This window comes from Gavia stellata, chromosome 3 (assembly GCF_030936135.1).
Source record: "Gavia stellata isolate bGavSte3 chromosome 3, bGavSte3.hap2, whole genome shotgun sequence".
Lineage (NCBI taxonomy): Eukaryota > Metazoa > Chordata > Aves > Gaviiformes > Gaviidae > Gavia > Gavia stellata.
The window spans coordinates 6,003,323-6,291,680 of NC_082596.1; the positions used below are offsets into that span (position 1 = coordinate 6,003,323).

At 42.8% G+C, this 288,358-nt stretch overlaps 2 protein-coding genes across 2 annotated transcripts; both read left to right on the top strand.

Moving 5' to 3' along the window:
* Positions 1-8,329: 8,329 nt before the first annotated feature.
* On the top strand, positions 8,330-222,793 carry COL22A1 (collagen type XXII alpha 1 chain). The gene is made up of 63 exons (XM_059815813.1): positions 8,330-8,420; positions 12,916-13,482; positions 51,329-51,403; positions 70,659-70,770; positions 79,148-79,271; positions 81,757-82,032; positions 83,083-83,163; positions 83,772-83,885; positions 84,467-84,511; positions 89,843-89,896; positions 90,684-90,719; positions 113,605-113,658; positions 115,014-115,067; positions 119,904-119,957; positions 122,076-122,120; positions 127,365-127,418; positions 129,216-129,269; positions 131,016-131,051; positions 132,619-132,648; positions 133,536-133,589; positions 134,514-134,567; positions 146,844-146,897; positions 155,963-156,007; positions 156,381-156,434; positions 157,416-157,469; positions 158,937-158,990; positions 159,401-159,436; positions 163,131-163,193; positions 164,814-164,867; positions 166,438-166,479; positions 168,609-168,641; positions 171,995-172,048; positions 172,589-172,642; positions 173,793-173,846; positions 175,881-175,934; positions 177,513-177,566; positions 178,530-178,634; positions 179,146-179,190; positions 181,330-181,407; positions 185,337-185,372; positions 186,307-186,360; positions 193,992-194,036; positions 194,508-194,555; positions 196,480-196,593; positions 196,774-196,827; positions 200,395-200,448; positions 201,872-201,925; positions 203,454-203,507; positions 205,344-205,397; positions 206,220-206,273; positions 207,342-207,395; positions 207,995-208,039; positions 208,989-209,042; positions 210,080-210,133; positions 212,089-212,142; positions 214,632-214,703; positions 216,545-216,580; positions 216,838-216,882; positions 217,184-217,363; positions 219,570-219,636; positions 221,033-221,215; positions 221,582-221,659; positions 222,606-222,793. The coding sequence occupies exons 1-63, from the start codon at positions 8,330-8,332 to the stop codon at positions 222,791-222,793; spliced, it is 4,782 nt and encodes a 1,593-aa protein (XP_059671796.1).
* An 8,108-nt stretch (positions 222,794-230,901) lies between these two features.
* LOC104260546 (leucine-rich repeat-containing protein 40-like) lies at positions 230,902-231,702 on the top strand. Its single transcript, XM_009816299.2, has one exon. It carries the CDS (start codon positions 230,902-230,904, stop codon positions 231,700-231,702), a length of 801 nt encoding a protein of 266 aa, XP_009814601.1.
* Positions 231,703-288,358: the final 56,656 nt, after the last annotated feature.

Below are 288,358 nucleotides of genomic sequence, written 5' to 3' on the forward strand. Positions count from 1 at the left end.
CTGTTTGCTTCATCTGTGGACATCAGCTTGATCTTTGTCGTGCTTACATCACTCCTCATTAATCTCGATATCCTGCAGCCAGCCATGGCTGTTAATTTAAATGTATGAATTGGGCTCCTCTTCCCATGAAGGCCAGTGAATAATGTTATCTATCACCCTAAATAGCCAGTGTGCCTTGTATTACATGCAGGTGGTGGACTTTCCAGTTCTAGGACATGTGTATGCTGCGAACCCTGCTTCAGTGACAACATGAAAGACATTTCAGAGTTGTGTTAAGTTTAACAGAAATAGGCAAGGGAGTATGGACAAAGTTTTCTAACTTAGCCAGGGTACGATGGAGTCGTCGTTGGGACGGGTGAGTTGTGCAGCTGCTATTGAGTCTTGTAGCTTGGAGTGTGTGTTCCCCCTGAGTAAGTCCATCACCATTCATAAATTATTGAGTATCTAATCATTTCATTGTACTAATATCTTTAGGATTCAAATACATTTCTGCCCCAGTGGATGAGCCACTGCAGAGGCATAATATGTACTAACGTGCTGTGTAAATGACTTGCAATCTATGTGACTCGGATCATGTATTTGGGGATATTTTGGGGGTAGAAGAGGATAGCTCCCAAATAAGATTATGACAAGTTAACTGACCTCTGAGTCTCCTGTTCTGTTCCTAATTCCCTGGTCCATGCTAAAGAGGTTCAGGCTAGTAAGTAAAAATTAAGGGGCGAAAATTGATTCTAACAAAATTCAGCACTGAGAGGCTGCTTTACTATAAAGAAAAATGCATCTAGAAGTATCAAACCGATGCTTCAGTTTCAGGTTCAAGATCTTCTTCCTGGTTTTGCCAGCTAGTAATTAAACCTGGGGAAAGAAGCTGTCAGTACAAGCACTACAGGTGCTGGCACCTGGTTCTTGGGCAAACGCTGTTTTCCAGGCGTTGCTTTCCCAAATCAGATAGGCAAAGCTTCCCCTTCTCAGCTCTCCTAATCCCTTGGACCCCACATACACTCTGAGACAATTCCTGTGAGTCTTTTCCCTGATAACTATTTCACTCAGGTTAACTAAGATGCTTGTGGAATAGTGTTTTATGCAGAGCCAGCATTTGAGATGTAGAATTTTTTTTGAAATGGCAAACTCTTTATTAGTTGAGGTGATACAGGGTTACCACTTTGCTGGTCAATAAACATATGTGTTCATACGGTGCAGTATGGATTTTCCTTACAGACTGGTTAATGATGCCAAAGCCGAAGAACTGCTGGGGGCAACTTTCTCAAACATATTTCTTGAGAATGTACTTCTTCCGCACTAGCGAGGGATGTAGCTTGTTTCTAGCTCCTGGTAAGTTATGTTGGGAGACCGAGAGAGAGTTGCACTCTGTGGCATGTCCTTAAGACTTGCTTTACCCATTAGGCCAGATCTAAAAGGTTTGGAGCATCGCTTTGTGGCATCCCTGTACTTCCTGTGGCTTTGTGTCCCCTGTACTCGGCACTAGTGAGGCTGAACCTCGAATACTGTGTTCTGTTTTGGGCTCCGCACTACAAGAAGGACATTGAGGTGCTGGAGCGTGTCCAGAGAAGGGCGACGAAGCTGGTGAGGGGTCTGGAGCACAAGTCTGATGAGGAGCGGCTGAGGGAGCTGGGGTTGTTCAGTCTGGAGAAGAGGAGGCTGAGGGGAGACCTCATCACTCTCTACAATTACCTGAAAGGGGGTTGCAGAGAGGTGGATGTTGGTCTCTTCTCCCAAGTGACTAGTGATAGGACAAGAGGAAATGGCTGCAAGTTGCGCCAGGGGAGGTGTAGATTGGATATTAGGAAAAACGTCTTCCCTGAAAGGGTTGTCAGACACTGGAACAGGCTGCCCAGGGAGGTGGTGGAGTCACCATCCCTGGAGGTATTTAAAAGACGTGGAGATGAGGCGCTTAGGGACATGGTTTAGTGGTGGACTTGGCAGTGTTAGGTTTACAGTTGGACTTGATGATCTTAAGGGTCTTTTCCAACCTAAATGATTCTATGATTCTATCTGTTCTCCTGGATACAGCAGCTGGGGCACTGCATAATGGTGTGCACTTATATCTTGTTCCATCAGGCAGCTGGGATGTAGACGCAGCACACGACTGGTCCCACCATGTGAGTTCAGCCTACTTGTAGGAGAGTTAACAAATTTAATTTGTGAATAGTGGTGTGGATTTGGTAGTACCCTAACCAGAGACTGTAGGATTTGGAAGATTCTATTACAGAGACTTTTTATCGCAGGTTGGTTTTGGATTTTCTTAGCCAATCAGTAGAAAGATTTCTAAGCTTGACATGCAAGAGTACAATTTAAATCTGGAATTACTTGCTCTGAACAAATCACTGAGAAGTTATACTTGGGGGTATTGCATCATGGTTTTAGCCCGCAGACACTGTGTGGCTGCAGCAGGCTAAAATACACTGCAAAGTCCTAGTCTAGCACTTAGGGTATTTTAGAATCACAGCGATTTGGCAGGCAACCAGTAAGAGCTTGTTTTAAAGTGTCTGTGGTAGATGCATTTATAAAGGGATCAGTTTGAGGGATGCATAATCCAAGCATAGGTTAAGGAATCAGGAGCGGCTGAATTCTACTTCTGATCTTCTCTCAAGCTTCCTTACGTGTGCTCATGCAACACCACAGAGGTTAAAAGAGTGTTTCTAAGGCTGCAAAGTGGAGCACGTAGAAATTAGGAAATGCCCATGCTGAGTTAATCCAGTCCCCCTTGCAGCATGCTTTATGGCCCTCTAAGACTCTTGGTTACGCTCCTCTGTATGATATTTTTTTCCCATCCGATTCCTGTCTCATTCTGTCTCCTGGACAGATACTTGTGACTTAGGAAATAGCTATTTATTATTTTCCCCTCCTAATTGTTCAGTATGGACTTTATTTCTTGCAGAATCAAACTTATTTCCAAAAGCAGTGATATTAATCATTCATGGGCCCTGGTAGTTCCAGCACCAAGTACTTCAGGGCACTAATAGAGTTCAGCTAAGGCAAACAAATTGATGGGTTTGAACGGTCTGCTGATCTTTCCCACCACCCCATTTCATCTCCTACAAAGCTGACAGATCGCTTTGGCTAACATTCATGCTAACCATCTCTCTGCATTTGAGAATTTTTTTAGGGATTGGGGTAGAAGTTGCTCTTGAGACGCGATATTGCAAAAGAAGAGAAGATACATTTCAGCCTCCACAGCCTCCCCGGCACTTAGGGCAGGCATTGGAGAACTGCTCCCTATCAGGGTGCATGGATGTCCCCATCCAACATACTGTGGAGCTGCTGACAGTCTCCTCCTTGATTTCAGCAGAATTTGCATCAGTTGTGCTTGAACAAAGTACCTCAGGGACAACTCTGGTGTTAGCAGAGAATTTTCTGCTCTATTATTCATATGGGTTTTGAAATAATGCCTTCTGAAATCAATGGCCCTCTTTTCATTAACTGCAGTTGGCTTTGGATCAGGCCTGGGAAGATGCATATCTTCCAGAAATGCCGTCGGATGATTTCTTTAAAGAGCATCGAACAAAGATATACGACTGCATGGGCTGATCAGGGGGAAGAAAGTCCCATCTCTCTTTTATATGGTTGGCTTCCTGCTCATATCAGCAATAATTTAGATAATTAAATTGCTTAGTTCAGTAGTTGGAAGAGGCACGATCAACAAGCTGACTCTACTGAGATGTCAGATGTATTAGTGTTCTGGGTTTTTTTTTTTGTTTTTCTTTTTTTTGTGTGTGTGAAAAGCTGTATAATTGGACACTGTCTTTTTCACCCCAGGCTAACCTCTTCTTTGGAGGAGCATACCAAAGACATTTAAAATAACATTATGAATGCCAGCATAGTTAGAACATTTATGTGGCGTACGGTGATGTTTAGTGGCAGCAGATGAATGGATGAAATTAAGCACAATAATAGTATCAGCCCCCCTTGAATTTAACAGTAAGATGAACAGTTCAGTAGTATAATTTAGTAAAACATAAGTAAAAGCTCAGATATGTTAACAAGCTGACTGAAGTCCATAACTGGACATGCTTTTTACATTCAGCCTTGAATCACTGATCTTTGTACTGTCCCTGTAGGATCTTTGAACTTTTGCTCGCATGAGATAACGCAGTTTTATTAAATCACACTCCTGAGATGCGCATTTTATTATTGACTCCAGTTTTGTTTTGTTTTATTAATAGAATTTTGCAACTGAGTCACTCGTCTGAAGGATGAAAGAGATCACAGAAATGTTCTGTTTTTTTCCATCTCTAACTCTAATCTCTAATCTCTAACTCATGTGGGTTTTGGTGTTGGTGACATCTCTCAAACCGGGACAGAAGAGCAGGCTCTGGAGAGGCTGAGATAGGGAATATCCAGTCCTTGTGCTTAAATTGCTTGTCCTAGAAATGCCGTGTAGTTTTCTTCTCTGCCACATTCTTTGTATCTGCCCTTTCTTTTCCCTTCATTTTCCGAAGAAGCCATTTCTAAACAAACAGTTTTGCTTCTATTCTTTCATGCAAATTTTTCCTCCTGGTCCCCTGAATTACAATGATGCTACAGCACTATCTAAGAAGCAGGGTTAGAACAAAGTCCCTGTATGTCCCTTCAGGATCAGGCTCTGGCAGGGCAAAGACAGAGAGCGCAGGATAGAAAACACCATCGTCTTACTTGCAATGGACAAGGGTTTCATTTTCTAAATAAACTGATGCCAGGATGTTCTTTGACTTTGGTTCAGTCAGGAATAAACCCCATGACAAAAGGCAGCCCAGCTGTGCGATTTGGTTCTGGATGTGTACTTGATGTTTTGGATAGCAGAGCCCTAGCTCTGTTCCCAACCTCAAGGGATAAAGCTCAAGAAGACAAAGCAGCATCCCTGAAAATGCAAGGGAAGACCAACAGTGAGCAAAATATTAAAATACTTTTGAGATGAGAAGACCCAGTTCTCCTTCAGCTCTTTTCTGTAATGCTGCTTTTTATAAGCGTACATTTCCCAAAGAGTGTTTACTTATTGTTCAACAGTAGAGAGGCCTTACCATTGATGCCCACTGACCTAAAACTCTATACCAACCCCCCTGAAAAAATCATACCGAAGCTGAAGGTTATACAGAGCTTGTGTCTATCTTCTGCATATTGTTTGTTCAGCTGTGAGGCGGTATGAATAGCTTAGTACTATGCCTGTATTTTAAGTGTAGAGAGCTCACTTTAACATTTACCAGCATGCTTTTCAGCCTGGATGCTATTCTCACATCATGCTTGCCTGTAGCCAGAATTATTCACCTCTGTTTTTTTCCCATTAAACTATTAAAAACAGCGCCTCAGACAGAGACTCTGCAGCTTGGTAATAAACTCAGACTTGATAGGATTTGTCAGTTCTTTTTGCAATAACACTTGATACATCTAAATGTGTCACAAGGGAATCCCAAAGTGATGTTTGTGACATAAAAAGAAAAAAGGAGGTATTTTTCAAGGATGTACATTGATTTAGGCCACTTTGAGGAAAACTATTCCTACATGATAGGCTGAACTAAAAATAATAGTAATTAGGAAATAAGGTCAACTAAACAGAATTTCTTATTCTTGGATCACTCTGAAGCCTAAACTGTCCCACTTTTGGCTCCTTTCGACCCTTTCTCCTAAAAGGGGAAATAAATGGTGATCAGCTGCTGTAATCTCAAACTGGGCTCAGTCTCACAGTGACAGACTGAGGTGGGAAAGAAACCGGTGTGGAAACCCCATCACTAAAAATGCTTTATCTCCAACTTTTCTTCTAACACCCTTGAAGACCTCCTTGCCATGATATGAGTCCTCTCGATGTGAATGAGGCAATTTTCTCTCACTGATATATCCATACATAAAGTAGCTGCAAGTTAAGAGGCTTGGTTCAATTCTTCATGCTATAAAAATGGATAAAATGATGTATTTTGGCCTGAATGCAAGAATAATATTGAACCACAAATGTGTATTAAAGCCACCACTGGTTATGATTATAGATTTTAAGCAGATGTTCTGATTTGATTTGGTGGGGTTTTTTCCACTATTTTTAGCCTAAATGACTGTTCTGAGACACCTTTCAGCATTCATAATGCAGCAATGAGCTCTTGAAGTGTTTTGCCAAAGAGTGGAGAGGAATGATGCCTTAGAGATGCAGCTTTCAGACCTCGTCATGTAGGTAGTCCCTCCGCTGGGGCAGAAGTCACGAGTGTGCCAAGTGAGCCACGTCCACCAAGCTCCCCGTCACGCCGTGTCCGCTGCCTGTTGACCCAGCGTCGGTCCATCCCGCTGCCGTTCTGCTGACTGACACCAGCTGGTGCTCTGCTCCTTTTATCCTGGCCTCATGTGGGTTAGCAGCTGGCAAAGACTGTTTTTAATAATGTATTTATAAAACTTTGCAGCCGTGCAAGCCCAGACACAGAGAAAGGACGTTTCAAGCTCTCAGCACTGGAAGTCCAGAACGCAGCATGGCATATCTGGTTTCCCATTTCTTGCTGCTGTCTCTAACCTGCTCTCCCATCACCAGTGCCAGAAAACAGTGTTTCCTAAAAAATACATGGTAGGAAAAACCTTGGGTTGAATACTCCCATAGCTATTTTAAGTAATGCTTGTCCTGATCCCTCTGCAGGCGGCTGTCTGATTGGTATTTCAGTAATGTACTTATTTAAAAGGAAATTCTAACTACTGTAGGGCTCGGTGATATTTTCATGCCCTTTTTACCCCGCAACCTTTTCCATCTTGCTCAAACCTGAGCACCTCACTGTCTCGCAGGGACACCGTCTGGCTGAGGTGTAAACTACAGCACCTGCTTGTGCCCTTTGGATTCAGGGAAGGTACTTGAATAAACATGCTTTTTTTTTTTTTTTTTTTTTTAAATTCTTTTTGCATTTCTATTCCACTGCTGGCAGATACTTCCAAATTTTATTTGCAGAGTGCAGGGTTTATTAGGTGTATTGCTTTCTCCTTGTCTGCATATGATATGGACTTTTGAAAATATAGGAGCCTGTGTTTTGTCCGGGGAATAAGGATTTACAGCTATGTCTCCACAACTACATAAGATTTTCCTCTTTTTTATTTCCTAAACCAGCATGACATGCACTTTATTTCTGAGATAGATGGTAGATATAAGCCCAACATTTGACTGATCAAGACTGGTTTTGAACAAATGCTGACACCACCATTCTTTTTATCTGTGATTCCCATAGAACCCTATTGCTTTGAAAAGAGATACCCTAGAATGCATAATCGACCCTGCGGCAATGATCTACAACATCCAGTGTCCCCTACATGCCTCTTTTACCCAGCTATCAACAGCGAGAAGCTGATGTGCATGTTAAAAGATAGAGGAAGCAGAAATTCCCTAAGAAAATGAACAAAGAAATCTGTGCATTAAAGAGGAAAAGATGGGTTCAGGAGCTGGGAGAAAGTTTTCCAAAATGATTCCTTAAGCAGTAAAGAGCTACAGCATGGAAACTGTTTTCCTCTGTGTGTATACATAGTATATAAAACTGCAATGATTTTATGGTCTAACAAAAAATAATAAAACAACAGCAATAAGTGAATAACAAAATTTTTAAAAAATTAGTTGATCTAGTATTGGAAAACATAGCTAAACTTTTAACAGCCCAGCCACTTTGCCTGGCTTGTTACAATACTGGCTGACTTCAGTGCCTTCAGTCAAGGTGAACTCAAACCAATGACCTTAAACTGAAGATCATCCACCTGAGCTTTTGCGCTCCTTTAAACTAAACAGTTGAAAAAAGTGTTCTGAGGCTGCTGAGTTTACTTCTGTAGAGAAGGACCGATAGCAACAAATACATACATGGAAACAGCTGCGTATTTTTAACGTTCATAATTTCTGAGGCTCAGGAACTGAAGCGGCAGTGGGTGAAATGGCAACCGGTTGTGTGTGATTTGCAGTGGTTTGCATCTCAGCTCTGTGCTGTGTATCTACTAATGATGAATGTGTGGGAGGGCCAGGTCAAGAATGGTTTCCACTCCAGTGCATTGATTGTATAGTTGGCAGTGGGCTCAATTAAAGTATAATAATCTGGTAATCTCGCTCCTTTTTCCGTTCAGGCTGCTGCACACTGAATAGAGCGAGTGAAAAGCTATAGCTTTTGAAAGTAGGTGAACTCCTGCCTCTTTGTCTGAGCAGTTTCTGTCTAGTCGAGTAAAATGACAGGCAGAAGAGACAACTCCCCAAAACATTGCTCCCATGACTTGCATCATTACTTCTGTTGGTGTTTCTATGAGATGACACTTGCTTTTTATTTTCTTTCTAGGCTACGGGTCGGATTTCTAGCGAGCTTCTCACCACGGAGAAAAGACAAGCTGGTGTGAGAAAGGAGATATGTCCGTTACGGGAAGATGCCGTGTGCCCCATCTCCTGGTTCTTCTCACATTCGTGTTCAGTGGGGAGAGAATTGAGGCACAAAGAGCAGGTACGTGCCGTAGCTGCTGGGGCTTTTACGTGGCTGAGAAGCTATTGTTGCCAGGAGGAAAACAATATAAAAACCAAGCAAGATGTTTACTGCTGAAAAGATGCAAAATAGACGTTAGGGATGGAGATAGCTCAGGGATCAAGGTTATGATTTAACTAGGGTCTCTGGTTCTGCTTCAGGCTTAGAAAGGTTAGCTCTGCTACCCAGAGCAAGGGGAGCAGCATGGAGTTTACTCTGAATATGCTTCATCTACCCTGCACTGGCATAGCATTGCTTTCAGTGGGTTTCAGATTAGCCGTGGTGAATCTTCTATCTGGCTGGGACTTTCCTAGTGAGCTAAACAGAGCTGGGGCTCTGTTCATACCTTCTTTTGGTTCATACTGTCCATTCGCTAGCATGGTCCCTGCTGTGGCTTTTGGCCTGTGCTGATCAGCACTCTCCCCCAAATGCCACTGAATGCATTAGAGGATGGTGCAGCTGAGGGACTGTTCAGTCTTGACAAGGACACGTTGTTTTTTGGAGGGGAAGTGGGAAGAGTTGAGTTATCTGGATGTGAATGATGCAACACCTCAAGGACAGAAAATGGTTGTAGACCCACGCAGTTTATTGATATAAAAGCCCAAAGGTACTTTGAGATGGAGGCTTTCTCTCTCTTTTTCTAGGAAAGACACTATTCTGTAGGCTTGGGTAATTTATAAGAAAGAAAAGGCTTTTTTAGACCTTCTTTCAGTCTAAGGAATAGCTGTTTTACCGTTTTGTTATGTGATCTATATAAGGCTTTTTGGATGAAGTGTAACAGGAATAAGTACTTAGCAACAAAACAAAGTGAAATCTCATATTTTTTTTCTGCCTGTGGATCAGTCACAGGAAGAATATGGTGGTACCATTTATATTCTGTGATTACTTTAAATAATTTTGGGCTCTTGGCTTGTTTGTGAACTATTTTTAATGGCAATATTGCAAAACAGTTGACTCCATGTCTGAGTGGATGAACACAACTCCTGGAATTATGCTTCCAGAGAGTATTCCTGTAATTACAAAACTGAAAGTTCACTTTCTATGAATTATCTCCCATATTCCCTTAACATGAACTGCATCTGCCAGTAAACAATATTATTATAGCGTTCTTGGAAAACAATCAATTTCGTTCAGCAGTGGACATTACTGTACTAAAAATGCGGATTAATATTTACTAAAAGCTTTTCTGCAGCATTTCATCTCACTGCCATTAGGTCTGTAAGCAAAGAATCACTGACTCTAAGAAAATGATTCTGAAAGACCATAATTTTCTTCCCTGCAATACTGCCTGAATAGGCATCACTTTTTAAACCTTAAACCCCCCTTGGTTTAAGGCTCATCGCCCTTGAACACAGACAGACAGGATTCATTCTGTCGGTTCTGTTTGTTTTTAAATTGCAGTCATCTCACCTGCTGAGAGTTGTTAAAATAAGCAACAGGAAGGTCTGTACCTTGTGGGTTTTATACTCAAACCTTTATAGTCTCTAGTTAGTCTCACTTAATTAATATTCTTTCAGGCAGAATAAATTAATATAATAATGAATTTTTTGGGGAGGGAAAGTGGAGATTTCTTGCTTACCTTTTACTGTTATATATTCTATCCTTTATATTCTGCAAAAATCAAGCAGAACTACACTTGACAGTCTAGTCAATATACACAGATGTAATGTAACTTACATCCCATAATATAAAATGGTGTATACTGTCATCTCCACACTCTGATTACCTTTAAGAGAGATTTTCCAGCCAGACCTTTCTTGCTTTGTGGTTAGAGACGAGCATTGCCTCACTCACAAAATGCCGTCGCAGAACACGATCCCACATAGACACGTTGTTTCCAACGTGATCCCCTGTGGTTGGGTTGTTCCCAATGTGATCCCAATCCCATGTGCATAGGTTGTTCCCATAGACACTGAAGGAACAGCAGTGCCTGGGTCAGGTCTCTGGGATGTACCTTGGTATGGAAATTAACACAGCAACAGACGATGCTTATTTTTCATTGTCACTCACAACACACCGGGTGTATATTCAACCACTCTCATGGCCATCATGCAATACCATGAGCATTGCCCTACAGCGTTACAATGCCTACCTATAATGCTTTTACTCTTATCTGAAGGCAAGTAGTCTTCATGTGACTGAGCCACCTTTTCAGTGCAGTGGGCTTTTCTAGGATTCCTGTCCTCTTCAGGGCAGGTACACAGCCCCAGGATGACCAAAAGCACCAGAGCTAATTTATGAACTGTAAGGTCAAATTTAGGTGTGGGAAAAGACTTTGTGACCTTCCTGTAGGCACAAATGTTGGAACTCAGTGAGGAACTATGGCAACAGCATCATTCCCCCTACCTTTGGGTAGCATGATTCATATTTCTGTTCACTGAGCTGTCTGTCAAGCAAGTGCTTGACTGGATGAACTGTGTATGATACCTCCATACTTTTTGGTCTGTTCCAGGGGAAAACATCCTAGTCCCCAACTAACATCCACAATAGGTGTATTTACACCAGTGCTTTAGCTCTGGTCAGGAGTGCAGCAAGGACAGACTGCTTCCTAAGGGATGGGGAGTCAGGAGCTCAGGGTCTCCCTGGGCTGGTAGGACAGGGTCTCACCAAGCCACGGCCTGTCCTACCACTGCCAGCCAGGGAGCAGGGAAGGCTGGGGGATGGCAGCCAGGCTCAACAGACAATCCAAATTCCCAGACAAGCTCATAGTGATGAAGCAGGTCCAAGATCAAGCCAGGAACATGAGTCAGCAGGTCAAGGTCTGGATCGGGTCTAAAGACAGCAACCAGGGTCAGCCATTCTCCAGGCAAGTCCACAGAGGTGGGGCAGGTCTGAGGTCTTAGTCACTGATGGACATTTAGTTGCTGGGACCTGGCTGGAACTAGTGTGATGTGAAAACATACAAACCGTACAGTGGGAATGTCACTTTTTAATATATGGAGAGCTAAACTGTCCTCAGTGGGCATACCCTGGAGTTATATATTCTCACAAACGCTTTCAGATTTTCTGACCAAGGGTGGTAGGTTTGTCAGTCCAGGTCAGAGCCCAGAGGAGGTTATTAACATGATCGTGGTGGGAACGGTTGGGGGAATCAGGGTTCTGCAGTGAAACAGGAGTCAACAGAACAGCTTTCCTCTCGGTGGGTGTGGGTAGATGTGGGCTACCAGCTCAGATCCTGGTTTAAAGGTAACTGCAGGGTTTAAAGGTAATTCCCAGGAGTTTAGGGAACAGATATAACATCTCCAATTCAGTGGGACATAGAAGAGCCCTATTACTCTGAGAAAAATGAAGTGGCACAGGCACTAGTATGGACCAGTTCTCTGTCTTGTATCATGTTATATGTGCTTTGTTCTCCACGTGATTGGACAAGTTAGCTTTTTACCATTGGTTCAAACAAGCAGTTGTACTTTGTGAGACAACGTGAGACAAGAGCTACTGGAGAAACAATGGTTGGTGGTTGTGACCATAGATAAATCGACTTTGTAGAGCAACATTCAATCTTGAAACCTATAATTTTTTAGGGACTATGGTCTATAATAGCGAATTAAGTAAACATATGTGTATATATATACATTTTGTCCAGTTGGGGCATTATGTTCATAAATCTTTGTCATCTGTGGGACATTTATGAATATACTTCCTCTTGGCTTGCATATATTCAAAAAGAGCTAGAAAACATCTCCTGGGAGATCTGCTTTCTTGGCAGGCGGCTGACAAATATATGACCAGTCTGGCTTCATAGGGCAAGCAAGCCGCAATTAAAATGCATTTGCCTTTTGGATTACACAGGCCTCAGATTACAAATATCATGGCTGGAGCCAAAAGGGTGGTTGTGGGGATAAGAACTTTTCCCTTACAAAGCAACTGCTCTTTGTCGTCAAGGAAGCCATCCCAGTATTCAGTGAGTCATCCTTTAGTCAACAGTCAATGGCAGAGAGACTCAAAATCAAAATAATCTTGTTATAAACTTGCTTCACCAAGACATCATGCTGAGCAAAAGAACTGCTTCTAGCTAAGCCTATATAAATCATAATGTTAATGCAAGAAGGAACATGAAAGCTTCACTACTTACGGTCAGGATTGGCATAGGCAAGGTCAGGGCAGGTCCCTTGATCTGCCAAGGTCATTTTAGAGCATTGCCTGAGCAAAGGCACTGCAATGAAGTTTGAGAAAAATAGCTTCATATGCATGCAGGTGGTGTAGGTGAAAAATTGAGCAGAGGCAGTTAGTAGTGCAGGAAGAGAAAGAGTTTGCATTTCAAAGCGAAGTGTGTGCTGATCTACTGTAGATGTCCTGAAACATATGAGGTGAATCACAAGGAAGAAAGGCCGAGAATCTGCATTTTCTCTGCAGGATAGAGAGCGGGTTTGCTGCCTCCTCCAAATTGCTCACTAGAGAGCTATGCCTAGAGAATATTTAGTATGTCTGATACTTGTCTTTCAGCTTCCCTTAGCGATATTTTCTGCCACTCTTGCAGGTTGCAAGAATGTTCACTATGACCTCGTCTTCATCTTGGATGCCTCCTCCAGTGTCGGAAAAGAAGATTTTGAGAAAGTTCGGCAGTGGGTGTCTAATTTGGTGGAAACTTTTGAGATAGGCCCAGACAAAACCCGCGTAGGTGTAGTGCGATACAGTGATCATCCAGCCACGGAGTTTGACCTGGGAAAGTACAAAACCCGTGAGGAAATCAAAGAGGCTGCAAGAAAAATTAAGTATTATGGGGGTAATACGAACACTGGAGATGCTCTCAGGTACATCAACACCTACAGTTTTTCCAAAGAAGCCGGTGGGAGACTTAGTGATCGAACTGTTAAAAAAGTGGCTATCCTTCTGACTGATGGAAGGAGCCAGGATTATGTCTTGGATCCAGCCACTGCAGCCCATCAGGCTGGGATTAGGATCTTTGCTGTGGGTGTTGGCGAAGCCTTAAAAGAGGAACTCGATGAAATTGCTTCAGAACCCAAGTCTGCTCACGTGTTTCATGTCTCCGATTACAACGCCATCGATAAAATCCGGGGGAAACTGAGAAGACGTCTCTGTGAAAGTAAGTACAGCTCCCAGCTCTTACACACAATTAGAATTATAATAGGTTCAGTTAGCATATGGGTATGAAAAGCTGTGACTGTTTTCTTTCATGCTTATAATTCTATGCTGATAATTCATTAATTTAGTGTCTTCCACTCTGTTCCACTTTGTAAGAAGTCATTTTACTATCTGGAGCATGATCAAGTGATCACTTCTGGGTTCTTCTGCCCAAGTCAGCATTAACTATAGGTCAGCTTCTAGTGGTCAACTGGAAACCAAAAAGTGAACTCCCTTTTGGTTCTGATATAGCTCAGTTATTTTATAATATTTTGTACTACTGAATATGAAAGGTGACATCTTATTTATACCCAGAATTTGGTTATTTCCCATCATTTTCTGGCATTAGAGTGTGTAAAGAGTGCTATAGATGCTGCAAAAGGATTTTTGTGCTTTTCTGCCTTTCAGCCTCCCAGCTCTACTGACAGCTGGTGTTCACTAGTGCGCTGGCTATCCACCACATAAACCTTGGTGATGTTTTGAATGACTTTTAATGGAGAACAGTGTGTGAAATCCACACCGAGTAAATAAACTTTGAATTTCCAGCACCTTGGTGAAGAGCACTGTAACAACATTATGGCTGGTATCTCCCAGCTCTTTAACGGGAACAGCAATCATACATCCTTTTCTCCTTCCACCACTGATAAATCACTCTCTTGTGCTTGGTGACTACATAAAAGTTACTTGGTTTTGTTCCTTTGCAGTGTGTGTTGCGGTTACTGTGAGTTCTTTGGGTCAAAATCATGAGACGCTGTTCTCGTTCCTAGGTCTGAACTTGGAAGACAACAGATGACTGTTATGATGCTGTAACACATTGCAGTGTTACAATGACCAGGTCTGCAGGCCAGGAACTTGTGTTACTGTCAGGTAGAATAGAATAGAATAGAATAGAATAGAATAGAATAGAATAGAATAGAATAGAATAGAATTGAATTGAATTGAATTGAATGTTTCCGTTGGGAGGGACCTACAACGATCATCTAGTGCAACTGCCTGACCACTTCAGGGCTGACCAAAAGTTAAAACATGTTATTAAGGGCATTGTCCAAATGCCTCTTAAACAGTGACATTGGGCATCAGCAACCTCTCTAGGAAGGCTGTTTCAGAGTCTGACCACTCTCTCTGTAAAGAAATGCTTCCTAATGTCCAGTCTAAACTTCTCCTGACGCATTGAACCATTCCCATGTGTCTTGTCACTAGTTACCAGGGAGAAGAGATCAGGTGACAATAAGTTGCCTGAAAAAAACCAGGCCTTGTAGGTGGTGTTGTGAGGCTCTTTTATTGCTCTCTGTGACCTCCATTTGCAAGAAAAAAATGCTAACATGTTGTTTGGGACTTATATATCTTTCTTAAAGAGTAACTAACACAAGCAGGCATAAACCAATTGACATTGCCCAACAATATCTAGGTGTGACTGCTTTTTCTGCAGCCTGAATAAACGTGGATACAGACAATGTAATCCCGATACAAGTGAAAGTCATGGTGGATATTGACTGTAAACTATGCAGACTGAAGGAGCTGGGTATTTTTGCCCGAAAATCTTATGTAATCATATACATGACTGGGGTAGAATAAAGGGTAAACCCTTCTGGTGGGCATACTCAACCAACACAAACAACTTGCTACTGCAGCTGCTGAAGTCCCAAAATGTGATTTTCCTTTTAAATTCTATTATTTTTATTTTAATTTATATTTTAAATTATATTCCTTTTCTAAAGCAAGTGTTTTCAGTACTTTGTACCTGGGTCTGTCACCTTCTGAAAGAATAATTTACCCACCTATCAGAGTAAAATGCAATTTGTCTGTGGCTTTCTGAGCCCATACTATGTCCACACGTGTGTGCATATCACTCCTCATCACATCACAAAGGATTACTGGGAGCATCCTTCACACTCATCCTGAGTGTGATAGCAGTCCCTCTCCAAGGTGTTTGCTTCCACCTGCACTAGTGGGTTCAGTGGGAAGAAATAAAGCCTCTAAAAGAGTAAGTGAAAGGGAAAGGTTTAGTTTTATTAGATACAGAGAACTTTTTAAGGCAGAAAACAGGCTGCTAAATGGATTGTTTTCCATGTTAGAACAAAGGGTATCAGACTACCATCAATGAACGTTAATAAGGGAGCAGAGAGCAGGGAATTAGCTGAACAAACATTGAGTAGATAACGTGCACTTATTGAGGATCACTCAGGCAGAATAATGAGATGTAAGGAAGTTAACAGTGACACGGGGAATTGAGTATCCAGGTACACGGACACAGTAAGTGCGGGTGGATTTGAAGAAGTGGGTGCAGGGTAGAAGGAGCGGTTATCAACCAAGGCAGCAAACACAGGTGCAATGGACCAATTTCCCAGCAACAACAGTTATAAAAGATAGGTCTGCCACAGGTGTTCCTGGGCAGTGTTCCTTAGATCCAAGGACTCTGTTAAAATGCTGTAACATCCCTAGGTCCTTCACTTCAGCCTTGATGGAGGACACCTTCTTCTCAATGTCTGGCCTCAGTCCCTCTCGCTGCAGTAGGAGCCTGTTTTTGTCCTGTTTTCAGTGAATATCAAATGCGTTTATTCCCTTCCTCTGTACATCAGTCTTTTCTGCTTGGAAGGATGTTATGTACCTTCCCTAAGTCTTTTCTTCTCAGATTTAAAGCAGGGAATCTGCTCTTTGGCAGTCTTGTCATACTTATTTATTTAAGTTATTGGCTTGCATGCAAAATGTTTTTAATGGGCATGATGTTTAGATCGGATCTAAACAAACAAGAAATTCTTGCTGTCACTGAAGCTGACTGTTAAAATACAGGATGAGACAGTGAGAGCACCATCAGCAGAATATTAATGTAGAGATCAGGTAACTCTTTTGTTATCTGAATATGTGATGATGGGACTGTTTTGGGAGGTGGGAAGGGGCTGGCAGAGAAAGGACAAAGTGTTTTCTAGTGCATGTGCCACTTTTAAATCTCATGTTAACACAGTCAGAACAGGAAAGGAGTTCACTGTAAGGGCTATGCCTTACACATGTTTTGAAGGTAAAACTTTTAATAGCTGTTGTAGTTTACGTTCTGTAATTTTAATATGACAGCACTGCATAAAACAGGAACATACAAACCAGCGAGTTGGTGGAGGACGTGACGATGGCACGTGCCAAACTGCTGTTTAGGTTGTGCACATTCTAAGATAAAAGCATATATATTGCCACAGCCAAGGTAGTGTTTTAATAGACATAATCCTTTGTGAGCTCCTGGGAGACACATGAATCAGAGCGGAGACGGTAGAAAGTTTTTTTTCTTTTACTGACCAATGATGAGTCTTCCAGTCCTTGTACTGCTGTACTACCGAAATGTGAAGAGTCGCACAGTGTTGCAAATACTAAATTTCATGCCAGCAGCTGTTCAGAATCACTTGTCTCTGGTCTCACCAGTCTGTCCTAGACTCAGTCATTCCATCTTGCTATATTTGACTGAATTTATTGCTAAGAACATGTCATTAAGTGCATTAATAGCATTTTAGCGCTCATTTGATCTTGTGGAAGTAAGCATAGCAGAATCGAAAAATAACATGTCTGCTCGGTGGGACATTGTGGCAGTGGGAGATATTTTTTCCAAACATCTCCATTACATTCTGGACTATATTTAACAGGCCAAAATGGGTGATGCTTTCACAGGAAAGCAGGAGAGATGTAATCTGCTAAAAATTCCAGAGATGCTATATGCTTCCTAAATAGGTTTTCTGCTTATATGTTGTAGAGTTAACAACAGGCAGCTATGGAATATTTAAAAATATGCTAGCATCTGCTTCTGGTAGGTAAATAGTAGGTTTATGCTTGTCAAAGAGAGCCAATTTCTTCAGTTTCAACCCAGATTTAATTTAAAGCTGGATTTGATAAGTTAGTGCATGTGCAAAGTTGTCAGCCCGGATTAGATCTGGTAGCACTGGGGTTTAATACTATCATCTGACATTTAAACCTCAATGGGGGCAGACGTTGCAATGGTGACCTAAAACACCCATACATGTTCAGAGGTAGTCGTTTCTTAAAAACAGATTGCAGTGCTTTGGATGCTGTAATATTTGAGTTTATTCTGTTATCATTAAGCAAGGCAGGTGATAAGATACAGTTTGCAAAGCTGAGCAAAAACGTTCTCCAAAAACATTCTCACTCTTTACTCACTCCATAAAGCAGAAGCCTGTGACTTGGCACCCTTGGAGTACGCGGTGTGTATGTGTGATTACTAAGCCTCTGCTCTACTGCAAAAGTCACATTTCACAGCTTGAAAATAAATTTGGCTTCAGAGGTACAGTCTCTGCTAAGATTTGGGTGTGTTTTTTTTCTGCTGCTATTAATAGGAGAAACACAAGCAGATGCTCTCTAAGGAAGTACTACAGGAGTATTGTGCTCACCATTGGTCTACATCCAGTAGCGACTTTCATGTATAATGTAGCCCTTTCTACAACCAGTTTTTAGTTGTCTGTGAGCTTGATGAGCTCCTTGCCGGAATGAGTTCCTCTGCAAATGTGTGGAAGACAAAGGACTATGTCATATGAATTTCAAATGCTTTGCAAAAACAAGGAGATGAAGCTGAAATGTTTCAATGACTGGTTGGTACCAATGGTTTGTCATTGATTTCAGTTGATACAGTGAGGCCTGTGATAAACTATCAAAAGCAGTCACATGTTCAGATGTTTCCTAAAATTTGTTTTTCTATTTGTACATGTCTTTGTTGACTTTGGGTTGTGTATGCAGTGCATAAAATATAAGTCTTAATGCTACCACTGTTCTCTTTCTGATGCAAAAACACTTCCAGCCTTCAAGGTAACACCTTGAACACCATTCAAAATAATAGTCTAAAGGCTTCAGAAATGTCTTAGTTTAAAGTCAGCTTTGCTCAGGTTCATGGTATGTTCACAGAAGAACAGCAAGCTGTTTCTTCTTGGCATTCAGTGTTAAAAATATCTCATGCACAGAGACCATGACAAAGGGTAGGCATCTGAATTACCATACCTTGACTGAGAGTTCTTAAGAGACTTATCAATATAGTCAAATCTCACGAGTACTGAAGTATCTGAATACGTCAGCACCTAGCAGTATTTGCCTGACTGTTGACCCCCATTTTATACTCCCTGTTGAGCTCTGTGATTTCACTCTAAAAACATTAATTTCTAGATAGCTTTGCATTAGACATCATGGAACAGGAAGGAAGGTGGAACCCAACAATCTGGCAGGAGAGAGAACCCTAAAGTATTTTAATGAACTCAGTTGTGGTAGTAGTTATAATTATTTTAGTTTGTTGAGCAGTATTTGTGGACTTGGGAATTTGTAGACTGGTTTTACTTTCATAGTTGGAGCATAACTTTATCTGGGTTCTTCAAAAGTTCAGCTTAGCAGTAGTTCCAAGTCTTGTTTGGTCTTGTTGCAAGAGCTCTTTTTCATTGTTGTGATGGCTTGTAGAGGCCTCTTACAGATGTGAACATAGCTTCTCATCATCTGGCAGAACTTGGTACATGCCACAAGTGCACCTGTACATTTACTTGGAACAATTTGTGGTACCCACCTCCATGTTGAATGCAGAGAAGGTTGAGGTGTTTTGGAGTAACAGCTGATGTCTGACAGACTGGTTAAAGTCTGATTAGCACAGTATGTCCCACGAAGATAATATAACTCTTGTGCTTTTAGCTCATGTATACCTCACACCTGCCACAGGCAGCATTCTTAGTGGAATATTCCACATTTGGCTGCCTAAGAGTATGTCCAGGCTAAGTGCAGCTACTTAAATTTTGATTCTCACTTGAAAATCTAGTCACTTCCAGATAGTTTGGGAAGTCTGTTAAAAGCTCAGCAGACAACTACTGCTTTTTTAAAAGTTGCAGCTAGACAGTGACCCAGCTGATTATTACCTCTGATATCTCCTGTTGCCTCCTGATGCTCCTCTCCCCCAGCTGCAGTGGTGGCTTTATCAAACTCTGTAACATCTCCAGCTTCTAGCAATCTCATAGGTTACAGGTGACAGGCTCGCACATCCTTTCATCACCACAGTTGCTGGCTAACTGTGGTTTTCTGTGAAGGCATAAAAGGCCTGTGATGGGATTTCCAACTGATTTATCTTTTGCTTGAAAGAGAAGAAAAAAATTCACTTTTCATGGATGATATGCTGGGACGAGATAAAATATTTGATAGGCTTAGTGGTGATGACATTATGCAACTTTCTTCTGCCATTGAGTGGGTTGAAGGACAGCCTGGTATCTTGGATTATGACTCCAGAAAGAACAGCAAAGAAATTCTTTTTGTCTTACAGCATTTTTTGTTTCCATATCAAATGCCTGAAACCTTCAGATCTGATTTTCCACTTGGTCCATTCATTACCAGCTTAGAGCAAGATGGTTCCAGAGTTGGTGTCTGTCAGGCAGAAATCCCTGAGCTCTGGGAGCATGCAGTGGCTGCTGGTTGGTCCTCAGTTCCTCCACAGATCATGTAAAAGTGACTGTTTTCACAGATCATGACTAAAGTTCTGTTCTGCCACTGTGTAATCTCCATATCATTTAAATAACTTCCTATTTTGCTTGGGACTCTGAAATGAATAGGTTTATTTTGAGATTAGCAACAATGCTGTTTTATGACCAGTTAAAGCCAGCCCCACTGCTAAAAAAGAAAGTCCTGTTCTTCCTAACTCCCTTCTCCCATCTGCCAGCACAGGCATTTATGTGGCCCCACCATGAACTGGAGAAGGGAGAAAATAAATGTTCTTGTTTCCTTTCCTGGATTAGTTTTCACTCAGCTTTAGTTCACCGTGCAGCCACAGGAACATTTGCGGTCCCAGGGCAGGAACTGGCACAAGGTGAGAACAAAATTAGTAGGAGTGGTAGGAAGACCTGGATTGCGTCCTTTGGTACAGTGCCAGTTCATGTAAGCTTGATGAACATTAGCTAAGGACTGCAGAAAGCTGAGGGAAATCCTCCATGTGCTCCCAACTTAAATGTGAGCCTGTGCTCTGCTATCCTTTGGTTTAACTGTGCACAGAGTGGATTGCTAGGCAGGTTCTTCCCATTCAAACTCCACTTCTAGGCTTCAGCACAGCTTGTTTGCCTTGAATAAATGGCCTGTTGAACAAAAATACCCCACTGCAGACAGATCTCTTCATGGTTCTGTTCCATTTTCCTTAAATAGGCTTTTCAGTATGCATAATTATTGCTGCTCTACTACTGACTTAGCTTTGGGTTGTTCAGGGGTGTGGCTGTAATGACAGAGCTCTCCCTCCCTGGACATGTGCTGTGTCTGGCTGGGAGCTTCTTGCTAGGAGTTGTTGGTAGTTGGGATGAGCAAGCCAACCACCCCCTTCATTTACAGAATCACAGAATCACTAAGGTTGGAAAAGACCTGTAAGATCATCAAGTCCAACCATCAACTAACACCACCATGCCCACTAAACCATGTCCCGCAATGCCTCGTCCACACGTTCCTTGAACACCTCCAGTGATGGTGACTCCACCACTTCCCTGGGCAGCCTGTTCCAATGCTTGACCACTCTCTCAGTAAAGAAATTTTTCCTAATATCCAGCCTGAACCTCCCCTATTTAGATACAGATGGTCTGTCAGTGCCTCCAGGCAGGACTTTGATATTTCTGTGATCCTGCACCCGGGTAGCTTCTCTCCCCCAGCACCCATGTTAGCTCTGTTAAAGCTTTGGAAAGTGATTCATCGATATATTTTTCTTCCCTCGTATATTTGACGAAGCAATGTCTTAGACATTGCCTTCAGGTGAGGAGGAAATTCAGCCTTGCAGCAGCTGTGGCCCGATTTCTCCTTTTTGCTGAGGGAGCAAAGGTATGAATGCAACAGTTATCCAAACAACAGAGTTTTAGAAGTAAGTCTGTGCCAGAAAGTGGTGTTACTTTTACTCTTCTTTGATAGAGCTGAGAAAAGGAGTCTGTTCCAAACCGGCAGCTTCATACAGACCATCGGGAACCTTAATAAGGGACTCTGAAGGTAGAAGTATAATAAAATGAGATCGATTAAACCTTTTGCACTTGCCTTTCTTATCTCTAGTTTCTTTCTTTAACAGTTACGTACAAATAGTAGCATCATAAAACATGGGCAATCACTTTACATAAAGCAATGAATCTCTTGACTGCCAGAAACATCTTGTCTGAAATCACAGAATCTAGCTGAATGATAACATCTCCCCTAGCCTGTAATAGTTTTTCTTGAATTTCAGACAAGAAATCTCTGTGAACAATGTTTGATGTACAGTAAAACTAATTGTAAAGGCAGAGAGAAGATTAGACTCATGACAAATAAAAGTAAGTCCCAGACATTAGAAAGAAACATTGAGACAATCAGGAAAAGTATGGGTCTCCGTGGCAGGAGAAATTACATCTTATGAAAAAGTAATGTACCGTTTAGAGAACAAAAAGAGGAAAAATATGGCGACTATGGGAGCCATTTCTAAATAGTGTAGGAATGAAAAAGAAATACAGAAATAGGAACAGGCAAAAAGCTGGAACATATTGTCATGTGCTGAAAGTTATTAGTAGCTTGGTTTTCAACACCGCCTGCAGCCCTCATTGATTTTGAGGGAGATGTGGGTGCAATCAGAAGGAGACTTTCTGTCTGCTCCGGTGGAGTACAAATGATGGGGTAAAAGAGAGGACTCATCCTTGGGGCAGCACTGTCTATCTTGGTGTTTGCTTTCTGATGGACTGATAAGGAATGCTCAGTAGAAAGAATAAGCTCTGAAGCTGGGAAGATGCTCAGCAGGAGACCAGGGCAAGGCACACAAAAACCTCTGAGGTTTCAGGTTTAGTTACAGGCTTTTCTGTCCAAGAAAAACATAGAGTGGAGGAGAAAACCCTTGCCATGTGTCCTTCACAAAGCTAAAATGTTTTAAACCTCAGCAGCTTTTGTGCAGTCAGGGCTTTCTTCCTCCTTCATTAACAGCCCCTAAACTGACCTCAAACTGAAAGGACACCACTTACTTAATGTTCTAGGCCTGCCACCTTTTTTTTTTTTTACACTTTATGTGGCTATTCCCATAAAAATCTAATGGTATCTTTCAGCACAGGCTATAAATGGAGCTAGACCATCACCTGCCCTGGTTAGGTGCACCTGTAAATTAAAGATTTCCTCTGCTCTCCCTCGATTTGGGAATGTGCTTTTATTTAGGACAGGGAAAGCCATGTCTGGAAAGGTGCTACAGAGCTTTAGTCCCAGTTCTGCTGATGGAGCTGGTAGAATTTACTGCAAATGATAGAGAAGTGTGAATATTTGTCAGAGCATGCAAAATCCCATGAAATGCATCTAAGGTCCCATCACAGCGTATTATACTTTTCCTGAAACCCAAGGTTTTCTGAACCCCACAGCTTCTTATGAAATTAATGTTTCTGTAAACCCCCTGCAGCAACGGTGAGCTTGGTCTCTCAGGGATCGTGTTGGTTTTTTTTGCTCCTGGCTCCATATGGTCAAGCCTCAAAGTCTTGTGATGAATAACTGCAATGAGAGCTGCAGATCCTAATATTCCAGGTAATGAGGGAGCTTGGGGGTGCTGGGTCTCATGGGAGGGACACAGCCATTGCTGATCACAGGCTGCCTGTGACACTTGGGTAAAAGTTTAGCACAAAAACTCTGCCCTGGGTAAATGGCTACTTTCTCATCAGGTAGCTTCACTGGAAAATTTGTGACCTTTTGCAGTATTGAATCAAGGTCTTTGCATCACCTGAAAGTCAAACTGATTTCGGAATCAATTTCACAGGCAGAAGTGGACTGTAAGAACAAAACCGTGCTCAGACCTAGATAAGCTGTCACATTAGCACCTGAAACAAAATGGGCAGGACCATCTATTTTTAAGATCTGGGATGAAACCATTGCTTCCACTTCTGTGTCTCGCTGAGCTGTCTTTACAAGCCCGTGTTGTTTACCCCTGTGCTCAGGACCGAAACTTGTCATTTAAATTTCTAAAGGCTTATTTTGAAGCTGTAGGTAGATCTCTGATACATGTAAACCTTGTGTGGACTCTCTGCAAAAGAGATCTTCATGTTATTTCTGGAGTTCAAAGTCAAATGATATAACCGTTTCCTTTTTCCATATGAAGTGGCGCATCCTTTTTTCTGTGGAAGTTTGTAAAGGTTATTAGTCCTTTCTGCCACTGAATTTCAACTTCGCATTTTGTTTTCAAATGAACGGAGCCAACAGGCAAAATTGAATTGTAATGTACCAGTCTGCTGAGAATATTTCTTCCCCAGTGGTAGAGCTGCAGCATGGTTTAGCTGGTGGGCTATTTTTGTTAGTAAATTGTAGGGTTAGTGTTTCAATCCCATCAATTTCCCTACAAGTTACACCCAAATACCAAATTCCTTTTCAAATCAGTAATCTTGTTTATAATGTGAAACAAAAGCAGTGGGAGCATTTTGAACACCTAGGAGAACTGCTTTTTGATAAAGTACTAAGTACGTTCTTTAAAATGCAAATAAGAGATTGAACAAGCTCTGCTCTGTTAATGTAGTTACAAATGATGGAGAATAGTTCAGAGATCTGCAAAAAATGCCTTTCGGCATGCTCCCCAGTTTGGGAACTGTGAGTACTACTGCTAATGCTGACCAGAAGTAAGGAGGGTATCTTTCAGGGCCGGTAGCTCAGTTGGATACTGCGGTTTTTGTCGCTTCTCATCCTGGGTTGATGGTTGGACTTGATGATCTTAAAGGTCTTTTCCAACTTTAATGATTCTGTGATTCTGTGATTCTCTAAACCGTTAAATAGCAGCCTCGTGTGACATCAGGTTTTGAAACTCCATTCATTTCCTTACAGCTTAAGAGTCGACATTTAGTGCCAGTTTGCCTATAACCTGATCTGTACTCTAGGAAATTCAGAAATTTATATATAAAATACATATATATATGTGTGTGTGTGTGTGTATGTATAAGACATATATTTATTTCTATATATATTTATATCTATATAAACCCTGGAAAATAAAGCTGTGTCCTTTCAGCCTGAAGCATCAGTCTCTTTTTTACAGTGAGGTAGATAAAAAGCCATAATACGTTAAAGCCCTAGTGAAGATGAAATACAGGACATTTTTACTGCAGTGTAACTACACATGATCAACCCAATCTACCACATCTGGGCGAGACTTCGTTTAGCTACACTGCGGTAGAAATCACTGTGCTTTGTTCCCCCAGGGTTTTATAGCAAGATGGATAGCATATATTAGTTATCTACTATAAAAACCTCTCAGTTTTGGCAGTGAAGACACTGTGAGAGGCTGCAATGCTAATATGACACAAGTAGGATGGTGGAGCAGAATTTCAGTTGCTAGTGCTAACGCTTTCTGGCAAATGACTCTAATAGCTTGAGGGTGTTTCTGAGTTTAAAACAGGTGTTGGATCAGAACTGAGATCCATAAATTGAATTAAACAATATTGTACCTTTATATTCAAGTATCTTCAGTGGGATTCATATCATCTAACTGCAGTGGCCTGAAAGTTATTTGTCTAGACTCTTTTGATAGTCAGTGAAAAGGAATAGACACCTCCAGAGAATGATTCATCCTTTTCGAAGAAGACAGGTGGCATGATTCAATCTCCGAGTTCCTATCTCTTTTCATTAACTTTCGAGGGAGCTTAGCTAGCTCGCTTGCAATGCATTCCTCACTTTGACAGCCAAAAGCAAAAGAGTTGAATCTTTCCCTGCTGTGTTCTGGGAATACAATAATATTTCGTTCCTCATGCCAGTAAATCAATCTGTTGGGATTTACACTACTGATGCGTATATAGGCCAGTGTGGTTGCAAGCTCAGGTGTCTGTCTTCCATTTCTCATCTAGCTACCTGACGCTGCGGTATTTGTGCAGTCGCAGGAGACAATGCCAGTTTAGAGAACTATTGTCAAGTACTGCCATACGTTTTGGGTCAAACGTTGTACTGCTAAATTGTACTTCATCCTTAAGAGACTACTCCTGTGAGAAGAATGGGTTCCTCTCCCTTATCTTGGGCTTCTTCCTAAACGTTGTGATAAATTGGCCCTTGAAGTAAAGTGCATTGTGATATTACCTGCCGCGCTCTGTTGACTCATTACAGCAAGGAGATAATGCTTTAAAAAACACCTAATGGCTGAAATACAATTAAGAGTAACAGCGAAGGAGACAGCTTTTTTAATTAATGTTGTTGAAAGACACCTTTGCTGCAAATAGCCTTTTTTTTGTTGTTAATTGAAGCATGAAGGTTGCATCCTGAGACAGGCCCGCAAATCCACTCTTGCTTAATGATCTTTCCGGTTTTCACTGTAATGAAATCAGACCCCAAAACAAACTGTACTCTACTGGAATCAAAATGGGAAGGGTGCCAGCTCAGGCTAGCTCCCATGTTAACCAAGTCTGTGTTACTGGTCCATACCGATTGTCCTCCCTCTTACAGACAAGCTAAGAATTCGCTTGTAGGACCTGGTGAAAAAACACGGTGGAAGAACTGCTGGTGCATCCTGTGGGTGTGGGGCTGTGAATGAGTCTGGAAAGCTGGCAAATTACTTTGAACCAGTGGAATTCTTAAGTGTGGGTGTAGGTAATTAAAAAATCTTTATTCAGGTTTCTGATGAATTCACTGCAGGTGCCATTTGCAGAAGTGTCCATATGAATGGTGGCTCTGCAGTAGTCTCTGCTCTGCTGGACGACAGCACGGCTTGCTATAAATATTTTGACTCCTGTATATAAGCATGGCACACATAATAAGGATCATGATAGAGAGAGGATGTGCTCAGGGCAGAAAACCCCAGGGGACTGAAATGATCCAGATCAGCCTTTGAGTCTCAGATTCCTGAAATGCAATCTCAGTGCCCTCTGGTACAACACACTTTACAGCTTCAGCAGAGGTAAAAGGGTCTGCTTGGCACTTTGGGAAGGAAAGTCACTTCAGTGTCTGGATAAAGAACCTTGGATGTCCATATTTTTCAATTCCTGACACTGTATTTCCCAATTTCTTTACTGAGAGAGTGGTGAGACACTGGAATAAGCTGCCCAGGGAAGTGGTGGAGTCACCATCACTGGAGGTGTTCAAGGAACGTGTGGACGTGGCACTGCGGGACATGGTTTAGTGGGCATGGTGGTGTTGGGTTGATGGTTGGACTTGATGAACTTACAGGTCTTTTCCAACCTTAATGATTCTGTGATTCTGTGATTCTGTGATATGTTTTGGCAGTGCCCAGTCCCAGGAGTCCTGTTAGAGTGCAAACTCTGGGCATAACGCTCCTGCCCTAGTCCAGCTTATCGACAGCCTGCAATCATGACTCCCCTTGCAGAGAAACGATCCCCTTTCTACACTTGTGGGCCTATTGGTTCAGAGCTCACTGCTTCAATGAAAATGCTAACACAGTATAAAGCCAGAAGGAAGTCATCATTGTCTTAGCTGTATCATGTAGGCCATGAGACTTACTTACTCTATCTTTGAGTGTGTAACAACTCGTGAAAAAAAGTAAAATGTCCTATAGAAAATCTACTGTGTTAGTTACAAATCAATATATTTGGGGACGTATCTGCTAACTACTCCTCCAAGCTATCAGCTATCAGAGCTCTGTGCTGGAATAGTAAGTCACGCATGTTGATTTTTAACAGAGCTGTTTAAGGACTAGTGTAAAATTTGCAGAGCTACAAATCTTTCAAAAATTCAACATAATTTCCACCAGCTGTTCCTATTTCTATTAGCAAGCATCACAGCTTGATACCTATCAGATAAACTGTTCTTTGACCCTGTAGTGGCCTTGATAATATTCTGAAGAATTAATTTCCTTGAGCTAATATTATATTTATAATGTATTTATCACCAACTGAATATATACATGCTCACAGCTGTATATGCTGTGAGACACTGCGGATTCACACAATGTAAGATGGTACACAGGAATCACTTTAATATATGGCTGGTTGAGAATCAAGGATTTTTATCACCTATAATTAGCAGTTTGTCCCAGTAGGTGGGATTTTTTGTTTTTCATTATATAACCTTTTGCATATTATTATGTAGTTAAAAATACTGCCCTGGGTACCTGCTGACAGCACAAGAATACAGCATAGGACCGCTAAACAAATGGAATTAGTGGGTGGGTTGCCACACCCTGCCACCACATTCAGCTCTACAAACTATTTTTGAGATGATTACATCTCTCAAATAATTTGGCTTTGGAGGTGGGTATATTTATTTGTTTTAGTGCATGGGGTCTGTAATAAAGAAGAGCCTCTGCTTTTTTCTTCGATTTTCATGGGTGCATGCCTTGATCATAACATGCTACACCCTGCTGAAATTTCCAAACCCATCTCTTGGTCTCACAGGGACAAGAAAGTTTTTCCTTGTTCAAATCCTACTGCAGGTTGTTTCCTTTTTTTAGTTCTTTTGACATTAATGGTCTTAGTTTAGCTATAACTAAAGCAGTAAGTTTTATTTTGGGACTTTCATATGCAGTGTGAAGTGGTTTCACTCATCTGTGTTTATGCTCAGTAATATCTCACTGCTAATTATTTTCTGTGAACTAGTAGTGTAGCAAGATAATAATTGTTTAATTAACCAAACAGCTGCGAAAGTATTAAACTGATTTGCCACAACTTTGTACAGCTATTTGCATCAATTCTGAGTTATTTCTAGTGAATCCAATGGTTTTCATAAGCTCACACAGCAGGGCAGTAAAAGACCTCAGAAAAAACCCTTGGTTGACCTGATTTACACGTGGTGCGGTTCCCTTCCTTATGGGAAGCTGAAGATTTTCCATGAAAAGTTTGGTGCACCCAAGCATAAAGAGGATGCCTGTTGGCGCTTAGAGATCCTGGTGTCAAATCCAACCTCTTCAGTCCTAAAATAAGTCTTGTCCTACTAGCAGGGAAGATACGTGAAACAAATGTTGAAATTCTTCTTAGCAGATTGTTCCTCACTCCTGGATATATATGGAGGTATTAGGTATGGGGAATATGTCCCTACATCTTCCTCATGTGCTCAGCACAGTCCATCATTCAAGATGGACCTGGCCTGGCTCTGTAGGTTTCCAGATGGTGTTTCTGCTCATGTCTCTTCTACTGCTGATTGACAAGCGTCTCCAGTGTCGTGCCAGGACGATGCTATGTTGGTGCAGTTCAGGAGTGGTGCAAGAGCGCTTGAGGCTGTAATTGTGCAAGGCTGGCCCTTTCATCTTCTGTTCTTTTCTTTTTCTTCTCAATAATTGTCTTCCCTTCACCACAAAACATACAGGAGAAAAACAGCTTTTCAGGAAAAGTGTTTTCTACCCGTAACTCTGTGCTGCGGTGGAATGAGAGGGAGAAATGCCAAGAAGAGCAGATAAATTTATGTCAATAAGTTCACAGTCTCAGAGGTTGGTTTGTCTGTGGTTTTCCCCCCACCCCTCTGACTTCATTATAGCATAAGCTTCCATGTAACCTATTGACACCAGAAAGCAATGGGACTGAGTGCACTGAGGGCGCTCACCCCTTCATCTGCTTAGCCCAGGGAGTCACTGCCTGTGGCTGGATGGTTTCAAACTGAGCAGGAGATGAAGTATTGATCAAGTCACTAAGTGGAAGGTGCTGGCTGGTTATCTGATTGTGGATATGCGCCCTTCCTCGTGGTCACTGATGAGGGACTCCACATCTCCCACGGACTCGAGCATCCTCCACAATCCTACCTTGAAATTAGCCTCTTTTGGAGTTCAGGCTCTATCCAGCATCCTTTCTTTTCTCCTCTTCTGCACTCAGTTCTTTTTATAGCATCCACTATTTATTTAATGTACATATATGCTTATATACACATATTTAACTGTAAGTGAATCAAGTGATTTTGTTTCAGTAAATACAAATAAAATCTAGGGAATGGAAACCACAGGGGTGGAAACCACATGCTATTCATGCTGGGTGGATCTGTTCTCCCACGGAGGGAGCCGAGTGTCCTAATTTCAGAACAGTATGGACTGAGTTTTCATTAAATTGGTAGATGTTTAATTATCTAATTTTGGATGGGAAAGTGGAGAACATAGACATCTATCTGCAATGTATCTATAATTGCATAGTCATTTCTGTATTTTTTATTGTGGTTTTGGTGTTGGAGTTTTTTTGACACCTTGTGGATGGTTTTCCTAGGGTTGGTAGGACCTATAAAAAAGCAGCTGAAGTCAGTAAAGAGAAACTGGTGTCTGGGTGTTTTCCTGCTGTTAGACTGAGCTTTTCATGTCACTTTCTGTCTGAAACATCAGGCTGGATGCTAAGTTTGATTCTCCCTACACTTTTGGGTTTGTAGCTGAGGAGGAACTGTGCTAGGGTGATAGTGTGAAGAAGTGTTTAATGTTATCTTTCACCGAGGAAAATGTAACACAGTGCTTACTCCCCTATGATTCTGCCTAGCAGCATTTAACCTTCCCTGCTGGATTCACTCACTCTGCTATGCCAGCTCTTTTCAATGAAGGTGAAACATAAAGAAATTAAATCCAACTGTGGGAGGTGGATACTCTCTCAGTTAAAATGAGCCAGCTCAGGAAGTGATTCTAGTAAGGTACACCACAGCAACATTAATTCAAAAGCAATTACATTTAGCAGTTTATCTACATGTATAAAGTAGTTAATGCAAATAATAGATTGGATCTACACGTGCAGCTTTATGTTTGTCTGGACAGAGACTTTGTGTTGAAAACTAGGGCTTGCTCAGTATTTGTGCAAGATGTCAAGAGAGTCATGGCGCTGTGGACATGGTACCGGCACTGCCTCCAATATAGACCCATTGAGACATTGTCCTGTCCTTAGCTGTTGCTTGTCCAGCCCTTCTTTCAAATCAGGAGAGAGGGTGTGCCTGTAGTCTAGTCTTGTGTCTCTGTTTTCTATGTATAGGTCCAAATTCATTCTTGCTCAGTAGTTACAGCAGGCGTGAATCGGCCTCATGATTCAAGACTCGGTTCTGACCAGGGATGAATCTGGCCTTTCATCAGAACTTCGTTGCCCAGAGATAATACTGCCGTTCTCTCTTTATGCTCTCAATGTTTACTAAAAGGCCTGTATAGTCTTTCTGGAGCTTCTCACCTTTATTATATTTGGAGAAACATGATCTCAGTAACATATTCTGATTAAAAGAATGGACACTGGGTGGTTTTTAGTTATTCTAGTCTAAGGAAACCATTTAAAATATACTTCCTGTAGAACAAGACTGCCAGTCTGTTTAGTGTATCACTCTGCTTTGGGCTGAATCTGAATCTTACCTTTAAATTACTCTTTTATTTGGAATTGTAAATGACCTTGCACGGACTTAGAAAACTCATGCCACATTAAACGCCAGTATTGCTAATGATCAAAATTACTAAACCACCTGTAGAATAATATATTAGGAGATATGACCATCAGTGCTGATCATGCCTTTGGAGAAGTATGGAAAAACGAAAACAGTGGGCCCATCAGCTATGTTGAAACTTGTTGCACTTAAGGGAATTGTTGAGTAGGCCGTAACCTCTGCGCTACAAAGCAGACTACAAACACTTTAAAAAATACTACGGCACACTGATTGTCTGAATCCCTTCAGCAAGACAAAAGTGGAAACTTAAGGTTGCTTCTCAAGGGTCATGTAAGATACATTGTGTTTTAATGCCGAGGATAATTAATCACTGGAACAATATCACCAAAGGTGATGGTAGAGTGTGTTCCTCTGACTTCTTTAAAATGCAGGCTGATGCCTTTGTAAGAGTTGTGGTCTTGTTCAGCTCAGACTCAAACTGCTGGCTTTAACATTTTCTTCTGAGAGACTCATTTCCAAATGAGCAGACATTGCTGTGGGACATGAGATGTCTGATATCCTGGGCAAGAGGTCTTGATTCTGGTCATAGTTTTCTGTAGCTGTAAAATCTGTGAATCTGGCAAAGAGAGCTGAAAAAAGTGCTTTGTTGAGAGTTCACCAAGATATGTGCCTTATGCTTTCTCCCAGCAGAAGAGCCACCAGAGCATCTCTCTCCCAGACTGAGCTTTCAGACCTGCTGAAAGGGACATTCAAATCTAAAAGTGTCTATATGTATAGGGTTGTTCGCAGCATCTTGTCCCTCGCATGGGTAGAAGATGGGAAGAAGGAAAAAATGGAAAGCATGTCCTTTGATCAGAAGGCAAACTGTGCTCTAATGGAGGTGATTAGAGAAAAATTGAAGACTCTGTTTGTCCATGAGGCAATAGAGTGGTTTTCTTGTGTGTGGCCTGAAAGGGTGCCAAGATGTTTCTCAGTAACTAACCCTGAGTCAGTTATGGGCACAGAAAACACCACCACATATCTAACACTTAATGGGGAAATAGGGCATATGCTCATGCTGGTGATCACTGCAGAGAGCAAGCTCTCACTTTCCCTCCAGGAGTGATGGGTCCATATCTCTACCCTGACTTGTCTGCTTCCCAGAGAGGCAGTGGCAGAACAATTCAAGAGGAACTGACCTTGGGACTGATTGTTATAAAGATGATCAGTCTTTATAATAATCTTAAGTTCTTCTGCTGTGAAGCTAATGATGTGATGGCTAGTGGATGGCTAGGAAAGAAAAGATCCAAGATGGATCAAGTCTAACTTTGAAAGGACTAAAAGTCATGCATTGTCTTACTTCTTATATGAAGGTATTTATATTTGAGGTACTTAATGCCTTCTTTGCCTCAGTCTTTAATAGCCACACCAGGTATCCTCAAGGTGTTCAGCTCCCTGCGCTGGAAGACAGGGATGGAGAGTAAAATAAACTCCCCATAATCCAGGAGGAAGCAGTTAATGACCTGCTATGCCACCTGGACACTCACAAGTCTATGGGGCCTGATGGAGTCCACCCAAGGGTGCTGAGGGAGCTGGCAGAGGAGCTTGCCAAGCCACTCTCCATCATTTATCAACAGTACTGGTTAACGGGGGAGGTCCCGGATGACTGGAGACTTGCCAACATGACGCCCATTTACAAGAAGGGCCGGAAGGAGGATCCGGGGAACTACAGGCCTGTCAGCCTGAGCTCGGTGCCGGGGAAGATTATGGAGAGGCTCATCCTGAGGGCACTCACAGGGCACGTGCAGGACAACCAAGGGATCAGGCCCAGCCAGCACGGGTTCATGAAAGGCAGGTCCTGCTTGACCAACCTGATCTCCTTCTATGACCAGGTGACCCGCCCAGTGGATGAGGGAAAGGCTGTTGATGTTGTCTACCTGGACTTTAGTAAAGCCTTCGACACTGTCTCCCACAGCATTCTCCTGGAGAAGCAGGCGGCTCGTGGCTTAGACAGGTGTGCCCTTTGCTGGGTAAAAAACTGGCTGGATGGCCGAGCCCAGAGAGTCGTGGTGAATGGGGTGAAATCCAGTTGGCGACCGGTCACAAGTGGAGACCCCCAGGGCTCAGTTTTGGGGCCGGTCTTGTTTAATATCTTTATCGATGATCTGGATGAGGGGATTGAGTGCTCCCTCAGCAAGTTTGCAGATGACACCAAGTTGGGCGGGAGTGTTGATCTGCTCGAGGGTAGGAAGGCTCTGCAGAGGGATCTGGACAGGCTGCATCGATGGGCCAAGGCCACTTGTATGAGGTTCAACAAGGCCAAGTGCCGGGTCCTGCACTTTGGCCACAACAACCCCATGAAACGCTACAGGCTTGGGGACGAGTGGCTGGAAAGCTCACCCGCAGAAAAAGACCTGGGAGTGTTGATAGACAGCCGGCTGAAGATGAGCCAGCAGTGTGCCCAGGTGGCCAAGAAGGCCAACGGCATCCTGGCCTGTATCAGAAATGGTGTGGCCAGCAGGAGCAGGGAGGTGATCATGCCCCTGTACTCAGCTCTGGTGAGGCCGCACCTCGAATGCTGTGTTCATTTTTGGGCCCCTCACTACAAGAAGGACATTGATGTGCTGGAGTGTGTCCAGAGAAGGGCGATGAAGCTGGTGAGGGGTCTGGAGCACAAGTCTGATGAGGAGCGGCTGAGAGAACTGGGGTTGTTCAGTCTGGAGAAGAGGAGGCTGAGGGGAGACCTCATCACTCTCTACAATTACCTGAAAGGGGGTTGCAGAGAGGTGGATGTTGGTCTCTTCTCCCATGTAAATAGCAATAGAATGAGAGGAAATGGCCTCAAGTTGCACCAGGGGAGGTTTAGGTTGGATATTAGGAAAAATTTCTTTCCTGAGAGAGTGGTGAAACATTGGAACAGGCTGCCCAGGGAGGTGGTGGAGTTACCATCACTGGAGGTGTTCAAGGAACATGTGGACGTGGCACTGCGGGACATGGTTCAGTGGGCATGGTGGTGTTGTGTTGATGGTTGGACTTTATAATCTTACAGGTCTTTTCCAACCTTAATGTTTCTGTGATTCTGTGAAAATTCTCTCTTTCTGTAACACCATGTGTCATATAGAAACATGTCCTGCCCAAAGAAGTGCCCCTTTGTAGGCCTTTGTAGGATGGAGTCACTGTCATCTGGAAGGCATTCTGCCTGTGTCTCCTCTTGTCTACCAGGACAGCTACCAGTAGTAGCTTAAGGCAATGTCCTGGTGAAGCTTAAGCTACCAGTAGTAGCTACCACTAATGCATAAGAACGTAACATGTACTTGTCTCCTTGTGCTCTATTGTAACCAGTGCTAGAGTAACTCAACCACATGTCTGCTGGTTCTAGATAGCTCAGAGTGAGCTCTGGGATTGAGGCAGACACTTTAAATAAGGCATCTTTCTCTGTGGATGACTGTGCTGAGGAGTAGTGATGGAGAGCCTGACTCGACATGTGCACGCATGGTGGAGCAAGGAGAAATGCAAGCCAGAGGGATGTGCTGTGTTAACACCGGCCCTTGAAAGCTACACCACTGCCAGTACAACTCCTGGGCCCTGGCACTGGTCCCACCATAGCTCACGGGACACTTGGTGGGATGGGTTCACTCTGTGCTGATGACCTCTTTCTAAACAATGGCCAGACATGGTTCAGGGAATAGTACAGTCCCAGGACAGGAACCTTTCCCTAATTAGCAGTGGGAAGGTGGCATCTTGGTTTTGGGTGGATGAGAGTGGGGAGAATAGTTTGGCTCTGCCTTCTTGCCCTCCTGACCAAAGAACGAGTTGGGTTTGTATAGAAATATAGAAGCGTTGAGCACTGTAGAGCAGATGGGATGTTTGAGTGTGGAAGGATTGGGACATACTACACTATTTTGGGGTGTGGGTGGGGATTCCCTCAGCTAGTCCTGAATGCTGTCATCATCTTCTCTTCCCTTTAGCAGCACAGCTATCAGGTTTGTAAGTAGTCCTTATGCACATCACATCCTTCATGATGTCTTCTTCTATGTGGATTTGAGTTTTTGTACAGTTAACTGTGAAGTCTATTCTGAGATGTTGCTGGGATGGGAAGCCCAGTGAAATACAAAAGCTCTGGGTACCTCATGGCCAAAGGCAAGAATTTGATGTATTATGTTTAAGGGTTTCTCACTGTTTACCAAGCCAAGGCTGCCTTTGGCACATGGGGAACTTGAGGCATGCGACCTTTCCTGCCTCCTTCCTTTTCTCCCCAGTAATTCTGTGTGAGCCTTATCAAGATTAATCTCTGTTCACCTGAATGTGTCCGCATCCTCAAATTGAGTTTTGGGGGCTAGCAGCTGTAACAGGACACATTGCTGTTTCATAGCAGGCCTTGGTCATCAGGGATAGGGCTTAGTTTGTGGTGTCTTATGTCGCTTTTAGCTTTGTTTCTCTGTTATCAGCAACAGCAGCAGACGGGTGTTCACAAAACAAAACACCCAGCTACATTCTGCAGTCATTTACATTGATTTAAATCCAGATTAATTTCACTTTAATGAATGAGTAACTAAGCAAGAGTTGGCCTATCACCACACTTAGCACTAATTAGTATTTTTCTTACCAGTGCCTGCAGAAAAGTCGATCTGTTTTGTATTCTGAGCTGAAAAACACCCTCTGGTTTGCAGTAATTTTCATCACCAGCATGTATGTCATTCCTCTGGGCTTCCACAGCTGCTTAGAAAATCCTGTTGCAGGACAAAATAATTTAGCCAAGCTGCTGGCGCTCAGCAAGTATGGGGCACGGAAAGCTTGACATGCTCTCTGCCATGGGGACTTCCCTGGAATTCATGCTGGCCTCCGTTTGCTCATAGCTGTTTTTTGTGATAGCTGCTTTCCATGCAAATAGACCAGCTTTTGTGAAATACCAGCGCGGACCTGTGTGAGTGGCAGCTGTGCTCTGCGGTGAGGGTAGCTTTGCCTTTGTTGAAGGGGTTGGTACTTGCTCTCAGTTATTCAGAGCCTCAATTAAAGGAGGCGAGCTGTGGTTATTAGTTGTGCTCACTGGGGCAGAGCACAATGAGGTCGGCTCGGTGTGCGAGGGAACCCCCTGGATGGTTCAGACAGCTCAGGCCTCCGAAAGAAGCAGGGGGAAACAGGGAGGGGAAGAGGACAAAGCTCCGGGTGCTGGTGCCAGGCAGGGACACTGGGACTAAACATGTCATACGCAGTCCTGCTCTCTGGAGGGGATGTGGGGCGATGCGTGGGAATGGTGCCGGTGCCAACAAATCCTGGCAGTGGGGCCTTTGTTCACCGGCGGTATTTGCTGAGCTGATGGATCCCTTTTCCATTGCCCTGAAGTAGAAGGTGGCAAAGGGCCAACTGGTCCACACTGGGACTTGTGGGGTGTGTTTTGGAGTTATTAAAAGTTTTTTTAAGGAATGGATTAACTTCCTTAGCTCTATTTTCCATCCTCTGCCTTCCCGTCTCATGTGTATTCTGCATAATTTTTATAATGAACTTATATTTTTTGCCACTTCATGCTTTTGGCCACTCTAGCTAATGGTAATTATACAGAATATTTATAATCTTATCAGAAATCGCTAATGAAAAGCTTTAATGTGTCTAGCCATAATCCTGTAGCAGACTTCACCACTGTTCCTTCCTTCACATACAAAGTCCCAGCCCAGTATGTGCCCTGATACATTTCTGCAAGCACGAACTGATTCTGCAATCCTTGTCCAGAAAGAATTTCTTCTTCAGGTCAGCACATAAAAGACCCAAACCCAAGGGTGTACCTCTGCAAGGTAGGTCAGGTAAACATGCACAAACCTTCACCACATTCAGTTAAGGCTCAAGTCTCTCTTGAAGAGGGGAAGAATCCAGCCTGCAAAAGGTAGCTGGTAACTTAGGCATTGTAGTCCCTATGATAACATTAGCTCCTCTTCCAGTTCTTCCGCTACATCGGTAATGCATAGCTGCAAGCCAAACCTCACAGAATGGGCAACTTCCCTAGTAAGTAAAGCTGCGATACTATTTTACCGTAGCCCATGAGGGACAGATGCTATGATACAGCCCAAATATCAGCACTGCATTCATCTGTAGCTGACTGCACAGCTGTCTAACTCCTCTGTAGCATGCACCCACACACCTTCCCCATTGCTTCTGGATCTTACGAGCAACTGGGAATGACTCTCAGGGAGCTTTCTGCAGGGATGCTTTTCTGTAGTGCTCCCTGATAAAAACCAAAGCTGATTGTCCTGTCCTTTGCCAGGCATTTGTGAGCCCTTCTAGCAGTGCCCTTTTTGTGTGTAGAGACACATTAACATCCCAGCCAACCTCTGTCCCTGCTCCTCCCTGCTTTTATTTTGATTTGTGCCCAACACACTCTGTATAAAGCATGGGAAATAACCACTAAAGAACTCAAAGAATTACTTTTTTAGGTATCGACTACACTAGTAGTAATCCGCCTCTATGCTAATGCAGAAAGGGGAGCAATATCTGAGATAATAGATGTGATAGGGAAAAAAAATGATTAAATTAAAGCAGTAGAGTCTGCCCAGTTCTCGGTGCGTGTGTGCCTCTTTGGTGCAAGGAGACCATCTTTGTTTTAGCACTGTACAAAGGTATAGACTATTGGGGATTCAGAGGCTGCATGACTGTGTCCACCCAGTGCCGTCCATGCTGGAGCCAACTGAGGTGAGCTGGCCTGGGGAAAGACATGGTGGGTTGTGCTGGAGAGGATCACGGTGGATCCCCATGCCGGGTGATTCAGACCAAGGATGTGGAGCTGACTGCGAAATCCCACTTCACAGCTACATAGCCCCACCTGATGCAGCAGTTCCCAGTATACGCTTTGCAGAAGCATCACTTAAAAAAAAAGAAGTCCAAAGGAAGAAAAGGAATTTTTACTTAGCCTAAAATTGAAATGCAGGTTCCAGGGGTCCTTGAAAAAAAAAAAGGGGTGTGCAAATTAAAAAATAAAAACACCACCAAACTTGTGGGAATTAGTGCTTTAAAATGTACAGTGATTCTGCAAGGACACCTTCTGGAGATCGGTTTCACTACAGACCGCTTCTTCTTCTTCTGAGCTGCTACTGAGACATTTGATGACAGTAAATGTGTCCTTTCCTGAGTCCACAAGAGATTTTCTGAAACCGCCTTCCTTCTCAGATTGCAGAGGAGCATGCAGGATGAGCAATTGCTGAAAGTTGTCCTTCAGGACTCATCAGAGGCTCTTAAGCTGAAATACTGTACTTCTGCCTGCAATTTTTATTTTATTTCTGATTTAAACATCAGTTTCAAATCTCTCTTTCCTAACTGGCAGCAGACAAAATTATCCACCTCCTGCACCGTATAGCCCTATGTGTATGGGTTTGCAGACATTACATTGTGTGGGAAAAGAAACATCTCAGAATTGGTTTGGGACCTCTTAATTAAATGCCTGTCACAGGGAAAATGCTAATTTGTCAAGATTGAAACTTCCTGGGAAAAGCCAATTTAAATAAGTTTTCGGTGATGGAGAGGGATTGGAAAAAAGTTTTGATGTTATTGAATTGTCTTATTTTTATCTTTTTTGCAAAGTGAATAAGTTCTGTTTCCAGTTCAAAATATCAATTACTGAATGTATTAAAAAAAGTCAGTGCAAAGTATGTTCCCCTTCAGACTGTCAGCGTGCTCAGCTCCTGAGAGAGGAACCACAGGGATGGGTACAATCGCGCCGAGTTTGCAGGTCCTCTGGAGGCACCAATTCTCTCACGCCGTGGTGTACCTTTCGTGGCTATGTAGCTGCAACGTTTACAGAATTAACTCATCCTGGCACGTCTGTGTGGAGGCTTGGGTTGCATTGCTGGCAGGCTAGCAGATGAATAGCACAATTTGATTCCAAATACCTGAATAAGATGGCACAGGTGTATTACACAGTGTGGCAGTCCTGTATTATGGGACAGGGCTTGATAAATGGGAGCCTTTCTGGCACAGATAGGCTTTTAGTGGGGAATGAAGACCTCAGTATCCAGAGATGGCAGGGCTGTAGCTGCTGATTGATACTCGTGTGCTTTCTGTCTCTTTAATTGTTTCTTTTTGTACTCTGGGTTGATTCTCTCCTTCTCCCCTTCTTGCAGAATTGTCTTGTCTGAAGCATCATTGCAGACCTCTTTTTTCTCCTTACAAATGAGTGATTGACATTTTTGAGCAGGGAAAACTCTGTAGGGGGGGAAAGGAAGGGGAAGAATGCATTTGAATTATGTGCACCTGGCTCGAGGAACAGAGCTCAGATTGTGCCTGCTTTGATTTGTAGCCCCCAAACACTTGCTTTCCAGGCTCCAGTTCTAACATCCTTTGTGTAGCTGAGAGAGGAGGGGGCAGATGCCCTCAAAAGCGCTTCCCACTTAGTCAGAAGTGAACCCAATGCTTTCAGCCTGGCTTTTCTTTAAGTGTGTTTGAGAGTTGTAAAACCGAGATAGTCCATTAAAGGTCTTTAAATCTGTAAAGATGCCAAATGTTGATGTTAATGACCCTTTTAAACGCTTTGCATGTAAGGAGACAGGCATTGGGCTTGATTCTGTCATCCTTCAGTCATTTTGAATAATGCCTTTTGCCAGCTGGACTCTGTAGCATACTGGAAGGCAGAATCAGAGACTTTACTGAGCTCTGAAAGCTGACAGCTTGTGGTGGTACCCGGTCTGGGACAAGCCCTTCTTCTCACATGATCAATCCCTTCGTCCCTCTGCTGTTTCCATTGGTGTCCCCAAGGTTTATCCCCTTGAAGATTATCAGAGGGGTGGTTTGCCATTGAAGGATCTCTTCTGAAGCGCTTTACCACCAAAGAAGGGTCACATTGGTTTCTCTAGTTGGTGATGGGACCTTGCACACGCCCACAGCTACCTTCTGCCTGTGTGTGGCCAGTTCGGCATCTTGCCCGTGAAAGGTCAAGTTCAGGTAGTGTGAAGGATGTGGACTGCAACCAGGAAAACTGCTGAGTTGGCTGAGATGCATCCAGGCCCTTCTGCCAGGGTGTTAACTTATCCTGGCTTCTTCTAAGAGGAAACTAAAGTAACTTATTTAGCTTAAAACCCCCTCTAGTTTGCAAAGGTGATGTTGCAATTCTTTACAAAAAACCCTGAACTCTTAACCAGAGTCAAGCCTTGTATTTATATGGAAATTTCCTTCCTTTGCTCTTGGGATATAATTATACTGCTGCTGGTTTGAGTCCCAAAGCCACCGTTACAGTAGCCCCCAAAAATACCGACATGGAAGACGATACTGTTCAATTTGCAGTTGTATAATTACACCAGAAGAGTAATGCCAGTCAGAGTCCCTCTTAAACATGTCCTTGAGCTATATTTCTCTCTTGAAAGTTATTTGAGAACAACTAGTGTATATTTATTGATCAGCTGAAAATGCATCAGCTTTGAACCAAGTTACTTCTAATTAATTCACTTTTGGAACTACTGTGAAGTAACAGAATGCCATACCTGGATTTCTTGTTATTATTTTGGAGAAGTCATTGTTTTTATAGCAATTTAGCAAATAAAATAATGTTTTCAGTCTTCAGTCAGGATTTGCTTTTTGAAAATCAATTATAAACCCTAGCTTGGCATCTCACCATTTTGACAGTGCTCAGAGTAGGGACTCTATACTCTTGTCTCTGTGTTGTGGCACATGGGAGGATAATGGACAAACTGGCTTGTACCTCCAGCCGGCAATGGGAGCTGATGGCTTCGGCAGATCTGTAGTTGTACCGCTCCGTTGGGCTCATTTAGGGAATGTGCCTTTCATGAATGCTGAGTGCAAGTGAGATTGATGGGGTTTTATAGCAGAAATATTGTAATCTTCCTATTCAGTGAGAGCCAACCTACCGAAGCTTTGCACTGAGTTTATTTTTAATCTCCGTTGTTTCAATTACAGGACTAACACAGAATTGCTACTTTAAAAACCAAATGAAACAAAACCACCTTCTCTCTTGTGTCAATAGCATTTTAGAACATGTGAGTCCATCCTAAAATCAGCCATTGCTATGAGACTTTTAGCATTTTTTAGCTACTGTTGCTACCATCTCCCTGTTGTGAAATTTGCTGGTGGCAAAATTTTGCTTCCATATTAGTTGGTTAATAGCATAGGAAAAAAGATGAGAGAGATCCATTTCTGTTAGTGGAGATACTTTTCCTCTTATTTCTACAACCAACACTTGCGCATGTAGTATCAATCCTTCTAAGTTTTTAAAGGAATATAAAGCACAGATGTTTCAGCTCAGCTCTTCTTACGGACCACAGAAGTCTCATTTGTTGATTACATTGATGGATATTGGAATTGATCCCCACATTCAATGGAAGAGAAAATTCTTGTTTTATAAAACTTCATGAGTGAGAAGGGGAGAGAGAACAATGAAATTTTTAGACATTTGGCAGTTCTGCAGCCATGAGATGGTCAGCAGATTGGACAGTCTCCTTGGAGTGCTTTCTGTTGCCATCCACAGACTTTTCAACCTCATCTACATCTCTAGAGAGGCTCTATGTGCTGATCTCTTCTTTCTGTGCTTTTGGGATCCTCACTTTTGTAGGTGGTGTAGCTTTGTCTCCCCACAGCCAGGTGAGTAAGACATTTAATGCTTGTTCTTTGTCTGGGACACAGGGGAAAGCAGGAAACTTTCTCAGCCTTGCAGCACCCTGCTCTCTCCAGCCTATGAAGTACAGGCAGCGAATGCAGCTAAAATTGTCCCAAGGAGCCCAGTAGCTGGGTCAGGAGTGACATGGTCCATCTGTGCCCGGAGAGCAGCCACTGGGGAAGGGGTTGTTGCTGTGGCTGCTGGCTCCTGGAGGTTGTGCTCCAACTCAACTCCATACTGTCATTCTGTTGAATATTTTACATGTCATCAGCATGAAGCCATTGTCATGGCAATTTATCTGCTAAGGCAATGATCAGCCATTCAGGAGAAACTCTGCAGTTCACTGGGATCAAGCACACTCCGCAAGGTCAAGCTTCACCTTGCTCCCAAGATGGGAGAACCAGAGAGAAAGGGGTGGACTCATGCCTCAGAGTAGCAATCAGCTCACAGCCTGGGTGGAAAGCGTTGCAGCTGCTAATTGCTTTCCTCAAAACCTTGTGCTGTTTGCCGACAAGTTCCTTGGCACACAGTCTGTGTATTTGTTTAGGGGCAGACACAAGTAAATTAGCTAGGAAGTGGCGAGGCCTGATGCTATATTCATAGTTCCCATAGTGCCATTTATTCCCTGTGGGAGCATGTGCAAATTAATTCTGTATGCTGCTCACTTAAATGGTGCTAATTACATTAGTCCTCTTGACAATATATGTCTGCTGTCAGCTGTCCAACGAGTTTCTTGCACTTGTGTGGGTGCATTAGAGAGGGAGAGGCTATCAGTGAATCCTGCAGTATTGGTATCTCTTGGAAAGATGAGTCCTCACCACGATTCTGGAGCTTCTCTAGGAAATGTTAAAGGATATCTGAAGATGGGCTAAGGGTTAGAGTATGGAATCAACCTGGAGATAGGGCTGTTGGGCTGTTCAGTGTTCCCTGTGTTGGTGCGGTTGTGTAGTTGTCACTTCATGTGTGCTGTTGGGGTGTGAGTACCTGTAGTAGGATGGTCCCTTCTGGAGTCAAGATCCAGAGCACGGGACAGACAGAAAGGAGAAATAAAAAAGGCAGTGGAAGATGACAAAAGGAGAAGAGAGAGAAGCTTGGATCCAGGGTGAGAAGGTGGCATAAATGCATAGCACAGCCTGCCACATTGTGGGGAAAACAGTATTTTTCGCATTTATGTGAACAGTTCCGGTGTAAGTGAGGCAGGACAGGAAGCAAAGTGTAGAAAAAGTATTTAACAATTTTTTTCTCTTTTCACCTTCAATAGGACTTCAAGTGTTTTGCAAATGCCAGAACTCCCTGCATTTCCCTTGTCCCTACTTAAATAGGATACAACATTCCTTGGCTGTGCACTCAGGCCCTTTCCCACTTTCTTGTTTGAACCGAATGCATTTAAAAACTGTTGACCTGTGACCACAAAATGAATTTAGCATTTTTGCCCAAGAGGCTCCATTTGATCTTTATTATGGAGCTCTTTGCAAAGGATGGTATTTGCAGGCTGTATCTAAACTAGTGACAGTAAATGTGGCCAGAAGCATTCCTGGGCAATGTAATGCACTCATCTGCACTGGTGTCTGGCACGTTTTAGCCCAGGCGAGCTAATACTCTGTCAGAACATTTCTAGGCCCCAGATGGGTACTTATGCCAGGGAGTGTTTGTGGTCAGCAGCTGCCTTGTTTTGAAGGCTAAGACCATTTGCTAGCATAGACTTGGGCTTGAACATGCCTTGTCCTCAGTGCCCAGGAATGCACCCAACCGTGCTTGTTTTAATTAGATGGATGTAACTGTGGTGCCTTTGATAGATGTCTAACTTGGGAACCATGTGTCCTTAGGTTCCCCTGTAACCAGTAGGAGAGAGTAGCTTTTTCAGGGGTAAATCAGGGCACCTAAATTGGGTTTCTGCTCTGAATTGCCTGCTGGAGGAGTCTTTCTTCTCTGTTGCTGTAGAAGGAGCCAAAGAAGAGCATCCTATTGCCTGGGACCTTAAACGTACGTTGCATGAATGCTCTCTGGGGTATAATACCTAGTAGTAGTTCTGCTTGCCCTCTGTGTGGAATATAACAGTTCTGCTGAACAGTGCAGGGCACCGAATGTGTGGTTACGCAAAGAACCACATTTGCTGGCTGCTCTACTGATAGAGGAGGAGGGAGCCCTGCAAATGCAGATATCTACACTCCCACTGCAGTCACTTGGGACCTACTCAGCAGCCAAGGGAGTCTGGAGAGGGATTCAGCTGGGTGTTGGTGCATTTTTAGAATAATGTTTTAGCAGAAAAATGTGACAATGCCATAGCCTCAGGATATTATAAGGAGTAGGGTGAGCCGTAGCTGTATTTGCTCAGTCTATAAGCTGTGTTGTGGGGTGGGTTTGTTATTCCCTTTCCATTTTGTTGTGAGCATTTATGAGGCCCGTCACTGTGGTTACAGAGTGCCCTGGTGTGCAAATATGGAAACCTTATCCGGAATCAATGTAGGCACCAGCTGAAGGGAAAAAGGCAGAATACACCTTGGCTGCAGCGGCCGTGAATGAGTGATATTCCTTGCACTGATGGACTTTAAACTTCACAGTGTGAAGATACAGTGTGATTTCAGAAAGGAAGTGAGAATTACATTAGGCATTAAACTATGAGGTGGAACCATATAATTGCTGTGATTGTCTGTTTTACCTATACCTTGCTACAAATTATAATGTTAGTATAGAAGTAATTGCAGTATCATTACACTGCCAGTGCCACCACTGTAGTTGAAAGATATGCAAAGTTTTTTCTTTATGAATTTGTTTCTAAGGGTGGGTGGCACGTTAAGGATCAGTTCATTTGCTGGGAACTAATATCTGACAATGAACATTTGCAAAAAGTATTTAGTGAATATGGGCAGAGCATGAAGGTATTCTTTTAAAAGACGAAGTATTTTTAAAAGAGTCCAGGGAAAAAAACCCAAACCCTTGAATGTTGAGACTTCGTAATAGTCTATGCACAATGTTTTATAAAAGAGAAAAAAAAGAACAAATAAAGGTAGTGCTATATATAGGAGTCACTTTCGTCATCAACTGACTACAGGGAGTTAAAAGTGTGCTGGAGGAACTGCTGCACAGTGAATGGTCTAAGTAATTGAAGAGCAGCGCTAATGGGGTCTGGGAAAGCTCCTCTGAGAAACTGTTTTCATGAAATCTTCTTAACTTTAAGTAAAATTTTCCCACCAGGCCCTTCCTTTTTAAATGTAGGCTTCAAGGGGAAAATTTGTTTCAATGTTGAACAAATCTGCAATATTAAATACAGAAAAAATGAAGCTTGCTCTATGTAGGCACCCCCACACCCCGAGCCCAAATCCCCCACATCTCTCTTTCTTGAAATGTTATTACTGTTTAGCTCTGAAAAGCACACAAGATCCAGAATTCACCTTTGGTTTGTGGCTAAGGAACAGTTTTTCCTTGGAAGTGTGTTGAATTCTGGTCTAAAGTTTTGGGAGACAGCATTTAATGAGGCTTGCATTTGCCAAACATTTTCCTTATTCCTAGATAGAATTTGTGGTGGGCTAAAGATCGCTGTCAGTGGTGAGACAACTCAAATGTTTAGGTTGGAAATATCATGCTTTTTAACAGAAAGTGGAGACTTTCTGTTGTGGGAATGGAAAAATGATGGCGATGTAGAGAGTAGCTGAATCTCTGGCAATGCACTGGGTACTGCTGAGATTCTGCAATCCTAAAATTCTCAGTTTGGAAAAAAAAAAAAGAAACATGGTAATAAATAATGTTTGCTTTAACCTTCTTGTGTTTCTATTCTCACCTCTCTACTTTATTCTTGTGTAACTTGACAGCTACACGTGTTCAGCATTCACTATACACAAGTCCCTGGAGGAGCCCTTGGCAGCTGAGGGCTTACTTATTCTTGAAAGAATAAAAATGAAAATGAAAAAACTGTTTAAGCAGAGTCCTAAGGACAAAAGGATGGAGTGCTGGCAACTAGGGTTTGTGTTTAGCACTTTACAGGGAAGGTGTCTTAATAGAAAGCCCTAAGGGGCAGCAGGATCACACCGTTCCTGGCCAGGGATCACTATAACAGACACGATGCCGTGACTTTAACTAAACTTTCCAAGTGAAGGAGTTGCCTTTAAAAGAGTGTTTTAGCAAACAGCTACCCAGTCTGGACTCATGGAGAAGGCAGTTCTTCCAATAATTTTGCTCTTCCTACAGTACAAATAGAAATGGAGATTCATAAACTTGGGGTGAGGGGGGAACACCACGGTCCATCAGTGTGAGCTCCTGCCGCGCTGCAGGCTGTGCAGTCCCCCCGCGTGTTACCTGCCCCTCCGGTCTGGCTGAGTTACTGCTCAGCCCTGAGGCAGACGTACACACAGGCTGGATCTGGGGTTCTCAGAGGAGGGAGAGCCTCATGTCCTCCTCATAAAAGCTAGTCCAGAGGTGGAAAAATGAAACGTCAGAAAGGAAAAAGTGCCTTATGGTTTCAATCTGTCTTGCTTCAGTTTCAAGGGAGAGTTTGGTAGATTTAATAGCCCAATACAGTGCAAAATAATTTCTCCATTTGCATGTTTATAGACCCTAAATGAATCTTTCTGTGTCAAACTAGCCCTTTTCCCTTTACCTTTGCCCTTACCTTTGCCTTTTCCTCTTTTCCTTTTCCTCTCTCTCTTATCTTCTCTCCTCTCTCTCTCTTCCTTTTCTCTTTCTTTCTTTCTTCTTTCTTTCTTTCTTTCTTTCTCTTTCTTTCTTTCTTTCTTGCCTTCTTTCTTTCCTTCTTTCTTTCTTTCTCTCTCTCTCCCCCTCTCCCCCCCGCCTTTCTCTCTGCTCTTCATTTCTCTTTCTCTTTTGCTTTTCCCTTTTTTCTATCCCTTTTCCTTGACTGTCCTCTGAAAGGGCCTGGAGGCAAAGCAACTTAAACTATCAGATCATTCACATTGTTCTTTTCCAAACTCACAGCCCTATTATTACAGTTTCATGTCAATATGTTATTAATGCTAATTTAATGCTAGTGAAAGTTCCCGAGCTGACATGCTCTGCTGACATGTCTCTTACAGTGCACATACTCTGTAAGACGTACTATCATCTCCTTTAATTTTAAAATGTTTGGCAGCTTTGGGATTTTTTCATAGGGAATATTCAAAAGCATGATATGTAAAAGCGAGGCTTAAATCACTTAATATCACCAAACAGATCTTGGTATGATTTGCTTATAGAAAAGGGTGTTATCTGCAGTTAAATCACTTTCAGAAAACTACATTGTACTTCCTTGAACAAGAAGTTCATACAAACAAAGTCAGCTTGTTCAGTTCTGAGCAGGATTCAGAGGAGTGATTTCTCTACGAGTAATTCACCAGCCATCCTAACAAAACCTACAGTTGTCTTTGGCAAGTTTGGACTACTAGAGCATAACAATAGTAAAAGAGAAGAAAGATAACTGGGAAATACAGAATAGTTTGGGTTGGAATGGACCTTTAAAGGTCATCTAGTCCAACCCCACCCTGCAATGAGCAGGGACATCTTCAACTAGATCAGGTTGCTCAGAGCCCCGTCCAACCTGACCTTGAATGTTTCCAGGGATGAGGCATGTTTCCAGGGATAGCGCATTTTCCAACAGCTCCATGTCCTTCTTTTGTTGATGGCCCCAGAGCTGGGTGCAGTACTGCAGGTGGGGTCTCACAAGAGCAGAGTAGATGGGGAGAATCACCTCCTCCTACCTGCTGGCCACACTTTTGATGCAGCCCAGGACATGGTTGGCTTTCTGGGCTGCGAGCTCACATTGCTGGCTCAAGCCCAGCTTTTCATCCACCAGTACCCCCAAGTCCTTCTCCACAGGGCTCCTCTCAATCCCTTCATCCCCCAGCCTGTATTGATACCAGGCGTTGCCCTGACCCAGGTGCAGGACCTTGCACTTGGTCTTGTTGAACCTCATGAGTTTCACATGGGCCAACTTCTTGAGCTTGTCCAGGTCCCTCTGGATGGCATCCTGTCCCTCAGGCTTGTCAACCACACCACTCAGCTTGGTGTCGTCTGCAAACTTATATACATATAGCTTCCTAGTACAACCCTAATTATGGGGCTTTGAAATGATGATAATATATCGCTATTAAAAAATGAAAAATGATTCCTATGTATAGCTATAGACCAGTTTGCCTGATCTCACTCACAAAAAAATAATAATTGACGTTGAAGCCAATGAATAAAGTATTACAGAATGGGAATTTTTATGTATTCCTATTCAAGGATTATAATTTAACGAGAAAGAGGTCATCTCTAACAAAACTAATTTCTTTCTGTGGAGAGTTACAGTTTGGTTGATATGGTAACTACCTAGATAGAATACATTTATTCTTAGGCATTGTTACTGCGTATTGAATGACATTTGCATTAAAAAGTAACACTCTACAATGGATTAAGAGCTGACTGATTTCATGTAGCAGGTGTCAGTGGCAAGTCATCATTTCTAGTGCAACTGTAAAAGGGATATATAGCAGTTCTGGTGCTATTAAAAATTTCCATGAACGACATGGACATAAATGCAAAATCTTTGCTGATAAATTTGTGCATAAAGCAAAGGATTGACAGAATATTACATGAAGTTGAAGTCAAGGAAGTAGTTTTAAACAATATGTATTTAAAAGCAACTACAAGCTCATATAGATTTGAATGACGTGGCCAGAGAGAACGTAACAAGGATGAGTGGCTGAAAGTTCAGGTCAGCAGTTGTATCTTCTCTTTTGAAAATCTGTAAATGTTTATAAATTAGTAGAGATGTAGCTGCACTGCAGATTTTATTACTCTTTCTGCTGTTTGCAGTGGATGCTTACTGCTGCAAATCCTCCAAGCACCGTGAGTGTTTGCTCAAAGTTTGGCTTGGCAGTAGCAGAAAGAATAGGCATAAACACTCTTCTCTGATGTTAAAATGTTCACCTATATCAGGGATCTCATAGAAAGACTCCACAGGAGCAGAACAGCTTTTGTCTTGCCTTTCCTATCAATGCACCCCTGGGTGTAGCAATGAGACCTGATTGCTGGTTGGGACTGATTGATGTGCTGTCAGTCCGGCACACTGCTCCTTTGGACATAAGTAGCCATGCTGCTAACTTAGATGGTAAAGCAGTAACCTCTTTTGTGCCTCTGTGAATTATTCTGCAGCTGGAAAGTGAGCATTGCAATCATTTTCTTTCCCTTGTGGACTATTTATGCTCGTGCCTTAGGTGCAAAAAGGAAGGGAGAAGCCAAAAGGAGCACAGGACATTTGTAAAATGAAGGCCAAAGTGAGGCCACAGTTCTTTATGAGGTAATAAGAGACTTAAAGGACAGAGCTGGAAGAAGAGAATAATCTTATTAACATTGGCATGTCTATTTTTTGTGGCAAGACTGTTCTGCACCAAGGCCAAGTGCATGATTTTGCTCTATAGTCCTGGTTCCAAAATAGGAGCTAAAACCAGAAAGATTTCATACTTCCCTGCTAGGAAGCCATGGTTCTTTCTAATTGGACTTGGTGGAGGGTGTGTGTTGTCATTAAAGAGTGGAGTGATAATTTATATATCTATAATTCAGACATTACCTCCCTGTTGCATGAGGAGGTACACCGCTGTGTCTGAGATGTTTTATTCTTCCCTGTGTATCTTTCAGGAATCCTGGGCAACAGAGGTGAATGACGTTTTTGTGATTTTATTCATACCTTCCATTTGTTTACTCTTTATTTGGGGAAAATTTTCTCATTTTGATTTCTTATGTTCCTTATTTTACTGCATAGCCATACATCTTCCAGTTCCGAGACTGGGGCTCAGAAGTGCTGTTTACTGCACTGACTCAGTGCCTGTAATCAAAACAGCATTCGTTGTTAGCAAAGCTAAAATTTAAAGGATCGGTATAACATCTGCACAGGGCTTCTGACACTTCTAAGCAAATCTTTTGCCAGTACAGCTTAGTTTTCAATGGGAATAGAGGTGGCCTAACTTTGGCTCTTGCAAGTCTTAATGGTTTAAAAGTTTTCCAACTTTTAAAGTTCATCTAGCAGAGGAGAGCTTCACTATTGTATTGGGAAGTTGTGCAGACCTCTGATGGAGGGGAAACTACCACATCGTTTCACATGTCTAATATCAAGACATAAGTGGTTTTGAGTGAAGTGTCCTGGCTTTCAAACCAACAGGCATCAGGGAGCAAAAGAGACCTCTGGCTAAAATTTACACCAAGTGCCCCTGTGCATCAATCAGCATTGGCTCCTGGTGTGGTGAAAAAACAAAAGTGACTACTCTGAATTTTATCTATAGAAGCAGCAGCCCTAAAGATGGTCCAAAGAAAATCTGAAATGCCCTGGGTAACACACACTTGCATGACTGTCAGTCTCTGGCCTCCCTCACCGCTGCAGCAAAAGGGTACCTGAATGTATTTGACTGCTGTTGATTGCTGCGTTGGCTGTTGGGGCTTCTGGAAATGGCTTTTACAGTCCCTTCTTTCCACTGAGCTGAGTGCCTCTTCTGCAGCTGATAATCTGGGCCATATATTCATTAGCACAATAAAGCAGGAAAAATATCTGATTTCATTGCGAGGCTTAACCAAACATTGTGGAATATTGGATTTTTTACTGAGAGTCGGGAAGCAGGAGGAGAGATATAGGGCCTGCTGGCGATGTCCTCAGAAAAGTCATTTTTATCTCATGATTTTGGATGTAGCTTCACGAACAATTCAAGGTAGACCTGCTGTAGAAAGTCTTCAGAGAGCTCTGTGAGATAGTGCCCCATTGGTGAGGGTGTTGCCTGGGCTTGGGTCACCTTCAGCTCCGGGCTCCCCATCCCTTAGGAAGCAGCTAGCCCTTGCTGCTCCTTTATAAGCACAACAATTAATGATACTGAAGGAATAACATACTAAACACCAGATGGAGATGATGCTAAATACCGTATGCATCAAGATGAGTATTGCAACTGCAGAGGATATGTGTATTATCATGTGTGCAAGTGGGCAAATGAAAGAATGGGACTTGGCTGTCCTCACCTGGTTGTTCTTTAAATCAGAGAAAAGACTTAAATGTGGGGCAGTGCAAGCAGTGAAAAGTCAGGAGTTCATTTTTATATTCTCATTAAACTGATTCCTTGAGCTACCTATCCCCATTGCTTACAAGTGTGCAACTACCTATTGATCTGGGGGAAAAAAAGCATAAATAAATGTTACTTCAAAGACATGGCAGGAAAGAGGTGGATAGGTAGACAGTTCTCTGCAGAAAAGCATTTACCTGCGATTGTGTTGACACTAATTGGGAGCATGAGAAATGGCTGACAAAGGCTGGGTTTTTCCAGGACTTTTTTGAAAGCTGTGTGTAGGGGTGAATATTCTTCAAAGTTTTAGTCATATTTAACACTGCTTTCTGCTTGAACAAACTCAAGGAGCAGACACATAAATAGTCATGGTCCTGGAGGAGCGTTAACAGGGGAATCACAAGTAAGACAGTAAGATATAGGAGAGTGGGCTTCACTTTTTGTCTCAGATACTGGCCTGAGATGGGACCTTGGTGTGACTAAAGTCACTTCATTGTTCTGTGCTCTGGATTCCCTTTCCTGTCTTAGCACTTTAGGTTTGAGGTTTTTCTGAGTAGGAAGTCTCCTTTCTGAAAAGTCTGGACAGCACCCTAATGTCACCTGGGCCTTCAGAAATATCCTTCCAACAAATCTGGGAGTGGAATCATATTTTCAATTTTCTTAAGTTTTTGTGACTTTGGTTCAGATTTACAGACTGATGAAAGAGAAAAACCCAGAGTGATGTCCTAGCTGAGGGAAAGGCTCTGGTGATCTATGCTGTTTAGCTTCTTGGCTGGCCAGTCATCAAAAAGTGGCTTGAAACCAGATGTAGTGTATTGGGTCTCTTGCCCAGCATGTGATTAGGTGATAGGACAGAGGAAGGGTATTTGGGGTGTGCAGAGACAGGGAACAGAATTATTGCTGTGGGACCATGTGCAAGTGTTGGACAAACCCCAGGAGATCAGCCTTTGTTAGTTCTATAGCTTCCAAAATGATGTGTTTACCTGTGATAATTTTGTACCTGTTCTTTTGCTTTTCAGATGTCCTGTGTCCAAATGTCCATGTGGAGGGAGATCGATTCAAACACACCAATGGTGGGACTGATGAGATTCCAGGTAAGGAGACACGCTTTTCTGCTGTACGTCTGGGAATTGAAATAGAATGACTGTACATTTCTAGTGTGATGTTCTGATTCATTACACCTTTCCTAGTTGGCATTTTCTTAGTCTGACACATATTCAGTGGTGGAGAATTACACCAGAAACTGCAGGGCTGGAAAAGAGTTATCTGTTGACAGTTGACAGCAACTTAATCATGAGCTTTCTTTTGATATGACAGCAAATTAAAAAGCCAATGAGGCTTAGTGTAGTAGATAGAGGAATGCAATAAGTCTCAGAGATTACTTTTTTTTTACCACTCCACGTTTGGTGAGTTTTAATGTCCATTTATTTGATCTGTGATTGGTGTGGGATGTCCAAGCAGAATGGCAATTACCACTGAAGAAATGCATATATATGTGTATATAAGAAAAAAAAAAGATAAAAAGTCCCAAGAAGAACCATCTTTTCTGAAACACGTGAAAAATCAAGAGGAAAGCCAGTCTGGTGATATCTCTGTTTTTCTGTGAGTTCTGATATGTCTTTCCAGCCAACTGAAGGACTTTGTTAGATATATGCGTGGGTTGCACCTCTTATCTAGCCCCCCAAGACTATTTGAGCTGTTGGCAGAGAAAACCTGCCCATCAAAGATGTACTGGGAATATCTGTGACTGACCCAAGAACATAAGTCACTGCAGTGGGAGGCCGGAGGCTCTTCTGCAACTTGATTATGAGTAGAAATGGTCAAGGTTTGACAGCTCTGCTACTCGCTTAGATTTTTTTCATTGGGGGATTTTCACTGCTTGCACAAATTATCAGTTCCAACTGCGCTGTCTGTAGGCAGTTTATTTTTGCTGCAGTCTGATTACAACTAAGCCTGTAATAATGCTAGGAGGTAACATCTTTTCTGGTCATTAGACCCAAACTTATAAACCGCAAACACCCATTTTCAACTGCTGTCTATTGTTAGGTCTTGCTTCAACCTGTTCTGACAGTCCTCCTGTCACTGGGCTATATTCAGCAAATAGCCCTACTGACTCTGAATGCACCTATTCGCAGTGGAAGCTGCTGCTCAAAATGAGTAGGAGGATTGTGTCCCTTCTCAGATGATCATCTTCTATGTGATCCTTTGCAGAAGATGTTGCAAATAGCTGTCTATGTCTAATCTGTGTTTATCTGAGCGGAATTTTAATTCATGTGCTAATTATTAGACTCTATGCTTTTATTTGACTTCAAAAATATATATTCTGTTGAGCAGTATAAAGGACAAGCATCCCACTTCAGATGTGGTGCAAAAGTTCTGTCTAGAGTGAGGTGTAGATACGTATATGCATATATATTTATATATGTACATACTTAAGCTCTTCTGTAAAGTTTTTGACTTATTTTTCCTTTTATCTTCAAATCCCACTTCCCTCCTAGATGGCAAGTCAATATTCAGCATCTTAATTTAAAAGGCAACTTTGCAGTCTTAGATCTGTAGACTTTTTCAGGTTGGAAGGGACCTATGGAAATCATCTGGTCCAACCTCCTATTCAAAGCAGGGTCTGCTTCAAAGTTAGGTCCACTTCGAAGTTAGAACAGGCTGTTCAGGGCCTCGTAGATATGAGTTTTCAGTATCTCCAAAGATGGGCATTCAACAGGCAATCTGGGCACCCGTTCCAGTTTGGTCACTATCGTACTGATTTATTTTTTTTTCACCCTAATAGCTAATCAGAGTTTCCTTTATTGGTGCATGTCTGTTCCCCTCAGTAGACTGATAGCATAGGGCTGGCATTTATTTGACCCAGGGAATGTCTGTTCGCTGTAAAGTGTAGACATTCACCATGCCATGCAGTGACTTAATAACAGGATTGTTATATTTTTTGACTGAAGTGACATCCCTGGCCCCTCATCACCAATACAAGAGGAATTTTAGAAGGCCTCTGATTGCTCTTACGTGGTATGACAACAATGATTTCTTTCTCTTCCTGTTCCTGGTGATTAGGGAAACGTTTGCCTCTTCTCTGGAAAAAGCTGCATGGATATTCTGGATCTGCTACAGGTCATTGTGCTGCTGGGGCTGGAACAGTATAGGACCAAAATGCTGGTCCACTCCTTATGTACTTCTCGCATCCTCTGTACCATTTTCTGAAGACTGTGGGCCCCTGAGTCCAAATCCAACAGAAAATCATTGCCTTCTTCCAGCTAAAGTAACTGGAAAATTTCTGTTGCTTAGTATGCTGTTTCCTCTTCCAAAAGGATGTATTGTGCTGTTAGTTGTTGCTGAAAGGCTTTTCTATTCTGCCCCAAAGAGGACTGCACTTCAGTTTTGAGAAGCAGCCTGCCTCCTGCTCCCTCACGCTTGTCAGAGCGGTTCAGCTCTGGAATTTCTGCGGATTCACCAGTGACAGCACTGGGGGGAGGCTGTTCCTCTGCTACCCACGTCCTCCTATGTTCAAGGATTTGAAGTTAACACCTGTATCTTGTACTCCACATCGAAGCTTAATGACAACCAAAACTGATCCTTGCCCAGCAGGCTCCTAACACAGAACTTTATAGCTACATCTTGCACAAGCTTGTTTCTAGATGGACACAAAGTGCAGTCCCCTCGAGTGGAAGTTGCAGTAAATTTCATTTTGGGGTCAGGGAAGAGGGTATTAAAAGGCTTCTCAGATTAAACACCTCTTCCCGCTCTCAGACAGGGACAAGACATCAGAACTGAAGGTAAGAGGGACAAAAGTCTTTCTGGGGATTTTTTTTCTTACATTTTTATTGGGTGCAATGCACCAGCAGATAGCACAGGCAATTCTTTCACACAGAACATCACCAATGCCAGCCCTCTTTTGTATAGCCTACCTGCATATAAGTTATAGCATGACCTACTACCTTTAAGTCTGTGTCTGCAGTTAAATGAATGTGAATTGAGTCACTCTGGATTAGTAGAAGTAAAAATAGAAGCTAAATAATAAAATGAGCTATAAAAGGACGAACTTTACGAGATGAGGGGAACCAGTGGTGTGACTGAGAGGTGGAAGTTGCGTGGTATTTTGTTAAGTCAGAGGCTGAGAGTAGGGGTGAGGAGGATCGCTCCACGCATAATCAAGTGAATAACTGCATCAAAAAAGAACATTATGAGCTGGAAGAGAGCCAACAGCCTAAACTGATATTTTCCTTTTAAAAGACAGGTGATTTTTTTTCTTTAGACAAACAGAACTAAGTAAATCCCATCTATCTGGACTTCAGCAAGCATTTGTTGGAGTACTGTATTGAAAATCACTGCTAAAGTGCAAAAAGGTTAGAGATTAATAAAAGTTGTAAAGTGAGCCAGAAACTGGCTAGCAGGGAAATAATGATGAAGTTTCTAGGAAAGAGAATGACAAGCCAGAGGAGAGACAGTGGTGGACCTCCTCAGAGTCCAGTTTTAGGTCTAATCTTCTTTGTGAGTTACCCCTGTATAGATTGGGATTGGAATATCCTTGAAGAGGAACTGTTTGGCCTCAAAAACCTGGGAGTTTTTCCAACGGACTTGGGACTATTAGTTGAAAAGGCCTGTTATGGTACTTATGGATCAATAACAGGACTTTGTGCTATAAACTCATACTCTGGAAACCGATGGTGTCTTAGTCAGCAGACGTTTGTAAGTCACAGTGCTGTACAGCTGGGGAAAAAGGCAAAGGACATTTTTAGACAAGGTAAAGTAGGTCTTGTAGAGATAGGGAAGAATTCATGCGAGTGGGCAGGGCTTTCGTTACAGCTTATCTAGAAAAGTGTGCTCAGACCTCCTTAGCTCAGGAAAGATGGATTCAGCCTCAAGGAGGTATTAGTGTGTTCAGGAGCCAGAGAGACTATTTTCGAACAGGAGACAAAAAACCTGGGTTTGGTTAATCCTGCAGTGTGCAGGTGGAAAGGGGAGATAGTATTGCTTTCTGCAAATAGATCAGGGGAATAGCAGAAGGGAGATAGGGGAATCACTCAAGCTAAAGGACAAAGTATAATAAGAAATGGGTATCAACTGTTTAAGAGATACATTCAAGATATTAGAAGAAGTTTTAAAAGTGTCAGAGATATGAAGTACTGGAGCAAGCGGTGAGGTAGTAGTAATGGAGACAAATAAACAGCAATGGATACTCATGAGTCCTCTCATAGCAGAGGATTGTACTCTATGACCCTCTAGTATCATAGGATTTAAATAAAAAATTACTAGCTGTAGCATTCAGTAAGGTCTGCCACAGTGAAATAGGATTGCATGAGTTAAGAATATATAGGCGGCTTTACTCTACTACTGATACAAATTTTGGCAGTGAAGTGAAGCAGCATCTGCTTAACATTTCATAACATGTAAATTCAGAATATAAAAGTTGCTGCATGCATTAGAAATCATGCAGGGATTTTTGAAAGCAAGCAAGAAATCTGGTTGGAATACCAGGAGAAACACTGTTTCTCTTCCAGAAAGTTTGATATTTTAAAGCAATGCTTAATGATACTTTAAACAAAGTTCTTACAACATCCATGTGGGTACTATTTTTTTTAATCAAGTAGAGAAATGAAGACAAAAGAGGGTTTAACTCATCTGCCCTGAAGTATTCAAAATAAAACCCCAGTTGTCATACTTAATAACTCTTGTATTGACGAATTGCCATTTTGGTTCCATCAGCATTTAACAAAGGATGATGGCCTACGATTAATCATGACGAGACAGGAAAACACAATGATAACATTTTGCACCCTGAAGACGTACCCCCTGTGTATTTTTATGAACCACTATATTGCATCGAAATAACACATGAAAGTTATTGAAATTGAATTATACTTCCTGAGGTTTTAAAATTTCACATTTAAATTATTTGTATTTTAAACTAGACCTGCAGGACATGGGATTTAGTTGCAGAAATCTGGGTGATCCCTAGAATTAAAAATGGGCTGAGCTCTGGTCCTCAACATTTTGCACCACAGGAAATAACAATCCTCAACAAATAATGACTGCTGTTTTCAGGGGGAATCTGCCACATAAGTAAAGAATGACCTGCAATGATTTCCATAAAGTACTAAGAGAAATTAACCCTGGGGAGGGATACTTCCAACCACTACATCACATTATACATCCCACATTGGATTCTGTTAATGGGGCAAGAAGGGAAGATAAAAGCCCTGACTCTTAACTCCTAAGTAGTCACAAAGGCTGTGTGTGTCAAGAACAGCAGAAATTGCATTATGTGTTGTACCACAGATTGACCTCAGCCTCTAACTCTCTTCCCTGCCTCTGAAACCTCCATGTGCAAATGAGCAAAATGCCAGCATATTTATGACCTCTGTGTTTTTCTGTAGCTCTATAAAGGATGTTTGGGCATTTTATGGTAGAGGCACTGGTTGTAAAACTAGTACCCTACAATTATAGACTGCAGTGGCTAGGTTTAACTGTCAGCATGTCTCCAGTGTTCTGCAGTTTGCAGCACAGGGTTTGCATTCCAAAGATGCTGGTGACTCACCAGCTAATTATAATACCCCTGGGACTATTTATATTTGCCCATTAAAACACGTGGTAGCAGGAGGAAATTGGAGTGTCCAGGCTGTTGAACCTGCAGAACGAACACATTAGACCGATGTCCTCTGGGGGACAAAAGCGTTTTTGTGGTGCCTGTGTGATGGGCATTTTGCCCTCCCTTTGCACTTGGCCGTCTGTATTGTCCCTCTCATAGTCTCCTCGGGAAGCCCCTGAGAGGGAAGTGGAAAATCCATGAATAGCAGCAGAGATTTGTAACGGATCACTGTTTTCAGACAGTAGATGCACAGACATGGTGGTCACCAGCAAAGACTGCACGTATGCAATGATGGTGAAGCTGGCTATTCGTGTGGACACCAGCTACTCTCCTCTTCATCCTCAGTGTTATACCCGTATAGGCAGGACTGGATGCAGCTATGACGTTTATGGGAGATGGGGCAGAAAATGAAGCTTTGCTGTGCCATGGCACAGGCACTTTGCTGTCATGTTTTTCAGTGACCCATCACTAGGCAGTGACAATGGGGATAGGGCTAAGGGCTCCTTATTTCCTCCCACCCGCCCACTTGCCCTAGGAAAGTCCCCCATACAAAATTTCATAAAGAATAATTAGCACTGACTTGAGTGCTGATGTTCTCAATTCTGTAAGGATCTGGAGAGCTGAAATTGAAGTGGGGTTCTTGAGACACATACCTCTGGTTATAGCTGCTGTATATCCATGAGAAGTAAATAGGGAAGTAGCAGCTGACCTGTACCTGTAGTCCCAAGAGTCATTTCAGTCTCTTGTGAGCTGGAGAAAAAGGCTGGACTTGTTTCGTGGGGTGGATTCGTCCTCTGGGCTGGTAGGTGGGATACCTTCAGTGCGGGTGACCTTACAAGTCCCGTTTTAGCTTTGCTTTCTAGGAGTCTCTGTGCTGTGCAATAGCTAATCGCAACATTATAGCCTAGATCATTGCACTTAAAAGATCTTTGAAGTTCTTCAGAGGTTGCCAAGTGATTCACCCATGTTCAAGGACATTTTAATACCCGGTAACTCCAAGAAAACCAGGTCAAGCAGTCATCTGTGACTTCTAAGTGTAGCCACTGCAGTCCTCCAGGCTCGCTCTAACCTGTGCATTAGATGTGCACCGTGGCATCCCTGGTGTCCAGATCGGCCAGTTATCCAGCATGAGGACCTGCGGCGGTTTCTTTTGGGCTTACGTACCAAGGAATTTTCCTTCTACAGAAACTAAAGGATGGGGAAATGAAAGTGTACAGTCACCTCAACAGGGGGTAGGGTGCCACCAAAATGCGCATCTGGATTAGGAGCCTGGAAACACTCAAGCATCCTGCAGAGTACACATAACCACGCTGTCGCGAACAGAGCTGGGTTAAGGAGTTCCTTCAATTAAAACCCCATGTTTTAAATTAATCTTTTTCCTAGTATGGCTGGAGGTGTACCTATTACCCAACATCCTGGGGGACTTCTGGCACTGTGAATGACCTGACGAGCACTAGGCATCAGATCTGTGTTGAAGCAGGTAGCCTGGCTGAGCTGCTCAATGACAGCATGAAACATGGAGAACGAATGCTGAAGTTACTTTAGAGTCTGCTACTGCAGGAAGAAAACTGGTAACAGCTGAGCAGTCCCTGTGAAAGACTTTCCCTGGTCTGAATCCCAGCAGTGACGAATTCTGACTTCTGCATTCACAGAAAAGACTTAACAAGGGTTAACCATGCACAGGAATGTGAACATGAAGTATTCAGATCTACCTGCATATTAAAAAAATAAAAATAATTCTAGCCGTAAAGGCTTTTTTTTAAAAAAAAAAAGGTAGTATTTTTTTCTTCCAGAAGTTAAACAAGCCAGGATTTTTTGTTATTCCAGTGCATTTGAGGATGATGAGAAGGAAATAAATTCAATTTTTGACTATTCATAGCCCAGGAAGTAACTTTGTCTATAAAAAGACTAATAGATTGGCTAACAATGAGGTATTTCCAGATATTTCTTGGTCCAAAAATTTTAGATTAATTCTACTTCAGAAAGAGATTGCTGCAAAAGAGGGGCCTGGAGAAACCATCCCATAGATTCTTCATCAGTGCAAGCTTTTTGCCCATTATGCACACATGATGGGAAGAAGGTGCATACACTATTTCAATTAACTCCTCCTAACATTTGGAGTTAAATCAGTCTGTCTGATGTGAATCATCCCTGATGACAGCTGTGGCCGGGTTTCGGTGTACCTGTACGTCTAATCTGTTTTGTACTGGTCATCTGGCATAAAGCAAGCACCACAGCCTCTTAGAGAGGAGTCCCTACCTGCTTTCATATTAGGCCTTGCTTCTAGCACCTAAAATTAATGGCAATATTTTTATTTTCATGGATAACATCTTGATGGGGTTTTCTTATAGCCCAGCTTCTAGCATTACAAGGAGAATCTAGCAGGTTATGTCTTAGTAAGGTGTTTTTCCTCAAATACCTTTTCTTACCCTAAAAATAATATTAGCCTCTTGTACAAGCAAGCAGTAAGAATTGTTGCTAGTTATGTTGAATTTATCAGTCCTGCCACTCTGCTGTCATAAACACTTATCCGCTGTAATTTTTCTCAGCCGTATGCATAGAGTCCTCTTGGGCGCTACCAACAAAACCTTTATTCAAAGAAGTGTAGGGTCCTCCCTTCCCCACTGCTATACCAAGTGATGAGTTTGCAGTTATGCCATTTTATGGCTTTCCAAAGGAACACAGAGCACCTTAGGGCCTGAGGAACTCAAAAGAGAGCTTCAAAAATAGAGGAACTAATTAAAATTAGAACCTAATACAGATAGTCCTGGTAAGTTCAGGTGGTGCAAGCCTATCTGGCATACAAGGATATCAAAGGAATAATAAACCTCTGTTTAACCTTGTAAATCACTGGAGCAGGAAAGGAGCTGAAAGAGGGACCGTGGCACTAAGCCAAACATCCATCACTGAGAAAATGGAGAATGACTTCAACACAGAAAAGCCTTCAGTAATGAGGCAAAGAGTTCAGTGTCAAAAACAGCTTTCAGTGTCGTTCAGTATGCCACTTGCAACTGAAAACTGAGAGGCAAATGGGTAAGAGAGACTGTTGTAGATAAACAGAACCATGCATCACATAAAGTGGTGTGTTATTAACACGAGATCAGGTGTTGAAAGGTGCTGCCTCAGAGGCAGCCGCTGTAGACATGTATTTATTTCCTGTTTTTACAAGAGTCTGGGGGTTAGATTACAACAGCCCTTTCCACCAGCTGGGATGGCTATAACTGTATTCACTTATTTGCTTGTGGTTTTGACTTCTCTCTGATACTGCCTCTTTGCCCTAATTTTTTCCTTGGTTTTATATCCCTTTTATCTTTCCTGAAGTGTTATCTTTCCTTTCCTGTGTAAGGGTACCAAGTGCTGTATCTGTCCCCTGTTTCTGACGGAAGCTTTAGGCTTATGTTTCTGAAACAGAGTGGCTCTGTAGTTCAATCTGGTCATCTCCTGCTCACCTGCCTCACTACCTCCTGAAGCTTGCTCTTTCTTGAGGTATAACTCTATTATATTCCTCAAGCAAGGTTTGTGCTTCTCATAATCCCAAATGTGGAATGGTGCTTGAGCTGAGATCAAGCCCTTTTTGTGATCTGCATGGGACTCGTGGCTTGCTGCTTTGCTGGGGCCAAGGAGAAGTAGAAATTGCATCTCCCAAGTGTCATGATGCAGAGTAAGCAAATCAGGATCAGTAAACCAACAGCCTGAGTGGTGGCATGGTGTATCAGGGGTAAATCTCGTTTATTATTGTTATAAAACTGAGACCATCTAAAGGGTCCTATAAGCCACCTTATGGAGTATCACGTAGAAGGTAGTAGGCTTGCTGGAAGATACCGTCTTCATGCTGGTGTAAACGCTGTTCTGTGTGTTTCAACAAAGCCTCTTTTTTAGCTTAAGCTCTAAGCTGTGGTCCTCACTGAAGTCCAATGGATCCAGTGAGAATGTCAGACCAGCATGAAGTGCTGTTTAAATCCCAGCTGTGACATCTGTGGAAAGAAAGAGTAATTGGTTAATAGCAAAAACCTCTTTAAAACACTCTTGAGGCCTTTTAATCTATAGGATTTGGAAAATTTTACAGTTCCAAAATTCCCTTGCAAGCTACTTGTAAAATACAGCAAATTAATTTTCTAAATCACAGAATCACAGAATCATTAAGGTTGGAAAAGACCTGTAAGATCAGCAAGTCCAAGCATGAACCCAACACTACCATGCCCGCTAAACCATGTCCCGAAGTGCCATATCTACACATTTTTTGAACACCTCCAGTGATGGTGACTCCACCACTTCCCTGGGCAGCCTGTTCCAATGCTTGACCACTCTCTCAGGAAAGAAATTTTTCCTAATATCCAACCTGAACCTCCCCTGGTGCAACCTGAGGCCATTTCCTCTTGTTCTGTCGCTAGTCACTTGGGAGAAGAGACCAACACCCACTTCTCTGCAACCCCCTTTCAGGTAATTGTAGAGAACGATGAGGTCTCCCCTCAGCCTCCTCTTCTCCAGGCTGAACAACCCCAGATCCCTCAGCTGCTCCTCAGAAGACTTGTGCTGCAGACCCCTCACCAGCTTCATCACCCTTCTCTGGACATTCTCCAGCACCTCAATGTCTTTCTTGTAGTGAGGGGCCCAAAAATGAACACAGCATTCAAGGTGCGGCCTCACCAGTGCTGAGTACAGGGGGACAACCACTTCCCTATTTCTGCTGGCCACAGTGTTTTTGACACAAGCTGGGGTGCTATTGGCCTTCATGGCCACCTGGGCACACTGCTGGCTCATATTCAGCCGGCTGTCAACCAGCACTCCCAGGTCCTTTTCCGCTGGGCAGCTTTGCAGCCACTCATCCCCAAGCCTGTAGCATTGCATGGGGTTGTTGTGACCCAAGTGTAGGACTCGACACTTGGCCTTGTTGAACCTCATCCAATTGGCCTGGGCCCACCAATCCAGCCTGTCCAGATCCCTCTGCAGAGCCTTCCGACCCTCGAGCAGATCAACACTCCGCCCAACTTGGTGTCGTCTGCAAACTTGCTGAGTGTGCACTCAATCCCCTCATCCAGATCATCGATAAATATATTAAACAAGACCGGCCCCAAAACTGAGCCCTGGGGGACTCCGCTTGTGACCGGTCACCAACTGGATTTCACTCCATTCACCACAACTCTCTGGGCTTGGCCATCCAGCCAGTTTTTTACCCCGTGAAGAGTGCACCTGTCTACGCCACGAGCCGCCAACTTCTCCAGGAGAATGCTGTGGGAGACAGTGTCGAAGGCTTTACTGGAGTCCAGGTAGTCAACATCCACAGCCTTTCCCTCATCCACTGGGTAGGTCACCTGGTCATAGAAGGAGATCAGGTTGGCCAAGCAGGACCTGCCTTTCATGAACTGGGCCTGATCCCTTGGTTATCCTGCATGTGCTCTGTGAGCACCCTCAAAATGAACCTCTCCATAATCTTCCCCGGCACTGAGCTCAGGCTGACAGGCCTGTAGCTCCCCGGATCCTCCTTCTGGCCCTTCTTGTAGATGGGCGTCATGTTGGCAAGTCTCCAGTCATCCAGGACCTCCCCTGTTAACCAGGAAGGTTATGACTTGTGTAACTCCTTTACTCACCACACTACTTCATGCAGGGCTTGTGGGCAGCCATTAAATCTCTCTGGTTTGTTCCTCCGGAGGTGCAGTCCTTAATGCTTTGGGAATAAGTCGGATCACCACCACTGGATGATGATGCTGAATCAAACTGTTGAGCTGGGAGTGCTAGATGTGGGTTGAATTGTCCGTGCAAATAATAAGCTGCTGCTTTTTCTGTCTTTGCTGGAGAAGTGAACCAGAGGGGAATAAAACAGTGTAAGAAGACAGAGTTCTTATCCATTGTAAGTCTTTGGAAATCACTTCTTTCAACAGCCAGAGAGAGTTAAAAAATAAATTAGTCCAGCAAAAGACTTTGTTTGAAACCCCTTTTTACAATCATTCGCAGTAAGACAGGTCTAAACAGTGTCTGAGCTGCAGGACTCTGACCTTACCCGTTGTCTAGATTACCACGAACAAACAAGTGACACCTGCATGCCCCACGAGGATGCTGGGACAATGTGAAGATTTAGTGTGTGGCTGCTTTGATATTGACCCCAGTGTTGTCATCACAGATATCTCACCAACCCAAGCAGCTGGTTATCGAGAAAGAGGAAAAGGGCTTTCTGACTGCCTCCTGCTAGCACGCCAGAAAGACTAGGACACTGAAGGATGATAGCAGCAGTGTGCACCTCACACCCTCTGAAATACTACTTCTAGTTGCCAAGTGGAACTATGGTTGGGGCAGTGATACACTGATATGGATGTAGGTAATTTTAACCTGGTGGAAGAGCCTTGGAGACAGAGAGTTCAGTGAGTGCCTAAAAATATCCCTAACTATCTGATGGTCTCTTAGCTCTTGCCAGATTTCCTTTCCTGTGGAGGAAGGAATGTCAGGAACAGCAAAAATACTGTAGGAGATGATGGCTACTGTAACAATAACAGCAACACATGGTGAATAAAGTAGTAGGACTCCCCTTCAGGGTTTGGACACTTTCACCTCTATCCTAGCTCTGAACTGAGACACAACTTGGCTGTCCAGAAATAGCTGTTTTCAGCCTAGTGCATTGTGGAAGGTAAGGATGCTAAAGGTTTAGATACAGCAGAAGAAAAATCATACCCCTCATCTATACTCTGACTTCAAGTAACTAATTGCCAGACATAGCTGGTTAAATGCACTATTTAACTTCAGAATATGGCATGAGAACATATTTTTTTCTGTTATTTTTAAAGTGTATATTAGCACAGAAAGTAACTAAGACAGGTAACAAAAATGAGGGCTCCATGTGGTGGTAATAAACATGCAGACAGTACTGGAGGAATTGAAAAGGATGTTCAGGATCTAGTGAGCACTCAGGCTCTTTCTTGCAAGCACAGGCAATCCATGAAAGCTTAACATTCAAGACTGCAGAAATGTTAGGCACGAAAATTGATAATATTTTGTATTTGCTGAAAGACTCCCAGGTGATACTGTTCTTCCTAGGAATTTATACACTCCTCTAGTCTACCATAAAGTTTATTGCCATTGACCTCTCTCTAGTAAAAGTAACAGATGCTGTTTTATCACAGGCAATACAGATTGCTTTTTTCAGAAGTCTCAGAGAACCAGTAGCTGATGACAACCTCCCTGACCTTGGATATTGGTGATACTCCATCAATACGTTGACAAGGCTGATAGTTCAGCTGAGAGTTTAAGCAACACCAGAGTATGGAGCATTTCCTGCAAAAGCTGCTTTGTTTTATATTAGTGCTTGTGGCTGGAAACCCTCCATAATAAATATAATCTGGACACATCACTTGAGGCTCTGATGTCCAGTGCCTTTCCTGATTCTTTTCTCACCTGCTTTCCACATTGCCCTCCAGGCCGTTGCCTCACCAGAAACTTTCACAATTAGAAGTAGCCCAGTGGTTCCCCCTGTGAGTCCTATCTTGGGCTCCTTGGGAATGCAAAGCAGGAGACATTTCTCAGGTTTCTTCAAACTGAAGAAGAAGTTAATGGCTCTGTCCTACTTTGAAAAGACTTTCCAAATGTGCACACTGCTGTGTTTTCTGGCTATTAAAACTTCCTTTTGTTGCTCTGGGTTTCTGGCTTTGGGTGCTGTTTTAATTCGGGGTTTTTTTTGCCCCTGAACACAGGACAGACAGGAAAATCTCAACATGTACACTAGCTGCCACCATGCTGCCCCTATCAGATCCTTGGTGGAGCCAGGCAGAAATCCAGCTCATATTCAGGGCAACCAACCATGGCCCCTTTAGTCTGGTCTTGAAATAATTATCTTGAAACAAATGTCGTAGGGTCACTGGATGAGTACAGAGCTCTTTGATCGTCCTTTGGCCACGCTTTAGGGTGTGGTTGAGTGCAGTGTGGACATCTTTCCTGTAGAAGAGAGTCTGGTTGCATATTACAGTTAGACGATGTTGAAATTGTCCAGTGCCAAGTTTTGCCCTTCTTTTCCCTGTAACAGGCAGATCTGGGTGTGTTTTCTAATTCTGGAAAAATGGGCTGCTTCCTGTAAGGCAGTTATTACTCGCAAGTAATGAGACGTTCGGCTGATTTGATCAGCAGAGCAGTGCATAAGAAATTGCTTTTCAAGCCAAGTATGCTGTTAGGAATCTGAGTTGCTCTTTCAGGTCACTATTTTAATTTTAATGTTAATGGACTAGAGTGTGCTGCTTTTCAGGAGATGTAATCATGTTAGAGGGTTTCAGTGGCCCCATATTGTTTTAGTAGCTATAATGAAGTAGGAGGCTTATGATCAAAGAAAGAGCATTATTCATCTTATTAGTTGCCATATTTATGGCATTACTGATTAAATAGTTTACAAGCCAACTGGGAAACCACACCTGCCCTGGTACACAAAAAAACACCTTTTAAATCAAATCAACTGAGAATGGGAAAGTCCCACCCTTTCATCCTGTGCTCGAGCATGGTGCAATGACTGGGTAACAGTAGCTTTGTCCTTGCTAATTTAGGCAGGTATGTACCTTCCCGTTTCACTTGTGGAGAGGTCTGGGAAGCTGTGTGTAGGATCTCATTTTCACTATGGCACTGCCAGCTTGGTCCCTCCTTGGTGGTGGAAAAAGCAATGGACAGCCCATATTTCTGCTGTCACTCCAGCCCAGAAACGCTGTACGACAGACTAAACGGCCAGCGAGATGTTTGGAGAAAGATCTAAGTGAGCTGTTTCCACTGCACTGTTAGCAGACAGACAGTGCCAGGTGAAAAATCCTGTTCAAGTGTTGGAGAAATGATTACAGCATCACCTATTTTTCACATTAACGTTGTGGTTCAAGACTAAATTAGAAGCATCATGCTGTCTCCCTCACAATCCCAGTTCCAGTCCTAAAGTAAACAAGGGAACATACTCAATCCAAAGTGCTTCCAAGCACTTGAAGTAAACAAAATAACAACAACAACAACAACAACAACAACTACTACTACTACTACTGCTGCTATATATATTTTCTTGTCCTTCAACTGAAATAATCTTAGTGGTTAATTTAAAGCACAAGTTCATTTGGAAGTTTCCTTAGATGTCTTCTTTCCAGTCCCACCTGGGCAATCTGCCTTGACTAATTTCTCAGCTCAAATGACAATATTTTGGGTTTGCTTGTTTCTTCTCCCACTTAGAAATGGAATGGTATGTTTACAGTAAATGGTCAGGATAACAAACTTAAAATATTGCTAGTCTGAATTTAAAAATCTGCAGCCTTTATTCATCCTGGAGGCAAATGAGACAGTGCAAATATGTTATGTGTGATTAGTTAGCATTTTTTTCTCTTTACTTCTGCCTCATTCAGTGCACAAAATGGATAGCATTCCCTATGAGTGGAATATATCTCCCCTAACTTCAGCAGTCTGAAGATGAGTCTCTGTATGGGCTCCCTTTCTGCTGAACGGGAGGAGGTAGGCACTGCCAAATAGTGATTCAACCTGTCTTTAGATAGGTCTGAGACAGATGCGATGAGCCGTCTTCTTAGAGACTCCTGTATTTTTCTGCTGACCCACAAGGGAACCGAAGCAACCTGCATACATCAGATGTCTCCTTTTCAGACAGCTAAAATTAGGAGAGGTGCATCTCATCCTCAGCACAGTTCTTTGATGTTTAGCATATGGCCTGATGCCACATTTTCTGTAATGCTTTTGAAATCCTTCAGCAACGAAAGTGTCCATTACCTCCATGGGCTTTGGTTGGCAATGGAGTATCTGAGAGCAGAGGTTATCTCACCAGCTATAGACTTTTACTAGGTGAGGTTTAGCATGCAGCCTGAGCATCCTAAGCTCTCTTCATGTCAATAGAGAGAAACATGCACTTTTGGCATCTGTTTTAGTATGAGATTAATCTTTCCCTAGAAACACCTGTATTTGAACTGACTGAGAGTCTCTGTTATTACCCTATCTAGAGAGCTGACATTTAGCCAGATGAACCCCATGTGAAGTGCTCTGTAAACATGAATTAGTTTGCTTCATAGCTCCCTCTAAGGAAAGTGGAGGCAATATCTCAATTTGACACAGAACAAATTTATAGTGTGATTAAAACAAAACCATTTGCTGGTTTTGAGTGTGGACTCTGACACATCTAGGGCTTAACTTTCCCAGGGACCTATGTGACATTTTTCGAAGAACAACGCTCATTCATTTTTTAACGAAAAATACATCAAGAAATCTGCAATTTGCCTATCCATAACCTAAATAAGAAAAATCCTATTATGATTTACCTGTGTGCTTTATTTAATCCTGAATGCAAATGAGATAGTCTAAGTTATGAGCATGGCTTATTTTCATCACTGCAAGTTCTGCTCGCAGAATAGTTTTAATAACCTTGCATATGCCTCATGGTGTTATTTAGGCTCTCTAAAGTGCGTGTTGTTAGGAAATCTCAGGAAAAAAAAAAAGAGATTGATTAAATCTGACCCTTAACTTGTTTCCTTTGGAAAAGCATGCTAGTGTGCACAACTTCACAGTTGCTCATAATGTGAACATTAGCTTGAGTTGTCAGAGAAAGATGAGAGTAAGTTTGGGTCTGAGATTATGATGGGAAAACTTAGCAAGAAGTTCTTGACACTGTATTTTTCAGTTGTGTATTTTGAGCAATGGAGCTTTATGAGCTCCACAAGATGAGCAATACTCCACAGCTTGAGGACTCTGGTGACTTGACATTACAATGTCACTTGGGCAGCATTTCACCCTTCACCATCCACAGGTCAGCTGCTGTGAATGATTAACAATTATTTCCTTTGCCAGTCAGTGTGGTTTCTTCTTACAAGCAATGCTCAACTGCTGTCCTCCCATTTCTGTGCTTGGTGTAGAGGAAGGATATGTACTGCATGGTGAAATGAGCTATGGGAGGTTTTATATGGACAGGTCATACTGTTTTTTATGTGATAGCCAGAAGGGAGCTCTCATGTTCTGGTAGGGTCTATTTGCCACGATTTATAGCTGCAATTGTGGCTGATTACAGCATGTCAGGAGGGTGTATCACTGGAGTTGTTGCAAGGGTGATTATGAGGTGGAGCCATGAGGCTCTGGAGCATTTTAACTGCCTTATTTGTCCTCCTGAATGTCCACTAATGGCTGAAAATAGAGTGGACAGGAGGGAAAAGCTGTTGACAGCCAGGAAAGTTACTGTAATACAAAAGGCCTCAACTTGGCACCAGGCAACCATTTCTGTCTTTGCAAACAATTAAGACTATATTTCCTCAGAAAAAGCTATTTCTTCAGAAAAAGCTCCATGATGGAAGATTTATATTTTATTTGCTGTCTGCTGTCATATCTTGATTTGCCTTGGGACTGGCCCACACAGGTTTTTTGCACCTATTTATTCCTATAAATTTGAAGAATGATATCATTAGGTGGGTGCCATTTCCTGTTGCAGCTGTTTTCAAGCCCTGCAGTGGCTTTCAGCCTGCAGGTTGTGAAAGGTTCATGGGGGTAACTAAGAAGCCCAAGAATCTTAGGGTCTAAGTTCACCACACAAAAATGTTTATCTGTTATATAAAAGTTTTAGGAGCTCAGTAACTGAACAAAGTTAAAAGCACTGACACAGTTTAAAATCAGTTTATCAAAAAAAGCTGCTATAAAGTCAACAGATTTGTGTGCTGGAATTACACCCACAGGATTTAATATGTGCAATTGTGCATTTGTGAGGGGGAGAAGAGGTTGGTATAGCCCAAATAAAAGAAAAACACAGGTTCTCTGCTCAATCGCTCACAACCTGCCTTTTGCAGTGTCTTTGCCTCTAACTCCACAGTGTGTTTAGTTCTGGGACTGGCTTTTAGTTTGGATGTACTTCTTGTGGAGCCAGTTTGGAGCTAAAAGCAAGATGGTTGCATCCACACATTACTGCACCTCCGTGAACTGGATGCATTCAGGAGCATGGCACAGTTGTACCCCCACTGTCCCTGGCAGGGTTTAGCAGCTGGGAAATCATGTCACAAAAGCATGGGTTCGTTGTGGCTGGCACCATATTGATGCTGGAGCTGCGTCGACCCATGTCTGTGGTTTAAGGTTGAGCTAATAAGCCTTGTAAGAACAAAGTCAGAAGCTTTAGACAAGTATCTGCAGTCAAGATTAATAGCTCATAGAATCATAGAATCATTTAGTTTGGAAAAGACTCTTAAGATCATCGCATCCAACCATAAAACTAACACTTCCAAGTCCATCACTAAGCCACATCCCTAAGTGCCACATATACACGTCTTTTAAATACCTCCAGGGATGGTGACTCCACCACCTCCCTGGGCAGCCTGTTCCAATGCTTGACAACCCTTTCAGTGAAGAAATATTTCCTAAGATCCAATCTAAACCTCCCCTGGTGCAACTTGAGGCCATTTCCTCTTGTCCTGTCACTTGTCACTTGGGAGAAGAGACCAACACCCACCTCACCACAACCCCCTTTCAGGTAACTGTAGAGAGCGATAAGGTCTCCCCTCAGCCTCCTCTTCTCCAGACTGAACAACCCCAGTTCCCTCAGCCGCTCCTCATCAGACTTGTGCTCCAGACCCCTCACCAGCTTCGTCACCCTTCTCTGGACACACTCCAGCACCTCAATGTCCTTCTTGCAGTGAGTGGCCCAAAACTGAACACAGTATTCGAGGTGCGGCCTCACCAGTACCGAGTACAGGGGGACAACCACTTCACTAGTTCTGCTGGCCACAGTGTTTTTGACACAAGAAGGGGTGCTATTGACCTTCTTGGCCACCTGGGCACACTGCCAGCTGATATTCAGCCAGCTGTCAACTAGTAGCCCCAGGTCCTTTTCCACCAGGCAGCTTTGCAGCCACTCTTCCCCAACCCCTATTGCATGGGGTTGTAGAATTGTATGATGAGTTGATTGGACTAAGTTGTATTAAAAAGATATGAAAAGTGTATGTAGTCAAGTGTCTTGGACTAGCAGTTTTCCATAAAGACATGGACCTGTTGGAGCAGGTCCAGAGGAAGGCCACAGAAATGATCAGAGGGCTGGAACTGAAAGGCTGAAACAGTTGGGGCTGTTCTACCTGGAGAAGAGAAGGCTCCAGGGACACCTTATTGTGGCCTTTCAAACATGTAAAAGGAACGTATAAGAAAGACAGAGAGACTTTTGACGAAGGCCTGTAGTGACAGGAAAAGGGGCAACTGTTTTAAACTGAAAGAGAGTAGATTTAGATTAGATATAAGGAAGAAATTTTTAAAACGAGGGTGATGAGACATTTTAACAGGCTGCCCAGTGAAGCTGTGGATGCTTCATCACTGGAAATGTTCAAGGCCAGGTTGGACGGGGCTTTGAGCAACCTGGTCTAGTGGAAGGTGTCCCTGCCCGTGGCAGGGGTTTTGGACTAGATAGATGATCCTTGAAGGTCTCTTCAAACCCAAACCATTCTATGGTTCTATGAATAAGTGTTTCAGTCTGCACCTGTGCATTTTCCTACATAGGGATAATGAATTATACAGCATTTTCAGGGTGTTGTAGCAATGCAAAGAATAACTATTGATTTCTGGAGAACTCTAATCTCTCCATCACTTGTTACAGTTTGGATTTATGCTTGTTTTTCAGTTTTTGGGCTAAGCAGATTAGACCATGTCAGAATTTTGTCCTGACTTTTCCCAATAAGACCAAGGTTACTCTCTGAAGTGCTGTGATTGTGGGCTAAGATAACTACCTAAGTACAGCTGAAGACATGTCCCACTGCCTGATCACTGTCTTGTATTTACACTTCCTTTATGGACAGGATTTGACCTGGTGGATTTGTTCAGCGTGAAACAGATTTTTGGAATGAAAGAAAATGGAATTCAGAGCTCTTATGTACGACTTGGAAGCTTCCCTGTTGTTCAGAAAACTGAGTGAGTACCCTGTTTTTTCACTTTATTTTCATCTGAGCCTCTGCTTTACAGTATTTTGTTCCTCTAGGTTAACCTTGTAGTAGTTATATAGTACCTACACATATGTTGCTGCTTTGATCAGCTCTTTCAGTTCTGCTGGCACAGAATTTATACAACGCAGTTGGGAGCCTCCCTGCCAACTGCAGGATCCATTCCGGTAGAGTATGCACGGGTTTTGGTTTATCTCAATGGCTGTGAGGAGCAGTATCAAGAAATACACAAAAGAACTTAGGGCTTAATAAATAGTTTCTAAAAGGAGTATTTGGTAGCACTCCCACTGTGATATATATTTGCTAATCACAAGACACCAGTTCCTAGTAGATGTTGTTATCAGTTAGCTAATATGGGTTTTGGCCTCCTAAAAGAATATGCAATTTTTAATTCTGTGTCAACATGGATTTGGTCCTTGGAGCCTTTTATGACCTGAGACTGCCAGTTGTGTCGTAGTCTATCAGAATGGTTTCTCTTTGGGTTGTCATTTGAGTCCTGCTAGCAATAGCCTTGAAAAGAGTGAGTGTAAAATTTCACTGAGTAACCATGAACCATAGATTGAATTGTCATCATTAACATTTTTGCAGTAAATTTCTCTGTGCTGGTTTGAACTTCAGCTTAAAAATCGATAGTAATGCTTTTCCCTCTTATGGATGAGGGCTGTTATTTTTTATTCTGTTTTAGCTCTTTTACTCAGCTCTCTGTATCTTTGAGATAGTCCTGTGACTTACATTTGCTTGATTTCACAATATTTTTTTTGTCCTGGAGCCCACCTGGATTGATTTGCCCTTCTCCCCTCCCCCTTTCTCCATATAAACACACAGTCTTTAAAAAAAGAAAAAGTACAAATATGATATACTGAAAGGAAAACTGTTTGCTCTGAAGTCCATAAATGATGTCAAGTCTCAGGGTAAGTAAATTCATGATCTGGGAGAAGACCAACCGACTAAAGACACCTTAGTCTTGATGAGTAGTATATACATAACTGCTGTGTGTAGGGAGGGGAATAAACCTATTTTGTTTGGCTCACAGGAGCCTCTGGGTAGAATCTCTGCTTGCTGCAGCCTGTAACATTTAGCGGTAGTGTGCTTTATCACTGGAGAGTGTTACCACCAAGACTACACAGAAAGAAGCTCTTGACGTGAAGAAGTCCATTTTGCGCTTCAGAAATTCTGGGAATGATGATCTACTGAATCTGAGCTCTGGATGATACAATGACAAACAGGACTAGTGCAATCCCTGGGTGTCTAAGCAGGAACTGTCAAGTACGAGCTGACTATGTCTTTATCAGGCAACTCAATCACCACTGCTGGGATGCTATGTCCAGTCCATGTTTCCATAATTCAGCAGGCAGGAATGGAGTGAATGAAAGTTTAAATAACTGGGAAACAAGCCTAACAGTGAGAAATTCAAAAAGTGCAGGCTAGTCAGGTAATTAAGAAGTGGTTAGCAAATGAAGTGATCGCTCTCTGTAGAGAACCTCTGGGGAATCAAAGTTTAGTAATGGGTCTTTGGTTCTAAGGATAGCGGTAGACTGAAAGTCAGTAGCTACCTGTTAAAGATAGCAAAAAACAGCGTGGAAGAAAGGCATGTTTTTAATAGTGAACGTAATTAACCACTGGAACAAGTTAGCACAGATTACAGAGAGTTTTCCATTTGCATTTCTTTTTCAAATTAAGGGTTGAAGTACTTTGTTGTTTTTTCTGTTGTTGTTTTCCCAGAAAGACTGACGGAGTGAAGCCAGACCAGACAACTATGATGACTTTCTGTCTGCTCAGATTGCACTCATTTATTTGTTGTTGTTGTTTTTAAAATAACTAGAATATTTTATTGCCCAGGACAATTAGAAGTAAAACATCCTTAATTAGTAGATTAAAATGACTAAGCTTCCTTTTGAAAGATTAGCTTAAACATGGAATTAAAGAAGAACATTTGTATTTTTAGCCTTTTGTATTTTAACTTTCATACTCCTGTGGTTTGGGAATGAACCGAATTCAGTATATCACCATGGAAGGTATCTGTGTATTTGGTTCATTTTGCCCTTTGGATGTCAGGATTCTGAGATGGTGCATATAGGGTCATTGCTCACAGAAAATGAAATCTTGTAAAGCTGCACAAAACTGATAACTGGAATAATAAACTAAACAAAAACATCTGTCCTGTCTTGCAGATAACCTCAAGCAACATTTAGCAACTGATAGCAACATCTCATAATTAGATACAAAATCATTAACTGAGTATGTATGAGTATGTAGTATCTAATTCACTTTATTATCTGCTTAAAGGATTTGTATTCTTTTATATAAGCACTAGTACTTTTACAAAGTGCCAGCTTAGCTGCATGGGAAATGCGCCCATTCATCTTCCAGTCTGGAGCCTACAACTATGAGCTTTCAAACTATGAGTTTGTGGTGAGGCATTCTGTGATGGTTCTGTGAGCAGCAAACACAGCAGCCAGGAACGTGGCCGCAATCGATGTCCTGGCCACTGAAGGACTCACAGGTCTCTGTATCTGGCTGAGGGCTAGTCCCTAAATCTGGCTGGTGCTTCTCCCCACTCCTCAGGTATCTGGGGCTGCTCATGGCTCCTCAATCAATCTTCTGGCCAAAGCTGTGCCTCAGATTTCTGGGTTTGGGTATTCAGGCTTGTTTCTCATTACTGTTGTCTTGGCTAATGCCAAGCTTTTGGCTCACTATCCTGTTCTGTCCTCCATCTCTTTCTCCTAGTCCTGACTCCAGAGACTTTCCTCCTGCCATGTCCATCCCTCAATTTTCTCTTGCCTGATCTGGTTCCAGGCTGGCTTGGTACTCATTCCAGCTGCCACGTCACAGAACTTCCTGATGCTTGGCCTAGCTTCTAGTCATGATCTGTTTGCTCTTTATATTGGTACAGTGTTGTCTCCCCCAATTTCTGAGTCTTGGGTTTTTTTGGGCATGTATACCTTGATGTGTTTGTCTGGAGACTTTAGCTCCTGACATCAACTTTGACTTCAGTTATCTGCCTTGGGTTTCTCCATGAGCTCTTGCCCTGGTCTAGCCAAAGCTGCCAAAACCTCTTACACTAAACATTAAACCTGTTGAACGCTTTCTTATTCCTTACTTCTTCTCAAACATGTATTTCATATGAGGAAAGGCAGAAATAACTAAGATTCTTCAGCTTTGAGAAGAGAAGCCTCGGGGAGGGGATCTTATCCATGTGTATAAATACCTGATGGGGAGGAAGCAAAGAAGGTGGAGCCAGACTCTTCTCAGTGGTATCCAATGACAGGACAAGAAGCAATAGAAACAAATTAAAACCATGAAATTCAATCTGAGCACAAGAAAAAACTTCTTTAGACTAGATGATCTCAAGAGGTCCCTTCCATCCTCAGTGATTCTGGGATTTGTGATTCAATGCTGTACCCTCTCCCACTCTCTGCCAGCCCTGTCTTTCCCTTTCCCTCACTTTTCCCCCATACCAGAGGCAGCTGTTAGGCCTAATCTGTGACCTGTCCCAAAATTTCTCATGGTGCTGGAGTTGGAAAAAGACCAAGATACTGTGCTGAAGTCAGGGGTGAGGGACATGGCTCCTTGCTCTAAGGGAGTGGTGACAGCAGCCTTCCCAGCTGAAGGATCTGCTGTGGCCCTTATCTGACCTCATGACCTCTATTGCCAGATAAGTGCTTATCTTCTAGAAGAAACGTGTCTGTCCAAATCTGATGTGAAGTTAGTAGGAGAATGTCTATTAGGACCACACCTGAGGAATTCCTTGTAGGCTTCTTTTTTTACTAACCAAAGAAACAGGGTGAATTCATAGGCTCATATCATTTGTGCTCTTCACCTGTTCATGTGCTCGTGCCAAGTTAGTTTTGGCTCATGTCAAGCAGACTTATCCCAGACAATGCCTGGGCCTGATGTGGAGGATGGAGCATGCCAGAGACTGCTCCACAAAGGCAGTTTGGATACTATCACTCTCCTTGGGAAAGAAGCATTTGGTTGAACTGCACTCATAGCTAGCGAATGGACCCTGACTGTTATTTACTAGTGTGGGTAGAGTCTCCTGACAAGGTAAAGGAGATGAAACATGGCTGAGGTGGAATGACTGAAGGCTTTTTTGGTCTTTTAGAGAATAAAAGACTGAGAGGAGAGCTGATAAATGTACAAAAGGCTGCAGCCAAGAGGGGAGAACAACTTGTTTGCATGTTTCCTTGTGGAAAAAAGTTGTTTCAGGAAGATTAAACTGCAGCAAGTGAGATTTTGGATAGACTTTTTTTGTAGCATGTAGGATAGTGAAGCACAGGAAGAAATTACCGAAGGAGGTTGTATCTATTCCATCACTGAGGTTTCTGAAGTAGAGGTCAAAGAAATGTCTGCCAAGGATGTATGGGTGGGTTTGATTCTGTGTTGTGACAATCCTTCTATAGCCTTTTCTTTGCCTTTTTCCTTCTTTTTTTTCTGTCATTCTAAGAGCCTCTGGTGATGTGATGCGTATGGACATGAACTGGCTTTCTCCAGCCTTGTTTCAGACATGGAAACCACTAATAGTCAATGAGTTACATTGAGTATTAGTGGTTTTTAGTTCTTGTAAAAGTGGTCAAATCTCCCAAATATGTTAATTATGCCCTTCCTCACCAAAAGCAGGTACCCTATTAATTGTTGCTACATTCAGTGTCTGAAATGAGAACTGATAATCTTATTTTTCTCCACGATGTTATTATTACAGATGTAGGATCTCATGCTGATTGTCACAGATGTAGGCTCTTATGCCAAACAAAAGCATGTAAGAAGGAGGCTATACATTGAAAATGGTCAATGGCTGAAAGAGTCTTTTGCCTGATTAGTATAATTTTTTCTTTGTAGAAGTTGTGGTTCACCTGACCCTGCAGCTGGGTTGATTAACTCTTAGGCTAACCTGCAGCACTGGGGGATTCTCTTGTCTTGGAGTTTTATAAGGGCCTCTTCTGCAATCTATCCTGTTGTCAGAACTATAGACCAAGGAGCTGGCAGAGTGCTCCCTGTAAGTACCAGGCATCCAGCAAAGCTGCATAATATGGATCATCAGTTCAATTCAGCCTTGGGTGAAAAAAGGAAATAAAACATTTCTGGGGACAGCAATTACTGCCCTTGGATTCCTAAGTAAAGCTGAGCTTCTAGATGGAGATCACTTTTTAGTGAGGAAATAAATGAAAATTCATAAACAGAGGTTTTGTTATTTATGCAGGAATGCATCTCTGTAAAAGATGCAGGGACCAAGGACTTCAGAAACAGCCTTCATCATATCTTCAGAGCAGAGAGAGTGTCTTAAGATTTGCTTTTGGCATGAAGCCTTTCTCTGTCGGTAACTTGCAGTCAGTTCTTCGGCACGTTTAAAAATCAGTTGAGGGTGACAAGTAATAGGTCATTATAGCTTTCTATCAGTTTAAATCTACCTGATGGGCCATTTGTCAGCCTCTGTGTGATGAGGTGTGGACAGACTCACAAGGATATTTACGTACCTAACTCTCAGTTATTACTGTGGGCATTAAGCATCTGAAAACCCTTTCTGAGTTTAAGCTCGCATGGCGATATTCTTGTTCCCAACTCAGAGGTATCTAGAAAGACTGTCTTAGCAGAGGCCAGCAGTTGGCTCTTCCAGCTTTGGTTGTAGGTTGTCAGGCCCAAGGCTCAACGTGATATCTTGGGGAATTAATTTCAACCACATGCTCCTATGCCTTCCTGCTCAGCAAAGCAGTGATGCCACAGTCACAGCCACTGCCTTTAATTCGTACTTGGAACAAAGCACACCTGCATATGCAGAGTTGAAAAACCATTAGGGAAAGGCAGCATTGAAAGCATGTGTCCTGCTGCTGTTGATATGATGATAGCAAACATGCTATGGATCAGAAGGAGACTGAAGCACCCCCAGAGCTGTAACTCCACTGCCTTGTGCCACCACTAGATTAACTGAGGAACCATTTCTCCGCTTGCTTTTCATTCAGTAGGAGGCTGGAGTTGGTGGTGGGCTGTAGCTAGGAGAGTAGTTCAATACTCTGTATTGGGCACTGTGTGTGCCCTAAATGCGAACGAGAATCCTAAAGGGCAGGACAGAGAGGGAACTCATTAAACCCGGTTGTGACGGTGAAGATAAGTGGTGAGGAGTGAAAGAAGGTAAATGCACTAGGCACGTATGTTGAAATGACAAAGTTCAAGAAGATGAGCCACAGGGAAATGCCCCCACTGGCATGTAGAAACATGTAGAAACATCCATCGTTTTTGTTCAAGAGGATGGAGCGATAAGCAATGCCTTTTCAACTATCAACATTGCCACCTTGCTGAAGTTTCTTGAAGGAGTGGATGTTAAAAGCTGAAACATGCATCTTCTTCTCTGTCAAACTTGGACACAATGAGTGTATGAAGCCATTTGATAGGGAATTTGCACTAAGGCATGCCAACGGTGAAGGAGACCTGGCAGGTTGCCCTGTTGGGAGGGCTGATGTGACTGACCCAACTCTCTCTTGCCAAACATCCCGTAGACTTTCTTGGTGGCTTTCAGTGCCCCACTCATGCCAGTTGTATTCTCCATGGCAACTCTGCCACATGAGTGACAACCGACACACTTCTTGTTTTGTCATGGGGGGGGGGGGTGTCTGGCTGTTTTGTGTGCCATGGGAGATGGGTGCTGGGGTGAGGTGGGTCTGTGACCAGGGAGGGCTAGTTTGTGAGTAGCTAGTACCAGGAAGTGAGACAGCCTTGTCTGCTCCCCTAAAGGAAAGATTTTGTAACAGAGCTAGTGGGAGCCTGGTTCAGTCTTCTCTTGTGTTGGAAGACTTCAGAGAGTGCTTGTGTCACCAGTGGGAAGACCAACTTATAATGGTGCATAGCCTGCATCGGCATTTTAGAAAGCAAAAGCCACAGTAGTGGGTGAAAACACAGTGTTCTGAATTTTTAACTTGGCTAAAAAGGTAGGAAATTCAAAGCACAGATTAAAAGATGACTGAATATTTTGGCATTAGGAAAGACTGGCTTTCAACCTTTGCTGTAATTGCAAAACAAAGTATTTTGGAAATTATGAGGATTTTTGCTTTAAACACTATTAAGAGCTTCTAGTTTAGTGTGTTTTTGACTGTGCCAGTTTCTGCATAGTGATGGACTATGTCAAATATTTCGTAAAAGAATTTGTCTTCATTGCTTTGCTCTTCATTAATTGCTGCCGTTGTGTTTTGTTTTTAATGGCTACTTATGCTTGACCGCTCAAATGTCTGGAAGGAAAGACATGATATTTAAGAAGGGCCTATTTAGGAATAATCAGAGGAGCAGGCTGGCTTGGGCACGAAGAACAATGAAGTTAACCAGGACTCTTCAGCTGGAAAAAGAGATGGCTTAGAGGCATTATAAGCAAAGTTTGCAAAATCATGAATGGCATAAAAAATAGAAAAAGAATAGGTTCATTATAAGAACTGAGCTAGGTCCTAAACAAACAAGAGGAGGCTCATTATACAGTGGGTAGCAGAGCTGTGTGATTCCTTGCCAAAGGAAGCTGTGGATGTAATAAGTTTACCTAAGTTCAAGGGGAGACTGGAGAAGTCCATACAAAATAAATCCATAAAAAGTTATTAATATAGAAATTGTAGTTGTCTCCGAATTTGACCCCTGGATCCCAAAGATTTGGAGGTAGAGGGGATATGTTTGTTCTGTTCATCCTTATTCTTAGGCATCCAGTAATGACAAAAAAAAAAAAAAAAAACCCACCGTAACTCATGTTATGGTATGTTCTTATGTTGGGGCTGAGTTAAACAGTGCTGGTTTTGGTTACCTCAGACTTATGCATGGATCGTGGTGACATATTGAGTAAATTTCTGCCTAATGTGTTTGTGATGTTTGATTTGAGAAGGTTCTTCTGTTCTCCCAGGCCATATGCCAAGGAACATCATCTTGGGCAGGCATGAGGTGTAGTGCCTGTTTGGGGGCAAATATTACAATATTTGTTGCTATAAGTGTAAATTTATAGAGACTTTCAGGTGTGCCTGCCCATTGTCAGTTGTCACAGGTCTCCAGTGCATCTAGAGAACAACAGAATGGTTTACAGATTGCATGAACTGAAGCATCAGGTGAAAAACAACTACTTTGACATGATGGATACTAGGCTGCAGATTTTCACTGTTTCTTATTTAATTTGAAAGCTTCACCATTGTTCCAAAAAGGGCCCCTCAAGGACAGATCCACCTGGAGAGCATAAGCTCTTGTTTGTCTCTCTGCAGGCTGCCAAATACAGCAGATTTTTTAGGAACTATATGATACTTTTGGGAAGCGTTGCTGGGGCATGCAGAGAGTTTTAGAAGCTCTGCTCTTCACAGCTGATACATTGCTCTTTTTTTCTCTCTCCATGCCAGGGATGTATTTCCACAAGGTCTGCCTGATGAATATGCCTTTGTAACTACCTTCAAGTTCCGCAAGGCTTCCAGGAAAGAAGACTGGTATATTTGGCAAATTATTGACAAGTACGGCATACCACAGGTATGAGGCCCTTTGCAGCCAACAAGAGCAGCCGTGTTTCTCTTTTGTTGCGTGAACCATCTTGCCTTAAACTCCCACTTGTGGACTAGTAAAAATCCCTTTGCCTGTTTTTCAGTTCATTTTGCCAAGAATCCTTTACCTTTAATTCAAACCCCTGAGGAAGGTTTGCATAGACCTTGATTGTTGTTAGCATGCAGATAGATGTATTAGTTGGAAAGGGGGAGAAAAAATATAGCATCCTTGCTCTTGAAACCGCTTTTGGGCTTTTGGTTGTTTTGTTCAGGCAGTTCTGTTTAGGGAGAATATTTTGCCTGTTTGGAAAAAGATAGCCACACAGATGTACCACAGAGCAGTGAGCTATGTCAAGTTTTTGCACAGACTTCTAGGTATCACGCAAAGGAATTATGGGTTCCCTACTTAGGATGTGGATGTGGATGTAACACCTATTATTGCTCCACAACCCTGAGTCCTGGCTGCTGCACAAATTGACCTAATAATTTTTGTCAAGTACTCTCAGGTTCTCAGAAGAAAAATACCGTAAGAGTGTAATAAAGGGCTGTCTGTTCCTATGTAACATGTTCTTAGCAGCACGCTATAGTTTAGGGGTTTAAGTGTGCTTGAGGAGGGAATGGTTTGGATGGGCTGTATGTTTTTCTGCTCAGTACAAACACGATGCTGATGACATTATCCATGACTCTAAACTGGGCTGTTGGCATGAGCTCATGTAGCCATGTAACGCGTACCACTGCTTTGGGACTGGTATTCGAAAGGATTTTGGGAACTCACAGTGAAGGATAGGTGCAGTTTGAGGACGTAGCTAACTGAGTTTCAGACAATGGTAAAAGGTTCATATGAAAATTATTATCAGCTGCACTTTGTTAAATAAAACATGACTTACTGTGCTACATGCATTCCTAATTCCTGCAGAGTGACAATGTGTGTGTATATCACTCAGTATTTCTTGTAGACAGGTGAAAACTTGAACCGCTTAGGCAGGGAGAGAAAAAAGCACTCAAGATTCTCAGTAATATTTTCAAAAGTGCCTTATGTTGTGGTGCCAGAAGTGCCTTAGAGCCTTATGAGCCTTGTTTCGTGTAAAGTTAGTAGTGGATTGGCCACTACGTTGCAGACCTGCATAGCTTACAGACTGCAGGCACTTCTGAGCTAACGCTGATCCGAGGTGGTGTTTCCAGCCAACACGGTGCTCAGCTGCATGGAGATGTTGGGTCAGATCTGGAGTCAGCCTACCCTGAGCTGCTTACATCAGACACGGCTCGGTGCCGATGCGGCCAAACTCATTGCAGCTCTGCAGCTTGTTGACGCACTGTTTGTTCCCCTGGCTCTGCACTTTGTTCCATTCCCTGCTGCTTGCTGGTAGAAATCAATCTGTAAATGAACTAAAAGTATAATGTCTTCAAAAGCCTATTTTTGCCTGCTCCATAGCTTGCAACACAGTGGGGGGATGTAGCAAGATGCTGTTAGGAATGGCTTGTAGGGGGAGAAAGGCACAAACAGGTAGAGGGAGAAAGATGGAGGGAGGCAGCGGTGGGATTTTGATTCTGCAGTGATCAAGTGGAGTGACATGATTTAATACAGAATTAAAATGGACTTTTTTTTCCACTCTTACTTGAAAATGCTTTGCTTAAGAATGGGCACTTAGGACCTCATTTCTTGTGTGTTACATTTGATCATTTTAGTCAGAAAGGAAGACATTTGAGGCTATCTGTCCTTAAACCCTTCTAACCTTCCCGTACCCCTAGGTATCGTCTCTTCTATTTCTAATTAACCTGATTAGGCCAGGAACCAGTCTTCAGCACTGACTTAAAGTGGCACAGCCTGGCTGTGTCCACACTGTGTAATACAAAGTCCTAGGTCTCCTCTGAGCCTAAGGCATAATCGTTATTCTGTGTTTCAGTTTTCTGTTCAAAATGGATGAAACAAAGTGTGGGCAGTGCTACAGCTCAGCAGACTGGTTTCATACCAGGCAATGAGGAATTTGTCCATGCCCGATGGGCGGGTGAGGACATGTGATGGGTACTAAAGAGGACAGAGCCTGATGGGAAGTAGTGGAGGAGTGCACAGGGTAGAGGGGTACGAAACAGCCTCAGCTTTGTCTGTCTGCCTTTGGGTAGATGCCTCTGACATGTGCTACTACCCAACCATGCCCGAGCATTGCCTGGGAGGCATCAAGGTGGCACGTGCTGAAACCATGCCAAGGATTGTACTCAAAAGAGAAGTCTTTAGATGGTCATGAGTCTCCACCCAAGCCTGTGCCCTGCCCTGTCTTATTTACTAGAACAGGTGTAGGCTCCCTGTCTGACTTCATATCTCACACAAAACTCTGTCTTCTGCTCTTTGCTTGGGCTTCTCACCACATGCTGCTGTACCATCCCTGACTTTGGGGTGTCAGTTGCAATGGAAGGAAGGCAGGAGGAAGGAGGAGGCTTTGTACTTTACTAGAAATATCATCTCTGTCTGCCCATAGGTCTCGATCCGACTGGACGGAGAGAACAAAGCTGTGGAGTACAATGCCATTGGGCTCACCAAGGACGCTGTGAGAGTGGTCTTCCGAAATGCACGAGTCAGCGATCTTTTTGACCGCAGCTGGCACAAAATTGCCCTCAGCATTCAGTCAAAGGCTGTCTCACTTTACATAGACTGCAGACTGGTGCAGATGCTGCCTATTGAAGACAGGGAAAATATTGACATTCAAGGAAAGACTGTGATTGGCAAACGCTTGTATGATAGCGTCCCCATTGATGTAAGTACTGTGTGTGCTGATCAGAGCTGGGGCAATGTTCAGCACTGGGTTTGCAGCATGTGAATGGGGTTGGGGGGGGTTGTGTTGTAATTGACCCTTTTCCTGAAGCAGCATCACTGATACACTACCTGTGTTAGATAGCTGAGACAGTCTGGCACCTCATCATGTACAAGACTTGCTGTCCTTCTATGTCAGACTGTCAGTACCTCTGTAATAGGGATTAAAAATGAGAAATTCATTTCATCTTTCTGTCTAGTCCCAGAATGTTCTATAGTTAAAATCAGAGACAAACCCATCCACAAATACTGTCAGACTGGGTGCTGAACTACACCCATAAAGGTCTTTTGCTGTCTGATCTTGGCATTATGAATGTTTCCACCTGTGATAAGAATAGATGGGGAAAAAAAGAAAGCTCGTTAACTCAGGAGAGTCATGATATATTCTCAGTTCCTCATAAAAGATATCTGATATTAAATCACTCTTGCTCCAGTTGAACCGAAGTTGAGACCTGCAGGTTGGACCTGATTGTCCAGCAGCAGTGTTAACCCAGTATATGCATGATTATTTGGTGTTTTGAGATTTGTGTAATCTTTCTTAGCTGTGCAAAATGGATGGAATGTGCATATTAAATGTGCTAATAGCATTTCTCACACAGGGGTAAATGGTCAGAAGATGCAAGGCACAACAGGAGAAAAACAAACTTTATGTCTAGATGAAATTCTAAGAAGGATGGAGGTGGTCTCAGACAGAAATTTGGCCAGGACGTGGGGATAAGCATGCCTCCTTATTTGTATGAAAGCCTGCACCAGAATTTTAATATGCATATTCCGTGTCTCATTAGCTCAACACTCTTGAAGCACGCTGAGGTATCGGTCCATTATTGATACAGAGAGAGATAGATATTGACTACAGGATCTATAGAATCACTGTGAATGTAGCCCCGTCTGGCTTTTGTTTGTATTTGTCTGCACTGTTTGTATCCAAGTAAAAGGACATGCTGTCTTTAATAATTTACTGTCTCTGAGACTATTGCCTCACTTTGTCTTCTAGTTTGATCTTCAGCGGATGGTTATTTACTGTGATTCTCGGCATGCTGAGCTGGAGACCTGCTGTGACATTCCCTCTGGACCAGTAAGCTGCTTTTTGCCATTTACTCATTTTCACATGAACACTTTTCGTTGAAATCCATTATATAAATCAGGGAATATATGACAGTGTGGGATTATAATTTTTTTAATAGTGGTGAATGAAACCTAACTATATAATTGGTAATGTAGCAGTGCCAGAAGAAGATCACTGCAGAGGGATGAGTATGAGGAATTTGAAGTTTCCAAGTTGCTCTTTCTTTGTCAAACTGTCAGAGGAAACAAAACCCTGAAGTGATGGTGGAACAGCAGAAATTCAGCATGAAATATTCAACATGTTTCCCACTGGTTTTATTTGGGAAGAGCTAAAACGGTGCCAGTTGCTGCTTAGTTTCCTGTGCCCAGCTCTCATTAGAAACTTCCACCCTCCTTTCACTCTTCTCCCCTCCATCCTGGTTAAAGAGATTCATTGTTCATTTTGCCACACTTTTTCCCATTGCTTGAATGAATGGCTTTTGTGGAATGTCGTTCCTCACCACGACTCATTTAGCTGTGCGTTATCCAGTAATGCCTATGCGGTTTCTCTAAAGCGGGTGGAAGAGGAAGCTTTTTAGCATAAAAGGCTTCATCATGACCTTGAGTGTTTGGGTGTAGTGCCAGGTCACGGTCCTGACGGAAGCACCTCCCCTGGAAGTGAGGCCCACTGTTGGCAATGAGCAAGTTGCCCACCTCAAGACTCTCAACTGCTCCTGTCCTGCTGGACAAAAGGTGAGTGTTGAGATGAGTGTGTTTCATCTGAGACATGCTGGAAGGGTTTGGAAATAGGGGTATGACACCGTGCGAGTGAGTTATAAGAAGGGCTGTATTTGTTTGTGAAGCGCTTTAAGACCTAGTGGTGGAAAGCACTTCATAGAAAGAGCCAAGCATGTGTTATTCACAGGTGGGATGTCTGTAGAGGTAACGGCAGTCTTTGCAGGTGTTATCTCTTTACCTAATTCATTGATTTTGATCATGCTGGTAGTCCTGGTAGCAACCTTGAAAACAAAGTGGTTACTCTTATCCAGCCCAGTTATGTGCATCCTTCTTCAAATCAAAAGGAAAAGATTCTGGAGGTAAATATGGGCAAAGTATAAAAATCTCATAGCTTTTAAAAGCTTAGATTGGCTGTGACTAAGACCTCTGAGAAACCAGATTCACTGTCATTTCTCTTGAGGGCATGTAATTTTTAGTCTGTTCTCTACTAAAACCTGAAAACATTTTTGTTGTCCTCAGTTGCTGAGGGATTGGGCCTCTTGCTCTGTTATACAATGAGAAGATCAGTCTGACGAATCGTGGTTTTTTTGTCTTAGGGGGAGAGAGGTCCAATTGGCCCTGAAGGTCCTAAAGGTCAAAAGGTCAGTAATACGTGCTAGTTCATTTCTTCAGTAAAAACAACAACAAAGAAAACATTTTTAAGAGTAAATTGAGGAGTTTATTTTGAGGTTTGAGAAATAAGAGTCAATCTGGCATATGACTGAGTTCAGATACTTTTGGATGAGCCTGGGAGTGCAGGAGACTCTGGCCATCTTGTATCTTTGCCCCAGGCTTGCATTTGATCTTCTCTGTTGCTGCTTTATGTCATTCTTAGAGTAAGTGTGTTCCAAAATCTTTTCCTGTAGCTTCTAAACTGGCATTTTTGCAAGTTAGTGTTATTGACTAGGTCATGGACAGCTTTCATGAGAAGTCACCTGGAAAACCAAGAGCTGCTTCCCTGCTGTGCCTCGCTCAGCAGTACTAGGTATCCATAGGTAAGGTAGCAGCCTCCCAGCCACACTCCACAAAATTTCCTGAGACTAGGGTAAAAGATTAGCCACAATCTGTTATCCTTAGCAAGATTATCTGAGTCATGAGCTGGTGTTAAATATAGGCCACTTTCCTCAGGACTCTTCTTCCTAGATAACAAGGTAGGAGAGTGGTTGTGATCTCTGCTTAAAGATTCACAGTGCAACCTCTATATTATCCTGCATATTCTGCAAGCTTCTTTGATATGCACAAGTGTACATTCAGCGGTATACCCATTTTCCTTCTGTGCTTGGTTACAAATAGAGCTGAGAGACGATTGACTTAAAGGGAGCACTTGTACTGAAAAAAAACAAAGATTCACAACATTGCTGAAGAAGTGAAAGTTGGTGGTGTTGGTGGTTCCCTGCTTCACCATCTGTGTGATTCAGAAGATGTTTAGGAAACATTTGTATTCAAAACTATTCCCATCTGAATCACTTCTGCAAATTCAGTCACTGAATTTATACCTGTTTGTTGAATAAACTAATTGCATCCCACCAAAAGCTACTCAGTTATTATGAAATGCTGTGGGAGGGGAAAGGAGAAAGCTCTGGGTCTTGGAGGGTCAGATGTCCTCAGCAATATGTTGTGGTTTTTTTGGCAAGGCTTGGTCTGCTGTCTGCAGGGAGAAATTTTGGATGATGAGGAGATGTGTTTTGGAGTATGCTTTCTGCTGGCATGAAAGAACATGGGCGCATTGATGCTCAGATGTGCCTGAGTGAAACTGCAGAAAATGTTTCTTTATGCTTCCATGTGTATATAAATAGCAACTTTCTATTTTAATCTGTGACAGCTTAAATAATGATGGGCTGTTTTGAAGAATGGCAGAATCATGACTGTTGTGAGGAGATTGCAGAAGGACGATGATGATAATAATAAAAGCACCCTGCAGCAACATCCTGTTGTCTTTCACCTCTTTGACAAGGTCTATGTGCTGGTGAGGATGTCTGTACATGGCACACTGCTGGGGTGCAGGAGATACTAGTCGAATACAAAATAGTGTATATCCAATAACAGCATCAGCAGGTTGTCTGTAACAGATCCTGAAATGGCTGTCCCACTCCTTCAGGTAGGTTGCTGAAGAGCTCTGCAGATGTGTGTGACTTTTCCCTGGCTGTAGTGGTCCTCGGCTTGTATACAGCAGAGGCAGGACTCTGGTCACAGTCTCAGGGAGCTGGGGACAACACTTTGGTACAAATGTGACGGTTTGAGACAAATTACTTAGCTTCTCTATCTGCTAAGTAAGGCAAGTAATAGATTTTACTCCTGACTTGCAAAGATGATGTGATTAAGTGATGTATACCACCCTTAACAGCAGTTCTTGCATCACTATTGCCAAGGACCAGCTTGTCACAGTCCCTGCTCTATGTGCAGGAGCTAATATCTCTCTCCTCCACTCTCTCTGTGCAACGTTATCGAGCTACCCAGACTGAAATGCTGGCCATGAGGAAGAAAGTGAATGCTATTTGCAACTCCCCAATATTACCACCTGGTACTTTATTAAGGAAAGACTAAGGCCTCACAAAAATATGAGTGACTTCTGCAATATGTGGTTGTAAGTGTCCGTAATATGTTTTAGGATCATTCAACTTGACTTTTCATTTCTAAGGTGCAAGGGTTGTGCTTTAAAGCTTTGTTGTTTTGTAATGAGGAGGGCTGTAAAGCTTTTTTATGGTAATGAATGTCAAAGATTTCTATTTGTTACTTGTGTCCAAGAGCTGAGGCTTCAAGAAACACTAAAAAAAGTATCATAAGATCTCTACTATACTCTTAGGTTTGATTATAACAGGCTAAAAAGCGAGTACAGCGTAAGAAAAGACCAAGCATTCATTGACTAAACAGAGAGGTGGGAGTAAACAAATGAATAAGGAAAGAAATTATCAGAAAAAGGTGGATTCAGAGTGACCTCAGGACTCTGAGTCAAAATTCATCATTTTCTATATAGACACCATCACTACTGAGCACCTCTAATTTGGGATGAATTGCAAAGCTGAAATCTACCCCTAAATAACTGGGGCCCAAGAGATATTTAGGTAGGCTGCAGGTACTTGAGCATTATCCAAAAATATTTTAGAGGCTGATAGTGAGAAATGCTCTGTGAGAGACTACATGGCCTTATAAGAACCCAGGAAAGCAGCTGGTTCAGCTGTATCAGAAAAACAGCACACAGCTGGTGGGAGTCACCTGAGAAATGAGTCCCACCAGGGGATACTAATAGGGAGAGAGGTCAGTGTTAAAAAGATAAAGCACCCCCCCTTTGCCCCAAAACAGGGATCTTTGGAGAGGTTGACAAAGGTAGAAGGACTGTGAAGCTCCTTCTCTAAGCTAAGATGGTTTTTGGGGTTGGCTTTGTTTTTTTTCCCTAGACCAGTAGTATCTGGTGGCTTTTTTGCTCTTTATCCAAAGAAGGAATAATGGCAATGTGGTTCTTTCTGTTTTCTTTTTTTTTTTTTTTTTTTTAAAAATGTCAGTTTGAGGGTCTGTTAAGTAAAGTGAATGTGGCTGTTGTCTATCTGAGTTGAAGATGGAGAGACTGGTGTTTAGGCTCATCTATCCTGAGCTCCCATAGCTTATTCCTTCTTTTAGGGGAGGAGGTTTGGACAGGCTTTTCTTACGGTACTATGTGACCAGTGGAAATATTCAAAGTGTATAACCAGTGTAGGAAGATAACGAGCTTCTGTTCCTCTGTAAGTCTCCAAAGGCAGGGCAAAACAGGAGCTCTTGCAGTTATCAGAAAAAGTGAAAAAATCCCTGAGAGATGAACACCTCTGCCTCAATCATCCGTGCTGCCAAACTGAAGGTAATGCATGGAGACACAGCGTACGTGTTTTGGAAAGAGATACAGTAAAGGATGGTATTGGGAAGAGTGAGGCAGGAAATAACTTTGGAAGAATTGGCTAACATGCCTGAAGCTGGGTCCTATTGATAAATTTTAGATGCTAACGACAGCCCAGTCTATTTTCCTTCCGTACTCACTCTGCATGCTGTGTTGCTTGCAGGCAGCCAGGCTGGCGGATTGGGGCACTGGGCTGATGGTCAACAGGCTTCTGCTCTTTTCCAACTGCTATCAATCCAAGTTCAAAGAAAATCACTTCTCTTTGAGAACTGTTTTTGTCCACATCATAGAAATGACGTTGCTTATCTGCCTTTGGGTAGTTTGTGAAGTCCAGTGTATTAGACATGCTCTAGTAGGATGTATTTTTTCCTCCAAATCAGAAAGGAGTTTTGATGTACTTTAAGTGACTTAAGAGATGGTTGCATAAAAACTTTCATTAATTTTGCCACAGCCTACTTGAATGGACCGTGACATTGTTTTTGCATATATGCTACTTGCTCTGTGAGGTTTCTTTCTTTTGGTAAAAAAAAAAAATGATAAGGCTAAAGAAAGAAACTTTCATATTTTCCATGCTTTCAAAAGCCTGTCTTCATCCAAGGGGAAGAAAGCATGGTCACGAAAAATATTTCAGTGTCTGGTGCAGCTAAGCACATTTTTTGGAGCATAGATCAGGGCAAATTGAATAGAGCCACAAAATTAAATCCTACTGTGGTCCATGTGGGGAGATTTGGGGAGTACAGGGGTCACCAGACTTATTGCTGCTGTTGTACTGGAGGGTCCTGCTCCAGGTCTGAGACTTTTTCCACTTGATGCCATGTCTACACTGAAGTCCAAAGTGCCTAAACTCCCTATGAGGAAAAGACGATGGAAGGTATAAATAGGTGAGGACATCGTATTTGTTAGTGATGGATGGGGAGCTCAGCACAGCGTATTTCTGGCATATACCTTTTGGGTGAGGATCAGGCAGGAGCCTAGGTAGAGGTGTGTGGGCAGAGCCCTCTGCTCTCCAGCAGCTCCTGGTGCTAGAGGTGTTGAAGGAACTGCTGGCAGCACTGCACATAGCCTTAAACTAGTCTTAGTAATGGGTATATCCTCAGCTGGTCCTTCTTCCAGTTTTGTGACTGCGAAGCAGTATGTGAAAATGATTTGTATTTTTTCTGCACTTGCTGTTTTTGTCACCACTTTTAGCTCTGTATCTGATGAATATTTATGAAATGACGCATCTTCTTTTGATTCCTTATCCCTTTCACCCCTGTCCTTTTTAGGAGACAAGTGAAGAAAAAGTTTTGTTGTTTTTTAACTGACTGTTTTTCTCTTTCCTCCCTATGTATTTGCTTCTCCAGTTTTCATTCCTCTACCCATCATAATTTGTATGTTTTCAGCTATCTTTTCTCTGTGTTCCCTTTCCTCTCTTTCACTGGAGCAAGCAAGGAGAGTGACTCTGTGTGTTGCACAATTCTGCGAGGGAAGGGAGGAGTTAGCTGATTGTGAAAATTTAGTGTGAATGAAAACAATGGGGTTTGAATTTTTTTTTTAAATAGCTCTAAAATCTTGACAATGTTTACAGGTTTATTTTTTGCATATTTTAGATATGCACCCTATAGGTCTTAATGCAAACCACCCTTCCAAGTCCTTTCTGGCTTAATAGAAAATACAGACTTCTGAAGTACCTCGCCAGAGAAAGCCCTCTGCCTTGCCAGTGCACCCTGAAGGCTTCTAATAGTATTTTCATACAAAGAATAGAACATAAAATCAATCTGAGAACTTGGACATTCAAGTCAGTATAAATGCAATGAGGTACACCCAGTCCTTATGGCAGGAGCTGAAATCTTGGCAGTAGAGACTGGTGGGTCCAGAAGTGTCCACAATCTCAGTCAAACTCTTGTTGCACTGCTTCCCAAAAAATCAAAGTGACGGAAAGCTGACCACAAAATACAAACACTAATGTGGGACACTTCACAAATGAGTCCAATAAGGAGGCATAAGAGGAAATCTCACTTGTTATTTCTATGCCTGTCAAGAAAGGAATGTATTAACTCTGTGGTATTAACACTCTTTCTTTTTCAAGGGAGAAAGTGGCAGCCAAGGGCTTCCTGGACTCAGAGGAGAAAAAGGAGAGTCAGTAAGTAAGAAATACCAGAATGATTTTACGTAAGGAGATGGAAATACAGGTAGTTGTTTTCTCCTTTATGGTGAGAATTCGCTCACAATGTCAATGTGCCCTGGTGAATATGTTCCCTCTTCTGGGCCTTTATCCCAGGGGAAAGCTGAACTTTCTGGCACTCAATGGTATTTCTTGGAGGGGGGGAAATGGGTTGATTCATCCCTGAATACAGCTGATAACTGACTTAGTATTGGCCTTCTAATTAAAATAAGTAACTTGGGTGTGCTTGATTATAGCACAGCTGCACATCCAGTGGGGACAGTATGAGGCAACTGAACACAAGGAAGATACAAATCTCTCTCAACTCTTTTACATTCAGATGACCAAGATACAGCTTTCCCCAGCTGCAATTAATGCAAATGCCAGACTGAGTTTTTAGGCGAGAAAATCTTTAACCCTATGTAAAATTCATTCTAATAAGGTTGTTGGCATCTTTGATTTTGGATATGTAGTATCAGGCTCTGCCCTGAATAGAAAATAAGATGTTCTTCTGGCTGCAGTAGGAGAATTGGGGATAGGTTTTCTATTTTAATTTGTCACTGAATTATTATCAAGGAATTATTTTGAAAGAAAATTACTTTCCTTATAGTAGCTGTCCTGTGACTTGTGTGTCTATATACATATATGTAGATGTGATAGATATATCTCAGATATATAACAAGGAAAACATGAAATACATATTTATAGTGTCGTTTGACATTCTTGATATCAAATGTACCTTTTTCCCCTCTTCTTTCATTTTTAGGGCAGAGCCTATGGCAGAGGAGAAAAAGGAGAAAAGGTAAGATCTAATCCTTCATTGGACTAATTAAATGAGAGTCGCTTGCTGTTGCCTTCTGTAGCTCAGAGGCTGCTTTCAGAGTGCATAGGATGCAAGAGATGTGATACAGTTGGATCTTTGTGGGGAACTTTTATAGTGTTATGCCTCCTTCTGCAGAAAAGCTTTTGAGTGTTCGTTGCTTTTCCCCTTCATGTTCTTTGAGTTTCCTTTATGCATTGGCCATGTAAAATGCTATCAAATTGAAATCATAATCTTTGCTTTGTGTAAGCAGCAGTGAGTTTGTGGAGGATAATGCAGTAAAACAACTGGCTGGAAGGATGAAAATCAAAGGGAAAGTATAATTTTGAGTTTATTGAATTTTCAACAGGATTAAATTTGGGTCATGAGGAGACTGCCACACTGTTTCTTTTAATTGGGTATTTTCATTAATAACCTGAAAGACAAAAGCCAGAGTATTTTCCTACCGCAAATATTAGGCAGGACAGAGTATTGAGACTTGGAGGTTAAAAGTAAGAATACAGAACAACCATTGAAAAGTGCTAGGTTATCTGTCTTGGAAAATACATTCAATGGTGATCAACAATGGGAAACAAGTAGCATGACTCGACTAATTTGCATGAAAAAAGATGTTGGTTTCCAGGCAATTCTGGCTGCAAATTTCCCATTTCCCACAACAAAATGAGGCTGCAGACCTAGACTGCAGAGAATTAGCTCTTTCTCTCTGTAGCTCCATATCCCACCTGGTTGTGGGTGTTTTCCTTATAACCAAAACGAAATTTTAAGTTGTGGGGAACAATGGGAAAAGATTGACAGGAGGGTCTAGGAGACAGATGGATGTATTAAGGAAGAAGTCATGGTTCATACTGAAAATGGGATTAAGAATCTGTGGAGCTGTTTTCCAGGGGGTCTGTGGCTACCCAATTGCTCAGGGAATTTAATATAATATTGGATTGTGGTCTGAAAGGAAGAATGCTGCACTAGAGAGAACATGGCATTTATGGCCATTGCATCTTCTCATTTGTTCTTTCTATGATTATGATTTATTGATTGTATATAGTGGTAATGCATCATATGAAATTACAATCTAAATGAGGGTTGCTCATGGCAGGCAATATTATCGAGCCAGGCTAGAGACATGGGGGCTATAAAGCACACACTTCTGCATCCATCTTCTTGCAGTCCTCCCACCGACAGCCCCTATTTAGCCTTTGAGACTCAGGGATTCAGCCTTTGGAAACCAGCTCGTGTTTGGCAGGTGGTGAGAGTCAGCAGTCTGATGGGAAACATGAAGTTTACGATATGAGTTGTGCTGCAGTTGAAGCAAGTTCTTGTTTTCTTATGTTTTGATCTCTGCAGAAAAGTATCGGAAAACATCACTCCATCTGTGCTATTGTCATGCCTAGAAAAATAGGTCTGCAACTCTGGCTTGGAGGGGAAAAAATAAAAAGGCCTCGCAGTATGTGCAGAACTTCTTTGACTGGGATAGCCAAACAACATTGACTGGCCCAAATGAATGTGTAGGCACGGAGATCCCAGAGTTTATGGCCAGCTTGTTTTGTTTATTTGGTACTCATGCCAGCCGAGGCAGCTTATCCTCATCTGTGGAGGAAGTGTATTTGGTACCCAGTGTGTTTGTGCCCCATGTCTGCCCAATGGCTGAGTGTCAGTGCTGTTGCTGGTGGAGAGCAAAGATGTATCAGCTGTACATTGTTGGCTTGATTAAAAAGGGAGCCTGGGGATATAGAATCATAGAATATCTCAAGTTGGAAGGGACCCAGAAGGATTATTGAATCCAACTCCCTGCTCCTTGCAGGACTGCCTAAAAGTGAACCATGTGACTGAGAGCATCATCCAGACACTCCTTGAACTCTGACAGGCTTGGTGCCCTGACCACTTCCCTAGGGACCCTGTTCAGTGACTGACCACCCTCTCCATGAAGAACCTTTTCCTAATGTCCAATCTGAACTTCCCCTGACACAGCTTCATTCCGTTTCCTCTTGTCCTATTGCTGGTTGCCAGAGAGGAGATCAGCACCCCCCCCTCCGCTGCCTGCCTTGAGGAAGGTGTAGACTGCAATGAGGTCACCTTCTCTTCTCTTCTCCAAGCTGAACAAACCAAGTGACCTCAGCTGCTCCTCATAAGTCTTGCCCTCAAGACCTTTCACCATCTTGGTCACCCTCCTCTGGACACCCTCTAATAGCCTGAAGTCCTTCTCGTACTGAGGCTCCCAAAACTGCACATGGTACTCGAGGTGGGGCGCACCAGTGCAGTGTAGATTGAGACAATCGCCTCCCTCAACCATCTAGCTACACTGTGCTTAATGCACCTCAGGACACGGTTGGCCCTTTTGGCTGCCAGGGCACACTGTTGACTCATATTCAACTTGCCATCAATCCCAACACCCGGATCTCTTTCCGCAGGGTTGCTCTCCAGCCTCTGGTCCCCCAATTTGTCTGTGTAACCAGGATTACTCCATCCCAAGTGGAGAACCTGGCACTTGCTCTTGTTGACTTTCATATGGTTGGTGACTGCCTAGCTCGTGAGTCTATGCAGATCTCTCTGTAAGGTGTCTCTTCCCTTGAGGGAGTCCACAGCTCCTCCTAGTTTATTATCATCTGCAAACTTACTTAATGTACATTCGATTCCTGTGTCTAGAACATTTATAAAAACATTAAAGAGCACTGGCTCTAAAATTGAATGCTGGGTACCCCACTGGTGACCTGCTGCCAGCCTGATGTAACCCCATTTAATATAACTCTTTGAGGCTGACCCATCAGCCAATTGCTCACCTAACGCATTATGGATTTGTCTAGTTGTGTGCTGGACACTGTTCAGAAGGATACTGTGAGAGAGTATCAAAGACTTCACTAAAATCCAAAACCAACCACATCTACTGGCCTCCCTTGGTCAACTAGATGGGTGAATTTGTCATAAAAGGAAATTAAGATGGTTAAGCAGGACTTCCCCTTCATGAACCTGTGCTGGCTATGACCAATGACTGCATTGTCTCTCAAGTGTTTTTCAATAACTTGCAGAATAATCTTGTCCATAATTTTACCAGGCACTGAAGTGAGACTGACAGGCCTGTAATTACCACGGGCTTCCTTCTTTCCTGTCTTGAAAATTGGTACATCTGCCAGCTTCTAGTTGACTGGGACCTCTCCAGGCTCCCAAGACCGTTGAAAAATAATGGAGAGAGGTCCCGTGATAACATTGGCCAGCTCTTTCAGTACCCTGGGATGAATCCCATCAGGCCCCATGGATTTGTGCGCGTCCAGCTGGAGCGGCACATCTCAAATAAGTTCAGAGTCAGCTGGGAGTTTATCACCCCCCCAGTCACGGTCTTCCAACACAGGTCTCCGGGGGTCCCAGGGCCCATCATTGGTGCTGAAGACGGAGGCGAAGGAGGCATTAAACACCTCTGCTTTGTCTGCGTCCCTATTTGTGAGGTGACCGACCTCATCAAGCAATGGACCAATGTTATTGCTGATCCTCCTTTTGCTGTTAACATATTTAGAAAAGCCCTTTTTGTTGTCCTTCACAGTGCTGGCCAGTTTGAACTCTAATCGAGTTTTGGCTGCGTAAGTTTTCTTCCTACACTGGTGAACAGCATCTTTGTAGTCCTTTTGTGTCGCCTGTCCTTGCTTCCAATGTTCATACACTTTTCTTCTCCACCTGAGTTCTAGAAGATCTCTGCTCAACCAGGCTGGCCTTCTGCCCTACTTGCTTGACTTCCAACAATTTGGAATTGCCTGCTCTTGCGCTCTTAAGAGGCAGCTCTTAAAAAGTGACCAGCTTTTATGGACCCCAATACCTTCAAAAGCAGATTCCCAGGAGACCTTACTAGCTATCTCCTTCAGCAGCCCAGTCTGCTCTCCTGATATCCAGGGTCTAAGTTCTGCTGGCAATTTTTCTCCTATTGCAAACGATTTAAAACTCGAATACTTTGTGGTTACTGTGACAAAGACAACCACTTTGCCCACGAGTCCCTCTGTGTTTACAAACAACAAATCTAGGAGGGCACATTTCCTAGTCTGTTCCCTTAGTACCTGCACCAAGAAGTTATCTTCAACGTGTTTCAGAAATATCCTGGGTCTGTTTGTGTCTGCTGCATGATACTCCCAGTTGTTGTCTGGGAAGATAAAATCACCCATAAGGACAAGGGCAGTTGGTCTAGATATATCCCTTAATTCCTTGTAGAATAGTTCATTGGTGGTGTCATCCTGTCTGGGTGGTTGACAGTAGACTCCCACAAAATCTCCTTTATTTGCTTTCCCCTTCATCCTTGCCCCGTTGATCTCAACCGTGTCATCGCCAAAGGTAAGCGCCATACAATCCAACATCACTTACATGCAATGCCACCCCTCCACTTCGCCTGCCCTGCCTATCCCTCCTGAAGACTATAGAACTGTCCATCATGGCACATCAGTCACAGGACTCATCCCACCAGGTCATAGCTCTGGGACTAGGCCAAAGCTTCCAGCTCCTCTTTTTCATTCCTCGTGCTACGTGCATTAGTACATGGACATTTCAAATGTGCTCCAGTGTCCTCAGCACATTGTGGAGCAGACTGAAGGACCTCTCTAGCACACCATTCCTCAAATATTGGTGTGCCACCCCTGGGCTTGTCTGTAGTGAGCCTGGTTTTATCCCTTCCCTTCTTCAAATCTGGTTTAAAGCTCCTTCCATGAGCCCTGCTAACTCCTGCACAAAGATCCTTTTCCCCTTTGAGACAGGTGTACCCCATCTGCCACCAGCAGGTCTGGTGTCATGGAGATTGACCCATGATCAAAAAACCCAAAATTCTGCTGGTGACACCAGTCAAGATGCTATGCATTGATCTGCTGGGTCTTCTTGTTTCTTCCCTCATCCTTCCCTGCAACTGGAAGGATAGAGGAGAACACTACTTGTGCTCCTGATCCCTTAACCAGTTGTCCCAAGGCCCTGAAGTCTCTCTTGATTGCCCTTGGACTTCTTGTTGCAACTTCAGTGCTGCCTACATGAAAAAGCAATAATGGATAATAATCTGAGGGCTGTACCAGGGTAGGACGTTTTCTCATCACAGGCCCAGGGAGGTGGCAGACTTCCCTATGAAGTGGGTCCGGTCAGCATATTGGGCCTTATATTCCCTGCAGAAAGGAGTCCCCCATGACAATGCTGGGTCTTTTTTACGTAATGGAAGTGGTTTTGGTGCAGGACATTGGCTGAATTAACCTTGGTGACACCTCCAACCTAGATGAACCATCATTCTTGTCATTGTTCGGTTCCATGTGCAGAGCCTCATACCTATTACACAAGGGCACCTTGGAAGGTGGGGAAGTGGCAGAGGAGATGCGCCTGCTGTGCTAGGCAGGAACTTGTCGCTGTTGTCACCTGTACCTTTAGTCACCACGTTCCGTGGGGTGGGGAGAGGATAGGGAATCCTCCGTATCATGTGTCCTGTCTGCCTGACAGCTCTGTCCCCGGGATGGCAGGGTGTGGTTCCAGTAGTCTCTCTCTCTCTCAGACTCCCTGATACTCCCCAACCTACTCACCTCCTCCCGAGCTCTGTCACCAAGCAGAGGAGTTCCTCTGCCTGGTCACACCTCCCACAGCTGTGCTCACTGCTGCCGTTCGGTGCTGGTGTAAGAGCGGGGCACACCCCGCAGCCTGACACCTGGCTGGCAGCGTGTTCCCACCGGAGCTCTGCCTGGGACGCTGCGTCAGTCGCGGCGGGCGCAGAGTTTAGAGAGACCATGGCCTTCTTCCGGATAGATACTGTTTGTCCCTGGTAGAGCAGGCAGAGCTTCCGCACCCCTCCTGCGTGCCCTGCTACATGAACTGTCGCTAGCGCTCCCCCGGGGTTTCCTTTATAGGTGTGGGAGCTTGGCCGCTGTTGCTCCTGGCCCTGCCCAGATCTCATCAGCTGCTGTGGTGTGAGCTGCAGGCTCTTATCAGGTGTCTCCACTCCCCTGAGGTTCCCCTGGTTCAGGAAACCTCCCTGTGCACTGCGCTAGAGCACTCTGCTACTGATCGTGCCAGCACCAGAACTGCTCGCCTCGGCGATGTGTTTGTGTGTATAATTTTTCCTGAACAGAAAAGATCATTGCAGGGTCAGCCTTCAGGTGCAAAGGTGAGCCTTCAGGAGCAGAAAGGGGTAGGACTGTAAGTGGGGGGATAAGCCATGCAGGTGGTGTGCATACGATGGATGGCTGTTGCGTGTAGGAGTGGAGTACAGTGTCTGTGTCTTGGCGTCAGAAGAAGTGCCTATGAGACAGAAGTAGCCAAAACCACGGGGAGCTGGGATACAAATGCCTGCAATGCTAGCTGCCATCTATGCTCCTGAAAAAAAAGAGGAGGCCCTATGAAATGAAACCCTTCCCAGAGAGAATACCTGGAAGGAGAGGATTCATGTGGCTCCTTTCTGTTTGCCTGCTGTGCTGCAACGGCTGCATGAGTGTGAATTTTTGTTTTTCACTCTGGCTGTGACAGCTTTATGTTTCCTTCATTTTTTTTATGGGTATGGGCCAGTGCTGGGAAACTGGATCAGAGCTGCTGGACTTCAAACAGCTGCAGTCAGTGCAATTGTTGCTGTGCATGTGCTGTGTGCTCCTTTATAAGCACAAGGCTCATGTCCTAAGTGTTGATAGAATAAAGTTGTCTCACTTTTTGAAAAGACAGAGATGACAAGATTAAAATCATCGCCTTGTCATAGTATTGCTCTTCAGCTGTGCTGGTGCCAAACACCTGCCAGATCATGCTTTTGCCAAGTATTGTGTGTAGGACAATTATGTGAGGTCTGAGGCGTTTGTTGGAGGGCAAATCCCGTGCTTTTGCAGGAGGACAGCAGAGGCACTGGCTTTGCTTCTCCAGGCCATTACCTCAGTTATATCACTAAGTTAAAGCCAAAATGATGTTTGTATTAGAATACATATTATGCTAAGCACATCATTAGTGGTAAACCAAAAGATAATAGCAGCTGTGGCTAAAAACCTAATTCATGTTGACGTGAGCTCTTGTGTGACTTTGAAAACCAGCAAATTCACTGTGATGGCTCAAGCAACAGCCCAGCATGTTCTGCCAGGCCTAAATATCTCAGCCTGGTAGAGGATGCTTTTATGTGCAGAAACATGTATGTTCAGATCAACTAATTGTGCATAGAAATAAAAAAAGAAAATAACAAAATGCATCTACAGGTGCTCATGTAAACTGCACTCAAGTGGATTTCCAGGTTAGGTGTGATTCAGCTGCCACTGCTCTGTATTGGGTCTTAAATTTCCACTGTTGACTGTCATCTTTCAGCCCTTGGAGTATTTAATCCCTGTGGCATTAAATATAGTCTGTTATATTTCTGCTTATAAATGTGTGCCCCTTTACTGTATGTTCATTCAATTGTTTTGCAGACACTTATGTTATTGAACTGATTATTATACGCGGGCAAATATCCAATTCTATAACACAATCACCACGAAAGGCAATGTTTTGGCTTTATTCCCTAGGTTATTCAAAAGGATATTTGCTAGACCAGATGGCCTGGTCCTGCAAGGGTTGTAACTCAAATGCTCAAACCTCTGTTGATCCAAGGGGAGTAGGTGCAGGAGAGGAGTGAAGGCAGAAGGAACAGCTGTAGAGCATTTCTGAGGATGATTCAAGCAAGACGGGGTTTCAGTTTCTCTTGATCAAAGTCAGGGAAATCATGTTTGACAAGGGAGGTTCTGTAGAGTATGAGGTCTGCATTCCTGGGGCACAGCCATCCACATCGTGAGCCAGCCTGCCCTTCTAATGCCTCCGTACAAAGTTTAACTTTGAGGCTTTCAAAAACTTATGCCCTTGTCTTGCGAAGTATAGAGTATTATGCAATGGTGCTGAGCCAGTCTTCTAACATTCTGAAGGCCAATGGTAGTGAGAAGGCTCTGCAGGTGGGAAGGTGCTTGGAAAACTAATGACTTTGGAGGGGATGTGATGAAAATCTGTCAAACTTTGAGTGGGATGGAGATATTAGCAGGAAATTATTTCTCACTGTTTCTTCTGTTGTAAAAGCTAAGGGGAAGAAAATGAACCTAGCTGATGGCAAGTTTAAAATGAACAAAATGAAGTTGCTTTTCATATAGTAGGTATTGGAGCTCCTCTTTGCAGTCTGCTCTGGAGGTTAAAATTTTGTATGTTTAAAAAAGTGCATGTGAGTTAATTAGAGACATCTATAAACATCTAGTCGGTACAAAGACATTATCTCTGCTTCAGGACATCAGTGAGTCTCTGCAAACTGCGATCGGTGATAGCAGGACAGTAGGCTGGATAAGTTTCCCATACGGCCACTGCTGCAGATGGGATAGGAGCTGGCTAGACCTTTGGCGTGACTGCTGGTAGCTCTTCTTAGACTTTTGTACGACTCTTGAATATGCCTAGCATCCTCTCTGTGCAGAAGGGGACCGAAGTTTCCATAGTCCACTCAGGGCTTGGGCCAACACCGTCTATAGCTGTTGAAGAAGAGTAGGGAACACAAGAATGGTGTCATGAAACAATTGGGTCAAGTGATCACTACTGTAATTTTCCACAGGAAACCAGTCTGTCGGAGGAGAAAACTCTAACTGGGAGCACCCACCTTTTCCTGCAGAGGTGGTGGATGAAGGTTTCATTATGGTTTTCACTGGGACTTCCCTCACTAATGTGTTTCCAAGAGTATCCGAGCTTTCCCTTTGTGCTTTATCTGTTTCCCTCCATGCTAATAATCACATACACAGCAATGAATATGAGAAACAACTTTAGTAGATTAAGTCTATATTCTCCTAACAATGTTTTTTTTTTCATGGTAATGACTCGCTCTGATGAAAAATGCAGAGGATTATTATAGGATTTCTAATGAGAATAAAAGCTGTGAAGTGGCTTGGCTTATTCGAGATGCAGTGACTGCAAGACCAAGCATAGAAAAGAAAAACAGGCAGATAGTTAAGGCTCTGGGCTAGGCTGCAGGAGACCCAGGCTTAAAACTTGGCTCCAACAGATTTGCTGACCTTGGGCAAAGCAGCTAGTCTTTGTTCCTGTAAAATGAAGCTGGAGAACCTCTTTCCCTCCAGGCTTTGTGTATCTTGCCTGCTAGATCCTCCAAACAAAGGTTTTTCTTCCCCTTCCCTCACTTGTCTTCCAAATTGGAGTTATTGCCATTTTTAGGGCTTCTGAAAAAGCTGTGGAAATCTACCCTGTTAGATACAGTCTATCCGCACAGAGCCCTGTGCTCTCTGTCTTTGCCCTGAGGCAGCTGAATATGAGAAAGGGCTGACCTGAAAGCCATGTAATTTTTTACCGTGGTGCTGTGCTGTCAGCAGGGCTTACCAAATTAGCACGAGCACAGTGCCTCTGGGTTGGGACTGGCTAGCATCCAGTAACTTGGGGCACAAGCAAATGAGCGCAGTTCTGCCTGCAAAAGGTGCCGCAGACATACTGAATCAGATATTGCATGCTGGTTTGATGGCAAAGGAGAGCTTTTGCTAGGGTATTTTTAAGGAATGCATTTTGGGAGCAGAAGGGCTGTGTGTGTGACTTGGTTGCAAGTAAGGTTCAGGCTGGAAGTGGTATTTTAGGCACACAGAGCTATAATGATTTTTGAGAGTCATGTCCCTGAGTGTCAGGGTGCAGCAAGGACCAGCTGGGCTCTAAGGAAGATGGAGCTGGGACCAATACCATGACTGGCAAGGCAGGGACCTCACCAGCCGGGGCTTATCTCATAGAACCCCAGCAAGGGAGCAGGATGGGTCAGTGATGGTAGCCAGAGGTGCATTGCCAGGCTGCTGCAGCGTAGTTCAAGCAAGGGCCAAAGGTGAGAGCTTAAAAATGGCTTCAATACAAAGGAGGGGGAACAACCATCTGAACTTCTAGAAGCAGGATGTGCTCTCTGAGCACTTACACAATGTGGAGCCTGAGCTTGCACGAAGCAAGAATTAGTCCTTATTCCTGCAACTTCCAAATCAAACTCATTATTGCTCCAAGAGATGATGTGTGTGTCCTTTTCACTGCCGAAACCTTGAGCCTGGTGAAGGAAATGTGCTCCAGTGAGGTTACAGGCCTTGTTTGGGCTGCTGTGATGTTCAGGCATTGTCACCAAGTCCCAAAACTCTTAAATGCCACCCTCTTTACCCAGGACTGGTGAGCTGAAGGGTGTCTCTGACAGCCTAAGGAAGCAGCAGGAGCCTTTGCGCATCAGCATCCAGGTCGGCAAGCAGTGCTCTTTCAGTGAGCAGATCTTGACAGTAACAAGATGGGAAAACATCTCCAAGTTTAGAAATACTATTGAGTTTGAAATTTGAAAACAAAACAAAACCCCATCTGCCCAGTAATTGGTGTTCCTTGGATACTGTGGCTGTGGAAACATTGCCTCCTGGGGGTTTGGCCCTTACCATTCATATCTTCTTACTTTATTGCAGAATAAAAAATAATGTGGGCATAGCTCAAACTGACCTGGTAATGAAAAGTGAAAGTGCAATATCTGCAGGGTTTTTTTATTATTTTTTGTGTTGGGAATCATCTCTCTCAGCAACCATTCTTAGCTACTGACTTCATCTGGTTAAGGTCACTCATCACTTAACCTCTCAGTCCAGCACTTAAACATCTGTATAATAACACTTCATCTACTTTATAAGGCTGTCAGGCAGCTCAGTGGAGTTGTTCAAATCTGTGATTTCTTTTCTGAATCTTCTGGTTAAAAGGTGAGGTATATTAATGTTAGTATCTGCCTCACTTCTCTGAATATGTTCTGAATCCTCTCGTGTAGGCAGGCAGTTTGATTCTGCATGTTGGATATTTTTGAGTCCTCTTAACCGTAGTTGAAGTACATTCTGCACAGCTAAATAACCGTGGTTTGATGGAGTTCTTTCTCTTAATAATTAGAGGGTTTTAGATAAATTCTGTGGTTTTCTGTGACCCAGAATAACAGCTGCAGATTGTAATAAACAACTTGAAGCCAGATCACATACTAATTGTGCATTGTGACAGCTTAATTCTCAGCAGTGCAAGAAGACTAGTAACTTGGGGGTTTTTCCTTACATAAACTTAGAAAACATTTCTTTCTTTTCAGCATTGGCCCCTGGCTGGCAGGTACGTTGCTGGTATATAATGACATCTACTGGCAACCAGAAGTTTGCAAAGTCTCCAGCACTTGTTTCTTTAGAGGATTTCTCTGCCAAGATCCACTGGCAGTGTGGAAAGGAAGCATGTGGGAAAGATTTCCCAACTTTGTGCTTCTTCTGACAGAAGAGCTGGGGGGGACACACACGACATATTGCCTTGATTCTGTCATTGATAACTATTGTTTGAATGTGGGATGCTCCTGAGAGCGATATTGCAGCGGATAGGTATGGATTAGCTGCCTGTTAGGTGGAAAATAAAAAGGTTTCCTAGCAGTCTGGAGCATATACTCTGAAGTGGATCTTGTAGCTTAGTGAATCACAGAGAGCTGAAGCTTACACGAAGCAAGTTGCTATCACTGGTCTATCAAAGGCATCTTAAGTGTTCCCTGCCCCTCTCCCTGCTGCACGTTTTCACACCTATCTGCTTAAGCAGTTTTCCCCTTTCAAAGCTGTGGCCAGGCTGAGTTTCCTTGTTGACAGCTGAGAAGGTGCAGGTGCCTTCTTCATGGGCTCTCTGAAGATGCAGGTGAGACCATGACAGCACCGTGTTTCATGCTGTCCTTTACTTGCCCAAGTACAACCCCGGACATCTTTAATTTCCCCTTTTGGGTCTTTTACCCTTTTTCTTAAGCACTACCCAGAGATTTTAAGTCTCCCAAAGTCCACAAGGCCTATGGTCTCTGGCTTTGACAGAAAGATGGTGATTTCTGTCTCAGATCCTGCTGGGTAATGAACATGCACATAGTAGCAAGTGCCAGTTGAGGAAAATGTGGGTTTTTTCATGTCAAATGTTTATTTTCCTGGTGAAGCGGTGCGTGGACCATTGGCGGTTGTTATTTCAAGAGAATCTGATGCATTTGGTGTTGTAAGTGGGTTTGGGTCTCTGGAGACTCAGTTTGTATTTCTGGCTCTATACCATTGGCTCCATAGGGGATCTTGGCCTTAGCTTTTCACCTTCTTGTGTGTGTTCAAGTAAAATGGAAAGAATGATCATGACCTTTGTAATGCACTCTGAGATGAAAAGGGAGCAGCATCACTTTATAAACAAATATGTCTGGTTGGACCAAAATGATTTATAATTTTGGCAAAAACTTGACTAAGCAGCCTCAAGTATGTTTGGCAGTCAACAGAGGCGTATCACTGCAAGTTGTAAGTAGGTGGTGGTAAGACTTAAGGCAGGATGCTGTCTTCAGTTTGCATGTGACATTTAAAGAGAGATGTGGAGAGATGATGCTCATTGCAGAGAGCCATGAGAAGAATGATCAGTGATTGTGCAAATTTAACCAGCAGGGAGAGATTGAAAGGAATGGGCTCTGCAAGGAGGGGAGAAATCATGAGCTAGATGACGTGGTTAATCTTGAGGAAAAGCTTTCTACATATTTCAGTGAGGTGCCAGAATAAACTCTAAGAGGTGAATGTGGAATATCAGTAGCAGCAGATGTTTAAGAGCAGATCAGCACTGGAGTTTGGAGTGCTTTTACATGGTACTCCTCCACCCTAATGTGCTCTTCTCAAGCTACTAAAATTTTTGAGGTGTGTGTGGAGATCTGAAGCATCAGGAACTTCCCAGAAGCAGAGCAAAAGGAATTAATAGATTTTTCTTGCAAAACAGAATATCAACAAGTACATGGCAAATCATCCACAAGACCAGAACTGTCTTCTGTGTGCTATTTATAGATGTAAGGACATAAATTAATCAATGTCATGATACATGCCTGGGTTATTTTTCTACTTCAATGAACACTTCCCCTCTAGCACTTGGCAAGCTGTTTGTCTAGTCCTGAGCAGTGGCAGATGCCAGCAAGGTTCATCAGCTTGTACTTTGAGACAAGGAAGTTTTTGGAACAGAGCTGTTATGTTTTTCACATTTCAAACTGTCTGACAAATGTGTCTTTAATTGAGGACCCTCTTGCCCCAACTATGCAAACAAGAAAAACTGGAATTTCAGGAACTACTGGTCCTGCTTCTGGGAATCCAACCCACTGTAGCCCAGTTTATTTCTTAGGTTGTTCCTCTGTGTAGCGGGATTGTGGTACCAACTGATTCCAGTTTTCTTCTATCTCCTATTCAGTTATGTTCAATCATAATTAGGTCTGTAAACCATTTGACTGTTTCTTGATTTGAACATTTCAGCAATTCATTGAGCAACTCTTCTAGCTGTTAAACAAAAGTATTTCAAACACAACAGCTCCCCTTTGTACTCTTCTGCACTCGCTCTGTTGTAGAGGTAGATGCTTTCTTCAAGTAAGTACTCCACTTGGGGCCGTCTTGATTATAGATGAACCAGCAGTTCAATAGTTGTCAAAGGTGTATGACCACCCCAGTTTTTCAGCAATTACTTATGTAGTGAGTGAAGGAGTGTCGCGGTGGGGATGCAGATAATATGAAGCTAATGAACAGGATCTTGGGCGCCAATGACAGCTTTGAAGTCTTTAGGACATTTTGAGGCTATTCTGAACTCTGCAGTGACCTTGGTTAGGGTATAGTTGTTTACCACATCAGTAAGCTCTCATGCATCTTCTCTCCTGCAGTGCAAAGTTTATGGGTGACCATGTGTCAAATTAACTGCTACACAGTTGTTTTTAACTATTTTGATGCAAAGGTGGAGTATCAGGTTTCTTCAGAGAAAGATATCTGTTGGTATCCCTGAAAAATGATGCACTTGCTCTCCCCAGAAGAACAATGACTAGGATCATATGATGAAGGGTCAGAAGGACTCTTCTGGTCTCATGGTAGGGTCCATGATATTCATGATAAGGTTCAAGGGTTCAGAGACTCTTGAAAGACAAGGTGTCCTGAATTTCTCCTGGGGAAGTACCTTTTGGGGACAACTGACTTCTATGCAATGCATTAAATAAAATCTTTGATATATTTGCAGTACAAAAAATGCCTGTAACTATCATTTAACCAGCTGTCTGCATACTGGGCTGGGTTTCCTGATAGACTAGCCAAACCTAGAACTTTTACTGACCCTTCTGTATCATGTCCACATGACCTTTCTGTTTATTAAATCAGAATATAATACAGAGACCCAGCAGAGAAGATTTTCTTAATTTCTTAGAATGAACTAAAGTGAACTCCCAAGTTGAGATGAATGTCTTATTTCTTGTGGAAACAGAAGATAATGCCAGTTTTGGTGTCAAATTTGCCAAGGTATTAATAGGGTATTAGCATCATTAAGCTAACAGAATCCTGCATCTGTGCATTGGAGGACGGCAGTTATTTGTGCTGCCTGTCTGGTCAGCAGCTTTTGCAAATGGAGCTGGGTGACATATGTCCACTGCAGCTCTGCCTCTCAGTTGATCTGCAGATCATCCCTGGCTTTTAATGAAACCTTTGTCTTTGCCTCACCACTCTATAAAAAGACAAACCCCAAATTTACAACATTTTTCATGAGAATATTTATTTTGTTTGGCTGCTGGAGACAAAGTTGTGAAATCTTTTCATTTCAGCCTTCTCAAGTTGGTAGCTCTTGAATGGAAAAACCTAGAAAAGAAAGATATTGCATCCTTCCAGACCATGCGGTCTCTTGGAAGTATTCTTTCTCAGACATTTGAACCTGAAGACCACACTCAATTTGTGACATCTCTTCTGTCCTTCTTCTTCACTTTTCTCAGCAAACAATGAAAACAGTTTAGTGTGTAACCATGGATCAGCAATAGGCCACTTACCCATGGTCTTCTAGTTTATTCTTTGTGGACGTTAGGTTGCGAAGTTAAATGTAGGCTGAAGAGCCAGGAAAGAGAAAGAATAAAGTTATGGTTAGGGCACTGAGCTAGGACACAGGAAATCTGGAGTGAGTTTCTATCTTTGTCCCCGATTCTGTGACCTTCCATATGCCTTGTGCTCAGTTGTACCTCTGACTCATCACCCTCGTGAGATGAAAGTAATATTACAGTTGCTATAACTTCCTTCTCATTTCACAGGGATGCTGTGAAGTTAATTAACAAAGGAGAGAGGGGTGTGTTAATGGTGAAGTGGTAATACTGCACAGTTCAATTTTGCTTCTGTTTCCATTTCATTTTGTCCATTTTGTTCTGTTTCTGTTCAGCTCTTGCTATTTTGTCTCCTACCTTGGACATAGATCCCCCAGTTTGCGCAGCTGTCAACATGCTGAGTGTGTGATTCATGGAGTTCTGCTTGGCAGGTTTTTGAAGGTCTCCCAATGACATCTTTACTGACATTTGTGACAGGGTTCAATTTTTTATTTCATTTTAGGATTAGAAAAGTGGTACTTTTGTGTTACATGTAGACCAGTTTGGAAGAGAAAATAAAGAAAATGTATAGAATTGACCTTAGAATGATCTGTCTTCTGTCATCTGCTCTGTGAGCTGAAGGAAAAGTCCGGTGATTTACTCGAATTTGAGAGACAAATGAGAATCGAACCATGTGTTTTGGACTGATTTTTTTCCCATTATTTTCTTGTTTAGTTTGCTCTCATTTCCATTAACATAGGCCCCAACCCAGAGTTTGAAATAAAATCTGTGATTATAGGCCACAGCTGTTCTCGAGTTGGAAGAAATATTTGTAAACTTGGCAGCTGCTTGAGGAGCTGCAAGTGGAGGAAAGAAAAGCAGTTAAACTTGGAGTAGATTGCTTAAAAACATCACTGAGGGGATTATTCCTTCATGTGCTTTTGATGTCTCTCTAGGATCAGGTAATACTGAGTTGTTCGATCTCTATATCTTTCCATATACCTGCAGATCCCTTCCTCCTCCATTGTAGGTCTCTCTTTTCAGAGAAATTCTGCTATGAGGCTGGATCTGGCAAAATCCCTGTATTAGTTGTTCCCAATCTGAGGAAATATATCATCTAGCAATTAGGTTATCTGCTTTTTAATTTCATAGTCATCTCCATTCAGCCATATGAGGATCTACATGGGATGTAGATACAATTTGATCACAGATCATGTACATAATGTTCAGGCGATCCTGTGGTGTAGTGAGGCTCAATGTAACCCAAGTGAGGTGGATCGTTGGATGATATGCAGAAAATTAAGCTATATGTGCAAATGGTGAGCATGTAATGGAAGGTTTAAAAAAAAAAAAACAACCCAACCTTAATGACTATAGAGGGATCACTAACTTAGAGCTGGCATGAGCTGGTAAATCCATGTGAAGCTGGTGTACCGGGAAGACATCCTTGCTCAAATGCAGAAATCAGATAGCTCTGGTCATGTACACAAGCTAATAAAGGAACTTATCTGGGTGTGTCTGTACTTCCCCAGCTCACCTCTGTATTTTTAATGGATGATATGCTTGAAGCCAAGGGGTGTATCTTTATTCTTCATCACCCCAGTATTCTGTCTGCAGCAGCTGAGAGTTGCCTGTGCTCTGAATTTCCTCATGATGTGGCATTTCCTTTTGTCCGTTGGGTCTGGACAAACCGTGTGCCCATGTAAGTCCTACTTTGAGACCCCCCCAGGAAGGACAGTAGTGCTAAGGTCTTGCTCTGTATCCGTTGTGGCTCTGAACACTTCCATTAAAAAGTAAATACAAGCAAATCCAAAATTCTATTCTTTTTACTGAATTCTGCCTAAAATTTTTGGTTTAGTATGTCTCAGAAAACCTTCCTAATTTGCTTGCAGAATTTGTATCAATTCTTTGAGCAATGAAAGATGGAGTTTTCAGAGTGATTCGTCTAGTGCTACATCCTCAGAGCTTGCAGTATTCAGTATTTGAGGAACTTCCTAAGCCAAGCTGTCATATTTGTTAATGCACTTCCTGACAGGTACCTACACATTCAGGTTTTTGTCCGCAAAACTGTTGACCGAGGAAGCAACAGGTGACCCCACCTAAAGTGTAACACTACTCCAGAAAATGTAGGCTAAGCCTAAGGGAAGCTTCCGTAGAAGCTATAACCTGTTCCCCTCCTTATCAGTAATCTCTTCTGACTTTGCTGCTTCTTCCCATTGCATTGGTCCTTGTTACCTTCTTAGTCTGGTCCAGACCTTTCTCCAGAAAGGGACAGCCTTCAAAGTTCAGATATGCATAAAGCGGATGGGTGGCATTAGAAATGCACGGCATAAACAGGTAGGTGTGGTTTACATGCCAACACCAGAATCTCATTGTGTTGAAGCTGGGAACGCAGCCAGCCTGTGGATATATAGTATTATTTTTATCCCTCTCAGTGGCACAACCAGGTTCGGCCTCGGTGCGAGGAATGCCATAAGCTTTTCTTCCCCAGGGCTTGATGCCAGCTGCCAAAGCCTACCCGTTTTCCCACTGTGGTGGCTGGATCCTTCAGGCTAGTGCACCTGCAGACGGTGTCTGCTTGACAGCTGTTTCACTGGCCTGTGCTCTCTGCCTCTGCTATTTCTTTATTATATGTACACATCGCTTGTAATTTAAACTGAGCTTTGGAGCTTAGTGACTGTAATTTAATATTTATACATACAGTGTCCAGCAGAGTGACCCAAGCAGGGAACAAATGAGGCGTTGCTGTGATTCAAGTAAATAATCACAGAATGACTACTGAAAAGTGAAAAATGGCATTTGTAGAAATATGTAGCTCCCTGTGCGCTATGTAACCTCTGTATACTCACAGTCTGTATCAGTATATGACTTCGGTGCTTGCAGTACCTGCCTGCCCTCTCTTGCTGGGCAGTATTTGCTTCCATGTGACTGACTGCGCTTCACAGCCATTGCAAGAAAAGTCCTCTGGTTGGTTTAGATCAGATGGCAGCTAGCCAAATCTAGGCTCTTTTGACAAATATTTTGTCAACAGTGAGCTAATGAACGTGTTTATTCTCTTGCTAACTTTGCTGGAAATGTTCGATTAAAGGCCACTGGCTGTGCAGCACGGAGGATGAAACTAAACATAGGCAGCTGCCTTTCCAGTGGATGGGAAAAGGGCAGCGTGCTCATGAGCCTGGAAAGGGGAAAGTACTCAGGAAAATCTGCTGGCTTCTTTTTGAGTTTAATTGGTGGATCTGTAACCTCCCCCGCAAGAGCTCCTCTCGAACAATGTTATTTCAGGCCCTTGTGATTTCTTCTTCAGACAATTTTGTCATTCTCTAACTGCAGCTTTCCCTGGCTTTAGAAAGTGGTTTCCAGGATAGATGCGCTGGCAGAGCCCCTCGATCCACAAGTGCTGGAGAGAGAGGCGAGCTCTTTTGCTAACCCAGCTGACCTAATTGGAGGGGCTGAGGGGAGGGAACGGAACAGGCACCTTTTGGGCACACCAACACTTCCCTAGGTCTGAGCAGCATGCTGAGCACAATGCTTGGAATTTTACCTGATTAAAATGATCTGGTGGACAAATGAAAAGAAAAGGTGATAGTTCTGCGATGCAGTTCATGAAGTTGGGTAGTTTAAAAAAAAAAAAAAAAGTAGCTTACTGAAGTAAATTGCTCTGGCAACAGCAGTTCCAGTTAGCTGCATCCTCAGTGCGGGTTTTGGCAGCTGGCTGTGAGTAAAGGGTTCAAGTTGTTGGTTGCTTTCCCATCCCTGCCTGTCACAGCTACTTTGGCACTATGCAAGCACAGCAGCACCGATGCTTTTCTGCTTCCTGCTCTCTTCCACTGCTCGTTCCTGTAGGTTACGCAGTTTACTTCATGAACGTGAACATTTTGACACAGGCAACACAATCTCTTCTTGGGCTTTTATTAAGGTTCAAACATCTGCTGAACCTACCCTTAGCCTGACAGGTTTTTCTGCTTAGTGAGGGATACAAAGCAGTTAGCCAGGGTTAATGGGGAGTCAGTGGAAGGGGCAGAAGTAGGACTCCTTTCTACTCCATAGCCTGCTGGAGTTCAGTGGTGGTTCCTCAGGGGACATTAAACCTGTCTCTAGAGTCTAGGTTGCTTCTGTGCAGTTTTCTCTTTGGGGAGGAACTGGTAAAGCTAGTGGATGGTCGAAGATTTCCCCTGCAAGCTGGAAAAACTCTCTAGCTTTGTTTCCAGAAAAGGGTCAGCTCCGTGCCAGGCTGTCTGATGTGTGGCATGCGGTTCTTCAGTCTATGCAGCAAGAGAGAGGTGGTGGCAGCAGATACAAGTGAAGAAAACGTCTTTAGTGAGCTCTTTGGAGTGCTGGGCTTTGCTGGATCACATGTTCCCTGAGCACAGTGCACCCCTGAAGACCCTCTTCCCTGCTTGGTGATCCTGGTCCGGGGGTGGCAGTTCAGACTGACCAGCTGTCTCTGGCACGTGTGGTCACCACGTGGGAGAGAGTCTACAGCGCTTTGCTGTGAATGCCCATGCAGCCTCTTGGTTGTGAGGACCAACAAATCTGCTCTGGGCTTCACATCCTTGTAGGCAGCCGCTTGAGATCTGTTAGAAGTCAAAAGGAAAAAATTGTGCTGCTTTAGTTAATAAATAAAAAAAGCAAAAGGAAAAGCCTTTTCCTCTTCCTGGGATGGTATTGGCTTAGGAGGTAAGTTAGCATTTGCATCTGGGAAGAGGAGTAACCTAATTTTTGGAGGTTTTCAACACCAAATTGGATAAACCCTGAACAAATCTGTCTGAATTCACTGTTGATGGTGCTTTGAGTGGGAGGTTGGACTAGAAAACTTACGAGGTCCTGTCCAGCATGAATGGCTATATGAGCACTGTACATCAGACTTATTGACTGACACTAGGATTAATTTGTTCAGCTGTGCCAAGGAGTTGCTACTCCATGGAGAAAAAAAAAAAGGAGGAAAAAAAAGGCAAGAGAAGATAACTAACTGTATTCCTTTACTTTGCATAGAAAAGACACAATTCCTTCGCCTACCTATACTGCACACTTTGCCTTGGAACAGCAGTTCCTTCAAGTTATATTGACCTCTTAGACCAAACGATTTCCTTAAAAATCACATTTGCTATTTGATGGGTTTTCTGTCTCATCAGGGAGCCATTCAAATACAGCAGATCTGATTTTTACTACTAGCTGCATTGCAAATTCTAGACAGTGCTTCATGAAGGTTCAGTTACCAAGAAATGTGATTATAAAAGTATCTAATGACTTTAATTTGCATATACAGCACAGATACTTTCCAGATACTATATTTTATTAACCTTTAAGTGCCAAATATACCTATAAATAAATAAGGTCCAATTTTGTCACTCTGTCTGACATTGACTGGAACCTTGCCCTAGGAATCCATTCATCTAAGTCTGCTGGACACATGCATGCAGGGAAAAAACATCACAAATAAGACTGAATGTGGCAGAATTTGGCCTGAATTTATCTGCATATGTAGGTAGTCCTTATGTATATACAGGCAACTTAGAAATATATGCATCAACTGCTTAGCCACTTTAATGCTCTTTCAAAAGGATTCTACCATGTTATTGGATTTCTACAAAAGCAGATGGGGAAAAAACTCTCAGTCGCTTAGCTCTGCTTTGTGGCATGTCATTTGCCAGCAGCGCTAGCGGCTTTACATCCCACATATGCATGTCCACTGTTTCAGGTAGAAGAGACGCTGGTAACAGTCCGTTGAAGGACTCATGCCAACATGTCCCGTAAAATCCAGCAATGCTGGAACCTGGGTGCCCTCAGTCGGAGCATGAACATGCAGGACAGACGTAGGCAGGCTGCTGAATCACGACCAAGTACCCCATGACAGCAGGCATAATCCTGATCCATTCACAGAACTCTCGCTGAAACCTACTCTGAATCTTCAGTGAGGTTAGCTGTTGATTATGAAAAGTACCTATTGATAAGGTCTAAATGGAGTGGCTCCCAAGGTTACATTTTGGCCTAACGTCAGGAGGTAAGGAGGAAAAAATTCCCACATTTGGGTTTTTTCAAAAAATTTCTATGCCATTGGAAGTGTGGCATGGCAGTAAGTTGGCCATGCCAAATTTCAAGTCCTCGTGCTTTGAAATGTGCCAACAGGAGAGTTTCTCAGTTAAATGTTTCTATGCTTCAAATACTTTTATTTAACAAGGATACATCTCTAATCTTGTTCTTGGAAAAAGGCTGGTTCTGAATGGTATTTACAAAAAAGAGGGGAGGGGAGGGATCAGCTTAGAGGAAGACACTGGAATGGAAAACTGAAAGTGAACCAGTTCAAATATGGGCAAGTTACAGGTGACTAAAACCAGCATAGTTACAGTGAGGAGAAGTTGGCCTCAACTCTCAACAGATTATAACTGTGCTGTCTAAAATACACAAATATACCACAGAATGGGATGGCATTTCATACGAGGGCTTTTTCCATTGGTGTTGTAGGGTGAAGAAGGGCTCCCTGGCTTTCCTGGACTGAAAGGGGATAAAGGAGAAAAAGTAAGTCTGAGTCTTTATTAATTATACTGTGAAAGGTTTAAGAGTTTACAAAACTATTGTGGAAGGCTAATGAAATCAGGCTCTCTTCTAAATCTTTTGTTTTACCTCTGTGTTTTCTTGTTTTGTGTTAGCAAGGTGCTAAGAAAAGGAGACTATGATGTTGTACTATTTTTCTGTGAAGTGCACCTTAAAATCTTTAAACCTATTGACGATGCTCAGCCACATTTGACAAATGTGTGGAGATCTCAAGGGCATGAACTTTGTCTAAACTTTGTAAAACTCTGAAACAGGAGAGTGAAACAGAATAGAAGCTCAGTGCTAATGCCTCCACATATAAACCAGCAGTGTTTCTTCAATATGAGACATAGAAGGCCAAAGATTATCATGTCCTTTCTTGCACTGAACATAAATAACTTTTGGACTGAGATGGTCTTTAGCCACTTACTGTGTCATCATCTTAAAAAGAAAAAAAAACGTTATCCTGCACTGAGCTTGCTTTGTCGACTAATATTTACTTTGGACACATTTGTCAGAAATGCCTTGAATGTCATTTGCAGGGGGGATTTTAGGAATTTAAACTTTTTTCACCTCTTGTAAAATAGCAAATACTCAGGATTGCAAGGCGAGATCCCCCTCCAAGTAATGCACAACAAACCAGCTCAGTGTAATCGCAGCCCAGAGTGGCAGTTTGCAGTGCCCGTGCCTGTTTCTCATTTGAGCCTTTTGTTTTACAATACACTTAAAAAGAAAGTGCTGCAGTGCCTAGAAGTAAAAACACCAAGCCAGTTCCTCACCGTGTACATTGGCTTGCCTGTTGTGTGTCTATTGTCTTTCCATTCTCCATTTGTTCTTTAAATTGCCAGCTGCACGCAGCAAAACTTGCCTTTTCCCCGCATTTGCTGCAGTCCCCATTAGATGTGGTGCTGCCAACCTCAACATATTTAGTCCCATTCGTCCTGGTCCATAGGAAGATTTTAAAAGTGGTGCCTGGTTTTCTGTTTCTTTGTTTTCTATGGCTTCGCACGTTCACAGCTCTGAGACTTGCTTCCCAGTGGCCAGAATAGTTCCTAAGGACTGCTTGAGTTTTTCAAGGCTTCTTTTCTGTTTGCTTTTAGGCTCATTACTTATGTGCATTATAGATGTGCCTAGAGGCTTCTGAGTTTGGGGATGGATGCTATAACAAGCAAGGATTAAAAAAAAATTTTTTTAAAAAAAAGAGTATTTAGTGACAAAACAGTGAGTTTTTGAGACAATGGAATGGCAGACAGAGAGGCTGAGGGGAGATGATATTAAGATGACTCAATGGTTACGTGTCTAATTAGCTGCAGTGCTTTTACATTAATTTATTTTTAAATGAGTGAAGTGGCCAAGAGTGCCTAGTTCCTCATTAACAGCTCATCAATCGGCCATAGTGTGTTAATGTCAGTAGCAGCTCCTCCAGAGGCTGTAAATAATAAATGTTTGCATTGAAATGATTCTCCTCATTCCTTACTCTTGTCTTGATGCGTTACTCATGTCTTTGCACTTGCAACGGGTGTTAATATTGTGCTGATGATAATTCTGTTGTTGTTACAGGGGTCCCTGGGCTCACCTGGCCCCCCTGGGAAGGATGGAGCAAAAGGAGAAGCTGTAAGCCTTTTTGTTCCTCCCATGTAATCCTTGCCTTTCAGTGCAAGGCAGGCAGTGGAAATCAATCTGTATTGAGTGGAACATGTCTTGGGGATTTGTATGACCATTTTAGGAGCGGCAGAAACAAATGGCAGGAGGTTAATAGCCCCAGCACTCTCCCTCGCACGTTTGCAGCGATGGCAGGTGTAGAATGGATTAGCCATCCTGACAGGCTCCCGAGGCAGCTCTGTTACCGTTCATTAAGACGGGAAAGGGGGCAGTGGTGGCAGCCTGTGGTTTGGGACCCACTGCTGCGGCTGTGTTGGTTAATAGCTGCAGCTGCAGAGCTTGGCCATTTGTTTTTAGTCTGGCAAAGAGTCATCGGCTAGGGGAGATGGCAGGGGGGGCAGGGAACCATCCTCTGCTTGCACAACAGACAGGGGTGAGAGAAATAGATGTATCCGTCACAGAAGCAAGGACCTGAACTCCTCTTGTCCACTGCTAAAAGCTAAAAGTGAAGGAGGAGGTGCAGGGTTAGCTCAAAGAAGGATGAAGCATACCAAATATTGCCTTTAGGAGGACTACAGTTGAGGCATAAAACCACAAACACATTTTCCAGAATCTTATATAAGTGTGGTTTAGAGCTTTCCCTCCTTTCCCCTGCCTGATCACCGTCCCTTTGAATTATCTTCATCCCGATGGTGGACCTTTATCATCTCATTCACTGTCCCTTTGTGGCAGTCATTTGGTGGCAACTGGAGGAACCTGTGGAAAGGACTCTTTGGAAGGTCAGGCATACACCAAAGTAGTTGTATGCAGCAGAAAAGCTCTTTTTTTCTGTTACTTACATCCTGTTTCTGCTTTGTGCCACACTTGTCCCACTTCGGAAAAGATGTGATAATCTCCTAATATAGCTTCCAGAACTGATGCAACTTCATCACATCACACATGGCATGGTCTGGGATCAGACAGTGACATACTTGGACTTGCAGAATTTCTTATAGGAAGTGTTTATTGCACTGCAAGATGACTATTCAAGATCAAATGCATTATGTTATCTCCAGGGAGTCCATGATTGTAGACTGTAGTTGGTGCAAGCTGTTCACCACCTAGGGAACTCAATTCTTGCTACTAAGGTGGTTGTGTTTGTAGAGCAGATGAATAGCTGCTTCAGTTTTTGGTTTGTCTCTTTCTGCTTTCGTTTCTGAGAAGAAAGCACACTGCAAGTGTTCAGATCTCATGATAATGGTACTGAGGACTGTATATATTGGATAGAGCTTCCATTTCTAAAGCTGTATGCAATGACTGTTTTGAGCCATCCTAGCCTTTATATAGAAAAGATTAGCATTTATCATCAATATTGCTGGTACTTGCAGGGTGAACCAGGACAGCCGGGAGCATTTGGACTGCCTGGACCAGCAGGTCCAAAGGTAAGCTTTCCATGTCTTCTTTACATGGGCAAGTATATTTTTTTCACTGACTTTTTGTATGTGTGGATTGCTTGAATTACTTTTTGTTTACAACTCTTAATATTCTCACTGGTCAATGAAGAAAATCAAAATGGTCATTTTCATCAGGAGTCTGCTAAGATATCAGCAATTAGGCAAGGTATGTAAAGAGAAGAAATACCTTTTGTTCAATCATCAGCATAGATGGAGAAGGTGAAGAGAACATGTTTTGGGGCAGCATAAGCCTTGTTTCATGTCTTCAATAAGCCTTCCCAACTCACACAAAGATGCAGGTGAGAATTATTATCCCTACTCTATGACTGGGGGGAAAAAAATCATGGAGAGATCCTAGCCTGGATGTTTCTGCCTATTTTGGAAGCTTCAGTTTACACCGGTAGATAGTAGCAAAGCGATACAGAACTTGAGCCAACGCTTATATCACTGGGTTTGCTTCAAACAAGGTGTTTCTGGATGGGGACCTGGTAAGACTTAGTTGAGCGTCAGAAATGTGACTATATTTTGAAGCCCTTCTCATGAGCAATGCTTTACCCTCAGCTATCTTTGCCTTGTCCCTGGTTACTAAGGGGATGACTACCCATCAGCTGTTTTCAGTTTTGTTGTTAACACAAAAAGAAGATGGTGTGCTAGATTGACAAGTGTGTTTTCAGGGACATCACGCACAGCAAGTTCAGGTCAGCCTATGAAAGCTGCTGCAAGGATAACAGACTGATTGCCCAAATTTATTTCACCCAGTTCTGTTCCAGTACAAGCAAAGACCTTTGAGCATCACATCTTTCTGGAAGAGCCATGTTCAGTTATCTAAACCTCCCACTGAGTTCACTGATGCCTTTGTCCTCAAGTAGGAGTTAAGTACCTGAACACCTTTCCAGATGTAGTCCTGATTGTCACTTGGGTCTGTCTGAGAGGACTCTATGAAGCAGTTCACTTATATAGGTTCTTCTGGGTTCCTCAGCTATGGAGAGGCCGTCTCATCAGGAGGGTATCGGAACTAATGGTGCATTTGTGGGTTAGCGGAAATACTTGGCAGCCATCCCACGGTTCTCTGCGGGAGCCACATTGCCTTCAGCAACATGAAAGGGTTGATTGTGGAAGATGCATGGCAACGTGTTCAGCAGGGGATAAATGACGGCTGTAAAGCAGGGCTGGGCTGAGCTGAGTGGAGGCACTCTGGATATTGTTTTGTCCTTCAGTGGGATTTGGGAGTGGATGAAATGAGCTGAATTCATCACCCACAAATGCCTGTCAGCTGCATCTCTCCTATCATATAAATAAATACATATTTGCTCTCTGTCCTGCATGTTTCCCATAGTGGAATTACAAACCAGTAGGCTATATGATGCTCCTTGTGGTATGAAGTTCCTCACCCTTGCTTTGCAAAGTTTTTACAAATCAAGCTAAACTGAGGCATCTACATCTACCTCCAGAAGGGCTTGATCCTAGAAAATGCTCCATATTTCCCACCAGCTTCATCAGGCACATACGGTTCAGCCAAGTAACGAGGCAATGCTGAATAGAAGCTCAGTGCTATGGGCTGTGCAGGATAGATGCTGGTGGGGCTGAACCTAAAGATATCAGACTAGACAGTGCCAAATGCTGCCAGGGACGAGATGAACTTGGCTAACCCCAGCTTCTTGGCTACAGTGGCTAAATATAAAATGATTGTGTACTTTCACAGTGACTTTTATTTACCTCAGTGGATGTGCTGGCTATATGCAGTGTCCTTGAGCTGGATTCTGGCCTGAGCTATTTTAAGAAACAATCCTGACTTTGCTGACAGGGCTTTAAAATCTAAAATACGAATCCACACTCCTTTACTCCTCGGCGTAAAAACCAGCCACCTCGCCAGTGTGGAACGAGGTGTGTAGAGATGGGTGGAGTTGGCAATCAGAGAGGTCACATCTCCAGTTACTGTTGTAATGATTGTTTTTTTGCCAGATCACTTATTTTTATCATCAGCATCAATACAGTGGCTCTGGGCTCTACCTCAGGCTCCATGGAGAGCTACCTTGCAGTTTCTCTGGTTGGTTGGGATGTGGTCCTTCCTGGCTCAATCCATCTTCATTTGCCAGGCAAGAACAGTGCACGCTCAGCAGCCGTATGTGCACCCCAGGAAATTCAGCCCCCTGTTTATCTGCTTGGCTGAGGGATTTCCAGTCTTTTGCCTCAGTGGGAATTGCCAGCACTTACTTTCTTTTAAGGAGGTGCCTCTACCTTTTACAGACCTCATTAATTGTGTGGTGAAACTTCCAGTAGCACAGATAAGGGTGCTGCAGACTTCTGCTAATAGGACTTTAATCCAGAGAGGTACTGTAATGGATGGTGAGCCCATTAGGGTACACGTATGGGTTGTAGAAACGAAATGGCCTTGGTATGTCATCTCTGGTTTTACCGCTTTTGCTGCTCAGTGAAGTGTCCAGGGGAGATTATTCCTAGCTCAGTGTCTTCATCATAAAAATGTGAGGGGTTTTTGGTGGTTGTTTTTTTTCTTTTTCATCAGACTTGGAGGGTGAACTTCATTGCCCACCAAGAAGGATGTACGATCTTGCTGGCTACAAGCTGGTGGAAGCAAAGAAGAGCTCTCAAAGTCAGCCTTGTGCTAATCAGTGTTGGAGCTTCTGGTTATTCAAGATGCCATGGTGGTCTGAGATGGCAAGAAATACCCACTGGTCAGTGGAGAAGGCTTCCACATAAATATGTGGGACCTGACAGGTTAATTTAAATGGAGTAAGTGGGTCCAGCAAAAAAAGGCTATAGCACAGGTCTCTTGCAGTGAAACAAAGCTTGAATTTTTGAGACCAGGCCCTTTAGCCTGTAAAATCCTGCAGCAAATACTCAACCTTTTGCTTCTTTTTCTTTTTCTGTATCTTTAGTAAAAGGTTAAAGAGGTTTTTTTGTGGCTGTCATTGTTATGGCATTGATATAGCTGTAGCATTGCCATCTGAGCTGACAGTTATCTGCACTTGATAGAAAAAACAGAGGGAGAGGGGAAAAAAAAATCAAGCCTTTGAAATATAAAGTATTAGGTAAGAGTTTAATTTTGACAAATTTCCTTCTTCTTGTTTGCTTTAGCTGTTGAAGGTCTCACACTTCTCTGGTTTACCAGACATGATCTCAGCACAGGCCTTGAGTGGGATCAGCAATTCTTCTCATCCAGACAAACCTGGTTTCTCTATCTATGACTTTTGCCGAGTGTTTTAACCATGTTTTACGTAACAGCACTGAGTTGGACTTTGATAACCTGGACTTGGAGCAGGCCTCTATTTCTGTATGGTTTTTGCCTAGACTTTGATCGTAGTATTTTTCTGCAGGCTGAAGGCAGAGTTTAAGTCCATGCCTGCTGCTCTCCCTCTGCCATTAGAAGACTTGCACCACACCCTGACCTTGCAGAGGTCCTCAGGTGCCTGATGTTGTAGAGATCCCGGAGCCACATTTGCTTGTGCCTGAGCCCAGCTCTTCTTAACCTGCTTGTGAATCTCCCGCTGAGTTTGCTATGTGCTTCACTCCCATACTTAACACGAGTTCAACCACTTTACAGCTGGGCTGATGAACTGTTCACAAGCTTCAGGGCATGGCTTCATCTGCTTTAACAAGTCAAGTCCTCTCGGGCAGAGGGAGGGGACAGTCTTGGCAATGCATTGCTTAAAGCAGAGGTGAAACACTAGCCAAGTACAGTCCAGCCAGCCTGCCAGGTCTGTGCTTAATGACTACTCCAAATGAGATTGTCATTTGGGCTAAGGCAAGTGTGAACAGTGGTGTGACATGGCCAGCCTACTGGGCACTTGCACTGGGACAAAAAAGCCTCAGTTCTGCTAATAGTTCAATGCAAGCACATCTTGCATTATTTTTTTTTAAATAAGAAACATCTGTTAATAGGAAATACAGAAATTTTTTAAAATAAAACCTTGATCTGTTTTGAAGCCTCATCCACTACAGCCACGTAATACAGGAGTTAACAAGATGAGAGAGGAAAAAGAAAAGGAAAATGACATAAGTAACAAAATAATCAGCCAAATAGGTGACATAACAGATCTAACCAGTTCTCACGGCCACCTTGTCAGGCCCAGGCTGTCTCCACAAGATCAGCTCTGAGGGCTGATCCTGTTCAGCTGAGGATCCAGACCATTTTCAGGCGTTGTAAGGCACATAAAACCATGCAGTGAGAGTGCTCTCCATTTCCATTTACCCTCTCCAGGGGGAGAGTCAGTGTGTAACCAGCTGAAGAACTGCTGAAACGTATCTGATACTCTTGCATTTCTCTCACTTCTGCTGAAAATAAACATTGGAGAATGCAGTTCTGATCTGTTTCGTTTCATTCACTCTTCAAAATATATAACATTCAAAGTCTGCAGTTCATTTATGCTGGGATACAGCCTTTGCTGCAGCATTTGCAGCAGCGTATGCCTGTGCTTTGTTCCACCAACACTGTGTTCAGGAGTCAAGACGGAGCTCAATCACCCAGGCAGGCAACGACTGCCATTGCCAAAACTTCTGAAATAACCTGTAAGGAAACTTGCATGGGACATTTTGCCTTTGCAGGGCAAGACTGAAAGCAGAAGCATAAAACTTGCTAATGTCTGAGTGCTTGGGATAGAGGAAAACATTGGGGTGTCACTGTGGGTAAGTAGACAGAAAGTCAGACACTGATTGGTGTATTAGGGCTGAGACAGTCGAGAAGCCTCAACAGCCCCCTGTGAGCCCAGGAGTGCGAGCTACATTTCTGAATAACTGCTTTTAACTGATTTCTGAATAACTGTGGAACAGTTTCTGGTGTTTTACTGTATCTCAATTCCTTGCCAGGGATCCGAGGGAAAGCAGGGTCCTCCAGGAATTAAAGGCTACGTAGGTGCACCGGTAAGTCATGGCTCTTATTAAATTTTTGACACTCTAGAAACTTTCTCTACTTTTTCAGTGTGTTCTGCCCACCTATCTTTTTTTTTTTTAATTAAGCAGTATAGGGTATGTCTGACCACTTAACCTATACTATGTCCAAATAGTGTCATTTTCTTGACTTCATTGAATTTCTTCTGACTTCTTTAAATGAGAACAGACCTGTAGCCAATAGAGAGATGTCAGTAGAAATGACTTGATTACCAAGATAACAGCTGGTGATTTCGTGATGCTCTCACTGTAATGCAATTGCTTTGGTCTGTGTTGATGCACCATTTAGATGGTGCTCGAAAACTTTGTAACACCAGCAAAAAAATACCACCTCTCAGCAAGTTTCCAATCAAATTTTCAAAACTGTTAGTGAATAGCCTTTGGGCTCAGGGGACAAACCTGCCTTGAATGAACGGACAGCAAGACCAAAATAAATCAGATGCTGTCAAGTTAGCATCTCTGTATTGTGGTCTAACCTTGGTAATTATGGAGGCAGCCTTTAAGCTGGTGTTGTAAAGGCTGATTGGATTTTCTGAGGTTTAATGACCCGACTGTACATCAGTGCACTTTAGTGGCATACCAGTGCTCATGCGCTGAAAGATTCCCCTGTGCCGGCCGAGGACTTGCTTTACAACTCACTACAAAGAGGCCCAATGTATTCAAAAGAGCTTGGGCACTTTAGTCTTTGCCCAAGTGCATGCTGTTTCCCTGTATGGTCTAAGGCTGAATTGTATTAGGCTTCAAGATGATTAAATGAATATGGGAGTGGCATTACCTTCCCATGTGATAGACTCTTGCAATATTAATGAGATAAATGGACAAAGCTATAAGGACACTTCCTTCCTGCTCCTTGAGTCGCCTTTTTGTGTGAGATGCAATGCACTCGCATGCATTCACTGTTACTGAAGGTTCTATCCATTTCTGTCATAAGACTGACATTTGGCTTGGGCTGCTGGGGAGGAACAAGGCAGTAATCATCTATTCAGTCTATATGAAGTCCCCATAGTTATTAGTACATTAAAGGAGTCATATTTTTAAACCTCTTGCCATTGGCTTTTTGGAAAGAGTGGCGTTATAGCATTGCAGCGTGGGAAGCTGTGCAGGCTCAGTTTGGGTCGTTAGAGATGGACAGGGCTGTACAGAGTTTGCTCACAGTCAACCATAGCCTGAAATCTGAAGATCTTAATAATTATCTAAATCATCCTACAGGCCAAATAAACCCAGACATGTAGTTCCCATTATCTTGGAGGTAAGCCTCCGCTATAGTGTAAAGTAAATTGACGTTTAAATACAAATGTATTATTAGAATACGAAGCATTTTAAGCTTTGGCAGTTTTAGAGAGGTCACTACTGACTGAGCATATTTTTCTGCCTGTAGCTATTAGCTGCTTGCTCAGTTGCTACAATAAAGGTAAAATACAAGGTGCTTCCCGTGCCAAGGGAAGGTGGAATGTGTTCCTGCCCGCTGAGTCGATCGCCTGTGTTAGCATTGCTGTCTTTCATTAAACTGAGGCTCAGCAAATGGTTCTGGTGTACCTAGGAGGAGGTGAATTATGCAGTCCAGATGAACACTGGCATTGGATTCACAGTGCAAACATGTGCTAGGGCCTCCAGGACAGGGATTATCTAGCATTTGCCAGTTCTCAGAGGTACCTGCTGTCTGCCTAGCTCCTGCATCCAAAACCACCAGGAATGGGCATTCTTGCTTGTTTATGCAATAGGTTTTTCCATCAGTATTGTCCTCTACCAAAGTCCTCATTGTTTACGAGCAACATGAAAAATGCAGAGCGTTGGTTGTTTTCCAGACCATCTGCAGCTGTGGTGTGTTTCCTGTCCCTCCACACTGCTCTTGGCAGAAGGGTCATGTATCTGCAGGCAATATAATATTACAGACGTTCTTGGGCCCACAGGTCATCCCTGCACTGTGAGTTTGCTTAGACCATGCTTGTGGCCAACTTTGAGGAAAATGTCCTTGAGATTCACTTGAATAGGTTGTGCAGACATGCACAGTGTTCTGGTGAATAATTAGAGAAGGTAACTCTGCCTCTACTTGGATTGAGCTTTATAATCTCTCTTTATTTTTATTTTTAGGGTCTGCAAGGAGAAAGAGGAGAAAAGGGAACACGAGGAGACAAGGTATTCCTTCTGCATGCTAGGAAAAGCCACGCTGCTCTTTGCCTTTGCCCCTTAGGTGGGATGGGCTTCCAGACCAGCAGCTCTGGAGGGTGACTGATGATGGAGTTTCCTCACTGCACTGCACCTCACGGTGCTGTGTGGGAATGACCTCCCATGGGAGTGCAGGAGGGCTTTACGGATCTCTGCTGTCTACTAAGCACACATTTAGGGACTTCTTGTCTGTGTGTAGCTGGGGATGGAGGAGAGAGAGGAGGGGTGGGGTGAAGGGATGCCTCTGAGGAGATGTAGTGGGGTGTTCACACTGTGGGCACCACCTGAGAGTTGTGAATGACCACTGACTGCTGCTGACCACGTCTACATCCAGTATTTCCCCATCTCACTGCAGTTGCTCAGGTATCCAACTTCCTACATTTCTGTCTTCTCCCATCACCATAAGCTCAATTTTTAATGAGTATCAGGTAGCTTCTCTTAAAGGCTTCATCCAACTGGTGCTGCTTCCCAGTTCTCTGCTCTCTCCTGTCTGGGAATAGCTGTTTTACGCAGCACAGGACTCTCTGGGATTTGAATAGCATTTATGGTTCACTGAAGAGACCAAGTGCCTGTTATACCTGGAATAAGCATTTAAAAGGAGAGCTGGGTGGACACAAAATCTTTCATTATTTCAGTTTGCTCATCGTGTTCGAAGACACCTCAGATATGCCCACACTTCTGCTGCAGACCTGTGAGGCGGTGCTCGAGGCTCCCCAGAAATGCCTCCAAAAATGCATTTTGCTGCCCCTGCCAGGAGAAGGGGGTGCTGGCTCGCTCCTGCCCTGACAAGCAGTGAGAGATGGGGCACCACCAGGCTCTCAGGTGGACCCAAGTCAGCCCTCTTCTCATGCAGTCAAAACAGGCAGCACGACCTTTCTTGCAGCCCTGAGCGATGGCCTGTCTTGCTTATGTCTCAAGCTGGTCCTGAGACAGGAATATCTCAGTGCCGATCTGGCAGCTTTGCCCGTGTTCAAGCTGTCTTTAGTGACATCTGGCTTTATGTGTTTGTGCAAAGGAGGGAGTTATTAGCTTGCTAGCACGGCCTTGTTCCCATTTCTCACTCTCTGTCTCCTTCTGGAGAAGAAACCCAGAGATTTATACCAAGTTTGCCTACTGGGAAAAATGATCAATAGACCTTTAGTGTGAAATATTGTGTTTTGCTTTACCATGTGTTAAGGTGTCCGTTCCCAGCGTCCATTTTGTTGTTTGTGATGAAGTAGCCACGACCGTGTTTCGTATTATCTATCTTCACTGCTGCAGCTAGAGCAAAAGGCTGGATCATACTTTATCTTCCTCGTGCTTTTGCTTCAGCTTTTGGCAGGACTGGCTCAGTATGGTGTGTCTACCCAGTGCCTCCACTGCTTTTCCGTAGGTGAGGTTGTCTAATCTGCTGGAATATTTGGCTCCTGGAAGAAAATCCATCTTTCTGACATCACCATGATGGGAGAGGAAGGGGGAGCTGTGTGTGGGCAGGCAATTGACTAAGCTAGAGGAAGATTAAAGTGGGGAAGAAATGAATTAGGTTTTGTTTCATTAAAAGGATATACAAAATTAGAGCTCCCTCTTTTTTTTTCTTTTTTTTCCTGGAGCAGCCAGATCTCTGCTACAACACTTGTACTTTGATTTTTTCCAGGCTTTAATCATGGTCTCAGAGCACCCACTGCCATTGCTTTAACTTCTACCAGTCAGTACTACTGTGAAAACAGTGGGCGTAAATTTGGTGGGCCAAATATTTTCTTGTCTGCTCTTCAGACTGTAACTTGAATACTGACACCTACTCAACCTGTGTTTCTTTGTGCCTGAGGAGAAAAGTGATTATTATATCAGATGAGAGCATTAGCCCATGCACTGAGTATTGGTCTATCGAATCTGCACCCTAGTATCAAAAAAAGGCTAAATATCCTGTAATACATCTTGCTGCTATATTCCTGGGACCTCAGATGTGTAACTATGGAGGTTTTATAGTGAGGTTCCCAAATCCAGTATTATCGGTTACACCTGCGCTTTAGGAGAGCCACTGCACAATATGAGTGATATCTCATGTCCTTTCGCACCCAGTGGGCTCGCTGCAGACACCGGGACAGACTCTGCAGAGATAAGCATGATGTGTTTCCCTGCCATCATAAGCCATATATGTGTGTGATACTTGGCATGTTGATTTAGGCACACACAGCAGTTCAACATGACGTGGGGCATTGCTTTTGCTGCATAACCATGTGTCCATCCAGTAAATCCTCATCTGTTGTATTGGAGAAGAGCTCATATAAGGAGGCAGTGGGGCTGGTCTGCTGCTGCCAGGTACCTCTGTGCAGTGGGTTTGCTCTCCTCCAGTTTTTCCCAGGGCCCTGCAGACTCTTGGGAAATCATTTTTCCAACAGATCCTTACACTTTCTAACTGGTAGAGGTCAGAAAACAGCACTAAAACTGGGATTGGGAATTGGGATTTTCCCCAGTTGCTTACAGCTCTTCACCATTTTGTTCCACTGGTTAAAAGCAAAAAAAAAAAAAAAAAAAAAAACAAAACCAAACACCAAAACACAAAACAGTAGAGCACAGGGGAAGGAAATGGACTCTTGAAGTGAAAATTTGAGAATAAAACTTTTATTGTGTTTTTTCTTTCTTTTGGAAAAATTCCCTTTCTCTAGCTTTTCTTAACGAATGGAAAAAAAATGTTTTTAATGACAGATTTTTCTGAAGAAACGACTGAAAGCACAATCGTTTGCATTGTTTTCAAACAGCTTTATCATATACATTTGTATAAATAATACATTTGCCTTTCCCAGCCCCCATTACTAGCAGTAAGCACATCGACACTTTCCTGTTTTGGCAGCTAAAACAGCATGTGTGAAGTACTCGTTGCTGCAGTGTATTGATGTTAAAAATTCTCCTGAGAATACACTGCACATTTTGCCAGCAATCCACCAGACTGTTGCTTACTGAAACTCGCAAATTCAGGATACTCGTAGTTCAGTCAGTGCAAAGGAAATGATGAATGTCAAAGCTATTGCCCCAAAAGCAAGTAGATCCGGATGTCTGATGCTGGTTTTCAGCTGATTTCTGTAGGGTGAAGGTCTCTCTAATTTCATTCCTTGGATGCATCATTTCAGTCTGGAGAAGAGGAGGCTGAGGGGAGACCTTATCGCTTTCTACAACTACCTGAAAGGGGGTTGCAGAGAGTGGGTTTTGGTCTCTTCTCCCATGTGACTAACGACAGGACAAGAGGAAATGGCCTCAAGTTGCACCAGGGGAGGTTCAGGCTGGATATTAGGAAAAATTTCTTTACTGAGATAGTGGTGAGACACTGGAATAAGCTGCCCAGAGAGGTGGTGGAGTCACCATCACTGGAGGTGTTCAAGGAACGTGTGGATGAGGCATTGTGGGACATGGTTTAATGGGCATGATGGTGTTAGTTGATGGTTGGACTTGATGATCTTACAGGTCTTTTCCAACCTTAGTGATTCTGTGATTTTGAAATAACATTTCTGTTACGAGACTGATTGACTTTCGAAAGGGGAAAAAGAAACAAATTGATTTGCAAACCCATTTCTGACTTGCTGAATCAATGTAGTTTTCAAAAGGAGCTAATCAAATCCAATCCCATAAGTGAGAGTTTGCAGATAGTCACAGAGGTCTAACAGGGATCCTATGGGACAGTAATCAGAATTAAAATGTCTGAAAACATTAAAAAAAGTAGAGTAAAACTAATATTTTGCTGTCACTCCTTGTACTCGTAGAATTTAATTTTACATGCACATTTATGTTAACAGTTGCAGTGTGTGTGTGTATTTGGTAATTTGTATTCAGCTGTATGTGCAGGATCCAAGCAAAATCAGTCTTTCATTTTGCAGAGGTTTAAGCATTTACACAGTAAGAGAAAGTCCCTATTTCCCAGAGTTTTAAACTAAGGAGGCGGGAATGGGCAAGGTCCACAATACATAAGAGAGAAGTGAAGTTCAGCAGGAGTATGTCATTGATCTAATCATCATCTCTATCAAGGACCTGGATTATAAAATATGGAATATGTTAAGTTTGAATGTGGAAGTACAGTGGAGCTCAGGGTCAGAATTCAAAATGATCTTGAAAACATAATCCCCCCAAGGCAGAAGATGACATTGAGAAGGGGCAGCTTCAGGATGCTTCATACGTGTAGGACAACAACTTGCACACTGCGACAGGTTGGGAACAACTGGCTAAGGACCTGTCCTACAGAAGGGAGTTTGGGGTAAAATAAACATTATCCTGGGGTTTAAACAGAAGAGTGCGCTGTAAAATATGAAATAATCTTTCTGCTCAAAGTTAGCCTCAGCTGTGTCCAGCTTTGGTCACCTAGCTACAGTGAAGACGTGGAAAAAATGGGCAGTGCACAAATGAGAGCAACAAAAATGATGAGAGGTCTGAAAAACATGCCCATGAAGAAAAGTTGAAAGGATTGAAGTTGTTTAGTCTAAAGCAGTTTGAAGGGGGAGGTTTGTAAGTCTTCAAATACATAAAAGGCCATTGTAAAGATGAAGGGAACCGTCTGTTCTCCGTGCAGGGTTAGAGAAGGACATACTAGTCTGAAACTTTAGCAAGAAAAAGTCAGGTTTAGATACAGAGGAAAAAACCCTTATCTTCAGGTATTAAAAATAAAGTAGTGGAATAGATTGCCTGTGGACTGTCCTAGTCTGAAGACATACAGGAATGGATTCACCGTTCCCCCATGTTACGGAAAGCAAAGGTGAAAAATGAAAGGTTTTTCTTAACTGGGTAAAAATGATCTATTGCTGGATTGTGGATTAATTATTTTTGTAAGAGCTGTTCCGGGCTGATGTTCCCCTGGTGCACTTTGTCCAGTTTACATGAACCCACCTCAGCAGGCAGAGGAAGGATGCCTACGTGGAAAACTGGTAAAACCGCTTCTCGTCTCTAAATTCACATCCCAGGTATTTGGTGCTAAGTTTTCTAGATAGACAGGTGCCAACAGTTAGCAAAGTTTGAGAGAATAAAAGTTTCCTACTGACTACACTTGGTTCACCTCCTTGTTACTGGATGGAGGCTCCCAGCAACTTTTCATAGTACAGATGTGGGGACTTTAGCCATTTTCTCTATTGGGCTGGCTTCAATGTCTCTCCTCGTTCCTTACTCTTGGAGTGGATAACACGTCCATCTCTTGCAGAATGGTGACTTAAACACCACAGATTTGAGTTACAGTGGTTCTTTGTCTTCTTTCTCCAGGGAGAACAAGGCCTAGACGGGTTCCCTGGAAAGCCAGGTGTGGAGGGGAAACAGGTACGTGGGAAATACTCAACAACTAGAGGCTTTTCTTTGGAACGAATGGAAGTCTGACTCTAAAACTGACACTTATCCTGGGTGGCTGCTAAGTCATGGCAGGACCGCACTGCATTAGCAGTTTTTGTACTCCTTATTCTAAGGATCTTTGTTGGTACAGTTTTCTTTTTTTGTTTGTTTGGTTTTAGAACTAAATTGTAATGCAATATATGCTTAAAGGAAATGTGAGTCCTTTAAACACGATAGGTTAGATGTTTGTGTTAATTTTCATTAAAGACATAAGGAAGCACATATAAATATTCAGTTGTTTAAGCCTGATTTTTATAAACTTTTTTTCCCTCCCACAGCATGAAAGGGGGAGAACTGGATTTAATATGTTTAGTTTGTTTTCAACAAGAATGTCTTGGAACTATTTACATTTTTAAGACAAGATGAAACCAGAAAATGATCTAAAAGACCGGTGCATTTCAGCTGATCAGACAGATAATGCTTTGTCTAAAACTGCTATCTGTAGATCCCGCAAGACTGTTTTCATTACTCAGGGTATGATACCTAATGAGAGGCATCCTTTACTCCCAAGGATCTTCTGGTCTAAAGAGCAGACCTAGAAGCAGAGGATAAAAAGTGATTTGCCAAAAGCCATGCAGCTAATCATTGCCACCTTTAGCCTGAAGCCTCCAGGCTTCTACGTCTGCATCCCAGTCACTAGCCCTTGCTGGTTCCCTCTCTGGAAAGGATCTTTTGGAGGCATGTTTTTGCATTTGAAGAGGTGGAGGAGCTGCATGTCAAATCCTCAGTATAGTTCGTCGTCAGGTGGTTGATCCTGCTGCTCACACAGACAAAGCAGCTGCTGGGGTCTGACCTGAACGTGCTTTGCAAGCGCGGCAGCCACGTGCTGCCCAAGTGCCTTGCTCTCACTCTTTCGGCAAACAGAGTTGCAACTTGACTTTGTTGGGAAGTATTTTTGTTTCCATATCAGACACGTCTTTTGTATTTAGACAGCAAGGTATACTGTCATTAGCAGTCTTAATCTTCATTAAATCTACACCTTCCTCTCTGTGAGGTGATAGAGATTATTGCACTAAATTTCTCTCTGCTTGTCCATGGGGGATTTGACAGTTAATCATGGCTTTTTCTCTGCTCTGTTCCTCAGACGCAGTTTACCCTATACCGAGAAGTATTTGTCTAGTTAGTGTTTATCATTGTCCATATAAGATGGAAATGTTTTCAGGTGCTAGATGTGGCACTAGAATCACAATGAACTACATTCACTATGCCCATTACATTGTTTACGGGACTGGTTTATACTTGCAGCAAACGTAGATGAAGTGAGAAATTGCAGAGGGATGTGAAGGTGGACACTGATTGTTTACTACTTCTAAGGAACAATTTCTCCAAGTGACACCCTATTACAGAAGTTGGGTTTTTCTGAAGCTTTTTTGCCTTCTTCATGTCTAGACACCTAGCAGCAGGCAAATCTTCATGCCTGAATTTTATCCTAAATTTTGTGTTTGACACTGATGTACTCCCTGAACTGCAATCTTTCTGAAACACCTGAAATTGGATTGCTGTTATTGTGGCTGCTGTGGCATCTCCATCCTTATTCCCTTTCCTCTCCACGCAGCAGAACCAAAGCAGCCGCGTGTATTGTATTAACTCCTACCCCAGTGCAATGGGACATAACTGTTTCTGCTGCCGATACTCAAACCTGCAGCCTTATGTTTCTTCTGTAGTTTAAGGGAATGGCAATTTGTGACCTGCAGTATGTAAAACAAAGGATTTCTCTCCATTTTATAGGGCCCTGCTGGCAGCCCGGGCCCTCCAGGTGCCAGTGGGACGAAAGGAGAAAAGGTGAGTTTGGATGGGATGCCCGGGAGGGGTTTGGACACACATTTCTTAATTCTTCCTTGGGTCCCCAGTGCTGGAAATATCAGGGCTGTCGGCCTAATATTTATCTCATTTGTGTATAAGTGAAGCTTATATGCATTTAAGTGTTTCACTTTTTTGACGTTGCTTCAGTCTGAAATGGGTATAGGTGAGTGTTCAGTCGTGTTTGGTTATAGCTCCTCTGCTCTTAGTTTAACCCTGATAGTGGGAGTAGAAGGAAGTAGAGAGTAGTTTGGCTCAGGAAATCTTCCTCACTTAAGAAAGGTGGGTAGAGATGTCAATATGTTTGTGTAGATGCCAGTTTTCTGACCCAGGAGATGTAGAATTGACTCAGAAAGTGCCAATCAAATGAGCACAACCCTCTTGCCTGCAAAATAATTATTCGCTGCTCTCAGCAGCAATTTTGACCTCATTATTTTACAGAGTTGTTAGAGTTTCCAGGGCAGCCTTATGTTTCCCGCTCTGTTAGAGGTGACATTGTGATTTTGGTACTTCCTACCCAGTTCTTTGGCATGAGTGGAAAGGCATGCCCAGTTCTGGATTTTCTTTCCCCTTTTCTCTTCCAGATAAGGCAGTGAGCCTTATCCAAGAATGCAGAGATCAGAAGCAAATCTCTCTATTTTCCATTACTTTCCCACTCAGATTCAACAGCTCTAGGTGAGGTTTCAGAAGCACCTCCAAGCAGGGCACATCCACTGAGGTGATAAGCAACAAGAAGATCTTTGTGCTCCAACATGTGTGCAGTAGAGTCTTGAGTTCATAACACTTCTTCCATATCTCTGAAGCGGCTGCATTTGGTGCTTCCAGAAGATGTTGAGCTCCTTGCTCCATTACTTTCAGTGCAGCTGATGTGTGTCTTTTCAGTCCTTCTGGCATAGTATGGACTCTCTTTAGAATAAATAACAAATAGTAATTAAACTTGTCTTAAGAGGAAAGACCAGGAAAGATATGCTGGGTCGTTTGGAGACCTACATGAGTAATGAATAAATAGAGTGTGAAAGGAAGCTATATGATAATTTTTTCATTAATCTGTACCTGAAGTAAAGGATATACCTTCCGGATGCTTAGTCTTAAAGACTAATAAATGGTGGACACTGCCGGAGAAAAAATGGGCTGGAACAAATCGATAGCTTAGATGGCAATAAGTCATGTAAAGAGGGTGTAGTATCTCAGTGTTCTGCAAAAACTGATAGCTTGATTCTGCTCTATAAAACGACTTGGGGAAAATGGTACCATTTCTCACTTTTTTTTCTTTTTACAAAGATTTTTTGCTCATTAACAAACAAAAGCATTTTGGCCCCTAATTATCCATCCTGCAGACTCTGTTAGGGATCTGAGCATCAGTCACTTTATTTGTGTGGTATGTGTACATCAATTATAAGATTTTTGAAGCTCAAATTTAATGTTGTGGTGCATCCAGTGCATCATTCATTTTAAGTCACTAAATGTCATTAAAATCAATGTATAACATCACAGTAACACGGAACACAACCAGTTCCTGCATGCATTCACCTGCAGGGCAGAGAAAACAGAGTTAATTGCCGTTGCATGTTCATATCTATTAATTACGGGATGGTATTGAAAATAAGAATGTACAACGGCAGTTGGAAAACATGCTCAGAGGTTTGCTTTTGTTTTGTGTTATGTTTTGTATTGTGCTATGTTGTGCTCTGTGTTACATTTTTTCATTTCTTTCATGGTTCCCTGCAGGGTGAACCAGGACTTCCAGGATTGCCTGGCTCTTCCGTAAGAATTTTTTTTAGCTTTCTCAAACATTGTAGGTATTATTGCGTGAGAAGAGAAGATGGAAGCTGGGGGTGGGAGGACTTTACTAAATGAGAGATGTTCTTAAATGTTTTTTCAAAAACGTTTATGGCAGCGAAGATTTTTGAAGACGGCAAGTTATGTGTTCCAACAAAGAGATGCACTGCCACAATTTTGGGAGATTTTGAAATGTGAAAATCGGGACTTGAAGAGGCAATGAAAGCATTGCCTCAGGTGCGTCAGAGAGAGCAATACTGTGACAGGACTGTGTGGTTTCCAGGACAGTTGTTGAGTTGATGCCTTTGGAAAACAGAGCCTGTGAAAGTTATAAAAGCAAATGAAATTCAATTGAGTTGAATTACTGAGTGCCTTTGTCATGGGCTGGGTGTGAGAGTTGGGATGGGAGAAGAAAAAGGCAATTTCTAATGGGGGGGAATGATCTTTCCTCGGCTTATATCTGGAAAAGTCCTGGTGGGATATGAGACAACTAGGACCTGATGTGCTGAAATCAGGAAAGCAGCGATAAAGAAGAAAACTGAGAGAATAGGAGAAGGGGGTTGACCCTTCCTGTGGCACCAGACTTACATGCCTTTGTGCATCCCTCTGCCTTCAGCAATGCCTTCACTGACCCAGAGGCTCACTAGCAGGGAGGTTGGTATTGTCTGTATGAAGAGGTCATCTCCAAGTGAATGGAGAAAGAAGATTTACTGCGAAGTATGCAGAGGAGAGGTCTAGAACTGAGTTCTGTGGAGACTGGTAACAAGGCAGTTGGGGAGTATCCCTTTTACTTTCCAAAAGAATAAGATTAAAATTAGGAAACAGCACTCTTGGACTATTGGTTGAAAGCAGTAAAGGGCCACTGATACCAGCAACATTAACTGTAGCACTGTGCCAAAGAAGGGCTGGGTGCTAAAGAGAAGAATGAGAAGCTCCCTGGTAGTCATGAGAAAGGCAGCAGGCAATTTCCTTACCTGCAATGTGGTAGAAAGCAAAGGAGGGAGAAGGAGAGAGTTCTGAAAAAAACCTGTTTGGGTAAGAGCCTTTTACTGTCCTGCTTCAGTGTGAAATTAGTGATGTGACAGTAGTTGCCAAGAGATTTTGAAAGATACGTATAGAACCTGAAAATGAGCCTAAAGTTCTGGGAGGTGGGTGAGGAACAGGCTGAGCATGTACCATATCCAAAGTTTTATGGTGTTTTATGATGCCTTCTGCATTCAATAGATCTTTGTGATTTCAAATAAGACAAGAGCTGGGGAATTTACCGACTTACTTATACCAATGAGATAATGAATTAAGTTCTTACTGTTTATACAGCCCCACAAATCACTTCATCACTTCAACTGAGTGAGCAAACCTGGTGTCAGTCTGAACTGTTTAAATAGAAAGTCTCCCCCAGCCTGCAACAGGATTTGAGGAGCGGTAGCAGTTAGCGTGCATCTCGAGGGAATGGCGAGGGGAGAAAAATACACTGTGGGGGACCATCATACCTCTGGCACCTTCTGTGTTGTCTTTCCTCTTTTTATCCTTTATGACTGCATTTTCGTTGCAGGTGCATACTGAAGGCCTAAAAGGAGAGCAAGTAAGAGAGATTCAATATCTGTTCTTCCGTTGCAAGGATGCTTTTATGTCGTTCAGTTGCCAGTTAGATTAGATTTTGCTTTAAAATAATACTTCAAAATTAAGGTGGATAGAAACGTTGTCAGGCCATCAAGAAACAAGTTTTCCTATTTAAAGTGGAGAAAATAAACAAGAAAGGAAAAAGGGCAATGTCCTTTTTGGATGTGGTGAATCTAACATGAATGAGAAGTATAAATTGGAGAGTCAGCTATGCAATTCTTTAAGTCCAGGGAACTGTTAATATGAAAGTTAAACTGTATTCGAGTTTTATGCTGAGTTTGTCTCTGAACCTGGGCACTCAGATAGGGGAGAGACACCCATTGCTTCAGTCTGTTAGTCCTACATATAAATAAAATACCTTTAAATTTTGATTTTGTGTTGGTAGGTGCATAATTTATATTTAACTGTTCTTTAATATAATGATATGCATCACATAAATGATACTTTAAAGTCCTTCGCAGCTGTGCTGGCTCAGGGGAAATGCCTGTGGAAGCTCTTTTTGTAAGAATTGCTTTTTTCCACCACCGAACCCCAACTCACAGTGTTTTACTGGAATGTCCAGGATAGCCCAGTGTCTTCGGTAGAGTTACTACCTTTGAAAAACAAAGAGCCAGTGATAAATGCCTGCTGAGCGTGGGTGGCTCAGTCTGTGTGCAGTCTAATGAGTGCTGATAATTCCAGTAGTTGAAGGATTAAGGAGAAAACCAGCTGGTCTCTGCACTGGTTCTTCGGGACCTATGAGGAAAGGGGTGGTATAGGTCCTGTAAAGATAGCCAACATGACTAATGTGCCCATATAATTTTTCATAAGATATTTTAACATTTTTTTAAAAAAAAACCATTTCTGTAGGGAGAGCCTGGGCCACGAGGACCACAGGGCCAACCTGGACTTCCTGGACCTCCGGTAAGTTGTTTCTCTCACCGCTTGCGACTCCCAGAAACTGAAACTCAGCCTAGTGTGAAGCATGCATGCAAAATCTTATACATTATTCAGGCACTAAGATCTTAAACAGTGCCCCCAGCCTCCTGTTTTCTTCACTGCTGAGAGAAGGTCTCCTGCTGTGGATGGCCACTCGGAACATATGGAGGTGGCACCCAGGACATGGGCAGTCATCGCACAGAGGCAGACTTTGCCTCAAGCCTGTTGTCATGCAGAACCTGACTGTTTTCTGTTTCTAATGTCCTGAAGAGCTCTATAGGCATTCAGCACATCTCAGAGAGGCACCCACTGTTAACTTGTAAGCTGTCATATAATGAAGGTCAGAGAATAGTTGCTGTAAAAGGGGTTGGCTTTATGCCACAAGGTCCTGGCTAAAATATTTTGTAGATGAAAAATAAGGATTTGGGTATGTGTGTTTGTGTTTCAACACAATTCTTGCAACAAGCCAGCATTCTTACTTTTGACTTAATTGCAGCTTATTCTAGTTATATTTTATAACCCAGCTCTGCAGGATATCTCAGTTCGGACTGTCACTGCTGCCTCATTTGCAAATAGTCTGTATTTCCTTGCTTTTGTCATGTTTGTTGTATTTCACTCTTGATTGGGTTTTATAAAATTGATGGCATTGTGAAGATATGTTACTTAGGTAAATCGGGTTTTAATTACGTAATTTAAATATAGTTGTGTGCTCTGTGTTTAATCAGGGCATTGTCACTTTTCTCTATCCTGTTTTCTTATTCTCTTCTGCTCACAGGACAACATAATTATCAGGTAAGAGTTGTCTAGGTAGCCATGCAGCAATGGTAGCACAAACCAGCTAGGAAATGGTTATATAGTTCATTAGTTTTTCTTACTCAGTTAACTTTCTAAAACTTTTCACTTTCAAAGGGAGAGGCTGGTCTGGAAGGCAAGCCTGGAGTCCCTGGGTTACCAGGTCAAAGGGTGAGTTGCTGTTTTTATTTAATGTAAGTCTCAAGAAGCTGGGGATAGCTTTGTTCAATAAGGTTTGGTACTTTGACCCACTTTACATATACGTTTCTACTTATTTAAGGATCCCAGAGGCCCAGATCCTTTCCTCTCTTGCTTCTTTATGGTCCAGCAACTTTCATTACCTCTTGGAGTCCACAGATTGTATGCAGTGCCCTGTGGGATCCTGGGAAAGTTTCTTTCTTGTCATTTGCTCTGCTGTCTATGTCTGATCCTTGCTGCCGAGAGGATTCTTGATATGACTCCGAGTGTGTAGAGCCACCACTAATTTGGACAGGTTGAAAGTTCCAGGAAATGCTGTTGTCCTGAAGTCAAATAAATGCAAAGACACTTGCAATACTGATTATTTTCTGTTCTGTTTGGTCTGTACCCAAACAGAAGCTCCCACAAAATGGGAGCTGGTGTACCATTCTGGACCAGGAGCTTAGATAGTCTCCTCTTGTTAAAAAAAATATTGGATTTTCTCTGACTCAGTTATGTCTTGAAATATTCAAGTACTGACAAAAAGTAAATTACATAGTGGGCCTGATATTATTACATGAATGCTCTGAACCTGCCTTTCCTTGCTTCAGCCCATTTGTATGAAGAACATCTCACTAGACAACAGATAAAGGTGGACGTGAGATACCTGCTTAACCTTTGTGGAGTAAATCACTTCAGTCTCAGTACTGCTGTTTGATGGGTCACTTTTTGAAGTAGTCACAGAGACTTGATCATAGTTTAATCCATAGAGGAGATCGTGGGGATTGCCTGTAATGCATTGCACTTGAGTCAGCACCAGTGCTGTTAAAGAGTGGGTGTGAAAGGGCTACTCGTGAGCATGGGAGGTTTATGCGCAAAGGACAGTACAGGGAAGAAATATAAATATATTCCTTGGTAGGTGGTTTTCTACAGACTTTCCATTGAATTGCATGATATTAAATTGAACTGTAAGCGTGGCTTTTAGGAATCTTCTTCTTGGGAAGATGGGACATGCAGTCTTGTGTTACTGCCACAGTGGAAAAGGGCATTTGTTTTCTTGTACTTTTCCAGACTTTAGAAAATATCACCTTATAATTTTAGCAAGTAACTGTGCTGTGCTTTATTTATGAGTTCACAAGCTCTGAATTGTCCTCGTTTTAAAGCCTGCTGTGAAACGTTGCTTCTTGAATAAGATTAATAGAACATACTAGCTGGGTAAAGGACAGCGATCTGTCAGGATCTGCAACAGGACACAAAATACCCCTGCTAATGATCATTCAATTAGAGATGTCATTTGATCCATACTGTCTTTCAATGTTTCCCTAGATTCTGTTGTGTCTAGCTAGTTAGACTTCTTCTCCTAAGGGTCTTCATTAGTCATCAGGCATCTTAGGTGGATAGATACATTTTTTTAATTAAAGGCCATTATTCAATGACTGAATACGTGAGATGAATCAAAGTCCTGGGCTTCTTGGATCTACATGGATCGCCTACATCTGGGAGAGAGAATAGATTAGCAGATACTACTGATTCACCATTAGTACAGTTCTTGACAAAGCACAAATACAAATCCAGGCACTGATTACCACCTTACATAAATTTGGCTGCAGAAAGCATTTCTCTAGACAGGATCAGAAGTTAAAATGCCAAGAGCAGAAATCTCCTCAAATTTTTGTTTCAGTCTAGTTTTAAATGAATGGACATGAGGTGAGGGCAGGCTCTGAAACCACAGCTCAGAGCTGCAGCGAACCCTTTTGCACACATCCAAACAAGAATGCTCTCTAGCAGCATAGCCCAGTGATGAGGACGTGGTCGGGGTTACGATGTTTTAGTTTCATTTGTGGCTCCAGCCCCGGCTTGTTGTAAGACCTGGCTTGTTGATTGGATATTACGAAAAATTTCTTCATTGAAAGGGTTGTCAAGCGCTGGAACAGGCTGCTCAGGGAAGTAGTTGAGTGACCATCCCTGGAGGTATTTAAAAGACGTGTGGATGAGGTGTTTAGGGACATGGTTTAGTGGTGGACTTGACAATGTTACGTTTACGGTTGGACTCAATGATCTTAAGGGTCTTTTCCAACCTAAATGGTTCTATGATTCTATTCTAAGACATTCACATCTCTTCACCTCGTGCACTCCCTGCAAATAGGGGTAGGAGTGTAAGGCTATACAAGTACGTGAGCAAACCAAACAGTCAGAGCAGTGGTTTGAGCATGGGTTTGTTTATCACTGAGCATGTTCCCTGGCACACCTTTGGGCCATGCCAAGTAGTCGTCTCCCACAAATGTCCCTGCATTGCAGGGTGACTGTATCTGGCAGGCTGGATGACAAAGGCCATCTTCTTTTGTCCGAAGGACAGTTTAGCTGCATGAACACAAGCTCCTGTGCTCTTTGCACGTGGAGCTCTGGCCCATTGTATTTAGCATAGATGTACCCTTCTTCACTATGTTAAGGACAGAAAAATCAGACATAGCTAGAGGCAGATTTGGGACTACTTTTCAGTATTGTTAGTAGACATATGAAGAACAGATGAAAATCACTGACAATCTGCTTGTCTGGTCCCTCTGCTGTTTTATGCAGGGGGAGGCTTCCAGACATGATGCTACACTAACTTGTATCTCCTGAAAATTTGGTTCCTGAGGTACTTTATTCTGCACTAATATCTTGTAACATAAGGGACAGATTACAATGCAGGATTGCCTTCAGGACCCTCTCAAGTAGCATGCTGCAAAGGGGCTGATGTAAAACAGTTACTGTTTTGCAGTATGATTCAACTTCAGTTTTGTCTTATGGTTTTCAACCAAGACGTAAATGACGTTGGCACATGCACAGAGCCCCTGTCCTGACACAGGGATGCAGATACGACCATTTGTTGGAGTTCTTAGAAGCCTGCAGTACTTTAGTTAGCTGTAATGCAACTGGCACAAACTACTAATGGACTGGAGACGTGTTTGGAACCATTTCATAAAGGAATTCATGTCTCATAACACAGTCCAGTGGAAGTCAAGGATCCTGAGCTGTGGAAGGACAGAGGCAATGCTGGCTGATGTTAGAAATATGATGCAGGAGCCACCTACACAGTGTGTAGATTTCATAGAAGATGACATATTGTGCCAAATACCCTAGTGAAAGTCTGGCTGACGGAAATAAGGTCATATATTTTGGGAAGATTTCTAGGAAAAGAGGAAGTATGATATTCTTTTAGCCTGAAGTTGCTGTTCCTGTTATTGCTGAAGAAATAAAAGAATACATGGAATAGTACAGTTGCCAATAAACAAGGCATATTCTTTATAGAGTCACCATTTGTGTTATAGTAAAGAAAGTGTCAGTTTAATTTGTTGAGATGGCTACTGCAAACTTAGTCTTTCATTGAAATGCATTTCTTGTGCTTGCATAAAAATTTTTCCATCCCCTCTCCTTAGACTGCCTATTTCTTGGAGCAGTTGCAGAGTCTTCTGCTAATGTGTGATACAAGTACGGCTGAATAACGAAGTGGGGTGAAGAAGCCCTGTCATCAGGGCTTCTGATGGTCCAAGGCTTCTTCTGGCCTTGGTATTACAGATTGCTTAAGAACATGTTACAGATTGCTTCAGACCACGCTTAAGACCAAGAACCAGTATTGGCTCAGTGTTGGGGCCAGTTCGGTTTAATATCTTTACCAATGGTCGGGATGAGGGGATTGAGTGCACCCTCAGTAAGTTTGCAGACGACACCAAGTTGGGAGGGAGTGTTGATCTGCCTAAGGGTAGAAAGGCTCTGCAGAGGGATCTGGACAGGCTGGATCGATGGGCCCAGGCCAATTGGATGAGGTTCAACAAGGCCAAGTGCAGACTCCTATACTTGGGTCCCAACAACCCCATGTAACACTACAGACTTGGGGATGAGTGGCTGGAAAGCTGCCTGGTGGAAAAGGACCTGGGGTGTTGATCGGCAGCCGGCTGAATATGAGCCAGCAGTGTGCCCAGGTGGCCAAGAAGGTGTCACGTTAAAGGGCAAGGCAATTTGGCAGAAAATAAACCCCCTTGCGTTCCAGCTTGTCCTCAGATATCAGAGGGGCTGGGGGCGGCTAGGCTTAGATTCTGAGTGATGCCCAATTTTTCTGTGTTACAAGTCCGGTCGCGTTCAATGTATTGAACTCTCACGATTACGAATACACTCGTAACACCATCAGGATGTTACAAGTCCGGTCGCGTTCAATGTATTGAACTCTCACAATTACGGATACACTCGTAACACTGCACACTTTCAGTCTAGTCGTGTTCCATGAACTAGCACAGCCACACTTAAGGGGTTTGGTGGCGTTCAATGAGAACTCTCACGGCTAGATTAGTGAATAGTGCAGTTTATTGAAGCAACAGACACACAAGTTCTTTTGGATTGCCGGTGATAAAATTACTGCTTGCAAAGCATGTGCAAATACCAAGAATGTGAGTAATATAGCCTGGCTACAAACACGTTAAGTTATAAAGCAACTCTATAGAGATTTCTAAGTTTCCCGGGGAAGCACTCGGTATAACCAAGTGTTCGAATCTTACCCAAAGGCGTCCCTGTGGGGGGGAAGAGAGGCTCAGCCCGTCGACTGATCCCAGGTGTCAAAGGTGGTCTGCGATGGTATCTTCCCTGGCATCCCACCTCTCTTAAGCCATTTTATATTATTTGTCCTTACAGGTGGAGCTTGAGTGACTCTAGTCATATATTTCTTTGTTGTAATTGGTGTAAAAGTTTTTCGTTTACTTTTAAAGGTATAGACTAAGAAAAATTCAGAGCGCAAGCTCAGTGAGGGGTGGTCACACCTTGGAGGTGGGTAGCTTTGGGATGGAGGTGTGTTTTCTGGTATTATAGTGAGATTATAATGAGCAAAGTTCACCCAAAGGATAGTATTTTGTCAAAAAATGACAGACTGTTAGCTCAGGGTGGTAAATATGCAGCTCAGGGTAGTAAATATGCAGCTTGTCAGTTCCATAGCACCTTCCAGTTCCCGTCTTATCACAGAGCCTGGCTGCGGTGTCTTCACTCCGCTCCACCCTCCGTGTAGTTTCTCTTAGAGTCAGCACACCAAGCTCCCCTGGTGTTGCCAACATCTAAGGTTGCCTAGGGAACTTCTGTGGGATGGATTCCTTGCATATTCGCCACACTCCACCCTGAAGATTTCTTCAATGCTGTACCTTTAATATAAATTTAATTCCTAAATTACCTCCAGCAATTATTCCACAGAAGGCCAAGGGCATCCTGGCGTGTATCAGAAATAGTGTGGCCAGCGGGACTAGGGAAGCAATTGTGCCTTTGTACTCGGCACTGGTGAGGCTGCCCCTTCAATACTGTGTTCTGTTTTGGAACCCTCACTACAAGGACATTGAGGTGCTGGACTGTGTCCAACGAAGGGCAATGAATCTGGTGAAGGGTCTGGAGCACAAGTCATATGAGGAGCGGCTGAGTGAGCTGTGGTTGTTTAGCCTGGAGAAGAGGAGGCTCAGGGGAGACCTTATTGCTCTCTACAACTATCTGAAAGGAGGTTGTAGTGAGGTGGGTGTTGGTCTCTTCTCCCAAGTGACAAGTGATAGGACAAGAGGAAATGGCCTCAAATTGTGCCAGGGGAGGTTTAGATCGGACATTAGGAAAAATTTCTTCATTGAAAGGGTTGTCAAGCACTGGAACAGGCTGTCCAGGGAAGTGGTTGAGTGACCATCCCTGGAGGTGTTTAAAAGACATGTAGATGTGGCAATTAGGGACATGGTTTAGTGGTGGACTTGGCAGTGTTAACAGTTGGACTCGATGATCTTAAAGGTCTTTTCCAACCTAAATGACTCTATGATTCTATTCTATGTCTCTGTTGCCTTTTGAGGGCTTGCCACCAAACCAGCCTTGCTATCTGCAAGCATTGAGAACTTTAGATATAACCCAGCCATACCCAGGAGGTCACTTCCAAATTGTTTAGAGCACCACCATGTTACTCTCAAACAAGCTTTCCTGAAGTTGTGGACAAGAGAACAGCATATTCACAGCTGTTCTTGAAAGCATAAAGGTCACTGGTGAGTCAAAGAAAGTATGCCCGAAGGCTGGGATTTGCTGCTCTGCAGGAGGATGGGGTCTGAGGGAGCAGGGGACAGACTGAAGAAGACCCTACAGTACCCTAGTTGGCATTAGAAAAAGAAAGGCTCCTGAGCTGACTGAAGAATTTGATAGACCATCTTCCTAATGTTTAATTTAGAAAAAAATGAAACATGTTTGGGGGCAGAGAGTGAAGGGAGTGTTGTGCTCTAAAAACACTGATGGTATTATAGAGATCTGATTGCCAAATTTATCATAAACTAAGCTTGCTGTACATGAATTTCTCCCTCCTGCAGCACATTCCCAGGAGCTCCGATATGGAGCATGTGTTTTCAACGTAATTATAATAATGCACAGTCACAGGCATAGTTCTTTAATGTGGAAAGCTAATTGGAAGGGTGCTGACATTTTGGGGAGTGGCCCAGTAGTGGAAACACACTAAGAGGAGCATAAGCTGGGAAGACAGATCATTTTTCGGGCATTTAAAGGCACTTCTCTGATAGCCTGCTTTAGTTGCAGGTCTTGAAGTGTTTTATGTGTTACAGAAAAAATGCTCAAAGTCTGCTCAGTACATCTCCTGAACTGCTAATGTGACAATTCACGTCCATCCTTTGATCCTGTCTGGGCGCAGGAGACAACAATTCTAACCTGAACCAGGCAACTGGGTTATGTTCATTTTATTAACCAGCTGTTTCCTAGTGCCTGGCACCTGACGTCTATATTTTGACAACGATACCCTCCTATCAAGGGCACACAGTGGGAAGAAAGAAGCTTTGCTGTTCTCATCTGTCCTGTTAGACCTTTGAGTGATAGACAGTACTGTCTCACTGATTTTACTAGAACCGCCTGAAAAAGAGGTAGAACTCTGAGAGTCTGGTTTCATTTTATGGTGGTTTTGTGGGGTTTTTCCCTTTTCCTGTCCTCCTCTTTCTTCTGTGAATTTGAAAAGAATTGAAGTGCTTTGATTCTGCTATTAAGTTTTTTGACACCTGATCTACTGAAATATTTGTTAGAAATAAACCCAACTTTTTTTGCTTGATAGACACAAACGGTGCAGATGTATGACATGCTCCTGGAAAGCATGCAGATCTTTAGGTAACCCAGCCTAAATGCAGGGTTCTTCTGAAGTGTGTTCCAAATAACTTGAATGTCAAGAATTTTCCTTTTGAAATGATGCAAATTCATTCAAGTGATTGAAATTTCAGAAGAAAACAGAAAGAAAACATCTATTTATCCTATAGCAGTACTTTTCACATAGGCGTGAGGTAGCAGCTACCTAGACCTATTTTGAGTTTGATGTGCTGTACTGTAGCTTAGTTTTCTAAATTTGCATTGTCAAAATTTTCTCATGTTCAAAGAACAATCAGTGAAAAAAAAAAAAATTGCAGGAGTCTCATGGGATAGTAAGAATAGTCTTATAGGGAAAAAAAATTAATGGAAAATATCTTTTTAAAATAGTAACCTTTAATGAGTGGCTTTCTCCATGATTAAGACTCCAATGTACATGAGTCAGGCAGATAAGTATTAATAAGTCTCCTTCTTTCAAGTTACTTCATACACAAAATAATTTATGCGAAGCACAGAATTATAGTGAGTTGACTGTGGAAACAGAGATAAGTTAGAAAAATTTTACTGTAAGACCGGTTTTTTTGTGAGCTAATTGCGAAGTTCAGTGTCACGGTCTGTCAGGTCGGAGGCAAGAAGAACAGATGCAGCTCCAGGAGTGAGTTACAAAGGGGTGTCTTCTGCACCTTTAATTCAGCTGTCATGTTTCAGAAGGTTTTCGTGTTCATGTGTCCACATCCCCTGAATGTTTATCCCCGAAGTCAGAGCAGCACAAAAAGCTTAACAGACCTGTTTTGACTCTTTACAACTAGATTATGAGGCTATGAGTCTCAGTAAGTGCTACATCTTTGTTTTACAATACAGCCTACAGGGTCCTGTTAAAACTAGGGACTACTGGGTTCAGGGCACACCCTCCACCCGGAAGAGATGTGTTAAGAGCACTTGTCAATACATGAAAGGTTTATCCCTGTTAGCTGTCACCAGGGAGATAAATTTATCAGCTCCCTGGAGGGCTGCTGAGTTCTTTGTGTGTTTGGTGGCAGGACAGAAATACATATATTTGACATTCCCCTTCTTGATCCATCTCTCTCCTGTCTAACTGGGTTGTTGCAGATGATGTTCCTGTTCTGGCCAGTCACAACTTGAAACGGGCAGTCAACACTGCTTCAACTCTTATTTCTCTGTGTATGAACTCCCCTTGATTTGAACCACCTTAGACTCACAGGGTCCAAGGGACAGAGATAGGTGATTGGTATCTCTAGGGGGAGATGTGTAAATAATCCAGGAGAGAAAGGAAAATAAGTTTGCCCAGCAAACTAGGTAAACTTTTTGGAAGGAGCCAGTCACAAGGTGCAATCTCTCCAGAAGCCCTTCTAGCCCTTTTTTTTTTTTCTTTGTCACAACAGCCCCCATGATCAGCCATTAGCTGGCCAACCCTGATGGTATTTGCATCCTCAAGCTAGGGAGTTGCTCTCACTTTCATAATTTACTGTCATTTTCTAAAACATATGGAGACTGTAAAAGGCTGGTGCCTTCAGGGAGCTCAAACATTGATTAACACCTCTGGCTTCTCTAGTAATGTAGAGGCAAAAGGACAAGGTTGAAAGGGGTAATCCTAGTATCCCCTCTAGCTTACAGAGGAAATAGTTGGCATTTATGCTAGCAGTCATATTCATTCACAATTAAGGATGCTTCCTATGTACTTGGTAGCAAATCCACCTCTGTTCCTGGGTTCCAAACCTCAGTGAAAAACATGCTGTGAAAATGTATGGCCATTCTGGCTATTGGACAGCAAGGTGAGAAACAGTCTCAGCCTATGATACCTTTCAAAAGTTTCCTTCTAGCAGAGTCGAGCCAACATTCTCCCTTGGTTTCCTGTCTTCGGTATGGTAGCAATCCTTCTGATGGCTGGTTGTGTTCATCTCTATATTTGTGGGTGCTTGAAATGTTTAGCTGCCATTGCCTGCCCTGGCAAAGTTCAGCTGTGCAGAAATCAAAATGTATGCAAAAGAACAAAAAGAAGGAAAAAAGGATTGATGGTGTTGATTGATTAAATCAAGTGAAACTGTAATTGTCAGTGAGGTAAATATATCCATTTCCAATAAAACACACATTTTTAACTGTGCTATTGTTCAAATTGCTGATGAAGGCAAATAACATATATTTCATATAGTTGAAGGGTACACATTCTTACACGCTTAGCCAATTCTTACTATAAGTAATAGAGCATAATTGCTGTTTTTCTCTGTCATATTATTAGGCGATGTGGCATTTCACTGAGCTTTGCTCTCTCAGGTATAATTTCTCCCAGCAAGTATTTCTGTACTTTACAGACAGGCTCGTAATGTTATGGAGTAATTCTGTTGTAGTTTGATTTTGGCTAAACTCTGAGTGACCAAAATGTCCCCTTCGCAGTTGGAAATTACACTCTCAGCCTCTCTCTCAGTATAATTATATGCTGCTTTAAGGGATTTCTCAGTGTTTTGAAAAGCACCAGAGTTTCTCAGCATTATACCCGAGGAAAGGTTGGGTTCCTTTCACATCTCTCATTGCTGACGCAGACTATGGTGCCTGGCCATCAGTATGGAAACAGAACAATCATTGTATACTTGTCACAGGAGGTAAAATATGTCCTTCCTCCACCTTCTTGGCTTTTGAGATGGGTTTGGGGGGAAGGTGGTGCTGCTACAACCTTCCTCAGGTTCCCCAAGTAATATTTTACAGGTGGGGCCAAGTTTCCAAAAAGCAGCAGTTCAGCAAACTGTAACCAGGTAATGTCCGTAAGCTATAAAGCTGCTAAAGCCACACCCTTGCGGACCTTCAAAATAAGGTCTGCATGTACTGCTTACACCTCTTCACTTGCAAGGTTACAAGGCTCATTGGGATTCTGTTGCCCTGAACATTAGTGTGTGTATCTCCCACCGTGGTTTTGTGTAGAGTACACAACAGGGTGTGTTCATGCTTTCCAGCTTGCGATATCTGGGTGACTACATAGGGAGCTAATTCCATGATGATCCTTCAAAGGCATATCAGAAGTGTTTATATGAGATTCCTGCCTCTAATGCAGTCTCTGAATTAGAGTCTAAGGAGGTGCATTAAACATTGCAAGGGGAGGTATAAGGTGGGTGGTAACTATGCCCAGTGACCAACGAGGTCAGCTGGAGGTGGCATGCAGTCATACTCATCTCCCACGTCTGGCCCCACACGCCACACCTTGTATGCTCTACTCATAAGGTTATTTATTTATTTAAATGAGTATTTTGACAGTGTCCCTTGCATGGTTGCCTTGGCAGTTGGCAAGATGAGCATCATTAACTGGAAAACATATGTTGAATCATGGGGTGACATGAGTCCTTCTGGTTAAAAATGGTCTCTTGTTGGCTTTGACAAGGAAAGAAGTGATGGATTTTGAAAAAGTAGAAGGAGCACTCATGAATAGCGCATGTACTTGAGTATATAATACAGATTTTTATTGGTATTAGGGAAATGGAAAAAAAAAAATTCCTGGAAATGACTACAAAGTTCTTCTGATACCAAGGACCTTATAATCACTCCTTTAATTTCCTTCTTAAATTCTTCTGTATATGGCAGCTGCTTTTTTTGTTATAAGAAAAATAAGGAAAAGATCAGATTCTGACACACCAGCTAATGAAACTCAGTCAAAACCAGGGAAAATATGATGAAAAATGTTTTTTTTGTGATGTTTTTAGTTTTTTCACTCATTTAACTCATCAGGAATTATATAAATTTATTCTGGACATATTTCAATAAAGAAAAATAAGGGAAAATTATGTATCTGACTCTTATATTTCTGTATGACCAATCACATCACCAGTGAAATGAAACTTGCTTAGTTTATTATAATATCCTTCTAAAAAGAAAACTAGTTTGAGTGAGAAGTAGAAAAGGGGGGGGGGGGGGTAAATCACTTTTCTCTGTCTCTCAGATATTTACATGACTCCTCTCGTAAGCTGCTAGAATATTACTAACAACCTCAGAAGCATTAACAACTCAGTGTCTATTACATGCCAGGGTAGGACAGATTATTTTTACAAGAAAGCTGAGTCACAAAATATGTGACTTGCCCAAAGTAACACAGCAAGTCATCTGTCGAGTTCAGAAACAAATCCAACCTCTGCCTTAACTCCAGTGCTTCAGACATCCTTGCTACATCCTTTCTTCCTCTTTTTTTCTTACGTAGGACTTTTTCCTTGTGAACTATTTGAGGTCAAACCCATGGGGAACACAGGTGCCACGGGATCCATATAGGTGAACTTGTCTCAAGGGTATACTCCAGGTCCTGGCTTATCCTTCCCTTCCACCGGCGAAACTCTCTGGTTCCTCTGGAGGAACCTTTTTTTGCTTGCAGAGGAATCAGTGGGCTCTGTCCCTTGATGGGAGTGCCAACCCTAGTTAGAAATGCCTCATGGATTCCTGTTTGCTGGCTTAGAGGTTGTGGATCTTTTATATTCATCCATGCACCAGAGTTCTTAATTATTTTCTTAATGCATGACAGAGTGCAAGGAACACAAGGGACATTGCTTGGCTTTGCTGGGAAAGGGTGAAGGGCTGGACTGTAGCAAGGAAAGTGCTTCTCAGCACCTGTCTAGACATGGTACCTCCCTTGGCTGCATCTCAGCACTGTGACTGCTCTGACCCTCTGTGGGCAGCACCCAGGTGGGACTGCAGAGTGTAAGAGATGCCAAGACAAGGCTGGATATTAGGAAAAATTTCTTTACTGAGAGAGTGGTGAGACACTGGAATAAGCTGCCCAGGGAAGTGGTGGAGTCACCATCGCTGGAGGTGTTCAAGGAACGTGTGGACGAGGCATTGTGGGACATGGCTTAGTGGGCATGGTGGTGTTGGGTTGATGGTTGGACTTGATGATCTTACAGGTCTTTTCCAGCCTTAGTGATTCTGTGACATGCATGAGACCAACCCTCATCAGTGGGGGCTATTATCACAATCTGGAGAGACAGGGACCTGCCAAAGACAACAGGAGTTTCACATCCAAATGGTGACTGCTGCCTTCACTTCTAGCCTTCGTGGTTTGCGTACCCACATTACAGTGATTTACCAGTTTTGGGGTAATAGACTTTGGAAAGTCAGTAGCAGTCTTTGCCTTGGTGTCTAATATTTTCTCTCCTGTTGAACACACAGGGTAAAAAGGGAGAACCTGGATTGCCAGGAATCAATGGTCTGATCGGCCCTCAGGTGAGTGATGTTTTCATATAACATGTGGAAAAACCTAGTCTGTGGCAATGGGTGACATGGCACCACAATGCAGCATGCCATGACCTTGCTCTCTTCTCATCTGCACTGTCTTTGAAGTTGGTGTTTCTCCTTTAAGAGACAAACTAATTTATCCTGTTGTGATTGAGAGAAGTCTGCCTGTCTGGCAGCAATTACTTTTACCTTCCACAGTTTTTCAGCATTTTTTAACAGGGACATAAGGAGGTGTTTTGTATGTGATTTCCCCACTGTTTGTGCATAGAGCAGTATCGTTCCAGAGGGAAAGCAATGATTTGTGTTTTGTAGTATTTAGGACAGCGTCTCAGCTAATTGTTGGCTGTGTGAATTGGCAATTGCAGATATACCTCCCGTGCTGCAGTCTTGAAGGAAGCAGCAGTTTAACAGGTATTTACTATTCAGAAAGCACATTTCTTTGAGCACAAGACTGTTTTTGTGGCTGTGATACTCACATTTCCACCTCTTATAGAGGCATAGGTGTTGGCTTCTTGAGGAAGGTAGAGGCAGGGGCTTAAAACTAAATGTTTATCCTCCCTGTGAGGAAGGGTGTCTTAAGTTAATGACCCCTTAGCTTCATTTTTTAAAGCTTTTGGCAAGATAGTGCTCCAAATTGCATCACTGTAACATCATAAGGGCAAAATAGTGCTGTGTATGTTAAGCATCATCAGAGAGGACTGGGCTCCAGCTTGGGTTGACCCATTCTGCCCTGTATTATAACAACACTGACACTTGCCTCTGGCTTGGTTTCTTGCTAACTTTGTAGCCAAATTCAGCTGACCCAAGTCACTTTGTAGGGTCACCCCTGCAGTAAGAAAAATATCTGCGGGAATGTCCTCAAGCAGGAAAGATGTATCCTCACTTTAAGCTGACCACTCAGAATAGAACTGAGCGTTTCATTCATTCCCTTTTCAATAATAAATTAATGGACTGGGTCTTTGGCTTTGGGATTTTGTTTCACTAATCAGTTAAGTTTTGGGCAGGAATGAAGAGCCTCCATTACTACAGCTGTTGGTGATGTATTGCAACAAACAGCACACTGCTAGACAGCAGATGCTGATTTTTCACTTATTTCCTCTGGCAAGCTACGCCCTTGTAACCAGAAACACGATCTAGAAATGGTTTCTGTGGCAGACGTTTTGTAATGAGCTGTTCAGATGTCTGTGGAGGCTGCCAGATAGGCAATCCAAGGGCTTGCGATCCTGTGCAGGTGAGGGTCCTTGTGTCCATCTGGGAACCTTGCCCTGCAAAACACCACTTGGTACTGGTGAACATATCTTTAAGACTTCCTTTGGTACAGTATCTGGTTAGTAAGTATTTCATCAGCAGCCTTCAAGAGGAATGAAGACAGTATTTCTAATGGATTTAAAAGCTTTTGTTGTTTTAGTGAGGGTTTTTTTTCCCACTGGATAAAATTAATATGTCTCTCCAAGCCTTCTGAACTATTGGGAGAGGATTTTCCTTGCTTTCGGGGGAAGATTTTTCTCCATGCATTATTTCTAAGATATCTGACACTATCCATCCAAACAATGTCATTCTTGCTCAGCTCAAGTTCCCTGCAACTTTCAAAAAAACATATGCATGCATGTGTTAGTGATTTTATAAATGTATCTGAGAAAATTGTTGACATAGCATGAAGTCATTTTCCTTTCCGCACAGGCTAAATAAAGTTAGCAAATTTTATGTTAATTAAAATTGCATAAAACGGTAGACCTATCGAGGGATACTTAAATTGTCTGTTCCTCCAAGCTAACTGTAAGAATGGAAAAATATTGTTCCTATTCATGCAGTGTCACTCTGTTCTGGATATATTGCTGCAGATTTCCATATTTCTGTTTGGAGAAAGTGCTTACATTCAGTTTGTGGCAAAACAACTTTTCAGCTTAACAGCGCTTTTTGTGACATTAGATTTTTTAAGCACTTTATCAGCATTTTTTTTTTTCTTAATCAGACTCTGCCCCAAAACTACCCAAGAATAAAAGTGGTTTCCTTATGCTGCAGTTACATGGATATTCTTCCAAGTCCTGTATGGAAGTCCATGTCACCTGTTCCTGTGCTATCTCCATGGCATTGAGGGCCAACTGGTTTGAGTTAGCCATACATGAACTAGATTAGGACACTAAAATAACCTCCCTTTCCTCTGCTATTTTAAATTTAAATATGCTTTTGTTTTCTGACCTGATTCCCCCCATTGATAGCTGTATGGGCAAAAGGAAGGAGTGGATATAGGAGTTGTAGAAGGCACATTGTCGCTGTAAGACGTAGAAAAGTCCATCTGAAGTTATTGTTGGGCTTTGTCAAGAAGAATAGTTGCTGTCATGCTCAGTCCAACTGAGAAGCCTCAGAAGGATCAGGCAGCTGTGCAAGGGAACCAACATGAGGGCTACTCTGGAGCAGGGTCGGTAGATCCAGTGATGAGCCGCAGTTGACATGATGTCAGTCTGACTCTTGAGGGCCATTGACTAGATGTGGTCACATTTGAGAGTTAATTTAAGTGTCAAATCCAGAAGCGGAAGCTAGGAGGCAACTTCTCAGCTAGCCTGGAGGTGTTTTGTGACAATAGGGCAGCCCTCGTTTGGCCTCTCTCCTTGCACACACCAACTCAAACTAAATTTTAATTCAAAAAGATTTTTAAATGTTTTTTTCCTTCTAAATCAGTTGCGGTGGTGAACCAGTCCATGTGCTTATTTGCTCCATGTTGTCCAGTCAGGACCCCCAAAAATGAGCATTTATTTTCCAGTGACATTTAAAAATGATGCCTCTTGCAACATCATTAAGCCATGGAGCAGACACTCTGGGTCTTATTTCCCCTCTGGATATGAATGATTTTCCTGCGGCAAGGACACAGACATCTGAACTCATAATGTGTTTATGTTGTTGTTATTTATTTGTACTATTTTATTTTCCAGGGACCTTAATCATGGGCCAAACTTCTGTTGCAGTAGGCTGTTCAAATGCAGACTGAAAAATGAGCATTTCTGTAAAGCGCTTTCAGTTGGAATAGATGGATGGTACCAAGCACGGGAAACAACAAGGCTGTGCATTTCTGCATGGTCGCCCGAGATCTCAGTATACCTTGTCTATCCCATCATCTGTTGATAGGAAGAGTTCAGAGAAGGGGCTGAAGGCAGTTCATGAGGTGCCTTTGCAAGTGCTTTTCTAGGCATGGGGAGTATCCTGAGGAGGAAGGACATCTGCAGTTAGGCAGCGTATGCTAAGTGAGCCATGAAGGCTGCATTCATAGGCTCAGCAAAGAGGGGAGCTGATGTCCCAGTGCTAACCGAGGGCTCAGACACTCTGAGCTCTATCACTGGATTACCAGGGCTGGGATTCAGCTCCAAATGCAAGCGCTTGTTGGGTTAAGGATGGGGATGCAGGTGTCTGAGCTCCTGTTGATGAAGATCTAGTTAATATCGTCAGTGGAGCCTGAAGCTCTCCTAAAGCAGGTACCTACAAATGGTCCACTGAGCAACTCTCTAGATTCCCTGAGCTGAGCAGGTACATGCTGACCACCTGTAAGATAACAAAACAAGTCAAAACTCTGATTTTTAAACAAAAATGCCATACCTCACACTTGCAATATCTCTGGCCTGTTACTGAGGTTTGCCTTATGCTAGATAGCCTGGTGGTATAACTAAGACCTGTGAGGAAGACCAGTACAAGCAGTACCTTTTATGGTCACGGCTGGCAGTGATTTAATTAGTATAGACTTGTCTGTAGGGTGTGAGCTCAAGCCCAGCTTTTCTTAAGTAATTCAGGAAATAAATTATATCCTGTGAAATCCATGGTGTCCTTAATGTCCTTTTTATACTGCAAGTTAATACTGCAAAATGTAAGAAAAGGATACAGGCCCCAGCTGCAAAGCTCAGATTGAATTCAAACGATGCCAGTGCTGCTCAAAATTGCAAGATATTGCTCAGAGCTATCTTTAATAAGACCCATACCTTTAACAAAAATAAAGAAAAAAAAGTCTTCACCTGTGCGGATCACTAATAGTACTGAAATGAAAGAGCATAAGGGAGGGTTTTTTGTTGTTTTTCTCATTTGCTGCACTGACTCAGTAAACCAACTCAAAGTGAACACATAGGGATATAAATCTTCCTCTGTAGACAAAAGAGATCATGTCCATATCTTACACTAAGTGACGAAATTAAACAAATACTGCCTTTCACTGGAAGCAAGAAACTCTCCTGGAGTGACTGCTATGTACGAAGTCAACTTTATTCAGTACTTTTATGGAGCTGGAAAGACAGTTCAGAGAATTTTTGTTGAAAAAGCTATTTTTAAAAATAATGTTGGTACTCCAATTACAATGCCACCTGGTGAAATAACTGGAGACCTCATCTGCTTATGAATTATGGCACTATCACTGAAGCTGACTATAGAGCGTGCATCATAGGTAAACGCTCAGATCTGTTGGCTCTTTAGGCTTTTGGTTTTCAGTGTCATCAGCAACAGCCTTTTTCTAGATCCTCTTATCTTTGCCTTGGTTTGTAAGGCAGGATTTAAGCAAAGAGAGCAATAAGGTGTTCTAATGCAGCATTACTGAAAATAATTCACAGTAGTTGTGCTGGTGGATACTGTAGTGCCTGGGGTGAGAAATGAAGAGCTGATTTGAGGAGCTGATCCCAGAACGCACTTAGATGCAGCAGCGAAATGGAGAGTTGGAGTAGCAAGGGCCATAGTGAGACACGCGGACAGCTCCATCAGAACTAGCTGCAACAGCCTCATTTCTGATGGGAGAGTAGTGTAAATAAAGGGGAGGCAACGCAAAGCCAACACGAAGGGTCTGTGGGGGCTTTCTGAGAGGTGAAATGGCAGGGAGTTACTGGTTTTGAAGTGGAAACAAGCACAGACACTGGAGGGGAAAAAGCTGTCAGCACCATAGTTATGCATTTTGCTATCACTGTGGCAGCAGACAGGATGCTCCTATGTGTCCCAGAGGTTCTTCTTGTTCATAAAGCTGGCACACTGCCTAAAAAGCCCTGACCACAGTCTGTTTTGACATGGGTTAAGAGCTTTTCTAAGCCTTTCTCATAGTATAAGAGAATCCAGTCATAGGCATGGAATAATATACAGAAAATATGTCTGTGCAAGCTTTGCCTCCGGAGACAGATATCTGCAAAAGCCATCAGACTTCAGTTTCCATCTTAGAATGGCATTTGTTCACCTCCCTCTAAAACACAGCCATCCCTTCTTTCATGGAAAAGAGATTTAGGCCAAGTAGCCTACTGATGTAGTCACAGACAAAGGTTTTTCTTCCTTTTCAGACCTTCCTTAGGGAGCGCAGAGCTTAAATCTTAATAGCTCTGCCTTTCCCAGCCTGTCTTTCAGCAAGGTACACCCTGGAAGAGGAGAGCATCCTTTAGTGGATCCTGGAGGACAGGCACAGCTGTTCCTCCAATATGGAGAGTGTCAGATTTCTTTCCTGAGAACTGTTCCTTGCAAGACATTGTCTAAGGAATGGAGCTGGATGAAACACAACCCTGAAAAAATCCACACCAACCCCCCACAATGTTTTTAAAGATGTCCCACCCCATGACACACCCCTCCCCCTCTACACACTATTTGGATTTTAATGAACATCTGAAATCTTTCTGTTTCAAAACAAGTTTGAAAATACTTTGGTTTAAACATTTTGATAAAAGATCCACGTTTTGCATTTGTTTTCCAAACTGAGTTTGTGTTTTAGAATAAAGTTTTCAATATCAGTTTTTGCTTCAGCATGTAGGAAGCACACTTCAGAGTCTTTACCAGCCAGAAAAAAACCACTCCATGATTATTTTCTTCTAGATCAGAGTTTTAAAAGGACAACACTGGGGACTGGATTTGGGACAGGGACTCTCATCTGTATAATTCATCAAATGATCTCTGAAAAAGGTGATGATTTAAATCAGGTACTTTAATCTGGATTCAGTTAAAAAAGGGAAGTAAACAAAACAGATGGCATGAGATTTTGGGCTTTAATTATTACTAGCTGTCCCGCTGCTGCTGTTTTATGTTTGGGTTTTTTTAATCACAAATAAATGCTGTCAGTTTGGTCCTTTCTAAATACTTAGAAAGAATAGTCCTTGCTCTGAAGTATACTCATAAGTCAGGAGAAGGGCTACAATCACAGAAATTTATATTCAGGTGAAACAGATTTGCTCTGGACAGTAGCAAAAGTGAGGGCTCTATAAAGGACATGTACAATCTATTTCTGCAACTTTTATGTGATTGTGCTATTTCATTTATCTGAGTCCCAGTCACTTGCTGTAGCCCAGGCTGCAGAAAGCAAGAAACCCAGCAGGACAGTAGATGTACTGGTGTATGCAGTCAGCTGGAGCGGGCTGTCAGCATCCTGTGCATCTCCCAGGGATACTGGTGGTCATTAGGTAAAACTGTTCTTTCTACGTCCATCTCAGAGAGGCTTTTGTCAGAAGAGCTTTCCATTAGTGGGTGTAACATTTCTTGGTGCAACATGTGGTGAACCTACCTGAGTAAACCAGTCTTGGGCATGACATCCTAGATGATTGCTTTCATGGAGAGCAATGAAATGGAATTACTAGTGGCAATTTAGAGTAAGGATCAGTGTGCTTCCATTTCAAGACTTATGGTTGCATAAGGTTACTGTGGTCCAGAATATAGAAAGTTTAAGAGAATAATCAGAAATTGTCTTGGATAGCAAGGATATCAAGAATTACTAGGAGAAACAGTTGGAATGAGGAGGATGTAGGACCTCATGTTTCAGTGATTACACTGGTGGCTGACAGATGCTTGGGTGGGACTTTGCTTTTAGGTCAGATTGACCCCTGTCTGTACTGTGTGGGGTAACTTGCATCACACTTGCAGATGCTTGGGCTGAGGCTGGGTCCTGGCTGGCATTTTTCACCTCCTGATAGCAGCTCTTTGTTGTAGGCCATGGAGAATACGTGTTTGATGGTGGGAGGTGGTTTGGTTATTGGCACACAGAGAGAGAACAAAATTAGGCTATTGGGGAGGAACCAATGGAATTGGCAAGGAAAGTCTGCAAAGGTAAATTTTGCACTTTCTTTCCTGCACTTAGGCATAGTCCACTCTGCTGCTGAATCAGTTTGTTGTTGTTTTTCTAGAGGTACCTTTGCCTTCTCTCCCAGTACTGCACCCACTCTTCATGGAAGCCCCTTCTTGGAGCCCATATCTTCTGCAGGGCCTCTCAGCAATGCCATCCTTGTAGAGGTGGAGTAGGGCCAAGCAGAACTTCCAGGTTCCTGTCGTCTGAGGTCACTCTATCCAGTTGTGTCTTCAGTGTGGTATTTTCTCTTGTGCTGGGCTAATTTGGATTGTTGATTCTTTTCTTGGAATGGTGAAGAGTTTTTTAAGTAATGGATGGTCTTGACCAGGTGTCTTCTGATGGGACTAGAGCTTAACCGCGGGACCCTTCTGCAATAGCAGCTGAACCAACATCCCCAGAAGCCAATGCAGGGCTCCCCAGGAATTATGTCAGCAGCATCAGTGCATCCCAAGGCACATTTTTCTGGGGATTTTTTAGTTGTGCTCACATTTGAGGCATTCTACAAATGATACTGTTGTTGGTGAGATGACTCCGTGTCTGTTCTGAATTGCAACGAAAGCAGACCATGGGAGCCAAGTGCATCTGCAGGTCTCTTTTTTGGTCACTTTGCCCCATCTATTGGTGAGAGGCTGTCTTCTCTTCTGGCTGAATTTTCAAGTTTATTCTAAAAAGACTGCTTATCTGCTACCTTCTCTGTCAAACCATGCCACAAATAACTCCTTGTCCTCGCTTTTCTACACCGTTTTCTTCTCTTCAGCTACTTTTTTCCTTAAACGTGAAATGCTAATATTGATCTGTGATTTGTAATACCTTAATCACAAAAGCTGTGCTTTGTAATATTGAATGGTGACACAGGTCTAGCAGGGAAAATGCTGACTGGTTGTTTTCTATCTTCTATCAGTTGCTCAGTTTCAATTCTTTACATAGGTTTTGGGTGGGGTGGGGGTGTGTGTTTGGTTTTTTAAGTACAAACACACCAGAACTCCCCCGATGTTGAAAACTGAAAATAAATGAAATCACCACGTTAAAAAGACAGAAAGAGACAGCCAAAGTAAAATTTCAACTCAGTCATATATCCATTTCTCACATCCATCCTCATGTTGTTTGCTTAGGTCCTGATCCAAAAAATACACAAACACATGCTTCATTCTGAGCACAGGAGAAATCCTATCTTGTCTGCAGTGGAAGCTGGAAGTAACAAACACCTCTGCATCTCAGGCAACCTGTTAAGATCTGTCGAGTATGGAAACAAATGTCTCAGCTAGGAAGCCAAATTTAACAATTTGCTCAATACACAAAAATAAATCCCTCTGAAAATTGGATGGCTATTGAGAGACTATTTTACCTAAGAGAAACGGCTGTTGCAGGGAGATGAGTAAGAAAGACTGTTAGGACATTTCCAACTGAACGTGTGCATTGAAGTGTGAGTTTGTGAGGACCTTTTGCTAACAACAGGGTTAATGTAGAGCACTAAAATGGTGGTACATTTGTTTTAAAAAACCTGATTTGTTTCTCCATACACTTGGATTCATATTTTTACTGCCCCCCCCCCCCCAAAAAAAAAAAAAAGCCCAAACCACAAGCCTGTTCCATTCATTTTCGTTACTTCAGAGACCTTGTAAGGCAGAGGTAAATTGCTCACTTTGAAACAACATTAATCAAGATTAAATTAAGGTGGATGCTACAAGGGATCCCACTGGATAAGCTTCGTGGTTTATGTTACCACTGATGGCCTTCAACTCTCTTGTACTGGGGTGGAGGATGGAGCTCACCTGGTAGCAACAGTAATTAGTGGCTTAAGCAGGAAACCCTGTTCTGCTTCTCAGCATGGTTCCCTGCGAGCTCAGTTTGTCATCTTGCGGTTTTTTGACACAAGTTAATGAAATAAAGCTCAGCACTTTCTCTATTTCCAATAGGGCCCCGACTCCACAGGGAAAGACTTGAGGCTCTGACCACTACCAGAGACTTTAGTAAACTGGTTTTGCTTCCTCTCTTACAGGGACCTCCAGGACCCCCAGGCACAGCTGGACCACCTGGAGCACCAGTAAGAAAACAGGCTTGTTTTGGGCTTTTTTGTTTTATATGAAGGAGAGGAAAAAATAGCTGGGGAGAAGTTTAGATCATGGGTTTCAGTGGGAACTGAGTCAGGACCTCCAGAAATGTATGTTTTCTCCTGTATTTGATCGCTGAAAAGCCACAGCTGGTCCTAGAGGACAGCTTCTCTGTGCCAAGTGTTAGAACCACGTCGGTGCTACCTGGGGATAAGTCAATGTCTGCAGAACCCCGCACAGCAGAGACCTGACTGCCGTGGAAGGGCAAATTGCGTTTAAATTGAAAGCAGCGACCTCCATTGAGGTAGCTGCAAAGGACAGAAATACTGATTTTTCTGTTGTTGTTGTTCTGGTTTCATTTTTCAGGGACTGCCAGGAGAAATTGGAGTTTCTGGTAAAACCGGACCACCGGGACCAGCTGTAAGTGTTGAGGAACTGCTTCCCTTGCATCCATGCTCTCCGTGACTTCAGAGACTTTCTTTAATTCTCAAGTCTTCACTTCGTTTCCCGCAGCTTGTCTGCACGCAAGATTTTAATGGGTGCTGCAACACTGTCACCTTTAATGCAGACATTAGCCTCTGATGCCTTTTGTGAATAAGAATTTTACCAGATGCAGCTCCACTATTCCTACATGCTGGGCCCATTACATTTTCTTTATATGACACCTTTCAAAGGTCTTTTTGCATTTGGGAAGACATTGTTCTTCCAAACCTGGAGTTTCCTCGATCAGGCCAAAGAACTCACAATCAAAATCTCAGATTTATCAGAACATAGCAATTTCTGTTGGCTGTTAAGTCAAGAAAGGTGAATTATGAAATACTTAGTATTAAGAAGTGCCACCTACAGCATGTGGTATTTGGGGATCGACTGACACTCAGAAAGGGGACAAAACTTTTTCTCACCATTTTAAATGTGCTATAGGAAGTAATTTTAATTCTTATCTCGCTGAACGATTCTGTCACTATGTGTTGTATAATTTAATTTTAGGAATCTATGTATTGTGTAAGAAATTGACAATATTTAAAAGGAGAAATAGACTTCAAAAATCTTTATAGCTACATATAATAGAGACTTATAGAGAATTATAAGTAAGAATATAAAGTTATTTAAGAATCCACAGTGCAGAAAAGTGCTACACTGTTGTTTCTCTGTAACAACACTGACATCCAGTGGTCATTCATCAGAACTGGGATACTGGAAAAAGGGCTGAGCAGGTACGTGCATTGTGAGAACTTCTGTATATTTTGAGTCACAGTAGTGAAAACAAAATGCATGAAGTCGTTCTTCTTTTCTTGAACTTAGGTCAGTGGCAAGAGGGATGAACTGAGCATGCTTATGCTGAGCTTGTTGTTAAGGATTTAAAGAACAGGCACTTACAGCTTATGATTTTCTCTTGTTTAGGGGTTGCCTGGCAAAGACGGTTTCAATGGGCTTCCTGGGCTTCCAGGTCAAAAGGCAAGTGACACCATGTACACCAGTATTAAGCTCCTTACCTGGGCAGCTTATCTGGGTGAGCTAGCAAGTGTAAGTGGAAAGGGGAGCACATCTCCAGAGCCAAACACCGCCTCACCAATCCCACATCACTGAGCCACAGGGGAAGCTCCAGGGCCAAGTCAGCCGGTGCGTTGGCACTGTACTGAGTCGTTATGAAGATTGAGCTCTTTGCAAATACAGCAGGGATGAGAGGTCCTATTCCAGTCTTCACTTACTGTATCCTGTTTGGCAAACACAGCTGAGCATTGCAAACAGAAAAGCTTCTACTCAGGAAAGCCAGTGACACTGACAAGTCAAGGCATGTGTCCAAGCCAGAAAGAAGAAGAACAAAGAAGTGTGACAGGCTCCAAAGATGTTCCTTTCTTTCCTCCCTGAAGGGCTGGAACGAAGAATTGCCATCCCTCTAAGGCTGCTGCAGGTCTGTGTGGCAGAAACATGGTTCTTCATTATTTCCTACTTCTTATGCCCCATTTGAAAGATTCTACAAATGACAGATTGAGAAGAGTGGCCTCCTCTGCTGTCTCTGCAGTGGGAGAAGGGAGACAGGAGATTTAGAGGTAGGAGACACTCTAGCTGACTTGCCATCACTCTTTAAGTAAGTGTCAAAATGTGCCATATTTTGACTCTGAAGGCCAAGGTAGGCTTTGGGGATAATGACACTATATTGGAATAAGGACAACAGCTCTTAACCATCTTTTGCCTTGGATTGCATTGGCAGCCGTCTTCTTCTCTCTGATACTTGAGCACTATGACCCCTACTTGTTCCAATAACACACTACATTTATACTTGCCTCTCTCAACTGAGTGCTTGAGCCCAGGTCTAGCAGAGTCCCCAGCTTCCATTTATTCATGAATAAAGGTGAGGAATTTGGAGCCTATAACAAATTTCTGAGGCTAAACAAACATTTGAATTTTATCCATAGCACTGTGTAGTACCTACTGTACTTCTCAGCTATGTAGCATGTTTCAGCTCTTAATCCACTGCAGTCTCTGCTCTCCATGCTGACACCACCCACATTGAAGGATCAGTTTCAAAGTATTTACCTAAGAGGTCCAGTGGCCAAGGTCCCAATCCCACAATTACTTATTTTTCTTAACAGAAATAATGTCGACTTTCTAAGCACATATAGTTTGAGGAAACTGAATGGAGGGTTTGTTTTTCAGTTAATTCACTATGGACATCTTTAATGTAACAGTGGTTGACTTTGTGTTATTCCAGAAATATTCTAGTAGGGTGATCGGTGCTGGAGATGTGATTGCAAACAGCACTAGAACAGAAAAACATCCCAGGAAACATATTCTCACATGGCCTCATTTACATTCTCAGGCTGATACTGAGGATCTGAGTCAAACTATTCCTTACCATTGCCTGCAAACATCCTGCACTACCAGAGGAGTTTGTATTTTAACTTCTTGTGTTCCCTGCAGGGAGAACGAGGGGAAAAGGGTGAGGAAGGCTTTCCTGGAAAAGCTGGCCCTAAGGTAAGGAATTTTATTTCATAGTTTGCTGTAGCTATTGAGTCAATCAAGGTGTGATTTTGGAAGGTCTTATACTGAAGTCAGGAGAGTAAGATTCCTCTAAAGTTGGAGGCATAAGAGGATGAGCAGATGTGGCTCACTGCCTTTCAGAGCTCATGGTGTTCCAAAATACCAAGCCCTGTTTGATGCTCCTCTCTCAAGCCTACGTGTGTAGGGAGATCTTACCTGGCTCTTGCGTTAACTCACTGTGGTTTGGGTTCTCAAGCTGTCAAGAAGGTAATTTCAGTGCCTTATGTGAAATAGGTAGAAGAGCATGGGCCAGGACCATAGGGGACACACTTCACTAATGAGAAAGTGTTCTTACAAAAGGGTCAGGTCCTTGCAATGTTAAAGTTTTGCTTTTGTTTTTCCAGGGTGAAACAGGGAGCCATGGCCAACCTGGTGAGCAGGTGAGCAGGAAAATGAGTCTTAGCAGCAAGGCCTACCTGTCAGAGCGATATAAAGTGACCACATGCAATAACAAAGCCATTTGCCAATAACAAGATCCGTACATGTCATTTGCATCTGCAATTGAAGATGCAACAGATGAGTGGATGAGACTCATGGTTGGACAGAGTAATGCAAAAATTCCAGAACAGAAATATGCTAAAGCCAACTTTTTATTGCGCCCTGGAAAACTCAAATCATCTTGTTCCTGCTGGATAGGGAAGAAAAGGAAGGCAGAGTGGCTTAAAAGTGCTTGTTTTCCTTCACACCTCACAGTAACCCAGGGTGTGGGTTCTAGAAGATGGGGAATTTACTTGTAACTATGCGATGCAAGGGGTGATGCTGTCATTTCTAGGTTGTAAATGCTTGCTAGGAAATAACCCCAGCTGACTGTTAGAAGTTACAGTTATCTTAGTCCTTATGTATTGGGACTTGGGTTTCAGCAGACAACTGCTGAGCTCAGTGAAGAACCAGGGAAATGTCCTGGGATTTTCTAAAGCACACAGCTGTCTAGAGCCCAGTCAGGACCATTAACTATAGATATTAACATTGTCAGCTGCATGCCAACTTTTCAACTGTAGTATGAAAATCTGTAGAAAGAGAAAACTGTGTAAGACAGAGTCCTGTATCTTTGGCATACGTCTTCAGATTTTGGGATAGAGAGTATATGCCAGCAATGGAAGGGTCTCAGAGCCTCAGTCTTCTCTTACTCCTACCAGTCTCAGTCCAACCTTCTGCTATAAAGATGAAATAGGAGAATGGTCATGACCTCTGCTCCTACGTTGTCTTGTGCAATAAAGCAGAACATGCACCATCTATACCACAAACAGGACTTAGAGGAAGTAAGGGAGGAAGTTGTCATAAGGAGTCTCATATAGCTGCTTTCCATAAGCTGTGGCAGTCTCTCACATCACATTTTAGACCATCACATTTTAGGAATTGCTGACCATTTTTCCTATTTGTCAGGGTGTCGTAGTGAGGTCCTCTGCCGCTATCTACCCCTTGAAGAAATAAGGTTCCCAGTCCAAGGTATAAAGTAAGGTTTATAGGGATAAGGCACTTATTAAGTGGATAACAATTACACCACCTTGCAAGTGGAGACTGTTCTACTTCTATTCCAAAATTCCTTATAATCTACCTAGTAGGTATCACTCAGTTCCCAGGAAAGTACCCTTGCCTGCCGTCCAAAGTAAGGGGAGATCACCACGGCACGGGCCAGCCGTTCCTCAGGAGCGCTTGCATCAGGGTCTCAAGGAGCGGTTTCTATGCCCTTCCTTTGTGGTTTCTATACCCTTCCTTGGTGGTTTCTGGGATCACTGCCCAGCAGTGTCATTTTGCTGTTGTCGGGCAAACAAACTGCTGAGCTTGCAGTTGCCGGGCAAGCTCGGGCCCAATGCAATGAAGGGTTAGACCCCCGACTCAAGCATTGCCACTTGGTCTGGATCATCTCCCTACACAGGGCTATTTTGAATTCTAATACCACCTCCTAAAACACTTGCCTCTCTCCCCACAGCGTGGTGTTCTCCACATATTTCATAAATGTTCTCTTTACTGTCACCTCAGTCATAAATTAAAATATTGAATGGTGCAGAGCCTTAGAGGACTTCATATATCTTCTGAATTGGACAGGAAACAGCTAATAACAGGTGTGTGAGGAAAGGCTGAGGGACTTGGGTCTTTTTAGTCTGGAGAAGAGAAGACTGAGGGAGGATCTTATCAATGCTTATTAATACTTCAGGGGTGGGTGCCAGGAGGATGGGGCCAGTCTTTTTTCAGGGGTGCCCAGTGACAGGATGAGAGGTAATGGGCACAGACTTGGTCATAGGAAGTTCCATCTAAACATGAGAAGGAACTTCTTTCCTTTGAGGGTGGCAGAGCCCTGGAACAAGCTGCCCACAGAGGTTGTGGAGTCTCCTTCTCTGGAGAAGTAACCCTGTGCAACCTGCTCTAGGTGAACCTGCTCTGGCAGGGGGGGTTGGACTAGATGATCTCCAGAGGTCCCTTCCAACCCCTGTCATTCTGTGAATGTAGTTTCTTCAATCAATTTTACACCATCCTCCAAACACTTATTTTCTATGCTGCATTTCTGTAGTTTACTAATGAAAACATCATGTTGGCCTGTGTCACATGTCTTACTGGTGTCAAGAGACATCACATAAATGCTTCCTTCTTGTCTGCTTAGTTATCCTGTCAAGGGAGAGAACTGGCTGGGTTTGACAAGATTAGTTTTTAACAAATCCATATTGGTTGTTTTGTATTACCTTTCTGTCCTTGAGTTCATAGAAACTCATTGAAATTTTGCTTCAGTATCTTTCCAGGGGCCAAAGTTACACCACGTATTTTTATTTTTACTCCAAACTCTCCTTTTTTCTTCTTGTAATGTTAGGCCCTCTGCTTGCTATCATGTTGTCTGGGATCTTACCATCAGCCGGGATCCTGCGGTGGCTCCCATAAAGAACCACTGCCTCTGTCACCAAATCTCACTGTCTTCAGAATTCTCCAAACATCACCCTGATGTTCCTAGTCATACTCAGTCACCACAGCATCTTGTTCCTCACCTGATTTCTTCTGCAGACTCCTTGCACCTATATCATGACAATGTTTTGACTCTTCCTGTACTTCAGAGACAATATCTTTAAAGCAGTGATCACCTTTTCTTCGTTCGATATTTGTACAGCACTTAGTGCATTCGGGTCCTGTCCATGACTGAGATCCTTTGTGATATTGCACTACAAATGCAGATAGATAGCAGAATAATTATAAATAGGAAACCATATGGTTATTTTCAGATGACAAACTGGGTCAACCTGGAGCTAAATTTGAGAATACTTGCTATATTTAGAACAAATCACATGACACAGAGATCATAATTACTCCAATAGCAAGTATCATAAAGCAGAAACTCAAAGGTAATGTTCAAAGAGAAAGAAATCCAAATGTGCAATAGTGCATCCAGAAAATTCTAGATCTGTTCGTCAAGCAACATCCGTACTGTTCAGATTAATATAGTGCAGTTTTTGCATTTCCAGACTACACCAGATCATTAAAAATGAAAATTAAAGTTAGATTTAATTTTTTAAGCTACTTTTATTTGCTTGCTTGGTCCTGCTACAGAGCAGCATGAAGAAAACATGTCCTAAATTCCATGGTGTCAGTTAACAGTGTAACAGCAAAAAGAGAGAGGTCTTAGCTGCTGTTTTAAGTAATGATTTTCCAGGAAGAAGAAATTATTTGATAATCAAACTAATCCTATTCTCTCTCAGCAAACTACATCTATAATCAATCCCGTGAAAAAACTGGGGAAGTTTCTGGCCTACAGCACAGACCATATGAATCATGGTGTCACTAGGTATCAAGAAGGAAACATCTGCAGTCATTATGAGTTCTGAACAATTTGCAGTCTAGTATAAGACATGTGAAGAGATAGACGGCTAAATCAAGGTTTCATCCTTCCCAGCCTAAGGGCACTATGGCTAGATTAGCCTACCCTGAGGGGCAGACTTGATGCATTTTTAACTGACGTGAGTGAGAGAAGAGTTTGGCCCACGATTCTGCCTTTTCATTCTTAATTATATTTGAAAATGATGGGTTTTATTAATAGAAGCCATGCTTGATGACTCTTCCTAGATTTCACAAACTTCTCTGTCTTTCTTTCAGGGTGAAGCAGGTCTTCCTGGTCCTCAGGGTTTACCTGGGCTGAGAGGAGAAAAAGGAGACCAGGTAGGTGACTTTGAGTCATAGCTTGATTTATTTTGGCCATTTGGCGCCAGGAGGACTTATCTCGAGTGTCCCTAGATGATGTTCTCTCTTGGTGTGATTGCTGTGGTGAGCAGCTGATTGGCATCCAGCAAAGTCTTCAAGTACCCCTTCCAAAAAGGTACTTTACTGCCTGGTGACTGGTCCTAATCGCAGCGGAGGTGCTAGTGAACAGTGTCTAGCCTAAATGCAGAAGGTTATGACTCACGAGGCAGTAGAAGAGGTACAGTAGTCTTTAGGCCTTACTTTCAGAACATTATCAATAACAACAAAAAATCACAAATCCCCCTTGTCACTGAGCCCTGGAGAAGGCTCCAGGTGGTTGGATCATTTTCTGCTGGCCTAACTTCCATCCAAGTCCTGCTGTTTACTGCTTCCCCTGGACAGGTCCAGACCTCCAGAGGCATTTACATACTGGGAAATAGTTGGATCAGGGGCCTGACAGTAAATTTAGCCATGTAAATGAGGCTTGTAGTCCTGATAACTGGCTGCATGCTTGAATGTGAGCAAGAAAGATCTAAAATTAACTGAGGTCTTACCAGTTTGCTGCATTATATGTATTGTATAGCATAGGATATAGAATATATTCTCTCTAAATATAAAATCATAGAAATATAGGTCAGATAGCTCCTATTTGAATGCAGCGTAAATACATTTTGTGTATGTGCTTTAAGGAGTATTCACATCATCCTTGTTAAGCATCACCCGCTCAGATGACCAGGTTACCTGGGCAAAATAGAGAGACAGGCACCAACGAATGGATGAATCAGAAGATTGTGGGTTGGAGCACAAGTCTTATGAGGAGCGGTTCAGAGATCTGAGGTTGTTTAATCTGGAGAAGAGGAGGCTCAAGGGAGACCTTATTGCTCTCTACAATTACCTGAAAGGGAGTTGTAGAGAGATGGGTGCTGCTCTCTTCTCCCAAGTGACAAGTGATAGGACAAGAGGAAATGGCCTCAAGTTGCACCATGGGAGGTTTAGATTGGATATTAGGAAAAATTTCTTCACAGAAAGGGTTGTCAGACACTGGAACAGGCTGCCCAGGGAGGTGGTGAAGTCACCATCCCCTGGAGGTATTTAAAGACATGTGGATGAGGTGCTTAGGGACATGGTTTAGTGGTGGACTCAGCAGGGTTAGGTTTACGGTTGGACTTGATGATCTTAAAGGTCTTTTCTGACCTAAATGATTCTATGATTCTGTGATGATTCAGAAATCTTTAACTTAAACAAAACTGGTAGTATGAATGTCCACTTTGGGTCTTAACTCCTGTTCTGGTGCCTCTCTTGTCCACCTAGAAAAAAAATCTGTTTTTTTTAACTGCATCAAGCAGTAGGATCTTTTACATGAAAGTTGATTTAGGATTGGTGTTTTCCTTTCCATGAACTTAATTGCTATTAATTGGCATTTGAAAATAGTGTGGATTTTATGAAGCCATCTCCAGAATTTTACATTTTTAATTGCTTGCACTATATCTTGGAGGGACAGGTAAGACCAACTGAAAGTGTAAAATATACTAGTGGGATGGATGCAATCAAATCAAACCAAACCATGCATATTTCTTGCTTTCTTTTCCCTGCTTTTAGGGAGAAAAAGGAAAAGATGGTCTCCCAGGATTGAAAGGTGAAAGAGGAGAAAAGGTGAGTCATGAAGTGAGCATGCTCCTCCTTAGACAAGAGGGGAAAAGAGTGAAGGGCACAGAGACAACAGATAGAGGAGAAGATCTGAAGAAGATTAGAGAAGTCTGTTAGCTGAGCCTTACTGAGAAGCAGCAGAGAAAGCTGTGTGTGGGACAGAGACAACCATTTATTGAGTAATGCAAGAAATAGTAAGCAGTTGATGAAAACTAAGGACAGTTTCTTTAATTCAAGGAAACCTTTCTTTGTTTTAAAACTGTCTGATAGAAATGAGCCTGGAATTAAATTCTTTCAACCACTGTGAAGATGAAGCACTGACCTTGCAGATGCCTGCATTTGTATAGTTAAAAATTTGCTCTCATTATAGTGGCAGTAAGCATCAGGAAGTGGGTACCACTTTGTTCTTCTTCCTAGGAAACATCAGCCCTCAGTTTACCTGTGACTTTCACCATCTATGGAGGGCAAGAACTGGATTTAGAAACTTAAATTTTTATTGAAAACACAGGAATTTTTTCCATCCACAAAAGAAGTTCAGCTAAAACATGTTTTTCAATCAAGAATTTTGATCAACTTCAACTTAAAATGCAAATTAAACTCCATATCACTTCTACACTGGATGGCGTAACATTAGAAATTCATTGACCTGTGAAGTCAGATCAACGATAAAGTCATAAAGTGATAAAGACAGCAAAGTGAGAATCCTGTATGCAAAAAATGAAGGACAGCAGAAATTCTGGCCAGAGCAATGAGGTAAATTCCACCCAACAGAGAAGTGCTATGGCATTTTCAGTGTCACTGAGCTGACAGGTGGTCATTGGGTTACATGTCATCTGGTAACGTTGCATCTTTTAGCTGATAATGTTGAATTTTATTTGGGCCAGCAGTGTGCCCAGTGCCCAGCAGTGTGCCCAAGTGGCCAAGAAGGCAAATGGCATCCTGGCCTCTATCAGAAATAGTGTGGCCAGCAGGACTAGGGAAGTGATCGTGCCCCTGTACTCGGCACTGGTGAGGCCGCACCTCGAATCCTGTGTTCAGTTTTGGGGCCCCTCACTACAAGAAAGACATTGAGGTGCTGGAGCGTGTCCAGAGAAGGGCGACAAAGCTGGTGAGGGGTCTGGAGCACAAGTCTGATGAGGAGTGGCTGAGGGACCTGGGGTTGTTCAGTCTGGAGAAGAGGAGGCTGAGGGGAGACCTCATCGCTCTCTACAACTACCTGAAAGGGGGTTGCAGAGAGGTGGGTGTTGGCCTCTTCTCCCAAGTGACAAGTGACAGGACAAGAGGAAATGGCCTCAAGTTGTGCCAGGGGAGGTTTAGGCTTGATATTAGGAAAAACGTCTTCACTGAAAGTGTTGTCAGACATTGGAACAGGCTGCCCAGGGAGGTGGTTGAGTGACCATCCCTGGAGGTATTTAAAAGACATGTGGATGAGGCGCTTAGGGACGCGGTTTAGTGGTGGACTCAGCAGGGTTAGGTTTACAGTTGGACTTAATGATCTTAAATTTCTTTTCCATCCTAAATGATTCTATGATTCTATCTTTTTATATCCTTAGTTATATTTTTCTCCTATCTCTAGGGTGATATGGGTTCCCCTGGACCACCAGGCTTACCTGGAACGGTAAGTAATATTGTGTTCTGTGCTGCAACAATATATAAGGCATCATCACACTTTCTCCACACAAATTCCTTAGAAACAAAGCTTTTCAAGATCCCTACTTCTCTGCAGAAACTTCTGGACACATTTACTCTGAGATTATCTCCCGTTGCTTCAGAGAAGCAATACCAAGAGGAAATGGGCTCAAGTTGTGCCAGGGGAGGTTCAGGCTGGATATTAGGAAAAATTTCTTTACTAAGTGGTGAAGCATTGGAACAGGCTGCCCAGGGAGGTGGTGGAGTCACCATCACTGGAGGTGTTCAAGGAACGTGTAGACGCGGCACTGCAGGACATGGTTTAGTGGGCATGGTGGTGTTGGGTTGATGGCTGGACTTTACCTTACAGGTCTTTTCCAACCTTAATGATTCTGTGATGCTGTGAAGGTGTATTTGGTCTTTTTATTTTTGGAGGAGGTTGTGCCCTCCTCTGCCTTTTTGCAAACAGCATTTTTGTATGCCCTTGCCTTGTGGTAGCACTTAAATTGAATTTATGATTTGTTTAGCGGCCGTGGAAGCTGTCTGAAGAAGGTCATGGCTGAAAATGGGGAGTGTGTTCATACAGATTTTCCAGGTTGAGCTAGATATTTCCAACTGAGACTTCAGGATAAGACTGGCTCTGAACAGATACCAGTGAACAACAGCTTGTCTTTTTGGGGAACAATTCACCTTCTTCCAGGAAGAACAGAGGGTTCCACTTCCCATTGACAAGAACGTATGGGGTTGGGGATTCAGCAATGCTGTAGCCTCCCAGAGCCTCCATCGCATACAGTGCCACGCTGTGCTGTAAGCCCAGAAAGATCCTCTCATCCCAGAGTTCATTCTGGGTTCAGCACTGGATCTAACATGCAAACCAGTCGTGCCTGATTGCACATACCCTTTCTGCTAATAAAAACAAAGACCAAGAAAACATCAATTTAGTGTTTTAAAAATGAGCCTGCAAAATTACTTTTGGGAGCATGAGCATAATTACAGTGAAGTTCACTATAGGCAATTAAACCAGCATCCACTGAATGTAAATACATAAACCTCACAGTTCCCTCCAGCAAAATCTGAGTAAACAGCTTGGAGTAAGCACTAGGAACAGGCCTGTCATTGCAACAGGAGGGCTGATCCCAGTCACAGATGCTCCAAAAAATGGCAGATAGCCACTTTTCAGCTTTGCTCACCACCAGTGGTTACAGCTGTGACAGTCACATTATGGAGAGAATTTGAATCAAAGTCTGTTGGAGAAAATCAAGTGCCTACAGACCTTCATGCAGCAATGGAGGAGGTATTATAATTTATTCCCTGCTATTAGTTGAGCCTCTTTAGTCTGTGCCAAAGGGTGCTTCGTGGTACCATGTAGGAAGACTCCATGTGTATCACACAAGAATCATCCAGTCCCACCACCAAGGATAAATCTTAGTCAAGGCAGAGAAGGCAGCTTACAAACACGGTACGACATGGCTAGATATAGAGAAGATATGCCCGACTGCTCAAGCTTCTTGTGTTTGTAGGGAGAAATTATTTCTATTTCAGCTGTAAAAGTAGGTGATGATTTTGACATATCCTCATTTCATCAAGGACTAATTTTTTCTTCCCAATTTTATCAGTTTTGATAAAAGATACTGCCTCTCTCTACAAAACTTGATCCTTTTTTTGTGGCTAGTCCTTCAGGATGACTATGTAATCCCTAAGACAGCCATGTTGAGGTGTATGCATCTTGTATATGGAACAAAGCAGAGAGAGAACACACCAAGCTCAGCCATGGAGTTAGGAAATACAGTAATAGTGAAGATGGCTCCAAGAGGAAAAGTGAGCTGGAGATTGCTAACAGCAGACTTGCTAACTAGGTTAAAAATTGTTTGGTTTTTCATAGCAGTGGGACATACAGGATGTTTTTGAGTTTATGTTCATATTTCAAATACTCTAGGAAATGTCTGATATTTGTGAGCGTTTTTCCAAACAGCCAGATGTTACAATAAGGTGCTTATTTATAAACTTACTGATGGATATATGGAATGTGTAATCTGTAATGACAAGGAAAATACATAAGTTATTGCATTTCAAGGAAAATAGGCAATGCTTCTTTTAACTCTCCCGTTTCTCTTCCAGACAGCTTTCTTCACTCCACACCCTAGGATTCCTGTAAGTAACATCTCTAATAAACGTGGCTTCTTGTAGCTGATAGACACACAGCACCTTAGTATTTTCCATGTTATTTAAATGCTTTCAATAAAGAGCTCAGCTTGAGTCTGGTTCTGGACAACTTCACCATTGTAACCAGGCATGATGAGAAGCCCACGGCTGTCCTGGTAACAGCAGCATCCAAGCCAGCCGGGGCCAGGACATGGCTGTATGCTGTCCCAGCCTCTTAAATGAAGAGTGCTTGCAGCACATAATGGGAAATATCTGGCATTAATGTAGGATCACACCATTAGTATGTGAATAAGCTTGTTAAGGATCAGGAGGCTTTACGGCATGTATAAATGGCAGAGGTAGGCTGTAAGAGTGACATCATTAGAAAAGAAAGTGCATATGCCAAGTTCTGCGGAGGCTGAGGAAGGAAACAGGAATGTGAGGTAGTACGGGAAATAGAGACAAGATTTCTTTGATTCACTTTTCCCCTTGGCTTATAGTTTGCTAATATATATACTAAGGAAATATGTAGAACAATGACATCGTATGTGGTCTTTGTAGTGCTACAATCACAGAAGGAGTTATCACTTGCTTTGGGTGTGTTACTCTTGTAAATGAGCTGCAAGAGAATAAGGAATAAAAGGCTTGAAGTCTGTCAGCAGGTCAGGTCGCTGGGATTTCTCCATGTGCAAGATGAATGTGATGATATTTTCTGTAGCATGGGTCTGCACATAGTGTTGGGAGCTTTGGGAGGGGAAGGGAAGGATAGTTAGCTTTGATTTACAGCTTTGCAAATTATGGTGCCAGAAGATGGTGATAAGCCTTAGGAGAATGTCATGGGTGATGTTACAGAGGCTGCAGGACCAGCAGGGTGCTGAAAGTTGTCACGCACTCTCCAAAACACAACACTTGCCGTTGCTTTCCATTGAGTATGTGGTGTATAGTACCAGGGAGCAACTTACACAGACGGAGACAGGAAACACAGCCTGGATAGAAGGCAGCAACACCATTACTCTACTTACTTATTATTAGTTAAAATCAATTTCATTTAAAACACACCTTAGCAATTGTCAGAAACAGAAAATCCCTGACCAAGTGAGTCTGTACCCACCACTGCAGCTCTGTTGTGTGTTTTGGGTGCAGCCTGGGGTGTGAGCTCTGCAGAAACTTGCTGATGCAGCAGGGCAGTAGAAGCGGGGGTCAGTTTCTTCCATGGGGTGCAGGCAACTTTTTCATGTTTATCTAGGCAAGTGAGTTAAAATCATTAAATATTTCTTGGAGACGGGGTGCGTGAGAGCCACAGTGGTGGTCAGGTATGACGGCTGGGAGGAGGCAAAAGCAGTAACGCAGGAGATGGCTCCTCACTTTGCCTTCTATCTCCCACTGCAGCTGGGCACAGCTGCGCCCCCACTGCCTTTGCTGTCCTTTAAGTGGCACAGAAATGACTAACGCGTTAATTGAGACTACAGGAGGACACTGCCGAGAGCAGGTCAAGGAAGCTGTAAGCTCTGATCTGGCTCAGGTTGGTAGCAGCTGTTAGCTGTCACCACATCATCTCTGTTCATTGAGCTGTAGGAAAGAAGTGGGTGGCAGTAGATTAAGTCCAGCTGCCGGGGGCAGAGGTCTCTACAACATGCAGCACTAGCAGACAGTGTTAACAGTCTCAGCAGATAGTCGTGGGTTTGGCAAATTTGGAAGGACTCGCAAGCAGATTTGCTGGCAGGTTGGGTTAAGAAATGCTGCCTCTACCTATGCTTGTGGCTGTGCAAGGACGTGAGACTGGAATTTTGCCGATTTTGCATTAACGTGTAAGTCAAGCATCAAGGAAAAAGTGGGAGACAGGAGAATATTAAAAAAGCTTCCTCCCTTTACCTGTTGGGTTACTTTTTCCCTTTGCAGTCTTGTCTTCCCTTGTAAAATGTGCCCTTATTCCCACTTAGTAACACCATCCCTGCCTACAAATTTATTGCTGTACGACTGTGCTTTGTTGCTCTGCTTTCTCAAAAGGGGTTCAGAGCTTGAAATGTCATTACGCAAAACAACTTCTAGGCACAATCATACGGGTTTGTGGTATAGGACCTTTTGCTTGAACTACTTTAGGTGGTCCCGTTATTTTTCTGAAGGCCACTAGATGGCATAAGGGACTGCCTGATTAAAAGTTGATCTCACTGGGTGCTACTTGGAGAGTAAAATTCCTCCTATTATTTATCACAGATGATAATATTTATTCAGAATGCATAATAAATACAGACATAAGTAATATTTATGCAGGTACATTTATTTTGTGTGTTAAAGAATCATTTGCAAATGGACTTTGAATTCCCAGGTGTTGTGGAAATGATTGGCAAATAGCTGATGTGAATAAAATTCAAGCTGATTTGTCTTGGGCTCTGCATTTTGACTGATCACTATTCCTTGTGTGTGTAGCTTAAATCACTGATGTTCTTACTTTTCCTTGATTGCATAATTGAAACACCTTGTATGATAAATAATGAATAAGTAACGATTGCTGTTGCCTGAATACATATGTTCATATAAATATACAAATGTGAGTATTCATGTAATGCCTGGTTTATTCTAGCTAGTTCAATAATTGTGTGCTGTTCCTTTTCAATTTATAAAAAACAAAAATATGGACTTATTGATTATTGTTCTGGAGCTCAGAACAAAGCTGATGAACTTCTGTCTAAAAGCATCTTCAATTTACTGTAGGGAGGAAGAACAGGAATAAATTAGTCCTATTAGTCAATGATGGTGGTGCATGAAATAACGTACTGACATTGCAGGAGGGAGGGGAAGTTGCATGGATGTATGGAGATGTTGACAGAACTAGAGATCAGGAAAAGCTCCATAGTACACATCTCTGGAAGTGGTCAAGATGAGACCCTGAACACCCCTCTCTTATAGGTGGAATAGGGAACTCTCTGTGTGTGGGATAATTTCCCCAATTGTAGGGTGACATTAGGTCTGTGGTCCTACAGAGAGGCAGCGCAGTGGCGCTTGTGCTTTTGCTCTTGGTCAGATCATCTGGCCTTTTAATATATTGGAGATGAAGTGATCACATTTTGGAATCGTAAATTCTTTAACTACTATTCTCTATGAGGGAAAACTGTTGTCTTTTTAAATTGAACATTTTGGCAATTATTATCATCACAGTCCAAGAAGTCTAGACAAAGATCTCCAAATCTTAGTGTGTGATATCATAGTTTTAATTCATTGACCTCAAAGTCCTTTGAGGAAAATACTCTGTATTAGGAATTCATATCTGATTAAAAGAGCCCTCTTTGCAAAACAGGACCAGTGTGCTGTACAGCCATGGAAATAGCTTTTCTTTCTCTCTTTGTCTTACTGTTTTATATCAGGGTGAACCTGGACCAAAAGGGGAGAAAGGAGATCAAGGAACGAGCGGAGAACCTGTAAGCACAGCCAGGTGTTTCTTCAGTTGGTTTTGAACTTTAGCAGGCAGAGGACATGAGAGCTGCCTGTTTTGGAGGGAGAGGTGGGGACATGCTCCTTCCATAGTTGGGATGCTTCTCTCATCAGAGATGGCCACAGTGGTGCTTGGCTTTGTACCAGCTGCTAAATGACTTTTGTACCGGAAGCGAAATGACTAAATGAATTTAAGCACCTGATTTATAGCTCAGGGCCTTAGTGGCTGAAAAGAGGACTATGGGGTTTGCTGGCAGAGCTTGGCTGACAGTAAGGTTGTACAGGATTTATTAAGGGCTTTTGAAGTGATGTGGCCCAGCTAAATTGTGCATGTGGCTACTCCATTTGTATTGTGGACTGCTCCTGTTCTGCATGGAGCTCCCGGGAGAGACAGTCCTGTGCAGTCACAGCCTCTGTAAAAATGACCCTTTCTTCTCTCAGTGGGAGGAAGGAGAAACATCTTCTTCTGCTCAGGAGAAGAAAGGAGCAGTTTCCTTCAGGTCCTTCAACTCTCTCTGTTTTTGCAGGGAATACCTGGGGTCCCAGGTGAACAAGGTGTCCCAGGACCTGCAGGAGTACAGGTAAGAGGGCCCAGCCTTGAAGAAAATCTTTGACATGACCAGAGAGGGGTGTCTTCAAGGTCTATATCACTGTAAATAATTCTTCCCCTATATACCAACAGCCCATTTCTCTTTCCTCATTGTTGTAAGTTCAGGGACTTCTGCAAAGATATTTACTTATGCTGGAGATCAGGACAACATGAGGAAATCAAAGCAGAAACATGGAGTCTCTGTAGCATGACCAGTATTGTCTGAGAGACTCCTTCCAACTTCAGGATCCTTGAAGAGAGCATCTTGTATTGATGCCACTGAACCACAGATCTCACAGATAAGTTACTGCAGTACATTGGCAAAACATTGCAGAGCATTCAGATTCAACCCTAGCCCATTCGATCCTGAATGCACTGTGGCTCATGTGAAATGGTTTTATAGTCTCAATTATCTTCTGAAAATTTCTTGGCTCTTGCATATTATTTCCAGTCCTCACCTAGGTAAGTTTTTATGTCAATGTGGGAGCGTGTTCACTCTGCCATCATCTGTGCTGTGCCCAAGCCATATAGTCAGCTATTACTTGGGCATCAATAGCTTAAACAGGTTAACGGCAGTCTTAGCATTATGAAAACGACAGTAATACCATGCAACTTTTAACTGACATCTGCGAAATGGGGGACTGTTCAGTGAGTAGACTCTGTCCTGCCAAAATACTTAAAGAAAGGGCTGCGTGATATGTAGGACTGGGACAAACCCTCTGGACTGTCATCTATTTTGACCATTTCTAAATGGCTGTTGTTTGTATTTGAGAACTGTGGGCAAAAATTCCTCTGTGCAGGGAGACCATCAGAGTTGAGCTGGAAATGAAGTAGTTGGTAGGCCTGAGGGTAGGAAGGAATTTCACCCAGATGAATGCCTGCAAGTTTCAGCATCCTGTGCTGAGAAACAGCCTCTGAGCTGGTCCGTCATTAGTAATTCTTCTTATGTCTCAGGGTTTTATTTTTATATTTCATTTTCTCACTGTACAAAGAACTGGGACCTATTTCCTCAGCTGTTAAACTGTCAATTGATTAACGAAAACCATTGCCTAGTGCACGTTCAGGTGTCTTGAAGTCTCTTTGTCCGGCAGGCAGTCCTGTCCCATCTCTAATCAGCTGGTATCTCTCTTCTTTCTGCACAGGGCACAAAGGGGCAGAAAGGAGCCCGAGGTGAAGCTGGAGCCCCTGGAGAGACTGTGAGTAACTGTTTCCCTTGCAGCATTTTTCCTGGACAGTAACACACCTGAAGGGACTCTGAAGTCAATGCCTTGCAGATTGGCAGTCCCAGGCTGCTCGGGCACAGGGCACATCCTAAGCTGCAGCTGGAAGAGTCACTGCTTGTGGGCAAACGGGCCCAGCTGCACCGAACATATCAATGCCCCAATCAGCCCAGCTCTAAATTGTGCATCTTTTGTTGGCCAAGTCTCTCCCTCTCTAACAAAATGCCCTCTTTTCTGGGTGAGGTGCCGACAGAGCTTGTTAAAGCACTGCGATATCAGCCAAGCCCAGGCAGCCAGCTGGTGCAGGGAGCTCGCTTCTCATCAGCAGCCTGAATTAGTTTTTGATCACAGTTGGTTTTAGGCTTCTTAGTCAACTCTGCTTTCTTTAATACAGGCTCATCACCAGAGGAATCATCACATACCACTTTTGGAGGCATGTGTTGTAGGGACTGCTGCTATTGTCTGACTGTGTGTTAAAGAACAGCCAAGGATTCAAGTCCCATTTTATTATTGTGAGAGGTATAAGCCCTTTGCGGCTGAATAAAAGGCCACATACTTTCTTTGCAAGCAGAGAAGGAAGACTGAAGAACTATTTGAAATAACGATTGAGAGACAGGGGGGTTGTGTCTGGGAGAAGGAGGGAATAGGAAATCCAAATGAAGCATCCTAGAGCACTGAAATGTCTTCTTCCACCTTTACGTTCGTGGTTTTCCTACTTGGGCTTGTGCTTAGACATTGTCTCTAGCAATGCTTTGACACTAAACTCTGACTGCCTGTCCCCAGTTCCCTTTCACTCTTGGTTGAAGGACCCCTTAGTCTTTTTTGGGGAGAAAAAAAAAGGCAAAAAACATCCTCCTTCTACCAAACCTATCCATTGGTTTTATTTCATTGTATAACCTGGTGGCTTGGAGGATGTTAATGATATGGAAATGCAGGCATATGCAGGCATCCTTTTTTTTTGCCATCCTTTCACAGACTGCCACTGCTCCAAATGTTTCTATTGGCTCGTAGACCAGTGACTGTAAATAACACAGAAATGAGGAAACCGTTAATTCTCGTTTAGTGAACCAAAGGCAACAGATAGACATTCACTTTGTGAAGAGCTGTGCTGTGGAAGATTTTTGTCATCTCCCAACTGTTTGCATTGTCCTTCTGCAAGATATTACTGCCCAGCCATTCCAGTAGAAGGGACTTCTCTGTGCTCTACTCCAAGTCAGACAGATTATTTCAGTCTGCTGATGCAGATGTTTATAGATAGCCTGTCTGGTTGAGCCCTAAATGGATTAGGTATGCTAATAGAAATTCTTTTCCTTACAAAGCTGTGATGACAGGTGAACCCTGGCCAGCGCAGGGTGATGAGCAACTACAGAGGTAGCATCTTCAATCTGATATGGTCAAGTATAGAGGAAAATGTTTAAATACAGCCTGGTATGCCCAAACATACATCTTTATGGGGACATACATCCTCAAATATATGTCCTTTCATGCCCCCCATGCATTTTTGGGGACAGACAGGGGCTTTCCCACCCTAGAAAGCTTTCACTTGCAGACAGAAAAGACCTGCATTTCAGAACTATAACATTCTGGATGGTTTGAGCTGCTCATCTATTTAGTGCAAAGAAGTGTTTTCAGGTTTTGTTCCCCAGAGTAGAGAAAGGTAGAATTGTCAACAAAGCATGTTTTGTTGACCTAGATTTTTATTTCAATCAACATACTCTCCTCTGTTCTTTTGATGTTTCAGAGCCAGACTTTTCTTCCTGTATCTCAGCTAGATTTAGGATTTATTTTGATGGAGGGTAATTTTAAGCTTCCAAAGAGAATCTTCATCCATCTTGTATTGTTTCATGCTTCTTTACACTACAAAGTGTTTCACAAAAATGCTATTTTTTGCTTTGTGTTTGTACAACACCTTGTCTGACATGAACCCCAATCTCACTTGGAATATCTTGTTCCTGTGGTGGTACAAGTTGTGAATTATATATGCACACACATTTCGTTTTCTTAAACCAGGGTGTGACTGGACCAGCAGGGCCCCCAGGTCCAAGAGGCTTGCCAGGAAATGTGGTATGTATGCACCAGTGTATTTGTTTTCCCATCTGTGACCCGATTTCTCCATTTAATATGTTTAGTTTTCCCTTCCGCAGGGTTTACTATCAGGTTCAAAACGCTGTGTTTCATTACACTTTTTTTATGGTTGAATTGAAAGATCTGGAAGCACCTGAGAACGGTGTATCCATGAAACATATTCTTATATTCATTTGTAGCAAGAGGGAGGCATGGAGCTGCTTCATTCCTCACCAAATTGTCAAAAGCAATTGTTGCTGCCAGCTCTTCAAGAGAAAAATTGCAATATTTGTCTTTCTGGTTTTGTTTCCTTTGCCTCATTTTCATTTGTCCTTTCCTTTTGAAAACATGCCTTCTTGATACAAAAATTGCATGGTAAACTCCTGTTTTTATTGTGAAAGAGTAGTATTTGATCCTACAATCAGAGCCTTGAAATCAATATGGTTTCCTTCTTACTTCAGAAGATGTTCGTCACCATTATTAAGATGCGCATGATACAGCTTTTCATATTCGCAAAAAAAATCTTTGGCCTAACACTACACCCTGCTCCACCAGTAATTTTCTTTCTAGTGCCTGGAGTTTCTCTGGGTTTGCACTGCAGTAAGTGAAAAACAGCAGTTAGACCCCCTGTTAGAATGTATTCAGACACAGTGGGTTAGCACAGAGGGCTCTTTAAGGCAGTGTTTGCTCCCTGGGCAATCCAAGAAATCTTAAATTGCCGTTCTACTAATTGTTAAGATACATTTGATTTAATTGTATTAATGTAGTGATTTAATTTCAAAGTGAAAGATGATATTAAAAATTAAGACCTTTTCCAATTTCATATTCCTTTAAGCAAACTTCTATACCAGTAATACCAATATATTACCTATAAAAGCTAATATAGTTGGAAATAGTTTTTACTGATGCAAAAATGAAAATAATTATCACATCCATCCTGTGAGGAGGTCAGTTCAATCTTACTGGTGCCAAGACATCATTTCACATCTTAGCATTATGGATTGGTACTCCATTTTAACTCATGTTTTGGTGAGTTGGAAGTTACAATATTTAATCTGGAGCTCTAAATCATCTATATTTTGACAAGGAATTCTTCGAGATCTGCCAAAACGTGAAAAGGATTGAAAACTGAAATAGAGGGTAAAACGAACACAGCTATGTTTTCCAATGCATAGCTTTGGAGAGCAGTAGCCATAAAAAATTAATATTGTGAGACTTTTGGCTTCTCTGATACAGAGACGATGACTGCGGGTAAGGGATTGGGAACTGCTGAGGATTTCAGAGAATGAAAAAAATAGTTATTGGTAGAAAGAGAATGCACAAATCTGGGATTAGCTCAATTTCTCCTTTTGCTGTTCAGCTCTTTTTTGTATTGAAAAAGAAAGAACTCCTTTAAGCACTCGGTACACAGCTTTTCTGTGGTGTTCTCTGGATTACAGGTTGTCTGTACTGGGAAATGTAGAAGTGATACTAATCCTTGAGATAGATTGTACTGAACCCACAGGTCTATCCATTTGCTTTAGGATTAGGTACTGACTAAAAAGAAAGTTTTAAGCTTTAAAGTTCTTTTCTCTCCAGGGTGTGCCTGGAGACCCTGGACTACCAGGGAAGGAGGGAGCAAAGGGGGAAAAGGTGAGTTTGTTCGTTCTTGGATTTGTTTCTTTTCTTCTTGGGCATTTTAAGTCACCTGGGACAGAAGCAGTCTGAACTGGGAAATGATTTCATAGGTTCGTGGACAGTTAAGACACATGGGCTCATTAGATCATCTTGTCTGACCTTCTCCATTACACATGCTGTAAGGTTTTCACCCTGTTGCAGCTTTGTAATTTACCTAATAAAACCACTGAATTACAACTGGATACAGTGAAGTCACTGCTACACATTTGTGCAATGACGATCTTCTACTGTCCTCACTGCCTGACGAGACTGGGCATTTGGTGTTTTAAATACCTTCTGTTCACCGCTGTAAATCTAAAGCTGGAAGAAAAACTGGCTTTCATGGTTAGGAAATGGAGATTTCCGCTTTCCTGATAAGCTGTTGTAACTGGACCATTAGTTCAGCTTTCCGGGGCACCCTTGCTTACCTTTTACCTGCCTTGCCTAACTGTTATGTCCCATCTCATAGCTAGGGAATGAGCTCTCTCAGGTCAGGGGTTTGTAATTTGCTCATACGTTGCACAGTGCCCAGCATGCTAGAGTCCTGATCTTTGTTTGCTGGAGTAGGAATGATTAATCAGAAACATGGCCCCATGTATGCATGGGGTTTAAAAGGGGATGCATCCCAGCCCCTTCAGTCAAATAATCTTCCAGATTACTGAGAACTGCCTCAGGGTCATGTGTGGACCAAGGCCCCTCTCATATAGCTGGTTCCCAAAACATTTTGAAGTCTCTTTTTACTTTCCTTAAGGAAAATTACAAATTCCTTGAGATTACCGAAGGAAAAGGCTTCCCATAAAAGAGGATTTCCTATGATGCCAGGAAAAATTCAGATGAGAAAGCTAGAGAAAACGCGTCTCTTTCAGTCCCAATGAAAGACCTGAGACAGGAATGGTCTTTAGTATGCTACTGAGAGCTTTGCTGGATTGTCTTCTACAGGGTGATCCTGGAAAAGAAGGAAAAGTGGGTTTACCTGGGCCAGCTGGTGAGCCAGGGCCTGCTGGAGAGCCAGGTTTGCCTGGTAAGGGTAAAGATGGAGAAGAGGTAAGTACTGCTGGCAAGCTCTGCGCTTGAGTAGTTCAATGCAAGATAGATGAGCATGACATCTGCAGGAGAATGGTAGACTTTTGGTAGAGTTAGGCTGCATTGTCACAAGTGCTTGCAGGCTGTCTACTGAAGACATGAAAGGCCTGGTTGTGCAAAATGCTGCAGATTACGGTGCTGCATCCAAAAAGGCAGAGAACTGCAGCTGTATTTCTGAACTTTAAACCCCCTTCAGTGTGCCATAGTGGCCAATGAAAATGGAGACCTCCACAAGGAGTAACTGTTGTCCTTGTGCCCAGTACAAAAATGCTTATCTTGATGGAATTTCTCTAAAAGCATTTGATTCTAGCCAAGCTAGCAGATTATTTAATTTGCTTACATGTTATCAGTAAAATATTGCCAGGACAGTGTGAGGCAAGGAGGGTGGTGGTGGGGATGCTTGCTGCCTTGACTTATCTCCAAGTCCAGGCTGCATGGTGACTTTTTTCTGGTTTTGGCTCTGTCACTTTAGGGGCAAAGAGGCCCACCAGGCTTGCCAGGACCCTTTGGACATAAGGTGAGCATGGGCTTTATTGTTCATTGTGGACTACTTCTCTCCATCACTGGAACTGGAGAAAAAGTTATGGTGAAAACATGGTCTGTTTTTCACTGGAATACAGAGTTTGTGTAACTTTCATACAGAAATGGACTTCTAGCCTTTTAGGAGGTTCTTTATTATTCCAATATGTCTATAGATGTAAATATTAAGATATGAATTAGCTGTGTTCACTTTCCCTGTTTAAAATGTCTTCCAGCATTATGTGAATTCAACGCAGACTAAGGACTAAATGCTGCACGCTTTTTTAGGGAAAATGTGACTGGGGACCCTTAATCCATACAGCAAAGAAACATTTCATAGCTAAAGGATGACCTACTCTTGAGACCGCCTGTGAGCCCCTCATAGTGCACTCCTCTGTAGCACTCATTTCCTTCACCTCTTTCCAAGGAGGATGTGAATTATTTTCCAATGGGACCTGATAGTACTGGTTTGCTCTCCTAAATTGTAGTTAAGGCAAGCAGTAGCTAGTTGATTAACTTAATGGCACTAATTTCAGCTGAAAATAATATTTATTCCCTTATAAGTACACAGCAAACAGAGAAAGGAATAAAATAGTAAAAATCTTTGCTTCTGGGAACATATGGATTGTGCTTGAATCTTCAATCAGATATGACAGAAATTGTCCTCTTTGAAATGACCATGTCCTGATCTGGATTCAAAGAATAGGATGTTGATTCTGTAAATGATATAAGTAGGAATATAGCAGTATAAGACTATATCCATCTAGGTCCCGTATTTTTGAAATAACCAAACTGCTATGAAATGTTTTCTTTTCGTTTTGCTGCATTCTGTATAAATGCATTGTAGTCTGTTGCATATATCTTTGACAGTTCAGAACACACACACACACAATAATAGACTGAGAATTAATATAAAAGTCAGAAAAAACACTAAAAGAAATCTCATGAAATATTCTATTCGATATCAACACAAGATGGTAAGAATCTTAATTGTGCATGGGAAAATACTATTGAACTTTTTGTATTGAAATTATGTTCTTGAATAGAATAACAGATAAGGGATCTGCTGGAGTGTTTGAACTAATCAGAATACATTTTCTCTCACTGTCCTTGCAGTATTGTTTCTTTGTAGTATAAGATTAGTTTAAGAAGAAAGAAAGAAAGGGAAAAAATTTAGGAGATATTGCAGGCTGAATTTTGGGTGGGCAGAATCCACGGGTAACAATTTTTCTATCATGCTTCTACATAGCTGGAAATAGTGTAATAATAAATAACATAAATAAAGTTCATTGTTATAAGTCTACTGCCAGCATGAGACCAAATGTCACAACTGCAGTACAATCCGTAAAAATCTTATTTGATTTCTCCCTATAACAAGAGAACGGACGTTAAATTTAAGCATTGCAGCTTAATTCTTTCTTAACCCTCTGTTCTACAATGTCCATTAAACAGTGTCAGGTAGTTGTCTGTGCTCTGCAGGATTTACTATTGAAAACCCTGTTTTCTGGAAGGGCGGTCTCTCCTTTTGTAGTATAGTTCTCTGGAGAGAGTGGTAGAACTGTTGAATTATTTTTTTACAAAAAATTATTCATATACTTCTCTGAGTAGGCCTACGTTGGTAAAGGAAATGAGAATGTTAAGATGTAACTAAACATCCCTAATTCTGTCTGCCCCCAATAAATAATCTCTATTTAGCAATGTTTGCAGGTTAGCCATGTACCGCAGAACACAGTGAAAGAAAAGCACATTATTGTGCTTAGTGTTTCCCCAAGCCAAGGAGCGTGCCTAATACCCTGCAGGCAATTGCAAATGACGGAAATTGGATGCTGTGCACTAAAATAAAATAAAATACTTGTAGAGGCTGTGTTCCCGCTCAGCTAGGTGATGGGGTACACACTGACGTTGTGAGTGCTCGCAGAGGTGGGCTGGGGCTCGTGTGGAGGAAAGGGGCAGTTTTCTTGGCATGACATGTCAGTAACTGTGCCATATCCCCACGCTGCCACAACCTGATACCGTTCCTCCGTGGGCAGGATCAGGTCAGGATGTACCAGTGTTACGTCATGGTGTAAAACCTGATTGCATTTCAGCACATTTTCTCAACAGTGCACCAAACCTTTAACTTCTTCCTTTGTTTCAGGGTGAGAGGGGAGCTCCTGGCCTCCCTGGACAGCCGGGAGACAGAGGCGTGCCAGGAATTGGGCTGGCTGGACCCCCTGTAAGTAGCAGGTCCTGCTGCAACCTGTAACAAGGCACAAACTTACCCATCGCCATCTGGGGAATGCGTTGCCAGTGCTCAGCTGTGCCAGGAGCCTGTAGGACATTTTATCCTCCGAAGATACAAACCGCAAACTTGTCCCGAGGCTGCCATTTGTGGCTCAGATGTCTTCATGTCTGTTGTAAGGGCTCTTGATGAATTTAGTTTTAGTTGAAAGAGAAGGCAGTAAAGTGCTATAGGAGTGATTGATATCACTGGCTGTTGCTTGTGACTTTCCTGCATCGTCTTGACACATTGGCTGTGGATGTGAGTTGAGATCTGTGCTAAGCCAGCAGGACTGGTCTGCTGGGGAGATGTAACCCTGCTGTCACCCCATTAGAAGGGATGAATGTGACACACATGCCTGTTATCAGTGACACACATGCCTGTTATCAGTGACACACATGCCTATATCAGTGACATAGTCAGCGCTCTGATAGGGAAACACAAAAAAAAAATTACTTTGCTGCTTTCCAAGAATGCCATCGTCCCCATAATTTCCCACAAAGGTTTAGTTGCACCTCATCCAGCTCTACCCTCACCTCCTGCAGTCGGTGTTGAAGGTATACCCTTACTGGTGGTCCACAAGGTGTATCGGGGATTCTGCTCCGTAAAGTTTGGATTTTCATATCATTGGGGCTCGATCATTCCAATACTTGGCATGTACAACCCCTCTTGAGATGAGGAGGATTTGGGAGCACTCTGACTGTAGACCTGCTCGGAGTCCTCCAGATATGCACTGAATTTGCGAGTGAAATACACTTAGGAGGAAGCAAACTTTATTCCTAGCTGTAATTGCTGGAGGACATCTGAGACCTTGCATTCTTTTGCAACCCCATTGCAACATGCCATGACACTGTACCAATCACAGTCAATGTTTTCATGCTCTGGTTATCTAGATATATTTCCCAGTTAGTACAGGAAATTACCCTGAAATGATAACTCATACTGCTGTCTAGTACTGGTTGACGAATCCAGCTTTCTGAGGTATTTCCACTTAATATTTGCTTTTACCACGCTGAATACTATGTAAGGTAAAGCAGACTGGGTCAGTCATGTTTCACACTGTGGCTGTGTCATGGCCTTCATGGTCCTGACAGTGTTACCGATGATTGAAGATTTGCTGGGTGTTATTTGTTATGATTTATCTAAGGAACAGTGATGTTCTTGCATTTCTTAATGTTCAGTCATTAATATTAAAATTAAAATTAGCAAATGAGCATCTGGCTTGTTTGAAAGTCACTAGGCTGCGGCTAGTTTTTAATTACTGATTTTTAGATTCAGTACAAGGGTAGATGAGTTCACTTCTGCATCCTGATGTACACCAAATGACAAAGTTATTCTTCACTGGGGCTTTAGCATCTGCCTATCTGTGAACACAAATGACTAAGAACTTGACTCTAAATGTAGATATCCCTTGTCTCACACCAGAAGATTACTTTTTCCTGTGTCATCATTGTTTGACCACTGTCAGGATGAGTAGCCACCTACATATCACACTATTCCCAATGTTTTGTTTTTATTTATTTAATCTGCTTCACTAAATACTTTTTTTTAACAACTATTATGATGGTTTTCTTCACGGTAGATTCATCATAACCTCAGCTCCAGTGCAAAGACTCTGGAATTTGAAAAGCATTGTATAACCTTGAATCCATCAGGCTTTCAGAAAGACTGAGTCCCATGGAAAAAAAATAGAATAAACTCAGTGGAGCTGCTTCAGTGCATATTACATGCTGAATTAAAAGTGTCAGCCTGTACCCTTTTTAGCAATGTGACAAAATTGTATGTATAATACTTTCAGCTTCAGAGCTGGGAGCCAGCAACTCTTTTTAATTGGAGTCCTGTCCTCACCCTGTTTCATCCTGTGCCCTTAACCTCTCTTGGGCTTTGCGCCCTACATAAAAGGTATACATAGATGAGGATTTTTTTACTTTGTCTGCTAAAGGGTTGAGTTATTATTTATGTAACACTGAGCTGTAAACTGAATATTAGCAGAGTGTGCTCTTCCCAATAAGCAGAAGAGGGGACTGCTTGGAGAAACGGGATGAATTCACATGTTTATGCTGAAGTTGCCTAATGGATGCATGTGCTGCATAAGTAGAAGGCTTTTGCTCTTGTTCTGCCTTGCCCTATTCATATTACTATGGGCTCAGAATTATGTATTTAGCCTTTGCTTGAGCAGAGCATTAAGGCGTGTTGCATGGAGGACTGTATGGGGATTAGTGAATTAATGTGCCTGAAATAGAAACCAAAGGGAGAGGAGTCATAGTGTGAACCAATTTATTCAAACACAGCCCCAGAATTGAGAGGTCAAGCCTTGTTTTGGATGTGTTTGGAATGCCAGATTGATTCATCCATGATGGATATGGGTACTGCATCACTTCTCTAGTGTTTCTATACAAATGGATACCTTCTAGTGGCTCACTCTGGTGCAACTCTACTCAGTTGCACGTTTTTAAGTTACATCCCCAAACGAATAGCTTACGCAAGCCCACTGGACTCCCTGCTTTGACCTCATTTAAAGAGCACGCAGGTCCCGTGGGATGCTGAATACAGTGGTCTTCAGGACCTAGGGGAATTGTCCTGTCGCAGCCTGACAGATGCAAGGGTGTTGTGGTTCTGTGTCCCTAGGTCCAACCAGTAGCGAGGCTGAGCACATATTGCCAATGGGCGTATGCATATGCAATGCACACGCATGTGACCACACAGACCAATGCACAGAATAATGCCTTTATCAATACTCATATAAACCTAAACAGCACTCTCAGAAACATGAGCAAGAATGTCTTGATCCCACTCCTCCTCTCTGGCTGACAAGGTTTGAAGGCCATTGTTGGAATATATACATGAAATGTGGATCTTACCAGCAGCTGGTCTTGGACACCTACTCTGCCCGGTACCCAGGCCTCTGTGCCCCAGTGTCCTCGAGTTGCTGGCACCCAGACCTGTGAGCCCCATGGGTTCACAGCCTCACAACCCAGCTGCTGGCACCCAACTCCAGAGGAGGGCGACCAAGATGGTGAAAGGTCTCGAGGGCAAGACTTATGAAGAGTGGCTGAGCTCACTTGGTTTGTTCAGCTTGGAGAAGAGAAGCCTGAGGGGTGACCTCACCTCAGTCTACACCTTCCTCAAGGAGGGCAGCACAGGTGGAGGTGCTGATCTCCTCTCCGGTGACCAGCAATAGGACACGAGGAAATGGAAGGAGGCTGCATCAGGGGAAGTTCAGATTGGACATTAGGAAAAGGTTCTTCACTGAGAGGGTGGTCAGTCATGGAACAGGTTCCCCAGGGAACTGGTCATGGCACCAAGCCTGTCAGAGTTCAAGGAGTGTCTGGATGATGCTGTTAGTCATATCACAGAATCATTAAGGTTGGAAAAGACCTGTAAGATCATCAAGTCCAACCATCAACCCAACACCACCATGCCCACTAAACCATATGGTTTAGTTTTAGGTGGTCCTGCGAGGAGCAGGGAGTTGGACCTCATGGGTCCCTTCCAACTTGAGGTATTCTATGATTCCATGATTCTATGACAGTGATGATGAAGTGCAGGGTTCAGTCAGACAAGCATCATGTTAGCATACAGCTGACCCCTCTGGTCCCTTTTTCTCTTTTTTTCTCACACTTTTTCCTCCATGATCCACCTAAATTTCTTCCTTACTCTGCCTTTGATCCTTCCCCTAAATATCCTGCTGTGAGTATTGCACATTCCAACAATGTCTGTATGAGCAGCCTGTCAGACTTGTTCCTTTTCCTCACCCTTCCTTCTCCAATTTTTGTTATCTTGGTGCTTCAGGACCCACCCTGATCAGCCAAGGCGGGGGGGGGGGGTGGGTGTGTGTGTGTTAATTTTAAGTGTTTTGATTGCTGTGTCTTTTCTGTTTGCAGGGCCCTGCGGGACCTCCAGGAGACAAAGGGTCATTGGTACAGTATGTCTTTCTAACTACACCCAGGTTTTATGGGGAGGGCACAACCACATTAATTGTGTTTCTACCAGTGATTTCATGAAAGCATGTTTCATTAGTTTCTTTTTGCCCAAGGATGGTAGGGTCACAGGGTGGCTGACGCTCCAAAGGAGACTTCTCTTGTGCATTACCAGCTACTCGTCTGCTATATTAAGTTGTGAGAAAGAGTTGATTGAGACTCTTGACATGATGACAACTTTTCCTTACCTGTCAATAGTCCTACAAAAGAAAGAATGAGTCACTTATTTAACCCTTCATTCAAAAAAGTATTTCAAAGCACATAATTCAAGGCACACTGCTATGCCTTATAGCCAAGGCCTCAACGGTTTAAAAGAAACCATTTTTAAGCATTTTTCTTGCTTAAATCTTACAGGAAACCCCTGCATTTCAGTATTCACCAACACACCTAGTTCCTCAATATGCAGTTTTACAAAGATGCAATCCATTGGCATGAAACAAATAAGTGCATACTGTGATCTCAGTTTACACTGGCATGAATTTCCAGCACCACAGGCAGTCCTACCTGGTGTACTAGCTTTGCACTGAGGAGCTGGACCTTCTTTTCTCCTCTACAGTCCTGTGCTCACTCATATTTTCTCCTTGTTCATAAACTTACCTGCCTGTAAAGAGTCATCATTACCTTTCCAACCAAGGTATGTGAGGCTTGACTTTAGTGATGCATGTAGAGTCCCTTGAGGCACAGAAATGACTGATACTGTATCAGTGCAATGTGAGATTTAGGGTTTTTTTTTCTTAAACGCTCTCATAATTGTTTAAGGGCTACTTAATTTTTTTCCCAATAACCATTGGGTTGAGAATTTCTTCTTTTCAGCTAAGATGCATCTGATAAGCGCTGTTCACGTTAGTGGGTTTGTCTGTTCTCTCACTACCAGGGTCCCCGCGGTGTGCCTGGTATCCCTGGACCACAGGGACCTCCTGGCCACGATGTAAGTAAAATAAAAGTGTAAGTGCTCAATAAATTTGCCAATGCTCAAATCTAATTTCCCTAAAAATTGTGCTCATACTCAACTGCAGTCACTGAGTGTTACTAGGATGGTCCAAGGGAGATGATTTGGCGAAGTGGAGCTCTTACATGTTAGGATGTTGGGGAAAAAAAATTAGGCTAAGGAGTAACCTCTCAAAGAAAGTGGTGGACTTTACCACTGAGCCATTTTAAAATGGCACTGGAGAAAGGACTTGGCAGCATGCACTGGGGAATGATCGCACACTGGAAAAGGATGGTTGTTAAGCTGTCTAGGAACTTCTTAGCAGCTGCTGAAATAAGTAACCTGTAATATTTCTATGAAAACAAGGCCACAGCTGTTAAAAAGCTCTTTCTGAGTTCATTTTGCTGCTGCTGCTGTGCATGAGAGATGACATTTTAACCTCTTGGTGCATTGTCCTCACTCCTGCCGTCTCATTGGGTGAGTCATGGAGCTGAAGAATAGAGAGAAAGGTGGCAGACTCCCAGCTGGAGAGCTGATCCCTCTTGTTGCCTGGCTTTGTTGCAGTGTTGAATCAGAAAGAGGAGAGGTTTTTTTTCACTGCTGGTCAGCCACTTCTGTCGTGTGGAAACCAGTCCTGGAGGAAAACCAGCAAGGGGGCTCTGAAGATTTTGAAAGGCTTGATCTTTGGTTTTGTGCCTGTTGAGGGAACGCTGTGGGCAGGGGGCAGTGGCCTTCTGTTACTCTACGCTTCAGCGCTGCCTTATGATGCTGTCGTGTCTGAAATGGCTACCAGTTTTCATGAAGTCCACGGCAAGTGATTTTCAATGCTCATGTAGCTTTATTGATGTACATCATCTGGCCTAAACGTTATACTTTCCTATGGGATGGGTCTCCTTTCCTCCTGCAGCATTTGGAGAAGAAGGTTTGGTTTTCTTCCCACCTACTTTGCCACAAGACAAACGATTATGGCCAGGGTATTCCTCCACAGTCCATGATAGTAGAAAAGATCCTTTGCCTCCATCACTCTGTGTCCCTGAGCAGCCACGGTTTCGGGATTTATTGTGTCCTGCTGACTGCCCTTAGAGGTTCTCACCTTATCTCAGATGTTTGAGATTTTAAACCTAGAGGTTTTAAACAGGAGATACTATAGATGGGTTTATTACAACTGTATCGTGTGAGGAGAGGGCTGGGGCCAGCTTTTCTGAGTGTTTTCTGGCTGTACTCAGATCAGCGTTGACTGGTCAGCTCTTGGGGAGGCAATACTTTACATCGTTCCTTTTCCCCACAGAAAATTACCCAAACCGAACCGTTCCTCATGGTACTTATAAAACACGTCCTCTACTACACTAATTGTTTTAATTGCACTCCATATGTCTTCTAGGAGGTCTCTGTATTCTGGTTGATCACCTATTAAGCAATTCTACCTGGGTTTCAGGAAGTGTAAATGTAACTACAGGGCACATTCTAACATTTCTTGGTATAACAGCAGGGATACATATTTTGACAAGATCATGCATTTGCGGTTTCTTGATCACTTTCATTTATGACTAGTACAAAGGATTTCTTGTTCTGTTTTTGCACTCTTGTATATCCATACAATTCCTGTATTCTTTGAAGCATGCCCATTTTTGTACTCAGTTAGGAAAGCTCCAATTTGAATTGCTAGTACGAATTTGCCATGTAATTCCCAAGCCATTCAGTGGCAATAGCCTTAATGACTTGCCTCCATGTCTTGTCTTTTGCTGTGGACTTTGCAGATATATTCCATGTTTTTTCTGAGACTGAATAATTCTTTTAAATCGCATTTACATACATTAGGTTATTCTCTGCATTATTTTTCCAGTTACAGACTCATCAGATGCTCTTGGAAGTGTGTCTGCTATAAGTTGCTCTATTCCCTGATATTGCTAAATCAGATTTACAGTTGTATTTGGAGAGATGGAAGAGTCAATACTTCTTTTGCAATAGCTTTGGCCAGTATTATCTCCCATAGATTAACAGATTGCTGTTTTTTACATGACTACCTTCTAGCTTCTTTCTAGTGCCCTAAAAACATGTGCCATATTTTTTGCCATAGCACTGCCCAAGGTCACCTTTTGAAATACCTGTTGGCAACTTGATCAAATATCAAGAATTCTCAGGACAGTGTCTTGTTTTATTGAAATTTAGGTGTTGGAAATCCTTGTCCAGGTTTACAGTACAGTCATGCCAGTTGGCTTTGTTCTGTTACTGTTAGCAAAAGGCTTGCTGTTTATTTGTATGAAGTGTCCTCTAGAGTTCACTGTGCCCATGAATCCCTACAGAATCTCTTCTGAGACAAAACTGGGACATGTTGTCTTTGTCCCATGTACGTTATTTTCTTGTCTTTAAATTTGCATTTTTTTCTGATTAACTAAAGCTCCAATTCTTAAAGTCTGAAAAGTGCTTTCTGTAGGCTTTTTTGTATTCTTTGATTTTCCCTGTAGCAGGACTAATTTGCTCCATAACGGTACTACTACATATCGTGCCTGCTTTCATGCCCTCAATTACTTCGAATATTACTTGCATTTGCTTTTGGAAAGAAAAATCCAAATCACATTTTCCATTGGCAGTATTCCTGTATCGAGCACTAAAAAAGTGTAGCCTTAAGTAGTTTCTTCAGAGATATTGGCCAAATCTATCTCATATTCTGAGAGCTGCAAAAACTAATGCTACATGTTAAGTAATGTTACGTGCATGGCCACCTCCTCCAGCTGCTCCAGACCAGCTCCCTCCTGCCCAGCCTCTGGTGTCCAGGACCTGGGGTCTCTGCCCAGGCTGAGGGATGCGTCTACTCCTTTCCCATTTGCAGGTTCAACCAGTAACGAAGCTGCGCATGAATCCCAGAAACACAGACATGGACACACAGACACAGAGGACACTGACGCAGCTGGTCACACAGATTGCCACAGACAAGGTGTTACTTTCAACAGCACTTACATACAGGACTCACACACAGCATAAACACATCCAGCCAGGTCTCCTCCTTCTCTTGGGCTGGCAGAGACAGCAGGTCACTAGTGGTGGCACAGACACACCGCTCTCTAGGTTCACAAGAACACACATATTTGCAGATGTCTCACACATCAGCACAGACCCTCTGTCCGCCTGGCACTGCTGCCTGGATCCCGGACCCCCTCACCCACCCCACGGGTCCCCTACTTGCCAGCTGGTCCAGCCCGATGCTCGCTGCAAACGCACATGCATTCACACTCTCATCCCTCGTGCACTCTACACTTGTTCACCCTGTGCGTATCGGCGCAGACCCCCCACCTGCCTGGTACCTCGGCCCAGACCCGAGGTCCCCCTGCTTGCCAGCTGGTCCAGCTTGACGTTTGCTAGTGAATACACACGCAACCCCCCATGCACACCAGGACTGGGGTAGAGACAGATACTCACCCCCCCCAGCAGCCGGCACCAGGCACATGGGCTGTGACCCGCGGTCCCACCTCCCCTTCATGTCCCCTCATGGGTTTGCACAGCTCTATCAATTCCCATTCCCCTCCCAGTTCAGGGTCCCCCTGGTTTACAATCTTATCACTTGCAAAGTCCAGGTTGATCTTCCTGGAAGTGCAGCCTGTGTTTTTTTGATAGCCCATCAATTAGTGTGAGTGGTGAGGTTATTTTTCTCATCAGGTCTGTGTGTTGGTATATTTTATTTCTGATTTCCTCCTTTTCCCTTAGTTTCCAAATTGACAAGGTCCCAGATCAGATAACCTTGCTGGAATAGACATTCCCACACTCCCACTTGCTCTCATCAATTAGCGTGACTGACCAGGTTTGGTTCCCATCCCTGCCTCCTTTATCATTTGTCGGTCAGGTTTGTGTCCCTGTATGTTCTTGTTTATGGCTTCCTCCTTATTGTCCCCTGTTGCATTGAAAAAGGTCCTTGACCAGATATCCCTACAGGAGAAGACACTTTCCTGCCATATATCCATCCGTACACTACACATTTCTCAGGAAGCATCCACACTCCTCTGCCTGTCTGCTGGGAGATAAAATGTTTCTTAGATTAGAAAACAATCTGAATGAGACATTCTCTTGTCCTACTATTAGTAGTGAGGGCACCCATTTAATAGGCTCTTTCTGTATTTTGGTTATGATAATTTTAATTAACATAAACATTGAATTAATAACTTTTTAATTATGTTAATTATTTCTGATAACTGAGTTCCAGTATTGCCGGGAAGTTAATCTTCCCCTGCATTTATTTTCATAATTACAAAACCTTTGTGGATGCATACATTACTGCCATCGGATCTGAAAAGCAGAGTTTTCTGTTCTGGGGTTGGTTTTCCCATACAGCTAGAAGGGCAGTTCCAAGGAGCCTTGGTGTTTGTTTTAGGGTACATACACCCCAAACCAGAGTGCACTTATTAAACCTCCTATTGGCTTTTTAATTCCTGGAACCTATAACCTATTTAAGCTATTGCATGTCATGTTTAATTTTCAGTCTTGTTATAGTACTACCCCACCATAAGCCTGTGCGACTGTCTTCCTTATATATTTTCTCTTTCTTTTATTTTCACGTACATCACGTACCTGAGCATCATTTTTCAGCATGTCGTCGGCACAGCTGCCATCAGTTCCCAGTTAGAGACCGTTCCTGTGTGTCAGATTTTGCAGGCTGATAGAGTACTCTGCATCATACCTCCTCCTTGCTGACATCTTCTTCCTGCCCTGGTGTGCTTTACCATTCTTATTGGAGATTCGACTTTGTGCCAGCCACTGTTGGCTACAAACTCCTCAAAGTGTTCAAGCTTTTCCAATGGTGGTTGTTATTTAGGTCTGTGCATATTCCCACACCGCATTAGCAGTGCTTCTTTCCAGTGCCATGCAGTTTTTGGGGCAGACTCTTTTACGTTCTTTTTTTCTTTTCTGGCTTTCTCTTTCCCAATTTCCTCCCCTGTTAGTCAGCTTGTCAGATGCAGTTATACTCTCCGTGCCTTCCTTCTAGCGTTTTCATTCTGCTTTCCCCTTGTTGTCAGCCTTTTCTAACTCTAGGCCTTTATAGTCCAGCAATCTTTCCTCTACTTTGGACTCTGCTTCCAGTTGCCTGTTCTCTGATAATGCAACATGCTGAAGTGCCATCATCCTGCATCTGGTTTGTTTGTTTCAGCTCAGAGAAGCGTTCTTCAAAGGACAGTCTCTTTTTGCAGTCTCGTACCTTTGAACTGTTTGACTTTTCCTGGGGATGCAGTGGTTTTCACATTTGTTAGCCATGACACATCATAGCTTAATTTCTTATCCTGGCTTAAAGACATCACCAGCTACAAATCACCAGCTCAAGAAAATAGGTCCATCCTTTTTTGTCACAAGGCAATCTGATATCACGTGGATATCACAGCCACGCATAAGTCTTTCCCAGGATTTCAGTTTTGGTCACTCCCTTCTTGTGTGTCTTCTCTCATAAATAAGAAGTCTTTTCCTGTATTCTTCTTTAAATAAATCTTCTTTAAATGCTCAAATTCCACTGCTAGTACCATGTCATGTTTCAGATCCCTAAGCAAAAGGCTGTCAGCAAGCCCTATGGTAGAACTAGGTTATGGCTACGTTAATAGTCAGCATGAAAGACAGTTCTGCGTTGTCTTTTCTGTGTTGCTTTCTGATCCAGGATGATTCTCATGGCTCAAGTCTTTGCTTTGCATTGCACTCCTTAAAGCAAGTGCTGTGTGAGTCTTCCTGAAAAGAGCAGATCTGGGAATATAAGACCTGTGTAATCGTTATTTAGGCAACCCTCTTCCCACTTGCAGAAGTGGTTGAGAACTACAGTGGAGAAGATGCCAAAAGCATGACCTGACGATTAGCATCTGTGAAAGAGAAGGGACTTTGGGAACATCCCACAATCTTCTAACAACCACATTGCTGCTCTGTGGAAGAAGCAAAACTATAAATGGTTATAATGTTTCCTCATGTTTACTCAATTCCCCAGAAAGACATTTGCGGGGAATTATGAGCTAAGAATTTCCTTCACACCTTATCTTCTCTTGGTTCTCACCTGCAGAAGGTTTAGTTCCTTGGGAAACAAGCTTTCATCCATGGATTGTTTAATATTCATCTCTCAGAAAGTCAAGGTAACTGAAGGGTTGTTGTTCACCTAGAAGTGTTTAATGTGGGCATAGAAAAAGAACAATCAATATATTTTCCCATCTTCTCTCTCCTCTAGCAAGAGGTATGGAATTTAAGTTATAAGTGAGATACCAAGACGAAATTCAGATTTGCTCGAGAGCTATAATTACGGTGTAGTGGGGTATCACGACTTTGCCTGTGTGCACACACAGTGCACTTAAGTCATTAATCCCCAGGTAGCCAAGTAATTCTCCATCTGGTTGTCTGCATAAATAACACAATGAACTGACTGGAGACGATGGACCAACCTGAGACAAGGTGATTGACAGAACGCCTAGTCCCCTTCCTGACAAAGCATTTGACCAATTTTTAAAGGAGCTTTCCAGGTTGAAATTTTGGATAGTCTCAGAGAGTCCCCTAGGTAGCTCCTGCTGAGCCTAGACTGATTGAAACCCATTACTTGTATCTTCAGTGTGTTGATTAACATCCTGGGTGGAGGATCTGGCACCATCCCAGAGACCTCTCCAGGTGGGTCCTGGGAATCAACCAAACTGAACACAGATAAGATGCTTTTAAATGGTCAGTAGAACCTCTTCCTGCAGATGCAAAACTGGTCATGTAGGACAGCCTTTTTTATGTGATCAATATGGATAGAATGTGTATATGCTTGAGTGATGACACAGGGTGACAGTCCAGCTGGATACAGGAATTTAGCAGAGAATGGTTTTGGGAAATCTCACCCAGTCCAACTTAAAACGCCACTGCAAGGATCCTTGCAATGCAGATTTCTGTCACCATCTGAACAGTGACCAACTGTCCCGTTCAAAAGATTTGTTTTTCCATGTGAGAATTACTTTATGCAAAGATTAAAAAATATTCTTTAGTTTTGGTTTGGTTGTTTGTTGTTGTTTTTTTTTTTTAACTAACTAATGACTTACTAATGACAGGCAAGAGATGCCCGTTGGGAGGAGGGGATCCCTTTTTCAAACTATGACTTCCTGGACCTTAAATTCTAAGGATGCTGGTCATTTCTATGCCTTCGTCTCATGGAAACTGATACCAATACACCCCCACAAACAAATAAACAAACAAAAAGGCTCATTGCTATTTCAGGTGCAAGGGACCTGTTTGCAAGGCTTGTGCGAAGCAAGGTCTTGATTTTGCATGTTACAAGTATCTTCAGGGATTTAAAGCTTCATCCTTCACACTATTGCAGTTCAGTGTTTCCTGTGACCAGTAGACAAGCTAAAGCAATTTCAGTCTTTGTGTCACTCAAATGAATTTAACAAGGTCACATGGTAGATAAGTGAGATTTAGAAGAGGTTCAGAGGACATGATTAAGAGATGGCAAAAAATTGAGAGGGACAACTTTTAAAGTTGCAGATATTTAAAGGAGTTTACTGTTTGCCACATACAAGGAGCAGTGGTGCTCAGTAGCAGAAAATAGAAATGTGTGCTAGTCCAGAGCAGTCAACAGAGTGTGGGAGCAACCAGGGGGTTATTGTATGATAATGTCACAAATTTTTCTTTCTCTTGATCTGCAGGGTCTACCTGGAAATCCAGGGGAAAGGGGACCTCCTGGAAAACCGGTATGTAACTTCACTTCTGTATTACATCTTCCTTTTAACTCAGTTTCCACCTGTACACCTTACCTCAGAAGTGTAGTTCAGTGCATTTCCACTGCTGCTTTTCCCAGCAGAGCAACTGGAAAAACACTAAGAACTATTAAGGAGTTATGATAAAAATATCTGTGATGGCTTTGGAACAGTATGAAAATAACTGGATATCCTGCATGCAAATAAAAGCCAAAATTTTAAAGGCAATTTCTTAGCACCGCTATGCAGTACCCTCGGCAAGAACTGCATTTCCTATACATGAAGAGTTCAGCTCATCTCAGGTGTGATGAAGTGTATTGATAATGTAGGACAGTAAGTATGTGTTTAGCCCAGTGAGTCCTGGGCAGGGCAAGGGAAAGAAAGTCCATAAGCATGTTCAGAAAAATTTCTTATACCTTCATGTCTTTTAAAATTGCCTGAGATAATGAATTTCTCATTCCACAGGGTTCTTCACCCCTGCTCTCTCCAGAGGACATAAATCTCTTAGTAAAGGTAATCAGCCTTTGAAGATGGAGGGAGTATATCTGTATGTTTGATTCAAACCTGACTGACGCTCTGTGATGGGAAAGTATATGAGCTACAAGTGCAAAAGGTCCCTTTAAACACTCTGTCAGAGCTTGAAACTTTCAGGTCTCCTACTTGCACTGGTGTTGGAACACTAGAGCACACGTTGGAGAACAAAATCCAATGCCTTTTGTCTGTCCCCAGCAGTGGCATGACCTACAAAGATCTTTATAACATGGTGTATGTTACAAAAGCTCTGAGACTTTTTCAGCTCTTTCGGAGGCATGCGTTCCCAAGGAGAAATAAACACTGTCAAGTTGTATTACCTAAAACAGAAAATGGAAACAATTTTAATAAAATGTCTTGATTTTTCATGTATAACTTCAACAGTGACTGTAGTAGGTTCAAACTGTGGGTGCAAAGTCATTTTGCATAGTGCATCTAAAAGGATGCAGGTAATTAACCCCAGATGCACTCATGTTTCAAAAGTGATGATCTGTCTGTCTGCTTTTACTCTCCATTTAGAGACTTGTCTGGGAAATGGGTCAGTATTTGATAGGTGTTGACTGTAAAATCTTTACAGATTTACATGGGCTGAGTTGGGAGATTTTTAAGCAGTCTTGGGACATGGCAATAAATCTTTCCTTATTGACTAAAAGAAACTAAAAAATTACCTTTCTTTACCAGCCCCATTAACAAAAGGACCTTTTTAAGATGGCCATTGTTGAAGAGCTGTCTTTCTTAAGGAGCCAAGTATTTTCCCAGAGAGCTCACTGTATGGTATTGTTTGGAATTTTTGATCAGGATAATAGCAAGGGACTGATTCTTGGGTATGGGATGTCATTTTGATGTTCCTTTGTTTTCTTCCTTTGATTATGTTATGGTTAAACACACTCATACACCCTGCATATTCTTTCTGCTTGGTACTTTTTCACTCCACACTTGGTACAGCTCTATGTAAAGCAGCACCTTGAGATCCCAGATGAAATTAGGGCTCTGTTCTTTTGGGTGTCTCTCAAGCACTTGTATTGTAAGTAGTTAAATATGCATGAAGGGACTGAGGCTTAGAAAGACAGTTTACCCCAGAGTTTTGCAATGGATCATTGACAGAATTGGATTGTTGGAGCAAGGTGTCCTAACTGTTGGCCTGATGATCTGTCTGTTGGGCTACGCTGTGTATTATAGGCCGGATTCACTCCCTTTCTGCTGAAGGGAGTCTACCTTTGAAATGCAAATGTTATACCCATAGTATTTTATTTCCTGAGGATAGTATAAATGTAAAGACTACTGAGATGATGCCTCAAAGAGTTTTTGAAGGAGGGAGGTGGTAATTCTCCATGACAGAATTTGGCCAGGACACTGTGACATACGCTTGGTCTTCACAAACTCCATTGGGTGAGTTCTCTTTGGCCATGCTAGCGGCTGAATACAGTTTCCCTTGCAGAGCACCCTTTCTGAAATTGTGCTGCACCTGGGTTTTCCCTAGCAATCTGCCCTCTGAATAGTAACCCAGCTCTTTCAGACCAGTAAACAGTTTTCTGGTAGTCTTGTAGCTTCAAAACAAAGTTGTTCTTGGTAGTCTTGCTTTGCTGCTGTCTGATTTCCCCATTGGGAAGAGCTTTTCTTTGGTTTCTTGATTCTGCATGATCAGATAGGACCTGGCAAACTAGAACTGATAACAAACTCCCCATGGGAGCCTGTGTGAGCTCAGCTGCTGACCCTCGCTCTGCTTCACGCTGCCCTCACTTCAGTTCTGTAAGGCAGAGTAACGTAGATCCTGCCCAGCATGGTCAAACTGCAAAAGCCTACGTGTTATACTAGCATCACACTGCTGCATTTGTAGAGAGTGTCTGCAGGGTCTGCTAGGCACCTTCAGCCTATTGCTAATTTCTTTCTCCATGTTCTCCCCTAGGACGTGTGCAGTGAATGCCCTCCTGGCCCACCAGGACTACCAGGCATCCCAGGTTTCAAAGGTGATAAAGGTCTCCGAGGGCCACCAGGTAGAGATGGCCAGGATGGGAAAACGGTAAGAGAGCTGGGGAAGTGACCATGCCTTAGATGTGGTGTAACCTAGTTTTTCTTACAGTGTTTTTAGATGGTTGATTTTTTTTTTTTTTCCCCATCAACAACCTACTGACTGGTTTTTAGATGTCTATGGAGTCAATGGACTAAACTAGTGTTTACCTCTACCTCTTCTGCATTGCAGGGGAATGCTGGTCCCAGAGGTCCTGCAGGCCCACCTGGGCTCGATGGCCCAAAGGTTGGTTGGTTTTCTTCACTTCTCTAATGAAAACTTATTTGTGATTAGTTAGTATACTAGCTGAATCAGGATCTTGGTGGCACTCATCTCTGTGTAAAGGGGTAGAACTGGCCTTTTGGGTGGGCCCTGTACGGACAATTCACTGGAATGCCACATGCACGCAGAACTACACAGCTCCCCACATGAACACTGTTTCACTTAAATAGTGTCTTCTACTACCCCTTTGCTCACACACACATGCACACACACACACAAGTGAAAGGCCTGATTCTTCATGTTGAATTTCATTACATTGGTGTTTTCATGACAGATAAGGACTTGAGAGTAACTTTCAATCCAGATAAAGTGAGAAAGAAATTAAAGCCGCAGCAGTAGCCACCCTGCATGTTCCTCTCCTCTTTGAATCCTGTATCCTTGAATCACTTAAATTAAGGGTGATGCAATGGGCTGCTGGGCTCCATATACACTATCTGCCATGGTGGTTTTACCCACAGACTCTGAATGTTTCCTGAAATACGCTATAAGAAGAGTTCCTTGTTTTGGTTATATGCTTCTGCCTAACAGACTAGGGACATAGCCCAGTACAGAACTTCCAGTGTCTGAAGGATTCCAATAGTGTCATATTTCAAACATTTCCCATTAAGAGGTCTGTCATCAGTCTGCTCACAATGCCAGTGCCTGGTCACAATCAAAACCTTTACAACTGCCTAATGTGAAAGAAATCAAAACAAATCAATGGAGGGAGATATAAGGTGGTTTCATGATGGACCACAGTTTCCTTCAGACTTCCCTGCATTGCTGACCTACTGTCTAAAACAGTTTCTACTATTTTAACATCTTTGTATTTGCACATATTAGAGCGTAGGACAAGCTAATAGAGATTCATGAATTAACTTTGTATCTTGCAATTAAAAGTGTGGTGGGGAGAGCAGTAGAGTCTGAAAATAGGGTTGATCAAAATGAAAGTATGTTCCGGGATAAAATTTGCAAAAGAATAAGTAACCCATAAAGAAAATAACTGGCAGAAATGCCAAGCAGTCTGAGACATACAATGTCTGCTGTGGACTGGAGGTTAGCAAATGTGATGCCCATCTTCAAGAAGGGCCGGAAGGAGGATCTGGGGAACTACAGGCCTGTCAGCCTGACCTTGGTACTGGGGAAGATTATGGAGCAGATCATCCTGAGTGCCATCATGTGGCATGCGCAGGACAATCAGGCGATCAGGCCGAGTCAGCACGGGTTTATGAAAGGCAGGTCCTGCATGACTAACCTGATCTCCTATGACAAGGAATGGCAGTGGATGTTGTTTACCTGGACTTTAGTAAAGCCTTTGACACCTTTTCCCACAGCATTCTCCTTGAGACACTGACTGCTCATGGCTTGGATGGGTGCACCCTTTGCTGGGTAAAAAACTGGCTGGATGGCTGGGCCTGAAGGCTTGTGGTGAAGGAGTTAAATCCAGTTGGTGGCCGGTCACAAGTGGTGTTCCCCAGGGCTCGGTACTGGGGCCAGTTCTGTTTAATATCTTTATCAATGATCTGGATGAGGGGATAGAGTGCTCCCTCAGCAAGTTTGCAGATGACACCAAGTTGGGAGGGAGTGTTGATCTGCTCGAGGGTAGGAAGGCTCTGCAGAGGGATCTGGACAGGCTGGATCGATGGGCCGAGGCCACTTGTATGAAGTTCAACAAGGCCAAGTGCCGGGTCCTGCACTTGGGTCACAAGAACCCCAGGCAACGCTACAGACTTGGGGACGAGTGGCTGGAAAGCTGCCCTGTGGAAAAGGACCTGGGGGTGTTGATTGACAGCCGGCTGAATATGAGCCAGCAGTGTGCCCAGGTGGCCAAGAAGGCCAACGGCATCCTGGCTTGTATCAGAAATAGTGTGGCCAGCAGGAGCAGGGAGGTGATCGTGCCCCTGTACTCAGCTCTGGTGAGGCCGCACCTCGAATCCTGTGTTCAGTTTTGGGCCCCTCACTACAAGAAGGACATTGAGGTGCTGGAGTGTGTCCAGAGAAGGGCGACGAAGCTGGTGAGGGGTCTGGAGCACAAGTCTGATGAGGAGTGGCTGAGGGAACTGGGGTTGTTCAGTCTGGAGAAGAGGAGGCTGAGGGGAGACCTCATCGCTCTCTACAACTACCTGAAAGGAGGTTGCAGAGAGGTGGGTGTTGGTCTCTTCTCCCAAGTGACAAGTGATAGGACAAGACGAAATGGCCTCAAGTTGTGCCAGGGGAGGTTTAGATTGGATATTAGGAAAAATTCCTTCCCTGAAAGGGTTGTCAGACATTGGAGCAGGCTGCCCAGGGAGATGGTGGAGTCACCATCCCTGGAGGTATTTAAAAGATGTGTGGATGAGGCGCTTAGGGACATGGTTTAGTGGTGGACTTAGCAGGCTTAGGGTTATGGTTGGACTTGATGATCTTAAAAGTTTTCTTCAACCTAAATGATTCTATGATTCTGCTGTTTTCTCATACTCTATGAGAAAGCAAAGGTTTGGGCAGCAAGATTGAATGTTTAGGTGAGGTAACAGGACCAATTTTAAGCTGTACATATACATAAAATAAAATCAATTGATAAATATTCTAACTTGTATTCAGTAAAAAGGCAGATTCACAGAGTTTGCATGTGTTAAAAGAAAATATTGTAAGACCCCTAAGTACGTGTGAACACAAAGACAGTCTTTGTGACTGCTTTCTAAATACATCATGAGGATCCTTGCAGTGAAAGACCCAAGGAGCTCTGCATTTTTAAAGATGTAGTATATTGTCCTTACCAACACCATCCAAACTACATCCACTCTGAAACAGAGCAGTAGAATGGCAGATCTTTGCTCAGGAGCAGTTTCATGCCTTCTGGCAATATGAATTAAGCCTCTTTAATTAATAAATAGCAGCCCTCCCTCCCTCATTTGTCTCCTAGGTCTTGTGTAGTAAAACAGAGTATTATTTCCATGGCCAGCAATTCATTACCGTCCTGTGCATTGTTCATAATTTGTTCCCCATCATCTCAGTATTTTTCACTGTGTGAGACTCATCTTGCCTTGCTTTCAGCACTGATAATACAGACATCTACATCTGAGTTAGCTGCCTTTGTTCTGTTGTCACTAGGACAGAAAGACAGCGAGAGAGGGGGGCACTTTCTGGGTATGAATTTTCTGACTGTACCTTAGAAATGCCATTTTTATTGCTGCTGTCCGTGAAGGGAGAGATTACTAGCTCATACTGTGGACGCCTTTGTTAGGCCAGATGATGCCTTACCAAGATCTGATTTAGTGAAGTTACTAACAAACTGTCTACTTTCTAAAGATGTGAAAGTCCTCTTCATGTCCATGAGGCTACAACATAAAAAAGGGCTACGCTGGGTCTCCTCAAAGGTCATTTTTCACATATATTCCTGGCTCCAACATTGCTAGTGAAAGTCTAGGGAAGAATTTAAGAGGAGGGCAAGTAGGACTCAGTTCTAATTTATGTGTTTTATGCTCAGATGTCCAAGTGCTTTATGAAATAGGTCAAAAAGCTGATACAATACTGAATCTAAGTGACTTTCAATGGCTTTTTTTTCATTATCAGGGTGCTAAAGGAGACCGTGGTATGACTGGGGATGCAGGAGAAAAAGGCGAACAGGTAAAACCAGACTGTGGTTTCCAACACTGCCATCACTGTAATTGTTCCTTCATCAGTAACTCCTATGATGTCAGTAGAGGAATACCCTTCTCAGAGGCAGGAGGAGGAAGATGGAAAGTTTTCATCACTGATAAACCTCAAATGGGCTATGCTGAAGAGTGGAACTGTAGCAGTCCTCCACAGGCTTCCACCCCCATCTCCAATAAAAACCTTACCATATGATCTGTTTCCTCACCTCTAGTTTGGATGCATTCAAATCTGTCATGGTTTAAGCCCAGCTGGCAACTAAGCACCACACAGCCGCTCGCTCACTCTCCCCCTGCCCCAGTGGGATGGGGGAGAGAATAGGAAAAGTAAAAGCGAGAAAACTCGTGGGTTGAGATAAAAACAGTTTAATAAATGAAATGAAGTAAAATAATAATAATAATAATGATAATAAAAATTGTAATGAAAACAACAACAAACAAGAAAGGCAAGTGATGCAAATGAAAACAATTGCTCACCACCCTCCGACCGATGCTCAGCCCAAGCAGCGGTCCCCCGGCCAGCCTTCCCCCTAGTTTATATACTGAGCATGACATCATATGGTATGGAATATCCCTTTGGTCAGTTGTGGTCAGCTGTCCCGGCTGTATCCCCTCCCAACTCCTTGTGCATCCCCAGCCTACTTGCTGGCGGGGCGGTGTGAGAAGCAGAAAAGGCCTTGACTCTGTGTAAGCACTGCTCAGCAGTAACTAAAACATCCCTGTGTATCAATACTGTTTTTAGTACAAATCCAAAACACAGCCCTATACTAGCTACTATGAAGAAAATTAACTCTATCCCAGCCAAAACCAGCACAAATCTCTACATTACCCAACCTTTAGTCATTTCCCCTGATAATGCCTAGATGAGACCCAGGAGGTCAGGCGTCTTTGGGTTGAAAAAAACAGTGTTTGTCCTAGAAGGTAAGTGTAAGGATGACCTCTTTTAGGAGGGACTGAGGTGCCACAGGAAAGAGAAGAATGGTCTAAATTAGAGCAAACTTTCATAGTTAATTTTGCCAAGGGCTGAGTCAATAGTTTAAGGTGTAAATCAGCACCTTTTCAATGAGATTTGTAGGATATTTTAAACAGGTTTGGTTTCCTGCCTGATCTCCTGCCTTGTACAATTCCACAATATCTGTTCTCATCTCCCATTAGTATAGACTAAAGTACACATTAGAAAAAGTACACCTTAACTCTAACTATGTTTATTTCTGAAGTGCATGCTTTGAAAACCAAGGGTTTGCTTTAAAAAGCCATGGTTCCTTATTTTCTAATAACCATCCTTCTGTGTAATGTCTCATTTTGATGTTACCTCAAAATGTTCAATCACCAGTTAACTTTTATACAAATAGAGATGCGATTAATGCATAAAGAAAGTCCCTCTCTTCATTCTGCAGGGCCACCCTGGAATGCCCGGCTTCTCAGGGGCTCCTGGAAACCCTGGTCCACCTGTAAGTTCCTCTGTTGCAAAGATGGTCCTGTATTTTCCTTACTAATAAATGTTGTTGCAAGCTCCCTGTGGAAGAAAGGACCATTCCCACCTGTCTGTGCATTACATTTGCATTTTCCAGCGGGTTCCTAATGGTCCCCTGAGTGTCATAGAGTTCTCCACTCATCATAATTGCTATTTGATACATTGGCCACTTTTCACTGATTGCTTCAACTCACTCTGTAAATTGATGCTAAGCTTCAGTCGCTCTCTTTATATAAGGCAATGATGATGAAAACTCTTCCACAGAGACTACTTAGTACTATGTGTATAGGTGTTTTCTTATATGTGGAATAAGTTGTCAGTCTAGAACCAGCAGATCCAAGAGTATTTTAGTTCTCAATTTTACACAGTGGTATGAGACTGGATTTTCTCCAATTTTCATATCCTGTGGGCTACTTTTGAATTAAAAGGCCTTTCACATGCGTCCCTCTCCATCACAGTCCTTCTCACTCCTAGTTCTACTCTCTCCGCAAATACATTTATGCTTCTTTGTATTTAAAAAGGGGTGACAGTGCAGAAGCAGGGCTGAAATAACTTGGCTGTCCTGCTTGTGGTATCACCGCTTATGCCCTCCAAGAGTTTGGACTTTCCCTGAGTGAAGGGTTTTTCTTTCCAAACCGCCTTTCTTTGCCCACAGTCATCACCACTCATATTGCTGCTTATGGTGCAGTTTGGCTCTGCCCTGCTATGGGTGTGCAGCCTTCGTCTGTTCTGGGGATCAGCACAGTCTCTTCAAAGCTGAATTTACATTGCACTGACTAAATGACAGGAGGTACTAGAAAAGAGGATTAGATTAAAACTCTGTTTTCAGATGGTAATTGTGCCTAAAGGATGATGAATGCTTTGCCACTGGGACAACATGTGGACCTGCTTTGTGGGTCATTTGCGCTCCCATGAGCATTATTTTAGGAGAAGCTGATAACACAGACACATTTACTGTGTCTGTATTAACCTCATACTGCCACAGCCATAGGGTTATTCCAGTGGGATTAAAACTCTTAAATTTGTCCTATGAGACCCTCTGAATAGACTCACAGTCAAAGGAAATGTGCAAAATAAAACTGAGCCTGTCAAAGCAGAGCAAAATGTGTTGTTCCCCCAGATATTTTTTTTGCTTCTTCCTCTGTCTGCATTGACTCGTAACTCCAGGAGTCCGCCTGTCACAGAGTGTGCTTCAAACTGCTCCCATAATTCCTGTTCTTCAGAGTTATTTTTGTCAAAAGATTGGCTTTTTCCTATTTGTCCCCTGTTTTCAGAAGGAAGGGCCAGGACTAGACTCAAGTATCTGACTATTTCTGGCTTTGGAGGCTGATTGAATGCAGAGGTTGGCACTGCTTTTCTGTGATGAATGAAGAAATGATGGAATGAATGCTGAACTGAGTGACTGAAGAAAACTTCAGTGTTGCCAGCGGTGGTAGGGACTGTGTTGACAAATGTACAAAATGCGTTAATCACTCACATCATTGTTTCTGCTTTATTTTGTTTAGGGACCAGATGGGTCACCAGGACCAATAGGACCAGCAGGAAACCCAGGAGACATAGTAAGCTCTCAGCTGTGTGTTTCACCACCAGCTTCACCTATATTTAGCTCTGTGAAGTAAAGCTGAGCTGGAACCCATGTAATGTCCTTTGAAAGCTCCCCAAGCTACTCAGCTTGAATCAACTCTACACCTGCAAATAGAACCTCCACAAATCGCCAGATTACTCTGTTCTTGCAGTTTTGTTTACTCATCAAAAGAAACTCCAAATTAGCCAGAGCATAATCCAGTCTATGGGACTTCTAAAGAGGCTTTTGTACCTCTTGTCTGTCTGTCTTGTTATTAACATACTATTGTTATTAATGCTATTAACATTGCTCCTCACTACAAGAAAGACATTGAGGTGCTGGAGCGTGTCCAGAGAAGGGCGACGAAGCTGGTGAGGGGTCTGGAGCACAAGTCTGATGAGAAATGGTTGAGAGAGCTGGAGTTGTTTAGCCTGGAGAAGAGGAGGCTGAGGGGAGACCTCATCGCTCTCTACAACTACCTGCAAGGGAGTTGCAGAGAGGTGGGTGCTGGTCTCTTCTCCCAAGTGACAAGTGATAGGACAAGAGGAAATGGCCTCAAGTTGCGCCAGGGGAGGTTTAGATTGGATATTAGGAAAAATTTCTTCACCGAAAGGGTTGTCAGACACTGGAACAGGCTGCCCAGGGAGGTGGTGGAGTCACCATCCCTGGAGGCATTTAAAAGACGTGTAGATGAGGCGCTTAGGGACATGGTTTAGTGGTGGACTTGGCAGTGTTAGGTTTACAGTTGGACTTAATGATCTGAAAGGTCTTTTCCAACCTAAATGATTCTATGATTCTAACATGTCTTAGCCTCTAGAACAAGATGAATAAATCTGTCAGGATGCTTCATGACCCAGGCTAACACCTGAACTTTTTGTGGGGATTGTCAAAATGAAACCAGCAACCTGTTGAAGGATGTCACAGCACAGACTGCACAGATGCCAGGGCCTGAGACCACTCCCTGGCACCACTGAAAATACTAGTACAGATGTAACCTTCAAGAAGTACATGAAGAATTTTGCTACTGCTGTTTCATTTGAAGGGTGTTCAGATGCTACTTTATGGTAATGCATCAGAAAACCCTGGGAGAGACAGGTAATCTGATTGATTCAGGTTGAAAAGGAAAAAATGAACCTTCCCTGAGTAATGCATGCTGTTGAGCTGGAACAGTTTAAGACTCTGTAATTCTGTGATTAATTTCTAGAGCAGGGTTTTCTAATGAGCAAGGTGCCTTTTGCAGATCCATTTCAACCTCAACTTCATCATGAGTGAACAGTGATGGTCCTTCTGATGGCTGTTATGAAATCAGTGAGCAGTCTCAGCAGAGAGGCCAGAGACTACATGGACAGGCTGGCTGAAATTCCCTTTCAAATGGATGATCAAGGTTGAGACACTGTGAAAGACCTGGGATGCTATTGTCTAGTCCTGTAGAGCAAGGGGATTCCTTGGGACTGTCAGCAAGGCACTTTTCATAACTACTCATTTGATAGGTATAAAATACAGATCTTCTACCTCCTGGCTGGACACCTCATGCAGGAAGTTAAGGACTAAATATCAAATACAATTAAACTTCAGAAAAAAATTACCAGTGATTTCAGTGGTTTCTCCATCTGTGACAACTTATAACTAACACTAGATGTTTTATGTGAAAAGAAAGCCCTCCACTTTAAACTAGAAGGAATTCAAGGAAACCTCATACACTGTGTGACATGGGCTACAAGATCAGCTTCTCACAGTTGTCCCTTGTCAAACTCTACATTTGATAAACCTTCATCTGATAAAAGCATCTGAGGAGCTTGTCCGACCCACAGGGTTTCTGCTTTCTTTCCAGGGTAAAGATGGCCCTCCAGGTCCACAGGGCCCACCAGGGTTGCCTGGACTTCCAGTGAGTGCAATTCAGCTCCTTCTAATTCAATACATTAAACTGTTCATAAACACATAGGTGTGTAAAACAAAGAGGTGACATTTTTGAGGTGCTTTGAAAGCTATGCATGATCTGTAATGGTATCAGTCATGTTGATGCTATGTCCTTGATCCAGGACAGTGTGAATGCTCTATTTGATCACTTTAAAGCTAAGTGTTAATTACCAAAGTGAATCAGGTCTGTTCCTTATCTGCCTCCTCATTGGAAGAAATACTCTTATGCAGAGCTCAAAAGTCAGCTAATAGCTCCAGTGTAAGGGCACAAAGGTTCATAGACTGGAATACTGCCTTTAACTGAACTCACAGTCGAAATAATTCATTTGCGCTGACTCAAGTTCAAGTGCATCTTGGGCATAGACTCTTCTCTTCTGGAAAATGTATTAGTACAACATCTTGGGTTTTTTTAATCCGTCATAAGGATAGGGTCAGAGCTATTTCTAGTGTAAGTAGCCTAGCTGAATGAAGGTAATGGCATTATAATGATTTATAACAGCAGTTTTTAGAATCCTGTTTTAAGGTTGTTGGAATGCTTGCCTTGCTGAAAAGGAGGAAACCCCTTAGACTTGCCATTTTGGAAAAGGAAACAGTTTATGCTGTTATAGTGGTGTGGCAAAGAGAGGTTTATGGCTGAGCTATAGAAACAGGGTAGTTTTTGGAGGGTTAGGCAAACTTAAGTATGCAGTGATGAAGCAGAGCTGTCACTGTGGAACTCACACTGACAAAACCCACACCGATCTTCCCTATCGACTCCTTCCTTACACCCTGTTTTGCATTTTGTTTACAGGGAATTGCTGGGAATGACGGCAAAGATGGCAAGCCAGGATCTCTTGGGGAACCGGTAATGTAATTTAAAACTGTTTCGCTCAGGCAATCAGAGCCTGCATCCAGTTACTGCTTTTGGAGCTGCCTATCTATGGACTCCTTAGGGGGGGCAGGGAGCCTGTTTGCACATCCTTTTTTAACACCAGGATGACTATATTGTCTTGAGCAATTTATAAGAGTCACACACTAGCAATCTTGAAAAGAAACTGTGTTCTTTTACTTTTACAGCTACCATAAATACACTAAAACTTAGTGATTCCACTTTTACAGGTACTGTAAATACTGCAGAGAAAGAAGGTTGTCTTGTAACATTAAACCTAGCAATTCATTTTTTAGGTAGAAGATTATGGGGCATAAAAAGTTTAGAGGAGGTATCTTTAAAGAAGTCTTTTCTGGATTGCTCTGTGACAGTTCTGTTGTCCAGGATTAAAGGTTTTATATTTGATTTTCTCTACTTAGTCTATATTTGTGCTTGTTGAAGGAAAAGAGCTGAGCCATGAAGTTGTCAGCCAAAAGGAAACATTAATAAATTGGGTGGTGAATGTTATTCCTTGCAACTGTGTTTGTTATATGAAGAATGTGCTTCCAGTATCTGGCATTGCCAGCTTCTTGCTGTGATTTGTGAAATGGGACTTAGTGGCTCTGTAAAAAAACAAGTCCCCAGTCATTAGGACAACTGGTATGTGGAGCACCGCTTGTCACAGCAGCTGCAGAGAGTTGTGTGCTTGCATCAAAACACCTGGCTTCTACGTGCAGATGCTGATTTTGTATGTGCTTACTAGGTATTGGTGCAGTTCTGTGCATTACCTCTTTGCCATTAAAACACTGTAAAGGTGCACCAGTCCAAAGGTTTAAGCTGCCTTTGAACATCAAAGGCTGCGTTCGTGACAGTGTGAGTAAGGGTATGTATGGGAATGTCTGTCGCTAATGTCCTTGCCTGCTCAGACTCCAGTGTTGCTGGAGAAACCCTGGGCAATCACAGTTCTCAGTGCTGTTACATCTAAGGGAGAAGAGTAGAAGGTTTTCAACAGCAAAGAGATGAACCTGAGACTCTCACTAACATGAACATGATTGTTTCCCATAGGGAAAGCCTGGAGAACCAGGGCTCCCAGGCCAGGAGGGTGCCAGAGGCTTACCGGTAAGTGCTGCTCTGAAGGGTTCAATCCAGTCACTCTTCTGTACTGTAGCCGGGAAGTTTTGTTGGGCAGATGAAGGCCTGTACTGATGTAAACATATAACCGAAGAGCTGGCCTGGCTGAGAATAGTCATGGCATTGTGACTAAATAAATAAATAACCAACAAAAATCAAACACAGGCATTTCCAAATCCTTCATGCTTGGAGAAGAGTTAGGTCCCTTACCTAGAAGTTAAAGCACGTAACCTCACGACACCCCTTCTACCAGAAGGCATGGTCACAGCTGTAGCCCTTGTGCTCTGTTACACATCCTCTGAAAGGATGTGGACAATGAAATTTAGGGCTAAATAATCCATGGGCTTGTCACACCAGGAATACACACAGTACAGTCTTGGTCTTGCAGTCTAATGACCTATGGAAAGGGCTTTTCTCACCCTGTGACATGGCCCTTCCTAATCACTCCCTGGAACACGGCAGCTCAATGCTGACCATTCCCCAGTAATCTTAGGCAAAATTGGAAAGGTTATTAAGTGCCCTAGAGTTTTCTTAGTATTTCATGCATTGGAGTAATGGGTGATTGTTGCTTTCATTGTCTTTTGTAGGGTTTCAAAGGACAGAGAGGAGACACAGGTCCCCCAGGTCCCCGGGTAAGTAACACATACCCCATGCATGATCATCCTGTGGAGAAAGATAGTGTGAATTGAAGTTGGCCTTTCTGAGGCAATAGGTAAAAATGATGACAGGTCTGTGTATAACATGTCTGTTTTCAACCACAATTCCATGGGCCACACCCATGGCATAAAATCACAGCAGCTGTCTTCATTCCCTCTGCTGAAGTTCTGCTTCCAGGTAAGGTGAGGCAGTTGGTAGAGCTGAGTCCTCTGATTCTCCCTTTGAGATAGCCCTTTGTGAGAAAGTTTCAAGGATGCCTCCATACTACATCCCTTTGGTACAAATGCTGACGTACGAGGTGAGGAAATCTACTGCACTTGTTGGATAAGTATCAGCACTCCTCCAAAAAATGTCTAAGAACTGCAAAGTAAGTTGAGGGACAAAACTCACAGAAATGAGAATAGAAATGTCTCTAGTCCTTTGACTTAGTCGCCTCTGGATCATAAAACCCAAAACTCAAATCCTGTATGAAAAGTTGGTCTCCTCACAGTTCTGAGCAACGCAGTACAAAAAGCTCCTGGGTGTAGAAAGTGGAATCCAAAACTGAATGTCCTTCTGCCTAACTCAGGCTTTTTACAAGGAAATAAAATGCTCTGCTTGCAGGAGCTTAGCTGAAAAATCAGGTGCTGGAGTTCCTCATCTCTTGCTCATTACAGTAGTTTGGTGGGTTTCAGTGACTGCACTAGCGGTAGCAAATATTCTGCTGAAAAGCAGTGCACTGCCTTGTGCATCACTTACAGAAGATGCTTCTGAGTTATTTTTATAAGCTGCATATCATGTATGATGTACGGGGCTCTTGTTGGCTTTTAAAAGTTTTCACTGAGCTCAGTCTAATATTGCAGAGACTCCACACCACTTACAGTCGTGTTACTGGTCTGTCTTTGACCTTGAGCTGATACCTCTTTCCTTTTCGCTGAATTGCAGGGGGAGCCAGGTGCGACAGGTCCTGCTGGGCGTGAGGGGCCACCAGGGAAGGATGTAAGTGTACCATTTTAAGCAGAAACTAATCTCCTGCTCCCTGAAAAATGAAGCTTTTCATTCACAGTGACCCTGACCTAAAACAGCTGCAGAAACTGCAATAAAGGGTGAATTACTGCAGCAGTGCATGGGGAATGATTTGTGCAAAGATCATTAGGGTAACAAAGAGTTTGAGGGCCTTTGTCACTGCTCAGCTGCTGACACTTAAATGCCAGCTATACCTTTGGAAAAGCAGAGAAAGCTGCACCGTTTGAATCCCAGGCTGTGCTGCGTAGGCATGGACCTGCTTTCTGCCACCCCTCTCTGAGCAGTGCTTCATTCTGCAGGTCCCACTGGGCCAAGTTTTGTCACGCTTCCTTTGCAAAAGCTGTACCTTACTGAGTGTGTAGCTCCACTGAAATCTATGAAATACCTGTGGAATAAGAGGCTGCTGCTCAGAGGAGAGAGAGACGGTACAAACAGATCCTCTGACGTTACTAGTGTCAAACGCAGTCACATAACAAAGTCCTGGGAGAGTGCAGCTGACGTGGGATCCTGCAGCAACTGCTGAGCAATGTACCAAATGGCTGATGTGCCATTGCCATGGGACTTGGGGAAGTGGTTTCTCATTTGCACCCCCTTGTATCACTGGAAAACTGTTGTGCTGTAAATGGTACCCTACAAAATAAAATGGAAGATAGACCTAAGGGAACCCCTCAGAGAAGATAGAAGCAGGTCTTCAGCCTCCCTCAAGAGAGAACGAAGTAGTCAGTTCTTGAGAAATACTAGAGAATCTCTTTCCCTGAGAAATACAGCTTTAAGATAACCTGATAATAATGGTTTCTGCCTGTAATCAGACTGCATTTAGTGGTAGATGTTTAAAATTCAAAAGGCTTGTCTTCCTCATAAATAACTGAACGGGGGTAGTAAGAGTTCTTTAATGATGTTTCCCCCTAAAATGTGAACAGTGTAATTTAGTAGGAACATTTTTAAGTGTTTCTTTGCTTGCCTCCATGTCAGATCTTTCTCACTCACCAGAATACTTTTCTTCACTTCAGGGTGATACTGGTCCCATAGGACCACAGGGCCCTCGAGGACTCAGAGGGCAGCCGGTGAGTTTTCTCTCCTGACAAGCCATTTCTGGAGGTACATTGTGTGTAGTGGGAATGTCCTGCAGTCCAGAACTCTGTTTTGGAAGAAGAGTCTTAAGCAAGATTCAGGTGATGTTTGATTAAAGCACTTTGCCTACTTTGAGAATGACAAATCAGAATGATATTGCTAGAAACTGATGAAGACTTATAGTAGTGCAATGAAGTGATGGTTGCTGACTTGGTGGGAAGAATAGTTTAATGGATTCTGCCAAGACTGTGGTGTCAAAAGGGCTCATATTCCAGTCCTGCCTCTGGCATCTCACTCGTTTCCCACATGGCCTTAGTTTTCAAAGATAGACATTAATTGTGGGTGCCCAGTTTGAGATACGTGGGGTCCAGTTGTGATACTGCTTTTTTTTGTCATGCTGTCTGTAATTTTTATCTGCAGAAAATCATAATTTTAGGAAAAGGTTTGTTTAATTGAACACCTGTAGAGTTTTATTACAACTTCAGTGGAGAAACGGCAATTTAGTTGACAGTTCAGAAAGTGTCATTTGGGATGGCTGAGAAATTACTTTTATTAATTTCATGGGTTTTTCAATTCTCTCTTAAAAATCAACCCTTCCCAAATTTGAATGCAGGTCTCTGTTGCTGAACCTAGGCACATCTTTAAACATGTTGCAATGAATGATTTCTTTTCCTTCTCGGAAGTCCTGTTAGTGAAACAGATTCTACAACATAATCAGGGCAAAATGCTGATTCAGCCAGCAATGCCAGGAGCTGGAGCGGCAGGTCCCTCTGAGCTGGAGGGTAGGGGTTCAAATTAGACTGCAGGAATGTATGGAGGGGGCCTGTGTCTACCTTATAATCTACCTCATTATTCCTGTACTGCTGGCATCACTCACTAACGTGTCATGCCTCTGCACAACACTAGCAATGGATAAAAAGAATTGAGGACACAGACATTATCATAACTCTGGGCCATATTCTTCTTTGGAGAAGAGATACTTGGGGTTTTGTATGTTGGAGGGCAAAGTATCAGTTTCTGTTCTTCTTCCTCTGCTTTGTTTCTTCTCTAATAAGGAGCGTGAGGCATGATTTTGAATATTGCCAGTAAAAGAGCTGGTTTTTATGGTCAACTCCAATGCAGGGAAAAACATCTCTGCGTGGTGAGTTGGGAGGAGAGAGGAGCAGGGTGTAGAATTTCATTTCATCAAACTTTAGTCAGTGTAGATGGTCAGCTCAGCTACTTTGATAAGGAATGGTGAGAAACAGGTCCTTTTAAAGGATGATTTGGCTCAGAATGAGTTTTCTGGTGTCAGGCAAGTATCAAACGCCTCAAGAATTTAGAACAAGTGTTTTTCTCCATTCCCAAAAAAAGGGGAATCCTGAGATGACTGAAAAATAGACGCCTGGCCTCTGGACCCTGGTTCAGATGATAGCCCTGAGAAGAGGATGGTAGCCAGTAATTTGCAGGACCTATCTCAGTCACTGGAGAGAGGAAGTTTTCTAACACAGGTGTGGAGGGATCTGGAGATATCTGTCAGCTAGTGCAGAGCACTTTAACATTGATCAGTGAGTTGCCAAGAGGTGCTTCGAACATGGTCTAAAGGGGCCTGTCTGAACGATGGTGACTTGGAGCAGCCATAGTAGGTGGCTCCATCCATCCAGGAGGATGCCACATATCATAGGGATAAGGGTGAAGAAAAGGAGGAGGAAAAGGAGTGCTGGTTTGGTCCTCTTCAGACTAGGGGATTTGGGTCCACATCTCTTAGATTTTGTCCTGAGATGGAGTCAGCCATGCAATCAGGGATGTAGAAGTTGTGGGGTCAACTGGAAATAAAACATCCTTACTCTGCAGCCTGCCAAGAGAGGAGGCTGGACAGTGCTAAAGAAATCCTTGCTGGTGTAGCAGTAGGTAGATATTTTTGATTGTAGTATACGTTACTTCACTAACCCTTCTCCTTTTGACATAGGGCAAGAATGGATCACCTGGATCTGCAGGAGAACCTGGCCCAGCAGGTAACCCAGTAAGTACCACAAAGGGAAACTCATGCAGCAAGTAGTTACGTCAAGGAGAGCTGACTGATGAAGTATAGATGTAGTGGATTATGTGTAGCTGCTAACCGTCCCTGAAGTTGCCATGTCTGAAGATCGGTGATCTGAAAATCACTGGCTGACCATGACGTCAAAGGGGTTTGGCTACGTTCCTGGAATTGAGCTGCTAGCTGGGTCATCATTTTTCCCAGCAAAAGCTAAGTGTTCACAGAAAAAGGAAATGATTGATTACTTGGTATGGAAAAAAGATTGGCATGCCTCATCTTCACCGGTAGATTTAATTTTGCTAAGCAGAGACTGTGCGGCAAGCAGAGAGTTGTCACAAGGAAGGAGAGGGCCTCGGGGAGTTGGCAGACTGCCACTGAGGAATAGTAGCAGCAGAAAAATCCTCCCCAGGCACCTGGGGAAAGAGCAGACAGTGGGCAGTAAACCAAGATCACAAAGCAGAATGAAACCCCTCTGGGGCCATCCTGTGTGGAAGAACAGCATGGTAATGAAGAGCTGTAAGGAGGATAGTGAGGAGTTGTTTTTTTTTCTCTGTTTTCCTGCTGAAAATTGTTCAGGATTCAGCAAATCCATGCAAATGCACCTTTGTGTCCAGTAGCATCTATTGCTATGCATGGCTCTTCCCTCTCTTTGTCCACCTAGATGTTACAGCTTGCTGGGCTGTTAGATTCAGATAGAAACAAAGGCATAGCAGAAGAATCTGAAAAATTTCAGCAGGACTGCACTCTCTGTGGCCCTTGCAATGCCGTAAAGCAACCTCAGCCTCGCCACAGAATACTGCTCTGAGCTGCAGGGATGTTTCCTCGTACACGGTCTTGGTGAAGCAAGCAACACCTTTCTGCATGGAGAGGTGATAACTCACAGATTACAGGTGGGGTAGGAGTGGTGCAGTCTCGCAGCCTTTCTGCAGGCAAGAATTAGTGCTGCTGCTTTTTTCTCCTTGACATAACTTCTTCTTACCTTCCTGGGACCGCTGCCATTGCTTCTTACCCTGTGGATCCCCACTGTTGCCTTTTCAACCTTCATTTCTTCTTCTCATCACTCCCACCCCTGTTTCCAATTCCTGTTATTGCTTTTTGGCTTTCTGTGTCTTCACCAAGGCCACTGTGGCTCTGGGATGCTCTGCGAGTGCCAAATGGGGGTTATTTTTTAATCATCGTCGTGTTATCACATTATCTAGTCAGCTAGTGACCCAGGGACTCACCAGGCAGCTTCCTGCACAAACACAGAACTACAGCAGCCTCTGCACCAGAGGATTTACAGTCTAAAAATAACATAAGAGATTGAAAAAGGATAAAGTCAGATGGATGAGAAAGGGGAAACAATGAGACAATGTTGGTCAGCAGAACAGTCATCTAGTCAGTATCCTTCTCTGTCATTAAAATGAATCCTCTCCCTTTTGTAAAGGTTATTATAGGAAGTATTTCCTTGTGCTATACATGAGTCCATTTATTTCCAGCCTTGTCTGGAAATGCTGTAATTTCCTTCACAATGTGCTGTGACAAGCCAGTATATTATATTTCTATTTTGAAAAAAAGGAGAAGCAAGAAAAGTTATCATGGCAATAAGGGTTTCTTTTCCACCTTCACCATTGCTGACTTGTAACCACAAGGTAAAAACCTGCCAGGAGCCTTCTCCTTTTGCATCTGCTCTTTGGCAGTGCCCATCCCACTTCCCAGTGCTCGTGCTTAAGCCGCACACGGCAATGCAGCCCAGCCCCTGAAATCTCCAGGGCCGACTGCATACCCAAAAGCCATGTGCTTTGTGCCTGTCAGGTTTGTTGGTGCTCACTTTACAAAAGACGGGCTTAAAATGAAGACAAGTTTTACTCTAAGAAGAAAAAGGGATATGTTCTGAATTAGAAGGTCGGGGACAAAGCTGTGAAATAAAAGGTTAAAATAAGAGTAAAAAATAATACCAGAAATGTACATGAAATGGCTCTGTAACATGGATTGCCATTTAAGCTGCCCTGATCTGTAAGAAAAAAAATGGTTTGGCAGAATATCACAAGAGATAAGTAAAAGGCAGATATTTTTAAAATTGCACCTGGCAACAAAGGCAAAAAAGCAACTCAGTAGCTGTCTGTTGATTGCATTCTCAGGTTTGAGCAGTATGACCATCTGCACTGTTTCCCTGTCATCGCACATCACAGCATTTCCCCACTCTGCAACACCACCTTATAAACCACGCAGTGCCAGAATAGCCACTGAACATACCTCCTGTCACTTCCATAATTGTCAATTCCTTTTCATCTTTTCACAGGGACTCCACATAGCTTATTAATAATGCAAACATAGTGTTTGCAATCTGCTTTTCTAAATGACTTTGTTCTTCCTTTCCGTGTCAGTTTTAGGAGTCCTGCTGCTACACTGAAATTTCCCCGTTCCAATATATCTGTAAATGCATGCTCTGGAAAAGAAAGGGCTGCTAGTGTCTGTCTTATTTCTGTCCTAAGGGTCCTAAAGGAAATAAAGGAGAAAACGGCAGCCCAGGACTCCCTGGCTTCATAGGACCCCGAGGACCACCTGTAAGTATGGCTGGGCATGGATTAGACCCACTAATTGCCTGTTTTTAAATGTTGGACTGGTGAAGGTGGAATATAGTTATCTTTAATTGGGTAAAAAATCTAGGCAGGAGATCTGACAGATCCAGAAACCAAACTCCTTACTTCTAAAGGAAACTGGACTGCAAAATTACCATTTTTCTTATGGACGAATATCCATAATCTCATTTACTGAGCTGGTACCTGTCAGTCAGTCCTGATAACGTGTGCATTAATCAGGCTGGTTCAATAGACTTCTTAATACGGGTATGGGGTATTTAAGTTACTCAGACTATATCTCTGCATGAACCCCAGAAGGGCTAAATAGGGAAATTTTAAGTGCTGATAATAATATAGGTATTGCTGATATTTGCTGTTCCAAGGAAAATTCCTTTGTTATCAGCAACAGAGGTACATTGCAATTAAAGCATTCATATATCTCCCAAAGTGATCTAAAATAATACCTATATGCGTGAAAACGTCACAGCCTTGAAATCCAAAATCTTTAGCCCTTCCAAGGTGAGTAAAATATGTTACATTCCACTGGAAGGATGGAAAAGGTGAATGTTAGGTAAATATTTTTGTTTCTAGCTCTGTTGTGACTTAAAATGAGATTTAAAGGGTTTTTACGTGAATCTAGCAGGGCTGAATCATCCACAGGATGATTCTTATTATTCTTTTTTTTTTCTTCTTTTTTTTTTTTTTTTTAATGATTGGAAGGGGAGTTTTGTGATGAAAAACAGAGAAAGAAGTATTTCTCTGGAAAATTAATTTAAAGCAGCAAACATGGTGGCCATTTAAAACTGAAGTGGCCCTAAGGAATACTCGAGTGAGTCTGATGCTGCCTGATTTGGAGCTGATGCGATCACACATCTGTGATTAGTTACATTACTCATCCATACACGGATGTACGCTAGCACTGTCAAAGCGGTTATATGTGTTTCCAGGTTGTGGGAAAAATACCACCTGCATGCATACATTATAGATATGATCATGTGTGTGGATTGTAAATGGACTATAAAGATGAATAATTCCATTTATGATATGGAAAAGTGGGCAGAGTTTTAGCAATAACTAGTTTAATTTTTGCTGTCCTTTATCAGTGCACTTTAGGACTGCAGTGACTTTTTTTCACTGAAATGCTAAAATGCAAAGATTGTATTGCCTAATTATCACACTATAAATGCAGAGTATAGGTTGCTTGTTTAAATTGAGTTTATTTGATATTGGGGGTTGGACTAGATGACCTTTACAGGTCCCTTCCAGCCCAAACCATTCTATGATTCTACAATATAGTTCTGAAACACAGGCAAGCTTTCAGGCTCAGACTTGCTTTATCACTGGCTCTGTATCCATTATCTCAGCTGGTGTAATACAAAATGGTATCTCTTCCTACAAAATTTACTTCCTTCACATCTTTAGACAGTTATGGCAATCACATTGGCACAGATTAAGCTAAAACAGCCCAAGTAAAGTGTACGAAGCTTTGTGAAACATCTGTAAGAAAAAAGAATAAAATGTATTGAAAGCAGGAGCACACTTTCAATGAAACATCTGTCCTGATGTCAGCTGGTTCGGTAGAAATGACTTCCTTTTATTTACATTTACACAGTATGCAGCTTTACTAAAAAATGCTTTCTACATAGTAGGATGTGTCTTTCCAGGAATGACCTATAGCAGTAGGATAAGGATAAATCATCCAAACCCGCTGCTGTGTAACAGAAAACCTGGGCTCTAAACAGAAAGCAAGACTTGTGGTTATTAGGTAGGGTCTTTCTTCCAACTCCTTGCAGTGTGGTGCTAAATTCACTCTCTGTATCTCTCAGGGAGAACCAGGAGAGAAAGGTCCTCCCGGAAAAGAGGTAAGTTAAATTCCCTGTTGTTTCAAAGTAGGGCTGGTGTTTTGGGAAAAAAACATCAAGGATGCTGCCTGGCTTGCAATAATTTTTTTTTCTTGAATTGCTGATATTTGAGAGCAAACAGGGAGCTCTCAGGAATCTGTGGGACTGACAGGGAAAGAAATTTTCCCCAGGTCATAAGAATCATTGCAAAGGCATGCGCTTTATTATTTACTGTTATTATGGATAGCTCTTTCATCCTCACCCTTATTTTTTTGCAGGGTGCACCAGGGAAACCAGGTGAAATTGGCTCCAAAGGAGAGAGGGTAGGTTGGAGAATATTATTAGTTATTTCATTACATTGAAATAGAGAGAGCTATTTTGAGTTAGGGGCCAAGGAAGGGGTCATTCAAGAGTGAAGTGTGCCCTGTAGAGATCTGCCATGCTCCCCACCCTCCCAGCCCTCTCTTTAATCATTCTCCGTCAGTAATAATTTGTGGATCATTTGTAATGCACCAGATGTTGTATTCAGTAACTTTGCCAGCTCAGCTGTTTGTGTTTCGCTGTGCTTGGAAATCAGAAGTTTGCCTCTTATTTTGTGGTGGTAATGTCAGCTTTTTCGCTTAGGGAGAGCCTGGCATCAGAGGCGAAAAAGGCCCTCAAGGAGAAAAGGGCCCTCCAGGTGATCCTGGGATACCTGGTCATAAAGGCCACCCAGGACTGATGGGTCCCCATGGACCCCCAGGAGACACTGGACAAGTTGGACCTCCTGGTCCTCCGGGACAGCCAGGATTTCCAGGACCAAGGGTAAGATTGCCAGAGAAGGGCTTTGTACAGTAATTTTACCGCCACAGTGTGTGATCAGAAAAGTACCTAAGATAACAGTAAGGCTGATAGAAACCAGAGCAAGTGTGTGTTAGAATGAGGAGGCAGTGTTTTTATCTCTTGAAACATAAAAAAGAGAGCTATAGCACATCTCAGGGATGTGTTGTGGGGATGTTGGGTTGAACTTCAGGAGAGCTGAGCAATCCAGACCTATAGCCACGGCACCCAGTCCCCGACACCTTATACCCCTAAAAGCCTAAATCAGGTCGTCTGACTATGGCCATGGGTCTGGAGTCTGAAAAAAAGTATTTCTGTAAGGGTGTTAATGTGTAGCATTTCATACGGAGGTCTTACGCCTTCCTCTGCTGCTGGTTGTTATGAGAGACAAAATGCTGAGCCTTGGAAAGGTCACTGCTCTATTCCTGGAAATACTGGAGTCAGCTCATCAGAATTCATGAAATCCTATTTTTGTTGAATATTCTCTTTTTTTTTTTTTCTCTAACGGGAAACAATCTCGCTACTGAGAGTGCCTGAGGGTAACGTATGTAGAAGAATGAGAAAAACTGCCAACACTAGTGAAGCCGTTGTGCCAATCCTGAGGATGAATTTGAGATTACCTCAGAGGGGAATAAACAGTGAAATAATCTCTGATGTAAAAGTTGGGTAAATTTTAGACAAAGCACTTCTTTGTGTGTCTCAGCAACATAGAGATTTAATGAAATTCAGTGACGATTATGGAGTCTTAATGCAACTAATAGGGTTAAAACTTGAAAAGATAATTTGTAAGCCTTCAAAGTATGTTCTGCAATCATGTTTACTTACTGGAATATTCACTAAGAGCCTTCACAAATACTTAGTACTTAATGACAAAATTGTTTCTTTTGTCACCGACAAACACATCTTTTTCTCATGCAGAATTTGTGTTGGGAAGAAAGCAGCAAATAGACCAACCCTGTACTTACCACCAATGTTATCGGTTAAAATCGAAATGTCTCTTAGCTATTTAATAAAATCTACTTTTCTTAATGAAGAGTAACTTCTGATTCAGAAGACCTCATGAGGTTTTTATAAACATGGAGGACACAGACTGCAACCTTGTATGTTAAAAGGATAGGTGTGAGGGAAAAGCAACACTTTCACGCAAATAGCTCATACACAAATGAATGCATTCTTTAGGTTGACAGAAATATTTTCAAAACTGGCAGAAATTCAAAGAATAATTTTAGCCAGAAAATGAAAAGTGTATTTCAAGTGAAACATCTCACTTTATGATTTAGAAAGGAAAACATTTGATCTTGCTCTTTCAAAATGGTTTATTTTTTAAATGTAGCTACATTTTTTCTTTTGAGCTTATGGAAAGACAAGAGTCTGGTTACCCTAAAACCGCTTTTTTATTTTCTTGGAAAGCCATAACCTAAAAAATTCTCCTTCCACCTACCAAAAAATGCTTTCATCATCTTTTCAGTTGCATCATCCAGAGCTGTTGTTCATATAGCTTTGAATTTTGACAGCTATTACAGCTGTTCAACAGCAACGTCGCACTCTGAGAGAGGGTATGAAAGACGCTGTCCCTTGGAGGCTGGGTAGGGGACCAAGGCTAAGCAGCAACATCCCCCGTCTCTCTTCAACAGCCTGAAATCAGGCAGAACCTTGTATTCATTTGGAAGAATGGGTATCATATGCATAAACTGGCTTCTGCTCCCTGAGGTAAGGCCTGTTGGGAGGTGGTGCAGCCAGCATAAGTGTTTATAGCAAGTCTAGATACCCACCTTAACTATCCTGAGGGCACACACACTTCTTCCTGCAAGGAAGTGTGCAGTGCTGAAAAAGGAGGTAGGCTTTCCACTATGATCTAGGAGGGCAGAGGATGTCTCCTGATTTGATTTCTACTACTTCTCCTATGAGTGTATAGGAGGGAGATTTTCTCTAGAAAGGCGATGGGGACAGTGTCCCAACTATGCTCTCTGATCAGGCTCTCTGCTTACACCATTGAACCCATGGTTTGTCAGCAGGTTGGGAATTGTGGTTGTTTTGAGTCTCTTTACATTCTTTCAGGCAGTCCCTGAAGCCCTCTGAATGCTGTGGGTGATGAAATGCAACCCGCTAAACCCTTTGTGGAGGGTTTAATTTGCACATCCCCTGGCTGTGATTATGATGTCTTGTTATTGCTGTGATTATTACTCTCTAGGGGGAACCCCCATCTCTAGAGACTTTGAGAAGGCTCATCCAAGAGGAGTTAACCAAGCAGCTAGATGGTAAGTAACCATCACTGGGAAGCCAGAAGCTATATCTGAGGGTATGAAAGATACTTTCCATAGCTGTGGTGGCACCTGAACCTCTCCTGTTTATGGAAGGCCGTGTTGCAACAAGCCTGCCTGGAAGGAGGAATGTGTAAAATGAAATGTGCTTAGCAAGTTTTACCCTTCCCCAGGGCTGATGTTCCCAGCAATAACACAGGCGCTTTCTCCTTTCTTCAACGCATGGCCGTTGCCTTTGCTGAGCACCTCATGGCTTTTTGCTACCAAAACAGCTTTGCTGTAGACTTGCAGGTGCCCGGGCTGAGATGGTAGGACAAGAGAAGATACAAATTCAAACAGATTAATCTGGGGTTCTGGAAGAGAAAGTAATCAGAGTAGGACATAAACTTGCTTTTGAGGTCCCAGCTGGAGGAGAAATGTTCCTGATTTCTGGCTATGCCATTTGATACTCATCAGTAAGAGAAGAGGGGGTGGAGTGGATGTAGGCTGCTGATTCTCTCAAAGCACATGAATTGCAGACCACTACTGACTCCATCTACAGTGAAATGCAGAGCTGTAGTGCTTCTTCTCACACAGCTCTTGGAGCAGCTGACACATAGCTGTAGGCATTTTCCTCCATGCTAAAGATCATGGTTCAGTAGAGTGATTTATTTGAAGGATTTGATTTACACACTCTCAGACTTCAAATTACATGCCAATCTAAAAGCACTCAAGATTTTGAATCAATGAAGAGAAGATAGAAATCCCTTCTCCCTCTATTCTGCAGGATGTTTTTGTGATGCTGAGTATGTCTTAAGAGCTCTCTAGGCTGTTCAGGGTCTTAATATGGAAGTGGCAAGCAATGTGCCTGCTTGGAAACTGAAGAATATGCTAACGCAGGGAGCTGCCTTAGTTACAGTTTCTGACTTCACAGCCAGATACGGGTACATTAGCTTTGACTCCACGTGTGTAACAGCCCAGAACAAGAAAAGTAAGCTTTCTCCCTAGAGCATCCATGTAGTGTCTTGCTCTGTGTAGCAGAAGCAGTGGAAATAGGCTCTTCTTTTCAGAGCAGCAATGATTCCAGTTTGACAGAAATCCAACAGCTGCACAGCTAAAGGAAAGGACGTTTCAGATCCTTGGTAGAAAATGAACAGAGGATGAAAGAAGTGTTTAGGATTAAGTATGAAGTTTAAGTGAAGCTACTGAGAAATGAGGTTTAAATAATTTAGGGAGGGTCAAGGAGGCACCATCATGGCTTATTGGGGAAGGATTGTGTGGGGACAACAAACACATGGCCCTGAAAAATTGATCTGAGACAATTCTTGGACTTTACTGAGCCACTGGTTCTGGCTCTCCATCTCTTGGAGCACTGACATTCTAGTCTAACAAAACCATTTCCCTCTATTCACAGCAAAGTTAGCTTATCTCCTGGCTCAGATACAGCCTGCACATGTAAAAGCATCCCATGGCAGACCAGGACCTCCCGGTCCCCCTGGGAAGGAAGGACTCCCAGGAAGAACTGGCCCTCCAGGAGAGCCTGGCCGGCCTGGACAGATTGGGTCTGAAGGGCCACCTGGACCTATTGGTCCCAAAGGTGAGTGAAACTTGGTGTGTTTGGGCAGTCCGATAAAGGGATGTGTCCACCACACTTTGGTGTCCACCTCTCCTTTTAGTAGCATCTAAGTGGTCCTCAAAATGCGTGTGTTAGAAGCAGCCTCAGTCTGTTGATCCAGAGGAGATGAATGTGACCAGCAATTGCTGGTGTGTTCCACCTCCGGCGAGAATTGTAGTGGGGCGAGTCTTCATTCCCGCTTAACGTCCCATCTCAGAGGATTGGCCACAATTAGGAACTATTTTTAGCAAATATATTGGCTTCAGTGTGGATGGAAGCCTATGGTAGTATTCTTTAGTTCCGTAGATCATGTTCATTAGTTCATTATTTTTCTTTCCCTCTCTACAGGAGAAAGAGGAGCAAAGGGTGAGAAAGGAGACACTGGCATTGGCCAACGAGGGGAAATAGGTCCTCCAGGAATTCCAGGTGTGTTTATTCAGAACATCCCACAAAACACATCACTCAGAACTGCTACAAGGACACAGGTCTCTGCCATATTAGATAGACGATCAGGATAACATAAATATGGCATACACAATTTCTGTAGAAAGTGGTGCAAAGGGAAGAAATATATCACTAGCATCATATCTAGCCACCTTTGTTTCCTCAGCCTGATTGGCAGGTATAATGATCCATCTCTGTAACAGCTAGGTTAACTGACCTTTGGGACAAATCCAAAGTGAAGCTTTAATTACTAGATACACTGTGAAGTGTCCTATCTGCCTTGCGAGAATCTTGTGACCAAGCTGAACCCAGAGATCCAGGCAGCTTCAGATGTTATAAAAGGTCATATCCAACACCTGTGCCTCAGGAATAAAGCTGGTGCTTTACCTTTGCTGACAAAGAAGCAGCAAATATATCTTGTTTCTAATTTGAAATTAGGAGCCATTGATCAGTTTTGCCTTCACCCTGCTTTGTTGGGGGAGGAAAAAATGGGAAGCCTTCATAACTTCATGGTCTGCATTTGGCATACCAGTCCTGCATTCCCTTAAAATAACAATGGACCCACTATGCTTTGTATGAATGAGTTATCTCCCAAAGTTGGCTCTTGCCTCAAGCTTTCACCTCCTTACCTCCTCAGTGGGGACTGTATGTCATTTATTAGCTCGTGTAGCTATACAAGTTCAACATGGTGATAGAGGAAGAGGAGCCACAGCAGAGTTGTGCAGCCCAAGGATGCCATAAGGGGTGGAAATCTTTCTTTCAGACACACTTGTCACATCCTTGTACATACATGCTAGCCAGACCCAAATCTGTGGAAGCTGATGTCTGCATCCCAGTTTGGCAGCAAATCCATCTCCTATGATGTTACACTGCTGAGTACTGACCTCTGGGGGTGTCACTCACCAAGGGCATTTTGTTTTTATTTTAGGCCTCCCAGGGGAGCCTGGCTATGCCAAAGATGGGATGCCAGGACCACCCGGCCCTCAAGGCGAAGCTGGCATGCCTGGTCTCATGGGTCCACAGGGACCTCCGGGAGCCAACGGACAGTGTGACCCCACTCAATGCGCTTACTATGCCAGCCTGGCCTCCAGACCCGCCAATGTCAAAGGGCCCTAGCATGCAGGGAGTATGCCCAGACTTGTTTTTAAAACTTGAATTCATCACGCCTGCCAAGAGCTCTCAGATGTTTTCAACCGTGTTTCTTTCATGGAAGGCCTAAAGCCAACAAATGCTGCCGGTCGGTCAGATTATTTTTATGGATTATAATTATTATTATTATTATCTTTGATGTGATATGTGAATTTGTTTTTATTTTCTCTAACATCAGGGCATATTACAGCATTAAATATAAGTGGTTTTCTCCTCTTTTGAAGAGCATACAGTATCGATGCATTGTGTAGCTGTTTATGCAAAACCATTCCAAGGCCAAATTTTTTTGTCTGTTATCTGGATAATTCTTTCCAAAGCTTTACCCCTCACCCTTGAAACTGAAATAAAATCCTGCACTGTGCAGCCCGGGGCATTAACTGTGAGACACAGGCTGATCGCAGGATTGTTGGTGCTATCTGCCATCCACACGGAGGGGAGGAAGGCAAAGTCATGCCAAAGCTGGGGAAGAGGTCTCCAGTACATTCAGCTCGCAATGGAGAGACAGTTATGAACAGCCAATGTGTTTTTCCCAGAAATTCCCTGTTAAATTTAATGTTCTTCTGCCCATAAGTGAATCTGTATCCTATAGGAGCTACTTTTTATGGGACCATGTGGGATCTCACAGTAAGGCCTGAAGAAACCACAGAAGATGATCTAAATCTCCTCACAGTTCCCTGTGTAAGAACTTCAGTACTCGGAGGGTTTGGTCCTACCAGATGGAGCTTAGCCTCCTTCTGTCAGGGAGATGCCTCTGCAAAAAGCCACAATGCTGTCCTCCATCAGTTCAGGGATGTCAAATCCCCTTTTCGCTGTCGGCACACACACAGCTCCCTACCACTGCTTCACCCCAAAATCAGCCAGAGCACCATAGAAAAATCACCCGGCATTAAAAATCTCAGGAAGACAAGTATGACCCAACTTCACTGTTTTGGATGATCTGCTATGATTATAACTTGTCAGGGCCATATTTAGAGGGTAGGTGAGAAGTTGGTTGATCTCTGATGAAAGGGTCAGAACAAAGAGCTCTTCAGAAATGCCAAGGAAATTTTATTTGAGGGTGAAAGCAAAAAGTCAGACACTGTCTCTTTTCCCTTATCACCTAATTGCCAAAACCAACTTGAGAATGCAAAGAGAAAGTAAAGAGGGGATGGAGTCTGAAAAGATCTTCACAATAGGCCATTTGTGAGTTTAACCTTCTGACCAAGACAATCCCACCCACAAAGGTGCAGAACTAAGAGGTGATCAGGCCTCGGACCTATGTGCCAGCCAGCAAAGCAGCTTCTGCACGAAGCAGTTTGTATTGAGAGAGTGGAGTAATGAACCTGACACAGCAGTAAGTGCTGAATGTGTTTGGAAATCTCATCAGGTCTTTTGGAGATGGAAAAGAGGCACCCTGCCCTGCCAGCACCTTCATCATATGGCATGGTGCTTCCAAGCCGACTAAGCCGAGCATAAGCCACAGCTGTCTATAACCACCCCAGAATGAGACCCCCCCTGCTAAAGCCCAGAGACAACCATTTGCCAGCCTTGCAGTCTTTTTTTCACCCAGTAGCAGATAAAATTTGCCTCCACTTTGCTGAAAAATGAAATTAAATAACATGTTCACATGCCAGAGTTAAACAAAATCTTTACTGTGTAGCTCTCAGTGGTGCTATTTTTGCTATTTCCTATGCAAATAAACTCTTTGATTTTATTTTACTGTGTTTCTTGCTATGGAAAGACCAATCAAAGTGAAAGTATCATGAAGTGAAAAGCTTACTGCTTTTAGGTAACTCTCAGTGGTATATCTGTTACCGTATTGCATCTTAGGTCAGCTTGCTGTATTTCAGTATTAAGCAAGCATGTTGATCCCATTGTATTTAACAGCACCATTTTTCCTAGTGCAGGCTGAGTGAGATTTCATCCCTCCAGTGGTGAGGCAGAACAGGTTTTTTCTGCAAGAGATACTACCCAACATGACGTGAGACATCGTTTTGAATAAATGTGATGGCAATGAGCAGGTTTTACGGAGGTCAAACACATTAACCGGGCCATGTTAATGTGTCATTTAATTCCTGTCATGATGGTGACTCCTCAGCCTCTGTAGGTTGTCTCTCGTCATGTGTGTCTGCATATGCCACGCATGGCATAGACTTTAATATGCACCAGTGCACTGGGCGAAGGGTAGATACATAATGATGTTCTGTTGAATTTAGAATCATAGAATTGTTTAGGTTGGAAAAGACCTTTAAGATCATCAAGTCCAACTGTAAACCTAACACTGCCAAGTCCGTCACTAAACCATATCCCTAAGCACCTCATCCACATGTCTTTTAAATACCTCCAGGGATGGTCATTCAACCACCTCCCTGGGCAGCCTGTTCCAGTGCTTGACAACACTTTCAGTGAAAGTAGTTTTCCTAATATCCAATCTAAACCTCCCCTGGTGCAACCTGTGGCCATTTCCTCTTGTCCTATCAAACTTCAGGGCCTTTCACCCCTGTGAGATCATAGAATAGTTTGGGTTGGAAGGCACCTTTAAAGCTTATCTAGCCTAACCCTCCAATGGTTGAGATGGTGCATGATATCTAGTTGAAGGAGATCTAGGGGTTTTCTTGGACAATCCTTTTCATTTGAATGTCTGTTGGAGCCATTGCCAAGAGTCTGTGTTAGGAAAATGAGGGACACACCTGTATCTTTAATAGCAATTAAAAGATCTGCATGGGTTAGGCACAGGCTACAGCTCTGCAACTTCTCCACCTGGAAAAGGGGACACGCCCTGTTTCCCTTTGCTCCAGCATATTCCCTATCATACAGTTGTCCGTTCAGTCTGTGCCTGGAGACACCCCCAGCCTGTCTCTGTGCCCTGAATTCAGTGGGTGCCATTTCCCTGCTTTTTCTTAAATCTCGTTTTCTCTCCAGCCAGTTAAATGGCATTTACCAAGCATCATCTGTCTCTAGTGAGAGGAGTACAAGACACATGCTGCAGACCCAGATCAAGACCTGTGTTTATAGCCACTCAGTTTCTATGGGTATAGTCATCAAAGGGAGGCTTCTATAGCTGCCACCTCTTACAGAAGCAAGCCCTAGGTGAATGTGTCTAAAAAATCACCTGCAATAAAAGAAAGGAGGGTGTATTTGCAGGATTTCTGCCCTGCAAGCTCAAACACCAAAAGCTGCAACAGTTTCTGCCTCAGTCTGTTCATGGGTATTTGCAGTCTTTGGAAAGGTGGCCTGAGATTACTTTCCAAATTAGATCTGCCATCTGGGCAGACAGTAAACCTACAAGTACAGCCCTGGGCACGGTCAGAAGCTGCCCTCCAGAAAATGCAGATGCCTCTGTGCCTGAGCAGGTGACCGGGTGTGCTGGAAGGTGATAAGCAGACGTGTATTGTCTGTCCAGCATCTTGCAAGGTGACCATGCAGGCAGGAGGTGGCATACAGGGCAGGGACAGTGCTGGTGGCCTCTCCTCTACCCGCTCTTGAATAAGGGACAGCTGTGGCTTTTGCATCTCAATGTTGCTGTCTCTGCAACAAAGGGATTTGTACATCACCACAAAGTCTGTTCACCGAGTCTGAGGTTTAAACCCAGGAATATGCTGATATTTTTGTTGGATTTCTTTTCAGCTGGTCCTGTGGTAAGAGAGGATATACTGTTAAAATTGCGTTAGAGAGCCAGACAATGTATTATTTACATATTAAAAAGGTGCTAACGACACATGGGGTTTATGGCATCACTGTGGGTTGTGTTTTGTTTTGTTTTTAAATCAAGTGTGTAAATTATTGCAATTATAGCAAACAGACCATTATTCCATTAAAATTTTTGCCTGTCAAATAAATAAAAACCAAAACAAAACAACAGGACCATGTGGGGAAAATATTTCTGTGTGTTAAATTATTTAACAATTTATACTTGTTTTCTAAACAGTTTTGAATTAGCTGCTTCTTGGAAGCTGTAGCAGGGAACGGATTATTTCCCTCCTTTGCCACTTGTGAGTGGCTCTTCTTAGTAGAGCCTTGTGATGCTGTTTTCCTGAGCTGTCCTTTTCCCACCTCTTGTTTTTAATATGGGATAATTAAACGTTGTAAGGCTGAACTTTGTTCTACATGTTTATTTGGAGATGTGTAATCAAACGTAGACTACTCTGTTCAGGACTAAGGCAAATGTTTGTGGTTTTTTCCAGGGAAACAATAAAAATGCTGTAGCAGCTAAGCCCAAGCTCTGTGCTCTGACCACAAAACTACCTGGGAGATGAGCACAGCTTTTACATTCTGGGCAATTAAAAAAAAGTAATAATTAAAATTATTTAAAAAAAAAAAAAAGAAAATAGAGTTTCCTGATGGCCCAGTCTTTTAATGTAGAAACTGGCCAAACTCTGCCCTGCTATATATTGCATTTTGGTAGCTTCTGGAGCAGCACTTGATGCCTAGGCATAAGTGAGTATCGCCATCCGACAATGTCTTGGGTGCCAGACACCGACAGGAGGCTGGCAGATATGATGTAGGACCTAGGGGAGTCTTTCCAGATCTGCAGTGGGTGACCCTAGGGGAGGTTATGCAGCACATCAAATGATGGAAGATGCTTATGTCTAGGTACCTGAATCCCACGCTCAGTCTCTCACAGTGGGATTCAGAGTCAGGCCATGGCACCTGCACTTTGGTGGCTCCAATGTGAGCTGTGGAGCCTGGGGAACGACTCAGCTCATCCTAAAGCAGTCAGCTGAAGCACTCTAGGCTGTGTTACCTTCATTAACTAGGTCTTCATGGAAAAAAGATCTGGTAGCTGTCTGTCTTCCACCATGACTCACTGAGTTGGTGTGAGGTTATATGTGGACAGATGATGAGATGTTGGGTGCTATGTGACCAGCAGCCAGGTGACTCAGAGGGAGAGGGACAAGGTTATGGCACAAACCTGTACTGTCCTTGTGCCAGGGAGTAAGAGGAAAAAATTCTTAAAATGACTGAACTAACTCAACAGTAAAAACCATAGACTGAAAAAAATCCACTACCACCTCTTTCAGCCTCCTTGAGCTGGAGTCCAGTGCTGCTGAGGGTTAAGGTAGCTGCTCCATGGCACGGGGAGGAAGAGCAGCACAAGGACAGAGCCAGCCTGGGGGTGACAGCAGGCTCTGGCTCCAATCTGCAGCCCTGCATAGGTGCGAGCATCCATCACAGACCATGAGCAGTCCTCCTTGCTGCTGTCTCTGCAGAGCCAGCGCTGCGCAGGGAAGAGTCTGCATCAGCCACCCAATTGCCTCCTACATCCCAATTTCAGCACCTGTCTGAGATCCTTAGGGTAATAAAGGTCCATCAGAGTCTGGACTTGCCTTTCAACACCTTTGTAAATGGTGAAGCTGAATTAAGAAAAGAAAGCCTGCCTAGCTTCATCAGTCTGGATTAAACCTGGAAGTCACAAACACAGATTTTTGTCTTCTGATTTGTGAAATGGGAACAACTGATTAGAAAAGCATGAAGACATGATGAACAGGAGACTGGTTTTCTGAGTAGCTTTACAAAGCAGATTTTTACTGTAAGGGCTAACTTATGAATACCTTGCATAGCTTGACTCAAGGATATTGATGCTGACAATATTCTCGTTGGAGTTTGTCTGAACTGAGAATGAGAATATCCTGCTGAGTCTCTAGGGGTATCATGTGTTGAAAATACGGGCTATTTCTTGTTATTCTACATTTTGGATCACGAACCTTGTGTAGAAAGCACAAGGGAACAATTTGACAGAGGGACATTAATCATACTCTGACATTCCTGATGAGCCAGCGATCAGTCTCAGGAAGAAGGATGTCCTGCAAGATGGAGCAGAAAAGAACCAGCCACCTTGGTAAAGGAAAACCCAGGGTCAAACACCAGTTGTGAAAAAGTGCAACAGGAGAACAGTGCCCAATGTCACAAAAACCTCTCTATGACCACAGCTTTGGCTCTGCATGACAGGCTGTCTGAAAGACGCAGGTTTTGATTTGAAGAGAGAAGCATGTTTAAGCAGAGGCAGCACACACAGCAATTCGGTTTATTTCACAGGACAGACATATTTGACAATGTGTTCTTAGAAATGCATTTTTCCCCTTAGTAATGTGGGAGATCCCCTTAGTAATGTGGGAGATGGCTTTTATCCAAGTCTGAAATTACTCTCATTGCAATAATTTCTTCAGCACTTTCTTGATCGGATTTGAGTTTAACTTTGAGTCTTATTTTTATGGTTAATTGTGAGGTCTGTCCTTTCTGGTAAGCAACTTACCCTTGCAAGTGAAAATCTCACTTTTCCTTGGCTGCTGTATTCATCTCCAGTGTACATTTGTTTACAAGTTATTGTACCCTTTCTTACTTATGAACAACTATTAGACTTTATCGAGTTCTGCTGAATCTTTTTCGTGTAAATGTCGACCCTTTCTTGATGAAGCGAGCATAGCCTTCAGAGCCTATTGATATTAATGGTGAACGTAAAGAACAGGAGTAAACACTTTCAGTGTTCCCAGGATCTGCTCATGCCATTGTGCACTCAACTGTGATAGTGCCAGCTCAACAGCTTGTGCAGTGCCTACCGGGAAGCCCAGCAAGCCTGTCTCCAGCCACCAGCATCCCAGGAGCTTAGAATGCCAAAGCAGCCTCACCACACTGCTCGACACTAGGTTAGTGATAGAGTTTTCTCTTATAGATGTTGAAAATGAATCTGGAGGAAATTCAGGGCTTGATTTCAGTAGGGTTATGGTATTTGCACTCTAAATCCAAGTTAAGAGTAACGGCCAGTATGCGACAGCCCTGAAAATCTGTATTTCAGGGTGAAACCCAATTAAAAAACAGCAGAGCCTGAAATGTAAGTTCAGAGGGTTGAACAATGATCCCGAAATCCTCTTGTCAGCATCTTCTGGATAGAGGGCTCCCAGCACTCACCACTCATCTGTGCAGCCACACACGCCTCTGGTGCTGGGACACAGGTTCCCTGGAAACTCAGCACCATCCTGGACCGAGGAGATCAGAACTGAGCAAGGTGGGAAAGCGAAGCTGACGTGTCCCACACAGCTGGGGGCACATCTACCAGACCTGGCCTGGTAGACCTGCTTACACCATACCTCTAATACATTGTCTTCTACCTTTAGCAGCCCGTGGGAAGCTATGAAGTCCCTCCCTCTCCTTGAAAAGCATTTGAAATGGTTGTGCTAAGCATTTTTTAGCTGAAAGCCTTAAGGATTAGAGAATGAAGTAAAAGAGGTGGGCTCTCTCAGCCTGAGGCTTCAAACCCACAATTTTCTCCTTCCAGGAAGATGCCCTGCTCTCTACATCACATGTTCTGTTGCGTGGCTGGGGATAAACCTGGCATTTTATGTCTTCTACAAAAACTATGCCAGTGAGGAATCAAAGTTTGCTTTTACGTATGGAAGAGCGAGCGCAGCACAAGAAAGAAGGTATCTTTGTGGTGCAGAGGGTTTCATACACTCAGCAGGAGGGAGAAGGACTTCCAGATGTCAAAAATTATTCTTTATTGTGTTTGCTGAATGTTAAAGGCACAAACTGACCTGAGGACAGGATCTGTTCATGGTTCCCAGCTCCCAAGTGACCAGCTATGAGTCTGTCTTCTTCTTGTCCTGTTTACCACATGCTTTATCTACCCAGCCTTGCTGCTTCCATTGCAATCCCTTGAGACTGACCAATGTGAATTCCTCAGTCAACGGTACCCTAGATGCTCCCAGAAGCAGAGAGGTACAGGCAAACAAGTAATTGAACCAATCTGCTGAAAAGCACAGGCACAGCACTGCTGTTTCACTTTCTCAACACTAACAGATATTTGCCACCAGCTCACTGGCTGCAACCGTGAGAGGCAATGTCATAGCCCGGGAGCCGGGTTTGTGTACACTGCAGAGCTGGAAGGGAAACACCTGATCAAGTGAGAATGCCAAGTGTTTACTCAGTGGGATGTATCTGAGCAACCCAAACACTCTGCATGGGTGTTGGTAACGTGCCTGACAGAGAGGAAAGCTGACAGAGGACCTCTATCCACCAAGAACTTCAGAGGTTGCCTGTGGAGTGTGCAACAAATCGTCTGTGACTGTTTCTGTTCAACCAGCCACAGTTCTGGTGGGACAATGGACACAGCCACCTCCTTTGGATGTGCCTCTTCAGGCCCCGATCCACTCTGGAGGTACCTTACAGAGCACGATCCAAAGTATGAAGGGAAGAAGAAACTCAAGATCTCAGGCAGAGAGCTGGCGTCGGTTCCTGTGCAGGTCTTTGGCTTGGACCAGCTGCAGGTCCTGGAGATGAGCCCGGAACGAGAGAGCTGCCTGAGGTACCGGATGGAGCTGCTGCCCCGAGAGATCAGCCACCTGAGGAACCTAACCTGCCTCTATGTGGACTCCAACAACTTAAAGAAAATCCCTGCTGAAATTGGCGCTTTGAGTCACTTGGAGAGGCTCACTCTGAGCAACAACCGCCTGAGCTCGCTGCCTCCAGAAATGGGGGCACTTCAAAGGCTGCACAGCCTCCACCTGGCCAACAACAGCCTCACCGAACTGCCTGCACCCCTCTGCCAGCTGAGGAGCCTCACCTTTCTAGATGTGAGCGACAACAAAATAGGCACAATCCCCTCCAGCATTCGGCATCTGGAGAAACTGGAAACGTTGCTGTTGCTCTTCAACTCACTGGAGAGTCTGCCTGAGGATGTCTGTCTTCTGAGGAATCTGCACACCCTTTGGTTGGGAAACAACCATCTACGGTCCCTTCCAGCAAGCTTTGGGGAGCTGGTGAACCTGGACTGGGGATACAGTTACTGTTCATGCAACTTTGACGGGAATCCGCTGGAAAGCCCTCCCCCTGAAGTCTGCAGCAGAGGCCCTGACGAGATCAGAGACTATTTCTTGTCATTTCGTAGGACTCAGAGAGACTAGACAACTGGTGTCAGTCCTCACAGAGTGACTGAGATGGATCTATTCTGTACAAATCAACTGCACAAGCAAAATGTGTTTCACATGGAAAAGCCTGGTAAAAATCACTCTGTGGAGCTCAAAAATCTTCCTCTCTGCTCTCCTCTCTGTATGGTGATTTCTCTGGCAGTCTTTGTTTTGGCACTACTATTGAACAACAGTGTATAACTTTCAAAAATTCATTCAGGGGCAACCATAATATTTTTGTTATTTGTAGTTGCATAGGTCTATCTCAGGAAATGTTGCTGCCAAACATTCAGTCTGAGAAAATGAACAATAGCCAGTCTGAAGAGGATAGGGTCAGGTAAACAACTGGTGGTACATAAATAGCAATAATCTGTACTGTTTGTTTGCACACTGGGTCGGTGCTTGAGTCTGGGCTTGAAGTAGGTGCAGGCTGAGATTTCTGGAAGCGTTTAAGGCCATACAGACTTGTGGATTTGGCTTTGCTTCAGGTAGCCCAGAATCTCATTACTTTCCATGGTATTTTACATCCAACACACAGGTTGACTCAGCTCAGGCTTCTGTCTAGCTGTGGATAAGAACCAACCTGTGTCCAGGTCCCACAAGGTACCATGCAAGCAATGTCTATATTGCTTTGGCATATAGTATATGCTTTGGCATAGAGTATCTCTTACCCCGCTTCTCCTGAAGAGCAGTTTCAGTGCAGGGCTATCAAAGTCTCTGGAGGCAGCATGGACCTGGAGCCGATGTGCCATTCCCTCCGGAGCAGACCTCAGTGATATTGCTCCATGGAGCTTGGTGATGCACAGGGGTAGCCCAGATTTAGACCAAAAAGGTTTCCGCTTCTAGCAAGGCTGGGAAAGTATGCAGAGATATTAAAATGTGAGTATGCAAACTTCCTGCAAGGAAACATTTCTGAGAATCCCTGTCTATAATCATGAAAGGCTTCATCAGTGTTACATTATGGAAATTTGCTGAGACTCCTTTCTGTTTCATTTTGCTCTCTCTTCCCCTTAGCCTCTCATCAGCATTTTCCTCCCACCTCTCCTTAGCTTTGCTCTTTGTGGGTGTTTTCTCTGTGGCTACTCCCTCTGACATTATCTTCGTGTTTCATTATTTTCTCATCAAAAGCCGCTCATTCGCTTATAAATGCTTGTCTTTGCCCTCTGTCTCCTTTGTTTCCTATTTCTCCTTTGGCCAATGTACAGAAAGCTGCAGCTTTGTGTCTTTCCTGGAAAGGAGAAGGGCCTGAGTCAGTCCTGCTGGGAAGTGAACACGTGCTTCTAGGGCTCACAGCAAAAGGGAGGGAGAAGGGAGTTGAGACATTGCTACATGGACCGTTAAGTCTCTTGTTCAGTCATTTTCTTCTCCTCATAGCAAAGATCAGTGCAAGGGAAATAAGACATCTGAATTGATGCTGAAATTTTACTGGGTGACAAAAGCACAACTCCAGGTATTCTTAGCATGAGCTGATTTTTACACTGCTCTGTCCCTGAGTCTGCCCCTGACCTCTGTGAAGCTCTCAAACCAGCCGTCACTTTTTGGTGGTACAGTAACCAGATTGAGTATAGGAGTAGTATGTCACACAGAGATAAATCAATGCATGGCAATAATGGGCATGCAATAATGTCACACCAGTTTGTTCAGTTTTCCTGCAGTTGATTATTTCTAAGATGTGTGACACCGTAGGAAACACAGGAGTAAAGGGACCGTGGTGCTGAGCTCACTTGGCTCTTTCTGTGGCAGCACGGAAAATCAGAGATGAAGGAGCAGGAGAGTGAACTGCAAGCCCTTTGCACTTGGTTGTTTATCAGAGGAGATTTGCAGCATGATGAGGGACTGTGTGTGAAGTAGCTCCTGAAGCTGGTGCTAGGTCAGACAGAGGGTGTATCAAGGTGGCAATGTTAAAGATATTGAAAGACTGGGGTTTGTTCCTGTTTCTGCCATTGATCCATCCTCTGGTCTCAAACAGGTCTGCTGTCTTATTTCTCCATTCCTCCCGCCTCATTCAGTATGTGCAGTCATCCTGCCTTTCTAACGCTTGTCTAGTATAGGACATAAGTATAATAGCAGTACTAGCAGTGAGGCACAAGTAAAGACAATGTTATTCCTCTGTTTTGGAACATGTGCAGGAATGAAATTCTAGTAACTGTGGTCTTTTTTAGAGGTTTGTGTCTAACTCACCAAATCCTTCCAGGGCATCATCTTAGACAAGTGGTGTAAGAGGGACAATTTCTCATGTCCCATGTCAAACTCTTCAGCTCTTATCTTGCTTATCTTTTCCTCTACATTGCACAGGGTTTGGGCTTGAGGATCCGTTTCCAATTTTGGCTTCCTTTCCCTCCTGCCTCTTGGCCAGTGATTCCCAAAAGGCCAGCTGACTTTTGCTTGTTTGGGGAGTTTATAGCACCTCACAGCTTTCACTTTTGGTTTTGGCTGAGCAGGTTTCACATGCTTAGTTTGACTTGTCCTCTTTCAAAAACAACCGACATACTTTCTGAAGCCTGATTGTATCTGTTAATAACATACCTGTCATTTCTGGGAGTGAATGAAGTTTAAAAGGGGGTTAAAGCCTGCAAGAAAATGTGATCTTTAATAAACAGTGCCAATACCCTTGCTGTAATTCTCCAGTCTGTTGGGATCAAGAGAAATTCTGAGAAATTAATGCAAGTGAGGGCACTTTGACCATACCATCAAGCTGCTTGAGCAGACTGAATATGTTATTCAGGTAGAAGAAATTCTGTCCTGACACCATGCTGTCTGTCACCTCTTCCTCTCCCTTTGTCCTGCTTGCTTCCAAAATCCCACTTCCCAAAGTGGAAAACCCAATAATGCATATGCGCTGCAGTATTCTGGCATCTGTGTTAATGGCATAGTTACGCAGAGCAGTAACTAGATTTTGGTGTTGTCATTAAGACGGCATTAAAATCTAATCTCAAACTGCTTATTCTGTATTTGTTGTACTAGCTGTATCGTTGCTAAGCACCCTCCTTTGCCTGTGCTCATTAAAACTTCAAGCATTAATATCGGAGAAAGGCAAACTGCTAGTATATAGGTCCCTGGCGAAAAGACCCAGATATAATCCATACTCGGGGGGTAGGGGGGAGGAGGGAGAGGGGGGAATTGTTAAAGCTGACATTCAGCATTGATGAGAGTTGTACATGCATTTCCCTTCATATATACCCATACGGTACTGCAAACAGACTGGCGTAGGAGAAGAGCATTGTCCCCTGGAATTGCATAGGACTTTCATTTGAAAACTCTGAGCTCTTGCAGCAGAACAGTAATGAAATATAAAAGTAGTGAGTGAGAAAAGCTTCAAATAGAAATTCAGGAGGATAATATATATAAGGGCAGAGGGCTCTTTAATTTAACATACAAATGCATAACACTTCACAGACTGGTAGCTCAAGTCAGACAAGTTCTGACTACAGATAAGCTGCATATTTTTAGTGCTGGAGAGTTCACCCGAGGATATGGCCGATTCTCCACCACCTGAAGTCTGTAAAACCCACGGTCTATCCCACCCGAAGGTATGACTGTAACACTCCACCTTGTTTTATGCAAAGTGAAAGTTACAAAGGCTCTTTCTGTCTTTAAAAGTATATTACTACAATCTTTGGCTACCATAAACCTAAAAGATTAGATCCCAGCATTTACTTACTTCTCCCTCAATTAGCCTCTGCCTGAACTTCAGCTTTTTAGTTCTCGATGGTTACGAGCAATGCGAAAAGAGTCAAAGGTCACAAAACCAGGAGCACTGATCAGAGGGTTCCATGTTCAGTGGTTGAGTCTCTGAGTCGGCAAAACAAACATGAAGTGGCAGTTGCTGTTCTCCTCATGCCTTTTGGAGTCAGCAGCAGATTTCCAGGCTGTCAAATGGAAGACCGGTCCTGAATTCACTTTTAGTGGAGTTTAGCACTCACCAGTTTTCCAAGTCTTTGAAAAGTCTTGTTTGATCAATAAAATACGTTACATATTAGCAGACATCAAAGGAAATACAACTTTGCAGACCACCAGAAAACAAAAGACACTGCAGCTTGTGTCCTACATACAATACAAACATATTTGATATCTGAAAGGAGAGTGCTAGCTTCCGAACACGAAGTTGTCAGGGATCTATTTCCAGATGTCTTTCTATGGGTTCCCTAGTCCAGGAGGGTATCCATCCAAAAGGACATCATCACTGAGAAAGGCCACCCTCCCTGTCAGCTGGATGGACCGCAATGCCACCCACCTTCCTGTCTTCCTCTGTGCTCTGTAGCCTCATCTCAGAACTTGACAGTCCGACTTTGGAAATAATGATTTTCTGGTGATGCAACACTGAGCCAGTGTAAGAGGTTTGGGTCTGACATGAATTCATGGGATCGATAGGTTTAATTATCATTGATTGCATACGATCAGTCACTGTCAGAAGCATCAGATTCAGCTGAAGATGTTTCCCTACACTTGGGCAATGGTACCATAGGAGAAATAAAGCAATCTATCATGAGCAAGTGCCATATCATTCAGCACATCAAATTGCAATGAAAGCCTAAGTAGCATATCAAATGAAGATCACTCTAAGCCATACAAAGAAAGGTTTTCAACTTCCCAGAGTGTTCTGCCCATGAACCAAGAGACAGGTAGTAAATGGTGCTTAAATAAACAGAACATTCAAGTCATGGATTTCTTCTGTTTATTAAAGATCTCAGCGGTTGTCAAGAAGCTTTTAATTTTTCTGCCACCCTAGGGAAACTATAAAATGTATTGCCATTCCCCCTGCCATGCAAACAAACTTTCCTTGAACAGTTCAGGCAGCAAGAAAAGAGCAAGAGGGGAAAAAGACTGATGCCATGAGCAAAGCCCAGATGGAATAGCCCACACTGAGTCTTTGTACTGAAACTCACTGGGTTTTGCCAGACTTAAGTGTCTGATAGAGCCAGCCTGGAGCTGACTGCTGCCGAGACTGCCAAAGTGATCCCACATCCAGTCATTTGGTGCATGAACTTTATGAAGACTTGCATTCAGTAGGATGCAATGACTCTCACATCAAAGGTATTGGTTCAGCTGGAGTCAGGCCATTAGCACAAAGTTATGTCTAAAGAGAAGTCTTTCCAGTACTTTGCAAGTCTCACTGCTTAAAAGTTCAAACTGAAACGTCTTCCTCTAGTGCAAGCTTCTTTTTTTTTTTTTCCATTCCCCAGAGTCTTAGAAAACAGATTATTCTTTTCCTGTTTGTAACAAGCCTTTTACGTACATGAAGCTTGTTGACGAGCTTCTTATGAGACTTATTAAACAAGCACTGAGCCTATCAGTCTTTCTGCTCTGGCCATGTTTTCCACATCTCTGGTAGTGCTCTTCTCCTCTGGCCTATTGCAACACATCTTTACTGAGCAGCCATATTCAAACCTGAATACCATGTGGCATCTGAAGTCTTTCTAGTGCCAAAGAAAGGACTACTGCACATCTTGAAAGTTATAACCCTGTTTGTTCACTCTTGTACGGTGGTGATTTCTCTTTTTTCACAAGCGATTCAGCTTGTCATCTACTGTGATACCACACTTTGCTACAGAGCTGCTGTTGGCAAATTGTGGTATTGGTGTATTTGTATAAGCTGAAGTTTGCAACCTTGCACTTGTCCCTGCTGAATTTCAGCTTTCCCCTTCCCACCCCAGACAGGTTATACAATTCTTCAAAATCATTCTGAATTCAAATCCTGTCCTCCTGTGCTTGCAAAGCCTCCGAGCTTTATGCCATCTGAAAATTTAATAACCATACTCTCTTTTCTATTGTCTAATTCATTGATGAAAACACATGCCAGGATTGGATCCAGAACAGCCCTGGCTGAACTCCACTTTCTACATCCTTCCACTCTGACAAAGCACCACTGATAACCTTTCTGATACATTATCAAACCAGCTTTGCACCCAATCGATCATTCTCTCAACTAGACCATGCTGCTGCGGCTTGCTTATGAGAATGCCACATGCAACCATTTTGAAAACCTTAGTAATTGTAAGATTTGTGACAGCTACTTTTCCTTTATTCTGAAAGCCTGTTATATTGCTAAAAGTGGAGATTAGATCAGTTCAACACAATTTATTCTTAATAAATCCACATGGGCTGCTTGTCCTTGCTGCTACATGAAGCAGCTGCTGCTGTGACTTGTTATCTTCCAGGTGTTATGAAATGTGCATTTGTTCCAGAATTTTTACATGGCTTGAAGGTGGGTGAGGATAATTTCCCACCCCTCTCCCCCAACAAAACCAAACCAACCAAACAAAAAAAAGCCTTTTAGCTTAGACTATATATTCCTTATAGCTGCCACTACTTTTTGGCCTTGCACAGACCTGGTGCTGGGGGAAACAGCTGTCTTTAATGCAACAGCCACGTACTGCTTCAGCCTCAGGAGAAAGATTGAGGGCTGGTCAGGGACCAGGACTCCAGTAAAGCTCACTGAAGCACCAGCACATCCAGGTTGGAAGGACTTTGTAGGGTCAGTACCATGTCATGGCCAGTTCTGACATGCCCTGGGTGGCCCTATGGTGGTAGTGGAGGGCTACAGATCCTCTTGCAGGTTGGGAAATGAAGCTCAGAAACCTGTGGGAAAACATTAACTTCCATTTCCCTACTTGGTTGCTGTGCGGAGGACTTCAGCCAGGTCATGGTTCGGTGAAAAGGGCAGTCACTGGGAGGGGGAAATGATGTGAGTCTCGAGGTACCTAAACCATTTTGGTCCCATCTTGTCAGCTGGGAGCTCTCCTTGGCTTTTCTTTGTATGTCCTATTTTCAAATAGATGTCCTTAATCCTATTTCTTAGACTCAGAATGGGCCTGAGTAGCATGCAATTTCTAAGAAGGCAGCAGGAAACTGACAGTTTTGATCCTGCAATAACTCGCTTCAGTAGCTCACAGTGTGCGTCTGTGTGTTCCCTGGGCAGCTATGTCAGCTAGAGGGTATCTGCACCCTTCGACTTGTGCAAAGGGTGTTTCAGATCAGCCCAGACATCTTCTTTTGATCTAGATGAAAGGAGGATTCCTTTTTGTTCTCAGCGCTACTGCTGGCTGTTAGGAGGTTGGCCCTTTGTGTTGGGTCTGTACGTTCACAGGAAGAATAGGAAAAAAGAGTTAGTCACGTAAGCTAAATATCTGCCAGACTGATTGCTTCTGCATAGTTTTCACACATAAAATACTGTTGCATTTCAGCTATTTCTAAACATCCACACAGCAATAACAGCACGGTTCTGTGTCTGGTTACTATTCGCAAAGTTTCCTTTTCAGATGTAAAGCAGGCCTTATCCAGACTGAATAACTGTGATTTGTTCCTGGAGCAGTAATAAACCTAAATTATCCCTTATTCCTAATTTTTTTGCAACTGAGAGATTCAAGCACTTTGGTCATGCCCTTGATTCCCTCTTCTAGTGTTTGGTAGTGTCAGGGTTTGCGCAACTGAGAAGAGTTTCATGGCCCATGGTATACAGGACTGAGAGGCAGAGCTTTTCTGTAGACCCCTTTTGAGCTAATGTCTATCAAAAGACTACCTGCCCTTCCAAGAACTTAGACTTGATGACCCTGCTTGATCCTTCCAGTTCTGTCCTCTTAGTTGTCTCTTTGCTCACTAGACAGTGTTGCTTGTTGGGAACATGCTAAACTGATGCTCTGTGTATCTCAACTGTTTCTGTTTGAAATGTTAAGGTTATTTTTCTTTAGCCTTTTGTACTGTTGCTTGTATTGTACAGGCTGACAACAGCTCTGTACAGTTTTGACACATTCTGCACAGTCATATACACTGGGATATTTTTTGTTTTCTAGAAAACTTCTCATGGTCTGACTGACTGAAACTAGAAAAGAAAATGAAGGAAGTTATAGGATGCTGTGGGTATGTGTGCATGTGGATTCTGCATCCTCATTTAGCAGAGCCATTAGGTAGATGTCCTGTACAGATCCCAGTTCCTTGCCCTGTTTTAATATTCAAAGCACTTTACAGACTCTTCTGGATGTCATTGTGTTCATGCCAGACCTTCAGATGTTTCTTCAGAAAGAAAGGATAAAAATGGACTGACATTACACAGGAAAACTAGCATTTGCTTTATTTGAACTAGGTAGATTTTCACTGGAAATGGTTTGCATTTCAGATTGGTAGAAAGAGCCTAAGCCAAAATGATCTTCCTCTTTAGAGAACAGCACATAGGATATTTTACAATTAATTTTCAAAATGAAATGTGCTCTTTAGTTGCACAAGCCCTCCCTTGCCCCCCCCAAATAAATTTAAATAAGAATAGTGTTTTATTTCAGAAATATCAAAAGTTTGCCTGTAACTTTTCTTATTGCAAAAAAATAGCAACAAATCTGCGTCTTATTTTCTTTTTCTTTCTGTGAACAGTGCATGTATCATATGTTGGCAAAATATAGACATTGTTACAGAAAAAAACTGAAGATTTTCTTATCTAATCCCCTGCATAAAAAGAGGGTGGCTACAGGCATAAGGTTAAATTGATGTTTTCAGAGCTGGAGCTGTTGAGCTGCAGCATCATTCAGGAGTCCACAAAGGCTGACTCCCTCTTATGTCCAGCATCGATTGCAGTCATTAGCCTCTGCCACTAATTGCAAAGAACTCCTTAGGCAAATGGTCTCAAACTGATTCCCACTGAGGACCCCTCCATGTGACAGTAGTGCTGTTCATTGCCAGCCTTGTTGGTGCTTCTTGGAGAAGAAATGAGGACCAGAGGGACCCTAGAGCCTCTTCTCCAGAGGGATTCCCTGCAGGCCCACTTTGCTAGAGCTGACGCGTGTTTCCTTGGCTAGGATGCTCTAAGGTACAAACTGCTCCCTAGGTAGCGTTGCTTATGTATTTTCTGAAAACACTTGTCAGCAGTCTTCTGCAGGCATCCCCTAACAAACGGGTCCTGGCTTGACCCCACAGCTGGAGAACTGTAGGGAACTTACAGCGACAAGCTGCAGTAAGCTCTCAAATTTAATATCTGCCACAGAGAAATCAACCATCTCAGCTATGGATCCCTGCCCTTCACTTGAATCTGCAGCCAGAGAGATCTAAAACAAGCCTTCAAACATTGAGGCAAACAAAGTTTTGGAGGTGGCAGTATTAATGGCAGTATTAATTGCACACCATGGTGCTCACTGGCCATTTCTGTCTATGATAGTCTGTGCCTGTGATCCTCTGGTCAGTGAATATGGCTGAACTAGTTGGTCTCTCCTGGCTACACACCTGGAAAAAAACCCAGAGGGTTTAACCTGCTGGAAACGGTGCCTGGAAGCACCATTCTTGTAGCACAAGACTGTTGTATGCACACTGAGCATGAAGGTTGGAGCTTACAGATGGATTTGCCTATACATTTTCCTGGAAGTGAGACTCCCCCACTCCCAAAATTCCCAACAGAGCTTATAGCCTCAAAAGCTGGGTTGTATTACAACAGGAACTAGAGTGCTAATAATTTTAAACCCAAGAAAGGTCAGAGTGGGAGAGAACAAATGGAAATTTGTTTATAAACACAGCTCTGTACTGGCAATGCAGTCCTTTCCTTGAGATTTGTTGTCTCTCCAGTAATCTTTCAGTAGCTTCTGGGATCGCAACATAGTGCACATGGTACCCTCTGGAGTAGTTTCTTTTCATCCCTTATTAGCCCTGGCTGCCTGTCTCTGGAAGAAGAGCCATGCTGGTTCAGATCAAGGGTTATCTTGGACCATCTGTGCAGTATTCGCTTCCTAATTAGGGCCATAAAAAGTAGCCTAAGGAAAAATAAGAACAAGGAAAAAACATTTAATACTAGCCTCTAATGCTTTGCCAGTTTCTGGGTATTTACAGCTCGGGAGAGACCTTAACCTGATGTATCTTGCCTGCTTAGCAGATAATCCCAGGATCTCTCTTCCAAGTACCGGTCCAGTCTGCTTTGAGCCCACACTTCTTGCACCCACACCATCTTTTGCAAGGATTTTCCCAGGTCTACAGGCCATTTCATAAAGAATCACCTCCTTTTGAGGCATCCACTGGCCTCACGTCACAGTACTCTCAACAGTCAGTCCCCATCCACCCTCTTCGTGCTGCTTGTGAGATATGGCACCGTCTACCTCCCGCCCATGCTGCAGCCTCCCTCCTGGCCATATTTCTTCACCGCCCATTCCACATGTCATCTTGAAAGCTTTTCTCTTCCAGGCATGTTTAGTTATGCTAGGGAAGGCACAAGCTTCTCCCTTATTGATGCTTTTACCTGGCCAGGTTGCTGCGTCACCAGCAAAAGGAAGCCAGATGGCCTGCCTTCTTACTGCTCAACCACAGCCTTTGAAAGGAAAACACATAAACAACATGTGAAACACATATGACTGATTTCACTGAGGGGTTTTTTGTGGTTTAAGGAATCCCTCCCAGCCCTCTCCACTCCAGCAGTTTTTCTTTGCTCAAAAAATGACACTTCTTTTTCAATTAAAATAGAACAAGGACTGTTTTTGAGCAAATATGTTAATTAAAGCTAAAGATGTTTGGGGCTGAATTACAAGGTCTCTGTGGGATAAAAAACATTCCAGTAATACTAAAAAGAAAAGATGCAGAGTCATCTAGTATAAAAGTGCAATTTAGATCTATAGTAAAGACTGCTTTAGTTCCAGTCACTTCTGTACGACTGCAGCAATCTACTGCACTTGACCTTTAGCATGAGATTTAGAAAGGAAATGTTTGATATTCCGCTCTATTTGCAAGAAACCTATGAGGCAGATAAGTAATACTCGCTTCTTTTCCAGATTGTTCCCTGCATAATTTCTTTGATACACAGTCAGAATTCAGAGAGCTTGATTTCTTGCTCAGTGATCGCTTAGGAAGAAAAAGCCTGCCATTGAACACACTACATCTTGATATCACAAGCCCATACACTCCTCTTTTTAAATTCTTCCTTAAATTCCTTGAAGAATTATACTGAAAATCAACACAAATCTATTTTTTAGGGAAAAATCTATGAAACCTGTTAAAGTAGGTAGAAATCTGCCTCTCCTGGAGGTTAGCATTCTGGCTTTGTTTCCTCCAGCACTTTGTATGACTTGGGAATCAGTCCTAAATTTCACATGAAATTACCTCTACAGGAGTCCCATCATAAATGCACCATATAGTCTGCAGCAAAGAAATGGATCTTTTCTGCAGTGTTCACTGGCGAGTGGTGCTGGCTATATATGAGGTCATCACAGAGTATTTTCTACTGGTTATTCTGGAACCCAGAATTCTTTCAATAATGGATGAGAAGAACATTGATTTAATTCTTGCCATGTCCATTTTACTTTAGAATTTCAATATACATATCCAGATACCTGCATATAGCCTCCCAGCATTATTTCTGCCTTTTTTAAAGACAGATTGGGAATGGTATTTCTGAAAGCTTTAAGCCCTGAGCTTTGCAGGACCATCGCTGTATTAGAGTACTATAAAATATCTACACAATATCTATCCATAAACTGTCAGATCAAGCTCCCATACTGGAAACTGCACTAAGAGGGTGCTGCAAAGCTGCAGATACAATGTTTTAGGCAATGTTTCAGAACTAGGGTATGATGATGATAACTGGGGGAAAAGGACCAGTTTTCATGAAGGAGCCTCTCGAGGGTAGCATCCAGGTCTTTAAGAAGCTGAGTTGCATTCATGCAGTTAAGTATGTAATTCCAGAAGCCAGTCTATGATACTGGCCACTTTGTAGGACCAATACAGATCTTTCCTACAGAATAACATCTCTCATTATTAATGAAGAACACAGGCTTTCTCTTTAATCCTCCCGCTCACTTCCTGTTGAGTGATATTTACTGAGTAAATCACAAATGCAAGGGGTTTTTTTCATTATTATTTTGTGTCATGTCTTTCATTCCTTGCCGTCTTGACTACTAAAGTAGTCCATGAGGCCAAGTGAAACCGTTACTAACATAGGCAGAAGAGTTCTAGACTGGATTTTGTAGGATCTATTGAAGATTGCTAACTTTTGTACATGAATAGCTTGTCCAAAATGAAAATGAGATTTCACAAGACCAGGCATGCTTATGCCTCTCTATTGCTGCTTTTTTTTTCCTGATGCAAGTGAATTTTGTGCAGTTTTCAGTACAGAATATATTGTTGATGCATAAACTTGCTACAGATAACAGTGCTAGAGATGATAGCAGCAGGGATCAAGAGCTACACAACTTTTGTGTGGAGAAATTTTATAAATGAAAAATGCCATGAAAATGCAAGGCATGAATACATTATGGCCTCCTCAGCTTTCAGAGCTGTCTAAGGGCTCAGTAAATGTAATTGCTTCAGTCACATGCTCTTTCCATGCCATGTTAACAGAACAGAAGGAAGACATGAAGTATAGTGACTGATAAACTCCTTTGGCCCAGACGTCATTCATTCATTCACATGTGGAAAACAAAATGCCTACTGAAGTACTTTTTGCTGCCTTTATGGTGAATTTATTAAGAACCAGGATGGAATTATCATAACAGTAAGTATCTGGGCCATTATGTATCTGGTTCAATAGCTGAAGAGATAAGCACACCCCTTGCTTCCAGAAATTAAAATCAGCTTGGTACAAGACTATGGTCAATGAGCATTCACGTTCACACTTGTCTGCCTGGGCTAATGGTACGGAATTTGAGAAAACAGTAAGTGGAGAAAAGACATCGAATTGTACAGGTGGGATTGCTGTTCAGTCTCTGCTTACTGGACCAAGGCTTGAAAAGTCACCAGGTAATGATGTGGTGAAGAAGAGGTCCAGCACAGCAAGTGTCACAGGATGCTTCTCTATAGTAAGGGAGAGGAGTGACATGCTGAATTAGAGACAGAGGAAGACAAGGCTGATATTACAAAGGCTGCTTGCTTTAGCTGCTGCTCACTCACCGATCAAAGGTATCTCAGGCTAGACTAGATTCAGTATGCTGGCCCACAGTAGCATCTCATAGTATATAGATTTTTCTGGCTGCTGACTGTTTTTATCAAGATCTCTGGAACAACAGAAAAAAGAGCAAAGTCAATAAGATTGTGTGCAAGTTATTGAAGAACCTTAAATCCTTAAGGTTAGCAGCGGTAGTTTCTATCCATTTTTTATGTAACAGCTGTGGAAGTTGCCTGGGTGCACCACAAAGTGTTTTCAGGAAAAGATTGCTTTTACTTGGTTGACAGTCTTCTATTTATAGTTGGCAAATATTTCCACAGTGCAGGTTTATGAGCACTGTAGGCTTTGGTATCATGACTCAAGCTTAAGCCAGTTATAACCATGCAGCAGGTTGTACGTGAGGCTTTTTTGCTAGGAGGAGCAGTAGAGGATGCAGCAGTTACATTCATCTCAAGAACAGAGCTGCCAGCCACAAGGTTCAATAATGAAGAAAAAATTGTGTAATGCCTTAAAAAGTCACGATTGATAATTTATTTTGCCAATGAATAAAAAAAAATATAGAAGTAAGGTACCCAAAAGCTGAGAGTCCCTTTGCTTCAACATATTCAATGATAATGATGAGGAAACAGATCTGAAGCACCTCAGACTGTGGGTACTTACTGACTATAATCACTGCTGAAGATGCAGCTACCTTTGTGCTCTGCCCTGTGGGATACCTTACTCAGAGGACCAAAATATCGTTGAACAGAGCTGGAGAACAATGACATTACAACATTGTGTGCTTCTTTGGATGCAAAGTAATGCTACACTTGTGTGCCAGTCAAACAGTTGCTGGGGTGGGGTGAGGAAAACTGAGCCCTAAAACTTAGGCAATGTGGAAGAGATCTTTTTTCAAAGCTGGGACAAGAACAGGAATGTGAGCTTTCAATGTCTCTCACTCAGAAATTGCAGATGTTTGCATGCTGTCCTTAATAGTGCGGTGAATATCAGCTCTTCTTTTCCCAAAGAGGTTAAGATGCCCCAGCATCTTCTGTCATTCAGATCAATCCATCATTTACTACACGTGAACTGTCACGTTAGATCTTGGACATATTCGCTACAGACTTATCCCTTGTACCACAGGCAAGCACACACTAGGAGTGTTCAGTACATACAGGAGAGAATTTGAACAATCTACCACAGAGAGTGTCACTGACATCCCATGGACATCTGTATCTGCCTGAGACAGATTCAAGATCCTTTAAGAGCAGAGATGATAAGGGAAAATAAGGAGAATCATGGCAGTATTTGAAATGTGTATCTTGAACATGCCTTGCACTCTGTCTAATATGCCCACTTCTTTGGGAAACATGGGGCTATTTAACCATGTTGAAATAAAACCAAAATATAGAAGCATATTAATAATCGAGGAAACTTTTTTAAGGGCAGATATGTAAAACTTGTGGGAGTTTGCCAAGGGCAAGACAAAGCGTACGACAACCTGTAGTGTATCTGGATATTGGGTTTTATTTAAGAACCGGAGTTTTTACCCTACTTGATTATCTCTGACTCACGCACTTTGCCACGCAGTGTTTGCATTCATCAGGATTCATCTTCCCTTTTCTGCAGGGAGGTCACTGCTGCCCTGGGACATTTGGGAAGAAAGTCTTATCGGTCTGCACTGTGCTGCTGCTACTCACAGTTACAGCTGTTGGGCGTTACTGGTGAGGTCCCTGGCTGTTCCCCTGGACTTGCCTCCATGCATCTGCCCCATCTCCAGGACCTCCCCCCACTTTCAGGATCTTTTCTCCAGCCAGGATCTTCACCTTCTTCTTTCCAGGCTCCCTATTTCTTCTCAAAATCACTTCTTTTCAAGTATATGTCTTCTTTCCAGATTGAGAGCCCACAGTTTTCCCAGTCTGAATGGTCTAGGTACAGAAGCACCGTAAGTGATCAGCCTCCTATCTAGTGGTCCTTTTTCATGTCTCTTTACTGATAGGAGGATTCAGGAGCTGTAATTTCTCTTTAGACCAGAAGTTATCAAAATTTACAGCCAGCCTCTACTGGTTGCAGCTAGCAAGTACAGGCTTCTGTTTGAGAGTTCAGAAGTTCAATTACAGACATTTCCCACAAACACACATGCACCCAATTATCTGCCGTCTGTCGGCTTTCGCAATTTAAGCTTTTTTTTGCCTATGACAGGTTTGTAATCTGAAAAAAAATGTATGGATCACTAGATGAGAATTGTTGTCATTCAGGATATTTAAGCAGTCTTAAATTGTTGTCTCCAGAAGGCCTTACTGGGGTCGGGTGATACCATTTTTGAAATTTCTGTCTATGGCTTAATAATGAAGTGCCTCCACTTCTACCCTTTCATCTCAAAAACTGCTTAAATTTGATACTTTCATAAGTCCACCAGAGATCATTCAAAAGCAAGCAGCCCTTACTCTTCTTATGTCCAGCATCTTTTTCTCCCTTTTTCTCATTTCAGTTGTGGGAGAGACCAATTACGATGGCTACTGTTTTGCCCAACACAGCTCTGCTTTCAGCTATGGATCTGAGATCTCTGATCACAACACGCTCATTGCTGGGAGGCTGAGCCCAGAGGAGGTCGAGCCCAGAGGAGGTCCTGTCGCACACACACTTGGAGAGCAGAGAACTGGGGCAAAAGCAGAACTCTTTGCTGATTTTGACTTTGACTATAAGCTTCTGTAGGCAGGGCAGCGTAGCATCTCTTTTGGTTGTTATTGCCATCTATGGGAGTCTTGAAAATGATTAATTATTAATGGCTTTCAATGTATCGTGTAAAAACTTCAGCATTTTTTTAACTGACAGATTGTTGTGATGATTGAGGGTATGGCATTTCTGGCATGGAGTGGTTGGTCTCCCTGCCTTGTCTTCACTCCTCATTAGCAATGGAGGCCAAACTGTTTAGTGTGAAAGTAAACATTTCAAAGTTCATAGCTCAGGAGCTTGTGAGTCACTCCTGAGCCAAGGGGAATGTCAATAAGAAGAGATGCACTGTGAGAGGTGATCAGTTTCTGTAGAGAGATTCAGTGATTCATTATCAGGTCTTGCTGCATTTTAATTGAAAAGATTAGAAAACTATGTTTTGACCTAGCAGTTAATAAGGAAAAGAACATATTTTTGTTGAGTAGAAGGTCTTAACTGAAACATTTACTAAGATCTGCTTCTAGCCATTAGCTGTAATGTCTTTCACATCTTTTATTTGTATCTGTGCACTAGTATTAAGAAGATGAGTCTTGTACCAGGATTTCATTGGAAAGCTGTGGAAACACAGAACAGAACAGTGGTCTCTGACCTAAAAAGATACCATCAGTGTAAAATGAAAAAAAACTAAGTATGTACAGGTGATGGGGAAGTACAAGGGGAAAAGAAGACAATGCAGATCACATGGAAACCTCTGAAAGAGGCAGGGATTTGAGAAGTAATTGTTTAGGTCACACAGGCTAACCTGAGAGGAGGTCAGATGAAATGAGTGGAAGTACACTGGCAGAACTGAGAGAAGACTGACTTTTCATTTATTTAGGGAAGAAAAACAATTTTGTGCTTTTACCAATAAGAGATAAGAACAGAGAATAGGACTCTCTCTCCTCGAGAAGTCAGTGAAAACAGAGAGGAGGAGAAAGATCTGTGTGGTGTTGGTTTAGGAAAAGGTTTTATTGTCATAAACTGAGCTAGTAGAGCCAGATAGGATTAAGATTATGCAAGACTTGCCCTCATTTCTGTTACTTGTAACTTTGCCAGACTTTAATTATCCTGGCTGAAATTTTTCATGCTGGGTGTGTGCCTAAAACTGAGGGGTGTGTATGTGGCTCTGTGTGTCGTACTATTTCAGTCATTCCAAAGACTGAGAACTGAAGAAAGAAGTTTTTTTCCCATGTGAAAGAAAAGACACTAGGCTTTTTTATTTTTTTTCTCAAGAGGCTTTAATGCACAGAGTAGCCGAAAGTCCAGTTGTTGATAATCTTAATGTTAGAGATGTGTCTTTTGCTCACAGATAGCCAAGCTTGTAAATCTTCTGGAAAATATGGAAGAAGCAAAAAGCTCTCAAGACATGGGCGCTCTTGAGTATGCTCCAGCTCCTCACAGCATCCCCGTGTGCACTGGTAGCACATGCACCTTCCATAAATTGGGCAGGACCTTTTCTTCATTGACTGCAGATTATCACAAGACCTAAGGTCTTTCTAAATGTCAACATGCACATTAATTATGTGAATGTTCATACAAGTAGGTATTAACAAGCACAATAGGCTCTAGAGAAACCTAGGGGAGAGTAGAGCTACCCAAGGGTGACGAGAGATGGACTGTTTTCTATGCTTTATTGACTGATTGACGAAATCTCTGTTGACTTAATGGGAGCTTGGACACCTACATGTAGACATCTAGATGTAGATACTTGAATTTGGAGTTGAATCCCATCCCTCCCACCTCTGGTAAACTGGAGCTAAAGGGTGTTGACAGCAGAGGGTGTTGACAGAGAATGAGTGTTGACAGCAGAAAGCCTATCATTTGTGTTCACGGTTGTTTCTTGTGCAGGCACCATGGAGGAGAAGAGATTCTGGCTAAAGCTGACAGTGGGGGTTTGCACGCCAACAAACCTGACAGCAAAGTCCAAGGAGCCCAGATACAAGGAGACATGAGACTGGACTAGGTAGAAAGAGGGGGTGTAAAGAGGAGTGGAAAGGAAAGTCAGCTGGAGTGGACAGGGGACAGAGCAGATTGAAACAGAGCCAGTAGGAGAGGATTTCGCTTGATTGCAGGGAATTATTTTCTGGCTAGGAGGTTGTGAGCAGCTTTTTTCCACAAGAAAAGCAAAATAAGGTTCAAAGCGTGCCCTTGTATAACATGCAGCAGAACAAAATTCCTAGGCTTGAGAACATCTATGTCATAACCTCATTTCTTCAGAAAATGAGGGACAGATCGGGGAGAAAATAACTTTTAGAATTGTTGCGGTCTTCATTAAAAATAAAACAAAAACCCACCATCAATGACAACAAAAAGAAGCCATTAAAAAATCTTGACAAAACCTCTTGCACACCCTCCATAGTCACCCAACATGCATGCCTCCTGGTGCTCTCAGCTGGACATGACCTTGTACAGGGGACATTTTACTGAATCTGTGCTTGCTGACATATATGGCTGAAGTTTGGGTCAGAGGCTGGGAAAAGACACAGCACTGAGCAACTCATCCATCTATCTCTCCATCATGTTTACACCCAGAGTAAATCTTTGGTGCATCTACATCTCTTTCTAATTCTTTTGAAAAGAAACCAATTAATTTGATTAGCTAGTAATCAGATTACCAGCTAACTATTCCAATACAGCAAGGTATAAGTAAGTATTTTGCTGAATTACAGCAAATCTCATCTAGCATTTCAGGAAGCCCTGTAGTGTTTACCCAAACTTTAACTTTGGACAGCTTTGCAGGATCCTTAGATTTCAGTGCTTCAGACTGCCTGTGCTTTACCCTAAATGTAAGAAAGCCACTGGGAAGTGCTTCAGCTTGTGCTTTTAGACTTGTGTTGTCACACAGATGGATTTTATAATTAGTATTTCATAATGCCCTGGTCATGGATCAAGAACCCTCTTACATTAGCAGCTGTACAAACACAGACACAGTAAGCTCTCCATCCTTGTCCATAGCATCCCTTTCCCTCTAATAGAAAGTAGTTTTGTTGAAGTCAGGTCAAATTCTATTGTCAGATACCCTGGTGTATATCTAAAGCCACTTTGTTGTTATTTCAACGTAAACCCAGAGCAGAGTACAGAGCAAGATTTTGTTTTTTTCTTTCGGACTGAATGCCCTTCACCACTGTAGAATTGCCTTCTACAGCAGAAACACATCACTGAGCTCTGCCGCTTAATCTGTCAGGTGCTGACAGTTAATACACTAAATGCCAGCAGTGCCAACTGGCAGCCTTTTGCTTGGGTGGATTAAACCAACTATTACTGTTCTCTCTCTTTCTGCTTTGTGCTCTCCCCTGACTTCCCAGGTCTTTCTGATTTCATACATGATTTTACACGAATGTGATAGAGTTATGTTGTCTCTTTGTACGAGAGAGGCATGGAGATGCTCAGCATGGTGCAGTCGTTCTGCATATGGCTGTTAGTGTTGTGCAGACTGACCAGACAGAGGTCCTGGTGCACTGGAAGTGTTTGGAGGATGCCCTGTATCTGGTTTTCTGCCTCCCTTCCTCTTTCTAAACCTGATCATGATAGGTTGTTTGCCTGACTCTGAAGGCTGAACAACCCAGTGCTTTAGAGGGGTATCTATGCATAAAGAGGACACCCCAGTATATAAGACGGTGCCCCTCAAGGAGACATGCAGGCTCAGGAGATAATCCTGAAATCTCCTTTGGATGCTTCTGCCTCTCTGGATGTTCCCAGGGTCAAGTCCACGGTGGTACTGCTGAATGGGTGTGTGGAGGTTTAGAAAGAGGTTGATTTCTGTGAGGGCTGTAGATCTTTTCACCTGTGGTCTAGAAAAGGGGTGTCTCCTAGCAAGAGCTTTCGGGGTGCAATGCAGTCTGTCATGGTATGTGCACAGCACTAGATAGCCTCACCCTCTCCTCCTGTTCCCTTCTCTACTGTTCCACTTCATCAGTGGGCTGAAAAAATCTTCCCTGTAACACTAATCTGGGTATTGCACTCCATCCATACCCCAGCACAGGTCTGAGGTAGCCCCATGGTACAGGGACTGCTTGCATGGCAGAATGTTTGGGCTCCATCTACATGGGGCTGCTCTAACCTGTTCCTGCCTGATGAACCTACTTCTCCACAACACGCATGCCACAGGTGTACTGGGCACACTAGTGTTTTCACACATTTGTGAATGTGTTTCTTCAAAAGCTGATCAACCTGCTGGGAACTAGCAAGTCCTGGATAAATCCTACCAATTATGTTCGATAAACTCAGACCCCAAATGGGGCAGGCTTGTCATTATTTTTTTCCCATATACTTTGGCATTATATTTTATTCTGTCACTACTGTGGATATCTACATTTCTGTTTCTCTTGACATACCGTGCTCTGCTCAGAGACCTCGAGAGTGAATCACAAATAGTTATTGCCATGAGATTGAGCCAAAAAGAAGGGTATCTGCTCATTGTGAGGCCTCACCTTGCCTTTCACATCTGCTCATATTCTACTTGTCTTTCCTTTTCCGTTTCTTTCCTTTCTTTCACTTTCCTTTCACTTTCCTTTTCCTTTCATTTCCTTTCTTTTCCTTTCATTCCTTCTTCCTTTCCTTTCCTTTTCCATTCCTTTCCTTTCCTTTCTGTCTTTCCTTTCACGTTCCTTTCCTGTCCTTTTCCTTTCCTTTCCTTTCCTTTCCTTTTCCTTTCCTTTCCCTTTCACTTTCCTTTCCTTTCCTTTCCTTTTCTATCCTTTCCTTTCCTTTCCTTTCCTTTCCTTTTTCCTTTCCTTTCCTTTCCTTTCCTTTCCTTCTCTTCCCTTCCCTTCCCTTCCTTCCCTTCCCTTCCCTTTCCCTTCCCTTCCTTCCCCTTCCTTCCCTTCCCTTACCCTTCCCTTCCTACCTTCCCTTCCCTTCCCTTCCCTTCGCTTCCTTCCCTTCTCCTTCCCTTTTTCTCTTTTTGCTTTTCTTTTCTGCTTTTCTTTACTCTTCTCTCTTCTCTTCTCTTCTCTTCTCTTCTCTTACTCTCTTCTCTCTCTCTTCTTCTTCTCTTCTCTTCTTCTCTACTCTTATCTTCTCTTCTCTTCCTCTCTCTCTCTCTCTACTTCTCATCTTCTCATTCTCTTCTCATCTCTCTCCGCTCCCCACCCCTTACCCACTCCCTCCCCCTCTCCCTCCCCTCCCTCCCCACCCCTCCCCCTCCCATCCCCTCCCTCCTCTCCTCACCTCTCCTCTCACTCACCTCTCCTCTCCTCTCCTCTCCTCTCCCTCCTCCCCTCCCTCTCCCCTCCCCTCCCCTCTCCTCTCCTCTCCTCTCCTCTCCTCTCCTCTCCTCTCACTCTCTCCTCTCCTCTCCTCTCCTCTCCTCTCCTCTCTCCTTGAAGTGTATCATTGCCTGCCCTAACCTTTTTGAGAATAATGTACACAAATCAGGCAATAAATACAAAAACAAAAATCAGTTATTCACCTTGTTGTATGGTCTTGTATGACTCCAGTTTTGTCCATCTATTACATTCTTTACCCACTGCACAATAGCTGTGCTCCATCATAGAGTGTTGTTGGTGTTGTTTTTTGTTTTAAGATACGCAGAATGTCAGATCCAACAAGATCTACTAAGTTTAATGAACATGGTTGATTTTTTTTCTCTAAATGTAGTCAGATTCTTAGCTTTCCTAAATAGTTTGGCAAAGGAGGAATTCTAATAATATAAACTTGTCTTAAGACTATGACCAGATGTCCCTGGGATAATTTCCCTGTCTCCTAAAATGAAAATGCAGAAAATAATGTGGTAGCTGAATTATGTGATGCATGATCTTTTACATAATATTTAATATAATTATTATTATAGCTGGTTTAAATACTAATAATTGAACAAAACCAAAGTTGGCAAAATTGTTCTGAAGCCTGAAACAAAATATTTGCTTTGTATTGTAGCTTCCATTGAATGGTATGGGGGTCCCTGTTTCTTTTACAAATATAAGAACAATAAGGACCCTAAAACTGCGCTTTTGCTTTTACTGGATGGATGAAATTTTTTTGCAATGGATTATGCATAACCATTTTATACAAAAAAGTTCCAGTATTCCACTGTATCTTCATTCATATCTTCAGGGCATCTGTTCTGTAAGCATTCAGCTACACAAGCTTTAGCTGAACTAGAGTGTATCAATGCATTTATGAATGCTCCACAGGTCTGATGTCTTACAGCCTTCGGCAATAGGACCCAGTCATGTTTGTAGGTGCATTTAGGTGGGAAGCCTGAGGGTGTTACTCCTCCAGTTCTCCAACGCAACGGTCTTCTAGAGCTTCCTGAATAGGGCTAGATGGGGTGTTTTAGCATTGATGAATCCCTGTGATTTAAAATGGGCCATACCAGGTCTTCCAGAAACAAGAGCACAAGCTTTTTCCTGAAAAACCAGAACATGCATGAATATTCCACCTACACATGTGCTATGTCTCTTTGCCATGCAAATAGCAAACTGACACAGATCTCACAGCAGCAAACACAGGTCTCACAGCAGCATGAGAACCAGCACTTGACACTTGTGAAAACTTATTATTTTTTCACAGCCAAATAATTTTATCAAATAATATCCACTGGTTAGATCAGGGATTGGAGGCTTGTTTTAGAACTGGTCCTAAGTACCATCAGTAGTACAACGTGACCTCAAGGATATGTCTTCATTCTAGCTCCTCCTTTTCCTAGATAAAAGTAGAATATAATATACTGCACTGATGCAATAAGCCCTGCTGTGACTTCATGTCTTATGTATACATGGCAGGAAAATGGGTGAGGAACTGCCTGATTCAGTTTTTGTCATCAATCGTTAAGAATTCTCAAGAGGATGTCCTACATAGAACTGAAATGTGCTTCGCATATTCAGTATCTTCTAGTCATGTTAATGATGTGAGTGAAAATGGAACAACAAAGTTTGTATTGCAGAGGACCAGAGGACTCAGAATTCATGCTGGACACTTTAACTTCACAGTTTCTACTTGTCTGCTCTGCATCTTAACCCAAATGACCACCTCCATGGAAAAGGTGACAGAGCAAGCAATGTCCTAGCCGAACCCACTAAATTAAGCTGCCATCCATTTAAGTTTATTCTCCAGTATATGAACTGCGACAGTTGAGGGCTCCAAATCATGATTTTTATTGATGGTAACATCTTAAGCTCCTATAAGACTGTGACTTGGAGTTTTGAGCCTGATTTGAAGACCACTGTATGAAGCACCTTGGTTTGCTACAACCTCTTCTCTCAGAGGGAGTTGGTGATATAATCCTGTGTCTGGGTTGCATGTAAGCTGCAGAACAAAGAAAAGTGAATGAAGGAAATAGAGGGAGTGTTAAAGCTATGGTATCAAGCTAGCTGGTGACGTTCTCACCAGTAGCTTAATGACTTTGACAGAAATTTGCAGCTGTTCGTCAAAATTTAAAGGTGAGACTTCAGCGCAGAGCACCTGAAGGATTTCCTCCAGGTACAGTAATTAGGGCATAATTAGAACAATTTACAGAGGAAGCATGTACTGTTCCCTCCCTGGGAACACAGAGATCTCTTCTTCCCGTTCTATGGCTCAGCTGCATCCATCCATGCAGGGGCCAGGCATCACATTGTTATTTCTTCCCTATTTCTGACTAATTATTTAGGAGAGACTTCGGCCTCTGCTGCACAGTGAATCATGTTTTGGGAGAATAGAAACATAAGAAATCTGGGAACAGGAGGTTGGCATCTCTCAGCCACTCCTACTGTCAGGTGCTGAGCCTTTCCCTTTGATCTGTCTCAGCGGGCAAGAGGCAGCAAGTTTTCCGCCTGTGCCAGCTTAAACCATCTAAGCTCACTGTTCCCTGTAAATATAAGAATATAAGATTTTCCAAGGGAAATCCCGATCACACAGTGTTAGCAGCTAAAACTGGGGGACCTCTTCCACCTCACAAAGTATAGCCTCCTAAAACTACTTCATTTTCCTCTTCTGAAAGCGGTTTTTCACCCTGCTCTCCTTCTCATGTGAGTTGTCATGTCTGAAGATGACTCCTTGAATGTTTTATGCATTGCTTCGGTCTTGATAATAGAGGACATGGGTTTATTACTAGTCCAAAACCTTCATCTTCAAGCTGATAAGGTTTCCATACTTCCAGCTGTGGAAGACCAGAGTTAAGTTCCTGGTATTGGCTAAGAGGGTGAGAATCACCCTGTGTTTTGATTCACACCATAAGCACTCACTTCCTTGAGGGTATTTTTGATCCTACACAATTCTGTTGATGACATTTGCTAAAATTCCTTTGAATACGCAGCAAGCAATAAGAGCAGCTCACAGAGCACCAAGAGTAGCTTGGGAATTTCATTGGATACCTTTTTGAGGATCAAATGAATTTCAGTGAAAATCATCCTTTCTATAGAAGTTTTTCCTCATCTCAAATATAAGGCAAAAGCTTTTTGGAATATATTTCAGGGCAGCCTGGAATAGATTGTTCTTGCCCTTATCTAATTTTCACTTGAAAAATAGTCACAGGTTTTCATTTTCCCTTCACCTCACCTTCCCTTCATTTAAACTGGGTGAGCTAAGTCTCTTTACGCTTCTTTCCCATTTCAGCCCTTGCAGGCCTTTTACCACCTGTGCTATGCTGCTTTGTTTCAGGCTATTTTAAAACTTCACGACTTCAGTTTCTATGAGACTGAGCAAAATACTGGCATGACAGACATCATTAGCAAGATTAGAAAGATTCAGCTCCCTACATTCTTCAAAATAGGTACTACTTGAACATCATAAGAGGAAATTACATAAGATGGCTTTCTTTCTCTAACGTGTTGCTTGTTCAAATAAATAGCTCTTCCAGGCATGCTAAACAATGAAGCTGCACAGAACAGTATTGATTAGCATATCATTAGTTTCACAAGTAGAACCTGGGACTATGGGTATGCTGTGGGCAAGACTGGAAATGCTAATGGCAGCTGTGAGCAGAATTAAGATGAAGATGAACTGTGTTCAAACATCAGCTCTCAGCAGCAGCGTAACAGTTCAGGTGTTCCTAGCTGACTATAAATGGGAACCTCTACTGAATAGGACACATTAAAACCTCTGTGTCCATCTGGAGTAGCTCCACTGAATTTAATGTACATCTCAAAGCTGAAACCAGAATAGCTGAGGTAGAAGTCATATCCATAATACAGCCACTTGCATCCAGATGACTTACTGAAATATGAACATGGTGTTGCCACTGGGGCTGTTACAGACTTTAAAAGGCACACAGTAATAGTACCGAATTAAACTACAATCTATCACACACTCTCCATGTGCTCCTTATATGTGCTGTCCCAGTGTTCCCAGGAAGCACAGTTCTCCTAGAATTAGTTTGTGATGTTTCACTATTGCGTGGAGGACACTTACTTAGCCATTAGAAGATGAGATCTGATAAGATGATCACCTGTGTAGTGTCACTCATGTTTCTTTTTATGGTCTTTGTGCTTCTATGTCTTTTACTGCTCTTGTGAAGCAGTATCACAGATAAGGTCGCTTTAGCCTACCACAGGAGGAAGAATTAGCCAATGCAGCACATATTCAAAACTGGCATGTATGTCATGCTCAGATTCAGCCTCCTTATCTGTAGCCATCTAAAATTTAGGAATCTAGTCTAAGTTAGTTTCTAGACTCTCTCAGTAGTTCATGGAGAGAAAGAGGTAGCTCCAGGGGATAAAACATCACATGATAAGCAGGAGTCTAAGATAGATTGGAAGACTGATTGTCTGGGGCACATGTTTCTTCTCGCTGAGTTTTACCCTACCCACCATGAGTTTGGACTTTAGAGCCAACTTTCTGGATTTTTATTTTTTTTTATTTTTAATACTATCCACAATTTAAGACAGTGTGCTGAGGCCTAGCCTACATTAGCCTACCTGGTCTGCTTAGGCAGTGAGAGCTGTTACTGATGCAATGACATTTAAATACTTACCTCTTGGAGAAAGAAGCTGGGATATGGGACTGGAAAGGATCTTCTAAGTGATAGAATCCAGCCTGTGGTGTTGGCATCCATACAACAAATGTTTCCCCTATTGCTTGATCAAAAGGATGATTTAGTACTTCACCACTCTGTCAATAGGAAGCCCTCTTCTAATTTTCAGCTTTTTTTCCCCATATAGAGCTTGCTTATACTAAGTTATGAGCTGAGATTGTCATTTGGTTGAAGGATCTCTTTCCCAATCCTGCCACCTTCTCTCTGCTCACCCTCCCCTGTGCTTGGCTCTTGTAGAACAGGCTTTCTCATCCTTCTCCTAATCAGAGTAGCTGCACTGCCTTCTTTTCTTCTGCTTTGAATTTTTCTGTACAGAGAAGACCAGAATGCTGAAGTACATCGGACTCAGTGGAGGACGTTACCTAGACAAGTGAATAAGGCAGTATCAAAGAAAGAGAGTGGACCTGAAAAAATGGGTGTCCATTTATTCTCCCCCAGGCCCCAACCCTCCTGTCAAAAGCTGCACACAGATCAAGGAGGTTAATAAAGAAGAAGAAGCAGAAAAGAGAGAATAATGATACAAGGAAGTAATGATTTTTGCTTTGTCCAGGAAGGCAATGCTGACTAAAACATTTCAAGAGTGCCTACAATGAAAAAGATGGTGTTATTTCAGTTTTAGTCAAAGTTAACAACTACATTTTGTGGTCTTTGCATTAAATTTTGTAAGAAGTTCGTGTCCCTGAGAAGCGATGACAAGCCCTAGATACAATGCCACTCTGCCATAGGGCAGTTACAGCATGTCAGCAGTCATGACAGAGGGAATTTATGCTGAAGAGCAGGAGTCCTCACTACCTATCATTTCTGAAAAAAAAAGAAAGGTCTATTTAGGAGGTCTGGGTGAGCATCACGTGTAAAAGTGGCCTTTTACACAGGCCACTGGAAAGTTTTTATTAGAAACAGATTTAGTTCATGACTAATCTGAATCATAATTAAACCATGACCTCACTCATTGAGGGAAAGGCTGTGGATGTTGTCTACCTGGACTTCAGCAAAGCCTTTGACACTGTTCCCCACAGTATTCTCCTGGAGAAGCTGGCGGCTCATGGCGTAGACAGGTGCACTCTTCGCTGGGTAAAAAACTGGCTGGACGGCCGAGCCCAGAGAGTTGTGGTGAATGGGGTGAAATCCAGTTGGCAGGCGGTCACAAGTGTTGTTCCCCAGGGCTCAATTTTGGGGCCGGTCTTGTTTAATGTCTTTATTGATGACCTGGATGAGGGGATAGAGTGCACCCTCAGCAAGTTTGCAGACAACACCAAGTTGGGCGGGAGTGTTGATCTGCTCGAGGGTAGGAAGGCTCTGCAGAGGCATCTGGACAGGCTGCATCGATGGACCGAGGCCAATTGGATGAAGTTCAATAAGGCCAAGTGCCGGGTTCTACACTTTGACCACAACAACCCCAGGCAACGCTACAGGCTTGGGGATGAGTGGCTGGAAAGCTCCCCTGCAGAAAAGGACCTGGGGGTGTTCATTGACAGCCGGCTGAATATGAGCCAGCAGTTTGCTCAGGTGGCCAAGAAGGCCAACGGCATCCTGGCCTGTATCAGAAATGGTGTGGCCAGCAGGAGCAGGGAGGTGATCGTGCCCCTGTACTCGGCACTGGTGAGGCCGCACCTCGAATCCTGTGTTCAGTTTTGGGCCCCTCACTCCAAGAAGGACATTGAGGTGCTGGAGTGTGTCCAGAGAAGGGCGACGAAGCTGGTGAGGGGTCTGCAGCACAAGTCTGATGAGGAGCAGCTGAGGGAGCTGGGGTTGTTCAGTCTGGAGAAGAGGAGGCTGAGGGGAGACCTTATCACTCTCTACAATTACCTGAAAGGGGGTTGTAGAGAGATGGGTGTTGGTCTCTTCTCCCAAGTGACTAGTGACAGGACAAGAGGAAATGGCCTCAAGTTGCACCAGGGGAGGTTCAGGCTGGATATTAGGATAAACTTCTTCCCTGAAGGGGTTGTCAAGCATTGGAACAGGCTGCCCAGGGAGGTGGTAGAGTCACCCTCCCTGGAGGTATTCAAGGAGCATGTGGATGTGGCATTGTGGGACATGGTTTAGTGGGCATGGTGCTGTGTGGTGTGGGTGGGTTGTTTTTGGTGTGGGTTGTGGTATGTTTTGTGGTTTGTGGGTGGTTTTGGTTTTTTGTGGGTGTGTGGTGGTTTTTGTTTTGTTTTTTTTTTTTCAGGTTGGACTTGATGATCTTACAGGTCTTTTCCAACCTTAGTGATTCTGTGATTCTGTGATTCATTAACTTGTATCTCAATAGGATGCATTGGAGCGAGGAAAACGATCCGTGTGCTTTTTCTTCATATCACTTGTTCACATCTGCCATCTTTTCCCATGAAAAGTATCAGCCTACAAACAAAAATTACTAGACCTAGAAAGAAACCCCAACTGTAAATCTGAGTCTTCTGGGGCCATAGCACAATACTTCCTCTGGAAGCATTTCTTTCGCTTTTAGGTGTAATCATGCAGGAAGTTTAAAATTAAAAACAACAAAGAAAATTCTTATTGATTTATACAACATCGTTAAAGGCATAACAAAAAAGCAAGAAGTTATCCCCGAAGTGCATTTTAAAGGACGTGCACTGCATAGCAAATGGATTTTAAAGTAAAAGTATGGAAAAATGAATTAATTCAAAGTTTGCTCATGATACCTGAAACAGAAATGCATAAACAAAAAAAGAGTGGAAAGGAAAGGTTATGCAGGCATTTCAGTGTAAAAGCTTACTGCTGTGGAGAAAAGGAAACAATCAGAAGTGATTACATCCACAAAAATAGAATTTTGTTATGGATTCATGAATTTAGAGAATTTTATATGCTTAAATCTCAATGCCAACTGTAAAAACTAGTGGCTTTCTTAGAAGTTCGGATTCATACTGCTGGGTTTCAGATACTTAACTGAAACCACTGCACGTGTCTGTCCGGTAAATGTTTCTTCTACAGAAAGAGAGAGACTTCTTTGGAGTAATTTATTCCATACTGAGGTCTGAGTCCCTGTCTGGAGGACCCTGGCTCTCCTCACTGGCTACACAGACTCCTTGGAGAGAGGATGGATGAATAGTTTTCTACTTGATGGATTGAGTCTGGTCCTCAATGTTACTCTGGATATTGGCTTTTCGGAGTTCACATAGTGATTCCAGATATAAGGATATCTGCTGTGAAACAAAAATATGCATCTGATGAAGAAGGTGTAGTTTGTTCATTTCAAGCCTTGGTATACAGGCAGCTCAAATAACATACGTACATATTATATGCACACATGTATATACATATATACAACCCATGGCAGGGGGGTTGGAACTAGATGATCTTTAAGGTCCCTTCTAACACAAACCGTTCTTTGATTCTATGATATTGTCAGATTCTTAAAATTATGTGTTTCCTAATGCAAATGGAGCCACTTATAAAGGAAGAAAAAAGTAATTTTGGTAATGACATTGGCTATCTTTCAAATAATACATTTTGCTTTATCTATTGGGCTTGATGCATGGTAATAGCAGGTGAGTTAGACAAGTAATAATTATGAACTTCTGTGTTATTACAACTCTTCAGATGTCTGTACGGGTCAAGAACCAGCAGCATATGGGGCGATTTTGAATGGGGCGTCGCAGGGGAATGTGAGGGCGCCTGGGCATAGCACCAGTGAGGAGCAGCAGTGTCCCAGCGTGTTCCCAGTAGGCACTCTGTAGAGCTGGGTCCCGACTCTGGCAGCATCCTGACTTCATGTCAGGGCAAGAGGAGGATGTCATCACTTGAAGGAAGGCTGGGAACAATACTGTGTTTCATTTGATCCCTTAGTGTTAAGACTGGTGGAAGGACAGCAGAAATTGGTTTTGTTTTGAGGTACTAATGAGTCCACTAAATGGGATGGAGGATAAATTATAAAACTGCTTAAAGGAGCTTGTTTCTGATGTGTAGAGGAAGATGAAATGATCAAAAGGAGCTCGCTGAAAGCAAGGTACCCAGCTTAGCTGTAGCTGGGTGAATGAGCAAAAGGAAAGCCATGGTAGCCAAAGAGCAGAAAGGAGATGAACTGAGGAAAGGGTTTTATCTGTGTGCACAGCCAATGTAGAAGAAATACCATTTGAGACAGTTTTGTTAAAGAAAGGACTTCTAATATATAGAAAGGAGAAATTTCTATCCTGGCTAAAATTAAAAGGCAACAACCCTAAGTAACAACCAGCTGAGCGCAGTTCTGCAGCAGAGGTAGGATGAAAAGTATCATCTGATAAACATAAGGTCATGAGTCTAGCTGGGAAAACTCTGAAAAATGAATGTTAATCAGCCTTGTGGGATAAAACCTTGATAAAGCATGCTTCCTAACACCATCTCCAGCTTTTCTGGTGCACAGCTGAGAAGTTCCTTTCATTCCCACTTTCACAGGTCAATCACATGAAAAAATTAACTAGCCAGTCAACACCACATCAAATGGGGAGTAGCACAAGCTGCTCTTAATAAGAGCAATTAGGAATGACAGAACAGTAATTTCACTCTCTTCAGATATAAGTCAACTAGTACAGAGGCCTATTTCTATTAACAGCATATGGCTGCTTGAAATAAAACATATAGGCAGAGGGACCAGCTCTGGAAAACCAGTGATGAATAGAGACAAGGGGTTGGAAGGATTTTGGTAAGTAAGCCTTGCTAAGTGCTTGGTTTGGTGTGGCTGCTTAGTAAATGTCTGTTCAGCTGCCTTGCTGGAGAAGTACCAAGGTTGCAGACACTGAGTTTCCAGAGGTAAATTCCTCAGACGCTCCCCACTCTGCTATTGAATGTGTTTAGAAGTGCCTCAGTTTTGGAAATCCTGATTTGTTTGTATGTCTATCCAGATCAACTATCTCTTCTAGTGATCTTCTACCTACATCTCCCAGTTTGGTAGAAAGGTTTGGAGCGTCCCTTACAGATCTGGCCTTGAGCGGGACACAGAAAGATATTCTGGCACCCTTTCATCCAACAGATCAGTAGTTAGAGCACTCACAGAGATTTGGGAGTTTTAGCTCCTTCTGTGTAAAGGAAACATAGACCCATGACTCCAAATGTACGGCAAAGACCTTAAACACTTGGTTTGAGAATGTTCACAAAAGCACTAGGGAGTAGCTCCCCTCCTCTAGTTTACTGAAGTGGTTTCACTTTGATTTAAAGAGTGATATATTCTTTACACTAGGAGAGAAAGAGAGACAGAGTGTGTAACTGTTTTGCTTAATGGTAAATCTCCCTTTGGGAAGAAAAAGGGAAAAACTTATTTAGTCTTTGCTTCGCTGAGTACCTAAGGGAGGAAGCATAAATTAATGAAACGTTGGGGGCAGGCGAGGGGAAGTTCTGTGTAGTCATTGGGTTCACATAATCTTTTTTAAACTCTCAATGCCCAAATAGTCCAACTTCAACATCAGTTGCATACTAGTTCAAAAACAGCTCTTAGTATTTCACAGAGCCAAACCCTTTGGGCAGATTGAGGGGAGGAGATATGGATTAAGATCAACACAAGCAAGGCAAGGGAACTGATCTTGAGAGCCTACCATGTGATTGTGAATAGTTTAGTCATTGAATTTTTGGATGAAAGACATAACTGTGGCTGTTCTAGCTGTGTTTTGTAATGAGCTTGGCTACAGGAAATAGTTATGGAGGCTTATGTTTCCCTTATGCTTTCCCCATGCAAATCTCTTTGGTAATACTGGAAGAGGAATTGCTATCTTATGGGTCTTCCCTGGGTTAGATATGATCTAGACCCTCAGTTGCTCTGACCTCTCAAAGCAAAAGCATGTACACTGGATACACTGTGTGCAGCAAGTTAAGTGCCTGGAGCAACTACTGTTCTTTCTGGTGAATCATGGATAAAACAGGAGCTAAAGAAGGATTTCGCAACTCCTAAGTTTGAGGGCTCTCATACTGAAGTCCTGTTGACTCACAGTAGCACATATGCAAACACTGTGCAGACTGATGAGAATTAAATGTATCTTATAACCAACAAAATACAGGAATATGTAGTGAGTTGGAAGGGAACATCTGGGCCATTCAGTGCAACCCAGCACGCTGTGAACACCAAAAAAGATCAAATCCATGTTGCTTTAGATGAGTCTACAGAAGGTTTGTTGCATATATGTAGTTGCTCTGATACCTGCATGTGCAAATATATATGGTTGCATGTGCAAAACAAAGGTACTAACTAGTCCCTGAAGGCTTTATGTGCAAAAGAAAGTGATCAGGGATGTTTTTGTTATCTTGAGCTCCTGTGGTAGGAGGGAATTAGTTATTGGAAAATACAGCTGGATGAGCCTAACAACAGCTTCTTGTTAATGATGAGTCTGGTTAGGCATACCTTAGCCATCAAAAAGATGATCACAGATCAGCATCTCTGATTTACAACCACTGTGGTCTCTAGCCCAGATCCACAAAGCAGCCGATTGATGTGAAGGGTCTACTCTTCTGAAGGCCATAGACCACAACCGCAGGATACATGGAGGCACGCTGGCCTACCTTAGATTTGAAGCATTTTTTCTCTGAAAAGAAAGTCAGAAGACATCTGATCCCCATTCTGCCAAGATGGATCCTATCTAACTTATGGTGGGTGAATCAACTGCAGGGGACATTTTGGAAAAAAAAAGGAAACAAAAGGAAGCCATATGTGGTCTGAAAGTCATTCTGGAGTGGGTGGCGAGCCTCCTATGTCTACTACTGTAGTGTAACATGCTGCAATGTCAGTGATATATATGCTTTCAGCTCTCTCTTACTTGCTTCTGCTGGAGACTCAAACCCACTAGATATGCAGGAGAATTGACTGAAATCTGACAAAGCTAACCAACCAGACCTACCAGTGAAACATCAAACTTTATTTTGAGGTTGCGTCTTGATAAAGTTTAATCTAATAGCAACTAGAAAAGGAATCTGCTTCAAGTTTAAGAACTAAATTTAGCTAAGCTCAAGTTTGTGCGTTTCACTTGGGTTTCTAATTCTTGCAATAACTTAGCTGTGTGAGGTTTTTTCTCCCAACTGGAAATGAGTTTTTAGCTCTACCTTTGGGCATATAATTGATTTCTCATCATTCTGGAGTTCCTATCAACCTGTGCTAATTGGCACCCTACGCAATCAAATTAAAGAGGTAGGAGGCTTACTCTGTCATCCCTGGAAGCAGTTTCTCCAGAATAAGACTGGTCCGTGCTGGCAGAGCAGCATGATCAAGGCAGGCTTTACAATGCCTGTGCTGGAACAGTTTTGAAGAGATACAAGGTGGGTCTCCAGGGGTTCAGTATGTTACAGTTTTCCCTGCCCTAAATTCGCTTCAGTCTGTTTCAAGGGATTATTGATCTGAATGTTGAAGTCATTAGCCTCAGCACTTAACTGAGGATATGAAGAAGTACATTTAAGTTAGCATCACCAGGTCAAAGACACACGTGAGATGGAAACCATTTCTGGAGTTCCCATGAATTGATCCCATAAAAGATAACATCTCTGCTTTAAGTCCTTGGTTCCCACATGTCACACTGTATTTCTATATACAGACATGTCTCCATGGTAAACCACTCTGAAATTATTTTTTTTATCAAGTCAGTAACAAGCTAATGGAAAACCAGGAAGGTGATAAGTTCTAAAGAGACGCTAGAAATTATTATATCAGAGAGGACAACAGGAGATAATTGGATATAATTTATCTGCTACTCTGTACTTAGGGTTGATAAATAGTCATATACAATTTTTCATGGAGATGTGTTTTGAAGTAACATGTAGCAATGTGTCCTTCAGCACCTGCAGTTCTCAGATACTCTGGGTGGAAGGACAGTATGGTTTAGGACTGAGAAATTCCAATTAGCCTGAGAGAAGCAGAGGCCCAGCCCCATTCATTTGAAACCATAGGGTAGGATTGAAGTGTCAGAATTAACAACTGGAAGATGTGAATAATTGGCTCTGTGAGCTGGGACTCATCCAGAGCCCTTAATATTTGGAGATTCTCTTAAGCCCTGCAGCATGAGATTTAACATCCTTTCTTAATATTTTGATAGGGTGAATTATTTTAATTAAAAATTTTAATCATCAATAAAAATAACTGTGGGTACTCCTGATATCTATGTAGATGTTCTATTCCATTTATAATTCTGCTATTTTTTGGCCTCATCCCCATCCTATTGTAATTAATTACAGTATAATCACATGGTGAGTTAGAAATGACATTCCTTTGATCTGCCTTTCATTCCTCACCTCTTAATTTCCTTGAACATCTATCTGGACTCATGAGAAAGGAAAAAAAATCTTCTCCAGAGCATTCATTATCTTCTATCCTTTTACCACATCCCGTCCTAGCCATCTGCTTTCTAAAATACATAATTGCAACCTTTCTGAGGTTAGAATTTAGAGTAGGCTACAACATCCTTTGAAAAATGAATCCCTCTCACTTGGAAACTTTTTTCCCCATGAACAGCAACTTCTGATATGCTACATTCAGCAGTGAGCTACTACTCATATTTGAATGTTACTTTACTTTATTATCTTTGTTTCTCACTCATCTGGGTCACTTAATTGAAAGGGATATAGGCATGCTGACTTATGCAACACTGAAGCTGAAATTCTCCCTCAATTTAGATGTTGGATATTGTTACCCGATTCATCTTGCCTAATCTGTTCACTCCAATTTGTTACTTCAGACTTTTTAAGTGCAGAAATGTGTCCTGGTTATCTGTTTATCTGTGTAGAGACCTCCTCCTCTGACATAGACCTCCATTCCATAGCAGTGCCCCAACAAAACCCCCAAAACCAACAACAAAAAAAAACTTAACCAGGTCAAATGATTTAACTGTTTTCCTCCATCCTGACTCTTCTCCCATATGACTGGAAAACCCTTAACTAAAGCCCATGACCCAGGAATTACTTTTAAAGCAAGTGTAAGAACCACCACCTCATTCGAGCTCTTCTATTATGTAGATGAAGGTTTGAAACTACGTAGGTGTACTGCTAATAAAAAGGTGCTGCTCTTTGCTGGAGTGGTGAGATGCCAGCAGCCAATTTGGGACTGTTGTGAGTAGTGGAATTACTGTAGTCCTGCAGCTATGGGATACAGAGCCTTGGTGATGTGCTTTCCTTTGAAAGCAGAGGCTGTAGGTCTGGGCTGTGCCTGCTGAGGGACCAAAAATGTGAGATGGAGACATGCATGGCTGCTCTCCCAAAAAACAGGGAGAGCTCTGCCACACTCTTTCTGGGTCTCATGTAAGATAGAGCCATGCTTCAGCACTCAGTTATGTAGACTGAGGGATAGGATGTGCATATATGCTAAGATAATTGGGAGTCTGAGACCTTGCTTAATGAAATTAAGGTAGAGATAACTACCTATAAATATACTTGGAAGAAAAGGAAGGTAGCACCACAGAGGGAACAGAGGTATTTAATCTAAATAATAAGAGTTCAGTAAACAAATGTTGAAGGGTAAAGGATGATTTTTTTTTTTTAACCAGTGAAAGTCCACATTGGTAAACCCCTCTGAAATGACTTAGAAGAGGATAGTAAGGAAGAAATTAAATCCTGCAGGGAGATAAAAATTAATGTGTTCATCTTGGATGTCTTTCCTTCTGCTTCTGAAAAAATTAAACCAAAACCAATCTGCTTCTATCTGACTTAAACTTGAAAAGCTAGGACAGGGATAATGGGGAGGGGACAGGAACACTTGGAAATTGTTTCAGGAGTAAAAATAGAAAGAAGAGCTAAAGGTTAAAAAAAAAAGTTTGAAATATGATTCTTTGGAAACATGACCTGCCCTCACAGCAGGGAGCGGAAAGGAAAAGCTCAGCACCTGAGATCGAAAAATGTAGGAGAAACACAACAAATGGCAAGTCCTTACATGTGGTGGTTGCATAGCTCTATGCTTAGAGGGCAAGAGGGCGCATCGGGAAAAGTCACATTGCACAGGAACAGAGCAGCTGATACCATCGATGTTTGCACAACACCTCATTAACACCAGCAGGTTCTTGCCAGGTGCTGCCTTGTTTCAGGGCTAGAGAGAAGGGCTGGACACAGCCCTGTCACCACGGTGCTATTTTTATCCATAAAAAGCAGATTTCTGAGTTGGAAAGGACTTCAGCTGGCAAAAAGTAGCACATTGCTTTGCTTTTAGGAAAGACTCACAGCAGCTTTCTACTGTATTCAGGTGCAACAAGCAAACATCATACTTGTTTTATTCCCTGGTACAGCTGCATGATGCAAGTGAAAATGCACAAAATATTGTAAAAGACACAAAGCCTGCTGTGTTGTCAGTTTGGGGTTTTTTTCAGAGGAATTAATCACTTAACTCCAGCTTCAGTTGTTAGACTCTCAGTTTCTCAAACATCAGGCCTGAAATGTAAACTGAAAACAACATAGTTCTGTTCCAGACAAAAGAAAGAGGGGTGATGGTGGGGGGGAAATCGCTTGAATACCATTTTTCCAGGTCTAACTCAGGCTGACAATTATCATGGTCAGCTATATGTTATAGCAGAATATCATTATCACAAAATGTAGTTATCTGCATCACTCAAATAAAATTTTATTCAGTTACTATCTCCATCTTTCTGCTGTTGCAAACACCACTGTATTAAATGCATTAATTAATGTATTAATTGCTGCTCCTTATGCCAACACAGTTGCTTTCAGAGGAAGAAACAAAACTAAGCTTCAATATTATACATATAAACTATACGCTTTGACATGAGCCTCCACTTGCAGGAAGACAAGCTCACCTAATGCTGTCAGTGATGCTGTGGGTGTAGATGAATATGTATGCACATGTTTGGGATCTTAGTCCTTCCCACCACTTAACATAATCTAGACTGTGGTGGAGCTACTCCTATAAACACTCTGCCTTCTAAGGCATGTATCTCTATTTCTAAAAGACACCACCCAGAAGAGCAAACTCGCTGAAACTGGTAAGTTCTTTCAACTAAGAAAGAATGCAGATAGGAAAAAGCAGATTTAGAAAGGAAGAAAAAGTTATTTTTGCATTGAAATAGGATAAAGGGGTAAAGTAAGGGTTGGAAATAGATGTTGCAGATCAATATTGTTCTCTGTGCACGGAGACATTTCAAATCTAGCAGTCTGTCAGTCTCAACGTTAGCTTATTATTGTGCAAAATCTTGGTTATTTTCTTCCTGTAATTGAAATGCATTGAAGACTCCTGTTTGAGTGAGATGTCAAGATCAGCTGTCAAAAACCAACTGTAAAGGAGGAGAAATACCATATAATCTGTAACTTCATTAATGGTATTGTCTTCCCCTTGGTGATGGCATTCTGTTCTTGCTATCGTATTGTTTTAGTGATTCGGTTGAGGCAAAGGTAACAGTTTAAGATATTGACTGAAAAAATAAGGGAAATCCATGTTGTATGGAGCTTCCAAACAATTATTTCTTCTGTGCTGCACGTGGAACCTGGGATGCTAGTCTCTGAGTTTTCCTTGAGGATCTTGGTGTGTTAGTATCCATAATGAAGCATGATGTAATAAAAACCTTGTTGAAACAAATTATTCAAACAAAATGAAGAGAGTAATCTGTTTGTTTATTTGCTGATCCCCAGCTTGACTTTCCAGCTCAGTGGCTTGTGTAAAGTTCTCCTGTAAGTTATGGACTTACACACAGTTTTATTAGGCTAATCATAGAAATGAAATTAGGCTTTCTAACATGAGACTATTCTGATTTCTTAGGGTTTTTTCTTCCTAGGTAAAATATCTATATGTCTGCTGCTTCTAGAGCAGCAGAAGCTATTCCAGGAAGTAGCTAGGAAAGGAGGATTGCTGTAGTGGTAGATTGTTGTACTGATACTGATCTTAGACATGATGCAGTCTTCTTGACTTGGGATTCACTGGTTTGGATCAATTAATAGGTTCAGCTGCTCAGGTGAGTTTGACTCTTAGGCATGAGAAAATTCTGAAATCTGGTTTTCTTTTAAAGCAAAGAAAAAATACAAATTGGGAGCAAGCTGGAAATAAAAGATCAAAGATAAAATTACTGTTGTGCTGCAACCCTTTGGGAAAGGATGGTCAGCAGTGAAGGAGGAATCTATTTGGAAAGCTGTGACAGGGGATATTGTTACCTTTAAGTGGTTCCTGTGGGATGCAACTACAATGTATGGTCCTACTGCAGAAAGTTTTGTAGAACAGCATTGCAGACCAGCTAAAATGGAATTAAATTAGCTGTTCACCAACTCTTTGTTTGTTGAACACCACCGAGGAGGGCTGAAGGAGGGGAAGACTTCCGAGCAGAGTACTAGTTGCCAACATGGTGAGGAGAATTACTGAAGACCTGAGGGAGGACTAAACATACAGGCATGGGTGTCTGTGGAAGTGTGGGTTGTTTTGGTGGTTTTTTTTGCAGCTTATTTGAATTTCCTGGAATGATGCTGGGAGAACTATGTGGCATGTTGTCCTGGAAGAAAGGCAGAATCCTTTTCAGAAGGAAGAGAAGTTGAGAACAGCCACTTCGATTGTTGTACTGGCTGGTTGTCCCAGCAGTGCTCACAAAGTAACAGGATGGGGGCAGAGGGATGGGTGGCATCCAGAACGGACCATTAAAATACTGTTGTTTTACTGTGGAGAGGTGTTCCACAAGAGTAAGATGACCAGCCCTGCTCCCAGGGAAAGCAGCTGCCTACCTTCCCCTGGAGCAGAATGACTAAACTTTACATCCTGTGTGACTCACCTGAAGTCTTAGCCTCCATGGAGCTTTTGCATGCCATTTATCTGGCTCAACTGGAGTTTAGTGCTTCCCTCATTCTGGGTGACCTCCTTTCTGTCATGAACTCAGGTAACTTTTTCCATAGACCCTTAAATGTGCATCGTGGTGGTTTCCTGGACTTAGTAAGATATTGACACACCCTTCTAATCAAAGGCAATGCCAGGTAGAACTTGCTAGTAGTGGTTTAAATACAGTGAAATGTAGTGTGTGAAAGGAGAGACTTCAAAGGACATTTGAACTTATGAATGGTGTAAATGTTTAGTGATGTTACACTCAACTGAAATTACCGGAGATGAAGGTGCATCGTAAGAGCTAGTGAGGGAAGGTAGAAGGTTGTGGGTGTTTTCCTGGGTGTTTCTGGTTTCCCCTTTGGGATGTCCATTAGCGAGATGGGCTGGGCCACTCTAGCAGTTTTGATCTTGCTTTGTTCTTTTTAACTCTTCTCTGGAGATCAGACCTTCCCTGGTAGGTATTCTTTAGCTTTGCCGTCTCTCCTGCTGGTATTTATTTACAGATTCATTAAGTACTATTTTCCATAGTTAGTTTAATTAGGGACTCCTCAGTTCTGATAAAAGATTTTATTAAAGCTTATATAATCCCTGCCTGGCTTATTTGTTTGCAGGCTAATTCTCCAGCCATGTTAACTCAAGACATATTTTAATACTCTATTCCACCTGTGTTTCTGTGATCCTAGTGGAAAGCTTTGCTGGAAAACTCAGCCAGCCTGTAGGCAAGGGGGCTGCTTCGAGGCCTTGATTTTTTTGCACTTGTGAGCCGTGATTAAGACCTTGTGCAACTTCGCATAACACTGAAATCAGTGGAATGGACCCCAAAATTAGAAAGGTATAGGCTTTTTGCAGAGGTGGGGTCTGAACTAAGCATTTGATTACCTTTTTTATGATAATATTTTTACTCTGGCTATGCACTAGGTAAAATTTATGGGATGAAATCCTGACCTATGAAGACTATTGACTCTGAGAGTGCCAGATACCAGTTGCCCTTAACTTGGGTGTTAAATGTTCTGGTGCCTGAGTTATTCACACAGAGCTGACAGATGTGACACGAGACTGCAGGAGCCCTTGTCTCTTCTGGAGTAGCAGCTGGAGGCTAGCAGGGAAGCGTGGGGCATCTCAAATAGCATCAGACATCTCTGTTTAGGCAGCTCAATTCCGTCATGAGCGACAAACCTATCTGATGTAAAAGCATGTCCTCTTTTGCCATAGAAGAATCTTGTATTAAAGCGTATTCTATCTAAAATATAAGCTATCAAATTTAGATAGCATACACTGTGGAGAACAGTGGTTTTGATGTCTGGCACTTCTGGCCACTGTTACAGTCAGTAACAACACACACAGTTCTTCTGGAAAGACAAAAATCTATTAAGCCACAAGGTTTTAGCACTTTGACCAAAGAAAAAATGTGTCAGATTTCCATGTTATTTGACATTTCTGTGCATGTTATTTTAACTGAAAATAACAAGCAGTGATAAAATCGGAAGACTAGAAAATAACTTTTTTTTATCTGAAGTTTCAGAAAAGACAAGACCAAACACATGGAAAATAACCTGAATAAGGTAGGAAAAGCAGCTGAAACCCTGTGGGTTTTTTGTTGGAAGGCTTTCCCCAGGCACTGTACTTTTAGATGCCTTCTTGCATAAGCATCTTGTAACATGAGGCTGGGCTGTGTTGTCATGGAGACTTTCAGGGTACCTCATAATTTTGCTAGAAAAGACAAATTTCAGAGTGGCTGTCATTGTATTAATATAGTCACAGGACAGACTTCCCACTGGTGCTATCCCTTCAGTCCTCATTCTTGTTTACACTAAATCTTTTTTATGCCATTGCAGAGTGTAAGGGTGGTTGCATGTTTTTTTATGAAGCTGTCTTCATGTGAATTCACAGGGCACAGTGCAATAAATTAGTGTGAAGAGGGATTTATGGCCAGGCTGAGAAAAGTCTGCAGAAAAGGCTTCCGTTTCATGAAGGAAGAAATCTGTGCTACCATCACCAGAAACCTGGTTTACTGTTAGCTCTGTCATGTGGCACTGACCGCCTGGAGAAAAAACATCCAGTTGCTATGTATGTGATGTTTAAGATAAAACCTGAATAGCACCATTATTTCTCTCTGATTCCAGATTCAGTACTGTGTACCAAAAGAATCCCAGCTGACATTGGAAATGCTGAATTTGAATGCATTTTGTTGCAAAATGGTTTGTGTGTGTTAGGTTTTCTCTGCTCTCAAAGACTTGCAAGGCAGAGATAAAATTGCCTAGCACAGTGCCTAGTGTTAGGAAAGCTCCAGACCTCCAGGGTCAGTAATCTTAAACGCACGCAGGTGCCTACCACTCCTTCAAATGGGATTTGCCCTGCAGTTATGCAGCAAAATGGATATTACTTCTGGTGTATGCAAGGTTGGCCTCAGGCAGCTGCCCACCTAACAGGGTTTAAGAGAAAGTCAACATATAACTGTAGCAAGCAGCTTCCAAAGATGATTTTTGCTCTGACTTGAGTATCAACCTTCCAACCACCCTCTGCTCAAGTTTGCCCTGACATCCACCCCAGCCTTCCTCTTTGGGAATTCATAAATCCTCCCTCATTTCATCCTCTGCTTTCCCTGTCCCAGCCTCGTACACCTTCAGACCTTTACAATGCTCTTGCTTCTCTCTCTCTCCTCTGCCTGTCAGTCTCCCTTCTGCATGAAACCAAGGAGGTTACCTGATGCTGCTGGTATCAGTTATGAAGAATTTGCAGGGATGACAATCTCTATCCAGGCCCTTCCCCAGGAGGTATGTGTAGATGGAGCTGACAAATGGCATGAAGCCCTCACAAGGCTATTTCAGACAGACTATGTAGAAAGAAAATGGACCTATGGCAGTCTGGGTTGCTGTGGTCTGTCTGCTGGCCCTCAGATTTATTTCACCTTTGCAGGATATAAAGATTAGGTGAAACCTATTTCAGGCTGATGTCCTGAAAAAACTGTTTGTCCCTATGACTGTCTTATTTCTTTTTTTTCTTTTTTCCTGTCCTCAGCTAAAGGCAAATCAAAATGTCTCTGGGTGGCTGTAAATTGTCAGTGCGCATTCTCATATTATCTTTCCTAGATTGATCTTAGGACTCAGATAAGACACCCCCACACCTCCCTGTTTTAGGGAGCAAGGGGGTTACACTTTGGGTTTTAGCTGCTTGGTGAAAACTATCTTTGCTTTCCCCTTCTGAATGATGTCGTCTTCCATGTTAAAAGATTGGGGGCAGTGGGAAACCAGTAAAACCCTGACTGATTGTAGGGAGAAAAATGTTCCCCAATCATAGGATTGTTTAGGTTGGAAAAGACCTTTTAAGATCATCAAGTCCCACTGTTAACCTAACCCTGTCAAGTCCACCACTAAACCATGTCCCTAAGCACCTCATCCACTCGTCTTTTAAATACCTCCAGGGATAGTGACTCAACCACCTCCCTGGGCAGCCTGTTCCAATGCTTGACAACCCTTTCAGGGAAGAAGTTTTTCCTAATATACAGCCTGAACCTCCCCTGTCGCAACTTGAGGCCATTTCCTCTTGTCCTGTCACTTCGGAGAAGAGACCAACACCCACCTCACCACAACCCCCTTTCAGGTAATTGTCGAGAGCAATAAGGTCTCCCCTCAGACTCCTCTTCTCCAGACTGAACAACCCCAGCTCCCTCAGCCGCTCCTCATCACACTTGTGCTCCAGACCCCTCACCAGCTCCGTCGCCCTTCTCTGGACACGCTCCAGCACCTCAATGTCCTTCTTGGAGTGAGGGGCCCAAAACTGAACACAGGATTCGAGGTGCGGCCTCACCAACACTGAGTACAGGGGCACGATCACCTCCCTGCTCCTGCTGGCCACACCATTTCTGATACAGGCCAGGATGCCGTTGGCCTTCTTGGCCACCTGGGCACACTGCTGGCTCATATTCAGCCGGCTGTTGAGCAACACCCCCAGGTCCTTTTCTGCAGGGCATCTTTCCAGCCACTCGTCCCCAAGCCTGTAGCATTGCATGGGGTTGTTGTGACCCAAGTGCAGGACCCGGCACTTGGCCTTGTTGAACTTCATCCAATTGGCCTGGGCCCATCGATCCAGCCTGTCCAGATCCCTCTGCAGAGCTTTCCGACCCTCCAGCAGATCAACACTCCCGCCCAACTTGGTGTCATCTGCAAACTTGTTGAGGGAGCACTCGATCCCCTCATCCAGATTGTTGATGAATATATTAAACAAGACTGTTCCCAAAACTGAGCCCTGGGGAACACCACTTGTGACCGGCTGCCAACTGGATTTATTTCCATTCACTACAACACTTTGGGCCCGGCCATCCAGCCATTTTTTTTACCCAGCAAAGAGTGCACCTGTCTAAGCCACAAGGTGCCAGCTTCTCCAGGAGAATACTGTGGGGAACAGTGTCAAAGCTTTACTAAAGTCCAGCTAGGCAACATCCACAGCCCTTCCCTCATCCGTTAAAGAGGTCACTTTATCATAAAGGAGATCAGGTTAGTCAGGCAGGACGTGTCTTTCATAAACCCGTGCTGACTGGGCCTGATTGCCGAAAGGCTCTTTCCTGTCTTTTTTGCCTTCTAGACTTCTCTTTCAAACATCTCCCCAGATGCTTCAGTCCTCCTTTTGATCACCCCAGACACACCATCTCCCACCCAATGGGTGGTCCTGGGGCTCTGAACAGAGTCAGGGGTACCCTATTGGCAGAGCAGCAGAACGGGATGGCTTCTGCTTGCCCCAGGGCAAATTATATGGTGGGGCTCAGCACCATTGCAGGACCACCTGGTCTCTTGTTCCTCCATGCAGAAAGCCAAAACTTGTGTAGACATAAGTGATGATATGCTTGAGTGATGAGATGTAACAGCTCTGCAACATCTGCTAGCTGTGCTCAGAGCACAGCGGCTATGCACAGTGGTGCAGATGTAAAGGGGAGGCTAGATAGTGGGCTGGTTGGTAGTGGTTGCTGCAGTTGAACACCCTAAGCTTCACTAGCCAGAGGTGCTGTTGGAAATAAGGGTAAATCTGCCTGCTAAAGGGATGATACATTTTGTAAATCTTCCTGTGGTTCCTCCTCCTTTTAATCAGGCTGTTGGATCCATTGGAAATGCCAAGGGAAATATCACCCTTAACACATGAATCTAGGAAGACCCTGCCCTTCTTGGATCTTTTTGATCTGAAAAAGTGAATTGAGAGTCTCCCAAGAATTTGACAAGTTGCTCTTATGTTTTCTGGGACCTGCTGCTGGTATGGTCACACATAGTTTCCCACAAGTCTGAAATGACCCCAAATTCCTAGAGATGCTCACATTCATGGGAAGGAGAGTCAGGTCTAAACTGTCACACCGATTGCTTTTGTGGCAAGTCAGTGGTTACCTGTCAATTTACATTTCCTGGCACTAGTTCCCAGAGAATGTTGTGTTCTGCTGAACAGCCCCATCCTGCTCATATTTATGAGTGTTCAGCTTCAAGAAATGAAATGAGGTAGGAAGGGAACTATTTGGTGTCTGTCCTCACATGCAAGTGTGTTGTAGTCTGCAGTACTGATAGCTCCTACAGAGTATGGGTCCCAGCATTGCTTCTCAAGAATAACTGAAGACAAAGGTACTATGTGTTCTCTCAGTAGTAGGATGCAAAAGCTTTCTAGAAGCAGCTATTTACTCTTTATGACTTTATTTTATTTTTTGGTGCTATATGCAGGGATTTCCAGCAGAAAGTGTTTCAGTTGCTGCTTTGCTGATCAGTGACATGTTCGTTAAGGCCATGTTTTTTGCAAAGTCATTGAAAGAATTAGAATCATGTACACAGTAACAGTAGAGGACTGGTTATGGTTGTGGTCTCAGTACAAGATCCTAGGCAGGTTATTTTAGGCCTTTTGACATGATACTGTTAAAAAGGATATCCTGATTTTAAATGCTTTGAATTTCAGATGTGTTGTAGGCACTTAATCCCACTAAAATGCTTCCAGGTCTCAGGAAAGCTAGGCTAGGCTGGATGTTTGATGGTTCTTTTAAGCAATCTTCTGCATTTAGCAAACCACCATAAATCATACTTAGAAATGCCAGCATATACATTCATAAAATATGGACATGATAAAGCAGACTGGAGCTTTTAAGAAGTGACAGAAAAACTAACTGGCTCTTGTTCGTCTTCTCCAAATGCAACACATTAGCCAAATTACTTGCTGTGCATCCTACTAATGCAAAATGTGCTTATGGAATAGGTAGAGACATCTCATAGCCCCTAACAACATTCCTCTACAAGCAGAGATAAAAGCCCCTTAAGATGTATAAAATCCTGCAGTAATCTCTTTCTTTAAGAGATCTTTAAATCTATTGTATGTAGTGATTGACTAGAATGTCCCAATTGCATTTGCATACAGAGCACTTGGAAGGGATGGATTAAATGATTTACTTTATTGCCCACCCTGCTTGGCTCAGATGGGTGTGTATATACCAGTTATATTCATCTGGCTGTTGTTCCTTTCTTCTCTGTCCCTTGGACTTATTGTTCCCTGTGCTGTTACTCAATCAAGGCTTATGGAAAAAAAGGGATAAATAAAAAAAAAAATGAGTAAGATGCTTAAGCAGTCTGTAGCAGCACAGCAGTGTGGAAGGTGCCCAAGGAGCCCTGAACATCTCACTTTTCTTTCAGATACTGCTGCATGCGTTGTTAGATAGGAAAGCTGAGATGGAGGAATTAAGACCATGGCAATTAAAGGATTGCCTCACACTCGAGTTTTTATTCATCTAAATACAGCATTTAGGCAACATTTAGCTCAGCAGTACCTGTGCAAAATGTTATTAATTTGATGTATGTCCTACTTCAGAGCGTGCATCCCCTACCAGGCAGGGAAGTTCTGTTACCAGTTTTTAAAGCTTGGGTGCCATAGTATGTGATGGAGAAGTCTTGGCTCATATGACTGAAGAAGTCTGGCCTGGGCTGGGATTCAGAACTAAGACTCTTGAGCAGCGGGCAGGAAACTCTTTGCCACCTACCAAATTGCATCTCTGACTTCATGTCACTGGGATATGGCAAAGAAAGCAAAAGATATCAGCCAAAGACATTTAGGAATCCACTGTGAGCAGACGCAAGTCCTGTGACTCTCTTAAGACACCTCTGCAAGTCATAGAATCGTTTAGGTTGGAAAAAGCCTTTGAGATCATCAAGTCCAACCGTTAACCTAACCCTGCTGAGTCCACCACTAAACCATGTCCCTAAGCGCCTCATCCACACGTCTTTTAAATACCTCCAGGGATGGTGACTCCACCACCTCCCTGGGCAGCCTGTTCCAGTGCCTGACAACCCTTTCAGGGAAGAAATTTTTCCTAATATCCAGCATAAACCTCCCCTGGTGCAACTTGAGGCCTATTCCTCTTGTTCTATCAAGGACAAGTCATTGGGTTACCAGAAATCTTCTGGAGCAAAAGAAAAAAGATAGATTCAGGTAGGATTTTAAGACTTGGCTTTAGACATAAAGATTATGATGAATGGGACTTGTGGATAAATCCCCAGATGAGTTTTGATTTAATCAGCCAGTGGGCTGAGACCTCACCATAGAGCATACCGTACGATCTCTGTGTCAACTTCCTTGCTTTTATTTCCTCCTTTCTATTGTTGGAGGTTGCACATATCTCTGTAATTTAGTGAGACAGGTGCTGTAGCCATAGATTATGGCAGCCCAGGGGAAGTCTGAGGATTGCATGTAATAGGCCAGCTTGCAGCTACACAACCAGCTCTGCCAGCTTGTGTGGGCAAGGGTTTGACCTTGCTATTCTGTTTTGGGATGCCATTCCGGATGCCAGAACAGAACACACTGCACTTGGGCACTGCAGTTGTCCATAGCCTCTTCAGAGATGGAAAATAATCTTATACCCTTCTGTCCATCTGTGAATGAAGCCAAGGGCTAGACACTGACTTCTGTCACTTGAAATCCTGGGAAGATTGCCATAACACACTCTGTTTCACCTTCCTTTCTAGCCATCAGCTTTACTGCCGCCTGACATAGCACTGTTCACCCAAGGCCCTCCAAAGTCTGATAGTCTTCAGGTAGTCGGGCTAGAGAAGTGGCAATGAAATTTCCATATTGTGGTCCCACTTCTGCCCCTAATCTAATGATCAGTTTTTGTGTGTCTGTGTGTGTAAGTCATTTTAAATATCTGATGCCATTATGAAACACCTACCTGCCAATCTTGGTGGGACATCATAAGGCTTAATTAAATGTTTGCAAAGTATTCTGCCATGCTGAGATGCTAGGTGCTACAGAAGACGAAATATTATTACAAATAAAAAGTCTATCACAAGCTACAAAACTGGGTGTCTACATTTAAAAAAAAAAAATGTCTAGTATAGTCACTTTCTATTGCACTCTGCAAGCACAGTGTAACTCAGTAACTCTAAGATATTATCCCCAAAGGGAGGTCTTTGGTTGACACAAGAAGCTGTCTCACGCAAAGCAAGTAAATTGTGAGTGTAAGACAGATACAGAGCCAGAAGGTGGGATTAATACTGCTTGATTTTTTTGTTTGTTTTTTTTGTTTTGAATGCTTACCTTGTTGTGGTCAAGATCTGAGCTATCCACTTAACGTCTCTCTATAGCCAGGAGAGAAAAATGAGTCCTTTTGCCACAATCCCCCAGTTTGGTTTTGCCTCTTTCTTTGGAGAAATATTATAGAATCATAAAATAGTTTGGGTTGGAAGGGACCTTTGAAGGTCATCTAGTCCAACCCCCCAGTTGTGCCCTAGATTGTTGCTAGAAAGGTTTAGGCTTTTTTGTAGTATTTCTATATCTATAGTGTATACATCTAAATAGTCTGTCTTGAAATGTGGATCCTGTCAGCCAACAGGCTGTAGAAGGATTTTGGGAATGAGCATAGAACCCCCTTGTCATAAAGAAATCCTGCATATAGTCATGATGGGTCTATCATTCTGTAAAGTATCTGAAGTGCTACAGTAAGTCAAAAATATCTCTGGTGAAGGTGAAATCCAGCTCACACTGAGACCATGAAGCCAACCTTATCTCAGCCACTGAATCTGAAAATGTCTTTCACAGAACTTGTCCCCCACAACGTGAGGTGGGTGTCAGTATGCTGTTCAGATAGTGGTGTGGGTTTTTTTCCCTGCAGATGGAGACCTACAGTTGTTGTATATCATATCAGCAAAACTGCTCAGCTTGCTAAGGGTGAGACCCACGGATTCTCCTTGTTCATTCACTTCCCATGCTGTATCTTGTTTTGCATTTAATATCCTTCCCTGGGTAAAGCAACTAGCACTTACGTGTCACTAAGTGGTAGCCATAAAGGAAATCAGCTACGCTTGTCTCTGCTATCACTAGAGGGGAGCAATCCTAAAGGCAAAAGAAGATGGTGTGAATCATCTGTAAGAAGAAAATAAAATTCCCATCTCATTCTGCACTGTCTGCAGGCATCATTTGTACTCCAGCACAATCACAGCCAGTGGGAAAACTCTAGATATTATTACCACTCTTTTTTTTTATTAGCACCAATCTGGAATTAGTGCCGTATGTAGTGCTATTTGTCACAGTGCTATCTGAGAATAGATTAGAAACATCACGATGGAACACCAGGGCAGTTAAACTGAGGATCATTTGAGACATATCTCATGCTCTCTTGCTGGGACAGTAAAGCTTGTTTTGATCTTCAACAACTTTAAGGTATAGAAGCCAACAGGTTCATGTTGCTTGGAAGGGATTAACAGAAACATCAGTGCGTAAAATATTTTCCTGGGAAAAGTCTCCCTTTTTCCTCTTCAGGAGAAACTATATGGTATACATTTTTGGGAAGTTATTGCAGAGCTAGCAGGTGGCATTGGAGAAGGTGAAAGAGGTGCTGGAAGACCAGAGTGGTTGGAGCAGTGGTGGGAAGAGATAATGACTAAATGTTGGGGTCTGTTAGAGGAAAGTGGACTTGGCCCCGTTGGCAGAGGCAGAAAAGCATTAAGATCTAACATGTAAGCAGTGATCAGTGATGTTGCAGCTCCTGTTTGTCCAGTATAACCTACTTGATTTTAATGGGGAAGCTTCCTGATGTTTACTGAAAATTGAGCTTTTTAAATTAATTCCGATTGTGTTTAATTAGAACTTCAAGACAATCTGCTACCATGGGCTCTCTCTCTCTCCTGAACACTTTGATAGGACAGTAAAGTTACAAGGGCAATTAATATGTGCACTAATGCAGAAGCTGTAAATATTTTTGGTACAGTCAAAGTATCTTAAATAGCACTTACAGCATTGCTCTTTGCTGTTACCCAAAGAAAAAGATTATGATTCATTTGAATAGGTGTTAAAAGCATTTGTGCCTTTGGAAGCATTTGGAGTAATGGTGATTTGTTCTTCTATCCTGGCCTTAATATTTTCCTTTCTTCACTAATGTGTGTGGTCTAATCCAGTGTACCCAATAATTAAGGCAAAATATCTTGCATGTAAAATGTAGGCTGGGAGGGGGCAGTAGCTCTGCTTGCTGCTTCCCACTTTGTCTTCCTGTTCTACCACTACTGTTGCCCTCATTTCTCCAAGAAGGAGGTGGGACTGGGACTAGGAACGATCTTGAAATGGTAGCTGTGCTGTGTGTCCTCACATGGCCTCCCACCTCTGCTTAGCCAGTTATCCACTCCACGGTTAGAGTCAGCCCAAATTTATTTGAAGTTACTCATACCCCAGTTAATCAGGTGAATTGGTGGTACTTGTAGGTCAATTATTTCTGTTCCTTTCCCTTGATCTCTATCGATTTCCAGCATCACCTACATGTTTTGGAGGTGAGAAGAAATCAAAGTGTGAGGAGAGTTGGTGTTCTGGGGAAAGGACTAAGAAACAGGTCAGGAGATGAACCTGCTGAGGCAGAGATGATGGGAGGAATTGGGATGGATTGACTTCAGACTGATGGGAATAATGGAGTATCAGGAAGGTTTGCTCTAAAAAAAACTGGGAACCACTTGACTAAGAGTTTCTTTTTCTCATCTGGGATGTAGAAATGTATCAGTGGTATGCACCATGTGTGGTTACAAAACATAGATTATTTTTTCTGTGAGAAATGCATAGGTAGACTTCTTTTCCTTCTAGTCTGAGTGTTTGTAGAAAGCAATCTTTTGTGTGACAGATGAAGTAAACCAAAATTTAAAGCTCTTTGACTCCTTCACTTTAATGAGGTTTTTCCTAAATCTCTTTCCTATTTGTCTTTGTGTTCAAGTCAGCCTGTTTATACACTAACTGAAGAATGTTTTGTGAAGAGATGGATCCTGTAAAAATGCTTTCCATGGTGTGTTGTGGATCCTGAATTTGGGACTGAACTCAAACTTAAACCATTTTAAGAACAACTTGAGAGTTGTTCTTGAGAGTGCATTGAATCTTCAGAGTTCATTAGTAACAGAGATCAATTAGTGAAAGATGAACACAGACACATGGAAAAGGGATAAAAATCATTGAAAGCAGAGATACCTATGTTTGTGAGAATATTTTTAGAAGCAGCTACAATTCAATGCTATAATTTCAGATTTGTCAATCTGAAGTGTTAAAAATTCACAGAGCTAAATTATACTGAGTTATTTTTCTATCTTCACTCTCATTTTTAGGGATTATATTTGAAAGATTTTTCTCCAACAATAAGGATTAAATATGCTACATAAAAACTGAATTTTCACTTCAGACCTCTCTTTCTGCAGTGGAGTAATTTAAGAAAAACAGTAAATGTTAGGCTCAAAAAGAAAATGGCAAGTGAGTAATAGTAGTACTGCAAAGTTCCTTTGGATTTCAAGAGAACAATTGCTAAATAAAATTAAACTATATGTTTCATCGATGCTAACTGTTAGTGATGTGAAAAGACGTGCAAGGAAAAAAAGCAATGAGACAGTGTCATAAAAATACTTTATTGTGAAGCTTAAGGCTGACTTGCATATTGTGTAAAAGTGCAACAGATGTCTAGTAATTTAAGTTCTAGGCTGTCTACCTTCTGTACCTTGACAATTTTAATCTGTGGGATTTGGACAGAACAGCTAGGCTCAATCATTACTCACCAGTGGGCTCTGGATCTGCATAATCACAGCACTGAAAGTTAAGTAAACACAGGATGTACCATGTACTGAAGCTGAGGTACTTAATGCCTTCTTTGCCTCAGTCTTTAATAGCCACACCAGGTATCCTCAAGGTATTCAGCCCCCTGAGCTGGAAGACAAGGGTGGATAGCAAAATAAACTCCCCATAATCCAGGAGGAAGCAGTTAACGACCTGCTATGCCACCTGGACACTCACAAGTCTATGGGGCCTGATGGAGTCCACCCAAGAGTACTGAGAGAGCTGGCAGAGGAGCTTGCCAAGCTGCTCTCCATCATTTATCAACAGTAATGGTTAACAGGGGAGGTTCTGGACGACTGGAGTCTTGCCATTGTGACACCCATCTACAAGAAGGAGGATCCGGGGAACTACAGGCCTGTCAGCCTGACCTCGGTGCCGGGGAAGATTATGGAGAGGCTCATCCTGAGGGCGCTCACAGGGCATGTGCAGGACAACCAAGGGATCAGGCCCAGCCAGCACGGGTTCATGAAAGGCAGGTCCTGCTTGACCAACCTGATCTCCTTCTATGACCAGGTGACCCGCCCAGTGGATGAGGGGAAGGCTGTGGTTGTTGTCTACCTGGACTTCAGTAAAGCCTTCGACACTGTCTCCCACAGAGTGCTGCCTCAGCAAGTTTGCAGATGACACCAAGTTGGGCGGGAACGTTGATCTGCTGGAGGGTAGGAAGGCTCTGCAGAGGGATCTGGACAGGCTGGATCGATGGGCCCAGGCCAATTGTATGAGGTTCAGCAAGGCCAAGTGCCGGGTCCTGCACTTGGGTCACAAGAACCCCAGGCAATGCTACAGGCTTGGGGACGAGTGGCTGGAAAGCTCCCCCGCAGAAAAGGACCTGGGGGTGTTGATCGACAGCCGGCTGAATATGAGCCAGCAGTGTGCCCAGGTGGCCAAGAAGGCCAACGGCATCCTGGCCTGTATCAGAAATGGTGTGGCCAGCAGGAGCAGGGAGGTGATCAACCCCTGTACTCGGCTCTGGTGAGGCCGCACCTCGAATGCTGTGTTCAGTTTTGGGCCCCTCACTACAAGAAGGACACTGAGGTGCTGGAGCGTGTCCAGAGAAGGGCGACAAAGCTGGTGAGGGGTCTGGAGCACAAGTCTGATGAGGAGCGGCTGAGGGAACTGGGGTTGTTCAGTCTGGAGAAGAGGAGTCTGAGGGGAGACCTCATCGCTCTCTACAATTACCTGAAAGGGGTTTGTGGTGAGGTGGGTGTTGGTCTCTTCTCCCAAGTGACAAGTGATAGGACAAGAGGAAATGGCCTCAAGTTGCGCCAGGGGAGGTTCAGGCTGGATATTAGGAAAAATTTATTTACTGAGAGAGTGGTCAGGCATTGGAACAGGCTGCCCAGGGAGGTGGTGGAGTCACCCTCACTGGAGGTTTTCAAGGAACAGGTGGACGTGGCATTGTGGGACATGGTTTTGTGGGCATGGTGGTGTTGGTTGATGATTGGACTTGGTGATCTTACAGGTCTTTTCCAACCTTAATGATTCAGTGATACTGTGATTCTATGTACCAGAGGCATTCTATAGCAGATAGTATAGGAATAGCTCTCAAAGCAAGTACATGCATATACAGCCACATGACCTGGAGATCAGCTGCATGGAAGCTCACAACTGCTTTATAATAATGACCAACACACATTAAGCGGAAGAAAGCTCAACCTTCATTTAAAGAGCAATAAGTTATTGTGAATTGTAAGAAATGGTATGAATGGTAGAAAATATACTGTGAATGGTAAGAATGGTAGAAAAGCAAGCCAAAAGCTTAAACCTCAGTTATACGTATAGCTATGTAAGCAAGTTACCACGAGATAGACAGTCTTCTACATTATATTTGTCATTGTGATAAAGGCACCAGTACAGACTTTAATAAAAATATAAATTAAAAAAAGTAACTTATACAATAGTGTTTTTTAATAGCTTTGGGTTCATACTAGTTTGATAAGGCTATCTAATCTGTTTCAGACATCCTTTTATATTAAATATCCCAATAATGGAATATGATGTCCATATTCGCATTACTGCTATGAAGATCTAATGCATAATTGATATGACATACAGTAAAAGAAAACTAATTATTAACCAATATGTTAATCAAAAAATTAGCTAGAAAGATGGACATTGCACTTAGCCTTTTATTTTTTGTAATTAAATTCCAATGAATCATGTGGGGCATCCTTTAGAGTTTCGCTAGAGAAAAATGAATGGGGGGAGCAGAATTGCTTGGGAGACTTAATAGCCCATTGTCAGTCATTCACAACTCAAATCCAGTCTCATAAATGAGTGAGGAAAAGGTTTTATTTTCTTATGTCTGTGAGGAGGAAGGGTGTGGTTCACGGTTCAGTTCCAGAACATATCAGAAAGAAACCCAAAAACTTGATCCCCTTGTTTTTGTTAAATAGTTTGTTGGGAGGTATCATTAGTACAGCCAAAATATTCCCCTTAACATTATTATGCAAAGCTCAAAGACTAAGGAAAATGCTGACTAAATGGCTTTTTAAGAGCTCATCTGTCTCAGGAAGTTGTCCTGAATGACTTTTCCTCATGCAGTGTCTTCAGAACAGTGCTTTTGTGATAGTTAACATATGTCTGTTTGGGACTGAACTTGGAGAAGTCTTAAAAGGTCACTTGGAGCAGGATGAGCATCACAAGAGGAGGTTGGGAGTGATGTACTGGCTGTCCCTGCCGGGGTTCACCTTGCAACAGCTTTCATCCTGGGCAGCTCTTGGGCTGCCCAGGAAAGTAGGTTGTCTGGGAGAAATTTGCTTTTGCCATAGCAACTACAAGCAGGACACAGCTTTCCGTGGCTGTTCATTGCATTGCATCTGAAAGTAGTAAGAACCTTATTTATTTCTATCTGCATTGAACTGAAAATGGCTTTTCTGCATTTGTGGGACCTATTTGATATTGTTCAGCTGTAGGATGTATCCTTAGCGAAATAAAAGGGGTTTTAACCTCATCCTCAGACTAATAGCTTGCATGCAACATACCATATCACCCTAAAAAAGCATCTTTCCAGGGGGAAATCTTGTAAAAGGTTTCATATCTCCAAGTTGTTCTTGCACAGTTCTTCTGTTGTGTTGTTCTGGCAGGGGCTCCTTTTCTGCTGTATCTCAAAGATCCTGAGAAAGTTAGTTCTGGCTGCATCACGTTCAGTGCCTTGCCACAGGTGATAATCCTGTGATAGCTTGAAATTCAGAAATGTGTCATGCACCAGCCTAACATATCCCAATATTATGGGAGCTCCCAGTCTGTGTGTGGGATAAAAAGCATCTCCAATATGGGATTGTATCATCATAGGTTTGTGTTGCAGGAATTCGTGCTAATAATCTACACGTGTCTTAGCACAAGGCTATATGCAAAGCAAAAATAGTCTTGACAACTTTAATTAAAAAAAAAAGAAAGAAAAAAAAATCTCTTCACAAACTTACAGAACATATTAGTCACCTTGATGTAGAGCCTATTCATCTTTTCCATTGTAATTGTAAAATCGGTTCCTTCCTTGAACCAAAGCAAAAATCCTTCTCACAAGTGAAAAAGTATAAGATTTAACAATATGAGAAAATTCATTTCTTATTGCCATCTGCCTCTGGGATGTGAAAAGGAAGGGGGTTGATGCTGCATGGGCTCTGCCTTTGTGATTTAGTTAATCCTGTTGGATAAAGTCCCACATCTGAAGTAGTGACTGTCAGCAGTTCCTCTGCAATAATGCACATGAAAAAAAGAGTGAACAAAAGAATTACAGAGCTAAATGGAAAAAGAAAATGCAGGAATTTCAGTTGTAATACTGCATGCCAGCTTCATGATCAAATTAAATCTTCTCTGTTCTCATGTCCACTGCTGATTTTTATACCTGCTAGAAAGTTTCGTAGGAAGGATGGTCCAGTGCTGTGTGGAAAAGCCTACGCACTCAGAAAACAGGTACTTGACTACTTTCTCTGTTATGGGCTTCCTTCATGACCTCTGGTTTGTCACCTGGGGCCTCTCACTGGGGATCCTGACTTAGTTACCTTTAACCACAGAACTAGATTTCAAGAGCAGATTTGTGACACAGGCTTATTTGTTCAGTAAATAGCAAGCCCGGGTATCCATGGTTAACCAGGACACCGTGAGATGCAACTTTCCAGCAGCTTCCAGGGGAGGTTTAGACTGGATATTAGGAAAAATTTATTTACTGAGAGAGTGGTGAAGCATTGGAACAGGCTGCCCAGGGAGGTGGTGGAGTCACCATCACTGGAGGTATTCAAGGAACATGTGGACGTGGCATTGAGGGATGTGGCTTGATGGGCATGGTGGTGTTGGGTTAATGGTTGGACTTGGTCTTACAGGTCTTTTCCAAACTTAATGATTCAGTGATTCTGAGGGATGTAGGGCAGGTCCCTGACATGCATTTAAACATGTCCCTGTAACATTGTATCGTGTGTTTTCCTATTGGCTGCTTTTTTGTCACACATTTATTTTAACTATTTAATCTGTCTGCTAAGCATTTACTTAAATTCCAGATATCATTTATGCTATGGGTTTAATTTCTATTTCATTATATGTAAGTGTTTTGGGGTAGACCTGCTGTGATACATGTGGTAGCCTGTCCTGCTGTTGGTTAGCCACTTAGACTGCAGGCTGATAGCTCAGCACCATGCTATCACGTTGCTCATCCTAGTACCTCTCCCATATCCACCTTTCTGTGGCCCAGTTGTGTTGGCTGAGCCCCTTGTTCTTCATTTTTTTGCTTTTATGTGTCACCCTTCATTGAAGCTTTTAAAAGCACATACTGAATACTCGGTGACATACTGTATAAATCTTACTGTGGTGGGTTAACATTGGCTGGCCATCAGGTACCCACCAAGCCTCTCCTCGGCAAGACAGCGGGAGAAAATAAGATGAAAACTCATGGGTTAAGATAAGGACAGGGAGACTCAACAATTACTGTCACAGGCCAAACAGGCTTGACTTGAGGAAGCTTATTTTTATTTATTGCCAATTAATAGGATAATTAATCAAATAGGATAATTAATTAATGCCAATTAATAGGAGTAGGATAGTGAAAAATAAAAACAAAACTACAAACACCTTTCCACCTGCCCCTTCTTCCGAGGCTCAACTTCACTCCTGACTCTTCTACCTCCTCCCCTCCATGCAGTTCAACGGGATGGGGAATGGGGTTCTGGTCAGTTCCTCTCGCTTCATCTCTGCTGCTCCTTCCTCCTCGCACTGTTCCCCTGCTCCAGTGTGGGGTCCCTTCCACAGGAAACAGTCCTTCACAAACTTCTCCAACACAGGTACTTTCCACAGGCTACAGTTGTTCAAGAAGTGCTCCAGCATGGGTCCTTCAGGAACGAATTGCACCAGTGTGGGCTCCTCTAAAAGGGCCACAAGTCGTGCCAGAAAACCTGTTCCAGCATGGGCTCTTCTCCACAAGGTCACAGTTCCTTCCAGGAGCCTGCTCTGGCATGGGTTTTCTATGGGTTGCAGCTTCCTTCAGGGCATATCTACCTGCTCCAGCATGTGGTCCTCCACGTGCTGCAGGTGGATATCTGCTCCACCATGGACCTCCACGGGCTGCAGGGCACAGCCTGCCTCACCATGGTCTTCACCAGGGGCTGCAGGGGAATCTCTGCTCCGGCGCCTGGAGCACCTCCTCCCCCTCCTTCTGCACTGACCTGGGGGTCTGCAGAGTTGTTTCTCTCACATTTTCTCACTCTTCTCTCCCAGCTGCTGCACAGCATTTTTTACCCTTTCTTAAATAAGTTATCACAGAGGTGCCACCAGCATCACTGATGGGCTCAGCTTTAGCCAGTAGCAGGTACATCGTGGAGCAGGCTGGAACTGGCTCTGACTGATACAGGGGCAACTCCTGGTGTCTTCTCACAGAAGCCACCCCATCCCTTCCTCCCCAGCCTTCCCATTACCAAAACCTTACCATGTAAACCCAATACACTTACACTAGTGATCCAACAGCTGGGTGTAATGTTTTGTATGAACTCTTGAACGGATTATTTTATTTTCTTTTCTCCACAAACAGGACCTATCTGGATGTCAGGGGACACTTTCTGATGTAGGTGGAAAGCTCAAGTTAAAAAAAAAGTTATTAAAATGCAATTTTTTCCCCTCTATAAATGAAATTTTATTCTATAATGTGTGTGGGGGGTTTAAGACATTTTTTCTTAGGAAAGTAAAAATAAAACAAAAGGAGCACAGAAAGTATACTTTCCTCTTCCATGAAATCTGGACTCATATCTGAGAGTGTCATCCTTTGTTCCAGTTGGTACCCAGACTCTGTAGAGCATGGAAGGAGAGAGTTACCACAGGCATCAAGGGTTGTTCTGACTGTTGTTAGAGATGCTACACACTGAAAGTGGAAAAATCAGAAGCCTCATTCTTCTCTAGCAAAGCAGATAGTGTTTTGGTCAAAGACAGGGCA

Bases quoted from the DNA above. Each gene is read 5' to 3' on its own strand.
- COL22A1 (XM_059815813.1), top strand. From the start codon at position 8,330: ATGTCCGTTACGGGAAGATGCCGTGTGCCCCATCTCCTGGTTCTTCTC. The intron at 70,771-79,147 runs GTGAGTACCCTG...TCTCCATGCCAG, and splicing joins CCTGTTGTTCAGAAAACTGA to GGATGTATTTCCACAAGGTC. The intron at 186,361-193,991 runs GTAAGTAAAATA...CTTGATCTGCAG, and splicing joins AGGGACCTCCTGGCCACGAT to GGTCTACCTGGAAATCCAGG.
- LOC104260546 (XM_009816299.2), top strand. From the start codon at position 230,902: ATGGACACAGCCACCTCCTTTGGATGTGCCTCTTCAGGCCCCGATCCA.